The sequence below is a fragment of the Mugil cephalus genome, chromosome 4, assembly GCF_022458985.1.
Source record: "Mugil cephalus isolate CIBA_MC_2020 chromosome 4, CIBA_Mcephalus_1.1, whole genome shotgun sequence".
Classification (NCBI taxonomy): domain Eukaryota; kingdom Metazoa; phylum Chordata; class Actinopteri; order Mugiliformes; family Mugilidae; genus Mugil; species Mugil cephalus.
This window is the reverse complement of record NC_061773.1, coordinates 26,988,360-27,276,717: the sequence shown is the minus strand read 5'-3', so window position 1 is coordinate 27,276,717 and position 288,358 is coordinate 26,988,360. Positions and strand designations below refer to the sequence as shown.

Here is a 288,358-nt window from a genome sequence, read left to right as displayed (position 1 = left end):
GCCCCCTCTTTTTCTTCACTTAGTTGATGTTTAGTTTAGGTATGTTAGCTGATTTATGTTAATTGTTTCTTAATTTCCCCCTGTGTCTGTTTTGGACTAGTCCTCAGTGTATATATTACCCTTGTGTGTGTTCATTTGTCAAACAGGTCAGTTCTGGTCAAGTTGAAGCCTTAGATTTGACCTCATTTTGTGTTTCGAGCCCTGTTTTCTCCATTTGTTAGGTCTTTATATTAGATCTCATTATTTTTGTAATTTGCTTATATTTTTGAAACTTTATTAAATATAATTTTACACCTCTGTTTTTCTGTTCGGTCACTATCAACAAGAATTAGCACCAAGACACTGAAGAAGGAAGCAGTCCGGCTTTGCTGCTTCGCTCTAAAATGCATTAGGAAAATCTGTAGTAGGTGCAAATCCAGCTCTAACCTTGACTGTTTAATATCTTTTAGGAAAGTCGGCCTCGGCCAGTTTACTCTTACGCTGTGGCTGGGCGCACAGCATTCAGCTCTGGTGAGACATCCTCAGGCGAACATGAGGCAACAGCAAATAAATCCAGGATGATTCTTTAGTATTCATCTCGTAGAGGCGAGGACAGCGGGAGAGATGGAGGGCGACGTATAGCGGAGAGGGGCTCGGGTTGAGTGTCGTGCCAAAACGCCCATTCTCGCAAATGTACAGCCTGGCGATCCTCGCAAGCATCCAGCCTGTTGGACGATTCAAGAATGTGACAGAAGGTATCGTGACAGCCTCTAATTGAGAACAGACCTCGATGCTGGCCACCGGATTCGAGAAGAAGAAGGAAAAAAAATGAGCATCTTGACATCCTCCAAACTGTGAGACGTCTATTTAGAGCCTAATGGAGAGAAATGATGTCGTACTTCTGTCGACTTGTTGCGTATTTTCTTTTGTTTGTTTGATGACACACAGCTCTGTAACACAGCTCTGTAACAACAGTGATTGGCTCGGCTATGTGACTAGGTAACTTGGCCAACAACATGCCAGTAACATCAATATGGGCCACCATGTTGGGCATCTACGTCTCCTGACGACATCGCCTAGCAACAACATCTAGAAAAAAAGGTCTGTTTATGAATTTTAAAATGATTTGGATGCTTTCTGCTCCGTATGTCTGTAGAGAACGGGGTCCACTTGCTGCCTTTTGCACGGAACATGTTGCAGAATGACTGGAACCGAGTTAACAAAAGTTGTTAACGTTGTCGTGAAGAACCTGATTTTAACCTTCCAGTCGTATCTCCTCACCTTCTGCTGTGACACATGCAGCCGTCTGAGTCAGTGAGGATTAGGATGGATTGTTTACAAGACAGTCATCCTTCCCTCCAGGAAACCTGAGTGGATAGACCTTAATCCTTACCCTAATGACCTGACCCCAACCCGGACTCATGCACTCATGCATGCCTTCGGGCCAGTTGCTAGGAGACCTCAGAGACAACTCTAAATTCTCTCATTGTTTGACTGTTAGTAAAAAAAAAAAAAAAGCTTTCAAATGATCTGTATTATTTTTCTTTATCTGCAGACGTACTTCATGCGCTCTACACACGCCCAGGTTCCACCGTTACCACCGCAATACTACGTCTCAGCCCCACGAGCCTCCACACTTAGCGCTCGCCCACGGAGCAGAGGAGCGGAAACACAGTGGAGTGTTTTATACGTCGCAGTCACATGGATGAGTGGCGCGAACATACACCGCCCCGGGCTCTGTTTCCACTGCACAAACACTCGCTTCAGTGGACAAGGACAAGCTGCAACCTCCTCTTACACGACAAAGCGGCGGGCCGTGTGAAAGTCTCATCTGACACAGCTGCTTGACTCTTGATGATACGTTTCTCCTCATGACAACCCTTCTCACAGCGTTACGACCGTAAGTTGTTCACACCACGCCGGGGGGGGGCTGCCACGGAGACGTACGCTCATCTGCAGGCCAATCTGCTGATGGGTAATGTGTGCCCGTGGTGTGTGGAGGAATGTGTGAAGAGCTCAGCTCATGGATGCATTTCTCCCGGATCTAATCTGTAGCAGCGGCTGCTCTTTATGCCAATATTTGGTCCTTTTCTGTTGGTTTTAACAGCACGAGTAGTTTTTAGACGTTCGTGGTCCTTATTGGATGAATCTTACAGATGAAGCTGTAGCGCCACCATGATATTACCAACATGGGATGTAGAAAAGATAGGCAATAAACTGTCAACATTTTGGAGATGCAGGATAGCAGGGTACACCGACCAGTCACAACATTATGACCACTGACAGGAGAAGTCCTTGACTCTCCTTGATGGCAGCAGCCATCCCCAGCAGGATGCAGACACACACACACAAATGCTTTAGACTAACAACTAACAACTTAAAAAAACCCCACAAAAGAACAGCACAAGGTGTTGACCTGACCTCCAAATTCACTAGATCCCAAACTGATCAAGTATCTGTGGGATCAAACTTTCAAATCATCAAATCAAACTTTTCATACAAAATGCATGAGCACAGCATGGTCCAGTACCAGTCCAGGGCACTGAAGATCCAGGTGAGGACAAACCACCACCTATGCAGAGCCAGCCACTCCAAGAGGTGCCACAGATGACGTCCCTGTAATTAGACCAGACACACCTCCCAGTGCAGACGGCCCCCATGAGGAAATGATCCACAGACAGTATTAAGAAGGTGGTCATAATGTTATGCCTGATTGGGGCATATTTGAAAGTTTAACAGACACTGTAACACAACTCTTTAGCTGCATTTAAACCGGCCCCGTTAGATAAGACTTAGAGTTAATCTGCCGTGCAGTGTGTTCACCCTGAGCCGGTAAATTCACAAAAGCACCTTCTCCTCTTCGCCTCCGCTCTCCGTTGAGACTAAAACGTTTCCACAACAGGAGCAATGTTTAAATCTAGGATTTGTAGGTTTGTAGAAGCTCTGCAGAAACAGCATCACTCTCATCATCCTTAGCCTGGATTTGTTAAACCAAACTGACTGAATTCAGATGTGCATCATTTGTCGTTTTGTCTGAAAGCAGAAATTACAGTAAAATAATCAGTTTATGTTAAAATGTTAAAACTCACTGTCCTAAAAATCTTCACCTCCTATCAGATACGAAGGCAGAGCCTCTGTCTCAACATCCCATAATGCTCTGTTTTTCGCCCTTGGTTCATTAATGGTGTTAGTCTTCTTTACGTGCTGGCCTAAGTGTTATCAGCAGCCTCTTAATTGAATCAGATGCATGGTCGACCACGTGCTGCACGCTTGTCTATCTAACCCCCCCCACCCACGCCCCACCCCGGCAGACAGGAAAGGGCAGACTGTCACCGTGGGCAACCAAGTATCAGGTGTATTAACAAGTCAATGAGAAATTCATGTGTGTATAATTTCACAGTGAGCACATCTGACCTTTGTTAATGACGCCACTCAAAGCTGCAGGTGGTGTTTCTCAGATGAACTCCCGCGGGACTGGAGCGGCGTGCATCTCTGCAGCGCTACGGCGGCTGGAGACGGGCGAGGGAAGGGGGAGGGAAGGGGGAGGGGGGAAGAAAAAGAAAAAAATGGAAATTAAAAGAAAACCATTGTCTAAAATTACATCAAAACTCAGCGGGCGTCCTTTTTGTGTATTTTTTTTTTTGTCTCCTGCCACATCCCTGAGTACGGAAGAGGATTAGAGCCACTGAATAAGATGTTGTTATAGCAAATTCATTTTTTTTTTTGAGCTCTGACTCTTTCTCAGAATTCTCAATCTCAGAATTATCAGAAAAAAGTCAGAATTCTGAGATTAAATTTTGACTTTAATCTCAGAAATCCAACTTTAACCTCAGAATACTGAGAAAAAAAGTCAGAATTGTGAGATTAAAGTCTCATTTAACCTCACTTTTCTGACTTTTTCTCAGAATTCTAATATTAAAGTCAATATTCTGAGAAAAAAGTCAGAATTCTAAGATTAAACTCAGATGATGATTTAAAAAAAGTCAGATTACTGAAATTAAGTAAACTTAATCTCAAAATTCTAACTCTTTTCTCAGAATTCTGAAATTCAAGTCAGTATTCTAAGAAAAAAGTAAGAATTTAATCTCAGAATTCAGAGAAAAAAAGTCAGAACTGACCAAAAATCATTTGCTCTGACTATATTTTTTTCCCCCAGTGGCTCTAATCCCGTTCCGTACCTGTGGGCTATATAAACATGTGTTCATTGGAGGGCACTCGTACATCTTCTTTCTTTTTTTCTACCCCACACAGCTGGAAAGGAGAGCTAAAGAGCTAAAGAGGGGGATGGGTGCGAGTCTTTACCCATTCTTGCCTCGTCTTTCTTCTCCACCACCAGCTACGGAGAGTTGCTTAAACTCACATCCACCGCTGTGATGAGTCACTCCTGAGATCTGTTTCTTTTTTCTTTTTTTTTTTCCTGAAGATTACCCTCATATTGTGTCTACTCTACCTGGAGTACTGTTGGTTTTTGAGGCTCTCTTTCAGAGGGTTTAGAAAGTCCTTGAAAAGCAATTTATCCTCTCCCCATCCTCAGCCACCTTCTACCTGCTCGCTCTTGCAGCTATTTCCAGCCATCTCCTGCTCTCATCTCTCACCGAGTCCTGTTACTCCATCTTAATTTTCCGCCGCTTTCATCACCTGCTGACTCACCCTCTCCTCCCTCCCTCCCTCCGTCCCACACCTCCTGTATCTCCTGTATTGCTATTTCTCTTGCGCGGCATCGCACACTTATCACTTCTAGTATCGCAAGAATCAGATGTGAAGGCCGGCCGCGCTCTCGCTGCTTAAATCTCCTCATAATGGAGCCCAAGGGTATCTGAAATTGAGTGTGAAGACTGCATCAAGGTCATTTACTCCACCCTATAGGATAGTGATGGATGTCTTGTCTGATTGCTCGATTTGGCTGCCCTACTTCAGGACGGGGGGAAGCGTATCCCGTTGCACTCTCAGAGCGATTGTTGCTTTTTGGTCGGCCAGAAAGTCATTCCTCACAGGAGAGAAAACACGGAGGAGGTGTAATAGGAGGCCGTAGATGTTGTATAATAGCCGGCGGAGCCCCTCGGGGGGGGGGTGGGAGAAGCATTCAGTGTCCAGATTCTCGAGTAAACATTTGCAGGAATTAAAATAAAACATATTGATTTCTGGATGGAGGACGCACCATATGTCAATACGCTAATCTGCCAAATTGACTGCACCTCTCGGAGCATGTTGCGGCTCCAAACAGCTGGATTCAGTCATAGAAAACCATAAACACCAGGCGTAGTCAGCTGAAACCTCTCCCAAGAGCCCGTGATTTATAATCCCCCTGGATCGTGCGTGTGTGCACTTGTGGGAATTGCTATAGACTGCGGTCGGACATGTGGGGCTCAGCCCATGCAGTTGTATCGGAAGGGCACAAAGGCTCATACACTCAGATAAAAATAAATAAATAAATTAAAAGAGTGGAGAGAATCGTGTGTCTTTGACATTTTTCTTGGTCCGTGGGAACCGGTGACCCTTTACGACCCTTTTATTCAGTGTCTTTATCCCTTTTGTGCATTTTGGAGATTTAACGGAAAGATTGTCTTGACAAGCACATAAATAATCATTTGTCATGAGATGTTTTTGATACATTTTACGAGTTACGTTGCTGACAATGAATAAATGACGACATATTATTATTATTATTACTATTATTGGCTTAGATTAGTTTAAGTGAAGGCTTATTACGCCCAGTAATTAAACTGATCCCCAGTAGCATCTGCAACATAATATAATGCATTTAACAGACATTTGTCAGAAACCAGCCCGATCAGGCATTACATTATGACCACCTCCCTAATATTGTCCTGTGATGTCTGGAAACACAGTGTTGTTAGTGGGTGCTATGAGATGAGGGGAGGGGTCTATATGGATCATCCCCCAGATACTTGATCAGTTTGGGATCTAGTGAATTTGGGTTGTGGGTTGGAGTTGTTCCTAAAGTGTTTTTGTGTTCGTGTCAGGCTCCATCTTTGCCTTAGTTTTTATTTCCTAATAAGTATCAGAAAGTCACTGTAGCTCCCCTGGTTGAATGGGCGCTCCACAAACTGGTCCTACCATCCTCGTAGGTTTGACGCATGACGTCCCCTCTCTTTTCTTTAACATAATAAAGCCTGGCTTTCAGGTTCAGATTGAATGGAGACAGTAAGAAACAGATGAGAGCAACCTGTGAAAATTAAACACGCAAAGTTGAGACGAAATGTTTTGCTCGAAGCTTTTCATCATGAATATTTGCAAAATCTCAGCAGAAGCTGTAAAGTGAATGCAGAGGTTGCTGCAGAGTCGACAAACAGTGGGTTCAGCCGAGGTTAAACCTCATGCTGTGTGCGGAGCTGGTGCTGGGGTCAAAGTGCTGCAGCCCCTCCAGCCATTGATGCTGCGGGTCTCAAACAGTCTGGAATGCAAATGCACCGTGAACTGGTTGTGTCGCGGTGGTACGGCGGGAAAAAAAACAAACTGAGAAACTGTAGGTCAAGACAAAACAGAACATAAACGCTCAGATGTTTAGAAGTTTTATGTGCATGCTTCACAGTTTGTCGTGCCGCAACTAGATTTATTTCTGGTGATGGGTTCATGACCCATCACTGCCAACTGTGGCAAAATGTGGCCTGGACTTCATCCAGAACCACATTGCTCACTGTTCATTTGCTGCACAAACGACCTCATCTAACAAGCTTACCAACATTTAAGTTATTCAGTTACTCTACTCATATTCACAATCCATTGGCCTTTAAGCATTTTGCACCAATCAAATGGAATAATCTTGATTCCTTTTAGTCAGTTCAGACATATTATCATGATTCCATGCACTCCTCCATGAGTGTACATGCACTTTTTAAATGCCTCCCAATCTATCGCCTTGCTTTATATTTATGTTTATATTGTATGTACTTCATATCGTACTGATGGATTGTTTGTAATCAGGGCGTCATTGATAAAGTTGAGCTTGCTCTCAACTGGCCCTCCCTGAATAAATAAAGGTAAAAGAAATACGACGCGATAAAAATTCAGCTCCAAGTGGTGGAGTCTTCCTGCATGAGGCCACGGCGCAAAAATCCTCCAGTCTGAGGTGTTGAGCTGTCAGATTTTTAATCAACAGGCAGGTAATTGACAAGTGAGGCGTGACTGTCTTAGTCTTTCTTCAGTGTTGTGTTTGGGAGTTAACAAAGCGTGAGATTGGGCCGTGCCTCCACGCTGCACATTCTCAGCTTGCAGGCCTTTTGTTCTGCAGCTCTTTGTGGAGGCTGCCCTGGATTCATTGAAACTCTCCACTGCTGAGTGAGCTGAAGGAGCTGCTTTCTTTTTTTTTTTTGTCACACATCCTTTTTCTCTCCTCAAAACACACACACACACACACACACACACACAGGCATGCATGCACAAAGGCTGAAGCTCTGCCAGCATTTCGTGGGATAATCTACCTTCCTGAAGGTTCGCTAAAGCGCCCACCCCTCCTCTCCCTCTTTCTCTCTCTGTCTCCCACCACAACCCCAGTTCTCCTCCTCCCCCTCCTCCTCTTGCCTCTCCCCTCCTCCTCCTCCTCCTCCTCCTCCTCCTCCTCCTTCTCCTTCTTATCAGCCCAAGTGTAAGCAGCATGTGGTTTCCTGCCAACTTCTGGGAGCCGTGAGCAGCCTCTCCAAACAGGAACACGCATGAAGACATTCCACCGCTGAAGGAAACAGTGTCCTCAATTGCCCACCCTCCCTCACACACACCCCAACCCCAACCCCCACCCCCCATTTTTTTTTCTCCCCCAATTCCCCCTAGACGTTTCCACACATCCCACACAGCTCCACCAGGACTTGACCACTGGACAAACGGCACATTTAACGGCACGCAAACATGACCATTCAGCACAAACAGCCATGAAGACGAAGATGCCCCACCCCCCACCCCCCCCATTTCAGTGCATGAGTGTGTGGAACAGAAAGAGATAAACAGAGACAAAGTGTGTGCATGACTATGTATGACAGTGAAGTGGACATGTATGAGAAAGAAGGGCTGAGAATTAACGTAGTGCAGAAATCTGTAATCAGCTTGTTCCTCGTCACCCATCACTTGCAAAACTTTTTGTGCATGGGAAAAAAAAGAAAACGTCTCTTTAGCCGAGCGCCTATTCACCCCCACTTGCCTGTAAGATGCTGGAGAGGTTCTTCTGCAATTTTCTTTTTTTATTACTAATCCACGAGAGCTTTTGTCAGAAAGGCAAGCACTACTACGGAGACGAGTACCGCTGGAGCCGCTGGAGGGCTGTTCTCTCGCGTGCCTGTTACAAGAGCAAATTTGTTTAATATCGCAGGAGCACACCATGAAACTTTTATGAGTGACAGAGAGACGTGGGTTAAAGGTGAGGCACATCTAAATGTGGTTGAAGTGGGTTTAAGATATGGAGGGGATGCGTCGTCAGCTGGTGTTTCAGCAGCGTTGGGCAATTTATTATAAAAAATGTAATGCATTACTTACTACTTGTTACATTATAATATTACTGTCTTTGAATTGTGAGGTGTAATATTACTTTTAAGTTACTTTCACCAAAAATAACTGGAAATATGGATTTTGTGTTCTCAGTAGATCTTATTACATTCAGTGTAGATATGTGGAATGACATGATGACTGAGCTAGGCTAACGCTAACAACAGTATGACATAATGGAGCAGTCATGGTGCAAAACATATTGTGATAGAGATACTGTAAATTTATTCATATTAAAATGAATATTGCTAGAAGCTACTACTGTACATTGTAAGGGAACACCTAAAGAAAGCTGCACCACGCTACATGTTTCCTTAAATTACTTTAGATAGTTTGGTTTCGCACACAAAGTGAACTTAACTGTGGCCTCCTGAGACCCTGCTTTATTCTGCTTCATTGAGACCTGTTGTCCTCATAAGTGGACGTTTTAGTTTGTCATCTAAAGAGAGCAAAAGGTCGATACACTAGTATGTAAGAACGTGGTAGCGGGTGTTTCAGTGGATTCGTTCTGCAGCAGATAACGAGACAAAAGTGAACAAGGCACAAAACCTAATCAAACTTTATGGTTGTAACTTGTTTATTTATGATTATTAACTTCTCTGGTTTGATATGACACAAAGATTTAACAAATTATCAGTAGTAACAAGCTACAACATCATTAATTAGCAAGTACTCGCTTGAGGACGTTGGGACTTCATTGTTTGCAATCTTGTTTTTGCAAAGCGAAGTTCAGGTGTTGAAATATACAGTTTTATATTTTGTTACACATTGACTGCATTGGTTTTTCTTTTCAAAACTACTTTCTGTTCAAAGACGATGCTTGGTTTTTATGCTTCTTATGTCCAACTAATTACAAATGTCTTGAAGAGAGAGAAATTAAAAATGCACTGCAAACAATCTCCCAGGTCTCAGGAGGATAATGTTCTTCGTATCCTTTTCTCTGATGAACTGAAAATAATGAGCATATGTCCATCTGGTGAATGTAGAGACCGACTCTGCCGCTGCAGTCATCTTCTTCCCAATCAGCTGTTCTCTACTAACAGGAAGTTAACATTTGCTCCGATTATTTTATTTGTATAAAAACACTTTACAGCAAAAAGTAATGCATTACAGTAATTTATGCATTACTTTTGTATCACGTTACTCCCAACACTGGGTTTTAGTTCAGTTTTATTTATATAACGTCAATGACAAATTGTCTGAAAATACTTTTACAGAATCCTGATCCTGAAACCGTCAGAGCAAAGCACCGAGACGAGGAGAGAGTTCCTTCTAACAGCCGGCCTGAAAGGGATAGAAAAGAAAAGGCAGAGAGGAGAGGTGGAGGAGAAGAGAGCAGCAGGACCAATTAATCGTCTATGGAGGCCACATCGTTCGCGGGACACCATCAGACGAGCCATCAGACCCCCCCACGCCCAGGTTACCCAGCCAGGCTTCCATCAACTCCCGCCTCGCATCCCTGCAGCATTTCTTAAACCTATGGCTCCCCATTTTTTTTTTTCCTGCTCCCGCACCCTCAAAGTCTTGGCAGCAAACCCTCTGCAGCCAACCTCACAGCTGCAACAAGAGTCTAAGAAAAAAAACAAAAAAGTGGAAAGATGACTCTTGGTGACAAAAGTGGCATCACTGTTGAAATATAAACTGAAGAGGGACCGATTCTGCACCAGAGTCAAAAGATTTGGATTCAAGCAAGCAAGGAAGCAGAAAAGATGGCTTCAAATATTATTTCTAAGCTGTGTGTTCTCCCTCCTGGCGTGCACGGTGTATTGATCGGGGGAATGTTATTGGGGAATTCTGTGAGGGATGATTAATCATAAGTCACTCTCCTCCTCTGTGAGTATGGATCAGAGCCAAAGAGACAGAGAGGGGAGGTGTTCTCAGTCTGCTCTCCTCCTGCTTTTCTTTTTTTTTTTTTATCTGCCAACTCTCCCTCCTCTGCCCCGCTCTTATCTCCACTCCTCAGTTTCTAACAGTTTTTTTTTTTTTTTTTTTTTCGAGGAACAAGTAAACAGTGCAAAATGGCCCAGACAGAGATTTGGAGATTTCTCCTCTGCGTTCCGGGCTGGTTGTGCTCACCGGGCGTTGTGTGTGGATCTTTCTGTGTGCCCACATAAATGATTCAGTGGGGTATTGACATAACACAGTGGGCTCCTCTGGTTAAAAAAAAAAAAAGTGCGAGAGGAGTCGCGGATTCTCAATGCAAACTGAAATTGCTCGAGACAAGAGGGCTTTAAGGATGTTGAACAGATTTATTCTTCGCTGAGTTTAATTGCCACATCCTCAAGTTTATTGTATTTTACTGCGGGAGCTTTCGAGCTTTTGGGTCCTTGTGGAAATTTCAACTATAAGAACAAGTTGTCGCTTGTTTCAGTTGTAATTCTTCAATTTAAATGGACTATGAGCACAAGCGTCCAGTGAATTTGTCTCAGTTTCTTTTGCCTTTTGTTTCTGATGTTTTCACTTTTTGGTTTCAGCATCTTGTACAGCCTGATATGCAGCACCCCACATGTTACATCATGGTGCACATTTGCCTTAACTCTAACCTCACCCCTGCACGAAAAAGCTCAGGCTCTCACTGTCTGCAGCATTAAACTGTGTCAGCTTCTCTTTAAAGTTTTATGCCATTATGACGTCAACGGTTTGCTGAAAAATTCTTAGAAGGTGCCTGCTATTATCCCCCCGTTAGCTCATCAGATACACAATCATTCTGTAATCAGAGCACATCTTCCTAAAACCTGAGGGATTCCTGAACAACGTTGAAACGCATAAAGTGCAGTCGTGTTGCATCTCCCTTGAGGGAAAGTCATGCATATGTTGCATCTTAATGGGTTGTGCACGTACTAGGGCTGCGTTTGACTGCGGGGTTCGAGTGTGGGCTCTTGATGTGGCTGAATGACTCAAAACTGCAGCAAATAATGGTTAGTGTTCGGAAACTAAAGCACTTGTTTTAAGTTAGCCTGAGGTGAAGGTCAATAACGGGGGGATTAAGTGCAGGTCGATGACAGGATGCAAACTGCTCCGCATGGCTCCACACTCTCAAGCTGGTAGTGCACTACATCAGAAGGGCTCATTGGGTGGCCATCCAGTCTCAGAGCCCCTCCACGTTTTTCACCAAGTTGGTAGGCAGCTAAGCCGGCTGAGAGGAGGTGATCAATGAGTCTCTTTTTCCATTTTTCTACATATGCATCCAACACCACACATCCCTTCCAGGAGAGACAGGCTCCACTATTGTCCCCGTATCTGACGAATATCACTTCATCTGCCTCTCTATGATGGTTCACTACACTTTCCAGCATCAGCTGTTCATACCAACTATAAAGACATTTGATTCACCAACCTGATCTCTTTGAATAAAACTTTCCATTCTACATAAAAGGCACGCTGATTCTCGCAGAGGAAACAAATGTTGGCGTCGAGGATGAGCAACCAGGGTATAGATGTGATTCCTAGGGGTGCCGGGCTGCGCACGTACGTCTCTGGTAATCACATTTGATGGGCACATTGGCTGCAGCAGAGACTAAACCTGCGGTTTCTCCAAAACACTCGACATTACTCAGATTTCACACATTCATGCCTAGAAGCGGTACAACTTCCATCTTTTACCGTCAGACACTCTGCAGCTCTCTGGAGTTATTGGAATTCAGGGCTGCTTCATGCTTCAAACAAAGCGTCTGCTTGAGACGAGGGATGCGCTCAGATTGAGTCTGAACAGTTTTGCGTTGCAGGTAAACCTGTGCAATTTGACAGCGACGGCCAACTTTCTTTGAGCCTGGCGGAATTAAATTGCGCGTGATTGGCGTGACTGTCGTCCTCCTTTGCATCATAAAAATGCCTTCAGAGTTCTCGCAGCCTTCGATTTGTTTCGCCACCTTAACACCAAGCAACACCTCTCATAAATAATGAATGAGGGCTAACCGTTTGCCTCGTGAAATCGTCTGCGAGCGCTGTAAGTAAGCACTTTGCTCAGGGGTGTAGTTGATGAGGGGCGGAAGGATTTGCTCTGTAAAGTGCACTTCTCTCATATATAGACCAGTCGCTCTCTGTTGGTGTTTCTAAACGTCTCCGTTGCTACGATCTTCGTCCCTGTTCTATCGCTAAATTATCCAGTCAGCACAGATATTGTGGTCTGCCTAAAAAAAACATACGCAGCTGCAGGGATGCATCCTGTGAATACAAATGAACTCCCCTCGCTACACCCCATGCAAGTGAGTGCCATATAAGTTGCAAGCTGAAACAAAAAAACAAACATTTTTTTTCTCGGCAACTCATTACAGAAGCAGCCAGGCAAGACTTAACGTTGCTTTGACTGAACTCTAGTTGTCAGTAGGCGACCGTGATGAAGCTCAATTGGAGCAGCGTGGTGTGAGCTAAGCAGAGGTAATCACTGGGCGGAGGGCAGACTAACGTGGGGGCACGGATATTCAATCTGACCAGAAAAAGCGAGGGATTCACAATAGGACCTGGGCTCGTGGAGAGCGGCTAATGAGCCGACATGATTCACGCTCGGTCTCCCCCACAGAGAGGCTTTTCCTGGGCAGAGAGTGGAGGCGTGCAAGTGTTTGCTCCAACACATTCCATGACGCAGCCTGTCAGAGGCAGGAGGGTAAAGGGGGGCGATTAAAAAGTTTCTCTTGTAAATGTTGGGTGATGGAAAGTCTCGAGTCCTTCAGGAGACTGCTGTGAATGTGGCTGCATTGCTAAACAGAGGAGGGCAATGTGGTTATTAAACCTTTGTGTCGTTTCAGAAAGAAACCCTCGAGAATTTGTGTCTGAATATTAAAAATGAAGGAGTTCTGACATTTTATTCCAAATCCAAGAACATGGACTAATAATAAAGATACTCTTACAAATGTGTGTGTCTTGTTATATATATATATAAAAACAGCTCTGTGAAAAGGTTTTAGGCAGGTGTGGGGAAGAAAATGCTGTAAGCTAAGAATGATTTCAAAAATATAAATGCAAAGTGAGTGAACAAAAGAAAATCTAAGTCACATCAATATTTGGTGTTACAACCGTTTGCCTTCAAACCAGCACCAATCCTCATAGGTTCACTTGCACAAAGTCAGGGATTTTGTAGGATCGTAGACTCAGTGGTCGACCAAGGAAACTTAGTGCAGCAGATGAAAAACACATCAAGCTTATTTCCCTTTGACATCTGAAGATGTCCAGCAGAGACGTCAGCTCAGAACTGTCTGAAACCAGTGGGACCCAGGTTCACCCATCTACTGTCTGGAGACCAGAACTGGTCTTCATGGAAGAGCTGCAGCCAAACATCCATCTCTCTGACGTGGAAACAAGGCCGAGAGACTCAGCTATGTAGAAAACATCTGAAAAATGGCAGCAGGTGATCTGGACGGACGAATCAACACGTGAAACATTTGGCTGAGAATTACGGGCAGATACTTATCCATCATCAGTGCCATCAGGGAGGAGGGTGACTGGCCACAAATTTATCAACATCCAGCCAAGGTCATTAAGAACTATCTTCAGCGTAAAAAAGAACGAGACGTCCTGGGAGAAGAAGGATTTGAGGAAGACTGCATCCACAGAAGATCTGTGGTTAGTTCTCCAAGATGTTTGGAACAACCTAGCAGCCAAGTTCCTAAAAAAAAAACGTGTGCCCAAGCAGAAGAGCTGATGCTGTCTTTCTTCAATTGACAAATTGCCGTCTTCTGTGTAGTTTTCTCTACAAATTCATGCTGCGCGCCGGATTAGACCCTCTGGTGGGCCGCTTGGGGCCAGGGGCCATATGGTCTGACACCTGTGATGTGACTGGTCTGTCAGTGCATTTACAGGCACAGTTTAATGGAGCTATGCTCGAATTTGACTTTCTGAGTGTGGTCCAACAACCAGATGGATAATAGCTTATAATAGCTTTTTAAATCTTGTACGTAATGTGCGCGCTACTTACGGTGCAGATAAGATGGCGCTATCCCTCAGGTGGTTCTTCTACCAGCTCTGTTTACCGTCTTCTTCTGCAAACGCCTGCATGTAAACGCACTGTGTGACTGCTCAGAGTTTGTCAGATAAATATGAATAACAGTTTAAATATGACGGCGGAATAGAAACTCTAGAAACAGCTCTGGAACAAACAGTTCACACCCTCTTCTCGGAACCCAACAACTTCCGATTTTCATAACTGTGTCCCATTTGATTACTCAAGAACAAAACCACTTAGAGCGTAAGGTCTTCAACAGGTGGTCCGTGACCCCAAGGGTGTCCGCAGAGGCACTTCAGGGGGGGGTCACAAAATCTTTGGTTGATTAGACATTTTTTACAGCATTTTTTTTATTTGACTTTCCCCACAAATTTAAATTTCTTTAACTACACATTAATACAACATATTTTGGTAAAGGGGACAAGGGATAGCTTAATACTGAATGCAGAATTATAATAATAATAATGTATATAGTTTAATATAGAACACATATAGTAGGTCCTTGACTTGATGATTCTGACTTTTGTGATAGAAACTTCTTGGATTTTGAAAAATGTTCATGAACAAACAGCATTCAATTTACTTTGGCTATGTCCTAAATAAGCGTTTTTTTTTAAATAAATAAATAAATAAATAAATAATAAGAATAAGATGTTAAATTACGAAATAAAGTTTTTTTTTTAGTTTTTTTATTCTGAATCCGGATCTTGAATCGGAATTAGAGGTGGCTACTGAGAACCCATCCAGTCCATCCAGACTTTTAAACCTGGCCGCGCTGTGATTGGCCTGAGCCGGTCACGTGGTGGAGGAGCCGGAGCCTGGAGCCTGGAGCCGGAGCCGAGTGGAGCCTGTCTGCCAACAGCCTCAGCAGCGGCTCTATCTGGATCCCACTCACACTCACTGACAATTAACCGAGGCCCCCCCTTTTTTACCCCCTTCTTCTTATTTTCGAGGGACTATTCTTCACCATGGGCGACAAAAAGAGCCCTACCAGGTAACGCGGGCGGCCGGCTGTCGATTTAAACCCGTTTTTTCCGCGTTTTTCGGGCTCGATATTCGGATGCGTTTTTCTCGCACGGAGGAGCTCGTTTCTCCCTTTTTCGCTCGGTGCAGTCACTATGGCGGCTTCTCGCTCCTTACTACTAACCCAGTCACTTAAAACAGACAAAGGGAAATGTTTCGGAGGAGACGCCTGGCATTTCCCCGAAACGCTCCTCCGCCTCGACGAAGCCTTTTAGGAGGTCAATGTCGAAATTGGCACGGTGTGGTATCGGCTTTGTTAGCCGACATGCTAAGCTTCGATGCCGAAATTTTCGTAGCAGCGCTCGCCTTGCCTGCTGGCCTTAGCTGGCGACACAACATCGGGACGGCGTGGACAGGTCCCCCCCCCCCCCCACACACACACTTTGCTTTTTTTTTTTTTTGCAGTGGACAGATTTACCGAGACACCCCACGGAGCTCTTTATTATTGTGTTCCGGCCGGGTCTCGAACCCAACGCTTTTTTTTTTTTTTTTATAATAACGCGACAACGCCGCCTTTGCTCTTGCACCCCCCGAGTAGTTTGTTGCAATCGCACGCCGGCTTTATGATGTTGTGTCATGTCACAGTCTCGTAATGTTATTATACGTGAAATTGTTTTTTTTTTTTTTTTGTTTTTTTGTTTTTTCGCGAGTGGGCATTCCGTGACAACTAACTTGACCCTCTTGATTCCCAAGGCCAAAAAGACAAGCGAAACAGACGGCGGACGACGGCTACTGGGACTGTAGCGTCTGCACCTTCAGGAACACCGCCGAGGCTTTTAAATGCAGCATCTGCGATGTGAGGAAGGGCACATCCACAAGGTAACGTAGCGATCCTCTACCCCCCCCCCATTCTCCCTTCTCTCTGTGCGTGTTTTTTTTTGTGTGTCTGTGTGTGTGTGTCTGTGTGTGTGTGTGTGTCGTCTGAGCGTCTCGTTTTTCCATTGCTTGCCTTGGGCTGCAGCAGCAGCAGCAGCAGCGTTGCATCGCAATTTATTGGGGATGACAACTTTGATCGACAGCCTCGGTTTTGTCTGGCGAGCGAATGGGGACTTGTTGATGGAGAATCTGGTTAAAAAAAAAAAAATATTTCTTTATATATTGTCTCGTGCGAGTGTCATTGCTTTTATGCATTCGTCTCTAATAGGTAGGTAGGTAGGTAGGTAGGTAGGTAGGATGGCTCCATCCAGGAGGGTGGGTGGGTGTGATGGGGATGGGGTGGGGAAGCAGAAGAAGAAGAAGGACCATACTACTTCATGATGGCTGTGCAGCTCCAGTGCATGCAGCAGTGTTGTTTTTTTTTGTGTTGTTGCTGCTGTTGCATGGAGTGCATTTCGTCTGCTACCTGTAGGATTTGCTGCCGCTGATGATTCCTGCTGATTTGATCTGATTTATTCTGCTCACGCGCGCGGAAAGAAATTATTCCATAAGTTGAGGAAAAACTGGCTGTAACTGTACGAGAGGCGTTTGTGGTCGTCGTCTCCTGATGACACAGTCTTGGTGTAACATCATGAACATCCTTCCCAGTGTTGTGCAGGTCTTCAAAATAGTTGAACACAGGCTCTTCTGAGGGGAGGGGACTTGTTCCACTGCATCAATGCTGATACTTGATCAGTTTGGGGTCTACCTTGTGCTGCTCTTCATGTTTTTTTTAAGCGTTTTTGTGTGTTTGTCTGTGTCAGGCTGTGTCATCGCTATATGATGTGCGGGACACGTGTTCTGGTCCAGATAGGGGGCTACATGCCTACGTAACATCCACATGAATGAATGCCAGGTCCTAAAGTTTCCCAGCAGAACATTGAGTTTGATACGAGCCGATCAGTGTTATTTACTTCTCCTTTTTTTTTTTTTTAATGTTGTGGCTGATTTGGTGTTTCATTAGTCATTCACCAGTTATGACTAATTTTCAAAAACTCCTGTTTCGTGAATTCACGCATATTTGTTGTCAGATGTTTCTCCAGATTAATGCCGGCGTTTATAGTAACAGGGCCCCGGGTGGCCGAGACGTTTCCCCTCAGCTCAACTCCAGAGAAAATTTTTGTGATGTCAGCAGAAGGCTGATGGGAAACGGTGATGAAATCACTGTCTAACGTGAATATCGCGACGGGATTCCCTTTCGGTTTTTGGTGTGTCTGACGACGCCCACTTCGGGTTCTGCGGAATGTTTTTGATGATGGCTGGTTTGCTCGAGTCATGAGTTGTGCGATGAGACGGAGTGACAGATGAGTCACAGTCCCCTGCACTCTAACCTTTCCAGCTGTGGTTTCACAATAAGTGACTAGATCGACACTTCGGGCAAACCGCAGGTTAACCGAGAATCTGAAAAAAAAATTTAGCCCGATCTCATTCGTCTGGTTCCTCCCCGCCTCCCTGCGTAAAGTTTTTCTTTTTGTTTGAATTTTTTTTCTTTTTTTTCCCAGCAGCGTGTACGCTCGAGACCACAGCTGATGGCGCACGCCGAGCACGCTTGTGAGAAAGCAGGAAGCAGAGGCATGCTTTTTGTCGTAGCCATCCTGCCCATGTGCTTCTGCTCGGTTAAACGAGAGCACGCGACATCCTTGGAGTGGTTGTCACACATTCCTGTTTGATGTGAATTGTTAACCTTTGATTAATGCGGTTGTGTAGCCGTGCCTCTGCCTCTTATTCTAATGAGCGCTAATTAGCCCTCTTTTCTCTGCTTGTTTGATGTATGCCTGCGAAAGCTCAGGACGAAGCAAGATGCTCTTAGCTAAATGATTCACACTTAAGGCTGTGTGTGGATGTTTTGTCTCGCTGCTTTTATCTGGGGTTTTTATGCACGGGGACACATGTGTTCGCTAATTAGAGCTCCTTCGCTGCCGGTAGGAGTCAACGTCGCAATTTGATTTGGGATCGTCGGTGTGTCTTTACTACTAGGTCGGCGAGCGTCTGCATTGATTCGCGCTGTCGCACTGATCTGATTGTTCCTGGTCCGCATTCTTCCACATTCCTCGGATATAGATTTCTTTTTTCCCGTGCAAAGGCCTGCAGCTGTTTACTAAGGAGGACGCAGATGCAGGAGTTTTAGGGCAGCATCACGGTCAAAAAAAGGTGTCGATACATTAGATCGTAGCGGATGATGATAGTTCAACCTGTTCCGTGTGAAATTCAGAATCGGATGAACGCTTCCATCCCGTGGAGCTCGACACATCCAGCCCTCGCAGCCCTGAAACCATCAGGGGATCAGCTGCTTCTACAAGTGTTAATGGGGAATACGCATGTTATGATTCACAGATAGTGACTTACACACCATCTCCCCTGACACCGGTGTGGATACACTAATTGACGCAGCCCCTGATTTGTGCTATTAGAGGCAAGAATGTGCATTAGCGAGAGCAAAACCCCAGCGGTGGCATCAGCATGCAAAGGGGAGGCCCCCCCCCCCCCCCCCGTTCTCCCCCAGAAGAACGCAGCCTAACGAACCTGTTGACCCAGTCCAGCTCGGTGATGAAACATGATATCCAAGTAGGCTAAATCTAGCCTGCGCTGCTCCGACTCTTAAACAAGAAAGAACTTTTTTTGCACCTGACCTCGCTGCTAATCTACAAGTCCAAGTAGCCCGAGCGTTGAGCCTTCGCATTCAGTGGTTTGCGGTAATTGGAGTAGGGCTCGCATTAGCATCCTCCCGTGAGCCGGATGCTATCGTGTTTTAAATGTTTCTGGCACCTGAACCCGGCGGCTGTGTGAATGTGACACTGTGTTGCTGTACATCAGTTTGCTTTGTGGTGGTGTTTGGTATGCACCTCTGGCAGCCCCGGGGCCCAGAGAGAAACCATTAGGAGCCCTCTAAAGTTGATTGATGGTGGGGGATCACAGGAAGTCTAGAGGTACCTCAGTCTTTGACTGCTTTCGCTGTTATCTGTTCGCTCTGTAGTCGAGCATTTCCAGAAGCTTTTCATCTCTGTTTTATATTAAGCAGAATTAATCTGTCACATGTTAGGAAAATGCAACGCGCTGACTTCATTATATAAAAAAAATAAAAAGCGTAAATATTCAGATTATTTGAGTCGCTACAGCTGAGGGTACTAAATGTAGTGAGGTTCTTGCAGAACGTGTATATTTCTGCACAGTGAACACAGACAACAGGGTTAAAAGAGGAGGTGGATCTTGTAGTAGTTTTTGCCTTTAGATTAAAACCAGGTCTGTTTTAAATTTGTCTCGTAGGGGTGAGCACTGGCAAGGACTTCATGATACGATATGTATCACGATACGATGCATTATTGCCATATTATGATATTGCGATATATTTTCGATATATTCTACATTGTTTACTGAGAAATTTTAAATGCAGTTTAAAATACAAGTTGTAAATATATATATATATACATCAGATGACATCAGTGATAATTCACTGAGCAAATTGAGTCAAAAAACAATATTAATCCAAATGATCCATTTCCAGTTTATTGGACATGTACAGGAAAAGTGGTGTTTTTTTTCCCACCACTATCGTCTAGCGTGTTTCCTGCTGTTGCAAAAAAAACCCCCCCCAAAAAAACGCACAAGTCAGTCACTGTATTTGTCCCGGACTCATGATGATATTACAGATGTTAATATGTGGCTTTATAATAACACCATATGGGAAAGCCCTTAATCTGCTTACGGGGCAAGTTGAGGAAGAATGGATAAGCAGAATTAGAATGGATAAATGATAACCTAAATGGTTTAGAGAAAAAGTGAAAGTGTGTGTGTGTGTATGTGTGTGTGTTAAGGCAGCACAATTATTGTAAAATGATTGCAGTTTGCGTGTCTCTGCGCGCGTGTGCGTGTGTGCTTGTCTGTCTTTTACAATGATGGAATAGAGTCATTATAATCCGTAGATTCCACCACTGTCACATTAAGGCAAATTGTCTAGCATAATGGAATTACATAAGAGGGGACATGCTGGCGTTCAATTTATATCCGCACTCCTGCCCCCATAACGCCCCCACCACCACCCACCCACCCACCCACCCACCCCCTCCAACTCAGAGGAAACTGCTTTTGCTTATCCAGCATTATCGGCATCTGCACGAAAGCCCCGAGCTCCGAGCGCGTAGCCCTAATCTTTACATGTTAATTGGAGGATTTAAAAGTTCTTAATTAGTTCATGGGATTTGGCAGTGTGTGAGTGATTAAATACAATAGCCAATTTGGCAATCTGACAAAACAGAGAAATGTTCAGAGAGCTTGTTGAATCTGAGCTCCTCCCCGTTCAGGGGAGAGGAGAGAAGGAAAAAAAAATAAATAAATAAAAAATAAAAAATGAGGCAAGCAAATGAGTGCGACAGCCAGCAGCAGCAGCGAGCAGCAGTCGTCTCCGGCTGTAGAAGGCATATGAGGACAAGGAGAGAGGCAGCGAGGGAGTCGGAGCTAGCCGAGGAGGAAGGAGAGGAAGAGGGCAAAAGAGGACAAGGAGGGAAAGCAGACGGGGACATAGAGGAAGTGTGATGTCTGGACATTTGTACATATGTATATGTATGTATGGCTGTGAAGGGGATGTGCTCAATCAGCCGAGAGTCTCCAGGGGCAATTAGCGGAGTGAAGCCATCCATCCATCTGTCCGTCCATCCATCGTACCAGCTCACTCACCATTGGATGACTGCTTTTCCTTCTTTTCAGTCTTTTTAGTCTCCATTATCGAGAGGCTATTCCAGGATAAACCAAATCAGTCTGGGTCGATTTGAATGAGCTTTTTTTTTTGTTTCGTTTTGTTTAGTTTTGCTTGACGTCTCGGTGTCGGGTTTCGCCCCGCTTTGTTTCGGTTTGCTCGATGCTAGACGTACAGTACGTTTACATGCGCAGCTTAACCCTTTAAAACCCCGGACATATTTCAAAGTGGGCTTTCGGGGGGAAACAGAAGAAACTCTGCCATTACGGTAACGATGACGCACCGCTGCTGTTGGCTGCAGGTTGGGGAGCGACGCGATACCGGGGGAGACCCAGGAAGAGAGAGCTATGCATGAGAGATCGTGCAGCAGAGCGGCATTTCAAACGACAACCGCACGGATAATAGTTCAGCTTTTCTAATTTCGTACGCAGCGTGCACGCCACAATAAGACGGCGCTATCCCTCAGGTGGTTCTTCTACCGGCTCCATTTACCTTCTTCTTCTCCTGCGACCAGCTCTCTCGGATGTTTTTGTTCCGTGGTCATGCACACACATGTTGTCTAGTTTAATACATGCCGATTAAAATCGATTTCCGAAGCCGGATGAAGGTTTTTCTTTCACATGCATGTAAATGTACTTAGCGTCTCCATGTTTATCTGTTTAGCAAATTCCATACCAGGCTTTACTCACACTAGAGGATGCATGCAGCAATATGTGATGTGGTGACCGGAGTGTCCTCTTGAAAGGAGCCAGTGAAGAGAGTTTGAACAAGAAGAAGATGCACACTAAAAGTCTGCAGGTTTCAAGGAAGAACTGTGGTGGTGGTGGGGCTAATGCATGATCGGGAAGAGAGCCGGGAAGAAAGACAAAGAGAGGGACTAGAGGAGAGGAAAACAAATGAGTGATACTGAGCGATGTGACAGTGCTGCTGATGAAGGAGCTCATATGTGCGTAATGCCTTTGCAGTGATTTGCTGTCAGTTCGCTCCAGACTGTTTGTAGCCTGAGAGGGCATTCGAGGTAAAACCTGTCAGCGCAGAGATAAAGTACTTTTACACATAGCAGCGTGCACAAAGTCAGACATTTCCTCTTTGGATTCCAGACATCTCACTCACTTACCAGTTCATTAGGTACACTAGTGGAAACAACCGCATACTAACATAACAGTCCTGCTCTGGATCTTGGCTTCACGGAGGTTATGGTGTTCAGCATTTGTTTAAAATAGCTCAGAGAGCTGTTGATTCAACGGCTTCATTTTTAGAGCCTGTGGTTTGTAGAGCGAATGAATTGTGTTGTGTTGGACCAGCACATGTTTCAATCATTTTCTAGCCAGTTTAACTACAGACCTGTACAGAGTGTCCGTCCCATCCCCGGTGACCAGCTTTGGATGCGTGTGTCCAAACCTGGTGTAAACACGTGTCTTCAAAATGCATCTCCAGATCAGATCAGTGTTTCTCTGTATGTAAATAAACCCCGACATCATCTGCGAGGGTGGGCAGTAGGATATCGTAGTCTAGTGGATCTCTACCACTGCTCCTCGACCGAGAACAGAGCTGTTTTATATGTGTGTGTGTGTGTTTGTGTGTGTGCGTCATGACTTTGGCACATGTAAAAAGGTAAATAAAGGCACCGGTGATTGAGGAAATGCGTGACTTAACCACACAGGGCTCCTCATACATCACCAAAATCACGTCAATAATTAACAGAACAACACTGGTGCACTCACACTAAATACTTTGATTTGTAAATTCTTACGTAGATTCATTTATTTTTTAGCCGGTCAGCAGCTACAAGGAGAGGATATTTTAAAATGTTCTCTCATTACCGATGAACAGACATCGCTCATGGTGCTTTTTCCATTTCACGTGATTATTAAAGCAGATGTATGTTTTTTATTTTCTGAACGAATGAGCCAAATCTCAGATATCATCTTAATGTGACCTGGGTAGAGCTCAACGATTAATGGAATTTGCAGGAAGGAGAGAATTTGCAATTGCAATTTGGAATTATTTTGGTTTTAAGAAAGAGCATGACATGCCCCGTGCATTGTGGGCTAATAGCAGGCAATAGACCATTTACTGTTTGTAAACAATGACCGCTGCACGCACATCATGGCAGTGGAAGTACAGCAGCTAGTGGTGGCTTCCAGATCCGTGTACAGCTACTGAATGGGAAGATAACGTTAGCAAGTGGCCGGATATTTACCCGTGTTTGGTGGAGAAACCTGGCACAGCTGTCACAACCTCAAGGAATTTTTATCAACTTCTGAGTATATAACTTAAGTCGGTCCTGAGAGTATCGGTTCATACAACCGTAAACGCAACAACCTGGCTTTTCTTCTTCTTGTTTTGGTTGTTGTTTAGCGATAGCTTTGGTCCTGTTTCCTTGTCTGTTTGTAAAAGTGCTGTTGTAGCATCTCTGCGATGATGTAGCTCGTAAAATGGTCTATTGGAAAGTCTGTTTACGTTGCACGACGCTGCACTTGTGTTTTGTTGTTGACCTCTAAATTACCATTAATGTAAAATAGTGCAATGAGTCTGAAGGAGCTGCTGCGTTCAACCATATTTCACTTTTTAACAGTAACACTCTCTTCTCCTTGGGCGGTGACTCCAGGAGACACATCGGTAAAATGATTCAGAAAAACAGTGCTGCTGTTGGCGTTACCGTGAGACGAACATATACCGAGACATTCTGCCCTTACGACACGACTAAAGGCCTGAGTGGTTCATCTGCTGCTTTGTGAAATTTACAGACACTTGCATTTGTGAATGTTGTACCATGAGCGTAATTGAAAATGACACGAGTAGCAGTACGGAGTTCGTTACAAAAGATATAATGGTACCTCTCAGCATGGTGACCGGTGTTCAAAAATGTCCAGCAGTTCAATCAAAATATTTATTTGAAGTCATGGATCTTTTAATTTAATTCCAATAAATAGACAGATCTTATGTCGTGCATGTGTCTAATATTGTGTTTATATTGTATTACATTTTAAATCACAATATTGGGGGAAGACATGGATTATTTTCCAGAATTGTTCAGCTCTAGTCCTTTTAGTCTTTTTAAATCGGATCTTAATGCATGAACAGGTCCTACATCCTCCACAGTGACGTCGTCTGAGGTGTGAAGCTTTTCTGGAAAAAAAGCCAGTTCCCTTCTTTGGTTAAATTGAACGCCTGTGATGCTTTTACATAAATTGTAGCCGACTCATATTTATTCTGCGGCACTAAAACATTTGTCTGTTGGTTAATGTGCCCTCTCAAAGGCAATGCTCATCTTGTTGTAACATCACTGTGAAACCACCAGTGTACTGTGTTTTTGTGAAAAAGCAAACGTGCTCTGGGGAAGCGATTGGCTGAATGTGGCAGATGCTAAATCTTTTTAATGGAAATCAGTATTTTTAGATATTAAAAGTATGTTCGTAGCAGCTCCAACAACGATGTGATTAACGTTTCTTACCTTCTGCTTCTCCTCGCACTTCCAGGGGGTAACTACAGGTTGTTAAAATTAATTAGGCTGTCTTAATTGGGTCAAGCAGCCGTCTGTGTTTTCACATTGTCAAATTGCTATTACTAGAAACCGTCTCCGTCTTGTGTGCCTCTTTTTCTTGTGATTACACGCACAAAAACCTGTTATGCTGTTTATGTTATGTCAGGACGATGACTACGGATGGGGGAAGAAATGGTGTCACACATTCTTCGGCAGCAACAATATTGGTCTTTGATGATGAGTGGTTGATCTGCTGAGGAGGTGTCGTTTTTTTTCGTCTTGTCCTAAGGGGGAGGGTGTCAATGGCAGCAGTGACGGTAACATTAAGCCCTCAAAATCCTGACTGGAAGGGGCAAATGATGGGATGAATGCTTAATGCCCCTGGTGGGCAGTGGGAAGGAATTAAGAAGAGCTATAGCCCCAGGCTGCTCTTCGGGTGCTATCTTCACTCAGCTTCCCCCAGAACACTTGTTCACACACACATATATATATATACATTTTTTTTTACTCATGGATGGCTGGAGGTGACAAGTCGGCTTCAGTCAAGTCAGGCTCAGGATTCAGGATTCTCTCCCTGTGAATGTATTCTCAGGAAAACCACCGGCTCGTTCAGACGTCGCATTAAGATCCGATCTGGGTGCAGGTGTGAACAACATCCCGAGGACTCGTTGAGATCGGCTTTGAGAGATCAGATTTGTCTGGTTGTCTGGGTCGCATGTGTTCGCATTCCTTTGCTAGTTTGAACGCAACACGTTAAATGCCACTTGTTCTGTCCTTGTAGCTGGAATCAAACTAAAAAAAAAAAAAGAAATTAGTCTAAGAATGGACAAATGAAAGCATTTAATATGAGAACACTACTGTGATTGTGTGTTAATTATTGATGTGTTAATGTTGACGTATGAAGTATTTCCTCAGTCACTGGTGTCTTTATTCACCTTTTATCACCAGCTGATAATTCTGTCAACCAGACCCCATTGAAAATTTGACCAATTTAAGATCAGGTGAAGTTTCTGTGTCCTGGGAAACAGATTAACGGTGCGTATTAACATTCGTTCTCGGTCCTGGAGCAGAAGAGGAGATCGATCGGAGGAGTGAATGTGGTACGGTTGACGTTGGTGTTTTTTTTTATACAGAGAAACTTAGATCTTATCTGGAGATGCATGTTTAATGCCAGGTCTGAATGCACGTATCTAAAGCTGGTCCCCTGAGATCGGATAGTCCAGATCTGATCTTAATGTGAGGTCCGAACAGGCCAACGGGAATATTTTGAATTTAGCTCGTTCGTAAATACAGATATATTTGTATATAATACAGATATATAATACAGATATATTTGCTTAATGTGTGCTGGTGTGATAAACATCTATATTAAAGACTCTGTTAACGCCTCAGTCGTTGCAACAATTATGAAATGTAGTGTGATGTGACTCATTTTGTGATGCACTGTTGAGTCACATTCAAACCTAAAATACAAGTTTCAAACATAACATTACATGAGGTGAGGTGTATATGAGTAATACTATACCTTACTCTCTTGTGCTGTCGAGTTTTACTAAACTCTTGAAGATGTTATCGATTTATTAATATTTAAATTGATATGTGTTCTTAAAATTAGAACAGAAATAGGTTTTTCAGCTCCTTCTTCCACGAATAAAATTTGAGGCGCCGGGTCTCATTTGATGTTAAAGGTCTCGGTTAACTGTCTGTTCATGTTTTAACTGGTGGACTTTCCATTTACCATCCAGTGACTAAGTTGCATTCCTGTTGTAAGTGTTTGTGTTGTTTCCCTATCAGTAACTTTGCTGTTTGGATGCATGACTGCCTGCCTTGGCCACGTCTTTCCTTGAAAGAGAGATTTTTAATCTCAGTGGGACTTTTCCCATTTCAATAAAGATTAAATATGTTTTATTTAACCTTTAATAAGAAAATAAAAAATGAGTTGATATACATATATAATCAAACTTCTTGCAACATTGAGTCCCTCACCTCAGATGACTCCTGATTCATTTGTTGACTGACTCATCTTTGTTCCTATTAAACATTAAAATGGGGGAACAATTGAAGCCAGTAGAGCTATTTTCTCATTATTATCTTGCACGCCCCACCCTTTCGCGCTGTTTCGGGGGAAGAATTTGGAAGTTTCAAGACCCACGAACTGAGTCAGGAGCCGTGCAGTTCTTCGAGTCATTCTGTGGAGTCTGTGTAGAACAATGGAGCGCACAGACAAACACACCAGCTGACCGGTTTATACATTCAGAGCGTCGCCGCGGACAGATCTGGGCTTTGCTCCATCGCCCTTTCATACCGCTACGAGGGAGGGGAGAGGGAGGTCCGTCATGTGTTTCTACATAATGATCAAGGCGTAAAGCGAGTGTCGACACAGATGAGAGCGCGGGGCTCATCACTTACAGCGTCACAGGGAGGCGGTGTGATCTGAACTAGCTGGAAGCCCTGTGGCATTCTCACATGTCGGATCTGAAACTCCCGACATGTGCTCCGGGCGGAATCCGTGGCGCTCTGCTCGGTCCCACCTGTGGGGTGGGGGGAAACCAGGTCATCGCTCGACCCTGGTGAACAGAGGATTCACGCTCCCAAGTTTTAAATTTTTTTTTTGTGTGGTCATTTACAATGTGCAGCTGGTGTTTAATTGCTCTTTGTTAGGTGACGTCATCACACTCTCAAAGCCGCAGTGCATTTTGGGTCATTAGCGCAAAAAAAAAAAAAAACTGTGTGAAGCACAGTTGCATGAAAGGATGCAATCGGTCTTTGTCAGTCATGTCAAAGACACGCCCCCCCCCCATGTCGCCATGGATAACAGGGGAAAAAACTGAAGAAAAACAAGCAGATACCGAGGCAAAGTCTTCAAAGATGCCGGGGACAGGTGCTTGGCCAAGTCGGTCGCTATAAATAATATCGATCCATTCAACCTGAGGGCAAACAGCTGGAGCTTTGACGCAGAACTCCTGCCTTCAACGTCTTCCCTGGATATCACCAGCTCTCTGGTTAATGACATGAGTGCTCATACTTGTAAAAGTTATAAATCCCTTGATAGACACTTATCCAATGACTGGGTCCAGGATCTGTTGTCCAGAGGTGAAAACAAAACCACTGTGCAAAACGAAAACAAGTCACAAAAGTTGCTGCTGATCATCATCATTTAACGTTTACGGCATCATTGTCAAACATTGTCTCTAAATCTCACTTTCATTTGATTTATATCCACTGTTGGCTAAGAACAGGAGTCAATACCAGCAGAGTTATTTAAAATGTCATATACGCACTTTATTGTTCAAGCAGGTTCAAATGCGTTCAGATCTGTTATGCAGTTACTTCTTTAAAACTATAACTGTTCACTGGTTTCTGAGCTGTTGCTCTAGTTTCCTCCACATCTCTAGCAGCTAACGCGCTGTCGCTAACCCCCAAAACCGGCGCTATTGACCCAAAATGCATCAGGCAACATAATAGCTCATTTTTGTGTCAACTAAGCTACTTTGACCAATTAATTTCCCTTGTGGATCATTAAAGTCTTAAAGTCTAGACATTCAGACATTCAAAATATGCAGAAAAGTAAATTAACATACGAAGCGAATTGTTTGGTTTTTGTATCGTGCGACTGCAAAGTGTTTGACATTTTAATGCATCTGGACCTGCTTCAACAGCAAAGTGCGTATATGACATTTTTACACGAGCACCTTCTTGCCCGTCCCTCCTCTCTCCTTCTCGTTCAGCACTCTGCCACCGCCGCATTCATTCAGCCCCGGCAGGAAATAATTGCTTGTCCTCCACACAGCACTTCAAATAAAAGAGCTGTGTTAATGAGGGCTTTCCTTCGTCTGCCTCTCTATATCTCACTCACCATCGCTTGTTCCCTCTCTTCATTACTCAAGTCTCTCCATGAAGTGCCCAGGCTCATTGTTTTTTTTTGTTTTTTTTTTATTTTTTTTTGCGCTTCCCCTCCTGAAACAGCACCTTAAGCTTTTTTTTTTTTTTTTTTGCGCCTTGCTTGCAAGCAACAGCTGAGTGTGACAGATCAGACTGAGTGGAGCAGTCTAACTATGGGTGTCGCTCTGACTGAATTAGGAGCTTTTAAGCATGATAATAGTTATTTCAGGGCATCCCGGGGAAGGGAGTTTCCCCCCCCCCCCCCTCCACCCCCACACACACACCCCCCCGCGCTCCTCCCTCCTCCAGACGGAGGAATCTAGGGCCGAGCATAGGAGGAGCTGTCAATCACTGCCTATTGTTGTGTGAAGGGGAGGTAATACGCTGTACGCCCTCACAGTGGGAAACGATTCAATGGCAGGCTTTGCACACTTGACACCTGCACACACACACACACACACACACACACACACACACACACACACACACTCTCTGATGCCTCAGGAATATATATTGGCAGCAGTGGGCGTTTTTGCAGCAATTCCTACAATTGGACCCCGGGGTTCACTTCTGGTCCTGCTCCCAGGACCCGTTTCCAGCAGCTCGTGTACTTTTTTATAGATGTTTGCTACTTGATGTGGAAGTTTGTAAAACAACGCGGTTCAGCTGTCGTTTAATTTTTTCACACATATAAAACGTCGTAAAATTCTACAGATGAATCTGTTTTTTTTTTTTTTTTCAGTATTCAGGGATTCTGTTTAATCGAATTTAAGCCGCACACGCAGTTTTTTTTTTAGTGTCACGTCGAATCTGAAGTCATGTTAATGAGGGCTGTGGCGAAGTCATGATGTGCAGTCAGTAAATAAGTAATTGGGCCAAAGAGAGCAGCGGCACTATGATGCCAGCAGGAACTCATGGCCGGCGTACAGCTGGCAGCGAATCGCTGCCTAACTACCGAGGCTGCTTCTGACTCCACTGTAGCTGCCGACACAAATCCCAGGCTCTGACCAGGGCATCAACTCCGCAGCGGACAAAGGAGGTGTGGAGCTCATCAATCAGTCACCCACTTCATTCACTACCTCCTCAACTCACAGCTCTCGCTGCCAAACAGAATCGTATCTGGTTCCCGTTGGATGCTGCCTCGTGTTCGCAGTCTGTTTACTCATGGCTGTGGGTTAGAGAGTATATGTGGGTGAGCACATGTCTTCGTGGTAGCTTTGATCGCTGCTGTTTCTTTTTTTTTTTTTTTTTTCCTGTAGCTCAAGCTGCCTCCTCAGAGCTTGAATTCTTTCCCATACTTTCTCAGCGGTGGCATGCTTGTGATTTCCCTCAAGATGTTGACACTGGATCAAGAATTCAGTGGTACTCCAGAGACCTGCTGGATTCCCATTGTGTCATCAGAACAGAACAGAACAGAACTGGGAAAAGGGGGGAAACCCACGTACAAAAGTATGGAAGAATTCGTATTAATATCGTCTGACATTTGCTTTCAGTGTCGCAGCTTGTTCAGCATGGACTTACTTGGACTTATTGTGTCCGTACAAGCCACACGTCCATCACGTTTACCTGATGCTTTGCATATTTAAAAGCTCTGCTCACAGTTTGACCGATCAAAGGTAATTAATGGGAAGAAGACGCTGGATGACTAGGTCTGCAGGTAACGACTGTTTTGACTCGTCAGTTTATGCATCGCACAATAAGACACTTTCTATCCTGTCAGACAAAATGACAACATTACTCTTTAAACGCTCATAATCTGTCTCACAAATAAACTATTTTACCGAGGTGCATCTGAATCTTCCAAAATGTGTTTCCTCTTCAGATGTTCATGCACAGCTGAGGTGACCTGATAGTTTATAGTATGAAATGTTCCCAAACTTTGGTCCTTTTTGTTTCATGTTAGTGCCACGTCCATGTGGGAAAGTGAGACTTCTCAGTCTGGGCTACTCTACCGTGTTCGTCCCAGTCTCCAGACTTTAATCCCATGGAGCTGGTTTGTGATGACACTGGGAAGAACTCCAAAGATTGCTCCTGTAATTAGAATATATTTTGGGTTATATATTGATTCTATGATATTTGTTTCTTTGGTCTATGCTCTGATTTCAGAGTAAAATGAGACATTAAACTGCAGAAATATATTTCTAAAACTTTTGCCCGGTGGTGTTATTCATTTGTCTGTGGTGAAACATTATTTAGTGTGACATTGCATGCCGTGGGATGCACACGCGATGCTCCATTTGTCGTTGAGCCCCTGTGGTTGACCATTTTAAAAAAAGGGGGACGGATGGAGCTACAATCTTTTTTTCTCCGGCTCCAGAGAACCACAGCGGCTAATGGATGCCGGAGAAACAGCCCAGCCGCTCATCGGCATTCACCACAGCTGGTGTATTGATTGCAGTGTAGTGCGAGCGTTACAACATGATGCTCTATTATACCCCAATTGATTGCCTTCTGATCAGCTGCATGTCCCCGGTCCCTCCTCCTCCTCCACCTCCTCGAGGAGAGCCTCTCTCAGTCTGCAATAGGTCACAGCAGGAGGAGGTTAAACGAGTTTAATGGAGCAGTCGGGGGGTAAAAAAAAAAAATAGTTTTGTGAGAATTGAAGTGGAAAATAAAGCAAACATGGGCAATATGCTGAGTTTATAAGCAGTAGGTCACTGAAAAGCTGGAGAGCCTCGGGGAGCAGATTGTGAAAAGCACGTGAGGATTTAAGTTAAAGAAACAAGAGGAACCGGGCTGGATGTATGATGTTACCCAGTTGAAAGGTTGAGGCTAACCACTTAAACGACCGTCTGAAAAACCACCCTTTACAGAAAAAACCCACTGAAATCCATCCGACACACAACAGTTTCTACATTTGTTTATCTGAGCCGATGCTGATTGACCACAGGTCTCCTGGAGCAGCGAGAGATCAAGGACCTCAAAAACTCTTTCTGCCAAGATCAGGATTAGCTCTGGAGGTGTTGTATACATCCCTAGCTAGCACAAGCAGTTGTGTTCCAGAGCGGCCACCGCGCTGTGCCAGAGTGTTTGTTTGCACGCTAAGCTTTTCAAGTGCGTGTTTGTGTGTACGAGCGTACTTGTGGTTTTACTCCTCGCCATGCTTGCCCGCTGCTGGCTTGTGATTATCCGTGTTGCTGGCTGCCGTTTGGTCTCTGCTGATTCTCCGGAGGGCTGCAGTCATCCTCCTCTATCTCCCCGGGGTCTTCTCTATCCCCCCCGCCCCCTCCCCACCCAGATGCTGCCAGCTGGTGTCTAATATGCTGCAGGTGTGTGCGTTGGCCCACGCGCTCGGACTTTGGGTTAGCGCTTTGCCTCACGGCCGCGTGCACATCTGCGCGGTTGACAAATGAAGACATTGCTCTTGTTTGTTTGCAGCTCAGCGGCCTTACGCCACAGATAAAGGTTCTGCAGAGGTTTATACAAAGCCTCTTTTTCTACTTTATTTTTGAACAGACACAAAGCAAATGACTAGAACAGTATCAGCAGAAATAAAATGGAAAAAGTACCTGTACATTACATAAGACGCTGCACTCGAGAGTCATTGTGTGGCTCATAACAATCCCATTTTTTCCCAGAATTCACCTCTTTTCTCCTTTTGGAGCTGCAGGGTAAAGGTCATTTTCTCCATAACACGGATAGAGTTCACTATATTCATAAAAGGCCTCATGGTAGGAGGGTTTCTCTGGAGCCAGCGTGTAGTTATTGCCTTTTTACTGGCTACCATGAACATCTTAAAGTGGTATATATATATGTGTCCCTTTTGCTGAGGAATTTTTCCTGAGGTATGGGAAAGTGAATGTGAAATCCAAGTATCTCTGCAGTTAGTCGCCCCACATCTTTCCAGAAAGATGAGATATCTGGGCATGGCCAAAAAATATGAACATAGCCCACCGAACCCGCACCACACTCCCTCCAGCACCGAAGCTGCAAACCACTGAATGTGAACTTCTGGTTTGGTGTTACAAAAAAAAAACAAAAAAACAGATCAGGTTCTTCCAACAGAAATCAAGCCAAGAAGAAGAATTTGTAGAAGTGGATTGATGTTTCCAAATTTGAAGCCAAGTTTCTTCTGAAATTACTAAATTATCTGTCTGATATTAGCTGTTGTTAGAGCTGGGTATCGTGGCCAGTTTCCTGAATCGATTCGATTTGTAAAGGTTTGAACTGATTAATCATGATTCTTTTCAATTCAGAATCGATTCAGTATTGGTTGATCTTTCAAATTTTACTTGGAAAAAAAAAGACTGTCAGAACAAAAGCTGTAGATGTTCCTATGAAACCTCTACTCTGTGAATTATTAAAAATATCAGTGTTGATATGAAGAATTCTCTCCAATGTCATAAAATACAAACATACTTTGTTGGTCTGTCTTGAACATTGGTCCATAAATAATAAAAAACAAAAAAGAAACAAAGATGCTGGTTAGTGTTTGAAGTAATAACTATTACTATTTCTTCTGTTTAAACCCAGACTGTGTGCTGGAGGCTGATCTTAGCGTATCATGGTGGTATCTCATCAGTGGTTCCTGAGATTTGTGATATTTCTACAGAACCTCACTTCTGCTTGGCAGAGCTTGGAAACATCTTTGCTTTTATCCAGCTTGTTTCTTTCTTTCTTCTTTTTTTAAGCTGAAATCGTTCCAAACTTCTGACTTAAGTTGAGGCAGTGTAGCTTCCTCTGCATCCACAGTGTTTGCATTGAATGCACTTGCGTTGTGCAACTGCAGTAGTCGACACTAGTAGCACGAGACTACTGGGGTTAAAGTAAAAATAATAATAATAATAATAATTCAGCACCAATGATTTCTGATTTGGAAAATTTCAATAAAATCGATCCAAGAAATCTTTTTTTTTTTTAAGCTCTATCTGCTGTGCTCCTGTTTAGTTAACTAAAGCTGCCTTTTTTAGGTAATTAAAAGTGGTTTATTGTCTTGGCTGGAAAAAAGGGGATGCTCAGACTCAAAGATGTTAATGGCTTGTGATCATCTGGCTCCGCGGCCGCCGGTGAGCTCAGCGAGCGGAGCAGCGACACCATGTCCAACTCAATCTCGGTCTGTGACAAATGGGGCCAACCCTGCAGTAATCAGATTAGAGGACCTAAGTGACGTGCAGCAAATGTCCCACCTTGTGATCCTGTGCATTCATTTTATTACAGCCGTGAGCTAATGAGATTAGCCCCCTCAAAACAGAGCTGCTGGGCCAGGCAGCGGCTGCGTAATGCTACCTATGCAGCAGCGGCCCATCCTTTCCCTCACCGGCCTCCTGGGTTCAGTCACCTCTCTTTGTCAGCCGTGCAGTGACGGCGCTGGTGCGCGGCCAGGCTACGAGGCTAATCCGTGTTTGTGCCTTGGATCTCTCCTCCACAGGAAACCCAGGATCAACTCCCAGCTGGTTGCTCAGCAGGTGGCTCAGCAGTATCCGATGCCTCCTCCGCCCAAGAAGGAGCGGAGAGAAAGGAGCGACCGCACAGACAAGGAGCGCCCGGACGGAGACGGCGAGCGGGCCAACGGGGAGGGACGCCCGGAGGGCGAGCGTCCGGAGACGGTGAGGCCAGAGGTGGAGACCCCCGAGAAGGACAAGAGCGACAAGGAGCTACCGATCGTAGACAAACCCGACAGAGAGAAGGACATCAGCCCAGCTGTCACGAAGAAACCCAGCAGCAAAAAGACCAGGTCAGTGTTCACGTCGCAGCTCCTCACGTGTCTCTGGACGTCCTCTGTACTCATAGCCGTCCTCTCTGTCCTCCTCAGACCCAAGTCAGACAACCATCAAAGTTCACCCAGTGACAAACACAGCATACAGTCTGGCAAATCAACAACCAAGACCAACAAGAACTCTCACATTTCCAGGTGTGTAGCACCTTCTGCTGTCTCTGTGTGTTATGGTTTCACTTCCAGTACTACGCAGCAACTTCTTGTTAGAGAGACTCATGCAGCGCAGGGTTAGTGGGAAACCTTGAGATGAGTCACCAATAATCTTTTACACTAAACACCCACTCTCACTTTTCATACGCTTGTTCTGAGTGTTTGTGTGTCACCAAGTGAATTGAGCAGTTTAGTGTAACCGCCCGCACAGTGCTGGAAGCCTCCTCCTCCTCCCCCCTCTTTGGCTGCTGCAGACACACATATTAAGTTAATTTCATTTATATAGCACCTTAAAGGCAAAGCGCATTTGCACCACAGTGCTTCACATTCAGCATGTCACATAACAATTGTAAAACACAGATTAGCATCAGTCAGTTCATTACATGCGCAGCTTTAATGGAGCTATGCTGGAAATTCAGCTTTCTGAATGAGGTCCTTGTCCCAGTTTACATGCAGCGGAGAAAATCAAATAACTGACGGGAACATGTCCTCCTCCTCCTCCACACCAGGTGGTGATATGTGTCTTGACATACTTCCCGGGTTAGTACGGGCCCCCTTTCTGGTTGACCTATTACGTCATATAATAAACAAAAGTCATTCATGTGTCACAGCGACATTTCAAACAACCAGATGGATAAAAGTTCAGCTTTTTAAGTCTCGTACGTAATGTTTGCGCTATTTCTGGTGCAGATAAGATGATTTTCCTGGATGTTTTTGTTCCATGTGCACACGTCCAGTTAAAGTCAGATTAAGGCGTTTACACTACGGGACAAAAGTTTGGAAGCAACTTCAAGTTTCTGTTCACTTTCTTAAAAACCAGCACAAGTTCTATGTGTTCTAGGATGTATTTACCAAATGATGAGACTTTGCTTTTATTTATATGAACCATTTTCCTCAGTTTACCTTCAGGTGCACATTAACGTCACAAGAACATGGCTGAATAAATGTCAGCAAAAGAAAAGAAGGATTTAGTTTTAGGGTCGAGAAGATTTGCAAGAGTCACAACTTCAGCACAGAAGTAAAAAAATAAATAAATAAATAATCACAGTTTGCATTATTCACTTTAACTCTTTGACTTTAGTGAGACTGTGTAAAAATATCCCTTGTGGAAGGAATGTCTAGTTTATACCATAGTTAAACCCAGAGGACGTTACTACGAAGAAAGAAAAACTCAAATACCTGATAATTATAGTAGAAATGTCTTCTGATAAGTTACTATTTATATAATAATCAAGTTTATTTTGATGCAGAGTGAACCGATGAAACCATGGTCTTTTATGTACATTGCTTCCAAACGTTTGGCCTGTAGTGAACATGCCAGAGAACATCAGATAAGGAGAACTCTGATTTTAGTCGGAGTAACATGTTTACATGCACTTAAATGGTCAGATTAAAACAATAATTAGTTTTTTTTTCACGTGCATGTAAACGTAAGAATGTATTGACAAATGAAAAGCAGCTAACACCCAACACAGATGAAATGCCACTGAAAGCCAATGAGTAACGATGAGTCTTAAGGTTCCTCTGAGAAGCTGCTAAAAGCGTCCGACATGTCCCAGTCTGAGCGTCGCACACTAACATCTGTCTCTGCTCCTCAGGCCCAAACTGAAGAACGTAGACCGGAGCACCGCTCAGCAGCTGGCCATCACCGTAGGGAACGTGACCGTCATCATAACAGACTTTAAGGAGAAGACCCGCTCCTCGTCCACGTCCTCGTCCACCATCACGTCGAGCGCGGGTTCTGAACAGCAGCACCAGAGCTCCGGCTCCGAGAGCATGGACAAAGGCTCGTCGCGCGCCTCCACCCCTAAAGGGGATCTCTCTCTGGGGCACGACGAATCGTTCTGAGCTCCTCCTCCTCCTCCTCCACCTCCACCTCCTCCCGCCTAAAACCACCCCCCCTCACCCCCTCGCCCCCCTCCCCCATGTTTCTGGACACTATGGATCCCATAGGGGGAGAGATTTCACGTTTCCCATCGCTGCCCTCCCGCCCTGCCTCCCTCCCCCTTCCTGCCCTCCCTCCATACCATCACTACCCCCACCTTTTACGTCACCCTCACCCCACCACCACCAGTTGACTGAGAAGAAGAAGAAGAAGAAGAAGAAGAAAAAGTGCGCCTGTCGGGGGAATAAAAAATAAATAAATAAATAAATAAAATAAATAAGCACCTGCTTGAGGAACTTCCCTCGTGGTTCCACTCTTGGCACAGGCACGGAGAGCTGAGCTACACGGATTAACGCCCCCCCATCCTCCTCCTCCTCCTCCTCCTCCTCCTCATCCCCTGATCTCGCCCCCCCTCCCACCACCTCCCCTGCGGTAGCATCCAGACACTTGTATGTATTGTTTTATATTTGTACGTGGATGTGAGGCCAAGTCGACATTTTCTTTTTTTGTTTTTGTAAAGAAGAATTCTCCGCTGGGCACAATAACCACCACCACCATTTTAATAACTTTAAACTATTATTACCCTTATTTATTACCTGTTGCACCTGTATACTTTGATATTCTCCTTTTTACGTTGAAGCTTTGCTGTGTAGCTCTGCCGACCCGTCGTTCTTTCAGTGTTTTTATTACAGCTTGAGAATTATTGGACAACACACACACACAGACACAGAGACACAAACACAGACACACACATACACACACATACACTGGTGCTAGATACACTGTGAAGCGTTTTTTTTTTTTTTTGCAGATCTGGGATCGCCCATTCACTCAATGTGACAAAGTGCTGATGAATCAAATTCTCATTCACTTTTCTCAACAACACTGTCTCTCACTCTGAACACTGTCAGGACCTCGTCGGGTCCCTTTCTGTACAGGTCACTGTGCATCAGAAGAACATCACCTGAAGTCCAGACTTTTTTTGTTTCCTTGGGTTTGTTTTTTCCAACCTAGACTCGTCTATGATTTTTCGTATGCTATAGCAGCTCTCTTATACAGTATCTTATGTCCTTAACTGTACAGTGTAGGCTGTTGTGTAAAACACTAAAAAGCTGTTGGTATTTCCTGCATCATTCCGTACTTGGATGGTTTGAGTTTTCCGGTTGAAGGTAGAGAGCTCTGTCCTCTCTCAGCTCCAGAGCCATGTCTTTTTTTTTTTTTTTGTGGGGTGGGGGGGTTTATTTTGTTTCCTGTTGTGACTGAAGGTTGGTTACACACACACACACACACACACACACACACACACACAGTTCCGCTTGGTAAAACCATTATTGAACTGTTAAAATAGACCTGTTGTGTCAAGCTGTTGTGAATTCATTTTCTTCTTGCGTTGTGGTCCTGAAGTCAACCCCAGAAAAACAAGTGCAAAGAACAATTTTTCTAATTTTTAATTTTATTTGCTTTTGCTTTTTACAAAGAATGACAATTCAATTGACTTGTTTTTTTTTTTTTTTTTTTTGAATTAATTTAAGACTCCTGTCATTGAAGGCTTAAAAAAATAATAATATTATTGCAGTAGTAAATAGGAAAACAGTTGTTCTTTCAAATTTTATAACAGCAAGGCTTATTTAAGGGTTTTAATTCACTTTCACCTTAGCTGATACTAGACCAACATAATTTTCCTTTTAACTGTATTAAATTGTATAAAGAATAAATGTGTATATGATATCTTAGTTTTATTTATTGAAGGACCAAAGGAATTTCATAATGACATGATACATAGACAGATGAATAACAATTTGAAATGCAATTATCTAATGTGTGAGATGAATAACAGTTTAAATAAAGACTAATATAATCCATGTAAATGGTGTTCTTATTGTCCACTCATCTCATCGCACTGTGAGCCGAGTACAAGGACACTAACCAGAGCTCCACGCACAACGTGCTGGGTGGTGGCGGGGGTGAGGGGGGGGGTATCTGGGTCTTAGGGTCCCAGGAAGCCCCCCCCCCCCATTAACTCTGCTGGACTCCCACAGTACATGTAGCTCCCCTAACCGAGGCCCCGGCTGAGCCTTTAAGAGCAACTAAAGCCATGTTAGGGGACGTTAACGTGCCCAATCCCACCCCCCCACACCCGCCCCCCCCTCAAATAAATAAAACACTTTGCATTTCCACACGTAGGGACGATAATCACATGTGTGTTGAGATGTGTGTTGATAAATTCTTTCTGCTTTTTAAGCTCTGGTTAATATGTAATTATGTACTTTATTGCATACAGATATGAAATCAGTGTTCAAAGTGAGGAAAAAGGCAATGTGAATACAAGTGTTGGGTCAAAGAAGGGGGGCGGGGGCGGGGGTTAAGGGAAAAACAAATGTTTTGTCCAATTTTTACTGAGAATAAACCCCCTGCTTTGTAATGCAATCTGTTAGAAATGGGGCCTAAAAAGCCATTTTTTTCACCTGCCTTATATCTGCAACCACACTCACCCGACTTACTCCACAACGGAAAAAGGATTCATTGTTAAATTATTATTGACAAATGGCCATTTGCTGAGTATATGAATTATTGCTTGTATATAGAATAAAAAAAAAAACAGAAAAAGAAACAAGCGGTGCAGAAGCAAACACTATGAATAATGGCATTGGAGCTGAAGTCTTTTGTTTCCTGTTTCCTTCCCGCGCAAGCAGTTCTGTTCTTGTGTGCGACCAGTAACCTTAATTTACTGTGTAAAGATGGTTACATTTTTTAGCTTTGTTTGTCAGAGACCCAAATATAGAATGCTTGTTTACTGACTGTATAACCTTAACCGTGAATTTCCAATTAAGTGTATTATACAAACTCATTTCTTCCTATAACAATGTCTTGTACAATGCTTTTAAAGTTATTGCTCGGTTTAAAAACAGAAAAAAAAAAAGATAAAAAAAATAAATAAATAAAAAATGTTGGGACAGTACAATAATCCATTCTTTGTTTAATCCAGTTTTGGTTTTGTTCTGTTTTTCTTTCTTTTCTTTGTTTTTCTTTCTTTCTTTTTCTTTTTTTTTTTTTTAAACTTCTAGCTGATGTGTCATTGTTCCCCCCCCCCCCCTCCCCCCCTCCCCCCACTCCCACTCCCCCCTTGTGAAATGGTCACATTTTGTTCCTGGTGTGGAAATGTACGCAGCATTTTCAGCAGATCACGGCTCCTTGTCTAGCTTATAATGTTAAACTAATACATGTTTCTGGCATGTGCACGACTTTGCGCTTATAGGCTAACCTGAATCCATTTCTCCTCCGCTTCAAATAGAAATGTCTATTTATGAATTTTGCTTGTAGTTTTTCACAAATAAAATTGTTAAAGTTCTAAACTGTCCGACTGCTTGTTTGTCCTTCATTGACGATTGTTTGTAGGTGGATGTGAGATGTTATTGAAACAATAGACTGTATAGGCATGGTTGCCAAAGCAAGTAGAGCTCCCCCTGGTGGCTACAGTGTAGGTCATAAGCTCCACCCCTTTCACGTTGGTGGGCGGGACTTGAGTCGAACTGAAAATACACATGCAATGATTTTATTCATTTATTTAACGATGGCTTCTGTCATTTAAGATATTATTAATATAACAATGATGCACGTTCGAGTGTTTTTGGATAAGTTTCGTTTTAGTTCGTTATTTGTCGCTATAGAAACAGGACGTGACATAAAGGTGAATGCCAGTTGCCATGCCAACTGTGGGGCCATGAGAATTGTAAAAATAATAATAATAATAAAGTAGAGCTCCTCTGGTGGCTGGAGGCTGCAGGTCGTGTAGGTCGTAAGCTCCACCCCCTTCCATGTTAGTGGGCGGGACTTGAGCCAAACTAAAACACTTTATCATAAATTTTTTTGTTTGTTTTTGTTTTTTAAGGATCGTTTCTGTCATTTTAGATGTTATTAATATAATAATAATGAAGTGGGTTTGGATAAGTTTTGTTTTAGTTCATTATCTGTCGTTGAAAACCAAGTGACACTTTCAGGACATGAGAATTGTAAAAATAAAAATAAAAATTCCTATAAACATATATATATATATATAAGTCAACATTTCCTTGAAACTGGTGGACAAGTGGCGACATGTTGTACATATATTTATATACAGACTATGATTGAGAAACCCTTGATAGTGTTTGTGGTAGGGGCTGTTCAGGGGGGTGGGGGGGTCCACAGCGTAGCGACACTCATGACTTGAAGGAGCCCTCACGCTGACAGCAGCTCTCAATCATTGCCTCCCTCCGGGGACTCGTTAATGCACCATATCTACAAGCTGCAACCAGTGAATGCTTTCCTCTGTCACTGCTAATAATCTATACACTGTCCATCTGAAAGAATAGTTAAAGCTCCCATTCCTTTTAGAGGCCGACTCACTTTGAGGATGAGGCTTCTTCCATTTCTCTCTGGTTCATAGAGTAATATAATATAATCTCTGCCATAGAAATCCAGTTTTTAATCCTTTTAAAAAGTTTTATATAAAAAAAATGCTATTTGTCCCTCTGTAAAATGTCGTTCAGTGGAGCTGAATTGAATCATTCACTGTTCTGCTCTCTTCAAGTGGCACTACAAAGCAAATTGAGCGCATTAAGACCTTTACCAGACAAGGAAGGTCTTATGAGTTGCATTATTTGTGAATGAGCTGTAGCTGATGCGGCTGTAGCTGCTACACACACGCAAAACTGCAATAAATCAACATGTGTTTTAAGCTCCATCCAGAGTTCTTTCACATTTAGTTTGAGGGACTCAAAGTCTGCGCATCTCAGGCTCTGCTGCGTCCACAGTCCCATTCGACGCAACGTGGGATTTAAACATTCTCTGGTGTTCACTCATTTACAAAGAAATGAGGATGCACATGTAGACGTTCGATAGGAAGTCACAACGATATGTTGTCTGGCACTCTCTCGGTGTTACTGATAGCGATCTTGAAACTTAACGTATGGAGTTCAGAGCCATGTCACACATCACACACCGGGTATCTGAGCTGACTCATGAGATTCCTGCAAGAAACAGCAGCTGAATGCTCTGTGCAAAGTTAGCTCAACAAAAGACCTGTGTGTGTGCACCCCCCCAAACCATCAAAAGGAGTGTTACGTCCCGGCTCGAGAGGTGCAACATAAAAGTGGAGACACATGGTGGAGTTTCAAAAAGTATTTATTTTACAAGAAGGGACAGAAAAACCGGTGAGCCAGGGTAAAGCTTCTGCAGTGGAAAAGTCAACAGGCCTTTTACTCAGTCTTCTCAGGTGTAGCTGATTAAGGTGATTAGGCACAGGCCAAACACACCTGTATAGCCAGTGAAAATGCAGAGGGCGTAACAGGAGGCACAGGGTAAGAGAGTGAATGCCCCAACACCTGAACTAAATACAAGAAAATAGAATAAGGTAAGAGAAACTATATAAAAGTAATAAATATTGCACCGGGAATAAAATGAGGTAATGATGAAAAATAAGACGGGGATGAGCTGGTGTAGACAGACAGCTAAGAAATGTGGATGTTGGTGCATTAGTGCCAGGGGCGTCACTAGGTTTTAAGGACAGGGGAGGCTTAGCCCCCGGGAGGTGCACAGGATGTGGGCGAACGTAGCGCGTGAGCACAACATTTCACAAACAATAACAAAGACTGAGAATTTATTCATTGTTTGCATGTCAGTCTGTTTTTAAAGTTCCAGCAGTAACTTTTAACAAGTGACACACAGTACATATGAGAATAAAATGGTTGGAATTTCAAGCCCTGAAAAATATTACTGAATTACTTGAATTACATTAATGTTAATGAATGGAGTGGATTGGATAAGGACTCACTGAAGGAGCTCGCTCTACTTCACACTATGAAGTGAAGGGAAATGGACATATGATCATGTTTAAGTGCTCGTACATTATTAATTATTTAAAGTCATATTCTGGTCAATCATATTGAATTTGTCAGCATTTTTGCAAAAATAAAACACTAAATTATTTAGGAGGGTGTAAGGATATTTGAGGAGGGCTTCAGCCCCCCCTTAAATACATACAATAACATTCTACTCTTTCTCATATATTTGAATCCATACATGTGAAATCTCCCCTGTGCCTTGAAGAACGTCCCAATGGGAACGTGAGTGCAGCATTACAGACCAAAGTAAATCTAAAGTGGGACATTTTGGTATTCTCTCCACCTCTGACTATATATCCCAAAGTATCCTTGAGCCCCCAGTACTTAACCTTCCTCATCCAGGGACGCATAGAGCATCTCCCCCTTGATGGATGAATGAAGTATATAATAAAAAGAAAATTGCTCTCAGGTCACTACTCAAGTAGCAAGGGCAAAAACCCAACATACAAGGTAGCTTTCAAGCCATAAAACAAAATTGCTGTTTGATGTGATGGAGCAAAATGGGAATAAGTTACTTTAAATGGGCCGTTATGATGTTTGTTCGCAAGGTTTCTTCTTCAAATATTTATCCAGACAGTACGGGCGGGGTACCAATAATCCGTCTGTGTACTCTTTAGAACGCTGTGGAAGTATTGTAAGCAGAAGAAGCTCAGGCTTTAATTTCCCCCTGCCTCGGTTCAAAGACAAAAGCTTCTCTGGGACTGTTTCCATTCGGGTCAAGATCCAACCGCATGTGCCTTCCGCTGCAGAGCCAAACCCCCCCCCCTCTGCCAGGCCAAACTGCCACACCATGACCAGATCCATATGTCGAGGAAGGGTTGAACATGTGCAGATAAGAAACCGCCGCTTTAATGTGAAAAGGAAATCGAGCGAGAGGCACCGAAGCACCAGCAACGTGCGAAGCAGGAGGTGAAACGAGCCGTGTTTCCTCTCAAACCACAAATTCTGTGATGTTTACGCTCGTGCCTGTTCTCGTGCTCCGGAAGTCCTGAGAAATACAGGGGGTTTAAATAGCTCTGTAGCATCATCAACGACTTCAGCGAGACATCGAGACGAGGAAAATCTCATTCGAGCCGCTTGTTATTCAATGCACCAACCCGTCTGCCGCCGGACAATCCATCAAACTGATCTCGTAGCATACGGCAAAAGGTTTTCATAAAAGTTCACATTTGACTTTTACAGAGGACAGTCTATGTCAGGGGGGTCAAACTCATCTTAGTTTGTGGGCCACGTTCAGCCCGGTTTGATCTCAAGTGGACTGGACCAGTAACACAATAGTAAAAATAACCTATAAGTAATGACAACTCCAGATTTTTCTCCCCATTTGTTTTAGTTCAAAGAAGAACGAGTAAATTAGGAGAATGTTTAGATTTAATAATGAAATCTCTTAAGAAAGAACGTGATATTTGGTCTCATTGCTGCCTGCTGTTCATTTCAGTGTTCTTCTCTTTCTAAAACAGTGGACAAAACTTGAAATATAAGCAATTTTGTTGAACATTTGCAGTCTTCTAAGTAATTTTCACACTGCAAATTCATGCCGCGGGCCAGATTTGACCCTCTGTCTGGCCGCTTTTGGCCCGCGGGCCTTATGTTTGACACCTGTGGTCTACATACGTAAAAGAAAGGAAACTGAAAAGTTTGGCCGCTTTATTTTTGTCTGGCAACATGATGAACATTTTGAAAGTTCCTGCTAAGGTCAAGTGTCAAAAATATACAAAATAAGTACTAGCTTGTAGCATAGACTGTATGTAAATATGGACTACGCGCCCCCACTTCCTTGAATCAGTCAAACTATGCTTCGTCTGGAGTTTGCAGCCAGAGTCTGATCAGTACGGTCCAACAGAGGAGCCAGAGGAAGTTATCGATGCCCTGCCCACTTCCTCCAGACTGGAAGTCATGATGTTACATCCTGTTTCTATAGCGTCAAATAGAAACTAAAACGAAACTTATTATCAGAAAAAGAGACACTTGAGTGTGAATCTGTACTATATTATCTGCCTAAAATGGCAAAAACCATCCTTAAAAATGTTTATGGTTTGTACTAGTGATGTTCAATACCAACGATTTCCTTTCTCATCCGATACTGAGTAAAATTCAGGCCGGTATCGTTATCGGTATTTGAGTTCCTGTAAAATGTGGCATATTGTATTTGTGGGACTGTACTTTACATGAACCTTTTTATTTTTTCACATTGTAGAATGCAATATATGTGCTCACACAAGTTACTGTAATATGGTACAACAGGAAGTACTTCACATGTTCTCATTTAGCAGACTGTGCTCGCCAGCCTTGAACGCTTCAAGGACTTCTCCTCGTCTATGCCGCCTTTAAAGGATGAGCTTGAAAAGTTTATTCATGAAAAAGGTCTCGAGGTCTCGCTCATATATTCCAGAGCTTCAGAACATATCGGAGTCTGCACACGCAGGCCCAGTCCGGGTTCTGCCGGCAGCCTGGGAAGATGTGACGTTTAGAGACGGAGGCGACGGAAACCCTGGCAACAGGTGATGGCAAGAAGAACGAGGTCACATCCTGTCGTATCTGAAAAGGTACACTACCCAATCAGAAATCAGAATGACTCAAATCAACACTGCAGACATTATTTTTTATTTTATTTTTTTTTTTTCAGGGCAGCTCAGTATGCTAAGCTGCAGCTTCCAAAAGCCGATGCAGTTCTGCAAGGCATGAATGTAAAAGTTTCTCCAGCAACAGCACGTCTCATTTCTGCCAGTCCACTCCCTCCTTATCAGCGAGGCGTTGCTGCACAAGCTGCTGTCTGCAGATCCACCTCTCAAAAGTAGATGCCTTGTCATGGAGCAGTTGCACAAATAATTTCTCCCCGGATTAGAAAAGGTTTGGTTTAATGACATCAAACCATGGGCGCCATGTTTGCTACATCTGAGGTTAGATTCTACAGTGTAACCCTATGGAGGCGGATGTGCTTTGTCGAAATAAATGTCTTATTTTCACCATTAACAGGCCTATAAATGTTATTACCAACGTCTGTCAATATGTAAAAGGCCCTCACTTAAACATCCCAGCGTCTGCTTCCTTTAAATATGTTCAATGAGCCTGTAAAATGCTTTGTAGCCCAATCACCTCATCAGTCATGGAGCTGTGTTTACTTTCTCCTCAGTCTCCGTGTTCATCCAGCACCGTTAAAAGGTTCAAATTACTCAGGAAATTATAAATACTCAGAAATCATCAGTGTTACTACCTCTTCTCTCTGGGTGAATATAGGTTAGGGACATCTAACATGAAACGCCCATGAAACACGTGACCAGCTCAGAACCAATCAGCATGGAGAGATCGCTCAGACGCTCCATTTCCTAGTTGGACAGACTCTCTCTAATATACGGCTCTGCAGCTTTGCACTTAGTAAAGTAATTGCTGGTGTGTCTGATACTCACAGGCAGAGTGTCAGACTTGTTTTCTCACCTCGAATTTAAAGAAGACACAGAAAACATACACGATTCCTGCTGGACTTGAACTTGATTCTTTGCATGAGTGACATTTAAACAGCTTCTTTTGTCTTCATGAACTGAAATACTGGACATTTTCCATTATAGTCAACATTTTAAGTTAGATTCAGATTCTTTCTCAGATTCTTTAGGAACAACTAAAAAAAAAATTAGATCCCAAACTGATCAAGTATCTGTGGGATGATCCACAGAGGCCCCTCCCCTCAAAGACCCCCACTAACAACATTCAGGACACCTTCAGAAAGTCCATGTCCATTCTCTGATGAGTCACAACTGTTTTGGAGGCACAAAAGAGACCTGCACAATATTAGGAAGGTGGTCATAATATTATGCCTGTATTGATTTGAAATAAATAAGTGATATTTTCTGTTTTTTTAGTCAGAAAGGATTTGGGAAGCAGGAGTTTTACTCTGACATCAGGGTCACATCATGTTTCCACCTTAGATTTAATTTTTCACCATCAATAGAAATGCAGTAAATACCTGCTGTGTTTGTGTTCATTAATATGGATCCATTCTTCAGACATTTAGCTGAAACTCTAGGAGAAACAATAGGAGTTTTTCTTTTGTTTAATACTGAACTTGATATCAGGGCAGGAGCCGGTTTATAGGAAAAACATGTTGAGAAACAGAAACCACAGCAGTCCTTATGTAACCTTTACAGCTGTAAACAAGGCAGAGAGGCACTTATTTGGTGCCTATGAATCAATATGACATCGACTTCCATTCAGAGGGGATGAATCTCTCCGTGTAATTGTGGCAGCTCCTCGCTGAGACGTCTATTTAAGGGCCAGACGTCTGACTAAAGAGCTCTGTGGCGTGGATTTCTATTGACGTGATTATGATAAAGCCGGGACGTGGACGTCTCAATCGTGCCGCCGTGACACACCGCAGCCCACTGGAGCCCACTGGAGCCCACTGGAGCCTGGGCTTTGAGCTGTGGGAGCTCACGGCTCCACGGGGGAAGAGCCGCCATTAGTCACCACATGAGTGAGCGCCGCTCAGCCACGAGCTCCATCGCACCGACACCATCCCATTCTGGTTAACATGGGGGAGCGGGATCCTGAGCCTGTGTGCATTTAAACGACACACAAGCAGAGCGAAGCCGGGGGGATTCTTAGCGTTACCCTTCCTCCTCCCCCTCCTTCCATCTGTTGGCTGAGATCAAATCTCCCAATAAAAGCACAATGATAAAGGATTTATTGAGCAGCAGCCTCGCTGCTATAAAGTGGAACACTAAATCTCAGTTGAAGAACTTTACCTCTTCTTCTTCTTCTTCTGCTTCTCCTCTGTGTGTGCGAGGACATTTTCTCTTTCTCTGTCTTTTACAGCTGTTGCATATTTTCTTTCCGTTTTCTGCCAAGAGCTAAACAGAAAAAGGGAAACGCTCATTGCAGAAAGCAAATCTCTGCACGTTTGACATCGAATCCCCTTCACTGCGGATACGTCACGGCCCCTTTTTGTTATTATCTGCAGCTCGTCAAGATTATACAAGATAATGAGGATCGTTTTACAGCCGCGGCCTTCTATTTGTGTGTGCAGAGGAGGGAGTTCACTAACAAACGTCTGAGTGTGTGCACGCGTATTGGATGTGTGTGTGTGTGTGTGTGTGTGAGGTACATAATGAGCACACTTAAGGATAGTGTTAACATGAGCGGCGGTGCGGTAAATTATTGATGAACCTCGGAGCCTTGGGAGGCTTGTAAAAAAAAAAAAAAGAAGAAGAAGAAGAAGAAGAAGAAGTAGAAAGGCTTCTCCTGCAGGTCAGAAACAGAGCGTGTGATATGTGTCACTAGTCGCCCTCAGGGCCTCTGCTTCCTGACACCGTTTAGACATCATGCTTAAATCGATACTTCAAACATGAGCGCTGCAGCTTTTATTTGATTTGGAGTGGAGTTTGTTTTATTTTTTTTACTTATTTTGTGGTAGATCTGGTGGCATGTACACTGAGCAGCCACAACATTATGACCACAGACAGGAGAAGTCAGTGACACTGATCGCGTGTCCTGTTTTATTTTGTCAGAGTTTATTTCCTGTCTTTGTCTCTTCCGTGACTCCACTCACCTGTCTGGCCTTGTGTCTGAAAGCTCCTCCCATCATTGGTCTCACCTGTTATCTCGTTCTTCAATCAGCCTCTGTGTGAGTCTCATATGTCATCGTGTCAACAATGTCATCATTACACATTTAAGTGCAACATTTAAGAATCTTCTCTTCTCCACGGATGCAAAGCAGCTCGTGGATCTCACGGTCCTGCCAGTGTGCTGCCATGATTGATATAAAAGTGTGCCATATCACTATACAAGCTGCATATAAACACAGTTGTGCACATCAAGATTCTCCCATGCGATTTCCTGAACATGACGTAAGGCTAATTCACCTATACGAAGTGCATAGGTGAATTACCGATCGTGTAAGAACACATTTGATTTGTTTAAATTGATGGACAGAAACCTATCCCCTTCAGAGATCGATCTCTTAGTAGAAGCAGACCAAAACTTTTCTCTGTTTTTGAGCTGCTCACAGCCCTGGAGCTTCTACAATGACACAGTCTGACAGTTCCATCCAGTGATAAAATCAGAATGTGACAACCAGGTACATCAACATGTAAATTAACAGGTCGACGTGTCATTCCTGTTCACATCGATGGCGAGCTCATAAAACCCTGGGTGGTTTGCCGGGTCATTCAACCCGGGTTGAAAACCCTTTCGCACGAAAACCAACCAAGGTTCTTCAAGTCTTTTTGTTTGATGTGAAAGGGGCTTTAAATTTTCAAATTTTATTTTAAGCTATTTAAGTTACAGTTTGCACATTTAATAACAAAAGAATAACAAAAAGGGAGCTTTTTTGGCCACACTATGGCCTGTGGCGGGAGGGCATCAATGATCGCAAGGGGAGGGAAGGTCACGGCCCTTTGAATGATTCTGTTTCTTAAAATGTTGCATTATTAATCTACGAGGATCAAGGACAGAATTACCGCTAGTAAGGATCTATTATATGATGTTGGCTGGCATTCATTGGTGTGGATATTACTCAGACATGTAACCCCCCACCTAGGCCAGACCAGCCCCCACCCCCCGGTAGAAATAACACTCCATGATGATACACACACACAAAAATGCATAAGAACAACTCAAAAAACAAAACAAAAAAACAGCAAAATTCACTAGATCCCAGAGTCGTAACTGTCTTGGAGGCACAAAGACCTACACAATGTCAGGAAAGGGGTCATAATGTTATCGGTGGATATGATTCATCCTCAAGTGCACACGCAGGATTCAGAGGATTGTGTTAAATCCTTTAAATATGTTGCAGCTCCTCTCCAGTCTCCTCCTGAACGCTCCGTCTTCCCTCTGCTTTAATGGGGGTGCGTTGCTTTATCATTTAGGCTAATTACTGCAGAACAAATGGTTTCTCGCTGCCTGTCAGCCCGCAGTGTGTAATCATTCCTGACCTACTCACTGAACTCCATGTTTTAAGCATGTGAACTGTATAATATTCTCCCTGCTTAATTATTAATAGGATCAAACAGCGTGGGATGCGCCATCCATTTAATCTGTGCTCCTAATAACTGCCGCTGCACAGCCCGGCGAAGCCAGAGGAGGAGACGGAGAGGGAGATGAATCGGAGCCAGGACGAAGGAGCGGATCCAAGAAGACGTCTGTAACTGTCCAACACCAAACTCCGGGTATTAAAATAAAACTATGGAAAACCCAGATCATTTTCGGTGGAACGTCGACATTTTCCACATATAAAGTGACATTTTTTTTTCCCCCCTCGACCAAAAAAAAGGTCAAAGAGGTTTCCAAACGTATCACATGCTCTCAGGGACTAACTTCGATGTTGAGACCTGACAGAGAAATGAGCAACAGCGACAAACAGTCGCCATATGTTTAACAACTTGTCCCAAAGAAAAAAAAATCTCCCTGTTTGCTGTTTGAAGTTCATCCGCAAGCACGAGGCGAACTGGTGAGAAGATGGTGTTAGAAAAGGCTGTGATTAACGCGAGCGATCACGTCGAGGTGGCAGACTTCCCATTTTTCACATTAGTTACACTTCTAACATCATAAAATCTTCTTGTTTCACGATCTTGTGCACATGAAGTAGCTGCCGTGCAGAGACGCTGGTGACACCACACAGCAGATACTGAGGGAACGAGCACGAAACATGATTTAAACATGAATCACTTACGGTCACGTCTGCACGAACGTCTGAAAATGCATCGATAACGGCCTCTTTGCTGGTTTCCATATCGTCCTATCAGCCGCCGTTTCCATCCTCGTTCAGCCCGGTTTGGTGTTTGAGTCAATATTATGCAGAGCTCTGCTTCAGCGTGTGTTTATGCAGAGGTAGTAGCAAACTAAATAAATAAATAGTTTGCTTGCAACTCCTGTTTGCAAGAATAAGACGATAACACACGGCATGCATTTTTCATGAGGGGGAATTATCTTTTAAACATGTGTTTCCATGTTTCAGCTTCCTCCTCCTGTCTCACTGCTACTACGCCACTAAGTACAGCATCTGCCCCCCCGCCCCACGTAGAATGATGATACCAGAACAACAGATGTTTAAACAATAGTCAGCAACTACTCTAACTTCACATCACAGCTTTGGCATCATTTTAACTCTATATGTCTTTAAAGAAGCTCTTTATCACTCCATCACCCACAGGTCTTCAAGTGAAGAAGCTCTGGGTTCTTGGTTATTTTCACGTCGTGGGAGAGGAGGCAAAAATATTGAAGAGGACACTGAAGAGGATGACCGAGCACGAGGTCAGAAAACAGCAAACACAGAGCTGGACTTAAGTGGTTTGAGCCGTCCTTCCTGCTGCAGTGATGCTGACGGAAATCACAAAGTTGTCGACTATGAACTAATTTAAAAACACTGAGGAAACGCTGTCCCACAAGTTTCTAGTTAAGGATAAAAATAACTGAATAAATTATAATTATAATTTAGTAATTGCCTAAAGGATAAACATAAATAAAATTTAATTAAAAGCTACTAAAAAGATGAAAATAATAAAAAATAAGTAAAAGTCAGTTAAAAGTCAAACTTAAAAAATATTAAATGATAAAATAAACCAATTAATAACCAGACTAAAAAGATAAAAATAATAAAAAAAATCTGTAAAAATCAGTTAGAAGTTAGACAACAAAATATGAATTGATAAAATAAATAAAATTAAATTAAAAGTCTACAAAGTTAAAATGATGACATGAATAAATTACAATAAATAACAAGACAAAAGAAAAGTGAAAATTCAGTTAAAAGACAGGCTAAAAAACATAAATTGATAAAATAAGTACAATTTAATTAATAACCAGACTAAAGGGTGAATAAAACTCAAAGCGAGACTAAAAAGGCTTTTAAAAATGTCCACATGTCTGTTTTCCTCAGGTCCTCAGTCAGACAGTTTCCCGCCTTGACCCATGTCATTTTTATTTATTTTTTTAAAATTCTTTTCAAACAACCTTCTACCTTTTGGTGCTCGAAGCTAATTTCTCTGTATTCGGTTCAGATGTCTTTTCTGGGTCAAACCTGAACGAGCGTTTGAGTCGGACCGTGCTGCTCTGAGTGATTAGCGCGTTCCTCATTTGGACGCTAAGTTTGTTCCAGCGTCAGCCCCCGGAGGACGACTCTATCAGAGCGGCCGAGCCATCACTCACGCTGCAGCTCATGCGCCGGGCTGACAGCTTGGCGCGGCTCCAAACGCGTGTTTCCATTTGGGAGCCGTCCAAACAAAAACCTTGAGTGCTCAGCCAAGCTCCTAATGAGCAATCCAGGGAACCAGAGCCGGGCTAACGTGAACCTATTCACCGTGGGCTTCGGGACTCCTCCCTGGAGCTCCAGCATTACAGCGGAGGAAAAACGAAACCGCTCTGAGGTCCGACTGTTGTTCTGAAACGCACTCATCACAAGATTAGAAAGGGACACGGTTTGACAGCTTTGCCGTTTTGGTGCTTGAGCTGGAGGTGAAATAATGAAGTGCGACTTTCAACTCTTCCTGTAACTGGGGGAAGCTGCGCTGCCGGTCCTCATTTGCAGCTGCAGGTGTCAGATTAAACACCTAAAAGTCTGCATCCCCCCTCCGCAAAAGTGTCACAACAGTATCACGGCAGCACGAGGCAGAAGCTGCACGCGGGTTTATGCACCGAGGCAGCGCTCACAGATTGACACATGAAGAGGCCATTTTACAAAACACCTTATGTCAGAGAGAGAGAGAGCGAGAGTGCGACGTTATCACCGTTCATCACCAGATAAGATAATCTGCTGCGTCAGACTGGGGTTTACAGAGATTTCACCTGCCAGCGTCTTGTGAAGTTTCTCATAAAACCCTGATGTTTATCTGGGCTCCAGATAGTGGTTTTGAAGTGCTACTGATCTTCGAGGAGGAGAAAGCTGCTGCTGAATGCTCGGCTGCAGCTGCATCGCTCCAAACAGCGAATGATAATGAAGACGACGCAGCAGAAGAAGAAGAGGAGGAGGAGGAGGAGGAGGAGGAGGCGGAGGAAGGGGATTAGAAACCTGAGGGGAGGCAAAATAAGGGGCTTCCTCTGTGACATTTAATTCACGAGTGAAAACGTGATTGAAAAGTGCTGTAGCCGGTGCATGATTATTTTCCCGGGCTCGTACGTGGCTGTGAGAAGCCCTCTCCTCTGCAGCAGGGAGCGTAATGAGATGTTGAGAGGAGATAGAGCGCGGTATGTGTGAGCCCCGGTCTTATTTCAGGCTCCGGTGAGGATGGGTGTCTGGAGTCGTCAGGGGCGGAGGGGGTGGAAGAATAGGGGGCACGTGGGATGTTACAATCCCGCTGAAGATGTCAGTGCGTACGAGGGCTGTGAGCTGCCAGCCGATGACGCCCCGTTGCCAACTGGCACGACCGGTGATGCATATTGAGCGACTCTCCTGCGGCGCCCACGGAGCGGCGGCGGCGGCGGCGGCGGGCGGCAGCATCGTGGGCCCCTCGGAGTCAGCGAGCCAGTGAATCACTTACGCTCTCGCTTCGACTTGCCAACGCTTGTGTATGACACACTTTCGGGGATGCACTGTGAAGGAGATTTAGGTGTAAGACAAATATAAACGAGCTAGAGTGGAAACGCTCGAGCTCGGCTTTGTTTGCCGCGTTCCGGTTTTGTTTACCCACCTCGTCCAGACTGATGTTTTCACAGGCTGATTGAGAACCAGGAAGGAGGAGGAGGAGGAGGAGGGGGAGGGGGAGGGGGAGGGGGGCGCACTCTTTCTACATCACCTCACTACACCTCACCACACCAGCCAACGCAGAATGAAGTGAAGCGGTGTCTGTTGGCTTAAAGATAGAAATTGCCTCTCCTCCTCTCATATATTTCATCAGCATTGGAACTCACCTCCATTCTTGGGAATTAATGGCTCAGGTTTCTATGAATGTGAAAGCAGTCTGCCGCTGCTGCCGCTGCTGCTGCTGCCGCTGCACCTCTGCTGCTGCTGCTGCTTCTTCTTGCTGCCGTGGTAACAGGGAGGTAGCCAGCCTCAGATAAACCCGTAACCAGTAATCACAAAGCACCCCCATCAGCTTAGTGACTTAATGACGCTTCATGTATTTTACATTTATATTCTCTTCTTATATCCGTATATGATGTTCAAGTATTAAACTGAGGCTTTTTTTTTATTATCTCTCCTGATTACAACTTATCATAAATGAAATTTACTGGACTATATACAACAATCAGGCATAACATTATGACCACCTAATTTGGAGACCAGGTCAACACCTCGTGCTGTTCTTCATGATTTATTTTATTTTTTGAGCTGTTCCTAAACCATGTGTGTGTGTGTGTGTGTGTCATTGAAGTGGGGTGGGGGTCTGGTCTAGGTCGGTGCTCCATGTCTAAGTAACATCCAAATGGTCCAAAAGTTTCCCAGCAGGATCGTCACAAGATGGTTTAAATGTTTATTTACTTCCCCTGTCAGCGGTCATAATGTTGTGGCTGATCATTGTATATAATGTCAAATCAAATCAAACTTTATTTATACAGCACTTTTCCTACAAAACGTCAACCCAAAGTGCTTCACACAAATCATAAATAACATTACAACAAGAAACAAAATCAAGAGCCGACCCGCTCCATATGTACAGACACACATAAACACACTCACACACATATACTGTAAACACATACACAGACGCACACACACCACGCTCACACCAATATACACCGTGAAATAGACACTTACTAGCAGTAATTCTGTCTTGGACACAACTACGTAAAAAATGCAACATTTTGAAAAATGTGTGGATCTGTGTTCGTATCTGTGAAGGTTCTCACTCATCCAAGAAGCTTCTTCTCTGCTAAATTACCAGTGGGAGCTGGGGTTTGAACAGGAAACTCTGTTCATCTGAAACTCACACAGCTAAGGTTTGTAACAATCAGATACTTGTAACTGGAAGAATCTGAGCCAGAAGAAGCTCGACTCCAGAAACCCTACGCGAAAGTCCGAGTCCCCTCGTTTCAGCTCGAACTCAGATTTATAAAAGCGCGTTAGCTTTGCTCTGCATGAGCACAGAAATAAGGGACAACTAAACAAATGGATCGAGAATTGTCTACTATTCTGTTGCCCTTCTCTTTTATAAGCACTTAATGGAAACTGTAATTTCTAATCTCTTGTCATCGCTCGCTGGAGAGTCTGGGGCAGATTCAAGGATTTTTATTCAGTCATTCGCGATTGTACAGAAGCAAGAGATGGAACCAAATGATGAACTCAGGTCACGGATTATTACTCATAGTAGCTATAATATAATAGATACTGAGTAAAACAGCATAGATGTAAATAAATAAGATAAATAAAGAAGAAATACAAATAAAAACGGCAACAAAGAAGCAGTAATTGTTTGTTGGGTTGTGCTGTATCTGCAGGTTAAATCCATGGACCAGGTCATAAACATGAACATCCTGATTAATAGCAGATGGGTGAAATAATCACGAATGTAGTTAATATTGATATCACTGTCTGAACATATTTTTTACTGTCATTTTTCATTACACTCATAATTTCTATCTTAAATGGATCTACAGGTGCTGGCCAGTAAATTAGAATATCATCAAAAAGTTGAATTATTTCAGTAATTCCATTCAAAAGGTGAAACTTGTATACTGTATACTTTCCTTCCACACATAGTGATATATTTCAAGTGTTTATTCATTTTCATTTTTATTATTACAACTGACAGCTAATGAAAACACCAAATTCAGTATCTCAGAAAATTAGAATATTCTGAAAAGGCTCAATATAGAAGACACCTGGTGCCACACTAATCAGCTGATTAACTCAAAACGCCTGCAAAGGCCTTTAAAAGGTTCCTCAGTCTTGTTCTGAAGGCTCCACAATCATGGGGAAGACTTCTGACTTAACAGTTGTCCAAAAGACGACCATTGACACCTTGTACAAGGAGGGCAAGACACAAAAGTTGATTGCTAAAGAAGCTGGCTGTTCGCAGAGCTCTGTGTCCAAGCACATTAACAGACAGGCGAAGGGACGGAAAAAATGTGGTAGAAAAAAGTGTACAAGCTCTAGGGATAACCGCACCCTGCAGAGAATTGTGACGACAAACCCATTCAAAAATGTGGGGAGATCCACAAAGAGTGGACTGCAGCTGGAGTCAGCGCTTCAAGAACCACCACGAAGAGACGCATGAAAGACATGGGATTCAGCTGTCGCATTCCGTGTGTCAAGCCACTCTTGAACAAGAAACAGCGTAAGAAGCGTCTCGCCTGGGCCAAGGATAAAAAGGACTGGACTGCTGCTGAGTGGTCCAAAGTTATGTTTTCTGATGAAAGCAAATTTTGCATTTCCTTTGGAAATCAAGGACCCAGAGTCTGGAGGAAGAGCGGAGAAGCACAGAATCCACGTTGCATGAGGTCCAGTGTAAAGTTTCCACCGTCAGTGATGGTGTGGGGTGCCATGTCATCTGCCGGTGTTGGCCCACTCTGTTTCCTGAGGTCCAAGGTCAATGCAGCTGTCTACCAGGAAGTTTTAGAGCACTTCATGCTTCCTGCTGCTGACCAACTTTATGGAGATGCAGATTTCACTTTTCAACAGGACTTGGCACCTGCACACAGTGCCAAAACCACCAGTACCTGGTTCAAGGACCATGGTATCCCTGTCCTTGATTGGCCAGCAAACTCGCCTGACCTTAACCCCATAGAAAATCTATGGGGTATTGTGAAGCGGAAGATGCAATGCGCTAGACCCAACAATGCAGAGGAGCTGAAGACGACTATCAGAGCAACCTGGGCTCTCATAACACCTGAGCAGTGCCACAGACTGATCGAGTCCATGCCACGCCGCATTAATGCAGTGATTGAGGCAAAAGGAGCCCCGACTAAGTATTGAGTGCTATACATGCGCATGCTTTTCATGTTCATTCTTTTCAGTTGGCCAACATTTCTAAAAAAAACATTTTTTTCATTGGCCTTTTCAGAATATTCTAATTTTCTGAGATACTGAATTTGGTGTTTTCATTAGCTGTCAGTTGTAATAATAAAAATGAAAATGAATAAACACTTGAAATATATCACTATGTGTGGAAGGAAAGTATACAGTATACAAGTTTCACCTTTTGAATGGAATTACTGAAATAATTCAACTTTTTGATGATATTCTAATTTACTGGCCAGCACCTGTAGTTTAGTGTATGGTGGAAATAGCCTGTTACCACTAAATACATTGTTTTGCATTTAATATTTAAGTGGTTGGACGAAGCTGAACCTGAGCCTGTTTTTGAGCCTGGCTAGTGTACTTCCCGGCTTCAGCTCCACACCTCTGACTAATAGCACCATAGTCACGTAATTACATGACGTAGAATCTCGATACACGTCCCTACATCCTGATTAAAAAGCTCCTTTTAATGGTTGACCTTATGGGAGTGTCTTCTGTGTCTGACCTCTCGTTCAAACATCCCCTGCAGGGATTATCCATACACACATTAAATTAGCGAGGGTAGGGTCGGGTTCAGAGGGCCAGCCAGGCGGGGGGGCGGGGGGGTTCAGTAACGCCAGGGTCTCCTCTGGGATCTGGATCTCTTATGGATATTCTCCAAAGTCAGGATGTGCGACTGGGACATGGAAGTCCTCATAAATGTGTCGGTGTCTGATGAATGTGAGGCCAGAAACCATTGTTTCTTTCAAACAGTCACGACTAAAAGCTTGTGAATCTTAAGTGTTTCCAAAGGTGAATCAATAGCTCTGGTTAATGGTGTTCAGTTTTTCCATTATAGGTCTGGAATAATACAAGAGTTAGCACCTAAATATCCTCTTTTACCAGCCCATGCTCCCTTCTGACCTAGATCTAACAGGAGCATCTTTGTTACACATTATATAATATACTCTACAAGAGCATCAGTCTCCTCTGGTCTAGTTGGTCAGGGCTTCATCCTACAGCAAGATAATGACCCAAAACATTAGTCCAAGCTCTACCAGAACTACCTCAGGATAAAAACAAGACGGAGGGGACAATGGCCCAGTCTCCAGACTTTAACTTTGTGGAGCTGGTTTGTGACGAACTGGACAGAAGAGTGAAAGTAAAGCTTCCTACAAGTGACACAACTTCCCAACAAAATTGGGAAGAATTCCAAAGATGGTTAGTGAGATGAGTCCACAGTTATACTGTATATTGATTCCATGATTATTATTTTTGTAACTTCAGTTATTTATTTGGTCTGTGCTTTCATTTCAGAATAAAATGTACAGGACAGTATTACGTCCACCCACGAGAAAAGGGGTAGAGTTTTCTTTTCATCATGCACTTTGAGAAAAAAGCTGAAATTTCAAGAAAAAACATAAAAGCAAAACAGTATAAAGTATTAAGTTGACTTTAAACCAACAGTGGAAGAGTATTGGGACTTTATTTATTTTTATTTGTTTATTTTGGGGGGAGCAAAAACATGTTAATTAATATTAAGAATTTAAAATTGTATTGCGATTATTTTCTTATTACTGATAATTAATTATTAATCCCACACATATTTACATTGTAAATAATAGGTTTTTGTCACATTTTTAAAAATAAACAAATAAAAATTAATTAATTAATTAACTATCTGCAGTACCACGCACCGCTGACTTTCTGCTTTGACTTTTTTCTCAAAATTTACACCTTTTTTCTTGAGATTTTAACCTTTTTCTCAAAGTGCATGATGAAAAAAATATCTACCTCCTCTAATTTTTTTTCTAGGTGGCCCTAATGCTCTTCCATAAAAATGAAACATTAAACTGCATACATGTCAATAACGTTAAGAAAGAAATATTGGAGTGTTTGATTGAACTTTTGACTGGACAGCATCATCTAAATTTCTCATATATTTCCATATATATATACACTACCGGTCAAAAGTTTCAGAACACCCTAATTTTTCCAGTTATTTATTGCAATTCAAGTCATGCAAGCCCAATGAATAGCTTGAAACGGTAAAAAGGTGAGTACTGAACAGCCCGAGATTAAAAAAAGGTTTGGTTTCCCAAAACTGAAAAATAATGAGCATTTCAGAATTATACAAAAAGGCTTTTTTCAGGGAACATGAAGTGGGTTAACAATTTAAAGCTGTTCTGCAGCAGTAAAGGCTCAATCAGCCTTGAAAGCTGGTGCTACTAATTCATACAGGTGTTCCAACTTTTCTTGATTACTTACCACCCCGTCTGTCTGCATAAAAGCAGTGTTGGAACACACTGTGGTACCAGACCCTCATGAGCATCAGGTGAACAGTATTGTGCTGCAGAAAGTTGTGTGTTGCTGCAAAAATGGAGAGAAAAAGACAATTAACAATGGAAGAGAGACAGACCATCATAACACTTAAGAATGCAGGCCTTTCCTGCAGAGAAATTGCAAAGAAAGTCAGGGTGTCAGTGACTACAGCTTTCTTCACCATCAAAAGGCTCAGAGACTGGGGGGAAACTCTGACAGGAAGCGGTCTGGCAGACCCAAAGCCACAACTGAATCAGAGGACAGGTTTCTGAAAGTTAACACCTTGCCTGATACGCGGGACAACAGCTTCAAGCACAGCTTAATAGTAGTCGTAGTAAACAAGTCTCAGTTTCAACTGTGAAGAGAAGACTTGGAGCTGCAGGTTTGACAGGACGAGTTGCAGAAAGAAAGCCACTGCTAAGATGTCAGAATAAGACAAAGAGGCTCCTGGGCCACGAAACACAGTCACTGCACTACTGAAGACTGGAAGAAGGTTTTATGGACTGATGATTAAAAATTAAACGGTCCTACAGTGTGTGTGACATCACTGTCAAACATGGAGGAGGATGTGTGATGGTCTGGATCCAGGGTTGGTGACTTGTACAGAGTGACTTGTACATCCTGAACCAAAACGGCTTCCACAGCATCTGCAGCACCATGCAGTACCCTCTGGTATACGCCTAGATGGTCAGAGGTTTATCCTACAGCAAGATAATGACCCAAAACACAAGTCCAAGCTATAACAAGACTACCTCAGGAAAAAAACTTGAAAACATGGGGTGGCACAGTCTCCAGACTTAAACCCCATCGAGCTGGTTTAGGATGAACTGGACAGAAGAGTGAAAGTAAAGCAACCTGCAAGAGCCACACATTTATGGGAACTTCTGCAACAGTGTGTTCAGCTGTTATATTTGCCAAAGGTGACTACTTTGATGAGTCAAAAGTTTAGATACATTTTGGTCTATAAATGGCTGCCATGATTTCCTTTTCAAATCAAATTGCTTATTTGTTCTAGGCTTTCATTTCAGAATGCAATGACACACTAAACTGAATCATTTTCAGTAAAAAACAAAATGGAAAATTTTTAGACCAGTAGTGTATATTCAAGGCTGATGGTTTTGGTGAGGTAAGAACCAACTTACAAGAATCAACTGACCTGAATAAAAACTGAAAGAATGCAGATTAAAATCCAAAACAAAGACAAGAATGCTAAATTCTCCTGTTGGGGGTTTTAATGTTGTGGCTGATCAGTGTGTACACACTCACACAGGACTGAAGGACTAAAGAAAGACGGGTGAGACCAATGAGGGGAGGAGCAGACAAAAGACACAAGGCCAGACAGGTGGGAACAGACAAAGAGAGGAAGTAAAAGTTCATGAAATCAAGCAGAAAACACAAAACACAAACAAGGTTAAAGAAAAGATTAACAAATTCAAATCCCCAGCTGGGTTTGGACTGTTTTGATGAGAAAATCTGCACAAATATCTTTCTATTGATCCCTGGACAGTTGAGAGTCTCCTCGTGGACACATAACGATCCACCAGTATAAACCTATGAATATGTGGTGCCACTCAGGAATAAACATATTTTCATGAGCTAAAAACCATCAATTTGCCAAATGAGTTTCAGTTCAGTGTCTTTGTGTCTGCGTCTTTGGCCACCAATGAAGAGACAAACCAGACAGAGTCCCTGGCAGATGGGTGGTTTTCCTTGAATGTGACTTTTGTTGGCAAGCCTGTGAAGTAAGAAGGAGGCAGACAAACGTGGGAAGGTCTCAGTCAGTCAGACGCGGTGTATCTGTTTCACCGCCAGCCAGTGGAAACCCAGGCGCCTTCTCTCATGCACAGCGGGAGATCTGGAAACACACTGAACCGGGGCCCAGCCTGGAATCACAGCCAGGACGTCCACGCACCAAACCAGCCGGGACGAAGTTTTCAAAGAAAACCCTCTGATGAATATTATGGGATATTTTAGCTGTTTTTTTTGTTTGGTTTTGTGACAGTTTGACAACATCAGATGCAGGAATCTGACCTCGGATCTAAATCAGAGATGACTTCAAGAGCATTGCACCAAGTCTGAAAATGAGCTAAATGGGACGTGCACGTTGACTCATTATATGTTTATTCGTATTGAAATACATGCACAAATGTTGAGGAAGTACCGATCAGGCATAACATTATGACCACCTTCCTAATATCGCGTAGGTCTCCCTTATGATGACTCATCAAAGTCTTCTGAGGGTGTCCTCTGGTGTCTGGTAACACAATGTTGTTAGTGGGGGTCTTTGGGGGGGGGGCGTCTCTGTGGATCATCCCACAGAAACTTGATCGGTTTAGGATCTAGCGAATTTCAAAGTCAACTTTATTGTCAATTCTGACACTTGCAACACATTTACAGGATTGAAATTACCTCCGTCGAAAGGCCTACGGTGCAGGAGCTTTACAAAGAAAATGGATGAATCATATACACCAATACAGCCATAACATTATGACCACCTTCCTAATATCATGAAGGTCTCCCTTGTGCCTCCAAGACAGTTGTGACTCTGGGATCTAGTGAATTTGGGGGCCTTGTCAACATCTTGAACTGTTCTTCATTTTTTATTTTTTACTTTTTGAGTTGTTCCTAAAGCGGGATAAAGGAGTGTCATCACTATGGGGAGGGGGTGTACCTGGTCTGGTCTAGGTGGGAGCTACATGTCTAAGTAACATCCAAATGGTCCAAAAGTTTCCCAGCAGGATCGTCACAAGATGGTTTAAAGGTTGTTTAATGAATGAAATCCAGGTCCAAACGTTTCCCAGACAAACGCTGAATTGTCTTGCTGTTATTTACTTCTCCCATAGTTGTTCCCATTTTAATGTTAAGGCTGATCAGTCCACAGGTTTTAAGATGTCATCACCACCCTGCAGAGATAAGGAATTATCTCTTTATGGTCTGAGATAAAACAAAGGTTAAAACCCGGAGCAGGAAGAGCCTGAGCTGACCTTTTTAAAGTTTTTTTTTTAAAGTCCAACTGTGCCATCTTGTGGTCGAACTTGGCGTTTCAATAGAAGAAGTTTCCTTGATCTTCATCCTTGCTCCATCTGAGCTGCAAACCATTATTTAATCTCAGAATAAATCAGCGGTTCATGCAGCCTGGCTATCCCCCCCGGGGGCCCTGGACCTTGTTGTGACAGCGGCCCTGGTCCCAGTCAATGAAGCCATTGATTGAGCTGTCAGGGGTGGAGGGGAGGAGGAGGCGATATGACGTGATCAGCGCTGACACCCAGTGGTAATGTGTCGCTGCTCCATCCAGCTCATTTGGCCCCTGCATCTCCCTCAGCTTAATCAGATATGACAAGCTCCCCGGGCCTCCACTTATGGAACAATCACAGGCTACCGGCCGAGCCGCAGCACCGCAATCCGCCCTCCTGTTGAACGCGGGCCATTAAGGAGGATGATGTGTGCCTCTTTGCTCATTTGAGCTCTCCTATTAATTGTAAACACATTATTCTCAAGTCAGCCTTGGAAACACAGCAGATGTCTAATTGGTGTGTTAATTATCATTATGCGGGCACTTATGAGCCTGTCGACAGCACTCTGGCTCCAAACCGGAGCTGCTGTCAGATGGTGCACGGGGCTTTTTTTTTTTTTTTTCCATACCTCATCATGAAAGAATAATATCACACAGGAGGAGCATATTCCATCACATCCAAAGGAAAACAACTGCTGCCACTGGTTCTAAAAAAAAAAACTTTCTTCTTTCTTCAAGCAAAATATGAGAAGTCATCATTTCTCCATCTCAGCTCCAGCTGACCTGTCAGACTCTCCACCGGCAGTTCAGGCTTCAGTCTGCAGGAGGCTCTTCACGCTGCTGTCATCCTGTCTGTCTTTCTTTTTCTCACCAGTAGAGGAGGTGCCATTTCACCTTCTGTCTTTCTGTCCTCCTCCTCCTCCTCCTCCTCCTCCTCATGCTGCTGGAGACCCCAGGGCTCGTCTCTGACCGCATACGAAGAAGAGTCCAAACCAAGGAAGGAGCCTCAAACGTGGCAGGAAATCAAGAAAAAACATGACGGAGCAACTCTTCGAGATGCACATCTTTCACTTCTTCAAAGCTGTTTCTTTTTCTTTTACGGGCGCATTTAAGGCGTCTCATGATATTCAGGAGGAGAAAACGTCCGTCTGACGAGTCACGAACATCTAACTCGACTAAACCCAAGTGTCTGTGAAGGCCGTGGGAAATGACTCACATCATTTTTCATACCTTTCAGTGTAAAAAATGCATCCTAAGCTCAGTATGGAAAAGAGAATGGTAATTTCTGTTTTTTTCTTGTATTATTATTATTATTATCATCATTATTTTTGCCTTTAAGCTGCCTGTTCCATCTGTTATTAAAATGCAGTTGAATAAACAGCACAGTGCTCCTAAACCGATCAGCCACAACATTATGACCACTGACAGGAGAAGTAAATAAACATTTACTTCATGTTCTGCTGGGAAACGTTTGGACCTGGCATTCATTAGACATGTAGCACCCACCACCATCAACAAGCTCAAAGAAGCGAGACCACGTCACTCCCATTCTTGCATCATTACACTGACTCTCTGTTCATTTCGGGACACATTTAAAAATTCTTCTGCTTGTTTTTAAATCCTTCCCTGGTGTCGTCCCTTCATATGTCTCTGAACCTCTCGCCCCTTACACTACAACCTCCACATCCTCAGACTGTGGTGTGCTGGCTTTGCAGTTCAGATCAGTGGCATTTGATCTGTTTTTATTTTTTCACCTGGTCACCCCGGGTAGTTAATAGCTTTGTTTTATGTTGACATGTTTTATATGACATGTTAAATGTGAAGCATGCAAATGCTCTTTGCTTTTAAGGTGCTATAGAAATAGACACACACACAAAATAATCACCATTTAACATGTCGGCCAGTGCTGATGATGAGGTGACTGTGACTGCACAGGTTTCACATCTTAAATGTTCTAAATTTTAGATGCAGCCCCTCAGAATGAACCGCCATACGTCATGAGAAAAAAAAGAAAAGATTAAACGCTCTATTTTTTTTCTTCCTCCGACATGAAAGAGCGCGTCTCGTTAGCTCACTCAGCACTCTGCAGACCCTTCGGACGGCTATCTCTTCCCTTTTAAGACACTGATATTTATAGGATGGCCATCTGAATAATTGATCTGCCAGTTTGAAGAAGCAGGGCCCGCCTGCGTCACGGGGGCCACGAAGAAAAGCCGGGATAGCTGCACCGGATGGGGTTACTGGAGCAGAAGTTTCTGACAAAGACGGACGAGTGAGTGCTGCGCTCTAATTGGAGCTCCTGGTTGGCTCCTCTCATTATTCTCCCCACATGTGTGCATAAAGGACGCAGCCACTGCCCTGCACTCTGATTTCATTTAACCACATTATTAGGAACATTTAAACACATGAGTATACATTTGCAAAAAACCATATAAAACAGCTGCAGGGGGGGAGGAAGCTCCTCGGATCAGCTTTATGTTTCCTCGATGTCCTGGCTCCCTTTGCTGCCTCTTTGATTTTGCGCTAATAAGAGCCCTCCACATTTAATTGAACGTAAAGCAGCAAGGTTGTGCAGAGATTAAAAAATCCTAAAAATGTCACATGAATATTCAGTTTCCCGACAACAACAGCAGCTGCGCCCGAACATCTTCATCTTCATCCTTCCACATCAGACTAATTATGGGGATATGTTAATTGGGCATCTGCTGCCTGGAGTCAAATTCATCTTTTTTTTTTTTTTTTTCCCCTCCTCTCTGTGCTTCTCTGGCTGCCTGAGCTGCCTCTGAGGTGGCATCATGCTCCAGCTCTTCGTCTGAATGCGTGCATGGAAACTGTGAGCGTCATGTGTGTTGCGTCACACGTGTTAACCCCAGCCAAGATGCACCATGCAGCATATGGAGGTGGTGGCAGCCTTTGTCAGTTGTGAGCGGTTCAAGGCGTCAGCTGGAGCTGCGAGGCAAGCTGTGAAACCAAGTCAATTAAGGAAACATGACGTTTGTCAGGGAGTAAATATGGAATGCGCCGGCTGCTCTTCCTCGCTCTTCAGTGTGAGCGTAACATGCAGCCATTCGGTGGTGGCTTTCCTTCAGTGTGCCTCGCCTTTCTGTGGCTGAATCAAGCGTTTAATCCGCAGGAACGAGGCAGGAACGAAGGCAGCTCTCTAGTCGAGGTTGCTTGAGGATCAGCGTTAGATGTCAGATGAAATTTCACAGGGAAAGCGAGTGCCGGAGTGTCACTTTGAGATAAATGTTTAAGAGGCTTCCTGTTCTCCAGGTGGCAGCAGATGTGTCACAGTAGCTGCGTTTCCATCGCAAAATAAAAATGATATTTCTGAAATTTCACTTTGTATTAGTGATATTTTGTATGATTTAGTTGTTTCTTTTGTTGTATTTTTGTTGTATTATGTATATTATGTGTTATTTCTCATTTTATATTATATTATAAATATAATAATTACTCTGATGTCTTGTTTTCTTTATGAAGCTATGATCTGAATTACACTGTTATTTTTAGGTTTAACAGACACATTAGGATGGATTTACACAAAGTATCAGTATCAGATCAGTCAGAAAGAAAGTCAGTGGTACATCACTACTACATAGGAACATCACTACTTAGTATGTGTTTCCATTGAAGGGTGTTCTCGTCTTGCGATATCCCATAATTCTCTTAAGTCATAGGTCTTCTTTTTTTTTTAATTTCCACACTCAAATTTAAATTTCTTTAAATACACATTAACATGAATCCAACATATTTAGTAAAGTGATAAGGGAAAGCTTAATACTGAATGCATAATGATGAGGGAGACTTCACTTTAAGGAAGATGGACTTCAAATGATCTGGTCACATGACCCCCTGTGTCTGTGTTTCCATTGAGATAAACTTTTATATCGATACGTCTGAAAAAACACCTCATGAGAGTGTTTTAGCTTTAGATGTTTGAATGGTTTTTAGAAATGTAGGTGTTTCCATTACACGTTTTTTTATTGCAATATTTAGATTTTGTGCATTTCTAGTGGAAAGTGATGTTGTGACGACTTAAAGTCTTGTCATTATTTGGTAGATGATGATTATTCCGTCATCATTCAGCCATTTTAGGCCTAATTCAGATTTTAGAGGTGGATCTTGATCATGGCACGTAGCTATAACCGCTTCCATGATCAGTCTTGAAAATTACAGTTTTTGTCACACACAATAAATCTGCACCATCTACCCGGTGTGATGTATTTCAGACTGCTTATCTCTTAATGTCGTCTTTTGTTAAGTTCACATTTGTGATAAAAGATTAACCTGCCCTCAGGCTGAAACTTTCTATACTCTTGTTCCCTTATTTTTTCTGCACCTAGAATTTAGTATTTTACGAGAAGTTTTTGCAACTTAGATGCTGTTTGTCCCAAAACAATATCTAAAATAGATTATACGGCATGCGAAATGGGAGAAGTAGCACAGTTCTCTCATAGCATGAATAATGTTTTGCATTTTAAATAGAATTAATAAATCGAAGCAACATTTCTTAGTTGGTCTTAGTTGCTACATAAATGTACAGACAATGCTTTATCCTGCATCCGCTCAGATATGTTTGGGTTGATGTGTAGTGAGGTTTTACAGGAAGATACATAAGGAAAGGATGTGGTTGTACTTTAAAAAGCGATTGCAGCTTAATCCTGCCCCAGATCTGTGGCAGCTTAATTACCGAATATGGAGCGCAGGAACCTGCTGAAGGACGCCACAGGGTGTTAATCGTGCACCACTGTCCAGAGACGTGGACGCAGTTCCCCAGAAAAGAGAGGTAAAGTCGAGGTCTTTATGGACGTATGGCAGGACTCAGTGTCATTCAGTTTTCTGATACCATGTTAGATGGAAGATGTCTCTGTTATTTATGGATTAGTATTAAAGCTGCAATACTGCAATACTACAATTACTACCACAGTTATGAAGCTGTGATTTGAAATACATTACTTTTTTTTTGTTTACACAAAGTATCGGATCGGTATCGCCGATACCAGCCTGTATTTTAGTCAGTATCGGATCGGATGAATAATCTGTGGTATCAAACTAGTACAAACAGATTTGCCGCTGCAGCTTCATAAAGATACAGGCTCCGTTCAATTAGCCACGCCGCCGCTAACACCTCCGTGAAGACGCCTCGGAGGCAGACGAGACGAGGCGGCACAGGATCTTGAAAAGACCACGGGGCTATTTTGAGTGAATCACGGCTTTGGTTCATTGCCCATGTGAAGGTGTGCGTACAAAGCGTGTATAGAGATGGAGAGCGAGGCGATGCCCACTCGTTTGCCTCTCCTAGATGAAAGAAGGAGTCCTTGACACATTGTTCTGTCATGGTCAGGTATGCTTTCATTACACTGAGAAACACATGAATTATTAGTGGGCAGCTCTGAAAACTGTCAGAAGAAGCCAGTCAGATTTTTTTTTTTTTTTATCTTCCTCTTAGTGTGATGTTGATGATAAAAGATAAAAACAATACACTCTCAATAACTGGCCTGCTTAGCTACAGACACTGAGCTGCCTTAAAACTGACAAGAACCTGATAGAAAAAAAAATAATAGCTGAGAATAAAACAAAAGTCTGGACTCCAGAGTCAAACGCTGCACTGTTGATGCCGACAGATAGGACGCGCTGGAAAAATAATCTGTGCAAGAACAACAACAAAAAAAAAAAACACACTTTATGTGCTCAGGAAGGGAGGCACAAGGTCAGATTTTTTTAAAGTCCGACTAGTCTCTGACAGCATCTCTGATAAAAACAAATAGAAAGTAATGAAGTCTATATTCCTGACCTGAATACACACGCTGAGAGCAGACAGCTCAAGTCAACTCATGTCAAGTCTCTTAATTTCTACAGCACATTGAAAACAACAGAAGTGCTTTGAATTCAGGGTGGATAGAAACATCTGCCTCCATACAAGTAAAGCCCCAATAACACAGAAGAGCACAGTATAAGACAATAACAATGAAGCACCAATAATACCCACCAAACCAAAACCCTGTGCTCTGAACTGTGAGCTGCAGATATGTATAGGCTGTATAAAAACAGGCAGCACATCAGTACCATCGATAGCATTTAATAGTGCTGTTAGATGGGACAGTGTAGCCTGGTTGTTTCTATGAAGTCTTCTCCATGTCCTGCAGCTAAAGGTCTTATAACTTTATCAAGTAGTTGATGTGCACCCTCCTTCTTTCTGTTACCACTAGGGATTGGCTCTTTTCTTCCCTCCAAGATCTTTATTGAAAAAAAAAAAAAAGTCTCACATGCTGACGCTACATCACATCAGTTTTTTTCTGCATGGATGGAAGTGAACCTTCAAAATGCTTAAGGCGAAACGGTCAAAAGTTTATACTTCACCTCAAAAGACGCAGCCTGGGAAACCTGCATCAAGTGCTTAAAGGCGATAATGTGCAAAGGAGGTAACACCTGAAATTTGATTAAACATCTGACGACGTGTAGCATTTTTTCCAAGCAAGTCGAGAAACATACTGTCCTTATGCTGCTGTTTTTATTATGGTAATTAATTCGTCATAGTTGTATTAATATTATGTTCAAGTTGCACATAACAAAATGCCTTAAAAATAAAAAGCTGCAGTTTTTGGACAAAGTTTGTATGTTTTCCACGTTTCCTCATTTCAAGAATTTTAAGGCTTTTAAAAGTACAGGTATCAGATAAAACCTTAACGGTACCCATCCCTCGTTACCACAGGATGTTTGGTGAAGTTGTGAACTGACTGTTGTCCAGAGGACCGTTCCTCTGCTAGCATTAGCGGATGTCTTTTCAGATGCAGTGCAGTTGTACTTTAGTGATATTTCAGGGCCGACACGTCACGGTAAACCGACCTTCATCATTAGTGAAGTGTTTCCACACACTTGATGAACCACTGTGAGACCCACCGGACTCCTCACTTGTCTTCTAGGAGGCGTCCATGTTGTTACGATCATGTGATCAGTGACTAGTCGACTAGTCTGTACAAGCCACTAATTGCCTGGTCCTCAACCCCCCAGAGAATCTCTGCTCCAATATCATCCGCTCTTCTTCCCCCTTTCGCAATGTAATGTGATGTTGGAAATCACAGAGGGGGCCAAGCGTTGGCTCAACACCAAACACAGAAGTTGCTGTGCAAGGGATCGCAGTCATGCCTCCCGGTCATTTTTCTCAGTATCAACACCACTTTACGGGCCAGGAGATGGGAATCAGCCAAGAACAACGAAATTGCACACTGGAGGCGAGAGCAGGAGCCTGATCCAATAAAAAGACAAGCTCACGGGAAGAAAGAGAAACGATTCCCACGATGTTTAACATATATGCTGGAATTTGTTGAATAAATAAACGCGTGAAATGGACGGAGAAGTGTCACTTTCATCCTCTTCCTGCCGCCTTTCACCAGGGAGAAACGCTAAGACTTCCTCAGGGTCATCCTTCACTTCTTAAGCGTCTTAGTAATTCAGAAATGAGAGAAACCCTACCCATGGCAACCCTTCACGGTTTAAATCACAACCATATTCCATCACCCCGAGGTTAGCTGTCAGCTCAGTGAATGAGTTTCACGGTTTTCATTATTACACAGGTATTGCCAGTTACCGAACTAAAAGAAGTAAATCTGCCGTGCTGTGTCACAGTGTTGCATCACATCCAAGAGATGTTTTTGTTTACTCCCCTCTTTGCCTTCACGCAGTGATTCCTCCGAGACGGAGGTCTATTTTACAAGCGAGCGCCGTCTATGAATAAATCACTGAAACGAGTACAGAGGCAGCAGAAGAAGAACAAGTCTCCAAACAACAAAGAAATAACAAACAGGCTGCACAAAACACTAAGAGTCGCACTGAAGACAAGGAGGATAACAAAGAAGCTGCAGACGTGCTGGGAATGAACAGGAGGAGGATCATACGTGGCCCTGGAGTGTTTCAGCGTTGAGCTGGTTTACTGTTACACTTTCATCCTCAGCTCAAACACTTCACATATGTTCATACGGTTTGAAAAGAAACATGATACTATGCTATGCTATAATACGCTAAACTATACTATACTATACTATGCTAAACTGTACTATGCTACACTATGTTATGGTATGCTATGCTATATACTATATTCTCTATTCTCTACTATACTATGTTATGTTGTGCTATGCTATGCTATGCTATACAATACTATGCTATGCTATGCTATACTATACTATACTATGCTAAACTATACTATGTTATGTTGTGCTATGCTATGCTATGCTATGCTATACAATACTATGCTATGCTATGCTATGCTATACTATACTTTACTATACTACTGTATACTATACTATGCTAAACTATACTATACTATACTATACTATGCTATACTATACTATACTATGCTATGCTATGCTATGCTATGCTATACTATAATACGCTAAACTATACTATACTACACTATGCTATGCTATGCTATACTATAATACGCTAAACTATACTATACTATACTATGCTATGCTATGCTATACTTTAATACGCTAAACTATACTATACTATGCTATGCTATGCTATACTTTAATACGCTAAACTATACTATGCTATGCTATGCTATGCTATGCTATGCTATACTATAATACACTAAACTATACTATGCTATGCTATGCTATGCTATACTTACTATACACTATATTTTCTATTCTCTACTATACTATACTATGCTATACTATACTATACTATACTATACTATACTATACTATACTATTCTATGCTATACTATGCTATGTTATGCTATTCTATACTATACATACTATACATACTATACTTTACTATACACTATATTCTCCATTCTCTACTACACTATGTTATGCTGTGCTATGTTATGTTATGTTTTGCTATGCTATGCTATGCTATGCTATACTATACTATACACTATATTTTCTATTCTCTGCTATACTATGCTATGTTATGGTATGTTATGCTATTCTATACTATGCTATACACTATATTCTCTACTATACTTTGTTATGTTATGCTATGCTATGCTATACTATGCTACACTATGCTATGCTATGCTATGCTAAATAAACTGTGATTATTAGTGCCAGTGTGGAGCTCAGCTCTTCTTCTCTTGAAGTTTCTTTGATTCACAGTAACTAAGAGAAAAACATCCTCTCTGTCCTGTGCCTGTGCTCTCACTTGCCTTTGTAGTATCTCATTTTTGGCAGGAACTGAATACCCCTGACAAAGGCAGGTCAGTGGGATTCTTAAATCCTTTTAAACTCAGCTTATATGAAGGGCAACTGGGGGTTTTTAGCACAGTCCCTCAATCTTATTTTTTCCCCTCACATTTTGAAAATTAGTTTCCCCATGTAGCTTACTGTTTACATCATCCCGTTTCTGCAGCTTGAGAAGAATCTGTCTTTTCTCCTGCTTTTCAGTGAAAGCCCACATTTTTTTTTTCTTTTCCTGCTGCGTGCCACATCCCCCAGAGCTCTCAGCTGTGTGCCCTATTTATAGAGGAGCACTCTGGCAGTTTAGCTCAACAATGTGCTGGAGTCACATCTTTGCTTCCATGCGATCTGGTGGGATGTTGACTACGGGCCTCACATCTGCATTGTACATGAATGCATGAGACAGAGAGTATATGTTTTGACCTAAAAGCCTCCCTCAAGTATTAATACATAGTCACATATTCACTTCGGGAAAAAAAAAAAGGCAGACGTGTATATTCTCAAAGCCACACGCTCTAATTTTATACAAAAAGCAACAATAAACTACTTATATATATTTATTTTACTGTGTGTCTCAATTATGTGCACAAACACATCCCTGGCTGAATGTAATAAGACTTTGTGTGTCCTGTCTGAGGTTCTTGAACTGCTTTATTTTATTAACAGCACTGCTGGGTTAATTAAATGGGAGCGCTGTCCTGTCCTATAATTCAATAAAACCAGGCTCATTAAACCACCTAATTAGACGCAGAACACGAATGAAACATGTAAACTCACCATGTGTCCAATCCAATTTATTGACCGATGTCCTCTAATAGAATTAGAGCCACATAAAAATACAATAAGCCAACAAAGACAAAGTGAAGGACACACACTGATCGGTCACTGAGAGAAGCATGTTTGAGCTCTAGCATGTTTGAGCCCGTCATGTTCGCCTTTGCCGTCTTTTGTTGGCTGAATGAGAACATGCATCTTCAGGTCGATGTGCTGCAGCTGTCCTTGAACTCCTTTTCCAAAGTCATTCATTCATGACTGAGACATCATTGCATCACGACACATAACCCTGAAACATATGAAAGACGTGCAGGAAGAGCGGCGTCCTGCTGCACAACGTGAATGAACTCAGCAGATTCTTACAGCGGAAAAAAGAACATACAAGACAAATGGGAAGAACAGAGTCTGACAAATGGGACGAGGCTCCGTTGAAGTGACACTGACAAAAAGGCAGGAAGTCAGATTATCATCTGGAGGATGGAAGGAAGAGTATTAGAGGTGATAGCTTTGTCCTGCAGCAGGTGAAATGCAGAAGAACAAACAGAAAAGGTCTTCCACTTGTGTCCAGGCTGTATATTACTTGTGTTTGATACCTTTCTTTTCAAGCTGGTATTGGTGATACCTATTTGATATCGACACTTAAAATACAGAATATACCCTAATGTACCTGGTAAACCTCAGCATTTCAAATCATAAAGAATACAAGACATTAGAGTAATTAATTCATTTATTTTAAACTCTGCAGTGCATTGAGGTAGTGGCCTCATTTATTTTATAGCTGAGCTAAGACAACATTTATGTGAATATAAATATGTGAAAATGCTGTTTCAAACACAAAAAAGAAATGAATAAGACCATTAAAATAAATGATTGTTTAACTATTAAGAACTATTATAAAATACCTGAGGTGTTTCACAAGGTTTGTTTTGTTGCCACAACTCAGTAGTTTAGATACTTTCCACTGTGTTTCTACATAACCTTCAATGACTGAAGTATAGAAAGTATCGATATTTTGATTTGAGAATCAATTTTAGAGCATAAAGACCTGGTATCGGACGTATCACTGCACTACACATCACTACTGTATATGCTCGTCTCACAGCACCATTCATTTGTTGGTACCACCAGATGTCTTTAAACATGTTAAATTTAATTGATCGTGTAGACTAGTATTTCCTGTATAGACCTGGTTTCCACTTGCGTCACGCTGGTGCACTTTTTAGCAGGCATTCCTTTTTTCAGAATCCTGTTTCCCGCAATATTCAAAACTACATCTTCTCATCCAGCCTCCATACATATAAGACCTGCTCTCTGAGTCCAGCTGCACAGATATTTGGACTCCTGTCGTCTGTTCATGCACAGTCTCGCCTGAGTGAACCTTAATCTACTGCTGCATTCAGTCCAGCTCTCTCCGGACTACAATAGCACAACCATGTGCCTTCTGCTGCCACGGGGACCCACCATCTCCAGCTACTTTCCACCTCTTGTGTTTTTTCCATTATTAAACAGTTCAACGGCCTGGGTTGGTGTCTGCAGTCCAATTTTCCATTTTTTTTGTGCCAAGTATTTGCATCCAAAAATATTTGAAGCACCAAGTGTGAATGTGCAGAATGACCCAATTCAGAGTGATAAACTATAGTTTATTTCTGATTCATCCTTTTTTTATTTAAGCCAGAATGCATGAAGCAGTTTTACCTTAAAGTGCAGAGACACAAAGAAATATAAAAATAACTGTCACTGCTTCTCTTTTGTGAAACTTCTTCTGTCGATATTCATAATCCTGACTGTCAAAGAGCGGCACATCTGCCACGCGGGCTGCAGCTTCCGTCAGAGAACCAGGACAAAGCCGTCAGCTGTGTCCCTGTAGGCGCACGCTTATCTGTCTTTGACTTTTTTCATATATGTGTCATGCACGAAGTCGGCCTTCGGAGCATCTTTGACGTCTGGTCGTCTGGTGCTGCTGTCACAGTCCATCCTGTATGCGCTGGATACTGGACATATTAACGCCTCTGAGGGAAAATCAGCCTATTGACCTATAGTCACTACCCATATGATCTATCTATCTACTCATTTATTTTATTTATTCATTTTTTTTCCCACTTAGATTAAGTTTATTTCCTTCACGTGCAAAAACTCTGCCTATGCCCTAGCTAGCTAACATGTAGCCTGAAGTGAAATGTCCTAAAATATCATCATCACATAATTTGTAATGAACTTTGTCCTGATTGATGGGACCGTGTAACCACCGCGTCCACATAAAGAGGAGGTGGACTCAGCACCAGTCTCTTTCTATCTGACATTTTATTGCTTGTGGACATTCCAGGCTCTTGGTCGTCTAGGTAACACCCTGAAAAGCGGGGAAACAAGCACAACACATTGAAGGTTTTAAATCAGAATTATGCCCAGACCACCATGCAACAAATGATTTACCTGCAGCTTATAAACCGTGACAGCTCTCACAAACAAGTCAAGGGAAAGCTGATGAAAGCTTTTCCTACTAGATTCTGCCTCTGTCTCCGCCCACTTCAGAATTTCAGGAAAGGATTTTTGCAGTTGTTGGAGTTTGTGAAATCACCCAAAGACTCAGTGGATTTCATGAACAGTCCATAGTCTGTGGTCCCCACGTAGTAGCTGGACTTCTCTGGCGTGTACCCCCCTAAAGTTCATGGTTAGGCATGAAAGTGGAGACATGATCCAAATGATCGAGTGTGAGATGTGAACTCATTCACTCATCAAGTCTGGGAATGCTTGTGCTTTATCGTGTTTACTGAAATAATGGAGAGAAGTTCCCCCATCTGGATGCAGGCTTCAGTTTGTGGTTCAGCTTTTAATCTTTAAACCACGGGGGCCCTCGTGGACAAACTGTTTATAGCTTTTTGCGAACGGTCACATCCTGAGGCTTGAAGGGCTGAAAAAGCAAACTCTATACTGATTATGAGAAAGACTATCCTCTGTGGATCATCACACAGATACTTGATCAGTTTGGGATCTAGAGAATTTGGAGGCCAGGTCAACACCTGCTGCTGTTCTTCATGTTTTTTTTAATAGTTGCCGTCAAGGAGTGTCAATGCTATGGGGTAAGGGAGTTGGTCTGGTCTGGTCTGGTCTAGGTGGGGGCTACATGTCCAAGTAACATCCACATGAATGAATACCAGGTCCAAACATTTCCCAGCAGAACACTGAACTGTCACAAGATGGTCAGGGTTGTTTACTTCTCCTGCCAGTGGTCATAATGTTGTGGCTGATCCATGTGTCCAAGGCCTGACATCTGGAGACGGACGAAAAAAATAGTTCAGGATGTTCTCCTCACCAGCTGCATCATACCTCACTGATCACTGCCAGAATAGAACACAAAATAATTGTGACACTTGTGACGTGCAAATGTGTTTCCTCTGTCGAAGTAACAATGCTGTGAATAGTGGATGAAATCTGAAGTGGTAATTACTGAATGACATCTTCATCTTGAGCCTTGGATGTGTCACACTTAGAGGCCGATGATGCAGTATATCATGTGTGTGCGTATTTTATTAAACAACACACCTTTTCACTGCCGCTGGACAGAAGTGAAGGATGTGATTTCCTTTAAATAGAGTCAAATGAGAATCAAATATACTGCAAAGATAAAAGGTGAAATGTGCTATTCTGCTGCGCCGTGCATAATATATGTGATTCCCTTCTACAGGGCGGAAATTATCTTTCTAAAAATATTAGAGGAATAAAGGGAAATATGTTTAAATGGGCAGCCGAGAATAAACGCGTGGCCCTGATAACCAGAATGTAACCAGAGGTTGTTTTTTTTCCCCCCTCGACTGTTTGTGATGAATTTAATAAAGTGATATATTTTCCAATCTGGTGATTCAGTCATGTCGTAAAATGGCGAGCGCTCTTTTCTTTTTAAAACTGAGCAGCTGCTTGGAAAATACTTCCAACAGATTATTATCTCTTGATTTATGTTTGAGATAAATGAATTTTAAACAGCTTCCTTCCCTTTGAAGGCTTTGCCGTTCTGTGCCATGAATTCACACTCATTCACTGTGTGATTCATTCGCAGCCACACGAAGAAGGAATGTGACATATGAACCACGGCAGAATCTCCACGTATGTAGCCGTAGCCTCGAACAGACATTTAAAAAATGCTTGTCTATGATAAACTACAAAAAAAAATCAGCACAACAGTAGAACATATGTGGTTTCAACATAACATTTTAGGTTTGATTAACCATCTCCTGTAAGTTACCAAACAAAGACCTATTTACTGTTGTTGTTATGAGTAGGAGGTTGCTAGCTAATGTTTTTTTTTTCTATCTCTGATAGATCTGAATGGAAAAATATTAAACAACTTTTTTGAAGCAAGTTAAAAATAATATAAAGTGCTGTCCTTCATGTTTTTTTTTAAATTTTTTTTTTTAGTTTGTTTCTAAAGCGGTTCTGTGTGTGAGTCTGCGTCAACCTCCAGGTCTGAAAGCTGCAGTTCATCGAGTGGCCACTTGAGGCTCCAAAAGGGAACAAATTCCCATAGACTCACATGTTAAAAAGTCCAACTTTACAGCATTATTAAACATGTTTACAGCCTGGTCTCAGTAGTTTATTTCACCATTCATGACAACTGTACAGGTGATTTTTTTTCTAACTATTTTGTTTAGTTTTTATTAAGGTGTAAAATTCTCCATAATTAAGGGAGTTCCCACTTTGAGTGACAGGTAGCAGGAAGCAGCTCCGCCCACTTCAGGCTTCATTTCCGAGGTTCAGAATCTAATGGGTGACGTCACGATGGGTTTGTCCATAGCATGTACAGTCAGTGGTGTCAGGCTGGGGTGGGGGTGTCTGGTCTGGTCTGGTCTAGGTGGGTGCTACGTGTCTATGCAGTATATTAATGATTTAGCCCTTTGCAGCCAGACTCAGTTCTTATCAGATACATTTCATCATGGGGCTTGTTTCACACGGAGAAGCAGCTGGATGTGAAATCCAGCTGATATGGTCTTCTTCTCTTCATCACCACACATAGCCCACCCGTGACTAAATGACCCTGAGCCCCTGCAAATGTCTTGTGTTGTCAACCAAAGCTGAAATTGATATAATTCACTTGAAATGAGGAGTAGCAGAAATAAAAACAAATGCAATTATTATTCAATGTGATTCATAAACTCTTATTTTTAGAAACTGCTGCTAGTTTAGTTTTACACAATGCAACTTATGCTTAAACTAAATGCTTTTTATTTTGCAGCAGAATAATCATAAACAGTGAAGCTCACGTACATATTCATACACAAATCATATAATTCTTTATTATATATGTATAACAATGTGTATTGTCTATACGATACATTTAAAAAGATGAGATTTTGACATGATTTATTAAGGTTTTGTCTGTAATCTCTGGCTCTTCCTGCAACCTCCCCCCACCCTTAGATTGGTGCTCCAGGCGGAGACACGAGCAGCATGAGTCCTGGATAACAAGGTGCTCCTCTGGCAACGCCTCATGACTTTCAAGAAAGAGTCCAACCCCTCCTCCTCCATCCTCCGCGGGCTCGCTCCCTCTGAAGGAGAGAGTGAAAGCTGTGACTGGGTGATATTTCCGTGACTGTGTGTTTCTTCATCTGTATCTGGGTAAATCCTGGAGCCCATTATTTATTTATTTTCTTTACGTTGCTGTCGCTTCCCGTGCGATCAGCGCTACATCATGTTTTTTTATCCCTCCTCAAACACATTTGTTTGAGGAGGGATAAAAACACGATGCGCGGCTATATCCTGAGAGGTTGCGCTGCATGTCAAACATCCTGTCTCAGTAAACACGGTGTCTGCAGGGGGAACGCTGAAGAGCGCGTTACCGTGCATGAGTATGCAGGCCGGGCTCGTAGATTGCTCCGCTGGGTGTTAATGAGCGCCGTGATTCATGTACAGAATTTCAGCAGCTGGCTCTGGCTTCTGAACTACAAAAGGAAAAACACACTTCACTGCGCAGCCATTTGTAATGGGAATAAAACAACCCTGGAGCATGAAGAATGGGCCGTGTGTGTGTTGAGGTCGGTGAGGAATATAAAAAATGGAACGGGGACTTTATTCATGATTTTCTGCTGTGTTGTTAATCATAAAACCCCCTGGACACGGACGGAGCTCCTCCTCACAAAGCCTCTTTCAAACTATGATAGACAGGGTTTGATTTTTATAGTAATAATAATAATAATAGACAAATAACCAGCAGCACCACAAGAGAAGCTGCTTAAAGCGTCATTTATTGGATGTATCTGCATATATTTACATATATATATATCATCTTTTTAAATAAAATTAGTTATTAATTAGATTATTATTATAAAAAAAAGACTACTTTTAGAAAGAGCAGATTTCACATTTCACATTTGCTATACTTTGTTAAATTATGACTGAAAAAAAATCCCACAGTGGAGAAATTTGCAGCATTGTTTAGAGACATATATGGAATATATGTTCTGCGTCCTCTCCGATGTGAACTGATTATGCTCCGACAAAGATCTGCACACTCTTGTGAAATTATTTTTCAACAACAGACTATACTGAGTTACAGGAATGTAAGATCTTTTCTTCTACAATCAACAGGGGTTTTAATTATGACCTATTAATATTCACTGAGGTAAATAATCATTTTCATGTTGATTTTTAACTCATAAAAATCCAATTGTTGTCTAAATGGTTCACAATCACATCATTTAAAAGAAATCTTTAGGTGTTATGTGGTTAATTATCACAGTTCTGAACATTTTTTAAGTTGATCTGCATTAGCCATTAGCTTAGCTGAGGTTTTGATGATGCAGTAAAGACGAAGGAACATGTATCATGATAGAAAGCACAATTCAAAGTGAGTATAATTTCATTCATGAATAATTCTGCTGGTGTATTTGGAAACATTCTGAGTTGTGTAGTGGCTGATGGTGAACTAGGCTCAGCTGTTCATCTTGACTGATTCATAGTTAAATAAAAACACTGTTGATGGTAGAAGAAAAGTAACTCAATAAAGTCTGTTGGTTAAAAGTAATTTCAGGAGAAGCTGAAGTTGAGCCAAAAGATTTATTTTTTAGTGAGTCATCAGGTCAATTTTATTAAGTCACCAGATGTTTAGACAGCAATATTATATTAGACACAATATTTAGACACAATATGATCTGAACTGAACACATCAAACATTCTTTCTAACTTTGAAAGTGTAATTTATTTCTTGTATTGCAACAACGCATTTAATTAAGTGGTTGTAAAGATTGTTTTCCAGAGTGCAGGACCAATCAGATGGTTTGGATCTGTCCATATATTTACAGATCCAGTGTGTTAAGTGCAACCTAAAGGGAAATCACATGTGCTTGAACGGTGAAGAAGCTGTGAATGGTGTCACAGCTGAACTGTGCATCACTAATGAAGACTAATTATGGCCCCGGGGCTCCGTCACCTTATGTGGTAACGAGACAGAACAAACCATAGATACGATGCTCACTGTGATGGTACAAATAGTACGGCTCCACATGCTGTTACCGTGACGAGCCCCTGAGAAAAGTGATAATAACGAATGACGACCCTGAACATCCAAATACGATGTTTTTTATCATTTCACAGAGAAATCACTTTCCGTGTCCTACGTTTTTTTTCTTTTTTTCCAATAAGTTTCAAGGCCTCAGTCCATTTGAGCTACAGAGGGAATGTTTTTTATTAAACTGCTGGAGATTTAACTTCACTAAATATATACGGCCACAACATTATGACCACCTTCCTAATATTGTGTAGGTCTCACTCGAGCCTCCAAACCAATTGGGACTCATCAGAGAATGGACTTGGGCCTTCTTCCACAAGTAGACTTTGAAAGTTGCCTCAAAAAAACAAAAGTTACCTCAGTTAAAACCCCCACCATCGCTTCTCTGAGTCTTTGAGAGTTTGACCCACTGGTCCCACCGACACAACCTGTAATGAGAGGAGCTGAATCCCTCTCTGAGTCTCCAGTGGACCAGTAGCACTTTAAAACACAGCACGTCTAGTAGCTGTTGTGAGATAATGAGCGTCTGTGGCATGTGTCTGCATCTTTTTATCTTAATGAGACGTCTAAAGCTGTTGTGGGCTTGTTTACTTGTTTACTACGGATGACAAACTCTAACGATGTCTCTAATCATCAGTGAACGCCGCTTAGAAAACAACATTTTTGTTTTTTAAAAGTTATGAATAAACGTTAACATGCAACACATCTGTGAGTGCATGGAGCAAACTCCACAAAAGCAGAGTTCTTGAAAAGAATTGATCAAACTAGCAAGTCCAGTGTCATGCATGAGAGATTCTCAGTTTGTGTTTCCTTTGTGGAGAGAAGTGGATTTGACTCGTACAGACAGTTAAAACCTCACTGGAACGTTGACGCGCTGCAGTTCTTGCTCTGGCTTTTGTAGCCGTCTGTTCTAACATGAACGCTCCAAGAAAATGGGCCTTCTGAGGGCGTTTATGGCGTCCGGCTACAGAATGTTATTAGCATTATTAGGATCAGTTTGACAACACATTTTGCTAAAGACACTCACAACACCATCAGGCAATTGCAACACCCGGAAATATAATAGAGCACAAACGACTCTTTCTGCATATTTGGAAAACACGACAATCAACTATGTCATCATGAACTTAGAGATTATAATGTTGGAAGAACTTAATTAGATTCTTTATCTCACCCCACATCATCTGAAGCTTTATGGTTCTGCCCTGGCATCATCAACTTTTAAGAGGATGTTAGAATTCTGGGTTATAGTACAGTACACCTAGGCTATGCATGCTACTTTATGTAGTATGTGTTGAAAGAAGACAGACACCTAGTGAAAATCGACCCACCAACACAAAATGACTGGCTGGAAACTGTGACTGAAATATATGTTATGGCGCTAAGACTCATAAGTTAAGGAAACAAGAAGAACAATGTTGAGAAAAATGGGAGAAATGGACTGTTTATACACCAACAACAGGATGAACAAAACAAACTGTAGAGACTCCGCAACCAAGCTTTTTATTTTTACTTTTCTAACGTTTTTTAACTTTTTACATTCTGTTCCATTTTTGTCGATGTGTGAAAGGCAATGAAAAAAAATATAAAAAAAAAAAAAACACCAAAAAAATCAGACGACATCAGAAGTATTTCTAAGGGGACCCAAAAAGTGAAGAACCTGGATATTTTCAGTGCACTCACCAGCCACTTTATTAGGTACAGCTTGCTAGTAAAAGGTTGGACCGTTTGTCTTCAGAAATGCATTAATTGTTGGTTTAGGAAATAATCCTCAAAGATTCTTGTCCATGTCTTTGTGGATGTTTCCACCTTCAGTTTCTACACTTCAGCTCGTCTTGAGCAAGCTGTGCATCCTCATTACCACACTGTTTCCACCTTTTTTTTATTCATTTTTACTGTTAGAGATCTTTGCTTTGGTTCATAAACCTTTTTTTCTTTTCTTCTGGTCCTTCTTCAAAGTTTCATCCACCTAGAGAATGAAGTCCCAGAACTAGTCTGATCTCTTCAGATGATTTTGGTTTTGAGTCTAATCTGGAGTTTCTGTTCTTGAGGTTTAGAAATGTTTTGCATCCTGTGGCGAACCCTGTGTATGTATTTGCTTTCATGAATGGACTTAGATAATGAAATGCCTCCTGGAGAGTGTTCTTCACTCGGAAGGGAACAGTCTCTTCTCGTGGAGGGGTTTCTCCAGCTCTTCAGTGTGTTCTTTTTTCCTGTTAATTCGACCCGTCCTATTATTCCAGTTATCTCTCCAATAGAGAGAGGGCTTCTTTCTTTGAGGGAACAGAGGGAAAGGGGGTAGGACACACCTTTATAGGTGAACGGAAAGTGTGGTACAAGTTATTATAATCACAGATTTTGGTCTAAATGAACAATAAAAATTTTCATTTAATAACACGCATAAGAAAAAAAAAATGGTCTTAGATCCAATTTGGGACGCCACTGATTTTAAGAGGCGTCCGATGAATTCAACCTGGACCTTGAATGTGAAAACTGAGGAGGAGAACAGGGTGGAGACAGTCACATAATGTCTAAACATCAATGATTCACAGCGTAAGCAGCATGCATCGTGTTGTCTGTAAGCGCTGTGAGGTATTTTGATGGAAAGAATGGATTTTCCAATTAGCCTGTGTCATCAGTGTACGAATGAGGGACAGAGGATGGGGCTGAGGGGGGGTAGGGGGGGGCTTTGTGGAGGGAAGGCATGAAATCAAGGACGTCTCTGACAATGGGATAGATGTGACCTTGTCAAGAGCTCGCAGACGACAGTGATTTTCGTTCAGGGTGGAAAGTAAAAGTCAGGTGTTAGTGTTATAAAACTTGATTTCCTGTGAGATCCAGCAGAAGCCCCTTGTCCTTAATGTGAAACACGTTAAATGTAGAGATAGAGAGAAATGAGGAGAAACTTTGGTCCAGAGGTGAAAGTGGCATCTGGAACTTTTCAATTTCTTTTTTTTTTATTTTTTTCTTTCCAGAAACACAATCAGCAGCTGTGCTCACGTCCTTCATGTTTTCGTACTTCCAGTTCTCTGCTGCTATTTCGACGGCCAAGGCCAAAATTTATTTTGTATTTCTATGTGTGAAAGATGAATAAGGGAGGAGCAGGGTGAGGTGCGGCTGAGCTGCTTAAAAGGGAAGTTGAAATTGTGAAATGACAGTAACGGGACGCATGCTCATCAATACTCTAATCTAATCTAATCTCTTCTGGGATTGTCGCAGAAAAAAGAACCATCACATTATGTCATAGTGTAGTCATTGGATGAAATGATCCTCTGATGTAATGCTCTGGCCAAAAGCTTTTGAGTCTCCCCCCCCAAAAAAACCCCAAACAATATTTATATAGAAACCTAATCTACTGGCATGCGTCTCTCCCTCATGTCTCATGTTGGTGGATGACAGAGAAGGATAGAGTCAGAGATGAGAGGATGACAGCAGCTCTGTGAAATCCAACATGTCTGCACGTTCCAAGTGGTTAACGACACGGTTCATCCCCCAGTGTCCTGCTGGATCTGTGCCTATTGTCATGAGTGTAAACGTTCTTCATGCTTCTGTTTCTTCGTTAGATTAGAAGCATTTGCATAAAACAGATGATGCCAAAGAGCCCCCGGGTCATTCGTGTTCTACCGCGCCTCGGCTACGGTAACTCCTCTGTTCCCTCTGGTCTACCCTCCAAATGCCTCCACATTAAAAGTTGGAAACCTTTCTTCCTCTCTGGACCACGTTCTAGTTTAGGCGTTGGCCCCCCGTCACATTTTATCAGAGATTGTTGCTGTAAAATCATTTTTTACTCACTTGCTAATTTTGCAAACGAAACTTGCTAGTCTATAGTCTACGTTTATATTTTCTGGCCAATCACAGGTGATCAGTGTCATGACAGCAGCCTCCTGATTGGTTCGTCATTCTTCCTCTTTTCCTCTCTGCTCGGGGACAACAGTGTGCAATGTCATGTTTCACCACTCTTTAGTCTACATCATCGTAAAATGCTCAATAATTAGAGAAGAGAAATAAGAAGAAATGAAAGTGACACAACAGAAGAAGAACTGGCTAAACTGTTGAAAGGAGTGTTGTCATTTAACGGTAGCTACAGAGACGATAAAAGGGAGGAAGCATGGCTTCTCTTGGCCGCTGCCATGCCCCACATCACCCCGGTTCTTCAGCTGCTCCATGTTGAGAAGAGCCTGCTGGTTAGATTCAAGGTCCTTCACAGCCAAGCTCCGTCATATCTGTCTGAACGTCTCCAATTACTCCCACCGTTACGCTCAGATCCTCCACATCTGCTTTTATTTGCATTCTACGCTTTATTGAAGTTCTATGTACGGTGACCTTGAGGGCTCTGAAAGGTTCCCATGAATAGATATATAATCATAATAATAAGAAGAATTATTATTATTTCTATTATTAATCATCTCTACTGACGAGGGCGGCAGTATGGTGGTATGGTGGTGACTGAATGATCACAAGATGATCAACGTTATTTCCTTCTCCTGTCAATGGTTTTAATGTTGTGGCTGATTGCACTGCAGCTATTACGTCCTCTACAAAAGCAGCACATTTTGACTCGAGGGTATGACATCACTGTGTCTGGTTATATTGACTGGGAGTAAGTTTACCTCATTGTAGACATTTGCACATTTGGACATATTTATCTGCAAAGCATCCACCTCCTTAACCTTGAAGATGCAAATTGCTTGTCAATAAAACAAAACAAAAAAAAGTGGTGGGAATGACCTGAATTTAAAGTAAATCTACTTTGTATTAAATGCATAGAGCAAAAAGAGATGATATTAAATAATGGTCCTGTTGGGGATCTCTGACAAGAGAGCGTTACAATCATCCATCTCTGTGATGATGCAGAGTCTATATGGTTCATAAATGATGCTCTGCAGCTCAGAGTAACTTAGAGTCTCTCCCTAAGTGCCTATGTGCCCATAGAGTCATGGTGACACGTTTTTAAACAGATAGATTTCATATGAATAAATCCCCCAAAAACTTGGCAGAAATAGGTTATTTCTCAGCTTGATTATGGGACAGACAAAAGCCCGTCACTGTGCGTACGCAGGTGTGAGGAATGAGCGGCATTTTATCGGAGCAGCAAGGGCAGCGGCAGCACACAGTTTGTTCACAAAAGGAAGCATTCACGCACAGCAGAGGTAGGTCAATGGCACTCAAATCATTTTATTTACACAATCGTGGAAAATAGCGGCGGTTTGGAACTGCGAGAATGAGCAGTTCAAGACGACGAAGGGAAACTGATGCCTGTATGTGCAGCTGGAGGAACCAGTGAAATGTTCTTTCATTCCCTAAAAAAGGCACATTCATGATAAATAAACTTGATTTTTTGCACATTCTAACAACAACAACAACAAAAAAAACCTATAAAAATGAAACCTTTTGCTATTTAGAATCATAAAAGAACCCAGTGAGTGTGTCTTTGGACGGTGGGAGGAAGTTGGAGTGAATCCACACAGGAACATGCAAACCGTTGGGTTTTTAACCCAGAACCTTCTTGAGACATCAGTCCTAACCCCCTTTAATAAATTGCCAGTGTGTTCGATGATGCCGTGCAGAGAAACACGCCCCATGCATCACGATGCAACACTGCAGCATGTCTGCCCTCCTGCGTGACTCATTTGCCTGAGCTGTGACGGAGGCTGATTTAACCCACACAACTGCTGATTGGTCACGTCAGTTCTGACTTCAGGCCTCTGCACTGCATCATTTTTTTTTTTTTTTCAACAATAAACTGCCGACTGCCACTGGCTGCTTGACTCCCAGATGTCTGACAAACGGGAATATATATACTCCGGAGATTTGAGAAGTTTGAACTTGCAAATGTTATTGCGGTATGGATGCTGAAGATGCCGGGAACTTTACTCTGAAGGGTCATAGTGACAGGTCTCCAGTTTATCTCAGGGCTAACACAGACAGACACACAACCATTCACACAAATTTTAAGTCTTTTTCATGGACATGTCCTCTTTTTGAGACCAAAAAATGTGTCAAACTTGTCAGGGATTTTGTTCTTCTAGAGCCTCAAACATCAAACTTGCCTTTACGTTTCTCTGTGTGCCCCAGCTTAATGGAGCTATGCTCTAAATTCAACTTTCTGAATTTGGTCCTTGTCCCAGTTTACATGCAGTGGAGAAAATCGAATAACTGGGAACATCCCCCATTTTTGTTTCGGGGTCACACACCAGCACAGCGTTTGTGGAGCATGTGCACATGTGTTGTCCAGTTAAAGTCTGATTAAGGCGCATACATGGCAGAGAAAACTGATTTCCAAATGCATTATGTCGGTGTCTTAATCGGATAAGGAGAACTCAGCACTTCACATGCACTTAAATTGTCCAGTTAAAGTCGGATTAAGGCAAGACCTTACTTTTTTTTTTTTATTCACGTGCATGTAAACGACCCAACTGATAAAGTCACCCTAGTCAATTTAGGATCACGAATGAACGTACCAACCATGTCTTTGGTCCTGACTTTTGAGCAAGGAGAGCAAGGCGATGAAACCCATGTGCAAAAAACTGCAGTTTATCAAGTGGCCACTAGAGACTCCAAAAGGGAGCAAATCCCCATAGACCCCCATGTTAAAAAAATAACAACAACTTTACAGCATTATTAAACATGTTTACAGCCTGGTTCAAAAAACAGTTTTGGTTTATTTCAGGATTCATGGCAACCATGTGTATATCTGGAATATCCAAGTGTGGGCGGAGTAAAGCTCATCCAATGTGACGACCGCAGGCTCCGCCCACTTTGGGCTTCTTTTAAGTTCAAGAACCCAGTGGGTGACATCACAATGGGTTTGTCTACAGATATACAGTCAGTGCTTCTGAATGAGAATTAACCATGTGACATTTAATCAGAGAGAAGGCTTAGATTACTAATACACACATCAAGTTAGACTGTTTCTGAATCAACAGAATATTCAGCCTTTCCAATTTATCTGGAATGACTTCGAGGCCGTGATGCGTCTCCTCCTCACACTAAATGACAGTTGTTGTGACTGATTAGAAACCCGGTGAAATAATGAGCAGCCTGTTCAGCAGGGTCTTTATTATCAGGGCAGCACTGAGCGCAACAGAAATCCATGTCCATGAATTAACGGCTCCTTTCACCGTGAACTACCGTTACGACTCTGTTTGAAAGGTTGTTTTAAAACTGTGACCTTGGAGCGTGAAAAGGTGGTGAAGGTGGTGATGGTGTGTGCGCGGATTGCGACACAAGACTGCACTGAATGAGTTTATGTTGGTCACCAGTCAGGTTTAGCATATCTGAGAGCAAAATGCATGAAAATGCAAATAAATATGGGAGGAAAGGAATCCAAAAAAAGGCAGGGACACTGTCATGTAAAAGTTTACCTTGGTCTCTTTTCTTTTCTTCTTTCTTTTTTTTTTGTAGCTCCTACAAGGCAACGCTGGTGTGTGTGAGTCACTGAGTTTCTGAATGGCGGGCTGGGTTTATAAACCTCGGCCAGCCCTCAACACATGAGTTTGGAGGCCACTTGTCTCTGCAGGTCCGTCACGGATGCACATGCAGCGAAGCCCGTCAGCCTCTGCATCCTCACTTTTCACCCTGGAGGGCACGAGACCCCAGAGACAGCTCTTCATCATGAGGTCCTTCCTCCTAATTCTCTTCTTCCTGCTGCTGGTGTCCCACGGATCTTCTGCCGTCATCACAGGGGTAGGTGCATGCTCCAAATGGTAAATGATAGGAATATTCACGAATGCATGAGATTTTTATTCTTGTATTTTTGCTGCATTCTGCACTACTTTATATTTGCCTTAGTTACAAAATAATAGGACTATAAAGAAAAAAATGTATTTTAAAAATGAGAAAGGATATATATCACAGTAAAGGACAAACATTTTGTTTAAAATAGTTTTATATTTTTTCTTCTTTCTTTATTTCTTAAATGTGCATGTTTTTTATTTTTTTTTTTACAAATATTTGCAGACGTCACAAATTTTATGGTGTTTTATCAGTTCAGCAAAGGGAAAAATAAGAATTAAAAATATCAAAAAAATAATTCAAAAAATGTGAAAAAATAATCTCATTTTAGAAAATACTCACATACAGTGTGTAATTTTAAATAGAATTAATTAAAAGCATGAGAGTGTTTATTAATTATATGTATAAAAAAAATACACAACAATTTATAAAAACTATTGAAATGCAAACTTTTTTTTGAATGATTTTTTGGTCCAAATCATAAATCATGCATAAATGATTAATGCTAATAAGGCAGCCATGTCTGTCACCATCCTGTCTGATGTGAACTGTGAGAGAGGAGCACGCAGCCATAAAAGAGAAAGTGATTTTTGTCGGCGTCTGTCACATGAAATCCCTCCCGTTTCCTCTTCATTTGGCTCCCGTCATCTCATCAGAAGTGAGAGCTGTCACTCAGCTTCTCGACACTCAACGACAATAAATCTCCAGCGGTCCTGCAGCGTTGTGTTCGTAGTGTAATCACACTCCTGCTTCACTGCAGCGTGCGTCGCACCTCTTACCTCCCGCTAACACGCTTCTCACCTTTCTGACAGAGCTGATTATCTTTCCTTCTCCTGTTAAGGCACAAATTATCACTTGATTGTGTTTGATCGTGTGTTCATTATGTAATTACATACATCATTAGCAAATCACCTTTGCTTTTATTAGGCGGAGGACCAGATTGGGTTTTCATCCACCTCTTATTCATTCATTCATTCATTATCTGTTTCATCCTTAGAGGGTCGCGGGGGAGCTGCAGCCTGTCCCAGCTATCATTAGACAAGAGGCGGGGTACAGTCTGTCGCATTGGAAAAAAAAACAAAAAAACACTTACATGCACACATACGGTTAATCTAAAATCCACAGTTTACCTAACCAGCGTGTCTGTGGAGCGTGGGAGGAGGCTGGAAAACGCCCACGCTGCCACAGGGAGAACATACACACTCTGCTCTTGATTTTAAATTAAAAACGTTAAATAAAAACTACAGTTGATGTGCATTAATAGCTGGAAAGTGTTTTCATTGTGGCTGTCTGGACATTATGTGTGTGTGTGTGTGTGTGTGTGTGTGTGTTCAGGCCTGTGAGAAGGACACCCAGTGTGGAGGAGGGATGTGCTGTGCAGTGAGTTTGTGGATCCGCAGCCTTCGCATGTGTACGCCCATGGGACAGGAAGGAGACGACTGTCATCCTCTGAGCCACAGGGTGAGGAGAGCTCCCACAGCAGCCTGACCTCTCTGGTGTCGAGCGCGGCCTCGTCGGTGATAACTGGGTGATAACGGGGTTTTACAAACACAAAGTACACTCACGTGTTTTATTTTTATGTCTCCATGCAGGCGTCGGCCATTCGTCGGTCCGGTCATGCATGAGATATACAGTATCTTTTGGAATGCTTTGATTAAATTTGGCACAAAAGTTCACTTTGACTCAAGTACGGATTAGATTTTTGGGGGTCAAAGGTCAAAGTCGCTGTGACCCTGTGAAGACGTGGTTTTGAACTTAAAGGCTCCTATAAGGTACAGCAGTAAAAAGACGTAACCTACGTACGTAACCTACGTACGTAGCCTACGCCGATGCTAGCGATGTTCAAAACCTACGATTTCCTTTCCGATCCGATACTGAGTAAAATTCAGGCTGGTATCGGCGATATCGAATCCGATATCGATAGTGTATTTCAAATCATAGCTTCTTAAAGATACAAGACATCAGAGTAATTCGTTTATTTATTTTAAACTCTGGAGTATATTGAGGTAGTGGCCTCGTATTCTGTGTTGTGGTTTAACCTGAGCCACAACTCTGTAGTTTAGTTACTTTCCACTGTGTTCCTACATTACCTCCAATGACTGAAGTATCGAAAAGTGTCGATAATTTGATTTGAGAATCGACTTTAGAGCATAAAGACCTGGTATCGGAGGTATCGATTTCAGTATCGATCCACACAGTCTGTCTCGCTCTGTAACAACTCCCCCCAAACACTAGTCGGTGCTGTGTCTTTTTTGCCAGTTGGCTTCACTTTTGTTTCTACTTCCTGCTTCACTTTGAACAATAGCGACTGAAACTTTCAAGTGGAACAAACATTTGTACCTTCAAACCTCCTCAGTTTTATATTTATTGATCCAAAACAATCAATTCAGAAGTTGCGTAGGTTTAGAAGCAACCGGAAACACTGAAGCGGAAACATGCTGATACCAAACGGACCAATCAGGGCTCTTTCCCACATTTCTGCATGTCAGGCTACAGCGTTGAGGTCTGTGTAGTGATGCAGGACCCTAAACTGCCCATAAATCAACACGTCACGTCCTTATTCTAAAAGAAATGTCATATGAACATCTAATTTGATACAATAAGGTTGTGTTTTTTTTTTTTTATTATTTTGGAGTTCAAAGGTCATCTTTACATCAATCTTTCTGTAAAACACTTCAGTTTATTCAAAGCTACAAGCAGCAGTTTCTATTTTCAACCTTCCAAATTCACATAAGAAACTCAGCAACATTATGAAGTGGGCTTTTTTTTTTTTTTTTTTATAAATGTCACCAATTTGAATAAATGTTGCGTCTTTATCTCTGTGCATCCAGGTTCCTTACCTCGGGAAAAGACTCCACCATACCTGCCCCTGTCTTCCCAACCTGTCTTGTATCACCATAGTGGAGGGCAAATCCAAATGTCTCTCGTCGTACAAGTATCCAGACTACTACCTCTGAGGTCCAACACTATATCTGCTGCCTGCGCTCTGTTTTCTCCAAACCAAACAAATAAATGAATAAAAATCAGGGTTTTATTTTAATTCTATTTGGAATAAAGAGATTTTATTTATGAATGCACCTGGTTAAATTAAACTGTATATTTAAAGTAAACTCCAATTGCTGATCTTTGTCCTCTTGGTTTTTACAGCTAATAAAATACACTGTTCTCTATTTGACTTTACATTTGATCATTTTCAATTCATTTACCTTTACAGGCGATAAGGATGATTTCCACTTATGACACGTTGCTCTGTGTTGCTCTGGGTTTTACGCATCATCGGTGGAGTTTTTGTTGAGCTTTCAGCTGCTCTCAAAGGGAAACATGAGGAGAAACACATGTCACTGGCAATGAAATGACATCAAGTCACAGTTTTTCCAAATTTAAATTACTTTTCTAACCAGAGTTAGTACCAAATAAATAAACAGGTAAACCTGTGCGGTGACGGGCCTTTTCTCACATTCACATCTGTAGCCAGTCTGGAAACAGAGAGACTGCTATGGGATTAATCACGCTCAGCCTATGACTGTAAGCGTTTCTTCAAAGCTCGAGCCTAAAATTAGATTTTTCCGGCGTGTGTGTGGAGCAGTGACTCACTTCCATCTCATACTTCAGTAAAGGGTCTCAGTGGAGGCACCTGTAATGAAGTCTGAGAGTTAGGCTACATAAAAGAGCGTTACGTCACCGATAACCTGCGAGAAAAAATGATTCTGTGACCCAGTAGGAGCTGGAACAAGAAGAAGTTCACCAGCTGATGTTTTATTAAAAAGGAAACTGAATGCATATTTTCAGCTTCTTAAATGCACTGGGGTTTTTCTGCATTTCTGTAATAAGCTGAACAACTACGTTCCTGATGTAACTGAGAGAATGATGGAGCCTGATCATTTGGGTTTTTTAAACGAGCCACGTGGCCTGAATGAAACTGAGATGGTTTTTAAAAGTGGGAATAAAGAGAAGTTTCACTGACAATGATAAATGATCAGAGCAGTTAAAGCAGTAAAGTGCTACTGTACCTGAGACTGCAGGTAGGATGTGAGTCAAGAATGAAGTTAAAAAAAAAAATAAGAAGAAGTGACTTGTCCTCATATGTGGACATTAGGTTTTAGGTTTGTTGCATCTTATTCTTCTTCATTTAGACGTGTTGTCCTCATAAAGAGACACTTATGTCTGACACATACTGGTAGTGAAGGCACAATACACTTGTTTATTTATTCTTATTAAGTTTTCTAGTTTGATTTGACATGAAAATTGAACAAATTCACAAGAACACGTTTTAAGACGTCGAGATTTCATCGTTTCCAATTCTGCTTTATATGACAGGTTTATATTTTGGTGACTTAAGTTGAATTAAATATACAGTGAAATAATCCCTGTGTCCACATAATTTATTTCAAAAACTACCTCCAGATCAAAGATGATGCTTATTTTTATACTTTTTAGGTCCTGCTAATCTCAAATACCTAAAGATCTTAAAGAAATTAAAATGCATTACAAACCAGTGGGTCTCAGGAAGGTAAGACATATTTAAAGACTACATGTGTTTGATCATTCATCCAGGTGGCTTCTTGTTTTGGAGATAACATGTCCTGGACGACTGAGAATCTTCACGGACATGTTCCTACAGAGACATCTGCATTGCCAGATTTCACCAGTGTGTTTCTGAGACAGAACAGTATTAATCAGAGTTCGTTATCTCTCTATTTATCCCAAATGTGTCCCTCATTTAGTCTGGTGACTGTGGGTGAACAGACTCAGGGTATCACAGACACGTGATATGACTGATAAGTGCACCCTAAAGTCTGAATATTCGTCCCAGTCCTTCAACCAGACTGCAGGCCGTAGACATTTTTTAATCTCCTGAGACCCTGTGTCCTCATATGGGGACATTAAGGTTTAGGTTCATCTTAGTGGACACTTTAATCTGCCATCTAGTGGTAGCAGAGGGTCAATACACTAGTCGGTAAAAACATGATGAGCGTGAATTTCATAGGATTCATTCTCCAGACGATCACAGGAAAAACATGTACGAGGAACAAAACGTCATCAAATTCTAAGGTTACATTTTTTTTTTAATTTATGCTTATTAACGTTTCTAATTTGATATGAACTGCAAGTTTAACAAATTTTTGCTACAACTTCGCTAATTAGCAAGTACTTGTTTGATGATGTTGAGACGTTGGGCTCAGTCATGTTCAGGTATTAAAATAAACTGTTTTAGATTTTGTCACACATTGGTGACTTTATTATAATATAAATAATGAAATAATCCACATATGAGGACATTTTTTTTTTTTTTTATACGTCTTAAGTCCTACTGATCCCAAATATGTTGGGGAAACTAAAAATGCACAGCAAATAAAAGCTCAGGTCTCAGGAGGTTGATAAAATAAAATAAGTTATTAGTTATTTCCCTTGAAGATCAATAAAGTCCATCTTATAATAATAATAATTTTCAGCCACTTAAATTGTGTTTCAGTAAAACCCAGAGAGGACGACAGAGGTTAATCTGGGTAGCTCAGTAGTTTAAGAAAAAAGCCCAGAAAGGTCAACACAACGAGCCAGAAAGAAAATCCCAGAGAAAAGAAAAGAATCACATTTCTCCAACATCACAACAGAGCATGCGTGCGTGCCCTGAAGGCAGCACCATGTACCAAAAATACCCAACATGCATTTGCATCGCACGAGAGCACGTGTGCAGGTGAGGATCTTCCTCTGCGCGCCGGCAGCAGAGATCAACCAGCTGTCGGGACCAAGCAGCCGCGTTGTGAAGCTGATGGTTATGGATGCGCTGAGGAGTCCGGGGAGGAACGGTAGATCAGAGACTCAGAGAGCTCAGAAACTCCCCACTAATGCAGAATGACTGAAGTATGAATGGATGCACTGGCTTTAGGAGTGAGGAGTGGATTTAGTTTGATTAAGAAGCAGGTTAGACACAACCAGCTACATCGATCAGCCACAACATATGACACTGACGAAATGAAACATTTAACCATTGGACATTTAGTGTTGTGCTGGAAACTTTTGACCTGGTATCATTCATGTGGATGTAACTTAGACATGTAGCACCACCAACCAGACCAGACCCCCCCCCCCCCCCCCACCATCACAGGACCAACTCAAACTAAACATGAAGGTGTTGACCTGGCCTCCAAATTCACTAGACCCCAAACTGATCGAGTATCTGTGGGCTGATCCTCATGATCGTCATCAGGGTTATGTCTGATCCGTGTACGTGCTCTTTTAAGAATAATGAATATCAGGCTTTTGAAGGAACCATGAAGTGATGTCTCTTTTCCTTTTTTTTTTTGCTCGCTGTGAGCCAGCACTCAATGTGACATGACACTGACACAACGTATTACCACCGGCTGTAATTAGTTTGACAGCAGATTTTTTTCCGTGATGGGAGACATTGGTGGTGAATGTCAGGTTTGGTGTCAGCCTGTCACAATCAAAGAGCAAACATGTCTTTTTAGATTCTCCATTTTGATATGATGTTCAACAACATCCGTACGAGCAGAGGTGGGGGAGGTGGGGGAGGCGTTCCTGCAGCAGCGTCTCAGTTTGTGCGTGCGTGGACCAAGATTTGACATCCGTGGATGAGATTTGTACATGCAACTTTTATTTCACTTAAATCTGTTGGGGTTTCTCAGGTTTCCTCGAGCCTGAGCTCATGTCCCGTTTAAATAGATCGTCCACCGAGGAGCACGACTGATGTGGAAATGGTGAATGGTGATAAAAGGGTGTTTGTACTCTGTCTGTGCAGTTTTCTTTTACAGTTCCTTTTACATATTCACAAATGTGAGTGTGCACATATGGACTAATACATTCAGCTCTCCACACATACATTGCAAATGCTATTACTGCAGTAAGACGTCCAAACAGGTCCAGAATCTGGGTCCCCTCAACCTTATTTTCCATCGATTTACTTTCCCATCATAATGATTTCATCTCTCTACAATACTGGGAATTAAACTTAAACATGTAGTGATTTCGTTTATTTATGTAAAATTGTCAAATGTGAATAAACTGAGTCTAAAAGTACTTGAATAAGAACTAAACTACACTGAGCACATGCATATTTCTGGCCTGCAGAATGTGACACCCACCTCTCACACTAAACACTACTAAGTTTAATTTTGTGACTTGGGTTTGACCAAGGATTAAAAGAAGGAGGCGTTTAGCAGCTCCTCACCAGAGCTGGACTTTAAAAAGAGTGGTCAGAACTGACCCTTTCCTGGCCTCCTGATTGGTCCGCCGACCACCAGCCAGAGGGCTCCTTCACCTTTGTCCAGGCTTCTTCTTTTACCGTTGCTAGCCTGGACAAACAATAACCGTGCAAGGTCAACTCCCATAGAAAAACACTGAAAACCTGTAATAATAGAGTCTAGGAGCAACATGGGGGCGAAGCAGCTAATGTCAGCAACACTGCTAATGGCAGACCTTGGTCTTTTTGCCAGGTTTCCGTTTTTATGGATCCTCTTGTGTAGCCCACACTTTTAGCAGTTTTCTGTGGGGATGGAGCCACACATTGTAACACACAAGAGGAACAAAAAAGTCAGGACAGACTCTGTCAAGTCCTGAAATCCAACAACAGCTCACTTATGACCATTCTCTTTTAAAAAACGATCTCTCGTGAATCCCACTACTGCATGAATGTGTAAACCTGAGCTGGGCCTAGACTACAGACGTATCAAACTCCTGACAGATTTGGAAGTCAGGTTGCATGACACGCACACTTTAGGAGAAACACACATTCCTCTCTGTAACACAACCACATGTGATCTCACGGGGGGAAGCTGATGAAGCTGCTAAACAAAAGAGGGATCCAACGCAGGCTTCTTCAGACGGACCCCGAGGTGAGATTGTATTTGTCAGTTTTAACATCTGTCAACAGTTAGTAGCTAACAGGCAAATACCGTCGGCTCCTCTGTGTCCTCGCAGACTCCTTTCTCTCATTGGTTTACGTGAAAGCACTGGAGCAATCATCCAGATTTTAAACCCCCAAATACGATGTTTGATATTAATCAGGGAGGCTGCGTTGAGGCTGAAAACCCCTCACATTATATTAGATAATCTGGGCTGAACCTCTGAGCAGAGATCAGATTCTCTAAACTGTCCCAAGACTCCAGGAGTCTGAGCCTGTAGCACCTGTATGAGACCCGTTTAGTCCCAGCAGAAAACACACAAGACATGCACAAGTGAAATAAAAATTAAGAAATTTAAAAAAGAACTTCTCAGTTTAGGGTGCAACTTTCTTTTTCTCCAAAAATTGAACCGTTATTACTCTCTTTTAAACCCTGCAGCTGAATTCAAAAAGTCCCAACTAAGTCCCAACTGCACATCATTAAAGCGGCTTAAACATCCAAATACCGATCCAGAAACAGATGATAGCATTCAAACAACTTATAATCCATTTCTTATTTATTTGCTAAGAAATACAAACAATGCAAACATCCTGTCCAAAGCACCAAATTGTTCACATTTTCCCAGAGTCCCACTGTCCGTGTCCGTAGAAAAAGAATGTCTGAGAATGTGTCAACCCGTCTAATGGAGTAGAAGAAGAAGAAGAAGAAGAAGGAGGAGGAGGAGAAGAATTTGCAAAATACTTTTAAAGTGAGAGTTTGAAGCGTCGTTCATCAAAACAAACCTGATGTGATTATGAAATATACAACATATCTGGCTAAAAATGAAACGCGTGAAGGGGCTTTACAGTATTTACAGATGTGAAATTACCCTTGTTACAAATATAGCCTGTTTCCAAATGATGATAAAATAATCCTGCGGTGGGAAAACTACCTCAAATGGGAATATGAATTCAAAATATACAAATAAAAAGTGACATTCGTGGAAATGATTGTTGCAGAGTCTTTAGGGGATGGAGAGGGGAGAAACGTCTCCAAAGGTAGGACGCAGCGTGACACGTGTTCATCGCATGTCCTACATTTGGAATGAATGTCACCTAGAGTACATGCAGAGACGGAAATGAGAAGGTGGCTCGGTCATAACCTCAGATATTCTTATTAAAGCAGCACATTAAAATAAAATGGTTGTGATAAGTAAAATATAATATGAATTTACACCATAGTAAAGTTTCCTCGGGTTAAAATAGTGGGCAGCCTAAACCCCTTTGCCACAAATAGAAATGTAAACAGCAACAGCATCCCTGTCTGCAGGTCTACCAGCAGGATGGGGAGCACTCTGTGTACATTCTGAAAGAGGTGTAAAACTGGTCTTTGGCAGTATATTTTTGGGGGGGTTGGGGGTCAAGTGCAGCTCAGATGACACAGTAGGGCTCCATGGGGGTCTGTGTGCCCAGGCAGCAGGGGAAGCAGGCTCTGAGTCTCATCCGGAGCTCCTTGTTGAACAGGAAGCTGATGATGGGGTTCGCCCCTGCCTGGGCGAAGCTCATCCACACCGCAGCGGTCAGGTAGAGCTGCGGGACCGGAGCCCCCCGCACAAATATCCTCAGATAGCAGGCGCTTATGTAAGGAGCCCACAGAACGAGGAAGGTCAGCGTGATCATGTAGAACATCTTCCCGATGCGTTTCTCCATCTTAAATTCGTCCAGCACCAGGAGCCGCCTGTTGCCGGGGTGAGAAGCTTGCCGGATGCCCACCAGCGTCGGGGGGGTCGGTCCGCGGCCGAAGCCGGCGATCCAGTTGGCGGCGGCCTGCCCGGTGGCGCCCGGGCCGTGGAAGGTCCAGTTCTGGCTGATGGCTGGGACCAGCTGAGCCGGCTTCATCTTGCGGTGGTCGTAGACGAAGCACAGCATCTTTACGTAAACCACATGGGTCGTCCCCACGATCACCGCCAGCATCAGCATGAAGCCCAGGGTGTCGTTCGCCTTCACGTAGCGGTGCTCGAAGACGCACTGCTCCTCCTCACGGATGAACTTGTAGGTGCCCACGTCGAAAACCGGAGGAAAGGCCATGGCCACGGAGAGCGTCCACACCATGCAGATCACCGCCACGCACGTACACAGGTTCATCCGCTTGGAGTAGAACCTGTGGTGGGCGATCGCCATGTACCGGGTGACGCTGACGCAGAAGAGCAAGAAGGCGACGTGGAAGCAGAAGAGCACCGACATGAAGGCGACGATCTTGCAGCAGAGAGCGCTGTACGGCCAGGACGAGCCGCCGCTGATCGATGCCATCACGAAGGGGAAACAGACCGCGGAGCGCACCACGTCTGCCAGGCACAGGTCCAGCAGGAAATAGTAGGGAGCCTTGTGCAGGGAGCTGTCCCTCAGCAGCAGCAGCGACAGAGACGCGTTGCCCAGGAGGCTGATGCCCATGATCAGACCCAGCGAGGCCAGCTTGACCGCAGAGGCCGTGGACGCATAGTTCTGTAAGGACGGGCTGCTCTCCCCAAACTCGCTTGTGTTTGCCATCTATGCAGCCGAAGTAGAGCGTGTCCCCACATCAATTCATCGACGAGCGGTATTATCCTGCCAGGGCGGAATAAAAAACCCAATCAACGCGATCCTCCGCCTCTAGAGCAGAAAAAAAACCTACTCAAACATAAATTCCATCCTAATGTTCAGCAATCATCCCCACAGAAAAAAAAACCCAAACCAAAATCACTTCATGTTTCTTTTTTTCTTCTTATCCTTCATCTCAGACGTGTGCGGTGGAAAACGCAGCCCTGTCTGTTCGTCCATTCTTCTCTGTACAGAAACAGCCCGGCTCGGGTTTGCGCACCATTTCGGAAGGCAGCCGCTGCTCGGCAGACGACAAGCGGCTCAGAAAACACATCTCAGTTTCCAGCCATGGCGGAGAGGAGAGCTCTCCCGTTCGTTCCGAGGAATGAAAAAAAGGCAGGCAGCGTCGCGCGGCTGCATGGCGCAACAATGATTACGCATCCGCGGTGTTGCCGAACGACGCGCAAATATTAGCAGCCGGTTAGCCCGCAAAGGCAAACATGTCAGTGGTGTGTGCGCGGCGGTGGGAGCGTCAGTACGGGTCTGTCAGTCAGTGGATGGCGTCCAGACTATGCGACGCACGTCCGCTCGCATCCGGAGAGCAGGCCTGGGATCAGCCAGGAGCTCATCTGCTGGTCTCTAATGCGACCTGTAGGGAGTCTGTGGGCGCACTGATGCCAACGGAATGACAGACCTGCTCTACTAACAATGCACGATGTTTGATGTGCTGGGGATTAGGAGAACTGATTATATGTTTGAATATTTGACAGTGATTGTGTTTCATTTGATCTAAAATACAGAAAATAGAATCATTATTTAAGGATAAAAAATACTAGGTCTCCCTTGTGCCTCCTTAAACAATGCTGTTAGAGGGGGCTTTTGGGTCCTTGAGGGGAGGCTCCTCTGTGAGTCATCCCAGATACATGATCGGTTTGGGATCTAGTGAATTTGGAGGCCAGGTCAACACCTGGTGCCATTCTTCATGTTTTTTTTTTTGGTTGGTTGTTCCTAAAGTGTTTCTGTGTCTGTGGGGATCAAGGAGTGTCATTGCTATGGGGTGGGGGTGTCTGGTCTGGTCTGGTCTAGGTGGGTGCTACATGTCTAAGTAACATCCACATGAATGAATACCAGGTCCAAAAGTTTCTCAGCAGAACTCTGAATTGTCTCAAGTTGTTAATTACGTCTCCTGTCTTCTACGGTCATAATGTTTTGGCTGATTGGTGTATATTTCTATAGTCTATATAAAACCATGTGTCTAGACTTTATCCCTGCATTACATGACCCAAACAAACATGTACAGATTAGTATAGATTCCAGATTATTACGTATGGCTCATTTTCTGCAGATGTTTGATCAACTATTCGATTAAACACATGGAAGATAAAATAATTCCACTATAACAACCGTGACACGGGTCATGTGCTTGTGATTTGCTATCAGGTAACAAGCAGCAGCATTAGAGGCGTCACTGACTGCTGTTTTTCTCTCCTATAGTGGATACAGTCTAGAAAGAAAGGCTCACGGCGTGCGACAAAGTAGGTCAAGCATTTAAAGAGAAGTGATCGGAGATTTGACAAAACTGAACAGAGGAGCTTTTCATCATGAAAAAATAAAATCGGGGTTATCTGTTGACTCAAACAGCACCACCTGGTGACACTTCAGGATAAATCACAGCCCGTATCAAATGGAATGCGTTTGATGCTGAACATCTCTGTGTAATCACATCTTGCTCTCGGCGGGGTTTGTGTACTTTCAGCTACAGTTGCCGTCATGTGACACGGCTGCACCTGCAGAGTTCAACGAGCGTTAAGAACTCATACGCACACAGGCCTGCACCTCCAGTGCTGTCTGACAGGCACATTAGGAGGCTTAACACTCACACTGAGACGAAAAAGGAAAATAAAATGTGAATAGGGCTGTGATGGTAGTGGATTCCTGGAGGTTCAGAAGGTCCTGCTGATAAATATTATGTGATCAAGCTGCTGGACACTGAGTTTCCCACGGGAAAATTAAAGCATCTGTCTAATCTAATTATTCACAAGGTCTGTCCAAGATGAGCAAAACTTTCCAATTCACAACCGATGAGCTATTCCTCTATTAAAGTTGGTAGTAAACAAGCTGGTTCACTTTTGCATTGGAACACATAGAAAAAAAACATGTTGACGCAAGCCTAAGTAAGTGATTTTATGCATACATTTCTGCATTTGGTTTCTTAGATGATAAATCACTGTAGTGTGACTTTGGTGTAGCTGAGCTGAGCTGAGCTGAGAGACTAAAGTTTAAAGGATCCAGCAGGGTTGGTTGACAGCTGAGCTCTACTGAGGTTTAGAGAGATTAAATACCCAATAAGATCAAGCAGCACAGGTCATAAAACTCACCGTGTCATATCATGTGATAGCCTAGGAGGAAACGACATGATACATTTGTCATGATATTATTTATGTTTTGCAGTGAAGCAGCAAGCTGACTTGTTGGAGCTTGAAAAGTAGGACTACTTTAAATATCTAACAAAAAAACAAAAAGGACAAGACTGTTTAGAATAAAGATATGTACATAGTGAACTACGAAGATGCTTCACTCCTGTTAAATAAAAAAAAGTTGAAGTTGGCGTCACTGTTTTCTACAGAAGAGGATTAGGGCCACGGAAAAAAGATTGTAGATAGAGTGAATGATTTCTTTGAGTTGGGACTTTAATCTCAGAATTCTGACATTAATCTCAGAGAAAAATTCATCTCAGATGAAGTGAATTCTGAGAAAAAAAATAATTTGCTCCAACTACAATTTTAGTTTTATTAGTTAATCCTCTTCCGTAGTTTCCTGAAGGTTCACAAATGAAGATCCTTTCCATTCATTATACTCTATACATGCTGTATATTTAAGATCTGCAAAGCTGTAAACTGAAACTACCACTAGACTGTATCTGTAGCTGTTTGTCTCTCTTGAAAGCGTCTGCTTCAGGTGTAAACAAAAACATATTTTCTAAGCATATGGGAAACGCTGAGGGCAAGAAAAGACCAGTAATTAAACATGGAGTCTAAACACAAGTGACTAGTGAAGCTGTTTTGTGCTGATACAGGGAACATTGTTCCTAGAGCTAATGTTAAATATTAAAATAACACTCTTTCTTTTTTTCTTATTATTTAAAAGAGGGACATTGCACATTGATTGACATGAGTACAAAGGAGAATCATGTAAGTGTGCCAGATTTAGCCCTGCAGGCTAATATTCATTTGTAGTCACTGACAGATTGATGATATTAAAAACAATAATAACACACACTGCAGAGTGCAGACGCACAGAAAGATATAAACATATATCTAAGTTATGATTCTGAACCTAAAGACACAAAAAAAATCAATTCTGAACAAGCTGATTAAGGTTTCAGGATTGTTTTTGAGACATTTTGTAGTGTTATTGATATATAAATATATATATATATATAAATATAATTGAATTGAGCTGAATTAAAGACACCTTTAAAGACGCCTCTGTCTGTTTATGTAGCTCCTTCAGCCAGAGACTCGTTAACATCAGCATTTCTTCACAAAGGTGTTGGCTTTTACACAACGGTGACCATCATTTTTAGTGAGCATGTTCAGTGTCCTCTGGTGGACGAACCATGTAATGATGACACCGTTTGTATTTGCCATTTCTGTAAAGTAAACTGGAAATTCTGGTGGGGCCATGCAGGAAAATCTTATAATGCAATCCAGTAATAACATTATCAATACCCTCACAACAAAAACACAGTAGCAAGTGAGAGAGGTGACCACAACACAAACAGATGATGGCAAAATTACAGGTATAATGCCATCACACAAACAATGCCAATCCGACAACATATACTATCATATCAACAGCACTGGATGGCAGTGACCAAGATCTCACTAGATCAAATATGTGATCACTAGATCACTAGATCTGTAATGTGACCACAGTAAAAACACAATGCACAGCTCATGGCGTGAATGGCGCACATCCAATACACAGCAATCAATACACAAAGTCACCACACATAATAAATCACAGACAAACAGCTCTGACCCCCTCCCCCACACACATTACACAACCAATATGTAAACAACATTATCAATTCCATTTAGATTAAAAATAAATTACTTACCAAGCTCCTTACTGACAGCTCTGGTTAACTAAACTTTCCTCCTCTCCTGGTTGAATGACATAATTTTGTCTCTTGAGAAATTATTAAATCCTCCGGTCTATGTGGTCCCAAACCTTTTAACTCCAACTTCTGCTAAAGTGGCAAAGTCCTGAATCTCACACTAGTCAACTCCATCCAGTGCAGTGGTGAGAACCACAGCTTGGAGTTTGAAGGGTCACAGGTTCGCCTCCCGCCCTGTCCCTGTCCTGCCTTGTCCATGCCCTGAGCAAGCACCTAACCCCTAATCTATATCATATATTGGGGAAGTAAAAAATGAAAAAAATAATAATTATGCTATGTTAGCATTACAAGCTAGCCCTGAACTTCAGCCTACAACACTGCCACTGAGTGGAAACAGAGACACAGCATCATCATTCACACACAACTACACTACAAAAAGTGTCCACAGACATTTCATTGGGGACAAAGTTTATTACTTATGCACAACAACATTTTTGACACAGGAAACTTTAAAAAGCCACCCCCTGATGAGACCGTGCCTCATCGGCCACTGATGCAAAGATGCCACTGGCAATTACACTCTTTGACCCAGCAAGACGCAGCCTGACACAGACACACACACACACAAAAATGCTTTCGGAACAACTCAAGGTGTTGACCTGGCGTCCAAATTCACTACATCCCAACCTAACCCTGCATCGAGGCCTCCACTAACAACGATGTGTGGCCAGGACATCATTGTTCACCCTCAGAAGGCCGATTTTCGATCCACAAGGCAGACATACACAACATTAGGAAGGTGGTCATAATGTTATGCATGTATCTGTGTATTTAGTCTGCTCAGACATAGTTGCATTGTTTTATTATTTCTGTAAAGTTTTTAGTTTGCTTTTAGATGGCCCCGATAAATCAGTCAGAGTGAGCCCTCGCTTCTTTTCTCTGATCTGTGGAGCGGTGGACCAACCGCGTCGTTCCTGCCTGATGATGACGCACAGACGTCAGCGGTCGGTGGGCGGAAAAGCGGAAGCGACTCCGAGTCTGCGTCTGTGCATCTGGAGAAAAAAGGCAAACCGGGTGTTTTTATCAAGAGGACGAGATCTACACGGGAGACGCACGGGGTCATAGCTTCTTCTTCTTCTCCTTCTTTCTCTTCTCCTCCTCCTTCTTCTTCTCCTCCTCGTTGCACTGCAGATATGGCGCTACCCGCGGGCAGGACGGACGTGCAACCGGACAGAGGCGCCCTGAGCGGCCAGACACTTTCCCCTGAAAACAGCATTGACATCGACGAGAAAGAGTTGGAGAACATCACAAAGAAACAGCAAGGAGACGAAAGCACGACGCTGCCCCTGCACTCGCCCTGGACCTTCTGGCTGGACAGGTAAAAGCCTCCCAGCTCCTGACGCCTGGTCCCGGAGCTCCGGAGGCCGCAGAGGATAGAGGAGAAAAAAAAAAGAAAAGAAAATATCATTCAAGGCTTTTCCGAAGGCCTCCGGGAACAGAATGTGTTTCTGTTTAATATCACTAGTATCAAGTGTATCAGTTACGTCGAACAGTTATTTAATGTCTAGATCAGCTCATGTTACAGCAGAGAGGAGGGTTGATTTATTTACTTATTTATTTATTTATTTATTTATTCTTAAAAAGTAGTTTAGGTAAATACACTGTTGCCATGTTTGGCCAACACAATATACAATATATCAGGCATAACACTGTGACCACCTTAATATTGTGTAAGTCTACGTTGTGCAGTACAGTCCAGTGTAAACAGTGGAACCAGATTTATAAGCGGCTTAAAGGTTTTTGTGTCATTCAGAAGATTCAACACATCTTCAGATTTTCACACAGGTCCTTAAAGTATTTATCCAGGATGGTGATTTATGTACGGTACAGTATACACCAATAAAGCATTAATGAAGCCTAATATTGTACCTGATCAGTGTAAGATCTAGTGAATTTTGAGGCCAGGTCAACACCTTGTGTTGCTCCTAAAGCATTGTTGTGCATCCCCATCAAAAGGTGTCATTGCTATGGGGGTGGGGGGGTCCGGTCTGGTCTGGTCTAGGTGGGGGCTACATGGATGAATGCCAGGTCCAAAAGTTTCCATGCAGAACAAAAGGAAAATGGCTGAAGTGCTACTGGTGTCCGTCAAACTAATGGAGCACTGGAAAGGGAACAATAACTGTAGGAAAACAGAAAAATCATGCAGAAAATTGCACAAAAAATACAGGTTCAGGCACAGAAGTGGGTTTGAAAAAGTAAAAGTCTGGTCTAGGTGGGTGCTGCATGTCTAAGTAACATCCACATGAATGAAAACCAGGTCCAAAAGTTTCCCAGCAGAACATTAAATTTTCACATGATTTAAATGTTATTTACTTCTCCTGTCAGTGGTCATAATGTTGTGGCTGATTGGTGCATTCTCTCTTAAAGGAGTTCTTCCTCAGTTGCAGAGTCATTGTTTCCTTCTCTCCCATGAGCTAATTTATTATTATTATTATTTTAGACTTTCACGTTGTAATAAACACTGATGAAGTGAAGTTTATATGAAAGTAAGGTTGGGTTGGTAATCTGAATCAAATGGTAATAATAAAACGGTGCATGATGACAACAACAATAGGTGGAGAACAAAGGACAGGACAACAATACAGCTGTTTAACTGCCTAAAAAGAAGCTTAGACTGGGGTCACGAACCCCCCGTTATAAACCTATGACCTAAACCCAAAGCCTTCCATGTTATGTAACTACAGAATTACCACTCAACCAACAGATTAGACCAAATTTTTTATTTTTTCTCTCATTTCCTCTGACATGTTTCCACCTCCATGTATTTCCAAATACAAACTCTCCATTAATGATAAATACCGTTGTGCCATGTTGAGTCGCTGCTGTTGCTTCCATCGAGTTGCCACTAGCTTTTCTTGTCTTGTCTTTATTTTCCTCGATCACTTACATGTGCACCATGGGGCCGTATTCAGTTCAGTAAATGAATTGAATCATGCATCGTCTAGTTTTTACTGTAACACGTTCTTCGTTCTTCTTCTCTAAGGTCGTTACCGGGCACGACAGCAGCAGAATGTGAATCCAACCTGAAGAAGATCTACACGGTGCAAACAGTTCAGGTGAGATTTGACTCAAACAGCTTCGTCATCTCGTGACTCGGCTAAAAGTCAGGTCGGCTCGAGGTGAGCGTCCGTGTTGTGAGGGGAATAAACGCTTTGTTGCCAGTTAAAGCTAAAGGAGACGCGACTGGAAACTTTTTTTTTTTTTTTTCCTGAAACATGATCGTGTTGTACAAAGTTTACTGACAACGTGTGACATCAGACTTTACTAGTGGAGGCTTCTAGCTACTGTTTATTGTTACTGTGAAGTTTCAGATATGATGCAGTGGAGGCTTTTATTGCACAAATCACTGTCATTTTTATAAGGGAGGGGGGCTTTTAGCTTGTGTTTGTTCCACCATCACCAAGACATAAAAACACAAGCTTCATCTCTGCATAAATCATCAGATCTTTTAATATAAATATGAACACAATACAACAGGCACAGCTGTGTTTAAATCAAATAAATTATCAGTCAAACTTTATTTATAGAGCACGTTTCATACCAAAGATTCAGCCCAAAGTGCTTTATCTAAAGACAAAAAAACAAGAGACACAAGAGACCACACATGTATGTAAACACACACACAATGATAAAAATAAATTAAATTCAATTAAAAGCCAGAGAAAAAAGATTTTTAAAACAAACAAACAAACAATTAATAACCAGTCCAAAAATGATTAACCATTTCAATCAGTATTTATTGCAGCAGCGTCTTTTACCTCATAGATCATGACTCAATGAGGAAAATTCACTTATTTTTCATAAATAATTTATTTAAAACATATGTTGAAAAACACCTACACATAAAAGCCAATAGTTTAACTTGATGCTGTGAATCCATAATTTGTGAAGTAAAAATTGCACCTATTTATCATTTTAGGACCTCGATTTAACACAGAGGTCCTGTTATAAAACCAGTTTAGTGCAAATCTACAAGAGTTTTATTTATTTCACAGCTTTTTTTTGTCTCTTGTCTCCTAATAATGATGAAGGATGTTCTAATAAATCAAAGTCCAGACAGATGTTTGTATTTCAAAGGTTTTTATTGATGAGAAAACATGAATGAGACAGTGATTCTACAGGGAGATATTTTTTTCTGAATAACATGTACTTCTACCTAAACATGGACAAACAAACGATTAACCACCATCCTTAGAACATTTAAACATCAGTGTAAATTAACAAAGACAGTTAAATAAAATCAACAAATAAAGTAGAATAAACATTACTCAGAGATTATTGTTGTGGGCTTCTCATAAAATACTAAGAAGGAGGCGCTATACTTTGTAGAATTTATTCTCTGAACTCTGAATTATATATTTGATCTTCTCTAGATTCATGCAGGACATCACGTCTCTGAGAAAAGAACTAAACTAAAGTCTCATCACATCATGTTTCATTTTTAAACAGTAGATTTATTATTAATCCGAGTTTAAAAGTAAGTTCCACTTAACTTCATGTCACAGACATTTTATAGTTTTACAGTTTTTTTTTTAAAGCTTTAGTTACTTTGGAAATTCAGATTAATAATAAAATATCTATAATTAAAAATCAAACATGATGTGATGAGACTGTATCGATCCTGGTGGAGAATCTCCACTTTCACTGATGAGATGAACACATTAATGCTTCACTAAATAAACCTCATCATCCATCTCCTCGTGTTCTGACATTTCCTCCGACCTGCTGGTCCAGACTTTGATTTATAGAACATCCTTCATCATTGTTAAGTGACAGAAGAGGCAGAAAATATCCACAAATCAAATAAAATCACACGGAGGCAGATTCACACTGGATTAGTTTTATCACGGGAGCTGAAATAAAGTTGGTGAACGAAGATAAAGATCAGAGATAATCTCTGCAGTTATTAAAGATGACTAGAGTTAAAACTAATCCAGTTTGTAAAAGGCACAAATAAAAACAAGAAGTGATGTTGCAGAAATGTCAAGTTAAGCTTGGATGAAGTAACGAAGATGATTATTTATTGGTGTTTTTCAGACGTTCTGGAGCGTCTATAACAACATCCCTCCCGTCACGGCCTTACCTTTGAGGTGTAGCTATCACTTAATGCGCGGAGAGCGGAGGCCGCTGTGGTGAGTCTGTTGTTGTTGTCGTTGTTGTGTTGTTGTTGTTGTGTTTACTCTGTTTATGTTCCTTATCACTGGCTCGAATTAAAGCAGGAGCTCATGTCATAAAAAGGTTTTACATTGTTAAAGAGCCTGGCTGATTAAACTCTGACAGTGATGTGTGTCGGCCAGCGTTCTACATACACCAATCCGCCACAACATTATGACCACGGGCAGAACAAGTAAATAAATTCACCATCTTGTGTCAGTTCAGTGTTCTGTTAAGAAACGTTTTGACCTGGTTTTCATTCATGTGGATGTTACTTTGACATGTAGCCTAGACCAGACCCCCCACCCCATAGCAATAACACTCCTTGATGGCAGCAGGATTCAGTCTGACACACACACACACACAAACGCTTTAGGAAGAACTCCACTCGCCCTGAAAAAGCCAATATCCATTCTCTGATGAGCTGTTTTGGAGACTTACACATGTTAGGAAGGTGGTCATAATGTTATGCTTTATTGGTGTGTACTGTACCATACATACATAACCTTACGTGTCATTTAAATCTGATTCCTCTGCTTAAATTGCGCTACATATATTTTTTTTAATCTAATTTTCTCCAACAGGGAAGAAGAGAGTAACGCCAAAGGAGGAGTATGGAAGATGAAAATACCTAAAGAAAGCAGTGTATGTGCCGTCCTCCGCTCCCCTGCTTCTTCTTCTCTGTCCACGTCAAGCTTCTCCTAATCAGCGTCTCTTTGTTTCAGTCTGCAGTTTGGAAAGAATTGTTACTCGCAACCATCGGGGAGCAGTTTGCAGATTACTGTGCCTCAGGTACAGTTTTAATTTGGCTCAAATAAGCGATTGTCTCCATGGGAACGGTTCACCGTTAACGCCGGTGTCGCTGTTGTGTGTTTTTTTGTTTGTTTCCCAGACGACGAGGTCGTCGGCGTCAGCGTTAGCGTTCGAGATCGGGAAGATGTCGTACAAGTGTGGAATAGTGATGCCTCACATGCTAATGAGGCAAATATCTTGGGGAAAATCTATGAGCTGCTCCCGTACATATCTTTTAAAGCTGTTTTTTATAAGTGTAAGTATAAACATCCTTTTCTCTGTGTTTATGCTGAAGCTTTCCAGTGGTAGTAGGCGACACACTGTGATGTGAGAAAAATAATCAACAATGCATATTTGTAGGAAGGCAGAGGAGGATGATTTAAAGATAACACTCTCTGCCTGTAGGCTTATCTGGGTTTGACCTTTCAGAAAAAGACAAATATTTCACAAGTCTTGTTCCTGCTAGTTTAATATTTTTGAGTTGAAATACTTTTTTACTTAAAAATAAATCAGGATATCCCTAATCCAAAACTAGTATCCAGAGCAGTGAATTCAGTAGGGGGTCCGCAGACCTCTAGTGGTATGTGGTGTAATTGCAAGGGGTCTGTGAAAAAAAATATACTTAGAAATAGGATTATTTTACTCAAATGTGACTGACACCTTTATCTACCTAAACTACAGAGAGCAACATGATTTTTTTCTTTTTCACAAGTGTAATTTATTGTATTTTATTAAGAGATCTTGCTCCTGGCTGCGTTGTTATTAACTGCACAACACCTTTTAATACAAACTTAACACGATCTGCATCCGTTTCACATTTTGAGGCCCTTACTGTTCCAGTGGAGATACACCATTCATTTCTTAATGATGCTCTTATTGTGAAACGTCTGCAGGCAGGAAGGTGTTGTGGGAAACTCATTAACCTGCATGTTCAGGTTGGAAATTAAACAAATAAATAATTTTTCAGAAATATGCAGGAGTCCATGACCCCAAACAGTTTGATCTAGAGCACAGGTCACTAACAGGTGAAGGGGACCTGGATCTACAACAAAAACAGGACATTATGATTTAAAACCTGATGAGGTGCTTTATTTATTCTCAGCTTTCTCATTTTAATATTTCCCCCCTCATTACTCAGACAGGGCTGCTCCACTAAATACCTCTCTGCTGCATTAATGTGTAATATTACCCAATAATTACACTGTGCAATATATTTGTCTTTTATACAAAAGTTTTTACATGTACATTTTTTCAGTTGTTTTGTTTCTGTCAGTATTTTCATTGAGATGTAAATTTGAATTACAAATAAAGTCAAAGCCTAATCAAGTGGCTGAGGAAATCGTCCAGATGAGAGAGAGTTAGAGGCTCATGAAAAGACAGTAAAGAGAAAAGAAAAGGCGGTGATACTGTGCATGTGGAGAAATCAAAGAGAGGGAAACAGACGAGGGTTCAATTATTGAGATTTGTTATCTGTAGAACTGGTTGAGGCTGTTGAGTCAAGATTTGAAACAGAGAAGGGGAAATTCAAGCTTATGTGCCGTTAGAAAAAAAAAAAACTTCCTTTCATAACGTTCGTGGCTGGAAACAGCCACTAACTCACTGCTGTAAAAATACATCAGGTAAATAGATTTTTTTTTTTTGCTTAACCTCAGTACTAATCAAAACTATGAAATATTAAAAACAAATAATCAAAAATTATAACCCTTTAAATGCAAATTAAAAAAAGATATGGGGACTGATACACACAAAATGATGAGTGACATCGGATTTTCATTAAAACTTCCTCTCGTGCTGTTTTTGCCCCATTGACTCTCATTCTAACTGAACTTACCGAATAACCAAGCATTTTACAACGCTGGTGACTTCCCCTGTTCAGAGGGGCTCAAATCTGGCAATTGTTGATTACAGTATTTATTATAGATGCTTTTTGTTTTTAGTTAACAGTGAACCAATATATATATCTGATATTTTCACAGCAAAGAAAGAAAGTTTTGTAGAATTATGTAAAATTACGGGTCCTCACCAGAAAACATTCCATTTGCTGCAAATACAGTGGAAGTTATGAGGAAAAAGAACCAAAGAAACCTCCCATGACTGTCTTGCCAACAACAATACATAAGGGTTAAATTTGCACAGTTTTAACATTTCATTTATTTTCCTCTTGTTTTTAAGAACAATAAATATTGGCGATTATAGCTAATTAAATATATTTCCCAGGATGTAAATGAATGGGTGTTCCTTTAATGTTCAAACCTGAGGTTGTGTGTGTTTTACTTTCATAATCACCATGAATGTCTTTCGTCTGTTTCAGCTCACATGGAGCATCACGCCTTTGAGGGAGGACGCTCGAGACATTAGATTGTGAAGCACTTTTTCATTTTTTTTTTTTTTTTTAACCTGAACTCTGTACCTGCCTCTGACGTAAAGGCACCGCCCACGATCTAATCAAGGATGTTGTGTTGCTTTCAGCGAGGAAATATTATCAGTATATTTTTATAACTTTGAATGACTGATGCCTCTGTTTTTTTTTTGTTTTTTTTTTTTATGTGGGTCGTAAAGCTCTGAACGCTTCAGAGAATCTATATCCAGCCTTAGATTGTGTCTTTTTTTTTATAACTTCCTGCTATACTGAAGTGCACTGTCATGAACTAGAGCCATGTCGTCTGCACAGCCTGGGGAGCTCACGGTTTATTTCTGGTATCGAGGCGGCAGCTGCATAGTCACGTATGTAGTTAACCGTTGAATACGTTAGATGTCTGCATTCACGTCCAGTTGTGTTTTGACTTGTGAGAACACAGCAGTCGCACAACATTCCTACCGATATACAGATGTACTCTACTCTGCTGAGACCGGTTTGAGGAAGAGGGGGGATGCTCTCGTGCTCTCATGTAATTACGTCACCTGCAGCTTATCTGATCTGACCCTTAAAATGATTCTGACTTATCACGGGGCTGTTTGCAGACGTCTGGTGTTGAGGGCCTTTCATGAGCTATGGCTGAATGCAACATCGTAACAATATTTTATGAATGAATTTAAGTGAAAACGTCAGATCATTTCAATGCCAAAGCACTTTTCTGCAGTTTATCTTAACGACGGAGGTGTTTCATTCAGCCGGAACGTTTCCTCCTGTTCGGATTAAATACCCCATTTGGTTTCTTGCATCTTCATCAAGTGTCCACGGAGTTTGAATCAGGGTTTTAACACTTAGAAAATATTGCAAACGACTGCCTATTCCAGTCACAACGTCCCTCAGAGCGTGACCCCTCGGAAACTCTACATTTGGTTTCTGGATTTTATTATTTTTTTTATTTTAAGAGTAAAACCCGTCCTGAAATGTGCCTCTGGAAATCGTCTCTCCTGCGCAGCCAGGAACTGTTTGGTGTATTATTCTGCAGAGATATGCTGCCTTTGCTGTTAGTGTTGCTCTTTAGTTCTTGTCTCTACTTGTTTCTCCTTCCAGTGAATCTTGTAGATTACCCTCAACTGGACCACGACACGGACAGAGAAAAGAAAAGGAAAGAAAGGAAAAGTAGCAATATTTGCTTTAAAGGTTGTTTTTATAAAGTTCCCATATTTTGTAGATACGTCGGCCTTTGTCAGAAACAAATTAAATAAATGTTGATGCTGAGTTTCAGTGGTCATCAGGGCTAAAAAACAAAAATAAAAGCATACGTCTCAAATCACTCATTAGAGTAAAAGTTTTATCCCACCCACATTAAAAAATCAAAAATCTATTTTTCTGTCGGATCACTTTTCAAACTCAGCCTTCCTCGCCTTCACTAACCCTGTTAACTTACTGCTGTTTTATTGTAGGAGGCAGTGATTTAAATGCTTCTGGTATTATTGTGTCACGCAACTTTTATAGTTCAACTTTGGACTGGTTGATAGTGATGAGGGAACAATATTTCCTTTGTAAACATGATTTTTTTTTTTAATTGATTTTGTTTTTGCTGTGACATGGACAAATTTAATAAAATGAAGCTGAAAAAAGCTGAAAATACAGTCACTGGATATTTCTTTCACTGACAGAAGAAAATCTGTTCAAGGGCAGCGTTGTGTGTGTCTGTGTGTGTGTGTGTGTGTGTGTGTGTGTGTGTGTGTGTGTTCTGCTCATGCTGATTCATTCCAGTCACACATTACTGTGAATACACCTGAGGCAATGGAAAATACCTCTGAAAAGAAAAAGGTCAGGGAAAGGGACTCCAGCTGAAGCAAGGCCTATTTTTGAACTTCATGTGATACTGTATGACTAAAAAGTTCTGTAGGATGATCCTCAGAGACCCCTCCCCTCAACCCCAATGACCCCCCCCCCCTACTGACAACAATGTGTTTCCAGACACCGTTCTCTGATGAGAGTTTTCGAGTCAACATGGGAGACCTGCACTCAGTTGCCACTTTATTAGGTACACCTGTTCAATTGCTTGTTAATACAAGTAGCTAATCAACTAATCACATGGCTGCATTTCAATGCATTTAGTCATGTGGAGGTGATCAAGACAACTTGATGAAGTTCAAACCGAGCATCAGAATGGGGTGGTATGGTTGTTGGTGCCACATGGGCTGGTCTGAGTATTACTCAGAAAAAAAGAGAAAATATCAATAGACGGAAAATATCAATGGACGGAAACGCCTTGTTGATGTTAGAGGTCAGAGGAGAATGGGCAGGGTGGTTGGAGATGATGGAAAGGCAACAGTAACTCAAATAACCGCTGGTTCCAACCAAGGAAAGCAGAACACGTCCAACCTTGAAGAAGATGGGCTACAGCAGCAGAAGACCACACCGGGGGCCACTCCTGTTAGCTAAGAACAGGAAACTGAGACCACAGTTCACACAGACTCACCAACACTGGACAATAGAAGACTGGAAAAACGTTGCCTGGTCTGATGAAACTCGATTTCAGCTGCTACATTCAGATGTCAGGGTCAGAATCTGGAGTAAACAGCATGAAAGCATGGATCCATCCTGCCTTGTATCAACGGTTCAGGCTGGTGGTGGTGGTGTAATGGTGTGGGGGTGACCACAGTGTATCCACAGTGGACCATCTTCTGACGGCTACTTCCAGCAGGATAATGCTCCATGTCACAAAGCTCATATCATCTCAAACTGGTTTCTGGAACATGGCAATGAGTTCACTGTACTCCAACGGCCTCCATAGTCACCAGATCGCAATCCAATATTTCACCTTTAGGATGTAGTGGAACGGGAGATTCTCATCATAGATGTGCAGATGCTGTCATGTAGATGCTGTCAATGAAGAATGTTTCCAACACGTTGTTGAAAGTATGTCACCAAGAATTAAGGCAGTTCTGAAGACAAGCAAGTACCTAATAAAGTGGCCGGTGAGTGTAGACAATATTAGGAAGGTGGTCATAATGTTATGCCTGATCAATATTAGTAATTCCCTTAACTCTCAGTTTAGAATAAGATCATTAAATGTTTAAAACCAGTAACTTTTCTGTTACAGTTAGTCCAAGCTGCATCCAAACCACATGTTCTGATCTCTAAATATGTCCGACCAGCTGATAAACGTGATATTTTCTTGAATGTCTCCTGTCCTGTATCTGACAGTGACCTACTACACAGACAGCTTTGCCTAGAGTTTCATAACCTCTGCGTGTCCACAGGTTATAACAGATCAGTGAGACCACCTACTTCTCCTCAGCTCTGATCACGTCTGCACTGAGCTGCACTTAAGACAGCCGGCTCTGGTGCATTCTCGGACTGCATCCCCAGCGAAACGTCGCAAAGATTCACCAGTCAGCAGCTTGTTTTAATGATCAAGGTGAAGAAGAAGAAGCAGAAGAAGAAGAGCTGACCCTGCTAACAACAGCTACAAACAGAAGCTTCTGTTCTGCTATAATCTGCACTGACATCAGTCAGCTAGAAACCCACATGACACATGAACACAACAACAGCAGAAGTAATAACTACAAATAGAAAAATTAAGAAGTTAAGAGACTATCATTATCCCCCTGAGACCCAAGCATTTGTTTGGAATGTGTCCTCAAAATAAGATTAAGATCTTTTGGTATTTGGGATTATTAGGACCTAAAAAAATATAATCTTTGAACTGGAAGTAGTTTTTGAAAAGAAAACATGTGGACACAGGGATTATTTCACTGTATATTACAATTTAAATCACAAATGTGTAACCAAAATAAAAAACTGTTTGGAAATGATGAAATCCCAACGTCCTCAAATGTGTACTAGTGAATTTGTGAATTGACCCTTCGCTACCAGTACATGTCAGACTAAAATGAATAAAAAACGAATAAAAAGACATCATCATTAGGATAAATAAAATAGAATAATATATGTCAATGTCAAAAATCCCCAGAAGAAACAGTTTCTATTTTAAACGTGTTTGTTCTTTCAAGTATGTTTTTAACGACCATCAAAACCTACTTTTCATTCCAATCATTACTTCTGCTTCTCATTTCATAGTACGTAAGAAGTGTATTAAATACAAAGAGGAAGTCTGCACTAACTTTATTAAACATCGCAGTTCATCTCAAATACTGAAGATGCAGATCAAAGCTTTCTTATTATGAGGGGAATGGACATGGACTTTGCTGAATATTAATTACTGACTGGTTGCACGTATTCGTCGGGATGCTCACAGTCCAGTAATTACGTGGCCCTTGTGCGTCTACAAACCTGCAAAATAAGAGAAAAGAACCGTCCTTTTGTTTCTTTCTTTACTTTTTCTGCTGATCAAAAGGAGTGTGTGTGATTGAGCCCTGCAGGACGCCACAGTCGGACTGGTTCAGACTTCAGCTCCTGTGTTTGCATTACCAGACACGCTGGCTGGTCTGCCCAGCCTTTGAATTTTAAAAAACCAGCAGCACAGCATGCGCCCAATACACCGACCAGGCATAACATTATGACCACCTACCTAATTTTGTGTGGGTCTCTCGTCTTGGGACCGGTCTAGGTGGGTGCTACATGTCTAAGCAACATCCACATGGATGAATGCCAGCAGAACATAAGACCATAAGATTGTTAAGATGGTTTTAATGTTTTGGCTGATCGGTGTATGCCAGTATTAAGTAGAGTTCTAACAGAATTTATACCATTAAACGCTCTTAATTTGGAAATAAATAAAATCTCGGTGCAGCCCTGCCCATCTATATTTTAAAGAAAGTCTCAGTGTAGCCTGGGCTCCATTTAACTTATTTAACACTTCTTTATTATCTGTTCACTTCCTCCAGACGTCCTCTTCCTTTCATTACGTGTTGAATCCTGCAGCCCCTCCTCCTCCCCTCCAGCAGCCATCCATCCCCCTTTGGAAATCAAAAGGAGCTCCTATTCATTTGCTTAATTACCTAATTAACAGAAAGCTAATTACTTTGTTGTGTGCAGGGGTATGTGTGGAGAGCCTGTTACGTAACTGATAGTGATCCTCAATTAATTTGTAACTGCACTCCATCACGTCGGGGTGGAGCGGTCGGGCTTAAGCCACACAACACATCACCGGAGTGACACCAACAAATACATGGTAATAAATCCAGACACAGACACAGGGCTGTCGGCCTCTCGTATTGACATGCAGATCAAACTGTCGAAGAATTAGGCCGATTATGAGTTAGATTACCTTCATAAGACTGTACATACATTTGGATTTTTTTCTATTAATTAGATTATTGTGCTTAACAACAGTACGTAGGAAAGAATAATGGGAAGGTTTGTTGTAGAATGATGAATCTTTCAGCAATATTAAAGGAATAATGTTGTTAGACATTAAGAAAGAAGATAACGTTCATGTTTTTTTCTTTCATTCTTCTGTGTTTTCTAGGTCTGGAAAAGTATGGAACATGCAAACTAGTGTAAGGAAAAACAGTCAGGTATGCAAGACTCAATTTTCTGAAACATAAAATTCAGATTTTTTTTTATTTTTTAAAAAGAACAATCTTCTTTTAAGGCACTAAAGACAGCTAAAATGTTTGTGCACTGATTTTATCTGGGTTTGGTCTTTTTATGGACAGTATTTGGTGACATAACAGCATAAATATTCAGATGATGAAAACTAACAATTAATTCCATAGTTTAATTGCATGATGTGGGACGGTTACATGTACCGCATGTTAGCTAGGCTAGGCTAGGCTAGTTAGCACGTGTCTTCTTGTTGGTTGCTAGCTGGAATCTGACTGTTTGATTTTTAGTTGGACTGGGCTTCTAAATGTGTAACATCTTATCCTGTGAAATAGTTAGGGTTGGGGTTAGATACATATTAGTTAGATACATATTAGATTAGTTACATAACTATTTATTGAAATTCCAAAAATGTGTGTGAGAGAACCGGTGTGGGGTTCTAAGCCCTCATGCATGTGTTTGAATGCTACTACAGCTTCCATTTGGACCCTGGAGTCACTAAACACAACTGTGTGGATGTAGTGTGTGCAATGACTGATGTTTCTTCATAGCGCTTCAGGCTATTTGCTAAAACACAGTATGTACGGCTGAAATGAAGCAGTTTTATCTTGTCAAACTAATATACTCTGCATTTACACAACAAATTTAACTTGTACCTTGGAATAGTTTTTTAAACCATTAGAGTCAAACTTCTCGTCTTGTTCTTTTATCTTCATAAGTTTGTGTGTGTGTGCAGAGACAACAAGATGTCAGTGTATTTTCCTGTTTCCCACCGTTAGCTGCAGATATGAGGCGAGTTCACTGCAGCAGAGCAGCAGAAGGCTGTTTGATAGTGGAGCGTTTTGATGGCGACGGCTTCATTTGAAAGCGAATGATTCGGTGCCAAGTGGCCATTCACATCAGAGCCGAGCGGGAGAATGAATACAGCCAGTCTGACTCGGAGGTCACGAGTCTGACAAGCTGAACAGAAGCTGGCTGTGTGCAAGTGCAAACATATTGCAGTGACCACACCGCTGGTGGTCAGAGACGCAGGTTTGGGAACATAATGTCGCAGGTTCCAGGCCACTGCTGGAGGTGTACGAGTGTAGAAATGGATGGGTTAAATGCAGAAAACAAATTCCTTGTATATACGTAACATTGACCACCTTCTTTATATTGTCTAGGTCTCCTTAGGTCTCCTAGGTCAACACCTTGTGCTGTTCTTCATTGTTTTTTGAGTTGTTCCTAAAGTGTTTTTGTGTGTGTGCCTATGTCAGACTGCATCCTGCTGTCATTGCAGTGTGGTGGGGGTGTCTGGTCTGGTCTAGGTGGGCGCTACATGTTTAAGTAACATCCACATGAATGAATACCAGGTCCAAAAGTTTCCCTGCAGAACAAAAGAAAAATGTTTGTAGTGCTAATGGTGTCCCTCAAACTAATGGTGCTCTGGAAAGGAAACTGAAAGAAAATAGAAAAATCATGCAGAAAATTGCATAAAAAATACAGGTTCAGGCACAGAAGTGGGTTTGAAAAAGTAAAAGGCCTTTGATTTAACCGGCTGGATTAATTAAAAAAGCACCTGCACCTTCTTCAGGGTGTGGAGACGATGAAACAGAGTAACTGTTTCTAACCGTTTCCCTGCAGAACAAAATGGTCAGTAATATTCATTTAACCTGTCAGTGGTTTTAATGTTGTGGCTGATCTGTATACGTAGATTATTATGTGAATTTCAAGCTCAGGGTCAGAATATACAACGTTGCACTGAAAGATTAAGAACGTTATAGTGCAGCTGTGGCAAAGAGATATGTGTGCGTGGGGAATGGTCAGAGGGTGGCGCTCTTTACTAACAAACAGCCTTTTCACCAGAGGTTCGTCACTGAGCGTTTTTCTCAGCTGCAGCCATGAAAATAAAATACAATGCCCTTTATAGCAAAAAACGAGCCGTGAACCTGGATGTTGGTCAAGGATAAAGGAAATTAAAATAAAGCATGAAATATTTTCTCTTGACGTTTAATAAATGTCACTTTTTACAGTAGTTGTGGAGAACTGACCCGTCGTCTTCTACTGAGGGGCAGGTGTCAGATGTTTAAACTGTGAATTATCCTTTTCTGTCTTTGTGACTGCAAAACTTTCTCCACATTCATAGAGACTCCATGAAGGGACAGTGGGGTGCAGTCCCTCCACCTTTTCAGGATATTCTGAAAGTAGCCGGCCCACGCTGAAAGAACCTGCTGCCATTTTCAAATTATAAATAATAAATAAATGAAATGACCACCTCCATTAACGGAGGGGCTGGGATCAAAACACATTTGATGATTACCTCAGAGCATTTATTTCTTTCTTTTCTCTTTTTGGAGTGATTCATTGAAAGAGTTATAATGGATGTTAGAATAAAAAAGAATAGAGACACAAATAAAAATAGTTTCTGCAATAATTGAAGTACACGTGAACTGCCTCAGTTGTAATTAGTCAGCTTTAGACATTTTAGCTTTTCTGACAGCCCCCCCCCCCTCCCCTCTCTCCCTCCCTCTCTGCTGCTGCTGTCACACTTTCTGCTAAAACTAATGCATATCATTACATTTCCCCGTAGTAAGGAGCCACTAAGTGCTACTAAGTGCTACTGAAATCTACTTGTGACTGTGACGTTGTTGTTTTTTTTTTCTTCTTTTTTTCTGCCACGAAATGAACGTTGTTTAGCAGGTGGATGTGACGTCACGGACTTGGAACATCAAAACAACAACATCCAAATCCGCGATTCTTCTTTTTTTCTATCTCCTTCTCTCTCAGTCTTTCTCGCGGCGTTGTTTTTTTTTTTTTTTTTTTTTTTTAAAAAAGAATAATCTAATAACAACATAATTACAGAAATAAAGGAGAGCTCGCGCCTTTCTACCTCCACGCGAGACGACGGTGGACCGGGAGCGGGCAGCGAGTGTGAAACTCCACGTTTAGTGCTTTATTTCGACGCCCTCGGTAAGATGAGCTCCAGTAAGTTAGTTAGTTAGTACCCCCACCTCCTCCTCCTCCTCCTCCTCGTCGTTCTCCTCCTCCTCCTCCTCCTCCGGGCGGGCGGAGTAATATTGTTAGTGTTTACGGTGTGATTTGTTGTCGCACGCGTTCTCGGTAGGTACACAAGCTCGCGTGCACGGGGTTCGTTATCGCGTGCTGGCGAATCGGTGCCCCCCTTTTTTTTTCGCGTGCGCCTCTTAGCCGCCGTTAAAGCGTTTTCCATTCCGGTAAGTTTCACTATTATCAGAAATGTTCGCTTTGTTGTTTCGTGTCTGGATACCTGCTGCTGCTGCTGCTGCTGCTGCTCACGCTCACGCTCACACAGACACACACGGACACGCACACACTCACGCGCACACACGCTGAGTTTGTCTTCGCTGCTGTTTTCTCAAATTGTTACAAGTGGCGAACTGAACAAAATGCGCAAACACCTGTGTTATTATAGTGTAAAGGTGGTTGTTTGCGCCGTTTAATGTCGCCGCTACAAGAAAAAAAAAGGCTGCTGTTGAAAGAGTGTTGGAGACTTTTCTGTCTTTAGGGAAAAGTTTCTAACTTAGTTTAGGCTACTCGCGAGACCCTAGGGGGAAATGCACCTTCCTTTGGTGATTATTATTATTATTACTATTATTTTAGTGATGCAAAATTGCTACAAAGTGCTTGTTAGCCTTAGCCGCTACAGGAGACGCAAGCGTCGTGGGGAAAAAAAAAGTTTTTTAACTTTAAAATGGTGAAAGGGAAGTTTGAGTGCCGTGATTTCTTTGGAGTAAGACCAGGGAAAGAGCTTTATCCCCACGTGTTAGCCGTCCTCCAAGCCCCGAGAAGACCGGGGTGGGGGGGGGAAAGGCATTAGAAGCCCCCCTCCCACTCACCGACCCCAAACTAAAGTTATCATAATGCACGCTTAAAGGCTAACAGGCAGGGGTGCTTTTTTATTTACGGCTGTCCCATCATTGGCGTTATTGAAGAGTCGTGCACTCGGCGTGGCGTCCCAGCTCACAGCGAGAAGGCTGCACTCATGTGAAGCGGATGTACACTTCACTGTTAACTTTACATTAACGCAAAGGATCCGTGGATTCAGTTTTTTAATTATAGCCTTGACGACTTAAAGCAATACTACTGCATTATTTAACGTGTTAAAGTTTCAACTAGTTTCATTAAGTCGACAGATAGATACTGAGGGTTCCGCTTGGACATTTTCTAAAATGTAAAGTGGCTGTAGTTGGAGGGGGCTTTACTTTCACTGGAGGAAAGGAGAGTTTAATTTTGTTAAATCACCGATGACCAGTTCTTAATTTACTAAGCTGCCTTTTTTTTTTTTTAAATTACATTTTAATAAACTGTCCAAATAAATGTTCAACAATATGTTTTTCATAGTTGCACTCGTATACTCAAAATGTTTAAGATCATTTCTCTTTTAATTGTTATTTTATGACAGGTGCATTATAGACAAAAGCACAGAAGACAAAAGAAAAGTGATTTGACTTGAGCTTTTGTATATGTGTATATATATATAACATTAAATACAATTGTATAATGTGCACGTCCGTGATGATACATTTTTAAAGTCGGACACAATTAGTACGTACAGTAGTTTTTTTTTTTAAATATAATTTTGCACATTAACAGAAAAGCTACAGAGTACGGACGTCTGCTAATAGTGAACTACATCTCTATAAAGAATGAAAAGACTGCCTTAATGTTTTATACAGTAAGTCTGCAGCTGGCAACAGCAGGACTAAAACCATCAGAAAATTTATAAAAGGGAAACTGCAGCTTTAACAACTATTGCTGGCAGTGCTCCCTCCTTCTCGGTCTTCGGATTAGTCATTGTCTGAGGGGGGAGAAAAAAAAAACACTTTTTTTGTAGGAGAAGTAAAGTAAACAGCCTCCAACAAGCGAACCTTGACAACCCAGATTAAGGAAAACATTGGAGATCAAACAGTGCTGCTGCTGGGCTGTTGTCATGAGCTGCCTGAGAGAGAGAGCTGCAGACTATTTGAACAGGCACTGGGGTTTGTGTGCTCACTTATGCAGAAATGGACCTTCGCAAATGCTGACCCAGGTTTTAAAACGCGGGATGAACTTTCTTTGCAACTTTTGCAGGCCTGCTGTTTGACACAGCGATAACATGCAGACACTCAGCCTTCTGCTGTTTGTGATGGGAACAGCCCAACACCGTCCGCGTCTGCTTCTTGAAATGAGAATGACTGTACTTGCGTTGCCCCACACTACAACTGAATAAATTAAGTTAGTGTCAGTGGAGGGGAGTTAAAAAAAAAAAAAAAGCTTGACATTTTAGGAAGGCCAGCTGTATGCGTCGTAATGACTCAAGATGCTTAATCTGCTATTTTCTATTATTTGGAAAGCCCTTGTTTCTGGTTTGGCCTCTTCATGCTCGGGATAAGGCTCCTCTTTGTAGAGAGCTGAGGTTCAACTGGTAAGAAAGTAATCAGTCACTCATGCATTCAGTGTGAGGACTCCCATCCCTGAGTGGAGCGGTCCTCTCTTTCATCTGACGGCTCAGTATTTGTGAACACACATTGAAATACCCTGTGCTGGGTGCAGAGGGGTTGTAAACTGACTGTGCACCCTCGCTTGCAGCTGAATGATAAGGAGAGTTATTTTGAGTCCAGTGTGGGAATAAGGTTCTGCGTTTGCTATACCGTTTCCTTCAGCCTTCAGATTCTTATTTGCCGGCTTTACCCTTCATTTGATTTCACATGCAAGCCTCTGTCGAACCAGTTGCTTGAAACCGTTTTTTTTTTTTTTTTGCACAAAGCGAGACAAGTGACAGATGAATAAAGGGAATTTTCTGGTAAATGAATTTGTCATGTGATTTTTTTTTTTTTTTTTTTTTTTTTTGCATGTTTGATTCACACAACACAAAGGGGAAGAGTACCGGCAATATGAATACGAGTGCAGCACGCTCATTAGAGCTGCATTACATGAATGGAAGTGATAACAAAGGAAAGCAGAACAATATTTCCAGGGTAAAGGTTAGTGTGTCCCGGCCCCTGCGGTGCACCCAGGCAGACGGTTTCTCTGTGGCAGGGAAGGCGATTGGTCAGAGAGTGGACAGCTTCAGGTGAGCTCTGTGCAGCTCCTCTGTCTCTATGGAGACTGTAAAATGCTCAGGACGGCCATTAACTCGTGCAGCCATTAATTACTGTCTTCTACTGTCATCTGTCCTTAATAAAGGGAGGGATGGTGACAAAAAATGTCATCCGCCTGCATGTGAAGAGGGGGAGCGCGCAATTACAATCAATTAACTTGACTTACAAAATTTACTACTGTGTTTTGTGATACACTACAGCGCTGGAGCCCAGTTTAACACGTTTCAACAGACCAGAATTATTTGTTGCTATGTTTGTTTCTGGTGAAAAATTTATTACTACTGTTATAGTGATAAATACTGTCCTTTTCCACCACCTGTTTAATTTTGCGACATCAAATCGTTTTGTGATAGTCGTATTTTATCAGGTGTATAAAGGGACTAAAAAGAAAATAATGACAGAATTAAAAATTTAAGTGAGTTTGACGTCTTTATTTATTTATTTTTTTAAATAATTAAATTAATCAAAACTTGTAAGTTGTAAATAATTTTTTTTTCTGTTGTTGCAGCCTGATGGTTAATGTGATTATTGTATTTTTATCTCATATGCATCTGAGTTCGAGCGAGCCTCCTTGCACATAGCGACTTGAGACTCAGACTTTCCTTAGACACGTATCTGTTTTGGGAAGGATGCAGGTAAACTACCCACATTTTCATCCAGACATGAGGGGCTCAGACATATGCTACAAGCTGTGCTCAGCTGCCAGGCGAAACCTCAGCACCTGTTCCCATCAGCTGTCCAGTCTCTCTATATATGTATGTGTGTGTGTGTGTGTGTGTGTATGATGTGGCTGGTGAATTTTTGGGGAAAAAAAAAAAAATATTGCTTTCACGACTAGTATTTACACTGAGAAGATTTTTTTACTCTGATCTAACCTGAGATTCTCACATGTTCGCTTTGTTTGTCATTCCAGTGCAACATGGAAAGGAAGTGAAGTCGGCCTGCTTTGAGAACAATCTAAAAAGCCACTAGTGAAAGTTGGCTTACGTCAGAACTGTAAGTGATTCTTGTCTCTGTTTGAACCTTGTGTTCAGTGGAGTGTTCTGAAGTTTACATTCAAGTTGTACAATCTGAAGCCTCCGTCTTCAAACAGATATCTGGTCTCACTTTGATTAACCGTGTTGACTAAAACTTTGCAAAGTGACGCGACGTAGGCCCCCAATGTTGATTGTTTTGGCCATCGTCGCAGCAGTTTGCGTCAGAAGGAGAGAAGATAATACTGCGTTGTTGCTATTCCGTGGCTAATACAAGTAAAAAAAAAAAACAAAAAAAACGTGAGATGTGATATTTTTCTGATGGGACGCGATAACGTAAGAAGAGGCTGATGTTTTTAACTTTTTGATGACGACTTGTGTGGTTTGATATCTTCGTGCCAGTCGAACAGTGTGGTTAGATCTGCGCTACGTTTCGTCTTTTCTCTGTTATGAACATTCGGTTCCTTCTGTTGCTTTTCTTTGCTTCTTATACAATCGCTCAGGTTCTTTTCTTTTTCCCTTTTTTTTTTTTTTGGTTTAGATCTTTGAACTCATCCAAATTTTGATGTGAAACACTTCAGAATGAAAGCTTACATAGGCTGGCTGTACATTAAATCAGTGTGGGAATGAAAGTAGAGAAAAAAACAACATTTACTAATATGACAATGTCCCAGACGCTTGTTACCTAAACCCTGAGTAAGTGAGCATGTGTGAAATGCTAAATAAGGTTGCAGGAGTTTTTTTTTTTTCTCAGGGCCTCATCCCTGACTTCTTGCCTGTGTTTTCAGTCGGCAGTCTCAGCCTAATAAGAAACGTAACATGGCAGGGCCTGCTCTTCCATCATCATCGCTGGGTGGAAAGTTGGTGCGCTTTGATCATGTCTTTTTGGAGCGCATCACTCCGGCTTAGCCCGCCGCTCGCTATGTGATAAGCCATCAGAGTGCTCAGATCTGAGCCGGCAGCTCCGTGGGCTCGAGGAGAGACAGGAGAGAGTAATGGAGATGAGGAGAGCGCAGCCATGCAAATTTTTGTTGACAGACTGTTACTGCAGCTGTTCCCTTTGAATTCAACAATGTTGCTGTCCCTCTTCACCCATCTGTGAAGGAGAGGCCATCTTTCATTTTAAACCTCTGTCTCGTTTGTGTGTTTTGACCTGGTGGCAATTAAACCACCTTTAATTGGCGCATTAATTGCCTCAAAACTCCCGATTTCACCATTTTACAAGCGGCCATGTTCAAATGTAGTCTTTAGTTCACTTTGAAGTCCCGTGTTCCCTTTGCTTCCTCTGACTGTGCATAAAACATCATGTTCCGAACCCCCCATTATGAAAGGCTGCTCCTAATTGACGGGTCTGTTGCTTGTTTATTTGATATATATTTACCAGCTGGGTGGTAATTGGGAAGCGGTAATTACCCATGATGCAGCGCGGGCCGCTCAAGCAAAGGTGCTAGCGCGCTGATGAGTCTGGAGCAGAGATGAAAGTATGCAGGTTACTATTATCATCTTAGCAGGCTCTTTAAACACTTGACAGCCGAGAGCAGGGATGGCTAATTGGGCCCGTGTCCCTTATACACTCTCATTGTTTACTGTGATGATGTACAGCGTGAGATCAAACACTTTCTATCTTTATTTATTTATTTATTTCCCCCCTCCGTAGAATAGTTAACAGGATACCTGAGCAGTTAATAGCAACAATAAAAGGCCAGTGGATGTAAGGGCCTTATGGATTTGGAGTCCCTCCTGATGATGTAGTTCCTTCAGTGATAATGGCCTTGTTAACTGAGATTCATTACTTCTTCATTCAGAGTCCCCTGGATATTGAGGGAGAGCGCTCTCTAAACTACTTGCCACGGTGAAGTCATACTGATGTGGTTTTCGTGAGCTATTCGTGGAAGGTGGTGACGGTATCTTCCCTGACTCCTGATGATTCAGTTGACCTGAGACTGGGGTGGTGCGGGTGGTATTTGACTTTGTTTGTTACTCAATTCCACTTTCACACCAACTCTCGCTTTCTCTCACGGATGCTTCCTTTCTCTCTCTCTTTCTTCCTCTCCCGTTCAGTCCTCCCTAACGCACAGACATGCACACACACCTTGTTTGTGTGCAGGCTGCTGTTGTCTGATAGCCGGCCGTCTCCCAGTAGATCTTGTTGTTGTTGTTTGCCTCTGTCGGTTGGTTGGTTGGAGTGTGTGACTTGCATTTGCCTGGGCTCCTTTGAGGGAGTTTGTTTTTGTTCTCAGCGTTGTAAACAGGGTGGGGCTCCATTCCCAAACCGCCCAGTTGGAGATGGTTATTTTTTTATTACTATTTTTTTTGTGTGTGTGTGTGTGTTTATCATTATGAGTCAATAGATTAGCCAAGGGATGGAGTTATGTGTTGGTGCAGGTAGCGTCTCCAACCATTTGCTGCATGTACTGACAAGATAAACGCTTTGCCACTGTTGTTTTTGGAATTATGAAATTATTTTTATTTGGCTTCACTGGTTTCATTTTATGTTGAGTTTTGCAATCTTGGTGACAAACCATCCAGTGTCTGTGTTTGTATTGGAATAAAATTCAAAATAGGTGTAAAAATCTTTTTTTTTTTTGAGTTGCACTTCTAATTTAGGATATGCAACTATAAAAACAAGTATTATTTAATTAGCCATCATAATAATTATGGATGCATATGCAATATTTGGTTGAATGCTAACAGACGAATGCTAACATGAGAGAACCTGCCTGCAGACGTCTCAATGCTAATGGAAAATTACGGAATAATCTCGTGGCCAAACTCTGCTTCCCAAAAGTTATTTGCCGCCTCCGCAACCCAGTTAAGGTAAAAAAAATAATCTATTAGACTAAACTAGTGATGCAGTTAAGTTGTGTTTGGTGCAGTCAGAGCCTCCTCTGTTATGGAGCCCAGACTTTTCACCCTGACTCATGAATGTCACTCAATCCACTGCGGTCACATGAGGATGTTTGTCTTGTTCAAATATCACAGCAGTGAATGAAAAGATCCTGATTTCCTAGAATTTATCGTCACTCAGGTCACGTCATTGACTCATGAATCCGTCTTCGGTTCAGAATCTACTTTCTATTTTAAGAAAACAGTTAAACGTCATGGAGTCGAAACGCATAAAAAGTTACACTGAACAGGGACGTGAATATACGTGACTCTCCTTCTCGCACTTGTGCGCAGTTAAACTTTTGATTGTTATTATTGTTATGTGGATTTTGTGTCTCGTGTCTCGTGACTGTTTTTTCGATTTGTGTTTATCAAGCAAGTGTAGAGATCCTCAAAAAGGTCCTTGTCAGGTGTGATACATCTGTGGCTTTCACAGAGTGGCTCAGCATCACAGGCTGCGGATGTGTGTAAAGTCCCTTTTTACACGGGAGGCGACAGCCGCAGTGGCCGCCGCTGATCCTGCAAAGATCTCACCAGAATCAAAACAGCAGCTCGCTCTGTAACAGGCTGTAAAAATAGCAGGGTAGAGAAATTTGGGAAAATATTGTGCCTCATAATGTGACTTGAAAACGGCAACAAAAAAAAACTGGCAGCATACGCTACATTCATGTAGCTAGCTAAATACTGCTCCTGACTCTGGTGCTTTAACGTTGTTATAAATAAAGTTATGTTCACTACCAGTCAAACGTTCTCCTGGTAAAGTCGGTCAGAGCTTCATCCTACAGCAAAATAATGACCCAAAACTTTAGTCCAGGCTCTACCAGAACTACCTCAGGATAAAAGCGAGATGGAAAGCTTGAAAACGTGGAGTGGACCATGGCCCAGTCTCTAGACTTTAACCTCGTGGAGCTGGTTTGTGATGAAATGGACAGAAGAGTGAAAGTAAAGCTTCCTACAAGTGACACACATTTCTAGGAAGAGCTTGATTTCCATTTTAGAAAGAAAGAAAGAATGTGTTCACATGTTAAATCAGACAAAGATGGTGACTGGGATGAGTCCAATGTTTTATATTGATTCCATGATTATTTTATTTTTTAAACTTCAGTTGTTTATTTGGTCTATTCTTTCATTTCAGAGTAACATGAGACATTGAACTGCATACATTTTTTTAAAAAAAGAAGAAAGACGTGTTCTAAACCTTTGAACGATGGTGTATTTGATTCATTTCTACTTATACGTTGTGGAATCGTGCAACAATTTAAACAATGCACCTTAAATGCAGCGTGAGTGATAATTAGGAGGATTCTGTGTGATACTCTGGTGGCGTTTGTAGCATTCATGTGTGTTAGACGGCGAGCGTGCTCAAGCGTACATACGCTCAGATGACATAACAGCAGACAGTAACAACAGGAACCTGACTTGTGACCTGTCAGAAACGAGACGAGAGGGAAAAAACTGCAGCAAAAAGCTGTTGATAGACGGGATAGACCTTGTGGAGATTAGTGATCATGTAAATTAAGCAGCATTTGCAGTTCCGTGACCCTGACACCATAACTTTCTTATGAATGAGCAAGCACACGGCGCACACCCGGGGCTGTGAAGGCTCAGCTCAACGTTATCGCGACTTTTGCGAGACATCTTTGTTAGTGACTAACATAACTAGTCTATTAAAAGAATGAAACAAAGGCAGAGAGAGAACAAAGTTATGCGTGAGTGGGTGAGAGAGAAACTTAACTAGAACTGAAACTTCATTTGCTGCTTATTTTGTTCCAGGTAGTAGAGTAAAAAGCACGAGAAGAAAAACACAGCGATATGAATAGAATGTCAGTTTCAGATCGGAGTCTCTGTGAAAGGCGACGATGACCGGTGGCCTCAAAGGTTGACTCATATATGGGTCAGCGAAGTCGAAAACATCACGTATTGTGCATGGAAATTTGGGAAACTAATTTTTTCCCCACATCTTTTTCTCTTCTGTTACAGTAATTGCACAGTATTTGTTAGAAAATACATCTGACACAAAATGCTTTTCATTTTAAATGATTAGTCACTGTGCTTTTATGCTACTGTAGTTTTTTGAATCCACTAACGTCAGGGACGGCCGGTATAAATGGGCAAACAGGGCTTAACCCTCCCAAGCTAACACAAAATAGAGGAGTTCTAAGTTTTGTGGGTAGCAACAACACCAAAAAGTCAAAAGAAAAACATAGAATATCTCTAAATGGGCTGTTTTCTTTTTTTTTTTTACAGCCCCAGCGTCCTTGGTTCATTTCCATTCATTTAATTATTGTAAGTGATTAAGTGAAGAAGTTCAGCTATATGGCGGCGTTAGCATGAACGAGGTGGATTACTGGATTTCTAATCCATTTTCCACAACTATACTATACATTTTATTACTTTATTTTCTATGAATAATGTGCTGTCGTTAAATGTATAGTTAACATCATCTGGAAGCGCCGGATACTCAGCCAGGCAGATCTGGTACCTGCACCTTCATGGACCCAACAAGGAATTGTGAATTTAAAACATTTGTTGGACAAAACTAGAAAACACGAATGCAGCATAAGTCACATTGGAGTTAGAATTGAATGAATTTCCATTGTGTGCTGTTGGTTGACATAAATTAACTAAGTGAGGATTTTTCGTGTATTCTTAACAGTGTTAATTAAATTATTACCTTCGAAAAACTTGGGTGAGTCCTAAAGCTGGACCAGTTGAGAACCACTGATATAGAGCACTGAAAGTATAGTTTACCTGTAAATGATGATAATGTAGGTGATGGCGTGTAGGTTTAATCCACCCGCCAAATTTCACCACCAATGCAGTTAGGAAACACTGGAGGATCAGAGAAACGGACATTAAAAGAGTCTCAGGCTTCATACCTGCTGCTTTCCTCCCAGCTCACGCCACCGTTGACCATTTACTGCTTACTGTACACAGCCTTTTGTCGTGAGTTTACTCCACCTGCCTGTAAACGCTGTAAATACCGTGTCCCGAGCCATTGGGACATTTTTCTGAAAGCCTTTTCATGCTGCGCGTATGGAGCGCCAGCTTTTAATGTGTTGACCAATCAATTCATCGCCGTGAAAATAACTGATACCGACAAATGAGTAAATCAATCTTTTCATATCCCACCACAAGAGAAGAGCCGGGCCGAGCCTTTCGAGTGCATTTTTGTGTACTTTACGCGCAATTGTATGCAGTGATTGAAGTGCTAATTCAAAGAATTTTAATCACTCCACCACCAAGCCTCTTGCAGTGTCATCTTTTTTTTTTTTTTTGCAGATGCCCAATAAAATGAATAGATGAGCAGTCTCTTTTTAGAGCATAATGGCTGCATTAGTATATGAGATGGATAGCAGATGAAAACTCTCTATCTTTCTCTTTCACTCAGACCTCTTTTATCAATAGTGATCCTGTGTTTAAAAAAAAAAAAAAGACCTTCCAGGGCGCAGTGAAGTGCTCGGTTGAACCTCACACCGACAGAGGAATGGGTGAAAAATACGCAGAGGTGAGAACAATTTGAGCAGTAAATTGTAGAATGACTGGTTTAAGCTGGAATATTATCTCACTCTGTTCTATCCGGCCATAGATTCGTTTTGTTTTTTCTGTTTTAAGTCCCTCCACCTTCATTGATTGCGATGCCACACCCTCCTACCGCACTCCCTGTGACAGCTCTTTTTCCACCAAGTGAGATCATGCCATCGGAGGCTGTGTTGTTCTCATCAGGGTCAACCGCACAGTGCCAGTCAATATGTAAACAATGGTGGAGAAGGTTTCTCATTGCTTAGCCGACGCTCGCTGGTGATTCATCTGGGGGATGTCATCTTCCAGAGTATTTTCAGGGTGTGTGATTCGCCCTGTGATCTTTGCCCACTTCTGTGAAACGTTCTCTATATGGTAATATCACACTTTATACAAGTTCATTAGAATAAAAGAAAAAAAAAGATGAGTAAGTTACCTGTTGACTAATTTTTGTGATATTTGCACCATCTCATAAAATACACAAAAAAATGTCCTGCTGTGTGTTAAACATAGGAAATCGTTCGGGTCCAAAATAAAACATTGTATCTTAGATGTTTTGTAAGGACTGTCTGGTCTGTTTCCTGTAGAATACTTTTTAAAAATAGAAATGTTTTGGATATTTGTGCTTCTAGATAGTTAAAAATAATATTTTAGTCTTTTTTTTTGTTTGTTTTTTTTGAAAAAACTGTTTTTATAGATGTCTAGTCACAACTAGTCACAACCAGTGATGATGTTAACAGAGTCACAGCAAAAAAACAAACAAAAAAAAAACAAACAAGCATTGAAAGTATTTCAAACCAGCATGAAGCCAGAATTTTGCAGCGCACCAGTTGTTTTTTTTGTTTTTTCCAGCTAATCACGTGGCTCACATTGACAGCGCGGTGTATACTCTGTGATTTGTGTTAACGTTTTTTAATCATTCTTCCTGCACCGTCAGGGCCGGTGACTCCTCTGCTTACACTGCACTGACCAATCAACAACAATGTGAAACTCACATTCAATGTAATGTTGTAACCAAACCCCGGATTTCTTTTGTCCAGTGACAATTGCAATATTATACAGATCAGCCACAACATTAAAGTCACTGAAAGGAGAAGTAAATACAATTTAAACCATCTTGTAACAATTCGATGTTTTGCTGGGAAACTTTTGGACCTGGCATTCGCTGGTGTGGATGTTACTTAGACCAGACCAGACCAGACCAAAGCAGAGCAGACTCGGCACCCCCACCCCAGAACAATGATGCTCCTTGATGGCGACAGGATGCATTTCCATTGCCCCTACAAATGTGCAAAATCCAAATATTGCACATCCCCCATCAGAAACTGCTCCGACCCCAACACCTTCAAATCCCTTTTAAAAACTCGTCTCGTTAAACGTTGCTTTTTACATTTAGCCACTTTACCGTCGTCATTTTAACTGTTCTCATAGTCCATTCGTCGTTTTACTTAATGTGTTCTGTTTTATGTTGTGTTCGTAAAGTCTCTTTGAGTTTTGAAAACCGCTATATAAGTAAAATGTATTATTATTATTATTATTATTAAGGGAAACACCTACATTTTGAAAAACCTCTCAAACATCTAAAGCTAAAACACTTCTACGCTCTCATGGGGGGATTTTTCAGACATATCCCTATAACAGTTTATCCCAAAAGTGCAAAGGAAACACTTTTTCTGCAAACTGAGATGATGCAAGGGGTCATGTGACCACTTGGTTTGGAGTCCCTCTTCCTCAAACTCTCGCGTGACGAGAATTTAAGAGAACTGCAGCTCATTCGGAAAACACCTTTCAATGGAAACATGTAAAGAGCAACATTTCACTAAATATCAGTTTTATTTTGCAAAATAGTGTAATGGAAACGCAGCTGCAGGCACACACACACACATACACCCACTCTCCCCTCAACCCATAGCACCCAAAGGACCCCACAGGACACCCTCAGAAGTCCCATGTCCATTCAGTGATGAGTCAGTAATGTAATGCCTGATAGGTGCTATATCAAAAACCCTTATTTGGAAAGTCTCTGCACTCATCAGCCATGTAGGCTGTAACTCAATGGGAAGTTATAAACACCAGGCTTCTGTCTACACAAACGGACTCTGTGGCTATGTGATGATATGCACCGATAATATAAAATAACATTTAAATGAAGAGAAGCTGCTCGTGCGCACCGTGACGACGGAGTTTTCTCAACATTTAAAAAGAACAGGACCGTTATCAAATAATTGTTCTAAAAACAAATGAAATGCCCAGCTAACCTCAAACGGCTCCAGATAAACGACAGTCGGAGGTGATTTTTTACTTTAGTTCTTCTGCCGTGCGAACTGTTGAACATTTCCCTGTGCGAGGACACCTGGCAGCGAGGTTACAGGAGGCGTCCTTTCTTTCATGTTCTGAGAGTGAAACCTCTGATATTTTTTCTCTTGCTTTCTCTGCTTGTGCGAATGTAAATGATTTGCATGGAGTTTGTCCCCGCTGATTAAGACTGTTTGGACTGTTCTTCTTTGGAACCATGCCAATTGAATTTTCTGCCTTCTAACACGCTCGGAGAGTGGGGAATATGGTTCTCATCGGGCCCGAGGCTTGATCTCCTCCTTGCCCCCCCCCCCCCCCCCCCCCCCCAGTCCTTTTACATCACTCTGGCAATTAGTGAGCTCGACCATCCCCAAATGACACACGTAATTAAAGAGTTGGCATTATAATTACAATGTGTTTATTGTCTGTTTATGGGTTTTGTGCATGTGCATAACGCACTGGGAGATTTCTTTGGTGTAAATGGATTTAGGGCTGTTAATATACTTGGTAAATGTGATTTCATGTAGTTAACGTCTCGATACCTCCTTTATCAGCCCTTTGACAGTTGCTCTGTTTGTCGCGCGCGCAACGAAATGTTGGCTGACGGGAGACGCTGGCACTAGAAAAAAAACAAATTATTTAGTTATGGGCTTTTAACAGGCACAACGGTAAATGCATGTTAACTAAATGATGCAATTTATTCCCTTCTCCTCAATGCCAGGCTGGCTGCCACGGGACTTCTGCCAGCTTTAAATAAGTAGTACCCAGATGGTATTCACATGATGCCCACTTGGTTACAAAACGGTCCTGGGGAATAAAGCTGACTGCGCCGGCAACCAATGAGTTCGCCCGCGATCCTGTTGCTTTCGCGTTCTGCATGTGCAAATAGGTTAACGTTGTCACTGTGTGGAATTCTTTGGGAATCGGGGGGTCCCAGATGAATTGGACGTCCCGTTAATGAGGAGGGCGGAATAGAAAGAGGTTTGTTTTTGTCTTTCCTTTGCTGCTATTATTGGGCTTTTTGGTTTGTCAGGAAGGAGACGATGACCAGAGCTCAGCCTCTGGAGTGATCTCCTCCTCTCCTCTCCTCTCCTCTCCTCTCCTCTCCTCTCCTCTCCTCTCCTTTCCTCTCCTCCTGCTCTGCAGCTGTGCTTGTGTCTGGTCTCCCCCGTCTTCTGGAGAAGTGGTGAACTGTGTCATCTCCAGCCACTAACAACCAACAGCTGCAGCACCAGCCACCGCTGCAGATCAAGGGATAATGTGGAACTGATTTTCTAACATAGTGAAATAAATAAACAATAGCGCTGGGGGGAAAAAAAAACTAAAGAATACCACAAACAACACAGAGCTTATGCAAATGTATGGCGGAAATGTGTTCATGAATCGATAAGCTCTATTTGTGTACAGACAGTGAGCATTTTACAGGGAGGTGAGCATAAACCTAAATTGGCGATTTTTATCTGCAATCGTTTCCTCCAAAACATCTGTTTAGTCGTTTTCTCCATTGCAGTGCAAGTGATGAAACACGCCAACTATTTGTTGTTTAGTTGTGACATGAGAACAGCTCAGAACAGCTCGGGAGTGTTGTTGTGTGTATACACAAGACACCAGATGTTTGAGGCTAAGTTGTAGCTGTTGTGGTGGGAGAGGGGTCAAACTGTCAGTAGGTTAGAGGTTGAACAGCAGAAGGAAAAAAAAACCCACTGCAGTTAATTTGAGATGAGATATGTTTCAAGTAATGTTAAGATCTTTTACTTTGGATCTAGTTTTTCTGGTGGAAGATGAGACAATTTAATTTGTGAGGTATCAGTTTTTTTCCCCCCATGAATGAAAAATTAAATCTGAACAGCTCATCCCATTGTTTAGCCTTTTTTTTTTTCTCCCAGTCACCTTGTAATTGTTTCTGTGTCATAAGCAGCTATTAGTATAGCCAGAAAATGGTAATGCTTTGAGAGACTGGTCTCTTCCAGAGAATGGCTCTCTATCACACTCTCACATTCTTCTAAAAGGGAAAAGGAAGATGAATTTTGTCCATAAAGGCTGTATCACAAGGGCTTTTTATCCTAAATGGCTCTGGGGATTGTTATCTGTGGGAAGTGTGTCCTGCCTCCGTCGTGTTCAATCAAGTGTCCACTTAGCTGTGACTGGGAGTAATTGTTCCCAAGTGGGCCACACACTGACCTGTTAATGTCTGCGTTGACCCTGTAACCTTGTCAGCACGTCTTAGGGAGGAGTTTAAATCATGTGGATCTCCTCCGCGTCTTTACGCTACCGGGTCAAGTGGGCGTCGGTCCTGAAAGACCACTCTCTTGTAATTGTCCCCAGCAGCATGGGTCAGCTAGGGGTGTTCCCAAAGATCGGCACTTATTAGATGAGGTACTGGGAGTGGTGTGACTCAATGGGCCAAGCCATTGATCCGATGTAATGCCAGTGTCCTCCCACTGCAGCCCCTTCTGTGCCTCACCGCCGACTCCGCTTCTCAGCGTTGGGCCACACTTTTTAGATTTGGGATCTGGCTTATTGTGTCTCATAACTGTTCATGGTCTAATAACCTGGTAAACCAGATTCAAAGCATCTTTAGAACTTTGTAACCTGTGTAACTTTAGATATGAGCTCTAACCTATAATCTTCTGTCAGGGTAACAGAACATGTCTGACTTTACATTTAAATGTGGAGTGTAATGTATAAAAACTCTACTTTGTTGAGGAATGATTCTCAGGAGGAAAACCCACACATGGACCCCTGAGAGTAGGTGGTCCTCTTCCAAATGAACACTGGAGCAGTTTGTTTGTGGTGGGATTGTGATCTGACCTCAGTCTGACCCAGCTACTAATAAGTTTGATGTAAGCGGCTGCAGCATACATTAGCTCCCTAGCTGCCCCGTCATCTGAAGGCAGCATGTCTTCTTCACAAAGTGTGCGGCAGTAAAGTGTTTTCAAAATGTACTTTCTTCTAATATAGTTCTAGCCGTCGTATTGACCAGATAATCACTAGTGTTGGGAGCAAATGCCAACTCTGCATAAGCGCTGTGTGTCTCACAGACACAACTTTTACTTGACGCAGGTCTGCACGATTATGGCCAAAATGATAATCATGTTTATTTTGATCAATATTATTCATCATGTGAGGGGAAAAAACAAAACAACAAAACATTAATTTAGAATAAATGCTTAATAGTGAAAAATGAAATTTACACAAATGGTTATCTGGGTTACAGATGGACATGGGCGTTAGCTTTAGCCTACATGCATTCCTCGTACTTTGGAGTGATGTTTTTTTAGATGATTGAACAGATTATTTGCGTTACCCTGCGGGACAGTCTTTGCATATAACTTGTTTCACGTCAAACTCCAATGTGCATCGCTTATTGTTTCAGCAGCTGAATGGAGCCTTAACCATGCGTTCTCCCCCTGGTGGTTGGCTGACTACTGGTTGAGAAACTGCTTGATTAGATATGCAGCAGAAATTTTTAAATGTAAATATCGCTGACGATCATATTAATTTAATCGTGGCAGCCAAAATTGTGATCACAGTTAAAATTCGATTAACTCTGCAGACATAATTTGACCTATCTTACCAATATGCATTGTTTGTAGCGATGCATTTAAGTTGGCTTGGAATTGTGCAAACACTCATCAACTAGTTCATACCAAAGCAAGTCACCTAATTAAAATGAGTGCTGAAGAGGCAGAGATTACGTTCTAAAAGTAGTATTTATTTTAAGAACGAATCCCAACTTGCTTAACCATTACATCAGAAGACCTAAAACTGCTGGACTAAGCATTGTGTAGCAACAAATGTTTTCACGTGTTGCAGCTGTTTAGATTCGACACCTTCCAGGTGCTAATTTCTGGGCCCCAACTAGACTGGACAGATTCAAATACCTGTCTAGTTTACTTGGAAACTCTCAAATGAGCTGCAATTAACACACTTGCTGCAAAGTGGCTGGATGTGGAGTTTCTTAAGAAAACTGACATAGTTTGTAATTTGAGTGAAAAGGCAGGAGGGTGTGAGGGGGGGGATTACAACCACATGTTTGCAGAGTGGTGAATTGAGTGTTGAGCAGCTGGCATGCAAAAGGCCACAAAGCGAGAGTGCTTTATGTCTCGTCGTAGGTAACGTTCTAGCTTTATGTCGGCGTCTTAATGCAAAGGGTCTGGTTGTTTCTATGGACGCTATAAAAGCTCATGACTTTAAATTCCACCGCTAATCTGCAACAAAGACTCAAAACCGGAGCTGTGCTGTTAGCTGTGTCTTGAGACCACACATAAATCCTATCTCCTTTTAATCTTTGAGTCATAGTTTTTAAAAGCTTGAGTGTTGCATGTTGTACGGCGCGGCAGTGAGCGTGGTCGAAGTCACAAAGACCTTCTTTTGAGACACAATAGTGCAGCCATAAATCCACGGTTGGTGGTGGTGGTGGTGGAGGGGTGACTGTCTGTTGGGATCAACATATTTTTGGGAGTAATGACAGGCATGCAAGCGAGTAATCAGAAGGGTCTTATCTGGGGCCGATGGCAGGCCCAGGAATGTGGACGAAGCTGTGGAAACAACGGCTGCACTAATGGGGTTAGCCGAATTCCACACTGGTGAATTATGAGGAGTTGGGACGTCGGGGCTGTGGTTTGTTGTGTCTGCTCGGAGAGCTACAACGCTACGCTCACTAACAGAGCTGTAGATTTGGTTTCTGACACGCTTCCTCACAGAGCTGGCCAATTAAGTGGAAGCTGAATTGCTTTGCTTTGCTGTTGCTGCTACACAACACACAAGGCGCATTAAACGGCAAAGTTGTACACACATATATCATGGGGGCAACAAGCCACACATGCAGCCATGACTCCTGTGACGGGCACAAAACCAGAAGCCATCCGTCCTGCTGCCTCATTTGCATTATCTGAATTGTATATGGAAGTCATTAGCATCTTTCCATTTGTTTATCTGGCTCCAGATGAATGCGTTTGAGCTTAATGCCACAACAAGCCCAGCCTGTTTTTAGTCACTTCATAATGGTGCATCGTTCGTGTTTAATAAGCTACTTTTTTTCTTTTCTTTTTTTAAATATACACAAATGCAGATTTTGTAGGTCACAATATTACTGAGTTCTGTATGAATAATGTACCTTTGTCACCTGTTGTTGATGTAATCTGGTACCAGTAAAGGTTTCAAAGTGACTTCTTTTTTCTTCATATTAGCAAAAAATATGCATATGGAGTCATCACACACACACATACACACATATATGTACATATATATATATATTCACTGCAGTTTATATGGCAAGGCAAAAAAAGGGAACAATGTGACCTTTTTCTTTGTCATGTTAACGCGAGAAGTGAACCACAGGAACAATTACTGCGATAAACAAACACCTTGACTGATATTTTTTGCTTTGTCTGCATACATTTAGATGTGAAGTAGCGATAGTTCGATGTGCATGTGGGCCAGGAGATACCTGCAGGAATCCGTGTGTCATAACTTATCAAATACTTGCGGATGATGACGATCACGTTTACTCTTTGGCAGTTCTTATGTCATTTCTGTACATGTGGGCTCAGCGGACCTGTCTAGGGGCTTTCCCCACCTTTTCACTTCCTGTTTGTAATCGTTGTATCTTTCCTCTTCCTCCCTTCTCTCTCTTTCTGTTTGTGTCCTCTGTAAAACCTCAGTGGTCCTGCCCTCGAGACTGTGAGCTGAATTCTGATTGGAGGAATGGAGTGCCAGCCTGCACTGCTTCAGTGATCAGGGGTATGTGGCAATCCTCCCACTCAGCCTTCTCTTATTGCATACAGTTAATGTGCGCGCTGTTTCGTCTGCGAAGTGTCTCAAAACACTGTTAAATTTTGACTATTAGGCTTATTTGTATCGAGCCCCAATTAGCTTGAAGCAGATCCCAGCAGATTTATTGTGAGCTTTTCATCAGTTTTATTGTCTTTTTTTTTTTAGGCCGCTGAGCATGGATGTAATTGATAAAGACACGGATAGTACTGAAAAGAGCAGAATGTTTTGTTTTATTATTATTTGTAGGGGGTGGGGGTATCTAATTGCCATTTTACAGTGCAATTTAGCAATTATTTTAAATAAATTAAACCCTGGACTGCATTTTTGTGGGAATTGTTGCTGGCATGTCCAGTGTTTTTTTGTTTTTTTTTGCCAGCAATTGTGAATGGTTGTATCCCAGATGGAGAATCAGTACAACCAATCAGGGCTAATTCACAACCCTTAGTCTGAGAGGTCCAGATCTTTGAAATGAATGCGCTAAAAAAAACAAAAAAACAAAAGCAGACCCTGACAGGGATTTAACATCTATACATTTCTTGGTCATTTTACTGCCTAGTTACTTTTAAGCAGCTCCATTTGAACAGTAAAACGACTATTATCAGTTTAAATATATAAATAATAATAAAAAAAATAACCTCAGTAAGCTGGAAGTACATTTTCAGACTATACAGCTGTAACCATTTTAACCGCTGGAGTGGTTTCCAGCTCAAACCTTCCCTCTCTATTTAAAGAGAACCGATTAAAATGTGTGGATACTGTCTGTACTGTGTAATTGATTTCAATAATTAATATTCTAGTGGCTCAAATGTGAAAGTTTGCTGGTTTTTATGTTTTACAGTCGAAGAAAGTGGTTCAAAATACATTTTTATAGGACCTATAGGACGAGGGTAGTTAATTGTTAATTGAGTGCTTACAGATTGTGACACAGTGGCCGGGAGCTGCAAACCAACAGGACAAAAATGTGAAACACTTTTTAAAAAACTTGGGACAAATTCACATTATAGGAAACACTTTTACACATCATGAAACAAAATGACATTACTGTAACACATTTTCAAGTCCCGAAACAAATTTAGATTTCAGAAAACAGCTTTTACAAATGTCACCATCAGCCGGAAAGGGAATGTACCAAGTTGTTGTTGATGGTGACCACAGTGACCAAAGATAGACAGCGATCAAATTATGTTTTTCCAGTTTTGTAGGCAACATATGAGCCACTTGATGCGGTTTTGTTTTTTCATGTGGTCGGTCTTTAGAGTTTTTAAATGGCACGGACCAGACCGACGGCCCAAACGCACAGGAGGCATCATGTTAAGAGCAGCACAGCGCCGACTATCTGAAGTCTGTCAGTGAATGTGAATATGGCTATAGAGGGTATGTACGTGATGTCACCAAACGCGAAGTCTCCATGGTTACGGCCTCTGAGTGGCAAAAAGTGACCGCTGATCATGGAGATTAGCAGCATTAGTTTGAACCACAGGCTTTAATAGTGACTAAATTGTAAAATTACTTTAAAGAAATGGTGAACAAACAGATTTTAAAAGCAGTCAGAGATGTATATTTTTACAGGTATCTCCAACTCACGCGAATGTGTCGCTGCATTAGAAGGAACAACTAGAATCCAGGCTCAGAAACCTGGTGTTGTGGTTCACATTTAGTGTCAGGTAATATTCATTTATGCTTATGTCAGATTAGTTTGTGGACGTTGTTGTCGTGGAGTATTTATGGCCTACAGCAACTATTTCAATTCCGACAATAAAACAATAAACGGAATATTTGTGATCACTCATCATCCTTTTAACGCCTGCTCAGACGCTGCAGTATTGTGTGGCTAATGTTACTGCTCAGTAAAGCTCTAAGCATTAGCTTCTTTTATTTAGCTACATTTATCGTAACTGAAATGAAGTAAAACTAACTTAAGCTAACAGAAACTGAGGCTAATCCACTTTTCCAGATCCCTACTAGTTCATATGAATCATTGTCGAGTCCATTTGTCCTTAATTTGATCTGATAATCCACATTTTTCCTGGTATCGCTGTATTTACTGATACATTTCACTGTGACGTCTGTGCATAACGTCTATTGGTTAGCGGTTGCTAACAAAGCTCCGCTTACCAATGGCAGTTTGCACCTCGCGGCCGCTGTAATGTTATCCTCAGAGGTTTTGCATAATTTAGTTTTTTGTGCATACATTGAAGTTTCTCTTGTCTCGTGATGATAATAGAAACGACTTGCGCCCCTAAGAAGTATAACGTACATAGTCCTCTGTCTGAATGTTGCACAATCAGCTCCTTCGTGCTCCTGACTCTCCTTTGTTTTTTCTTTTTTTTTGTTTAATATCTTTGCCGTACATTTCTCTATCTATGCCTCTGCTCACCTCTGTCTGCCCCGGGAGCCGTGATTGGCTGAACACTTTCTGCACTATAGCCTGGCTGCTTGCCAGCCACGCTGCCAGTGGCTGCCATGCCCCCTGATCAGAAGAGAATGTGACATTTGTGCAGAGGTAATGGAATCTGCGTGCAATTAAATCTCTGACTGTGAAGAGAAGTCTATCTCCTCCATGCTCCCCCCCCCCCCCCCCACACACACACACGCTCCCCACCATCTCCTGCCATTCCCAGCAGCAGGGGGGGTCAGGCACGATGATGAAACCGTCCCAGCAGGCCCCCTCGCTGCACTCTGCTTCCCAATCTCCACGTCAGGTCGTATTTTTTAACTTTGCCGCACTAGCCCTGCTCCTATCTGGCAATCAATTACAGAAAACGTCCATTAGAAATCTCTCCAAATATTGGACGAAGAATTAATATTCAACTATGAAAATTACGTTAACGGTGGGTCCCTTTACCGAAGCTTTAATGAATTCTGCTGCAGGTGACAGTTGTTATTTTGCAGTGAGCGTTGTCGGGCGGTTAAGCGTGTTTAGATGGTTTTTTATTTGTAGACGTGGCAGAAAGCAAGACAGAGAAGGACGGAGACGGGGAGAAGCAGAGGGCAGATTCATGCATGGATGAGAAGAGGGTCATATCTCTGTGCTCTTCCTTCTCCACTGCCCTGCCACTACACTTAACGCCTCATTTGTGGGCTTTGTGGCCAATGGCTTGAGTCTGCGATCTGTTGCCATAAAAGGCAGCTTTTTCCTCTCTGCTGATGGGGCACTTGCTTGTGGGCTAATATCAGACCCCCTTCTACAGGCAGGCTCGCATCTAATGGATATGTGTATCCCCATCAGGATCGTTCACAGACATAAAACCCTCTCTGCTGCCTTTGTACTCAGTGGAGCTGGCTGGGAAGGACAGAGCCACGCCATGCAAGCATTTCCCTTGAACTTGTGTAGGAGTTGTCCCTATCTGTGTTCCTTGTTCCTACACTGGGTGGACGGAGATGCAGGATATCCAGGTCAAGGTTTGCCTAAATCCTCCCTCTGTCGTTTACACCCTGTGTCGGTCTGTCTAAAAGTGCATACTCCTCCTCTTCAGTCACCGTAGAATATTCTATGTGAGTATTGAACGTCAGCGTTCGTTTTTAGACAATGAAAGATCTGTTTTTCACATACAGCTGTAATGTGACTGTTTTCCTGTCTCTCTCTCTCTTTTTTTTTTTTTTTTCCACATTCAGCTCCTCCGGTAATTTGTTTTGTCACATGGATTTATTAATGTCAGACCTGGTTCAAGGGAGTGTTGTCTCTGAAAATACGAGGGTCACTCTTCTTCTTTTTTTCTGGGTTGATTTGAACCAACAATCTAATGAACCTCCTTTTTTCCTTCTTCACTTTGGGCCGTAATGAAAAGCCGCCAGGTCTTCACTTTATTCTCTTACATCCTGCTAAACACATACAACCAGCTCTCCTCTTGGCTCTGTCCGTTTCCCTCTGTTGCAGATATCTTTGGTGCGTTCTGCGCTAAAGAGGAAAAAAGGCTTTGCTCGGGGAAGGAGAGGAGAAAGAGGCCTACTCCCATTAGTGTCATTCGAATGGTGAATTAGAGCAGTCTGACAGATAGATGCGGAAAATTGTTTTAATTGTATAATTATCTCTGGTTAGCCACTTGTGCGGAAAAGTGCTGTGATGTGGGTGAAGGCCAGGGAAGAGCACATTCTGGCCTTTATGTGCTGCTTATTTTGTCTTTGGACAGGAAATGAACAACAATCGGGGGTCCTGAGGATAAAACATAAACACACCCAAACTCAGAGACACTCACACTCCCCCCGTGGGCAGGTTGAGACGTGCTCAGTCAGATGCTGCCCTTTAAAGTAATGCGTCTGGCCAGCGAGCCTCCCCTCGGGCGAAATGGAAGACGCCTGCAACCGTCTGATCAAGATGGCACGGCTTAACATAAACGGCTACGCCACAACGCGGCTCGCTTGGCACGTGGAGCTCAGTGGATTTACGACTCGCTTTATCTCATATTCAGTAGGTTTCTGAATAATTGCAAGATATAAGATCAGGTGAAGTTGGCTGTAAGTCTTGGGTTTAACTGTCACTTGCTCTTTTTTCTATAGCGCGTTCCCTGGAATAAGTTTGCATAAAGTACCCGACTTACCTGCCAATAATAATAGATATTATCTCCACCTGTTTCAGCACGAAGTTATAAAGAAAAGGCTTCTTTTATACTGTTTACAAAAAGCATAACAGTAATTAGCTTAGTTGTAGTTCTATAAAACAAACACTCACGTGATGTTTTTTCTGTTTTGGAGAGATGTGATCTCACATTTCTCAAGAACAGTTGAGTTGTTGTTTCTGTTTTGTGTTGTGTCCTAATACTTTTCATTTTGCCTCTGATATGCCACAGTCTTTCTCTCAGACATTACACTCGTTTTCTCGCCACTAATTCCCGCGGTTGATTTTGGCCTCTCCCCCCTGACCCCGAGTGACATCAGCTGATTCCACCGCTTTTTCTTGTTTTATCCCTTTACCAGCTCTGTTTACCTTCTCCTTCTTCTACCTTCTTACATATACGTTATACATGCTGGAGAGTCTTAATTGGATAAGGAGAACTCTGATTTTAGTTTTTTTACATGCACTTAAGGTGTCCAGTTAAAGTCGGATTAAGGCAATAATTGTTTTTTTTTCATGTTCATGCAAACATACTGATACACTGCAGTCAGCAGGTGCATGCAGTTTTCAGCTCAGCGCATTCAAGTGTAAAAAAAACAATGCAAAAAGGTTGTGAGCAGCGAAGGAAAATAGTAGAAATCCCCCCCAGTCTCCTCCAAGAGCCAATCGCATCAACCTGAGGTGGAGCTGCTAGCATACGGGTTTCCTCGGCTGAGTTCTGTTCCTGGTTGTGTCGGCAGCTTTAAAAGCTTTTATTATATAATGCTTCCGTTGGTTTATGGTCACAGCTATCAGGCCTTTATTTTTAATCATTTAACAGATATTTACACAGACTGTGACGAGACTCTTGCGACACAAAGCGCTACTCTCTGGATTGAGAGCCTGTCACATCTCAGTTGTTACCTTCGTCATGCTCTGTTGTTCAGTTGCATCTCCCGTTATAATGCACAGGGGATTAGCAGGTAACAAGGCAGCAGCACTCCTTTGAGGATGTTGCGCGTGGCTTTGAATGTCTCGCACAATGCAACATAAATGAGGTGGGGATGTGAGGTGGCGGTGGGGTGGTGGGGTGTTCCACCAAATGGTGATTTCCCCGACTACACAGGGAGCCTCCTCCTGGATAATGCGGTAATGAAAGGTGACAGGAAGGACTCAGGGTCTGGAACGAAGCCGGGGCAGCTGGTCAGAGCAGGAGAATAGGAAGTAGTGTGCACCCGGGCTAAAGTGCAGTGAGAAGCAAATTAAAGCTCATATCTGCCATCTCCCTCGCCTCCCTGTGCTTTCCTGTTTGGACTTGAAGGTGATTGGGAGCCAAGGCGGTGACAGTTGACGGAAGCTACATGGAGGAGAGAGTATTTATTTACAGTGAGATGCAGCGATGCTTGTTCAGGATGCGGTTTCACGCAGGATGTGCCGCCCTCCCCCACCACCACCATCACCACACACACACACACGCACGCACGCACACCTCCTCCCATCGTTCTCATCTCCACCCTCACACTACAATCCCCAGGTTTGATCAAGAATGGGAAGTGGGTTATTGGAGAGGAGGGGTTGGCCTGCTGCATGGCCAGGCAGCTTCTATTGTGTAAGAGGCTGGGTCTGGACACAGCCAGCAGAGAGCTCACTCAGCATGCCTTCCTGCCGGGCCCAGGAGGTGGTACCAAAGTCAACACAGGTCACTGAGAAATAGGACTGTGAAGCGCTAAGGTTGCAGTTTGTGACACAGATTGTATTCAAGCGTTACATAATATAAAAAATGTGGAAAAAAAAAAAAGAGTGTGTGCTTTAGGAAAGTCCAAAATGGGAGTGTGTAGGTACCCTGCTGGGAATCCACCCTTGTAAAGCAAGGGTGTGTGTGTGTGTGTGTGTGTGTGTGTGTGTGTGTGTAAATCCCAATAATTACACTCTAATCTGTGATTTCAGCACAATTACCACTGTTGTTTCCCCATAATACAGATTTCACATTACAGTAAAGTGCTCATTTAAAGATGCAAGTGCAAGTGTGTGCAGCATCTTTTTTTTTCTTTTTTTAATACCACCCAAGCAGAAAAAAATACCCAGAAACTACTTCTTTCTTTTATTGGTCAGATAAAACTGAACCTGTGGCAGGAGAAACTGGCCCAAGTCCTGCTGACCCTCGACTTTCATCCGTCAGATGGACGGTCATTCTGATCTCTGCTCGCGGGCTGCCTGCCATTTGGCCATTAATAAACTTTAAAAGGCATGTTTTATGACAGCCGCAGATAAACTCTGGAGATCCTGCCCCGTAAAGCACACATCTGTTAATGCCTTAAAAATTGTACAACAGCCCCCACGTCTCTAATTGTCTTATATTCACTCCTCAAAACAGCTGACATATGTTCCCTTCACTGCCACAGTACAGTAACTTTTTGATAATCACAGTTTCCCCTGGATTAGGTGTATCGGCTCCTTTATTTCAGGTGCATTTGGAGTATTGGGTTATTGTTTTTTAACCTCCTGAGGTCCAAGCATTTGTTTGAAATGCATCTTCTTTAGGATCTTTACGTGTTTGGGATTAGAAGGACCTAAAAAGTATAAAAAAATAAGCGTATTTGAACTGGAAGTAATTTCTGAATGATTATTTTAGTGTATATTACAACTTAAGTCATTAATGTGTATAAACATTATATAATTTAAACATTTTTTAATGCAAAAGCAAAATTGGAAATGATGAAATTCCACCGTCCTCAGACAAGCACTTGTGAACTTGTTGAATTTTTATGTCATATCAAACTAGAAAAGTTAATAAGAATAAAGAAACAAGTATATTAGCCCTTCGCTACCAGTACATGTCACACAAAAGTGTCTCCTTATGAGGACGACAGGTCTAAATAAAGCAGAATAAACTGCAACAAACCTAAAACTCAATATCCCCATACGAGGACACTGGGTCTCATCAGGTTAAAATGGTGATTAAGATCTGGTGTAATTCTCACTTTCATCTATTTGCAGGGTTTAAAAACTTTCTTCGCGCGACACTCGTCCTGCGCGTCCTGAGACTAATATGACCAAAACAGTTCCTGTAAAATGCACGAGGAGGATTAGAAAGCCGGTATCACAGTGGAATATATGAGCCTTGATTAACAGACCTGTTGATCTGTGATCCGTGATGCAATTTAAACAGCAGTTGTCATTTCAGGGTCACAGTTATTACACACTTTTACCAGCCCAGACTCAGAAAGAGGAAGTGTGTCTTTCCCCCTTGTGTATGTGTATTCTAGCATAGCTCTCATCAGTGCATTAAGAAGTCATATGTACAGCACTGTATGTTGATCCATGCCCCCCCCTCACCCCCACCCCCCACCCCCCAACCCCCCCATGCTCCTTCTACCCCTGCTGGTTAGCTGTGTGTCTCCAGATCTGAGAACTTAAGCTGTGGGCCTGACAGAAACAACACATATGAAAGAGAGAGGAACTCACAACCAGAGAAGCACAAATCTCAGGGCTGGTTTGAGGTTAGTTCAAAGGCATCTGGCAAATAACCTCAGGGAGAACCACTGTGCAGCCGTGTAGTGGGGCTAGTATGTCAGCCGTGACAAGCAAAAAACAGGGCCCGTTCAGAACCTGCATTAAGATCCGATCTGGACGATCCGGTCGACACGCGTCTCCGCATCCGAGCTCAGTTTCTCTGTTTGCAAATAAACCCCGACATCATCCGGGGCGCAGTAGAATATTTTAACAGCTGATGTCTCTAATGGATCTCTACCGCTGCTCCAGAACCGAGAGCAGCTCTGTTTTATGTGTGTGTGCCTCATGACTTAGTTATTATTTATTGATCTCCACCCTGACGTTAGTTAGACCTGCACAAAACTCAGATTATAACTCCAACCCTGGAAGTTTCCATACGCACCATTAATCTCTGGTAATAAAGGTAAAAAAAAATAAAAAAGACATCGGTGAGTGAGGAAATGATTAACACAGAATCACACTCGTGTATTCCTATTAAATATTTTCATTTGTTAATTCTTACTTAGATGTATTTATTTTTTTAGTTATTTAACAGCTACAAGGACAGAATGTTTTAAAATGTTCTCATTACTAACTTACACTGCCTTTTCCTTGTCGGGTGCTCATTTATAATAGCAGTTGTGTGTTTTTTTCTCTGAATGAATTAGGCAGGTGCAGCCCTGTTAAGTATAGACGGTCTTTAATGTGACTCAGGACACATTTTATTCACACAACCAAAGACATGAGGACACACGCGACCGAGGTCAGAGATCAAATCTCTCAAATTTGATCTCAACGTATCCTCGAATCTTACTGCAGCATCTGAACAGGCCCTTTGTTGATGAGAGCGGAGAGAAGTTACTAAATATTATTTAAAGCCCACGCATGGGTTTTTTTGGTATTGTCAAAGTGGTACGTAGATGTTAATCGATTAGATATTTGTCATGGCAGGATGGTATTTATTGTAAGTGGTTAACCAGCTGAAGTATCGGTCTGTAAGGCTACAGATATGAGCTCGGTTATATATAAGTAATGGCAGCCAGTGATTACTTGTGATTGCGTTCGTGTTTTGAGTTTGTGAGTAAGCAGTCTGAGCTACTCTAAGATGTTTACTAGAGGAAAAAGAGTTGTAATAAGTCAAGAATGCACCTCGAAGCGTCCTTCTGTTCATAAGCCAAATAATACTCTGCTCAAAAACCAGCAACTTCAGCCCAAACTGAGAAGGTGAAATAAATTCCAGATAGTGCTGTTAAATGTTTTTCTTTTTTATCAGGAAGGAGCATCCGTCTGCAACACCTGTTACCGAGAATAGCCGCAGAGGGATCTGTTTTTTATTTATTTTAGAGACTCTCCAATGCTTTTGTTTCTTCTTGTCTGTGTTGTGATGCTGCCTCTAACCGACGATGACAGCAGAGTTACCTCTGGCATGAATGGGAATAGATTTTGTTGTGCGATAGACAATGCTCCCTGTGTAAGTTGAGCCTTAGCCTAATTGATGTTTTGGAAGATGAGCTCAATTGGATGAGTCATTAGGCCTATTACCAGGGCTTTATTAAATGCCCCCACCCAAAAAGGAAGAAAAAAGAAGAAGCGCAAATCTTCTGCGGAGCATTTCCTCCCTAGAATAACAGGCAGTTGGTTTGGTAAAAGGCAGATAATATATGTGTGAGATTGATCAGTGAGTAGTGACCCCATTATCTCCTGAGATGTTAATTACACTGTGCTCGGCTTGCATGTCAAAAGGCAGATAATTGAAGAAGGTAAAAGATGTGCCACACTTTATTTATGCTTTCACTTGCAGGAAGACGATCTCCTCTCTCTTCTGTGTCCTTCTCCCTTCTCGTCTCTCTCCTCTCCCTTTTTTGCTATATATTTATTGTTGAGTAATATCACATTGTCGTGGTTGATAATTGTTCCGAGTTATTATTCGCGGCCATCACCGTGATGAATGTTCTGTCTGTGCCTGTCTGCGTTTGCTGTCACCAGATTTCCACAGGGCCTTTAAAAAATAAATCCTAAAAGGGTTTGGATTAAATTACCTGAAGTCAAAGCCAAGTCGCGTATTTGTCGACTGATAAACTCCTTTTAAGACCTCCTAAAGGTCTCTCTGTGATATGTTTCAACAATTCTACTAATTTGTAGCTTGACGGTATTTTGAAATTTATTCCGTTTTATGAACTTGGGACGTGTGCGCCTGCAGTCACACTCGTGGTACAACGCTGCAGCTCTGCAGAAAAATGGACGAGATCGGAAAGTCCTTGAATGTTTATGCAAACTATTATTAAATGTATTCACAGTAAAGTCTCCTTTGCACATTGAATTGTCGAGAAACTTACAGCAGCGACAAGCACGAGTAGTGGAACACAATGCAAAAACATACAAAGAGAGATGATGGGAGGATTTGTGGGAGAGTCTTAGTACCGTTCTGACCAGACTGGTCCTCTTAGATACACACCAAGAGTTGCTGCTGCTGTTGTTTTCTTCTCGTGTTTTCAGTACTGTTGCTGTTTCCCCCCGCACCCCCACCCACCTGACTAGTTTGATGTCTGTAAACTTCCTATTGACGGCATATAAGGCGAAAAGGACATGTTGTTCTTTAAAAAAAAAAAAAAAAAAAAAAAAAAAAAAATCTTGTTTGTCATTTCATGTTCTTATAGAGATAGCGTCAAAACTCGGTTTCCTGTGGTTTCCTGTGGTGTCTCTATGTGCTGCAATTCACAAGTGCACGTGAAGGCTGCACTCCCAACACTGACACACAGACTCACCAAACACACACGCACGCACACACACACACACACACTCACTCCTGGGTTGTCTTCTTTCTTTTGCTGTCATCATGGTTTTGGGGGGCGGAGCTTCAGGGGAGCGGCCAGGCTGTGGTCATTCAAGGCTGCTGATGGACATCAGCATCACACATGATTTAGTGCATCACCTGGTGGACACTGCTAAGAATGAGCACAGCCTGACGTTCACAACACCAGGATTACACGGTGAGGACACTACCTCTGTGCGTGGCTTTTAGCTGAGACACTCGCTTTAAACGTCGTCCGTTAAACGCCTCATATCCTGCAATCAGTGGAAGTTTACTGTGACGACTGTTCAGGCTGCACAGATTCAAATCTGATTCAAATCTCTGCAACTGAGTAAAAATGTCATCTCTCATGGGACGGTGGCGGAGGACAAAGGACAAGATAGGGTTTTTTTTTGTCTGCAGGACTTCAAAGAGGGCTTTGTTGGACAGGTTGAAATAACGGCAGTGTTTCAGGCCCACCTTCCTGACAGGAAACTCAGACGCGGAGGAAGATGATGGTTGTCGAACGTTTTCACCTCAGCTCTGACGTCAGCTGGCTTTTCTTTACGTGCTCTGACCAGTATCTAAAACCCATTAGCATGGTTTCTACTTGTTTATCTGCAGGCGAGGAGGCTCCACAGGGCACACGATGAACTTCATTGGATTTAAGGGTTTTATGGTATTAAGTTTGAAGTGTTTTTTTTCTCCTTTTGGCCACTTTTTCTGCGTGCTGGAGAGAGACCTGTACTCTCTCAGATGCTTGCGAGCAGTATTCTGCTGTGGCAGTACAGGCTTATCTGGGCTTGAGGTCTGTACTTTAATGGGCTTTATTGATCTAAACAACATCAGGGGTTGCGGTGATGTTATTAAGGCAGAGATAACTTCTGTGTAATTCCACTCCAACAATATATTAGCCTTTTATTGGTCTAAATAACTTTGCCTTTTAGACAGTAATGCACCAGTAAGTCACAGCGGCTCTTCATGTCGGCAGGATCTTAATAAAGCATTTCCTCTGGACATCCTGCTGCGGAGAGAGTGAAAAACGACAGGTTAAAAGGCATGCTGGGAACTTTCCATGCCATCACTGTAAAGGATCTGTTTTGAATACATAAATAAGGCTGGAGGAGAGCTGTGAACAGGAAAGGGGAGGAGTGGGGGGGCTCGGATTGGTGGACGTTCGTACCAATGTGTTCCAACACTTTCACTTAACACGTGGATGTTCTGAGGCGTACGTAGGCAGTGATGGGCAAGTCACTTAAAAAAACGTAATGCATTACTTTTTACTTGTTACTGTAATTTCAAAGTAATTAGTTACATTATAATATTACTGTCTTTGAATTGTAAGGCATTACATTACTTTTAAGTTACTTTCACCAAAATAACTGGAAATATGGATTTTGCGTTCTCAATAGATCTCATTGTACATCCATAATGACTAAGCTAAGCTAACGCTAACAACAGTACAATATGATGGAGCAGTTATGGCTCATGGTTCAATACATACTGTGACAGAGATACTTTAAATTTAAGTGCACTACTACTGTTTATCATAACCGAACATCTGAAGAAAGTTGGCACCACGCTACATGTTTCCTTAAATTACTTGTGTTTTTTTCTCGAGGTGCAGAGACGTTTTGGTTTCACACACAAAGTGACCTTAACTGTAATGTTCTTCGTATCCTTTTCTCTGACCAGCTGAAAATAATTAGCATGTGTTCATCTCATGAATGTAGAGTCTGACTCTGATGCTGCAGATCTTCTCCCCAATCAGCTGTTCTGTACTGACAGGAAGTCAATGTTTGATTTTTTTTTTTACTCCTCTGCTAATCTCACATTTGTATAAAAACACACAACTTAATTAATTTAGTTAATTTTGGGTTTAAAATACATTGTAAAGCTGTTACTGACATTTGTACCGAGTAAAATATTACAATTACTTTTTTTATAATGCCTTACATGACCACGTTATAGCAAAAAGTATTACATTACAGTAATTGCATTACTTCTGTAACACGTTACTTCCAACACTGGTAGTAGATTAGTGTTACTGGTAAATTAGCCGAGCATCGACAAATAATCTGTTAATGTAGCTTCATCTACCCTTTTATTGTTTTATAATATTAGACTCAGAATCAGGTTTATTGGCCTAGTGTGTTTGCACATACAAGGACTTTTTCTCTTTTTGGTACAAGACAAAGCAATTAAATAAAATAAATAGTAAAGCTTAAAAAAATAGAAAAACTGTACAACATAAACTAGACTTTCAATAAAATAATTCAGAGAAATGAGTAAAGGCCAGAAGCAGATATATACAATGAGCTTGAACAGCCATTAAGATTATAAAAGGTGAGGTAATAAGGTATTGCACCATATAGTGTGTTAAATATGTACTTTTATTAAAATAAAAGTATTTTATACGTGTTGCATGTAACATTTCTGTCAAAAATCTTGCTCTGAGAGCAAATATAAAGATTTATGATAATATGAAGAATAACAGTTATAGGTAATATACTGAATTATGCTTTAGTTTATCAAAAACAAATCTAAAAATTGACCAGACTTCAGTGAGTTATACCTAGAATAACGTCTGTAATGTAACAATATAGAACAAAGGTTGTTTATTTTCAGTTAATTTATTTTAATTATTACTCATTTAGGTCATGTGTCCGTGCAAACTTTTTAATGGACAAGTTGCAATATTTCTTTTCTTCCAAGGGCAGAATATATCTAATATTTATATGAAATAACGAACCCATTTATCTGGAAGTGTATTTTCAAAGCGTTGAGGGGGGGGCAATGGTGTGGTGGCGGCAGAGGAGGGGGTTGGGCTTCATAATTTGCAGCTATTTAAAGCCTTGGTTTTGGTAATGAATTATTTTGTCATCTCGACTGTGATGAGATTCATCTTTAATAACTGTAACAATTATTTTATTAAAAAGAGAAGCCATGCATTATGGCTATCTCGCCGAGGTCTCAAGCTGGAAGGAATTCTCATTAAGAGCATTATATTACCCCGGTGTGCTTTCAGTCGGATGTCCCGCTGAAATTGCATTAGGTGTCAACAATGTTTGTGTTAGAAGTAAGCAGTCATATTTACAGAGGCTAGCTTTTTTCATTTGCTGCCTGACACCGGGAGATGTATTAAAAGAGATACTAATGCTCTGTATCTGATTAAGTCACTTACAGAGAAACTCTTTTTAAAGTGTTGACTTTTAATATAAGGCCAGCGCCGAGGCATACATCTTTATTCACAACTTTTTGATTGCTTCCAGATTAATTTGTGATTTATTTAGCCTGTTATCGCCCCTTTATCCCCCGACCGTCTGCATCTCCAGAACCACAAGCATCGGGGCTGTTTGTGTCGTGATTGATTTATCGGTGTATTTTCATCTACATCCTGTGTTTCTTCTGATGGTTAGCGTGGTGTGCAACATTGTGTTCTGTTAATGGTTCCAGGCCCAGGGTTGCCGCTAATGACATGGATGTAATTGTTTGTCAGTGTGATAATGCGTGATTTCCTATTTCCATGTGAAGGTGGACATTTGATGAAGGAGGGATCTTGTCAGGAAGACAAAGTGCTGTCGTTTGTCACCGGCTAAATGAGCTTCTCTCTCCAGACATCCTCTCGGTTTTCAGCCGCGATATCATATTCGCGGATCCCCTTTTTTTTGGGCTACTTGCCACAACTTCTACGGTATCCAGTGCGTCTTAAGAAAGGTCAACAGCCTGAACGCTTTCTCGCTTGTTACCACAGAAACCCTCCAGAGTGAGACAGGGAGATGTTTCATGTGTGGAAACAGTCCAATTTTATCAGTACAGCTGTGAAACAGGAACTCAGGAATAAATCAACAATAAGATAAACATTTCAGTCACTCAGTTTGTGTCCTTTGCTGACATATAAAAAAATCTGTTAACTGTATTTCCAGAAAGACAGAAGTGAAATTACTGAGTTTGGTAATCTTTTATTCTTAGTGTTTGCTAGCAGTCATCACTTCCTTAAACTTGACATTTTTTAAAAGGAGAAACTATTTCATCATCTTCTGGGTAAAGACTTTTTCACTTCACATCTGTGTGTGTGTGTGTGTGTGTGTGTGTGTGTGTGTGTGTGTGTGTGTGTGTACAATGGAGTTTCACTGATAGTATGTATTTATTTTATCAGTTGTTTGGCCGATAATAACACATTTTGCTAAGTTTCTCTCTCCAGTAATATCATAAAGTTGTGAGGGACATAATTGCAGCGACTGAAGGTCAGGGCGGAGGGGGGGGTGGGGGGCTACCTTCATACTTTCTAAAGTCTTTGATGTAGTCGGCCCCCTGAACAGACTGCTTCTGTTTCTGATTAGACTGATTCCATATTGTAGGGTTGGGAGCAGATTCTTTCTAGTTAACAATCTAATGAACTAAACAAGCCAAACAAAGGGGAGGTGGACCGAATGGGTCTCCTGGGGGAGCTACTTACTGTCACAATTGCCCCTCTGTCTTCTCCTTCCAGGAGTCCATATCGATTCACGTCTTCATTTGTTATGCTGTGTCCGCTGCAGCACACATGGGCCGGTGTAATCAGCTAAATGTAGCCTCTGCTTTCTGATTATTACCTGGGTGCTTAACACTGATATATATATATATATATTTATATATTTTTTTTCCTTCAAGGACAAATGGTGCAGGAGAAGGCAGATCCCGTGTGAAGTCCCTCAGCTCTCGCTGAGCGGCAGATCCCTTTTCAGCGCCAGCTGTTCTCTCAGATACACCAGGCCGTGTTGAAATTCTCTTAATATAATTCTGGGGGCTCAGGAGAATAGTGCAAAACAAGCGTGCCAGCGAGGAGAACGTTGAATTTTTCATCAGTGGGCTTCAACTCGCTGAGTTAGTGGGCAGCGCTCTCATTCATGAGCAGATGTTCAGCGCAGTTACACTCTGCAGTTAATGTGAACTTACTGGCCTCTCTGCCATTGGCTGCAAGGACGTTGGCAGGGATCTGGCTTCTGAGAATTACTCCCAGTAAAAGGCGCAGGCCTGAAAAGCGTTGCCCTGGCCTTTTTTAGCCACTTCCCCCAGCCCAGGAGCTGCATCGTGGACGGGGGGCAGGCGCTGACAGCCCATCCGTCTTCAGCCCGACAGTGATGAAACACTTGCCACTGTTTGCTCGGGGAATAACGATGAAATTCCTGCAGATAATTTCCACAAGTTTTGCGTTCACTTGTGAAGACGGGGCTCGACATGCACCAACGTCACTCAGCAGGTGAAATTTTTACTGATGTAGAATAGAACAAAAAGCATTAAAAGAGGAAATTGACAGAAAGGAGCAACATGTAAGGGGTGACGCTGTGCCCCTGCTCGGTCTGTAGCTGAAACCACCCGTGTTGTGGTCAGTCTGATGGGCTGTATCCTCTCCCCGGCCTGGTGCCACGCACAGTCTGCGTTTGATGTGGTCGTATAGATCTGTAATAGTTTCCTCCTAACTGCGATAAGGGGCTATTTGATCAGTGAGTTCATGCGACACCAAAGTCTGCTAGCGGCACGCCAATCATCTTGAGTTTGTGTGAAAGTCATCACAGAAAAGTTGTGCATATGGGACTTAAACTGTGGAAATGACAAGCTCTTGTTTCCTCTGCACGTCTCATTTTCACTTTCTAATTGGTCGTTTTCAGGTTGGCTTTACGAGAGCAAAACTAATTAGTGTTTCTAAATTCAGCAGAAAAAAAAAGTCAGTTGGCTTGATTGTTCTGGTTTCCTCTCCTGTGTCAGGCGCTCAACAAGAAAATAAGACTCTAATCATTTTCAAATTGCTCGTATTTTTAAACCCCAAAGCTGAATGTCACTCCCGGTCTCTTGGCATTTTGTTTGGCAAGATCAGGGAACAGTGGTTGCCCTCTCGCCTGTGTGCTCTCTTTGTGATTCGTGGGAAGTTTGGACTTGGGGCCGGTGGAAAAAAAAACAATGCGTTGTGTTTTAGGTGGGGTTGTTTCTGCTTTGATTGGGAACGTCCTGCTGACAGGAGCAGCCGAGCAAGTTTACAGTAGCTGTGACATTGCTGTTACCTTTATTCAAAGTCCTCCAGCTGCAGCGAGCCCTCAGGAAGCCCAGCGCAGGCCCACATGGGCGGCTGGCGGCCCACAGAGAGGAGATCGAGCCCTGTTTGAGTTGGCAGACGCTCCCCTCTCGGGGAACTTTTGCTGCCTCTGCAGAAAGGCCAGTGGCGGCGGCTCTGGCGGGGCGGCGGTGATTCTCGGGGCAGGATGGGCTTTTTCCACCTCTCCTCCCTTTCAGGAAACACATTTTGGCGTTTCTTCCCTGTGTGTTTGCAAACGGAGGGAAGGAGTTAAGGCGAGGGGGCACGGGGCAGTGGGACTGAATGACAGAGCTCAGCTGTGAGAGGTGGAGTGCAGTTGGATCCCATGAACGAGTCAGCTGAGAGAGCCTGAGACTTTACGGGGCTTCATTTGAAGTGAATAAAAACATTTAGAGTGTGCCGTAATGCGTAGCCTATTTTTATTTTTCCGTCAACACTGTGGGGATTCAGTCTTCAGAAGCCAGTAATTAAAAATCCTTGATCTAAGGTTAGGGAGGAGCAGTGCTTAAATGCAATTAGAGCAATGCTCAAATTAATTTGGACTCAGTTACAGTTTTTGGAACCACGTGTCATTATTTGTTTAATCAAGGGAGTTCTTGTTTGAGATGCTAAATATGTATCCGCAAGACATTTAAAGGGGGGCACTGGGAAGCCTATTTAATTCTGCCGTAATGAATATTAATTTGAAAGTGACCTGTTTTGTGTCCCTACACTATTGCTTCCAGAGTTAACTCACATTACAGTCACGAGCTAAGCAGTGACGGGCTGAGGTGACAGCAGCTACGGCTATTGTTGAATAATAAGCGATTGTGGAACAATGGTTTTGCTTTTGTCACTTTCGCATTTGAAATAATTTCCATTGTTTTTCGTATTTTCCATTCTACCACCCCCACCCCGCAACTTTCCTTCTACCCCCTCTCTTCTTCTAATTCTTCTCATTTTTCTTCTCTCCTCCTCCTTATCTGCAGCGTGCCTGTCCAGCCAGGAGACTCCGGCGGTGACATCCTGCGGAGGCGCAGATCAAAGTGAGTGCTTCACGTGTGCGTCGGGGTTAACAACCCTCCCTCACGGTCCAGCTTTTGAGCAAACAGTTTTTTTTTTTGTTTTTTTTTAACCTCTTCTCAAAGGATTATGCATTATATGGAAGTCGCAATGAGTTTGAATGCCGCAAGATGATAAGTTTTGTTTTGCATAGTAACCGATTTCCTGGTTTCCTGGTACGCTTTTATATTGACGTCACTTTGAATGCCAAATGCGAGCGTCAGCGTGAACCCTGGCGAACGGTGACCGGCGAATCTTAACTGTGAACCTGAAAAGTAAAGAAAATTGCAGATAGTGTGCTGGATCATGTCTGCATCCCCCAGACTATCCTAGAAGTCATTACTCCTTGTGTGGTGTATAAACACGTCAAAAACAAACAATGACCCTGGGCAGACTCCACACTGCAAAACAATTTCAAAGCCTGCAGTGTAGTGTAAACATGAAACGGGGCTAACCTTCACGCAGGGAAGACTTCACCTTAAACCTGGTGTTTGTTTTATAGTCCCTGTCGACCTTGGTCAGCTATAGTGTGCATCTCTTCGCTCTTCGCTTCGGCTCGACATTTAGGTTGAGGCTTTCAGCGGAAAAGGTTGTGACGGGGTGTTTTTATTTTTTCAATATGCATATTACTTAACGAAACACGAAGGCATTTTGCAGCGTTTATGCTTTTATTGGACATTACACCCTCTCATTAGTCTTTAAATTAAAAACCACTGAGCAGCATTCGTCCATCTCCGTCGTCATGAGGACACAATGGGGGTGTAATTTCATCCGTAAAAAGGTGAATTTTGCTCCACAGGTGTAGATTTCCCATGCACGCGCTCTATACGTATCACATAATGAATATTCAGATCCCCCTTTCATACACTCCTCCGCCTCTGTGAGCTTTTCCACGCTGAGCCGGGGGTGACTGTAAGGCGATGTGAACCCGTATTTTTAATAAAGCCCAGCTGCTGAATGATCAAATAGAGTCTCTAATTAAGGCCTGAGTGTACACCCATGTAAAATTCTCTGTGGAATGCTAACAACCTGTGATATTTCCAGAGGAATTTGCCGCGCAGGTCTCAGAGAAGGGAGGGGAGTCGAGTGTTTGGTGTTCAGGAGGAGGAGGGGCAGTGTTCATGTGGCAAGCCAACATGTTGTTCACATCCGTGTCAGATTGAGGCTAATGAAGGCCAGACTGATCCTTGGATGCAAGCCTTAAGTAAATGATCCCTCTTTGAATATATTAAAGCCCCATAGCGGCGCTGTGCCTCCCTGCCGTGCCAGCGCTACTACGTGTTGTCTTGTGGTCTGACGAAAGCCGGTCAAAGCGGCAGTCACGGTGCTCGATCACGTTCAACCCGGGTTCACTTTGTTTTTGCCGCAGCATTGTTACTATTGCTATTGCTCAGTGGTGAGGAGCTACGCGAACCCAACGCTTCCAGGTTAGCGTGTCTGCAAAAAAACAGTTTGATAGTAAATGGAAAGTATGAGTGTTGTGTCGTTTGACAATGTAAATGAGCCATCTCAAATTTTTTTCCCCACCCTCTTAAGAGGGATTGCATTTACATAACAGGCTGGGGTTTGATACTCATGCAAATTGCCCGTGTAGACAAGCCACACTTTTTCTCTTTAGCAGTTATTTTTGAGTTATGCGTTGAATGAAACCGTGCTACTACAAATATTTAAAGCTCTTCACAAGTGAATCAATAATAAAAACTAGTTTCACATCCTGTGTTGTAGTTTATGGCCACATCAGCATTCTGCACAGTTGGATATTACGTTGGGCGACTTTTAAATGAATTGCGAATGCACCCTTCTAAGCTGCTGTACCGTCCCATTAATAAATACCTTTCGGTTCTTTAGTGCTGGCCCTGCCTTACAGTGAGTGAAACAATGTCATTGGGTTTTTGCTGATATAGCGTGTGTACTTCATAGATGGATGGATTGGATGGATCCAATTAGCCGTGGTCATCGCTGGTGTATTTAAGCTGACAGTGGAAGTCTTGATTTTGATAGTTTTGTGAAATGCTCTTGCAAAGTGCTTTAAAAGGCCATAAAAGGCACATTGTGAAGAATGCGCCTTTGATGCAGATTTGATTTACAACTGTGGCAAATCGTCTCAATTAGTTGTTGCATAGTGTACGATGATGGGGATGTTCCGTGCATTTATGCTTATGTATTTATATAAAATCAAGCCTGCGGTTAGTTTCACTTAAGATTTCGTGCGGGGTTTTATTGGGAGAGTGCTCACGTTTTACAGCCGAGCGTTTGCAGCGGGCTGTTAGGAGTGATGGCTCGTGGCACCAGGTGCGGAGGTGCACACGGTGTCTGGTGAGGCCGCCCGACCTTCGTCACGCCGCAGACAGACCTCGTCTGTTTGTGAGCACAGCCCCTGTTTGTAAACATGAACCGAGGGACGAGGAGCACGTTTGCCCCGGTTGAGCTCGGCTCGGCGCGCAGACAGGCACAACACAACGTGACAAGCAACAGATGTGTCACACGGGCTGAAATCAAAACAGCCGTCCAGCGCGGAGTTGTGCACACCATCAGACATGGTTGCTGTGACGAGGCGGGGAGACGGCGAGCGCTGCTGGCAGATGAGACAAGGCAGCGCCTCTGCTGCTCCCAGCTTCCTGTCTGGAAGAGGACAGGCCTGTTTGCAGGCGGCTTTGACACTCCCAGTCACTTTGTCATCCACGCCGCTTGCTGCAGCTCTGATCACATGTACACATTGCACTCAAAGAGCGTCATATCAGCCGCGTGACAGGTAGGCTCCCGATGAGACAACAGCCAAAGGGGATGTCCTTTTCAATACACTGTGAGAGTACAAACGCGCAGTGTGCCGAGACAAAATAACACCATATGACATCATTCTGAATGCTCTTATGTTGTCTTTTTTTTTGCAGTCAGGACAGAAGTTGGTGCAGAACAGAGGCCTGCATGGAGACAGGAGCCTGAAGTTGCTCTTAGTTCATCCATGATGTCCTCTTCATGCCACGCAATTGTTGCGTTTGATGGCGGCAATAAAAGTGCGGCACTTGTTAGTGTAACACAGGAAATATGTAAATGATATTCTCTGAAGCTTAATCTGTCTATTGGTCCTGCCCTATAAGCAAATAGCGCAGCTTCATATTAGAGCGGCGGGGAGAGGAACAGGAATCCATCATCGGAACAAGTGAATGAATGAAGGTGCAGCAACAGCTGCTTGACTGAGCGCGCACTACAGACTGTCACCCCACATCTGTTTACCACTATCACAGCCACATGAGTGTTTATATCCACGGGTGTAATTGAGCTATTTTCCCGAGGGCAGCTGTAAGCCACACTAAGTTATATCCCAACTTTCCATTAAAGCGTGGGGGGAAGTTTTACTGATAGTAATCACGCCCAGCAACACTGCTATGTAAATAAGGCTTATCAGCTTTGCCAATTTGGTTAAGTGGCATGTACGTGGGTGATTCATACATCCAGCTCCGTGGCTCTGACACAGGCCGCATGCAGGAGTCGTTTATTAAACATAGGTAACTTGCTTTGTTAACAAGTACGTATTCAGGGAGAACATAATCATGGAAATGATGGTGTGTTGGACCAATGTTGTGTTTAAAAGATGCAAATATCCTCACGGAGCATTCAGCCGGCCATGTGGGCAAACTTAACTGTCTGCGTTTACAGTGTATGGAAATTGAAATAGGAGTATCTAGATCTAAAACGCACCATTTCAATATTCAAATGTTAACACCAAACAATATAGTGCATTATGGCATTTGCTATTTGCATACAACGCTGTTTTGCTGCTGTAAGTTGGAGCGGCGATATAAGGAAGAGAGAGGGAGGGAGGGAGGGAGGGAAAGATAGAAACACTGAGCGAACGATACGGAGCACAAACAAAGCCTTTGTCTGTCTGTCGTATGAAAATTACATCTGATACCGCTGACAACTTGTGTAGGTCATTTTTAACATGAAACAGATATTGTATATATGTGTTTACTTCCTCCACCAAACTGAATCCTGACTCATTTAAATAACTCCAGTTTAAAGTTTTTCATGCAAAACAAATTTCACATTTATTTGAAATTGGAAGATGCTCATAATTTGGTCACTACTGTAAAAAAAAAAAGAAAAAAAAAAAAGGTGCTGATGAATGGGACAGTGGAGCAACTGCTCGTTTTAAGGAAGATAATATATTTAAATAATCCTGCACCTGCAGCCACAGGTAAACTCTCTTACTGCTCGGCTTCCACTTATATCACAATTTATACAAAGCATGAGTGACAGGGACGTGGAAAATAATACGGTCTAGACAAACCAAGCAAGGCCACAGTGCACAACAGTGTTTAATATATGGGCGTGTGGCACTCACTTAAAGGAGATCTACTTCACACAACACCTGATGAGCTCACACCCACAATGTGTTACCCACAACGCCACAATGTCATAATCTTTAAAGGTGAATGCTGGGTTTGTAGCACACGTTCTGGTGCAAGTGGCAGTTAACCGTCAGCTAGCACATAAATCAGAAAGAAGAAAAAAAACACTGAGAAGAAACGCGTTTAATCTCTGAACGGAAATGATTTGTTTGTCAGTTTGGGATCTAGTGAGTTTGAAGGCCAGGTCAACGCCTTGTGCTGTTTTTCATGTTTTGTTTGAGTTGTTCCTAAAGCGTTTTTGTGTGCGTGTCTGTGTCTGTCTGCTACCACTGCTACAGGGTGGGGGTGCCTGGTCTGGTCTAGGTGGGCGTTACGTATCTAGGTGACATCCACATGAATGAATACCAGGTCCAGAGGTTTCCCTGAATTATCACAAGACGGTTTAAATGTCATTCACTTCACCTGTCAGTGGTCATAATGTTGTGGCTGATCGGTGTGATACTGTTAAACATAATGGAGGATCTCCAGCTGTATCCAGCATCATCACTAAACTGTAATTAAGTTAAATCTGTAACTAATTCTATACGTGGTGTAATAACGGCTTGGTCTGATGAATAATTTAAAGAACGAGGGAGGCTGCTGCTACTTGATGCCTTTTTTCCATTTTGTGTTTAAATTTAGCTGGTGTCATTGTCCAACAGTGTGATTAATAGTTTATCAGTCTTGACTGTGCATCTCTGTGAAATATCTCTTTCCATCTGTCATTAAACTGCGCATGGAAATTGGCCAGATTTTCAATCCTGCATTGGTTTATGCATATAAGACTGATTTAGGAAGTCAAATATGGAATAAGTCTTTCTATTCTCTGGTGTAGTTGGTCAGAGCTTCATCCTACAGCAAGATAACGACCCAAAACTTTAGTCCAAGCTCTACCAGAAGTACCTCAGGATAAAAACTAGATGGAGTGGACCATGGCCCGGTCTCTAGACTTTAATCGAAGAGTGAAAGCAAAGCATCCTACAAGTGCCGCACATTTCTGGGAACTTCTGCAACAAAATTGGTCAAAAACTTTTGCCCGGTACTGTACTGTACTGTGCATACATCCTAAATGTGCTTTAAAGCGTAAAAGTGGGTTTGTTAGAGAGGGGACACAGACCCCGTCAAATAAAGATGAGGTCTTTCTTTCACCGTCTAATCTGTGCAGATCTCGTATGGACGTACGTGTGCAGCGCGGGACCTTTAATGGCTCACGGGCTTCACTATTTGCATGTCCTCTTTATCTCTTGAATGTACACAAGTGTGTGTACAGCAGCCTGAGCTCCCTGGGCCTTTAAGGCTGAGTTACTAACCCGATTTAAACCCAAACAAGAAGGCTTGTCCATGTTGCTGTATTTCGCCAAGTTAGTCCTGTTATTTTTTTGGTTTCATTTCTTCCCATTTAGTTTCTGAAAATCTCTAGTTTTTTTTTTCCAACTATGCAGAACGTTCCTTTTATTGAATTATTAATTTGTGTATTGAATTATTGAAGAAAGATAATTTCTGATCAGATTAATATTAACTCCCCGTGAAATATTAATGGCCGATGTTAAAAAACGATGAACTTACGGACCCATTAATATAATCATAAACAGACGTGGTGGTGGTGGTAGTGGTGGTGATGGTGGCGTGGAGTCAAATGTGCCCGGGTCTCTTTTTAAAGCCGTTCCCTCGTGGTGGGCGAATATGAAATATTGCTGTGGTCCACTTTGTGCTCAGAAGCTTGGCTAAAGTCATTGGCTAGTCCTGCCCCGCGGCCGGCTGCCGTGTCACGAGGGGAGGGGGGTCGCCAGCATTTGTCTCCGGGTCGCCGTCGTCACCTTGTCCACGGGTGACCCGAGCTACGGCCGCGGGGAAAACTTACAAAGATGTTTTGGTGTTAATATTGAGCTGGTCCCCTCTTCACCTCTGATGATTGGCAGAGCTCCACCAACAGCTCCAGCGTTCGACTCCTCCGCTTCCTCCCCCCTCCCTCCCTACCTCCCCAACTCTTTCCCCGAGGTCCGGTGGCTAAATTTAAATAGCGCTGGTGCTGCCTTTACCCATTCTGTACCTTATTTTTATCATTCATCTCTCAAGAAATGGCACAAAGTGAATTTCATCATGCAAGCCCGGAGCAGGTTGAGTCTAGTCTTTTGTCAGTTTTGATTAAAACTCTCTTTAGATTAATGATATTCAGCAAAGATTTGATATATCATTTGCCATTCTTTAGTTTGTTATTAGGATCTTCCCATTGTATTTATAAAATATGGAAATCAGAAAAAAATAAACCATTATTCTAACATAATGGTAAGCACCTTGAAAATATGGGTACATTAATTATGTTTTAAATGCTAATGCCGGTGAAGAACATAATAACCAAGACATGAAAGACTCCCTATTCAAAATCTGATAGCCAGGGAGAAGCAAATTATTTCAAATATTTGATATTTAAATTATTTTCAAATGAACTGAGACATGAGTAGAGCAGGGGCGAGTAGTTTCCCCTGGTGATCCTCCAGGCTCCTTTGTTTCCGTGGTGTGTCTCCAGCTCATTAATGTTCTAAGCATGTGAGAGAACCAGACCATACTCCACAACCCATAGCTGGATGACACCTCAGGCCCAACACACACACACATTCACACACACACACACACTCACGCACAAAAATCCCATAGCTGTTTAAAGTCCACTGGCTCTTTCAGGAAGTGATGGCCGCCGAGCTGTCCTGATTAAAATGACAATAGTCTAATTAACTCGACCTCAGTGTCAGTGCACTAAACGGCTGATGGCCCGCCAGTTCCTGTTTGAAAACCCTTTGTCTCCTCATCGTCCAAAAATATGACTTTTTTTTTTTTTTTTTTTCTCCAGCAAAATGCCTCAACCCCATTTGACGGGATTTGCTAATGGCAATTATTTCTCATAAGCTAATTAAATCTAGGCAAAGTTTTCCATTCTTTTCTCCTGTAGAAATCCTTCTGCGCCGTCCTCTAGGGATTCATCATTCGGGGTGTAATATCACAAGCACCTTCAAGCAATGTTAGTCATTTAGATTATATACAATTACAAAGTGGGGTTTTAGCGTTGAGGCCCATTTTATTTTCAAACCAAGAATCAAGTCACCCGTGGCCCTACGGTCGGTCAGCAGGTCAAACAGCCTGATGGATTTGAGCGATATTTAAAAAAAAAATACGACTTTTTTTTTTTTTTTTAATGCAATGTTTGATGGACTCGTTTAAAGTGCAAAGAAGGGATGAAAAAAGAACAACAACATTAAAAAAAAAAACTTTAACGACTGAAGAAGAAACTGCTTTTTGTTCTATTATCCTTCTGTTGGTGATTAAGGTCTATAGGGAGATAATTACGCTTTAGTCTGGAGTTAATGAAACGAAAACTTGTCTTTTCTTGTGAAAAAGGAAGGGCAGTTCTTTTGTACTGCTATCTGCAGACATCTCCCACCCTTGACAGGGCACACAGAGAATTGGTTTTGTTTTAAGGTTGCAGCCCCCCCCCCACACCCTGCCCCCTCCCCTGGCTGTCAGTCCGTGGCTGATATGAGGGATCTGTGAGGGATGATCTGAATGAAGCCACAGAGTCAGTAGTGAGGTCTGTCTCCGCCGCACTGTTGCATCTGCACCGCCTGTGATCGGCATGCCGGAAAACATCTAACGAGAACATCACAACAGGTCGTCAGGGGCGGGGGGGTGCGGGGGGGGGCTATGTGCTAATTTGAATAAAAAGAAAAACCCCGAGACTGAAATGTGTATCTGGGTTCGGAGCGTTTGCATCTTGCGGAGCTGTTAAAGAGCTCTGCTTACAGCAACAGGCATGTGTTTGGCATGGGATGACCCCGCTTTGTTGAACATAAAAGGGAACGCATTGATTTGAATTTATCACACGGCAACACGGGAGCCACATGTATCATATATATACCCCCCCCACCCCACCCCGCCTCCCCTCCCCTTTGAAACACATGGAGGTGTTGACCAAGCCATTGTCTGCAATGCTGCACAAAAGCGGTGGCCAGAGTGCACATATTAAGCCGTCCTTGTGGAAGCTCACATCTGGTGTGTGGAGATGTGTGTGTTGTTGTGTGTGTGTGTGTGTGTGTGTGTGTGTGTGTGTGAGGGACTCTGGGGCAGTCACACACACACACACACACACACACACACACACACCACACCAACAGCACTCTCACATTTCATCATCTGTTCTCCAGCACCAGGGTGCTCCGGCACAAGTTGGCCGCTCTGGATCCATCTGTTGTTATTATTTTCCACTGATAATTGGCTTCAACAATGGAATGCCTGTGTCCCCCTCGCCTTTGAAACACTACACCCTGTTTATTTTCCAGAGGTCTCATTTCTGCTCTCCATCTTACTCTCTCACCCCTCAATTTCTCCAACCCCCCTTCCGTCTTCTGTCTTCTGTCGGCTAGTGTCACCTCATCCCCAGCCTCACCCCCCCCCCCAAATCCCAACCTTTCTCCGTTTCCCCCAGATCCATTCGAGAGGGTTTTCACATGAAAATTACATCTCGACATCAGCATGTGTCACTCAGCATCTGATGCTTCTCTTTGGACTTCTGTCTCTGGAGTTTCCCACCGCGCCTGCCACTCATTGACTCATTCCTCTCCAAAGAATCAACCGAGGCAGATAAATGGAGTGAATAAGAGGAGGGAGGGAGGGAGGGAAGGAAGGAAGGAACGTGGTGACAAATTCTTGTTGGGACGTTGCTGGATGCTGATATAAATCAGTTTTTCCTACTGGTTAAATTTCAGCCTCTCCGCCACAGAAGCACGTGTAAAGTAAAGACGGCTTAAAGCATCACTAGGTGTACTTTTTCTTTTTCTTTTCTTTTCTTTTTTTTTTATATATATATAAAGAGGATCATTTAATAAAAACCAAAAAAGTGACCTACTTAAATTAATTAAAATTTATGATATTAAAAAAAAATGTAATTAGTGTTTTAGGTTGTAATTAAGCAGCAGTTTCCCGTTGAAGTCTTCATGCTCTGGTGACATTTGGTCAAATTTGATTTAGTTTCATTGAATTAGAACTGTTTGTTACAAAAAAAGTCTTTATTTTCATTAGGAGAACAGCAAAGTTTTGCAGAGACCCTCGGCTTGAAGGCACATATAAATACACAGACATTTAAATAACATGTATGAATAGAAGAAACGCCCTGAAAGTGGAAAATACGTACGGAGAAAATATCTTATTTGTGACTATTACAGAGTGGCACATCTCGTTTTTTTCCCCCAGCTTCTCTGAAATCTTCTGCTCTTCTCATTAAGGACATTTTTGAGGGTTGAGGAAGTACTTTTTCTTTCTTTCTGTCTTTCTTTTTTCTTTTTTTTCTCCTCTCCTTCCTTTTGTTCTGCGTTTTGTGACCGCGTTGATGTTCATTTGTTCTGCCTGCTCTTGTCTAATTAAAAGAGGCCAGGACAGGTAGGGCTCTCAGCAGGCATCTGCTCTGTGCCAGTTCTTCATTTGCTGAGTGTTTGTGTTTATGCAAAAGGGGCCTCTTCCTGCATATTTAATCTAGAGCAAGCCACCGGCTTTTGTTGTGTTTTGACCACATACCTCTAGTCCCTCTCAGCTGTGCCGCCCGGGCTCTGGTTCTCTCGGTCACATGCAAACAGACTTGACTAGCGTACGCTACTTCAACTGCTTCATACCTGCTACACTCACAATCGCTGGCAGCTTTCTCCTCCGCTTCAGACACTGTGCATCAACACACAGCTTCATGAACATGACGGAAATCTCTTGAACTGTTTAATCGGTGAGTCATTATCTTTACATGCATCTTCATTTTTTTTTTTTTTTATACTCCTCCTCTTCTGTGTGTTTGTGCCCATGTGGGTGCGTTTGTGGGCGTGTCCTGTAAATGACTGACAGTCTTTGTGCATGGGGGAGGAGACAGCATCGAGTTCTAGCGTTGGTCGAGTATTTAGATGATCATGTGGATTAATAGTGCATGAACTATCAGCTTCTTGTTTTATCCGTCTTGTCTGACAAAGCACAGCTGGATGAACGTAACAACATTTTGAAGAACTCACCTTGGGTTTTAGGAGATTGTCTTACTTTGGAGCTGTCTGGTGAATAAGAGGAGCATCTTGGATGGAACTTGCTAGCTTGTGGTTACACAAATTTAAATTCCTTGACATTCAAATGATAATGTTGACCATGACTCATGACACGTCTAGAAACGACGGATAACTCGATGTAGGAAATGCAAAAGTATTTTATTCTAAGAATCCTTAGTCACTTTTTCAAACTAGTGATCTCAGACCTTTACAGTAAGGAAATTGTTAAAGCCACGACCTCCATTTATACGCTGCTTTTAGCAATTCCTCTTCTTTTGTCTCACTGTCACCTCTTCTTATTTCTCTTCTGATTATTGAGCATTGTACGATGTTTAGAACAGCGCCCTCTAAATGTTACGTACCCAAAGAGTGGTGGAATACGATATTACACGCTCTTGTCCTCAAGGAGAGAAAAAAACAGAAAAGAAGATTAATGAACCAATCAGGAAGCTGCTGTCATGACACTGCTCACCTGTGATTGGCCAGAACTATGTTAAGGGAAGCCACACCCACTATTTGGCCTCAGCCAATCAAAACATAGTATAGTCATCATCAAGCCATGAATGAATGAAATTAAACCAGAAGTTTCGTTAGCAAAATTAGCACAGAGTAAAAAAACTTTTTTACAAAACTACATTTACAGCAACAACGTATGATAAAATCTGACATCAGGCCGACGCCTAAACTAGAACTTCATACAGAGGCGAAGAAAGTTTCCAAACTTTAATCTGGAGAATTACGTGTGCGCCGCTAGTGCTAAACTTCAGCCGTTATTTTTTTTACATTTACATGAAACAGCGACACACAAGCTGCAACATGATTCTTTTCTGTCCTCCACCTCATAAGAAGCAGATAGATTAGAGTTTTTGTCTTTCTCGTCTTGCTCAAATCCCCACGTCACTAGTGCGTTATGAAGTGTGAAGTGAAGCAACTAATTGAAGCTGTCATCTGACTTGGTTCTTTCTCACACACACACACACACACACAAAAAACAAACTAACACAATATTTACTTCCCCTGGTAACTGGTTACTTTCATAGTGGAGTAATTCATTTACTTATCCAGCTATGCAAAACTCATCTGTTAAATCTTTGCAACTTAAGTTGTGTTCATGACCATTAACCGCGTAGTTGTAAACAGCGAAGGATTTATATGCCCTTATTTTCTCTTTAGGTGTAAATGTACCGTCGCACAGTAGCTAATCCTGTCAGATCTATTGCGTTGCGGCGTACGGGTCGGCCATTGTCGAAAACAAGCCAGCACAGACTGCTAGCTATTGTTAGCTAGCGCCTCGCCCACTATAAAACATAATGTTTACTAACACACAAAGGGTCTATTTGCAGGCAGGAACTGTTGCGTTCTCAGATCAAACATTGGATCATTTTCATTGTTGTCTGTCACATTTAGCGCACTAGCAGAGTTAGCCTTGAAAACTGGCCAGATACTTAGCCTGTTTTATTGAACATGTGCAACGTCTTAACGCGCGTGAGTTTGAGTCAATCCACAAACTCACAACTTCAATCACTATTTCAAGCATCAACACATCTCTGTTTTACTTTGAGCCATTTCTTTCATGTCAAACCTGCACTCCCGATGAAAACATTTACACATTTAATCACCTAATATATATCTACATATTAGTATTCAGTTTTTTTTTACACACCATTATTGTTAAATACTTCCATATGTCAATAGCCTGTAAGATACTTGGAGCTTGTTTGCCTCATTTTGGGTTAATCTGACACTTATTAACATTTATTGTGATCATTTAATACATTAATTGTTAATACAGATACGTTTTAGGTGCAGTCGTAGTTGTTTATTTGGGTTCACAACTAAACAAAAAATGCATTTACCAGAGAGAAATAGAGATACGTACTTTAGTGCAACCTAATTAATGGAGGAATGTGTTCTCTTGGTTAAAAATTCATAGATGATTGGAAAATATGCGCTCTGTAGGTGTGTGTGTTTGTGAAAGGTGGACTGCATATGGTGTGTATGTGTGAAACGGTTTGTGCATATACAATACGGAGCGGTTTTTTTTTTTTTTTTCTTCTTCAGTGCAGCAGGGTTGGAGGCAAGAGTAAGTGTTAACCCCATGGTGATGCGTGAGGGCATTAGTTCCTCCCCTCGCTCATCGCATCTTGTTCTCCCTTTGTCTTTGTCGGGGGAAATGGAATCTGCAGCTTATTGATATTAATAGTGCACAGGATCTGTGGTTGGAGAGAGGCTGGGACCCGGGCTGGAGTGGAAACCTGATACTGCCAGGTAGAATCGACAGTGCTGCTTGACCCGGACGGCGATGGGTTGGTTAGAAAAATAAGATTGCATAATGCTCACTGCATGCTAGTAGCCCGTGTGTGTGTCGTACTGGTTGACCTTTTTGGCTGATCTCATTTCTGGTGCTGAGTGTGGGACTTCTCTGATGCTTTGCTTCACCTATCGATGGAGTACAGCTCCTAAACGGTGGCACAGATCCTGTGTTTTACTCTGAATCCTGTTTAACTCACTGTAAAGGTGTAAAGAAAAGATTGTTTTGGGTGAGGAGTGAAATTGTTCTTCCTTTGGCGTTAAGGCAGCAAAGCTCTGCGTACTTTTGTTCCTAGCTCAGCAAAAAAACGTGAGGGCAGGTCCAAAGAATCTGGGGGGGATCAGACAGGCCTGACATTCACCAGACTGCACTGTTGCCTTTTAAGCTTACACACAAAAAAAAAAAAAAAAGAAGCAGCCAGAATAAGCGCTGGCTGGATTGAAGTTGGGTTTAATTGGTGCGTTTTGAGTCTGTTTGCGTGTCAGAAAGTGCTGTTGTTTACAGTCTGTGGGTGTTACAATGTAATGCCAGGATCCTGCCAATCACATCAAAAAGAAATAAAAACACAATGCTTGTTTTTTCACTTTTTCTCGAAGCGGCGCTGACTTTTTAGATTTTTTACGAGACTTAGCCATGTTTTTCATTTTAATCAGTCCTTCTTAATAAAAGCCCAGAAGAAAGGAGGGAGAAAGGGGAAAAAAATAGTGTGCAGTCAGCCCTTTCAGCAGATCAGATCATACAGTAAGCAGCTGCATTTATTAAGAAGTGAGTCATGCTTTAGGTTTTCCTGTGCTTCGGAGCCGAGACAGTGACTTGGAAAATCACCCGCACACACCCTTAAAACAAACACCAGTGACCCTGTATATTGATATCGCTGGTTCTCTACACAACTCTCCTACGCCCTCTTTTTATTGACACAATACAATACAGATCCACCAGCTTAGAGGAGCTTTCAACGAGTATCACAGCTTTTTTTCATTTTTTTATTATTATTATTATTCAAACGCGCCGTTTGCCTCCGACATGATAAATAGAGGGTATAGATTTATTCACGTGCTGACGCTAAGTGGTCCAAACATCCAGGACGGGCCGGTAAAGAACCGCGACACAATCCTTTTGCAGCCTCCTATTGACAGCCATTGAGTTGAGCATTAATTAATATGGTAATGACGTGTGAAGCTTCATTAACGAGCCGCCACAGAAGTAGCCACAGATACAGTATTAGGCGTGCTTGGAGTAATTAATGGAATAACTTTACTTAGTGGTAAATATTCATGGACCCTCATCTTTTTTTGTGTGTGTGTGTGTGTGTGTGTGCGTGTGTGTGTGTGTGAGCGCGGTGTGAAGAGAGAGGAGAGCCCGTCCATTAGAGCAGCTGAAGAGCTGTCCACGCTGAATGTGGGGCCTTTTGTTGGGACCGGGTGCGTTTCAGTGGAGGGGTATTAATTCATATTTGGAACATGCAATCTTACAACAAAGCCAAAGGCGCCGATAACATACCTGGGACTAGAGAGCACATTGTCAAGCCTTCGACCCCCTTCTCGAACAGGGAAGTCCACTTCACGGGCTTATGGACAGAATGAAATGAGTTTTTGTTGCAACCACAGCCGTTCATTACCATACCAGAAAAAAAAAACATTCTGATTGTCCGTTCCCTCTGAAAATAGGGTGTTTGCTCCTTTTCTCCCACAACTACAATGGAGCTTGTGGTATTTGCATTCAGAGTGGGAATATTTATTTGGATTATCTGGTTATGTATTGTATACCAGAGTCATGTTTCTTTTTGTCAAAAACCATTTGTTGTCGTGTTTTTCCCTCTAACACGGTAGACCTGCAATCTAGTCTCTAGACTTTACAACAAAACCTTGCAAAATGCTCCTTAGCTCTTTTGAAATTGGAGCATTTTGATTCATATTCTTAGCTGAGGCCTCTCACTGAGCATGCACATAACCCTCCTAGGTGGGTAATTATCTCAACCAGGAGTTGTTCTGTTCCCTAAAATCTCAATGTGGGAGTGTGTGATGGGCTCGGTTTTCCCAACCGGGTGAAGCAGCATGTGCTTGTTTATCCTCACCCTACGATCTCTGCACCCCCACTGTTCTAAATGGCAATATTACAGCTTTGTGCTGTTTGAAATGGAGACAATTATCTGTTTAGGTATTACAAGACGGGCATTATATTACAAGGAAAAAAGGCGTACAGCTGCTATCAGGATCCCGTTGTTGCCTTTTTCTCTCTGATACAAATTTTCCATCATTAAAATGATGAAACATTTATCTAAATGGATGTTATGCATTGGGTAAACTCATTTAGCTCCCGGGGCTCTTTCAGGTGATGGGAATTAATGATGTTTAGTAGTTTGAAACTGAAAATATCTGTCATTTGTCACCACTCGCCATTGATTTACGATTCCATTGATGATATGTTAATTGAAGTGTAATGAATCACAATAATAGGGTAGTTGTGTGGGAATGGTCCGTTTTGGATGATTGTTCAACCCGCAGTCGAGTTCAGAGCGAGCTGCGTGTTGACTCGTGTTTTCAACAAGGGCGTTTAACTTATAATTAATGCTGCAACTGGGCAAGTAGTGCCGGTGTGTTTTTTATCTGTGTTCTGTCTGCTTTAGATATACACTTGCACAAATGCCTGGCCACAGTTTTGACTGCCAAATTGTAAACGGCAAAAAAGAGCAGTGGGAGTTGGAGCTTTTTTTTTTTTTTTTTTTTTTTTTCCTCCTCTCATATTTGGATATGCTTTAATGCTTTTATTCAAATTTACCTGAAATATTGCCCCACAGTCACTTCTCCGTTTACCATAAAAATAAGATTTTGTTTCCTTCTTTTTCCTTTTTTTTTTTTTTTTTTTTTATTTCTTGCATTTTTTTTTTTCTCTTTGCCTGGGTTGAGTGCTCAGTCGGGAAAAGCTGTGTGCATGCAGAGCAGCCCCTCCCCAGGGGAGTTGAGTCAGGCCAGATCAGGTACAGATAAAGTGCGCTCACCAGCAGGGGGGGCCAAGAAGGCCGTCTCCTGTCAGTAATATGAAAAGTTTTTGTCTTGCAAATAAACCATTCACTCACAGACAGCCCCATCCATTGTCCGTTTGTTATCATCAGGGGGTGTAGTGTTAGTTAAGCGGCACATGGAAATGTGAGGGATGTGTCTAACGGTGACAATAGTCGGCTGCAGGAAGATGAACCGTAAGGTGCCTTCTCCCGTGCTCTGAGCTGAAATGGTGACTTTCATGTTTGTAGCAGCCGAGGGTAGGTACACACGCCACAAACACGACCAACAAAGGAAGGCAAACAGCACTGGAATGTTGGCGACTGATTATTTTCTGCTGGTTTCTCAGGATATATAATTTGTGCACGTTATCAGTTTGAATCAATAGCAACTGGTGTGGGCTCGGTGTTGTTAGCATTTCATTTGCACTCGTGTTTCTATTTTTTCTTTTTGTTTTGTTTTTCTTTTTCTTTTTTTTTGTGTGAACTGGCTCTCGGCTGCTGATGGCCAGCACAATGATCTGCAGCGTTAATTATATCATAGCCAATAAATAACTCTGCGTTTTGTGTCTGCAGGGCGAGGAGGCTGTTTTACCACCGCTGGAAGTGAAGATTGCTTTAAATAAGCAAGTCCTTGTAGAAGGTAAACACACAATCATTCACCAGACTCCAGTCAGTCCTTCCCTGCCTGTGTATGTGTGCGTGAATGCTCTATTGAATTGGATTAATAATTGACTAAATGCAGTGTGGTTGTCTTGTTTGTGTACTGTATTTGTGCGTGTGTGTGTGCAGCGGGGTAGTGGGCAGGTGCACCCTGTCAGTGTTTTGAGAAGCTGCAGATCTGAGACTAGCATGGCGAGTCCCAGTTAAAGGTTAGTTGTGTGATTAGCTGTTTTAAAACTGAGATCGGCACCGAGGACATGTGGACAGCTGCTCTGTCTGCTCCTATACGCTAATGCCTTGTTTACCAAACAGGAGGAAGGAGTTGCACTGCACACACACACACACACACACACACACACACAGTTGTTGTGGTTGGCATCTCAGCTATTCTGGTTGATATCTGTTTTTTTGTTGTTGTTGTTTTTTTTGGCTGCTCACACCGGCCTCCCTATCTGAGAAGGGGTTTGAGGCCCCTAGGATGTGAACTTTTGGCTAGAGCGATCGGCTGAGGCGTAGTACGACTTTTGGGGAAGTGCTGTGTGTGTGTGTGTGTGTGTATTTGAAGGGTGTGTTAACACTTCAGGAGCTCAGGGCTTCAGAGGAGGAGTGTGTGTCTGTTTTCTGTCTCAGACAACTTTAGCCTGACGTCATCTCTTTCTCTCGTTCTCTTTTGTCTATCTTTTATCCTTTCTTCTTTGCCTCTCGGCTCCGTCGACATGTTGCGACTCGCAGGTAGACGTGTGACGTGTGTAACTGTACATTGGAGCAGGGTTTTTATAGTTTGTAGCTATTAAAGAGAAATGAGGAAAGAATGTAAGTGACTCCGAACCACAAGATTTGAGCTGAAACTCAAGTTCATCTAAACATTGTAGCCTTTTTATGTTTTTTTAGTTAGTTTGATAGTTATTAAAATATGTTACAGTTGTACATAAACAAAAACACTACTAATAAAAATAAAAATAGTAAATAAATTAAAAAAAAAAAATAATAAATAATAAAATAAATAATAAATTTAAGCAAAAATAATAATTAAATACAATAAAAAACATAGATAAAATGCAATAGTATGAGCGCAAAAATATACAAGGTTTGCATATCTACAAAAATTGTAATGAAACTTAACATTCTCATGAAAATATCCCTTTTTCTTTTGAATTATTTTGATAAATGAGAATAATATACACTACCAGACACACCTTCCCATTGAACTGAATGAGAAGGTGTGTCCAAACCTTTGACTTGAAGTGTATATTATACCTCAGAATAAGAATTAGATATTTTATATCAGTTTTACATCAATATTTTATACTTTGTGCTTGTGTAAGAACTCATACAGCACATTAATGGATCAGTTTCAGATTCGTAACACAAACTAAATCGCTGCTGCATGATAGATATAAACTTCTGCAGCTCAAGCAAAAGTGTCATCGTTGCTTTCCATCCAGTTTTATGTCTCCTCACTGTCACCGCCACAGTTTGTCAAACAGTCCTCTTTTATAGCGTTCAGGCAGTCACCCCCCGACATTTAGGAAACACAGCCAGGAGAAATGAAAGCGAATGATTCGTGGTGCTGTCTTTTAATCTGGAGTGCATTCTCCACATACTTGGGTCCACTTCACCAGGCCCCTCAGCCGCCTGCTCCAGATGTAAGATTGGCCCTGAAATCTTCCAAATGGTCGCGTAATGAATGTTAATGTGGCAAAATCAGCTTAATTATTGACACAAGCTTCCAATGTGATTTTGATTGCATCACTAATGCAGAAATCCCCGTGGCAGCTTATGGGATTAGTATGTCTTGGTGTTTAAAGCTCTTTTAAAGTGCAACGGAGTCAAAGAGGACGAGTGCGTAAAGAGCATGTATGATGCTCGTGTATTTTTTTCTCTGCTCTGGTTGGACAAACCGTGCTTTTAAAAAAAAAATAAGACTTAAAGGTTTTGATTTGAAGGTTTTTGACTCGTCGTATCTGTGTGTTGGAGCTGCCTCTGCTGTGTGCTGTGTGCAGGTCTGCCTGATGACATCCATCTTTCCAAAAAAAAAAAAGATACCCTTAAGATATTGTTCCATTCTGAGGGCTCCAAAATATTATGGCCTCATGTTGGACTTCATTTGAATTTCATGAATCCCCATGTAAGGAGAGAGAAGAAGAACGCGTCGTGCAAACGTGTATTTTCTTGTCGTTCTTCCCTTTTCTGTGAAGGCTTTGGTTTCTATTGCTTTTGGTTTTCTGCTGCTGCGAACTTTCTTTGTTTAATCTGCTTTTTATGGAAGAATAAACAAGTGTATTCATGAGTTGGACCCGCAGAAAGGTCGTGTTCAGATTTATGCCGGGATGAAAATAGGGCCTCAGTTATAGTTCCCTTGACTGCATTTATTGCTTACTTTAAAAAAGTAATTTCTTTATATCAGCATCAAGCTGAAAATTGCCATGTATTAGTATTAGGCTTGGTAAGCTTCTAATTCTGTGGCATTTACAGCCGGCTGTGTTTCCATGCATTTATAACACTTTGATTCTTAAGAGCTCCTTTAATCGCTTATGCCTAGCTTGGAACATAATAAACAACTCGCTGTAGCGAAAGTGCCACATGGGGGAGATTTCTAGCACGAAAGTTAAACGCCTCTGTCACTGGCAGTTTGGTTGCTGTGTTTTTCATGCACTGTAAGTACCGTAATCTACTCTCCGAGCTTATCTGCTGTAGTTAAAAAACACTGACAGGCAGAATAGATGCAAGGCAGCGTGAAAATGAAAAATTATCGCCCCCTACAAAGATGTCACAATAGAGACCGAGGCCCAGACGGAGAGCGACCGTGTGCTTCTTCCTTTTCCTGTTGATTGAGATCGCAGGATGTGTCAAAGCCTTCTAAACAGCCTCACCTGGCCACCGTCTGCTTTCCCTATCTGATGCTCTGCCTCCATGGCTGCATCAGCTGCTATCAGAACACACTCTGGCAGATCGCCCGCCTCCGTAGTTTCTCACTAAACAGGTTGCACAGTCAAATGCACGCTGAGTACACTATGTTACACAATGCAGCGACATTCTTATATCCCCTTGCATCTTTTACTCCTTCCACTTGTGTCATCTTTTGCTGTGAGGTAGGTGCTGATAATATTATCACAGAAGCTACTTAAAATATCCTTTTTTCTTTGGAAAAAAGGCCGTTTGACAAGTTCCAATCTTTTTTTCTATCAGCGTCAAACAGCTATGTCTTCTTCTGGTCTGAAACACACTGATGAATGTGTGCGGTGGTCTGGAGGTTTGATAGTGTCAGGTGCAGACGGCTAACGTGACAGCGTATTCGTTTGAGATTGACTGAGGTGGCAGACGTAAGCAAGTTTTCTCTGCAGATGGGAAAGAAAATCACAAAAGGAAAGAAAAGGGGGGGAAAAAAAAGGTGCCAAACCTCAGAAAAGATGAAACGGAACTAATAAATGGGATTGATTTCTTTGTTTTCTGTTCAAAATGTGTTTTTTTTTTTGTGGTAACTAGGGGAAAGCGTCAGTCAGAGAGCCTCAAAACAATATACCGTACTGGAAGTGAACGGGTGTCAGACATCACCTAATCTAAAGGCTGAATTGTATATTCGTAGTTTAAGACGCAGTCAAAAGTTTCATGTTGGTTTCCACTATGACTGGTGAACGACTGTGACTATGTAAGGAAATTAAAAAGAAAAAGTTCCAGAAAGCCGCAGTGATTCTTATTTGGATAGTTTTGACTTTGTTGCACTCTTTTCTTGTCATGGTAAATATCACTTTGGCAGGCCTTTCTGCTTTCTCCGTTTATTTTAGAAAACAAATCCCTTTTAGGGATAAAGCACCTGGCGGGGCTACTTAATGGAATGGCTTCAGCCCTACGCAAATAAACAGCTTGCATTTTTTGGTGTGAGATTAGGAATAAGGCTGAGAGAAAGAGAGAGGGGGAGAGGGAGCTGGAGAGAGGTGGGTAAAAACCAAACAAAGAAAGTCAACATGTGGAGGAGTTGCACGTCTGCTTCTACTTTCTACTATAGATGACTGTATGTACCTTATGGCTGCAGAAAGGCATGCGAACACTAGCACGTTGTGAGACTTGAACTTTGGTAAGATTTTCCTTTTTCAACTTCCTGTCAAGGTAAAAGCTTTTTGTTTTTTTTTTTCCTTTCTTGAATAGCTGACCAGTGAGTCAGCAGCAGTAGTTATTCAGAAGAGTTGGATAAAGACTTTATGGCTTTTCTTTACCTAAGACGTAGATAGTGCGCTAACCAGTAGGAAACAGGAAAGGGAGTGAACAGGAGAGAAGAATGAATGACTCCTGAAAGCAGAATGAGCTGTTAAATGGCTCAAAATAAAATATTTTTAAGATAATTATCTCTGATATTTCATATAGCCTACAATTTGCCACCATTCTCTGATTTAGTTTAGCTGTTGGGTGATGATGTTTAAATAATACAGAATCAAAGTTTACTGAAGCTATTTTCACATAAAGTAGATTTGTGTATATGGGCCCTTTTATATTATCCTATTATTATATTTTCTGAGGGGCGGGGCTTAGCTGGAGGCAAAACATCTCACAACACTGTAGCCTGTAAACACCGGTTAGCATATTCCAACGGACTGTTTTGGCAAAGCCAAACCAAAGTCGTCTACGACTGGAAGTGGCTGGTTTGTGATAAAACTTCAAGTTAGTGTTTTTGATTTTTCGATTTCGGCTCCAAAAATGCAGCAAGGCGACAGTGTTCCCCTCCAGCTGATGTCACAGAAGGGATTTATTTGTCCACTTACTCATGCTTATACTTACTCAGACAAATGAGGCGCGGCTGGAAAATGGTGCTAACATACAGTAGGTGAATGACACATACGGTAATAGGCTAACTATTAGCATGGGTGCTAACTCTTCTACAGAGTCTGGATCTTTCCTTGTCAGATGTTCATGCATAGCTGAGATGGTCCCATGGTTCAGCTTACAAATCGTGCATTTGACAGTTTTCTTGGTTGTTTCCAGTATGAAATGTTCCCAAACATTGGACCTTTGGGTTTTTGTTTTAGCGCCACTAGTGCTAAATTAGCTAGGGATTGATTCCCCCAAAGACTTTATAAACACCATTCTTTTAAATTGTCCTTGGAGCTTTGTAGCATGATGCATGAAAACTTGAGCTAGTTGGCACTACCAATCAAGTTAGCTGCTAGCGCACTAGCCAGTGCTAATTTGATTTTAATTCTCCCTGGACCGTACACATCCCCTTGTCCATGTGCACCCGCAGTGTTAAGAGCGAAGTAAGAGGGAACTACTAATTCGAGCTTGGTAGCGACTCACTCTAAAGGAATATTTTTACCATTAACTGACTTTTCGTAACTATCCGAGTCTGTCTGCGTGTTGTGGAGCAGATCCTGCTCCAGTTGAGCTGAGAAGAGTTAAATGAAAGTGAATACTGCAACACAGATGATGAGCTACGATAGCGTCGGCCCTTTCAGAGGTCAGCGCCGTCAGCGCGTGGGTCAGTAGCAAAAATGTGCACGTTAAGAGTTCAGCTAATTTAAACTCGATGAGGAAAAATTCAAAAGTAGTCGTACTTTCCGAAAGCGATTCATCCCCTGCTAGATCAGCTTAAAAAGAAATAGATTTTTTTAAATTTATTTATGAACCATCTGCACCATCTTGTTCTTCATTGTGTGTTTCAGTGAAGGTAATCGTAGCGTTTGAATGATTTCGTTGCAATGTTATTAGCTCAGACTGATCGACTGTGGACATTAGTGTGTTTAAAAGAAGGTTGATCAGTGGGTAAAGCAGAGACTAGTGAGGACGTAGCCTGAAAGGGAGAGAAAAACTGAAAGTCTATTTCTAACCAAATGTGGGTTTATTTATGTAATCGAATGAAAAAAGGTGGAGGCATTTTTTTTAACTGATATTTATTTACAACTTCTTCTTTTTTTTTTTTTTTTGCTCTGGTTTTAGCCTTGGCTCCTGCGTTGTTTTCATAAACAAAGTCTCTCTGGCGGGATAGAAAAAACACAGGGCTGCTCAGTGCACTGAAAACAGGAATGACAAACACCATTAGCTGAAAAATTTCCATCTCATTGCAACTATGTTATTGTTTACTTTACCATACACGTCCTAATATGGTTACCTCCCTGTCAAAGCGGGCCGGAGCAGAGCCGAGGGGCCCTCGCAGGGAGACGCTTTCAGCTGCCACTTAGACAATAAGAAACAAATGTCACAGCTCGGCAAAATAGCCGGGCTTTCACAGTCTAACAGTACTTGGCCTGCCGCGCTGCTTGGCTCAGGCTCCTGTGTGATATTTATCTGCTCTCCAGTGTTAGATGCCCTCACAATGTACTCCCTCCTCCTCCTCCCCCTCCTCCCCTTCTCTTCTTCTTCTTCTTCTTCTTGTCTTCCTTCTGTCTTTCTTTATTTGTCTCTATCTCCCCATCGATCTCTGTCCCCCGTCCCGGTGTTAGCTTATGTGTAGGTTGACTGATGGGCCTGTGTTTGCTGTGTTAAGTTATTTATCGGGGAGGCGGCGGGGGAGGGCAGGGAGCGGGGTGTTTGGAGTGGCTGTTGCCCTCCTCCTCCTCCTCCTCCTCCTCGTCCTCCTCCTCCCTGTGGCCGAGCAGAGGCCAGTTCAGCTGTAGGTCAAGCCCTGGACCGAAGCTCGCGCTCCCTTTAAACGGGGAAACATCCTGGCGATGCTTAGGTACCCGGACGAAACCGCAAACCCAGCAAAAGGCCGCGGACGGTGCTAGTTGTTAACTGTCATCAGTTGTGGTGGTAAACACCAATCTTTGGTGCAACTCAGATTGCCCATCACCTGAGAGCGCGTGCGCTATTATGCATTAAGGTCAGGTAACCTCACCACAGGGTAGTCCGCCTGTAGCTGGAAACAGGGCTCCTCTTTCAGATGCATGGGCTTTCTTTTCCCCAGTTGGTGGTGGAGGATGATGGCAGCCTCACCTCAATCCTAAAATCCTCACGTTTATGATATTTGCCCAGTATTATCTGTGCCTGTGGATGAATGGGAGGACGGAGCATGAGGAATGTAGAAGGTCAGGCTGCGTGATTTGCACAGTACAGAGCCATAGAATCCTTGGGAAAATACTTGGGCTGGGATCAAACAGACACCATGTGATATGTTCTTAACACTGACCTTTAAAGCAATGCATTTTAACAGCGGCTCTTTTGGCCAAATGATGCAGTAAATAAAAAAACAAACATGAGTTGAATGTTATTTTTTTTTTTAAATAAAAATGAAATAGTTTGCGCCCTTTTAAAGTATTTGTGCTTGTTTTGGTTTTGGGCACAAAATGATGCAGTCACGTGTAGTGAAAGGTTCTTTGAGGCTGTATCTTAATGAGTTTAATGAGAGGAGTTTCTCTTTGAATACCTTTGAATATCTGTTCTTTCTATCTGACTGGGAAAATACCTTCCCCGGTGACTCAGAGGGGCTTGAATATGTGACACGTAACCACAGAGAAGGGGGCTGCATAGAAGCGGTCAGATAATTCACTATCGATATGTTTCTGACACTTAGTTTTAACCTTGGTTCGGGAAAAACACTGCTCATTATTTTTCTTCAGTATTTGTTCAGGCCCAGCCATAATTTCCACTTCATTGCAGATATATTTTCTTGATAAGCTAATGCCCCTGACCTTTTATTATTTTTTTTTTTGTTTTTCCTCCACCTAAGGGGGAGAAAGACTATACCCTCTTTGACGTTAATGAACTTTGTGAAAGGTTTGTTTACTGGCTCCAAGGTCAGTTTCTGAGAAAGGCAGCAGGTTTTCTTGTAAACATATTTACAGCCAAAGATGTGTAAACATTGTAAATGTATACAGGTGCAGCAGCAGGGGCTGTACTGGCATTTTTTTTTTTTTTTTTCTTTCTCTCTTTCTTGCTGACCTTTCCCCCGCGACACGCGCGTAAATGCTCTCGTGTGCATATGTGTTTATTCCTGGAAGCATTTTGAAGCAATGTGCACACGGACAAAAAAAGAAAAACTCTTAGAAAGCGTAATGATGTGCTTACAATCTAAAGCTGATAGGGTGGGGGTGCTGCGAGAAGGAGAGGAGAGGCAGATAGCAAGGACTAGTGGGGGTATTAAATATGAATTAATGGAATGTTGCTCAGGCACATCTCTGGGTGTAGTGTAGTGTTGAAAAATAAAATTTATGTTGCCAGCTAGTAGCCGTGAAGGTGCATTTGGACTTAGTATCCTTTAATTAGAAGTGAGATATTAGCATTTCATAGGGCTTTATGCTGGGTGAGGGGATCGGCCGGCCACCGCGCCTTCATTAGCCGGCTTCTCTGTGTAATGAGTGCCGTCATTAGCTGATGGAGTGGATTTGCCCTAGCTCTACCTTGAAAGCCACATCTTCTACATACTCGCAAGGAATAAGGCCTTTTAATGGATTTCCTAATGAATAAAATAAGATGCTACTTCTTTAAAAATTTGAGTACATTTCTGATGATATACACCGCTAGCTGCTAGCTGCTGCCCCCTTTTTTTGTTACATTACAAGCCACAGGGGAGAGCACTCATAGGGAGAACAGTAGCTTCTTGCAAAAATTTAAAAGTACCATAAATGCAGATTTATAGGCGATGAAAGGATTTGCGTTAATCTGCGCATAAACAAGGTGCATGTGATCGCCGTGCACGTGTTCTCTTAGCAGCATATGCCAAAACTCACCGGGATTGTCAGGGAAAACGGCAGGACAGCTATTGGATAAAGCCAAATTATACGTGCGTCCGTGCAGCGAGTGTGTGCATGTTCAACAGTCAGTCAAGACAGTCGGAGCAGAGGTGTTTTTATGTGATATGGAAGCCTCCTTAAGCCTTTGGCTGCGGCTCCATTCTCAGAATCAGCCGTGAAGTGATTAGTATTTTATTGATGAGCTCCTGAAGTGGCAAGTGTGGGAAATTGGATCTTTGATCTCCTGGAGTTTGGGAAATATATCCTGAGTGTGTGGAGCTCTCCAGGTAAAACAGACCCATCTTACCAACACACACACACACACACATATATATATATATATCTACATCCACACACACACACACATATGCAGTCAGACGTGTAGTTTGGGAGGGATGTTCCTTCCCCCCTCTCCAAAACACATATTTGTTTTGGATGTTTTTCACTGAGAGTCTACACGGTGATTACAGATGTTCATTAACAAAATTGGGTATTTGTTTTAAACTTTAACCAATCACTTTGATATGCTAATTACAGTGTAATTTAATTTGAGCCCTGTAATGATGATGCTGTTATTATGGACATAAATGATGCAGTTAAGCTGAGAGTAATCTCATTTGCATACTGTACATGCCAGTAAATTAAGCCCTTTCCTGCGTTGCTTCAGCTTTAATTTTCCACTCCTTTTCACACAGCATCCCTCAGCCCCTGTGCCTAATAGCGAGCCAGCTTGTTTGATGTGGAGAGCCGCTTCCTCACACCGAATCTAGTCACAATATGTAACACATAAAGGCTCTCATTATAACTCTAAGTGCCCTTTTAAGAAGTTGGTATTAATAAGCAGGCAAGCTTTTGGTGCTTTGTAGTGATACACAAAAACAGTTTTGTCCCTCACCATAATCATCTTCAGCGCTCCTTAATCTGCATGTGAGGAATAAAAACCATCATGGCCGTTAGTAATGATGTGCCCGGGAATACTTAAAGAGCTGCTAATCAGATTGTATATGTCCTCCTCTGTGTGTGGATCACACGTCTCTTCAAAGACGTGATTGTATTTTGATATTCCCGCTTTGAAAAACAAGATGAATTGCATTTGCTTTTCTGACTTAACTAATTGAAATATATTGCCCTTTTTTTTTTTTGTATGTTTAGCACAAATTTTTTCTTTTTTTTTTTTTGATGTCCATATGAAAGAGGCATATTTGTGACGGAGGGACGCGGCTGGCCTTGATAAAAAGCTCCCGTGTCTTCATTAGAGAAGCAGCACCTCATGGTGTCTGATTGTCTGATGTTTGCAGCGAGAAGGTAAACATGTTTGTCGTACTGGGGTGTATTTATGCTGATCAAACATGTGCGATGGGCCACGGTGAATGTTAAGGACTTTGGCTCAACAGCTCTGTGAACGCTCTCTAAACCTCCCCCCTTCCCCACCCCACCCCCCTCCCCTCTGCACCGCCTGCTGGCTGGAAAAGCACAGTCCGACTTTGCGTGGTGAAGGTGGGTTAGGAGGCTGCTTTATGGACTTTAACACTGACAATACAATTGCCCTTCACTGAGAATGCGCCTCCATTTTTGCACCATAAAGAATATTATTTTTCTGCCAGCCAATTTTCTCTGTTAGCCTCTAATTGGCTACATAAATCTCGGCCGTTGGGGGGTGAGAAATGTTGCGGTGTCACACAGTGTAATCTTCACCCTTATTTACCAATTCATTAAGATTCATTGATGCAGGATCGGTGAGAGGAAATGACAACATAAATCAGACCTCCAACATAATGACCCTAATCAGTTGGGAATTGCAGAAAATGTCATGATGAACTATGTCCCTGTATTAGTGCCACTGTACGTTGTCATTGTGCTGCTTTATGAGTGGGACGCATCATCCTGACATGGGCTGTATTTAACAAACAAAAAAAAAATAAAAATAAAATAATAATAATAAAAAAGAGAGAGTTGTTAAAACCTGATTCCATTAAAAGCCAGAAATTCATGTAAGGTCTTTTGGTATTTAGCCCTTCGCCCTTTATCTTCAATTTAACTGCTCAGTGGAACGCACAGACGCTCTCCCCTTTTTAACCCTCTCTCTGGGAAGCTGCTTGTCGGGGTTAAACGACCCCGGCAACGCAACGAGGTACAATCGCTTTCCTTCGCGAGCGGCAGGGAGGGGTCAGCGGGTAAAAACCACTCCCATAGCCGCAGAAGTGAATCATACGCCTTGTAGCAACTTGCTCTGGAGATACTTAAGACTCGAGAAAATGTGTAATTATTTGTCGGTTATGTTATAATAACACGCGTCTTTGTAAATGCCTCTGAAGAGAATAAGACGGAGACACCTTGTCTTCAGTGAACTAGCACAAGTCATGCCAGACCGTCGAGTTTCCTCCAGTTATCATGAGAGGAAACATAATAAATGCCTCCACCACAGCTGATGACTTACTCGACAGTAATTAGCAGCTTACTGCGTGTGCAGAGATGTGGTTTACCACAGGTCTGTCTCAATGATTTAACAGAACTGCGAAGCTTCCCCCCCCCCCCCCACACACACACAAAAAAAAAATAAATTATTAGGCTACACGTTCACAAAGAAAGAGTGCACTCGAGTGAGTTGACACCCCTCCTCCCCATCTTAAGAGAAAAGAGAGAAAGAAAAAAGCAGCAATCCTAATAATATTGTCCTTTCTCTTCCGTGCATATGTCACGTAATATTAATTAGACAAGTTCGTTAAGGCTAACCTTGGTTTTCCCAGGAAAATGCATCTGACACATTTCCTCTGCGCACGTTCGCCTGGGAGCAGCCCTTACACGGATTCTAGTAAAAATGATTAAAAATATATGACACACTTTAAGTAATGTTAAAACAATAAGTGCTTTCGCAGCTCCCATAGGATGTTGATGGACTGGAGTTGTGTTTTTCTTTGGCTACGCATGCTCGACAGGTCTAATTGGTAAGATGAGCTGGAGGGAAGCAACGCTTGCGTTTTTTTTTTTTTTTTTTTTTTTGCCCATGCATTGCGCCTGTGGTCAGAAAAAGCCCCCCCCCCCTCACCCCCTCACCCCCTCCATCGCCCCCCCTCGTCTCCTGGTGTCTGTCCTCTCGCTGTAGTGTTAATGGGCATGAGCCACATGTGAGCGAGATTATCAAAGTCAAATGAAGGAGAGTCGCTGAGAAAATGTGTGGCGAACCACTCCTAAAAGAGGCTCCACATCCCAGAATTACTATTCCATTCATGCACAACCAGATTTAAACTCATTAGACTTCTCTATTTACTTAGTCTCCATCGGCCCTAGTTGTACTAAAAATACCATGGCCTGCCTTACTTTGGCACATTCCGTCATTGTCTGTGCACAGCAGGCCTTTACTCCGAGGTGCTTCTCGGATGGCTCCACGCGAAGAGACAAACTGGTTTGTGTATTTTCTGAAATTATGGATCTACTCAGATTCTCCGCTGGAGTCTGTCTTCTAGTGCCCTTCTTATTGTTAATTTATCTGAGCTTGTAGCGTGATAATAAGTTGATATTCAACCGCTGCCTGGATGTTAAGCTCCTCTCCTCTCCTCTCCTCGTGGTGTAGTAATAGGTTTGGATCTGGATTTCATGCAAGAGGATCCCGTTGCAGTCGTCTCGATGTGTTATAAATATGTGTTTTGCTCATATTTTATGCCTTCTTTGCATGGGGGATACGGGGGCCTGTTTCTAAATTATATCAGGATGGGAAAGATTCTGGGAAGCAGGAGCGTCACACAGCTCTGCAGATGGTGTTGTTAGCGTTTCACATCCATGGTCAAGGTGACGTGTGCAACTTGAAAGTCTCCACTACACATTATCTGCCTTATTGTGATCACTTATTCTTAACGTAACAAGGGTGGAGCACCTCATAATATCTCATAAAACCCGAACGCTTTGATTTTCCTCTCCTCTAATCTCTTTTTGTCCGTGCACACCCTGATGCGTGTAGTGTCAGGTGTTGGAGCCCTCAGACGTCCTTTTGTTGTTTCCACAAACCCGGTTACTGAATAATTGAATGAGGTAAATGTTTAACATGTTTTTACAAGTTCTTCTTCTCGCCGTGCTGTTGTGAGGAGCCACTGTTTGTTGTCTCTGGAAGAAACACTCGCTCCACGGTGATGCGTTTCCATAGGAGACCACCCTCCACCCTCCGCTGCCCATCTTGTTCTCATTCACGGCGGCTCGCCAGCAGCTGCAACGAACCCGACTGACGCACCTTCAAATGTCAGAAGAATGGCTGTTTGTTTATCGCGACTTATGCCTTCATGTTTATTCTAGTCAAAGCTGCATTTGCACCAAAAAAAAAAAGAATAATAAAAAAAGAAAAAAGCACGGCCCCTTCTTCTCCTTCTCCTTCGAGAGCTTGTTTACACGGCGTCTGCCCCGAGTGTCACCTAGGAAATCGGGCCGATCATTCCACCTGGTTAATATTAAATGGCTCCTGCAAGGAGATGTGTTTGTTCATAAACACAACCCCTGCTCCTCCTGTTTACTGTAGCCATGGCAGCAATCACTTATTAAACAAACAGCCGCTCTGTTTGCCAGCGTGAGTGGTCGACTTACGCCCCGCACAAGGTCTGGGAAGAACTTGGAAAACACGTCTTTTGTCTCGTGTGGTTCTATGATCTAGTTTTTTTTTTTTTTTTTTCAATGGGGACATTACTTGCAGGGATTGGGTGAGGCGTGTGGAACTTCTGTATTGTCACAGTAGTCTGGAGATACGCTTTGCTTATCTGTGACGTGGTTGAAGTGGCTGACAAGATTACATGGTTGTTTGGTCTGACTGTGAAGTCTCCCTTGGCAGAATGTCATCCCGGCCGGAGAATCGTAGCTTGAGCGACTTTTTTTTTTTTTTAACGGAGCTGCTTGGAAAGATGTGAAAGTGCGTGGGGCTACAGTTTTGAAATGTCTTAAGAGGCAGTGGAATGTTTTCAAGAGACGGATCCTCAGGTTGTTATCAGCGATGAGGACGGTGATAATGGATTATTTAACATGCAGCTTGTGTTTGTCTTTTGGCTTCTCCCTAGAATCAGAAGCCAAAATACAGGAAAACATGAGAAACCTTGAGAAGCGCTCTGTTGTTGCGCCTCTGCTACGCGCCGATGTGTTGTCTAGTCTGGCAACCGAGCTGAACCTAAACAGCTCTAAAGCGAACCTCTCCCCATTGTCTCCTCCTCCTTCATGTGTCTTTATCTCCCGCCCAAGAAATGTTGTGCTTTTGTTGTGTGCTTGTGTAAACAAGGGCTGTGTGAGAACTCGGCAGAATCGAAGCAGGTGGCCGCTGAGGCTTTACTGTCATGAGCATTAAAGAAAAACAGAACATGGAGAAGGGTCAAAGCACAGCTGCGCGAAGCCGACCCTACCTTGAATCGACTGCTGACTTGTTTGAGCTGTTGAATTCCAGGCAAGCATGACAGGGGGACAGGCATTAGGTTTCCAGCTGGGGGTGGGAGCGGAGGGGAGGGGGTGGGGGTGTAGGTGGAGCGGGGTTGATGAGCTCTGGCCGCCGGCTGTTCTTAACCTTCAACCTGCCTGGTCAGGTGGGAGGCACACGTGACTAGAAACCCATGTTTGAGGCAGCGAAAACAAAACAAACTGTAAGCAAACAGAAACTCTGACCTTTTTTTTTTTTTTTTTTATTGCCCAGTGTTTGTTCCAAACACTTGTTTTGTTTTGCAAGCACCTCGCCCCTAAAGAACAGACACATCTAATAATCAACAGTGCAGCCAGTACTTTTTTGGACAAAACGCTGCCTTGTTTTGATCTCCTGGAATTTCCATTATTTTGATTCCTTTTCTTTAACCCCCACGAGTCTGTGATGACTCTGGTGTGATCTGATCGTGTGGTGTTTTCAAAGAGGCGTAGCAAAAAAAAAGAACAACAACAAAAAAAAAAAACAGCCTAGCTGCTGTCAGCTTCACCCGAAACTGCGGTTTTGAAACTCTGTCCCAGTTTTTGTTTGACGTTGATAGGCCGTGTAAAACCATATATGTGTTGAGTTTTAATTTGGTAGTGGTAAAAATGTTTATCTGAATAAAGAAGTCGTCACTTTTCTAGGGATGGGTGATAAATGTTGCCATTATGGCGATATAAACGATATAAATCACGATAAAATAGTTTAACTCTAATCCCTGTTTTTGACTCTGTCTGTCTGTACATTCTGTCTTGACACTGACCAGTTAAAGTCGAATAAGCTGCTTAACTCCAGGTTTAAGTAGAACATTGTGGAGAAAACTGTAGTGACTAATCAGACTGAAATGAGTGAAAACAGCAACATATCTTCTACCATCTTTCCATCGATGGCTTTGTTTTTGTGGAACAGACTAACTGAATGTGTTCATTGGCTTCTTAGTTCTTTTTTTTTTAATTATTATTTATTTTTAATTTACTGTAAAGTGACCAGATTTCTGAAATGAAATCCAGGGACATTTACAGCAGAAGATAATTTTTTTTTTTTTTTTAATGTTGAATGAAGAAGAAACACAGTCAATTACAGTTTCATTTATTTTGACATATTTATTCATATTTAGACATATTTAACCTCCTGAGACCCTGCGTCCTCATATGGGGACGTTAAGTTTTAGGTTGGTGGCAGATTATTCTGCTTCGTTTAAACTTTTATCCTCATAACTAGATACTAGTCGGTGTAAAAACATGATGCAACAAGATACAAAACCTCATCAAATTTTATTTGTTTATTTATGCTTATTAACTTTTCTAGTTTAATATGACAAACAAATTCTATCAATAGTAATGAACCATAACGTTGTTAATTAGCAAGTACTCGATTGAGGACATTGAGACGTTGCAATTCTGTTCAAAGAAGAAATTTAACAGTTTTATATTTTGTACTTTATTATAATAATATTGAAGTAGTGAAATAATCCATGTGGCTGCACACGATTTCCAGTTCAGAGACGTTTGCTTAGTTTGTATAGTTCTTAGGTTCGACTAATCCCAAATAACGTCTGCAATGTCAACAGCAGCGAGACCAGCTACCGTAATAACTGTTGCTCTAGTCTGCGTGCAACAGTTTTTTTTCTCATTCATAAAAAGCTAAAATTGGGGACAGCTTTAGTCGGGGGACAGGTCATCCAAAATGGTGACTGTCTCCAGAAATCGGGGACGCCTGGTCCCCCTAATTTACCAGAGGATGTGGCTGATTTCTTTGTCCTGACTCATTTATTTGCTGGCTCTCTACTCGTCGTACTCCGGCTTGTGGTTGTACTTGAGGCGGTGGAATAAATTTGTTGTGTTGCTACCCTTAGCCATTATCTTTTTTTATCCAAAGTTTGTTCCACATCCAGCTTCTGATATCTGAAGCAGCTCCACATCATTGATGAGGAGCCTCGTTTAGCCACAGGTGAGCTACGAGGACGTCGCACGCGCCTACGTCATCAACTTGCGAATATCACATTTGTTTTTGGCGGTATATCGTGTACGATAAGTTATCGTGCATTTCTACATTTTACTAAACAGAAAAAAGTGTGGAGAAGATCGAGAGTAAAGTTAAATATCTAGGAAAGATTGATCAGGGGTGAAATAATACACACAGAGATGGGTAAATGTCTTTTTGCCATATTTTTATTTCTCTATGTTACCTTTTTTCCTCTTGTAATATTACTCCTTATAAATTGTGCATGATTCTAGGAAACCATTTTCTTCTCTATCCATCACATGCATATGAACAATAACCTGAAAAATCTCTATGTTTTATGTTTTTGCACATTATTGCCATGCACATGTAGAGTGATGAGAAAGAAACGACTGTTTGGGGCTGCGAAGCCCTGGTGGAGCTCTGTAGGATCCTGCACATAAGTTTGTTAATCTTAGTTTTAAGGGAAATATTTGTGAATGTTTGTATTTATTATGTGGTAAATATTCAGAAAAAAGAAGAAAAAGTCCACTCTATTAATTATGAGAAGGATTTATTTTTTGACGTCTCCTTTTGGGTCATGAACACATACGTCTTCAGCCCCAGTAACTACAGCCCCTTGAAGCAGGACACTTGACCCATAATTATGGCTGCAATTGTATAAATGGAACGGATGGAAAATCTTAATTTTTTTTTCTTTTGAGTCATCACATACAAGAATATCCCAGGAGCAAAAAAAAAAAAAAAAAAGATAAACAAACGCTAGTCACGTGGTGGAGTGATGACGATGGTGCCCCTGCCTCCCCCTCCCCCTTCCCCCCCCCCCCCCCCCCCTCCCCGTGCTTCACAGATTAACTCTGTTATCAGCACAACTCTCTAATAAGGCTCTTTCCTATCTGCTTGATATTTATGATGGATAATGCCCATTTTCCATTTTCTTTTTTTTTTCTTTCCTCCAATTTTTTTTTTTTCCCCACTCGTGATATTGCAGCTTTGAATTATTCTGTGGTAAAAATTAATGAGAAAGTAGATTTATGGGTTTCATTTGTTTGTCAATTCGAAAATTAATTGGGTGTTAATTTTAGCCATCCCCTCATCAGTGCCGGTTCCAAGCATGCGCGCATTACTTTGCATTCATTGTAGCCCTTCTCTCCTTTATTGTGGGTCACTAGTTTTGCATACATTAAAATAGCCCCGCGGCTCATTCTCTTGATTACTTTTGGAGACGCCATGCATTTGGAAATTTACGCCTTTCCGTTACAATTATGAAAATTCTGCGTGGAATGACAGTGCATGTATAATAGCCATTACTTCCCCCCTTTTATGTAGCCTTACAAAAAAAAAAAAAAAAGAAAGGAAAAAAAAGAATGAAGGCGCTATTTTTTTTCCTGCATGTGGAAAAATGAGTTTTATTTGAAAAATAAGTGTGGCTGAATAACGTCAGCACATGGTTTATTTTAAATGGCATTTAATTTAGGCCCGAGAATGTGTGCTTCTAATTGCTGCCTCAGAAAGGGGAGCTGGTGCGAGTAAGGGCCTGTAGATGGAGTCTTGGCTGGCCGCGTCCCATCCCACAGTATTTCTCTTGCTCGCTCCTTGTTTAGAAAATCCCATTATGGAGGGAGGCCGTGCCAGACTGGAGGGGTGAGCCGGGTCAACATCTGTCTGGAGGGAGAGGGGGGCCGGCTCTAGCCCCGGCCCAGAGAACGGGGCCTGTAGGCTGGGCCCAAGCTGCTCAGACAGGCCCCTGAGTGTGGGGGCGTAGTGACACACAACTGAACCAGCACAGGCCACAGTGTCAGATGACTCATTCAGTCATGCTTGTTGCACGGAGGGCTTCTACAAGAGAGGAGATGTAAACCATAGTGCACTTGGGTTTGATTTTTGTTCTGGTACTGTTTTAGCTCCTCATGGCCTAAAACAGCTACTTATGGCAGTGATCTGGGAGACTGTTGCTGAGAACTAGGATCTGAAATAAATAGCAGAGATGCTTATAGTGCTGTTTATTTTTAAAATGAAAGAAAAAAAAAAGAGAGGAAAAAAAATACGCCCATGTCTAGATTATTATCTCACCTCTGCTCTGTAAATATTCTTATGTGACAAGTTGTCAACCTCAATTTCCTATCTGTCAGTCTGAGTGTGTGTCCCCGTGGTGTCCGGGTGTGCGCCTGCATCTTGTTTAGATCCCATCTCTGGAGACCCCCGAGCCTCTGTACCTGAGCCGATACATAAAACCCCACGCCGGCCCCGCTATTACACGCCTTGAATGCAACACCGTAAATCTGCATTTAGTTTCATTTTCACATTCTTTCAGGAGGAAGCCCGGTGTTTTAAAGGCATTTATTCTGCTTCATATAAATAATTAATCAGCCATGTTAATTCGCTTCTGCCCGGCTTGGTCAGCTTCATTAACTGCCCTGGAATTGGGAGGCTAGACGCTTTGCGCCGATGGGGCCTGTGACCGGCGCACAATAGCTGTAAATCATTTCACTGATTTGAGGTATACAGGCGCAGATATGCACCAGTGTCACTGGCACATATCCCCAGAGAGACCGGGTGGTGGTGGTGGGTGGGGGGGCGCCATGTCTGTCTGCCTCTTGTGTATCCAGAAACAGAACAGGGGACAAAAAGTGTAAACAAATAGCTGCGCATTCACATTTAACGCTGATTACTTCTGCCATATTTTTACATAAAGCGTGCGATGGCACTCACAACGACTCTGCTAGTATTTGTGTGTTGTATTGCGTTAGATTGAGTTATGAAAAATACAGTTTTTCCCCCGCTCAGAGGGGCTTATTTATATTCAGATCTGCATTTTAGTGTTAATTGAGCACCCCTCAAGGATTTGACTGTTTTTGCTCGGCCTCATATTGGATGTTTCTCATGGAGATCCTTTGGCAGGCCTCACGCAGTCGCCCTGTTTCCCATTAAAAAGCCATTCTGCCGTGGTTCTTCTGGGAGCCATGCAAGTAAATATATCCATTTCCATAGAAAGTGTTTTGTTTTGGAGGTCCAGTGTTTTCTTGGGCTCCTCTGCTCTCACTCGGCTCAGGTTGGGTTCCTCTCGGATGTGAGCTGGACCCCAACCCCTCCGCTGCACCTCTCCTCCGCATATACCCTATACTGGAGAACGCAAACAAAACTCCAGTCCCTCTCACTCTTCTCCTGCTCAGCGTGGACTTCATCTGCAAAAGATCTGCACCAAAAAAACAAGAGGAGCAGTTCTGCTCTTGTGTGTGTGTGTTTGCCTCATTGCATATGCTACAAGCAAACAAACAAAAGACAGGGAAGCACAAACCATCAGGGAAACCTGCAATAAAAGTGAAATTGTGTGGGAAGGATATGACAGATGTTTATAGTTTGGCCCACAGTTGAAATGCGACCTCATTGCTGTGTGTTTTAACAGCTGTTCCTCTCCGTCTCTGTCCCTGTTTTCTCCTTTTTCTGCGCCTTCTCTCAGGTTTTTAAGTCATGATGCAAGAATCTGGGACGGAGGCGACGAGCAACGGACCAGCCAATCAAAATGGAGGAGCGAGCGTGGAGGGTGTTTCCAGGGAGGGGCGACCCAAAAGTGCCACGCCGTCGGTGGAGGTGACTGCAGCCGACTTCTTGCATCTCCAACAGCACCAGGTAGACCGGTCCCCCTTCCCTCACCTGTCTTCACGTTGTTACGCCGTGTCAACAGCAGGGCCAGGCCGCCTCTTAAAGTGCCACTTAATATTTCATTTCTCCTCAAAGTACATCCCACACATAAACACATTATTATTATTATTTATGTATATTGAGGCCCTTTTTGAATATTTAAAGAAGGAGAAGTGCTCTCTCCTCCTGTGTGATTGTGTTTGGTTGTGGACGTGTTTATCATGGCATCTGCATTTCTCTGAAATATTTATCACGATGTTCCGACATATTTTAAGTGTGTAGGTGCCGCAGGATTTTGTAGACAGTTAAGAAACGGCGACGTCCAATGGGATGGCGGCATCCTCCTGCAGCTCGCCGTAAAAACACACCTCACACTCACATCTGATGCCACACTCTGCCGCGTCGGCCAATGAGGTGCGGAGACGCACGGCGGCGTTATCGTCACCGGAGCCGAAACATTTTCACCGCCTCAGACTTGAGGCAAACAGACAAGCTCTTTCTGTTGGTGTCAGCGTTATGTGTGGCACACGACAGCGTGTTTAAGGAAACAACGTTGAAAAGATCAGTGTGTCTTCTGCTATCTCGCTCTATCCGACAGCACAACTAGGGTTGTTGTCAGGAGCTGTTTGGTGATGATGCGCAGGCTCCGCGCCGCTGTGTGTTGTCACAGCACATCCATCAGAGTTCGTACGGGGATGGGAAACAGCGTTTGCGGCGTGGAGCATGGAGGGGGGGAGATATGGAACTGTAGCACACAGAGATGGTCTGAGCTAAGATTTATCTTCTTTCAGCAGAATCACCCCGGTTTTATAGTTATAGCGATGTGATGTCAGAGAAGATGATGGTGATGATGATGTACTTGAAGCAGTGCACTGGTCAGAAACGTTACGACCACCTTCCTCTTATACGTGTAGGAGAACAGAGAACATGGGCCGTCTGAGGGTGTTGAATGTTGTTAAAGAGGGGGGGTCCTGTGGTGGATCATCCCACAGATACTTGATCAGTTTGGGATCTAATGAATTTGGAGGCCAGGTCAACACCTTGTGCTGTTCTTCATGTTGTTTTGAGTTGTTCCTAAAGCATTTTTCTGGTCTGGGTCTGGGTCTGGGTCTGGTCTGGGTCTGGGTCTGGGTCTGGGTCTGGTCTGGGTCTGGGTCTGGGTCTGGTCTGGGTCTGGTCTGGTCTGGTCTGGGTCTGGTCTGGGTCTGGTCTGGTCTGGTCTGGTCTGGTCTGGTCTGGTCTGGTCTGGTCTGGTCTGGTCTGGTCTGGTCTGGTGATCCGCTCCATTTACCTCAGAGGGCAGAATTCGGCACTGGGAATGACATCACACCTGAGTTATTGGCATTCCAGTTACAGAAGTCGGAAATTAGATGGTCCGTGTCCATGAAGGCTCAAACATGTTTTGAGTCCAGAGTGAATTTAATCTTTACATTTTTTTTTTAATTTAAGTTACACAAATTTTAAATGGGACAGATAACTTGAACCAACTCATGAGTTTTTTAGTAGAATTATTTACAGCAATGAAATCTACAAAACCAGGCGGAAAGTTATAAAAAATATTCAAAAGTTTTAATTGTTGAATTTAAATGTAGAAAAATATACATTGTTAATATTTTGGTTTTTCCAGGTTATTGTTTTTAGCTGCTGTTAGCACGACATGGACTTGTAGTTCCCATATAACACATGAAAAACTAAAATTACACTGTAACAGCCTTTCATTTAATGCAACAAAATCTGATTAATTACTGTGTACACACGGGGCGGCCATCTTGGAAACTCAACCCCCTCGGGTAGTGAGGATTCCACGACTTTCTGAGTAGAAAATTCGACTTTGAGTTCCAGTTAAAAATTCCAACTTTGAACTCAGAAATTAGGACTTCTGAGCACAAATGGAACGCATCCTGCAAGTAACATCCACATGAATGAATGCCAGGTCCAAAGGTTTCCCATCAGACTGTGAATTGTCACAAGATGATCAATGTGATTCACTTCTCCTGGTCATAATGTTGTGGCTGATCGGTTTGAGTAGTTTCCCCTTTAACTCTACTACGCTTGTTGAGTCTAGATCTACATTATGTGTGTGATATGTATAAATAGTTGGTAGAAATGTGATGCTTCAGAAGTCTTTCCCTTACAAACCCAAGCCCGTGTCTTCAGTAACGTTTACATGGTGCTGGAGTTGGAGAAGTTTTAGTTGATAAGGAAGTAGAGAGGGTGGGTCAGTACGTGTCCTGTTCCTCGGTCTTAAGCCGTGAAGCCTTTAGTCTTCTCCAGATCAGCTCTTCATCCCCGCTCCCCGAGCCTCAGACCCCACCTCCCACCCAACTTTTTTTTTTTTTTCTTCTTTCCAGCTCAGAAAGAGCATGTCGTCAGTGAGAAAATCACAGCCATACTGAATTCATTACTGCAGTAGTCACACAAAACCATGGATAAAATTTCAATAACTGCAGGCCACAGTTGAGTAAACAGTTGCACTGAAACCTAATTCCTGTTGACTTTTCCTTCATTCTTTGCCAGGGGCACATTCTGATTCGCTCTGCAAAGACAACATGGTTACGACTTTGATAAATGTGAGGCAGGATAGAGGGGAAAAAAGTGTCATGGATGTGCACTTGACACAGAGAAGACGTGGAGGGAACAAAGCGTCTCCGCCGTCTGAGCAGAGACGCTCATCTAAGCATCCAAGTCGCCCAGAAACGACTCGTACTGGTCGGTCTTCCAGCGTCGGCCGTGGCCGTGAGGGAATGCTGCTCTCCCACTTCCTCCCCGACAGTTTTTCTGCTAAATGCCGAGCGCTTTTTGGTTCATGCTTCGTGAACAAATCCTGCGGTTAATTTCTGCAGCAGCCGGCATCTGCAGCTGAAACAGAGGGAGTGTTAATTGTTGCGTGTGATAAATGTCGCGCGGATGGGGACGGAGGACGAGATGTCTCACTCTGTGCGTCTGACACTGGACTTTGATAATCTACTTAGCAGTGTAGTGTTACTGGCAAAGACAGGCGGACGGACAGACAGACAGGCAGGCAGGCGGTCTTTTTATTCTCCCATTAAACTAACCCAGGATTTTCACTCATGCACCATGAACCATGTTAATTGTCCCCAGGGCATTACGATCGTTGCTCAATTACTTGATAACTTTTTACTTTTTGTGGCATTTCACAGTCTTTCTTTTAAGTTTTATTTGTGGCTCGCGCTAATACGCCTCTAACTGACACGCCGAAGTTTTTTTTTCCCGCATTCTTTGTTCTCCAAGATGCTATTACCCCTTTAGGTGATGCAGAAATCAATCTAAAAAATCTTCTCAGACTCAAAGTGCAAATGTCTGAGGGTCTCCTGAGCGAAGGCGGAACAACAAACCTGGCAGTGGCATATCATTTATTCTTATTAGGGAACATAACTATGAAAGACAGTCCTCATTAATAAAGATGGGGGATGAAATAATTGTAATCTGTTTGATCATCTTGATTCTGACAGGGGAATTCATCTTGTAGACTAGTCAGATTTGGGGGAAGTGGACCATAAGCTTGACTTAAGCATCTCTATTAGTAAGTCAAATACTGTTTATTAAGAAGTAAGAGTTGGGGGAAAAGAAAAGGTGCTGCCTTGCGCCTTTTTTCTCTCAGATGCTGTTGAAATTTAACAGATTTCACTGTTTAAGGAACCGGAATCTGTTGTGTTGTAATTGTTAGGCTCTTGGATGTATTATAAATGTGTCTTCGTGTTGCTTTGCAGGCTGTTTATTTCCACTTTGCTTGTGTATAATATATGCGTGCGTCTGTTTTATCCAAAAGCCCTTTTTCATTTTTTTCTCTTTCCCACAACACACGTGTCTCCAGCTGAACCTGTTTATTTTCTGTGTGTTTTTGTTTGCGTTGCAGAAGTTGCGGTTTTAACGTTATCCACATGAGGAAGTGAAGATACTGTAGGAGAGAAAATAAAACAAAAACAATAGTGTGAAAGAGCTTTTGCAATAGTCCCATTTTGTGATTTAAATGATTTTGCAACAGGAAGTTGTGTTGTGCAGCTGTAGTTGTCAGACAAACACACGGTTAAGGGCGACATGTTAGCGCTGGAGCTGCTTTGTCGTCATGATATGCAACCGGTACATGATTTATGGCCCTTTTCACTGTAGCATCTCGTCTGTGCAACCGTGCAATTTGTTCCTTAGCTTTAAACTTGGTTCAGTTGTTACTGAAATGTAGATCAATTAATATGAATATCTACAAAAGAAACTCACAAAAGAAAAAAAATAAAGCTACAATTGAATAATTAATTTTCTTTACCTGCATGCACATTCGTCTAATTTACCAATACCTTTAAAGATTTGCGACGTATTATCAAAAAGACGGATGGGGTGAGCCAGTTACTTTTTCTTTGTGGTTGAGGCGTGTGTCGTGTTGCGTGCACACCGAGGAGAGAGTGACACGCACAACAGTGGCCACAGAAAGAGCTGAGCGGGCACAGGTTTCCTGCTTGCATAATGCAGTTTCTTACACGCTCCCTCGTGGAGTCTCGAGAAGGTTGAAACGCAACTTCTTAGCCGCTATCGGCGAGCTGTGTGTGCGCGCTGCCAAGCTTCAGGGAGAAGTGCTACATGATAAGCCTCGTTATCCCAACACACACACAGATACAGCGCGTATACACATGGTCAGACCCGAATAGAGGCACAGTGGCCAGGCCTTTGAGTGCAGGACCTGCTGGTTTCTGACATTCAGTCCACATTACGGGCTAATGGTCGGAGTGAGAGCGTTAACAGCGCCGGGTCAGGGAGGAGGCCAGAGAGCGTTTTCTGCTTCAGATCTCTGCTAATCGTATGTGCTCGGCTGCTGAGCTGAGGGCAAGAGGGAGAGAGTGCTATGCCTGGATTAAAATACTACTACACAAGAAGAACACAGCCTTATCGCCAGGCTTTTGAATTGAATCCCTGCCAGTATCTCTGTATTTGCTCTGAAGAATTCTACATACATGCGCAGTGAAAGCCTGAATATTTAACACGTGGAGATAAACCGCTTCTTTGCTCTCGGTGCTTTTTGACCAACAGCTCTGGTGCATTATCACACTGTGTCTTCTAAAACGCACCGAGCGTCCAATGAAGGGATCTGAATCCCCCCTCGCACACACTCGTCCGTCTCTAGGAGCTCTCAGGTATCTCCATGTAAACTGTTCATATTGTCAGAGGAGGCCACGCAGCAGCTCCGACTTATTGGAAAATCTGGCAGAGAGGATAACATCAGTGTTATGACACTGCATATTGCCCTAAATTGCTTATTGGTAAAATGATAGTGCTCGTCCAATTTGAATAATTTTATGGAATCCCTCACAGAACAGTTTAATTATGTTATCACACAACTGGCAACATCTGTCTTTATACCACAGCACATGACAGTTTTATTACAGGCTGAATTTCTTTGCTGGTTCTGGCAATTGATGTGTGATCTGATTAATCATCACACAGATGGAGGTGAAAATTGAACAGTGATGCGTTGCCATGTTGGAAAAAAAAAAAGAGGAAATAATTATTAAAGGGGAAGAAACACAGCCTCTGTTTTTTCAGTTTATTTTTTTTTAACTTACATTTATATTTCTCTAACTTGAATCTGTTTAGTCTAGGTGCAAACTTTTCATATCCTTTTTGTCACCCTGGTTTTTGTTAGTGAGGTTCCAGGAGGTAAACCACCCAGCGCCTCTCTTTTGTCTTATGGATGTCTTCCAAAGACAGCCAGTCTATGAACTCATCTTTTTTGTTGAGTCTACCTCCAGTCACCGCTCTCCGGCTGAGAAGAGATGAAGCGCAGGTTGCATGTGTGCCGCAACCCAGGGTTTAAAATAGTTGACTGTTGCTCAGGTCGACACATCCTGTTTACACACCCTGCTTATGTGGGCAACAGGAGGGGGATCACAGGAGTTGTTTGACATTGTGGTAATCAGAATAGACGCACACACTCATACTCGAGAACGCTAGTGAAACAGAAACAAAGCCAAATTAACTTTTTGAACTCTTTGAATTTTTTGTGACACATGTTTGATTTTTTAAACTTACACTAACATCAGCCCTCAACAGTCAGTGTGTTTACTTGCTTAGGTTCATGGTTAAATTCATCTTTCTGACTGTGGTCCTTGTCACAGTTTACATGCAACAGAGAAAATCGAATAACTGACAGGAACACGTCCTCCTCCTCCTCCACACTAGGTGGCGATATATGTCTTGTCAGCAGGTTAATACGGCTCCCTTCCCGTTTGATTTATTACATCATATAATAAACAAGTCGTTCATGCAGCAGACCAGTATTTCAAACAATAACCAGATGGATAATAACTCAGCATTTTAATCTCACGCGTAATGTGTTCGCTGCTTCTGGTGCAGATAAGATGGCGCTATCCCTCAGGTGGTTCTTCTCCCGGCTCTGTTTTTCTTCTTCTTCTGCGACCGGCTTTCTTGAATGTTTTTGTTCCCGAGTTCATAAGCCAGTGCAGCGATTTTGGTGCATGCACACATTATCCAGTTAAAGTCGGATTAAGGCGTATACATGGTGGAGAAAATCGATTATCTTGGTGTCTTAGTCAGATAAGGAGCACTCAAATTTGTTCACATGCACTTATGTTGTCCAGTTAAAGTCAGATTAAGGTAACCTTTTTTTTTTTTTGTTAACGTGCATATAAATATACCAAGTGTTACTGTAAGTTTGTGCACAATATTTACCTGGTTCAACGCAGTATAATCTGAACTGGCAAAATCAAAGCTACTTCCTTTACTTTGCATTTAAATATTTCAGATGTACACAGGCAGATTTCTAATCATTTGGCTCAGAATTAATCCGGTTCAGTTTGCACCTTTGCATGACAAAGAGAGTTTTGGGGCCATTAGTTCATTCAAATCACCATTAATCCAAAAGGCTGCGAGTAACATAGCAAACATCTCCACGTTCGCTGCAGTTCTGCTGTGTTCCCGACATCTCCACAGCTGCATGTGAGAACAAAAAATGTCTGAATCGGTTCAACTTGACGTTAAACAGACTCAAATCTGCCAGCTCCTTGGTACAAAGTCCTTGTAATATCCGATTGGGCCCATATGTGAATAAGTCGGGTAATTTTCTGTGGAATATACAACAAGCCTGTGGGAAAGTGCTGTTGACAATTCTTCTATGCTACTGCTGCAAAACTGTAAGAGAGACAAAAGCCTATTTTGCGCAAACTGTTGCGCAGATTTCTGTTGGTGAGTATAAACTCCAGATCCAGGTCAAAAAAATCCATATTGAGCCCCAACTGATGCAAGAGCCATGAGCTATAAACAAAATATTGCAACTTCCGCAGCCCGTCTTTTGCATCATATCCTGTAGTCTGCACGCTCTAAACGGGCGGCTCTTCTCACGCAAAACCAGGAAGAGAGTTTCCAATGGAGTAAAAGGTGTCCAACACAAACTACATCTCCTGGCCTCTGGTCATCAGCCAGAACATTATGACCACTAACAGGTGAAGTTAATAACTTTGATCATCTTTTGCAATTCAGTGTTCTGCTGGGAAACATTAGGATCTGGCATTTATACATGTGGATGTTACTCAGACATGAAGCACCCACCTAGACCCCACCAGACACCCCCCACCCCATAGCATTGACCCTCCTTGGATGCAGCCTGACACAAGCACATACAGAAAAACGAATTTAACTCAAAAAAAAAAAACCCTGAAGAACATCACGAGGTGTTGACCTGGCCTCCAAATTCACTAGATCCCAAACTGATCAACTATCTGTGAGATGATCCACAGATGTTAACAATATTCAGGAGCCTCAGAAAGGCCCATGTCCATCCTCTGATGAGTCACAACTGTTAAGGAAAGTGGTCATAATGTTATGATTGATCGGTGTATATGAGTAATGGAAAGAAAAAAAAAACTCTACGATTTTTGTTCTGCAACAAATTACACCTGTGTTTTGGAAAATTGATTCCACCACTCAATTTAATATGAATTATTTCATATTTTGTGCATAAAGTGAAACGTGCCGTCCTATTTGTGCCCGTGTTAAATGTGTTGGATGAGGAAACCTGTGGAGGAAGTGTGCTTAGACGAATTCCTCCCATGTAAATGATGCGAGTGTATGCTGGTATCATTAGGACGAGTGAAGTGGCTCTCATTGTGTGGCGCCCGGATGGTCTTTGATGGCCGTGGTCTGCGTGTTTGTGCTGAAGTGGGCAACTCTAAACTTTGAGCAGGTGTCTGAAGCAGCTGGCTGGAGGCAGACGAGGAAACACGTCTGCGTCGGTTCAGTATTAAATGGCTTAGAGAGGGAGAGAGGGAGAGAGGGAGAGAGGGGCCTCGGCCAGCGAGAGGACTAATGCATCCTCAATGTTTTATTTAAAGTAGTGCCAACAACCACTTCTGAATGCTCCACATCAAGATGCACTCACACAAACCCTCACACACAAACACCCGGGCGCACACAGAGTAATTTTGCGCTGTTTAGCTGAACAACTTGTGTGTTTAGTGTTGTAAATAAGTAACCGTTTTAACAGGGCCTCAGGAGGCCGTGGTTGGGAAAGTACACGCTCAGACATGACTGGCTTTAATGGGCATTGTCAAAACACAGTTTGAACAAAACCCTTCTTCACCCGACTGGAATGTTTACATCCAGTTGAATAATAATGCCATTTTAAAGAGGCGCTGTTCTTTAAGGGAAGCCCATATGACCCAATTTATTAGGGATAGACTTAAGAATGCACGTTTTCTCCTGGGAAAACATTCAAGCGCAGCGCCCATTCATTTTTAATGAGAGCGCTACTTTAAAAAACTTCATAGAATTAATATGTATCAGTGAAGTCTTTTCCTGTGCAGAAAACTTCAGGGTAATTAATATTCATAGGCTGTGCTTGTTAACACCCCCAATGCTAGTGCAATGTAGATCCAATTAACATAGAATGGACCCCAAGGATTTGGGCAGATAAGGGTTAAATGAGCTATTGAAATTGAAACCGGGTACCGTCTCCTCTTAAAACACTTATTTGTTTCAGTAAGTCCTAATCCTTGTTGCAGATTAAGGCATCTTTTGGGTGCACATGTGAGCGGATACAAAGGTGGAGTTGTCTTACTAGTTCACAGAGACTAGTACATACAGGAGGAAATGTTTGGGTGTGTGTGTGTGTGTGCGCGCACATTTTTTTTTTTTTTTTTTTTAATGCACGTGCATCTGCGTGCATGACACACGAGGGCGTGTGCATTTGCTTGTATACATGTATGCACAGAGGGCATCAGCTACACACCCAGGCTAATGTGAAAACCCTGTAGTGAGCCTGGCTTCTATATCTTATTCATAATCTCATGGCACATTGGGGGAAACAGACATCGGTGTGCGAGTCCTGGTCAGACTGGGTGACAGCGCTGTACAGGAACCTGCTGTCGTTTGTTTGCACATTTTCTGCAGAGCAGAGAAGACGACTGTGCTTCATAAAGGCTCAGTGTTTTAGACCGGGTGTGAACAGGTGAACTAGAGGTTTGTTTATTACCTGCTTCAACATTAATGTGGCATCAAGCCAGGAGGAGATTATCAGTAAAGCAGACTCAGCACACGTGTGTTTACATTGAGGAAAAAACTGTGATCTGTCTGGAACTAAAACAAATGAAGCTTTCAGATCCGTCTTTTAAATGTGCTTATCAGGGTCCTGCTCCAAACCCCCGATGACGAACATGATCGAGACCCATTTATCAGACAGGAAATCTCTGCCTTAAGACTGACTCTAAGCGTCATGTTTAAGAAGTTAGAAATAAACAGTTTTTAAATGTCACACAAATGACAAATGACGATTAGGATTTTTTGAGGCGATGCATCATCTGTAGCTCTGTGATCTCTCCTAAAATGTTACCAGAAGGTCGAAAATAACAGAATCACGTGACGTTTAGTTGAACTTTATCCGTCGTCTCGCTGCTCCAGTTGTGCACAGTTTAGATCCCTCGTTTCCGCGTTGAAAGTTGACAGCTCTGTTTTTGACACGCAGGTTGGAATATGATAAACTACCACTTGTGACGATCAAATGAGCCTTCATTGAAGTAAATATGCATGGACAGCCGCACCGTGTGTAGGTCTCCCATAGTAAATTTGATTGTTTGACATGTATTCACCCATCAAAGTGTGAATCGGTGATTAATAACAACCCCCTGCACGCTCAGCGGTGACATGGCCTCTATTTGAGAGAAAAATGGCACAGGTTGGTATTCACTGGTGAATAGCTGTATACCATTTAGAGAATGATATGCCATGATGTGATGTCTTGTCATAAATAACAGTGATGGCACCTTCGGCATCCTGTGAATGACGTGTGCCATAAATACTTAGCCAGGCCAGAGACAATGGGTCATATAAATCCTTGCGAACCTTTTTTCTCTGAACAAAAAAATAAAATAAAATGTATATATTATTTAAATGGACAATAAAAACAAATGTCCACCCCTCCCCTTCCCCATCCCCAGTCGGTGACACAGACCTCCAGGACAATGTGTGCCGCTCCCTCGCTGTGGTCTCAGATGCGCTGTTGTTATTTGCTTGTTTACAATCTTTGACATGATGTAATGGGATGGCTGTGAAAGTGCTAGCCAGTAAATGGCACAGAAAATAAGACAGTCCTTTATGTCTTCCCTCCTCTCTGCTTTCCTCCCCCCCTTTTTTTCCTGTTTTTTTTTTTTTTTCTTCTCTCCCTGCAAACGGGGAATGTGTTCTGCATTTTGACTGAAGGAACACGAGCCCTGAATATAAGTAACTGTTTTTTGCATTAGGTGCTCCCTGGAGGTAAGGGGAAAATATCATGTCTCTGCGTGAAATGTGAATGTGAAATCTAGCAGAAAGAAATATTTATGACCATTTTCTGCTTGATTAGAGCTGGATGACATGCCTTAGGAGACAGTGAGTGGACAAAAGGCAGCAGCTCTGCTTCTGGGCAGATGTTAAAGAAGAGTTGTTTAAGGAGGAGGAGGGTATTCTGTCCGTGGACTGTGTGTGTGTGTGTGTGTGTGTGTGTGTGTGTGTGTGTGTGTGGGATGGGGGGTCGAGATTGAAGCATGGCAGGGGAAATCGAGTAAGTCCAAGAACAGTACTCTGGGAGGCTCAGGATCCATCTCTGGTCTTTTTCTCCCCCTGACACAAAGTCATTTTTCTCTGATGCCAATGCAAAGTGTAATACTCCAAAACAATAGAGTGACGGTGGTTCGCTGGAAAACATGAGCAGCTGTTTGCAATTTGATTTAGACTCAGTCAACTGTTGAATGCTACGACAGTCTTTCGAAAATCTGACTTCCTTTTAAGCAGATGATGTTAAACCAGTGCCACAACGTTCTGCTGGGAAACTTTTAGACCTGGACCCAGAACAACGACAGCAATTTCAATTTCAATTTATGTATTTAAACAAGGACAGTGTAAATCAATGAACATTCCTTTCAAGAAAAAAGAGATGTAAGGCTGGGCAGTATGACCAAAAATGCATTTTTTTTCATGCATAATCATGTGTTTGCAACATTTTCTACTGGTTGAGAGAAGAATTAATGCAGTAGATTGACTAAGGATGGACTATTTTACTGTGATGATGAGTAAATATTATATTAGAAAAATCTCACACTAGTAGTAAAATAGGTTTAAATGACCACGTGTTAAACACTGATCGCTGATGGGAGAAAAATAAATAAAATGTCATCAACATGAAATAAAGAAACACCATTCCATTTATTTTGACATATTTATTCATATTTAAACTGCTACGTCTGTAATGTTAATAGCAGTGTGACCGGCTATCGTAATAACTGTAGTCTGTGCGCACCTTTTTTTTTTTTTTGTTATCATTCATAAAGAGATATTTTCAGAGACAGCTTTAGCCGGGGGGACAGGTCGTCCAAAACGGGGGCTGCCCCCAGACATTAGGGAAGTCTGGTCACCCTAAACAACACAAGTCTTCTCGTTCTGCTGCTTCATTTATTGGACCTTTTCATCTTCACCACGCCTCACAGTGGCGCGGTGGCACCATGTGTGATTAGAAGCACTAAAAAAATAAAAATAAAAATACCAGCATACCGCCCAGCTCTACGTAGATGTACCCAGTGAGTTAATCAACATAGTTCCAAGAACAAATAATAGAATGCACATAAAAAGTACAAGATAAAATGCATGAGTCATAACCTTGTCATCATCTTTTAAAGTTGCCCTCCAACACACAATCGTAATAAACAAACAGGAAGGGAGGGGCCTGTGTGAGATGTGTAGATGGAGCCGTGCAGTAATGCAAAGTCCAGTACATAGTTCTTGTTGTTGTTGTTATGATCAGATGTTGTTACCGTAGTGCATATAAGGATAGTGGGAGGGGGGGTCCAAAGTGTTGCAGTAAGACAGATAGGCCTGGGACACCAAAAGATAAGTGATAGATAGATTATTTCATTCCCAGCAAAAATGTCACTGATCAAGTATCAGTGTGATGATTCACAGAGGCCCCTCCCCTTAACTCATAGAACCCAAAGACCCCCCCCCCCCCCCACACACACACACACACACACACACACTAACAACATCCTGTTACTAGACACCACAGGACACCCTCAGAAGGCCCGTGTCTATTCTCTGGTGAGTCACGGCTGTTTAGGAGGCGGCGTAAAATATTAAGAGGTGGTCATAATGTTATGCCTCATCAGTGTACACTTCCTATGAGTCATATGTTAATTCTGCGCTCACCACAGATAGCATTCCTGTGCTTGAAACACACCTTGGCCTCCGATTAGTAACAGCCGGCCCTGCTTCTATAAATCTATCATCGACGAGCTGCACAGTAAATGTGTTAAAATGTGCAAATGAAATTGGAAAGGGAGGAACTTCCTGTGGTTGTTAACGCAGCGCACAAACAACACATACAAGTCAGCAGAGCACTGGACCAAACGTGTCTATAGCAGAGTTAAAACATTGCTTCGGTTTGGACATAAAAGGTTTCACACCTCTATCAGTTATTCATGCTACAATTATTACATACGTAAAGCTACATCCTTAGCTTCACGCTTGTTGCTTTATGCTTGGCCCCATTTATACACAGCACATTATATTAGCATAGATTGCTTTGAGTAATGAAAACAAGGACTGCTGCTAACCTACATTACAGGGGACCATACATGGATAATTGAGTTGTGCGGACGTACAACCGCACGAGACAAGTGCTGGAGCGGCATGTGCATCCTCTCAGCCTTTTTTTTTTTTGTTTTTTTAAATGTTGCATCAAACAGTTTATGCTCTTGGCTAATAGGTAGATAAGTGACACACCGTCCTGCCAGATAAATACGCACAATGGTGCATGTTTTGTAATAATGTGTTAATTAAACACACACTTGGTTTTTCGTATTCCGGGCTAAGGGAGAAATGTTTCTGTAATCACCACCTTCACACCACCACCACCACCACTTACAGCACGCTTATCAGCGCTAGCGTATGATGCATCAGGACAAGTGCCAACGTATAAATAATCAGTTAATTGCTATATTGATGCGGTTGTCTTAGTTGCACAAGCAGGCAGCCAGATTGATTGTGTTGAGGTGGGGCCTGTGACAGGGGAGAAGCCTCAGCTCTTACAGCCATTTCCAATGGATCTGAGAAGTACAAAAATTGAGAGAATGATTAATTTTTCAATTTCTCTCCGCGGATATCTAATAATTGTGCTCATAGATAGCCGAGGGCTCCTATTAAACATTAACATGCAAAAGAAAAGTTAGAATCAGAAAGATGGTATTTTGGATTGAATAATGTAAAATAACTGTAGGGCAACAGAGAAAAGAAGCAAACTACTCCAGGTTTGTTCTTCAAATGTTTTCCACCACTGCCATGCCTACTGCTAATTACTGAGCTCTTATCTGCACACTCAACATTATATTTATTTTTTCCTCATTGCTAAATGCAAATTTTCCTCTAACCTTTTAATAACATGCACATGTCAGTAATTTTTAAAAAGCCGTCGTTAGAAATGTCATTCGGACACTGGCAGGATTGTGTTTTTAATTGGTATGTAACTCCACAGGACGGACAAGTTCTTATTTTTTAATTCAAGTTTTTGATAATTAATGCGAGACTATCTCCAACATATAAATGCTCGCCTCTTTGATCTGGAAAGGGGAGTGTTTCGAGGTGCACGGTTCTTATTAAAATAAATCGCATGTTATCTCCTTTGCTTTCCAGCAGAAAGACTTTTTCGAAGCCTCAGAGGAGGTTCCACCTTCAGGTCTCACTCTGTCTCCTCGCGTCTCTGTGTCCGTCTTCTCCTCCCCGCGCCGCCGTCTCCGTCGCTTTGTTCACTTCGACATAATATCATCGTCATCATCATCATCATCATCATCGGCACACGAGGGCTGCATTTGTTGATCAGATTTGGCTCGGCTGACGCCTCGTACGGGGAAGTACGGGGAAGTGCGTGATGCCTTCCTGCGCCCGGCCGTCGGTGCCTGATTGAGTGATCCTGGCTGTCACACAACAAGATAACCACATCAGTAAATACTCACCGTCCCACCAGAGATGCAGAGCTGCTCCACACACACACACACACACACACACACACACACACCGATGCTCTGCATCATGTCACCAAAGTCAAAAATTGTGAGTGCGTTATTTTATCAGTTCATGCTCCATCATCGCTATGAAGGAGGCACATAAAAGATTTCCTATTTAGCACGTAAACACACTGTACCGCCTCTCTCCTCCTCCTCCTCCTCCTCCCCCACCTCCTCCTCCTCCCCAAGGGGAATTCTAACTCGAGTTACAGCTAGTTTTTCTTCTCAATTTGATGAGGTCTCTAGCCGATATCACGCCGCCAGATTCCGGTTTCACAGTGTGATTTTTCTTTTTTTTTCTTTTTTTTCTTTTTTTTTGGTATGGCCCTCTCTTCAAAACATCACCAGCATCGAAGATGGATTGAATTAGCGATTTGTGGTGCATTTATCTCGATCCGAGAGTAATTTAGTGCTCTCTGTCTTAGCACTCAAGCTCAATGAAAACAATAAATGGTGTCCTTATCTTCTAGAGTGAAATCAAGATAGGCACAGGAGGCGGCAAGTTATTTGTGGTTGATTTGGAGGGAAAGAAGGGGACAGGAAATGGACACCCCTCTCACGTTACCTCTCGCCGCGCGGCGGGAGGAAGAGAAAAGGCAGTTTTTTTTTTTTTAATCAGCAGAAAGCTTGTGCTAGTGCTTCTAATGTAAAAGTGTCAAAGATGTGCCGTAGCCCTGCAATGAGTGAAATCTGGTCAAGTCCTGTGTTAAATTGAAAACGGGGCCGCTGGGATTTGGAGGTGAGGGGACGGGGGAGGAGGGGGGGGGGACTCTGTGGTAGCAGCATCTTGGTCAATTATCACAATCTCCTGTGCTCCGCTCCGCTCTCGAGGCCTCCTCGCCTCTGTTTGGTTCCACTACACGGCCGAGAGCGCAAGGAAAAGCATCACCACATATTTATAAACCTGTACCCGAGTGTTAATACCTGTCCTCTTAAATCTGGAATACTGGATAAAGAGATATTAGATCTGGATCTCAGCTGCAGGTGAGTCTTTGCAGGCTCATGACGGGTGGAAAAAACTGCTGCATGTGCATCTGTACCGCCCCCCCCCACACACACACACACACACACGCACACAAATGCCCTGCCTGTAGGAGCACGGAGCTTAATGCTCACGCTATGGCTGCGTGTCCTGGCACATCCCAGCAGCCTCTCTGGGTGGAGTGAAAAGGATCACTTCCTGGCAGGTGCGATGTGGGGAGCCACAGCTTCTGCCTTTTTCGCTGACTTGCCACGAGTGGAGAGAAAAAAGAAAAAAAAGAAATTGTAAACTAGAGGAGGGAAAGAATGAAAGAAGTTACCCACCGCTCTATTTATACGTGTACGTGTGCAGTCTATTTTAACCACCTGAGCGGGAGCCAGAACGCGAGCACTTGCCCCATATTTCAACCAGATGTTGAGGAAAGGGGGGGGAGGAAAAGCCTCACAAGAGTCGTGCAATCAAAATAATTATCTTTATGGGTGGATGTTTACAAAGTGTTAATGTGATATTCTGCAGGCGGAGTAACCGAGTGCGCTTTTATGTGTTAAACATGATAAATGCTCCTGTCTATTAAAAGCCCAACACTTTGATTTTATATAGGAGCCGTGTAGTTTATAAATGTCTTCACAGCTTTCTTCAAAAGAAGCCGAGGAACTAAATCTATAGTGAGCCACCATCCACCTCCTCCCTGTCTCGCCTCCCCCCCTTCCACCCTCTGTGAATCATAGCAGACAGGACTAGAGTGGATGTGCCCCCCCCCCCCACCCCCCCTCCATGATAGACAGTCAAAGAAGCAGCAGCAGTGATTTGTAGCCACGGGGCAGAAGCACTGCTCTAACCTGTCCTCCTGCCAACCACATATCTGATCGAGGCACGAGGTGCAGGTGGTTCAGCACGATTCCCCAAAATCCAACTGCGATTTTCTAATTTGATTCATTTATTTATATATTTGTTACCTGATTGGGCTAAATTGAAATCTACAGTATGTAGGCTGACGTCTAATAGAATTCCCACATTTCGCTTCAGGGGGGGTTGTTTTTAGAGCATATTAGCTTTTTTTTTTTTTTTTTCTTTTTTTGTAGTTTTGACAGGCGTTTTCTCTCAGGAGTCGATGTTTAATTTGAATAATCACACACAAAAAAAAGAAAAGTGTGTTCTTTTGGGTTTGCAGGGACGTCCGCGTCCCATAAGAATAAAGAAGTAAATGAGGGGAAGAAAACAGGTAATTATGCCGAACCAGTAAATGAATGACCCACTGACCCTCAATCCTAATTGATTTTGTCGAGACAAATCTTTTTTCCTTTTTGATGTGTTTTTGTTAACTGTCTGCTAGTTTTTTTTTTATGTAATTAATTGGTTATGTGAATGAAGAGTCAAATAGTAAAAAAAAAAAAAAAAAACATGGAGGGAAGCTGTGTGTCTTCCATTTACCAGCAACGCAATTATGCTTGGCAGCTCGTTCGCTGTGGGATGATGTCATGTCCTGGAAGAAGAGCAAATATTTCACTATCACCCCACCACCCCCCCCACCACACACACACCAGAATGAAAATTTACCCATAATGCTACTTTGCTGTGTTTACCGCTAACAATCATACCATACATGCATAATGTTAACATACAGTCGGCTGTTTGGTGGAAGAGTCGAGACCCGGTAGATACACAGAATTATGTAAATGAGGAGAAGAGTCGGCAACAGCTGTGTGTACTTCACAAATAGCTTTGTTCTGGGAGCGCCCGCCCCGGGGTCAGGCCGTCAACCTCGCAAACCGACGCAAATATGCGGCGGTCAGCGAGCGTATGCCGAGGTGCGGTGCAGCGCCGCGTGTGCGACTGCACTGTCTGGTGATGACATGTGCTACTTTGCATGTAAATTCTTTAGCGATTCACCTCCAGGTGAACCCACTGAGAGCGATTCTGGTGCCGGCTTTAAAGACAGAGGTGTGTTTTTATGACTAGGTGAGGCATGTCCTCTCCAAGGCCCTCAAGCACTGTATCCCTCCACCCTCCCCTTTAATCACTGTATCAACCGCTCTCATAAACTCCATGAGCTGTGTATCGGTGTGTGTTTGCAAGTGAGTGTGTGTGAATGCCGTGCGAATGTGCCCTTTCCTTGTTTCCCCATTTTTAAACTTAATCAGCAAAAATAAAGCCATTGTAAGCTAGCTCATATTAAAGAGGTGATTATTGGTAATAAATACTTTTTATACATACTTATTACAGAGGCAGTTTTCTTCTTGCGCTTAATGAGAGTAATTTGATTTGCTTGAGAGATTACAGTTTCCTAGAATTAATGCGGCAGTCCCCATTCCAAGATAGAGTGAGATCTAAGATTCTTCACAGGTCGTGTGCTGCTAGATGCACCCCTCTCACATAGCAGCTAATGGAGTTGAACAGCAGTCTGTCATCCCCACCCCCCCTCCCTCCTCCCTCCCCAGCCCCATGCACCCCCTCCCTCCGCCCACCACCACTTCTATAGCCTGCATGCCCTTGGTTCCTGCAGCGCTTGTTGTTTGGGCTACTTGTACCTCTTATTCACACGAGCCACTGCTAAGCAGCTTTACTCCGGGGGGGAAAAAATAAAAAATAAAAAATCGGGAGGGGTAGTGATTTATTGTATATGTGCAATGTTCACTCATCAATGAAAATTCAACATCTGGGAAAATTATTCACCCAATTGCACTAATTCAAATGATGTCCCAGTTGCATCAAGAACTGTTTTTCACCCCCCCTCATCCCCGTCTATTTCCTCAGTTTGTAGTTGTTAAATATTTCCATCACATGTTTATGTAAGCCCTTCAAGCTTAGTGCATAACTTAATTTGAGTTGTGATCATCTTCTCCTGCGATATTTATTGAAGCCTGCAGCCTGCAGGTCTCAGCAGCTAAAGCTGAAGGTGGCTCAGGCAGATTGAGGGCGACCAATTCTGTCACCACATTGCACTCTGCATGTTAATTAAGCTTGAGGTGGTTCAGAAAAGTGCTTACACTGAAAGCAATGAAACGACCTGTTAGTCCATAAACACTGCAGAAAGAGGCTCAAATGGAATGGGATTTGTGGGGCCGAGTTGCGGACGGCTTTCTTCACAGGATGCGTTAGATGCAGCCCTCGTGGCCAATGCGGCTCATCAGTCTAATCTTAGGTTGTGGACAAGTACCTATACTGGTGTATACATATATTCACCAGAAACTCAAAACCATAAATGTGTCTATAAATTTCTTTAAGCTGTGTTGGTTTGCCTTTCTGTCAAATGCCCTGTAATTGTCTGCGTTTCCCTTAAACCGGGGCCTGTTCAACCTATTCGTGGGCCTAAAACCAACACCCACGTGGCTCAGCCCACCTGGACCGAATAGAACTGAACTTAAAAAATGCAGAGGGCAGCTCGTCTTAAAGATTTCATAAGTTCCTACAGTTTTTCAGACCGTGAATGCAACACTCAGGTGTAGTCTTGAAGCGTGGCTAAAGTGAAAAACTGTGCAAAATCAAAACCAGACCTATGAGTTTAATTCGCTATGAGTGCGTTGGGTTTGGTTACTGAAAGATTTTTTATTCCTTTAAATGCACATTGTAATGTGTCCGTTCAGATATGACATGGAGTGAATGTTATTTCTAAAATTGTACACATTTAATTTGAGATATGCCTGGGTAGGATGTGACCAAAATGATTATTTATAGAATTTCATTTTCATTCTCTTTATTTAGAATATTTCTACTTCTATTTCTTTTTGAGCACTTTTCAATGAAGGTAACCCTTTAATTCACTGAACATCTAATAGCAAGTGCACATTTTTCATCACATGGTTCTGTATTGGTTTGAAATGTGTCGTTACCAACTCCCTCCTTAACACATCCGCCCCGTTTTAAAGTTTTTTAATGCTCGGTTCTCTGAGGTGGATGGAATACAGCTCTCTGGGCTCATGTGTGTTTTTCAGTTTCATTAATCAGCTCGTTCTGCGTTTTCCCACGATAACTGCTGATCGGCCGCAGGGTTCAGGGTTCGGTCGTCGGTTAATGTTACAGTTTGTCGGCCGAACTAACCAGGTGTCATTTCTCAAGCGTTTTACATATGTAAACAAAAATTATATTCATTCAGGTCTTCGGATGAATGTTGCATTTTTTTTTTCTCTTTTTTTTTGAGGTTGAGGCTGTTCATCTTTATTAAACACACAGTTAATAATTGAAGGGATTCTTTCATCATGGATGTTTGCCACGGTTCACTTGCCACTTGGCAGCGAAGGACAGGTCGTCTTGTTGTTTGACATCTTTAGACCGGTGACACGCGGGTCTTCTTGATTGCATTTGCATAGACTATAAATCATCCCAGTGGTCAAATATGCCCTTTGTAACAATTATTCAATGTATTTTGTAACGTCACATCACATAATACACAAAATACACAAAATACATCACAGTATTTATACAGGAGATCATATACACGGTCGCAGAGTCTCTCAAAGCTCTAAATTAGTAAAGGACTATTGGCGTCACCGACGAGAGAGTGAAGGTCTCTGTTAATGTATTGTAAAAAAAAAAATTTCACATGTTCACAACATTTTCTACTGGTTGAGAGAGGAATTGATGTAGTAGATTGACTAAGGATGGACTATTTTACTGTGATGATGAGTAAATATTGTAGAATAATCCCACACTAGTAGTGAAACAGGTTTGCATGGCTCCGTGTTAGCGCTCACTGATGATGTGGACAACATTTTTTATCTCATTTGTTGCTAAAATTAGGGACACTTCCCGGTACAGTTGTAGCCGGGGGACTGTCCCCAGAAATTGGGGACATCTGGCCACCCTTAAAAAAACCCAAACAACTGACATGGCACCTTATTTATATATTTTTTTTCTGCTGCTTCATTTTTCAAAGCTTTTCATCTTCACCACGCCTCACAGCGATGCAGTCGCACCGTGTGTGTTTAGAAGGAAGAAAAGAATGAAAATGCCAGTACACTGCCCAGCCCTTGTCTTTGTCTTCAATACCAACACAACTTTCATCTCTCTGTTCACCTTCCACATCTACCTACCAAGTCAATAAAGGTTAACGGCTCCTGGAGTAAGAGAAAACCACCACCCAAAAAAAAAGAAGAGAGAAAAGTAAAAAAAAAAAAAAAGTGAGGCCCACCATGTGTCACATCATCTGCCTGTGACACAATAATACATTAGGGTCCAGTGTGACGGGTGATGTGTCTGGACACTGCTGGAGATTACTCCTCTTTATGGCTGGGGCAATCACATTTTTTTTCTAGCTTCCCTCTTCCCTTCCTTTATTCCTGGCGGCATAGGATCATATTACCCATCTTGGAATGACTTCAACAGAGACACTGCTATTCCCAGGGAACCGTCTCTCCCCTCTGCAACTCAATCCATAGCCAATTGGGCCGGCCTGTGATTTATAGAAAATCCTCTTCGTTCGTCACACGCGTGCACGCCAGCACACACGCACCGGGAATTTTCCCTCGGCGGCTCGCGATGTGTCGGGTTCTCGGGTCAGGACGCTTCAGGGCGGCGAGCATCAGTGGGAAAAGATGTACGGCCAAGAGCCACTGCAACACTTAGCATGGAGCCTCTGCTACAGATGTTGAACACGAGGTTGTTTACTCAAAGAGGAGGGATGTTAGTTTATTAATCAAATCAACAGGATTGTCTTTCACTCTCCGGACACATGTCACTTCTAATTCATCTTGGAGGATGGGAGTTAGCTTTGGGCAGCTTGTTGTCTGCTTTACTGATTAGTGGGATTATTCATCATCTACATGAGCTACTTTTGAGTTAATCAACATGCCCTGTGGTGCGGTGCGGAGCGGAGACCTAAGACGTCTCGGCTGACAGCCCCGGCCCGTCGGTTCAGACCCGGAGCTCCGTGACGCTCGCTCCGTGAGCGTCCGCGATCGGCCCCTTCCCTTCCCGACGCGGCCTCCTCCTATAGCCGTGTTGCAGAACACATTCATCTACATTCACCACAACCAAATAGGAAGATTTAGAGGTCTTACCGGACGTATCCCGGAAGTCTCCAGCGTATCGATATAGTTGAGTCCTCCCGTCTATGAGACCGAGGCAGATGGATCTTCCCATTCTAAACAATATCATTCGCGCATGATAAAACCTGCTCACAGTATTCTAGGTCTCACGCTGGGTTTTTGGAAGCGCCCATTTTCCCAAGCACAACACTCCCCGCTACAATGTGATGCAACACTTCCAACGAAGATGCAATCGGGGAGGCCCGCGTGTGTTTTTCTAACGGTCCGTCTTAAGTACCCAGCACAGTTGGCGTGCCTCTGCTCTTTTCCTCTCACTTTATCAACTTGACGGATATTACCGCCGTATTCAGTGGTGGGCATCCTGAGGCATCATGCGCTCAGAACAAAAAAAAGAAAGCTAAGGTCAGGCAGAGAGCGGGGCTGCTGAGATCTGCCCGCTGCATTGTTCCCACATCGTTTGTGCTTTTGCCCTCTTTTATTCTCCGCTCCTTTTAAGCTTTAATTTTATCGTCTTACTCCTTTCTCTCCATCTGCCTCTAAATGACACCCAAGCATCGGCTGCTTCTCCCGCTGATGTGCCTGTGTGTGACCTCCCTCCTTTAGTGGAGCCGTTCACAGTCGCTATCTGGAGCAGAATGCCGGGCTCTTGGCGTGCAGACATAAGAGAGACGGTGACACGCGGCTGTGCGCTGATAGACTTTCCACTGGAGTGGATTAAATCAGCATCAGGCTAGTGGAGCTGATTACCTCAATATGAAAATGCAGTATCTTAATGGTACATATTTTCATGAGGCAGCCCAGTTGCCTTTCATTTTGTGGCTAATATGTCTATTCTTATGAGTCATTTACTTCTTTAATTACCTTTAGCAGCAGATGCACAATGGTGTATTAATGTGAATGATTTTTACTGCCACTTTATCACACTGAGCCCGTGAAGTTGAAAGGCGTAATTGAGGTGGAAGAGCGACTCATGAGAGAAACAATATTTAGTTGACAGTTCCTCTTGTACTCTGGGAGGGTGTTTATGAGTTTACACCGCACTAAAGCTGTAATAAACCCCGTATTCGTTTAATAATGGCGGGGGACGGAAAATGCTTTCACCCAGCTCTGCTCCGTTATTGAATCATCCCAGGAAGTTGTTTGGTGTAATCAGACAACACCGTGCGTGTGCTCACTTGCGTGTTGTTGCATATGTCTCGTCCTCATTGTGTCTTTTGTGGCGATGGAATAACTGTTAACAGCAAGTAAAACCTCATTTGCTTTTTTTCCTTTTTTCTTTTTCTTTTTTCCATTTGTAGCATCTGACAATCCCATGAATTTGCATGCATATGTGTGTGTGTGTGGTGTTTCTGTGTGTTTTGTCTGCAGCTTGTGTACTTTCCTCGGTGTGATTTTCTGATCCAGACCGCTCTGAATAGAGGCCTTCTTTAGCCATCTGTTGTTAAGCTGCTGGCTAAGCAAGGCTGGGGAATCCAAACAAACGCAGAGCACACAGCAAACGGAAGCTGTCAGGACCGCATAGCTGAGCTGACCTCGCCGGGTTAGGGGGGGGGAGCGGAGGGGAAGACGGAGGGGGTGGAGGGGGGGGTTTGACCCCTCTGTACCAGGCTCCGAGTGCCCGAACCGCCTGTTTGGGGGCACTGTTTACCCTTCCCTCTGCACCTCCTGCAACCTCCTCCTCCTCCTCCTCCTCCTCCTCTACTCTGCTACATTCTCCTTTTTCTTACCACTTCTCCCACTATGCCGCTTCTTTTCTCTTACACTCTTCCTCCATCTGTCACCCCCTCCCTCTTCTCCTCTCCTCTCCTCTCTTCACTCCACTCCCTCCATCATCAGTCCTGCTTCACAGCCCCCTCTCTTCTATCTTCACTCACAGTTAATAACTTTGCTTTCGTCTTGTTTTTCTTACAGTCATTTCTTTTCTTTTCTTTTTTTTTTTTCTCCCCAAAAAACATTTGTCAGGGAAGTGCATTACCTGTTATGGGGAGAGAAATAGAGAGAGGTGGGGGTGGGCTGGTGGGGGGGGGGGGGGGGGGGGGGGGGGGGGTTTACAAGGGGAGGTGTGTTGGATAAACAAAAAAAAAAAAATGGGGGTTTTTATTCAAGTCAGGTTTGGTCTTATGTAAGTGCACGCGCTGCCTTATTGTTTAAACGTGGATATTTGAAATGTTTAGCGTTGTCATAAATATTAATAGATTAGTTGAAAAGTGCAGCGAAAGAAGGGAAATCTAATGGTTTGAAGTGGGTATAAAACGTTGATTTATTTATGTATTCTACATGAATTAGTTTGGAAATCTAAACACAAGCTGGAGAGTGTTGTTGCGAGAGCCCCGTAATGCGCAAGGTTTCATCGTCAGGGCCTGTTTTCCATGTGGAGTGGCTTTTTGGAAATGGCATTAATTATATACTTACCAGGGAAGCCAGACTTCCCCTGCTTTGCATTGCAGATAAACGTCGGTATTACAGAGGAAAAGAGAAATGGAAAGTATATATGTGTATATATATATATATATATATATATATATAGAAATGCAATTAATATAAACAGACATCATCCCCGTTGCTTATCCTGCTTACGTGTTTAAAAACCACTACCTGACAAAAATGATATGCGCTTCAATTAAAGTGACGAGTCTTCCAAGTGAATTCTATTACTGCTGTATACACCGATCAGCCACAACATTATGACCACCGACAGGAGAAGTAAATAACATCTTGTAACGATTCAGTGTTCTGCTGGGAAACTTCTAGGCTTGCTCTTCATTCACGTGGATGCTACTTATGATGCGTTGCATTCGTGCTCAGAAGTCGGAGTTGAAATTTTCAACGCCCCCAGAGTCGGATTTTCTACTCAGGAAGTTGAAGAATCCTCAGAGTTACCAAGATGGCCGCCCCGCGTGTAAGCAGTAATTAAAAACACCTGTAATATTTCATTTATAAGCACTTTTAATTAGTTTTTCTTGTATTAAATCGGTCGTGCAGACAGCACTTTTCGACATACATAAGTTGAAATGCTGTTCCAGTGTAATTAAAGTTCATGTGTCATATGGGAACTACAAGCCCATGTCATGCTAACGGCTAAACGGCTAAAAATAATAGCCTGGTAAAACAAAAGCGGAGCCAAACACCATCTTCACTGTAAAAAAAAAAAAGTAATTCTAAATTTAGTTTAACATTATAGCAATAATATTAGTTAATTAACCCCATCTACCCACCCCACCACCCCACCCCACCCCACTGACAGCATCCTGTTGACGGAAACCACAGGCTCATGTCCTTTCTGTGATGAGTCAAACCTGTTCTGGAGCAACGAGAGAGACCTACACAATATTAGAGAGGTGGTCATAATGTTATGCCTGATCAGCATGTGTGTATGGCCGCAGTGAACTCTCCTCCACCTCGGCAGCTACCAGCTTGAGTAACATGTGGATGAAAGTTCGCCCGTAGCTTAATCTGCCGTGAAAAAGGTTGGTGAGAGAAGAACGTGTTCTCTTGACTCGGTTGACATTGAGGAGCAGAGGGGCCTTGTCTTCAAAAAAAAAAAAAAAGCAAACAGGAGAAGTGATAAATGTCAGGTGAGTTGAGATGCGCGATCAGTCAGGAAGTCAAGCAGATAACCTTGACATTTAGGCCACTGGTGTGGAGGTGTGGAAGCCCCCGCCGAGGCTGCAGAGCCAGACCAGAGCCTCTGACTCTGGACTACATTAAGAGCTAACCTATTAGCTGTGTTGTTGCTGCCTGTGTGTGAGCCCCACTCTCCGGCCTAATAAAGTCTGACAAAAGGTGGCCGCTGAGTAAATACACCGAGGCACACACACACAACACATACAATACATACAACACGTGCAGAAACTACACAGGCGTCCGTCTCGTTGCTTCTCTTTTCGCTTTGAGTGACCGCTGGGATCATCTTACACCTGCTCGCACACCTTCCAGTAATTAGGAGCAATCTGCTGGAAACCATTTCACGTTCAAGGTCTTCCCTCAGCCGCCGGCTCGAGGAGCTCCACATGTGCAGAGCTGCCGAGGTCTTTCTGTTGATGGACCTGAGCAAACAGCGGCGGCCGTGTCATTTCCCACTGATTCATAATGTAGACTGTAAATGTTTTCCCCTTCACGCTGGCCCACATCGCCTGTTGTGAAGTCACGTTCCTCGTCTGCTCGTCAGTCATTTAGAAAACGTGATTTGAGCAACATGCGTCTTTCACACTTGAAGCAGGTGAAGATGATCCGTTGGTTCCCTCTCTCGGGTTCGGGAGCTGTTTTTGATTGTTGCGTTGCGTCACCGAAGTTGCATAAAAGAGTGAAAGAACTACCTGAAATATGTCTGTTTTTCATTGTAGTGGGAAAATGTGCAGCAAGGGATTGAGCAGAGAGCAGGCTTGACTGTGTGGCAATGCTCTGAGCTGGGATTTGTAAGACACCTAGAGCTGGCTTTAGCAGCAGGAAACCCCAAAGCCTGTAAATAATCCACATGTGCAGACTGCACATAAAGACATCCAGTACTTAGCAGTTCCCTTATCACAGCGTGATAGCCCAGGGACACAAGAGACGCTCCTGCCTCTATTCACTAATACGGTGTGAAAGTAGATGCAGATAAAAACGACTGTTGTTTATTGAGGAAGTTGTGTTAACACGGGGGAAGAGGATGTGAACTTTGAACACATTTCAAATGTGGCAACAAACAGAGGATTGCAGACGACAAGGATGCGGAATTGCTGCGACTTAGAAAAAAAAAAAAAAAAAAACTTGCTCATGTGCTGAGGGTGTTTTCTAATCAAAAGCACCTGGAGGGTTCACTCCCTCTACGCCGTGTCTGTGTGTGTCTTAACTCGCAAACAATGAACGAATTTACGGTGTGTGAACGTGGGCGTCTGTCTGTGCAGTTGTGTTCTTATTCCAGTAACAAGCTCGCCTCCAAAACAAACCTCGCTTTGAGATTGTAATGGGGCTGCCATCGCCTGTAGAGGCAGTTTCAGCTGAGATGTTTTCATATTTTGCTTTGTACAATAAATAAATGTACAGGATTTGAATGTAGAGGAATCGGCGTGACTCTACGGTTCTTATTACCGATGTTAAAATGCTGTTTGTCTGGGAGGAGCTCTCACATCTGAACGTCCGGCACATTTGAATGGAAGATGAAAAGAAAACAGATTCCAGAGGAGGAGGAGATACTGTATAAACATTGCGATGACATTTCACAATAGGTTAGTTTATCCCAGCATTAGGCCTCTCAAAGGCATAACACCTCCTGGCCTTTTAAAAATAATACAGACTTTACGGCAAAATGCAAAAGTGTGAGTCTACAACGCAGCTTCCCAGCTGACTTACCCTACGGTGGCTGGGAGGAGCAAACCGACATTATAAACTGTGCAACACTTTTACAAAGCTTCAGACAAGTACATATAAAAAAAACAACAAATGTTTTTACATATCAGAAAACAAATGACAAAGTCCCGAAAGAAGTTTACAAGTTTCACCATCGACCAGAGAGGGATCGTACCGACTCCATGGTTGAACCGGTTTGCACCTCCAGGCCACCGTACTAACCTCGTAGAGTTTTTTATTTTCATCCGAGCAGTCGTCTCTAATCACCTGGTAACTTTGGGTTTTCAAACATACACATGTCGTCATTTAAGCCGACGTGTTTGTGCTGTCAGGCCTCAGTGTGATTCCTGCTAATACGCCGCTACGTGTCAAGATGATTATTGACTGTTTTTTTCATGAGCACATAATCATTGCACTTACTTTAATTGGAATAATAATTAAATGAAGCTGTTGACATGGTCAAACTTATATTTAAATTGCTTCGTGCGCACTTTGAAGATCCAGCAGGATTTAGGGGATCTGTTTGCAAGAAATCGAGTATAGTATTCGTAATTATGTACTCGCTGGAATGAGCCCTTCATATCCACACAGAGGACTTACAGTAGTAGTAGTAGCAGTAGTAGCAGTAGTAGCAGTAGTAGTAACAGCGTATTCTCTCCCACGTACATGTTCCATGTTAGCCCTGAACGGAAAAACCATTGACTCCAGACAGGACCTTCACGTTTTTCCTTAAAATCTTTGACTCCGTTCGTTTGAGTGGACGGCTGCCGCTGCTAGATGCTAACGGCTCCACACCGGCCCTGTTGTTTGCGTCACTTGTATTTGCATTGTGACGAAATGTTTTTGTAACCTTCAAATGAACAATAATCCGCAGATATCTTATTATTGCAGTGTCATAATTTCTTATCTGCCCGTAGTAGAAACAGACTTTGCTTGCTGTAGCGACGGCCGTGGGGAAAGACTTCCCAGAAATGTATCTTTTCATCCATTACTGTCTCAACTTCCTATCATATCCTGTTGACTCAACTCACTTTGTTCCAACACCCTCGGCTCTAACCCCAGACACACACAAATGCACACACGCACGCACACGCACACACACACACACACACACACAAACGCGTACCGCACACACATTTCACCGCATGTGTCATCAGTTACAGGGAAAAAGAAAACAGTAAACTTTGTTTACTCTTCTTTGTGCCCGTAATACCACACCTTGGGCGTTTTTCAACTGTTCTTTTTTTCCCCTCAGATTTCATATTTCCTCATTAATGTTCTTATCAGAGTGTGGGTAACTTCTATGATGGTGTGGTGGAGCTGCAAACACAAATGTCTCGCCAATTTACACAAATTATATTTACATAATGAATTAGTTTTGTTCTTCTGTCCTTATTTATAGTAAAATTTATAATAAAATGTCATAATTTAAAGAAAAAAAGCTTTTAATAAATAGTTTTTTATTTTATTAATCGTTTTAATAAACACGGCTTCATAATATAACAACATGAAATATCGTATCGTAATTCTGTGCGTGACTCTAGGAGACAGTCAGGAGATAATATCAGTCGCTGGTATTTTTCCGATCTCCTCCCAGTGTCACTTGAGTTCACAGAGTATTCTTTATTATTTTTTTTTTTTTTTTCGTTTTTTCAACCAAATTGTAAGTTGCCCTAGAGCGAAAAAACTTAATGTGCCTGAAAGGTAAAATGTAAATATCGGCGTCAAGCGTGGGAGGGAATCTTGCTCACGTAGTTCTTAGTTTGAATTTATACTCTTTCTTTATGAGTATACTGCCGTCCTGGGGGGTTCCCCTCCACAAATTTCAAAGCAAAAGACAATTAGGCATGCAGAATGAAATGTGTTGGTCTGGTGTCGTTTATCTTTTCATGAGAGTTTGGAGCACGGAGACGTATGCAGAGAATACAGGTTTTTTTGTGTGTGTGTACTGTAAAGTTGAGGATGGTTTGGTGCCAGGAGTGTGGCCTCTTTGTAGCCTGTGGTCATATTTATGCCTCATGATGTCATCTGAAAGCTGTGTGTGTTTGGGAGGGTCAGTACATACTCCCACACACCAGACCATCATACAGCTGTTAGCTTCCACCCCCTAACCGTCTCTTGCCTTTCTGTCTTTAAATTATTGTGTGACACAGACTTTACTGGCATCTCTGTGTTTTTTTTTTTTTTTTTTTCGTCTCTACACAGAGCTTTCTATTTGATATCTTACTTTCACACAGTCTTTTAAAGGTTTCACTTACTTTTTTTCACACGTCGCTCTTAACCCTTCCCGCTGTTGTGCTCTTGCGTTCATTCCATTTTCTCGTTTCCACCGTTTACAAATTTCTTGAACTTTTCAAATAATTGACCGGTGAACCAACAGCGTCTATGAGATGAGCCTGGATGAGCGCGCCCCCCCCCCTCGCTCCCCGCCCGCCCTCCCTCCTCCAACTGTTTGTTTAATAGTGGGAGCAATCGTCTGAGGAACATGGAAAGAATGAGGCCAGTTATTTACCCAGATGGTTTACTGGTGGAGGTGTGAGGCTGGCCAGCTCACTGTGGGAACACAACGCTTGCTTTTCTTGGTATCGCCGACCGTTTTCAAGACCACTGTGTTTTTTCCCCCCGGCTCCCTCCAGCTTTGTTTGCTCTGGATGGCATGTTTGATTATTTATCGTAAGGGAAAAGGGAGTAGCTGAGCAATAAACATGTGACTGCACTGTATTTTGTTTTCCACTGAGAAGGCCGTGTCCTTTAACAGATATTTGAAGCGGCCGTAAAGTCTTTTATTTGCTCTCTGGACGGGAGCTTGACTGAGCTACAGGAGGATCAAAAAGCACTGATTAGTTTCTTTTGACAATTTGTGTTTTGGTGTAAGTGCAACCTATCAACAGATAAATATTTCTTCTGGATGGCTGTGGAAGATTTATCTTCTCTCTGCTTGTGAATTTATTTGGACATGTGATCACTGTTTAGCTCCAGCCAGACACATCAGTCAGAAGGCGATGGGCGTTTTCTTCTGAGGGGATGCATGTGCCCTGATAAGGGACTTTCAGCCTTTTCTATATATAATTTTTAACCCTTTGTTTTTGTATTTTTCTCTGCTAGGCTCTCCAAGTGGCCCGACAAATACTTCTCCAGCAACAACAGCAGCAACAACCCCAGTCACAGCAACTGCAGTCTCAACAAAACGCCGGCCGCAAATCCCCCAAAGCCAACGACAAGCAGCAAAACCTTCAGGTACCATGGACATGTTTTGACACATTTGTATACATTAACTCTTCATTATCGGTTGGTTTGGTTCTTTGACTTTGTGGTTAGTGGAATTATTTAAAAAAAAAACAAAAAAACAAATGAAGTGAACTGGTGCAACTCTCGCTACAGCACGGTGTGCAAGAAAAAAAGTACAGCACTGGGCTAAGTTCACAAACAGGAAATTAAAATTGGCTGTGCAACATTTGCAGTTATGTATGCTCACGCGTTATGTGCGATTTAGCTGCACAGACACACACACACACACACAAAAAAAAACATCAGCCGTGTGTCATTTAAATCTAAAGTCAAAGAAAAAGGAGCTGCGTATTTGGACCAGAGCAGCAGAAAAGCACTTCTTTTGTGGCCTGTTTAGACCACACAGACTCACACCATATTCCCTGGATCATCATAGTTTGTGATTTCTGTAGTAGACAGGATTTTCCTTTTTTGACTTGGACGTGTATAGTCTGGGTATAAACAGGAGAAAGGGTGGAAACGAGGGAGGAGAAAACACGAGACGGGGGCGCTTCGTTCCTCCCACGGAGACGCGAGAGATGCTCCATGCTTTCCCTGCTCGCCTTAGACCAGGACCCAGAAGTGACCTGCCACCGGCAGCAGGAGGTGCTGCAGAGCAGGGGTGGCTGATTGGGGCGGTGGGCTCGGAGGTGGATCAGAGAGGGGTGGGAGAGTGCAAAGGTTGTGATGGTTTGAAAAAAAGAAAGGTGCAGATGAGATGCAAAGAAGAAAACATTTTCTAATTTATCATCTTGCTTTTAAATCAAATAGTGCCGCGTATCTGATGCAATATTTACGTTTCAGATCAGCCGCCTCAGAGATGTATATCTTTGTTTGAACAAGGGGCGGTTGTTTGTGCCAGTGTGAAATTGCAAACGACTTCAGGGCATATTTGGTAATTAATACGGAGGCCCTGTTCTCTCTTTGTGTATATATATAATATTTAATACCCTTACTATCCCGTCGGGGGCCCTTTTTAATGAGCTATTGTAGCAGCTAGGTCTAATGTCAGGTTGTGGAAAAGCCTCTTTGTTGTGCAGATGTCTTCGGAATAGCTCCAGAGGATGAAATATGACTGTGATGACCTTTCAGTTGTGTGCATATTTGTCAGGATTCAAATAAGTTGAAAGGATCAAACTAAACAGTTTCCCCAGCCTGCCAGGGAATTGTGCTGCAGAGGTCAACAGAGGGGACCGCAACGGCAGATTCCAGCGTACAGCCAGTTGTTGGTACATAGTGAAGTACTAGACCATCTCCTGCAGACAAAGACAAAATTAAAATTCTAATTTATTAATGTATACAGAGAGCTTGGCCAAGCTGTCACTCAGCTATTGAAAAGAGAGTCGGGCCCTTTACCCCCCCTCCCTGCCTCCCCCCCTCCCCCTCCCCCTCCTCTCCCCCTCCCTTCCTCTCCTCCACCCGCTTCTTGTGAAGAGAGCCTCGCTGTAGTATCTCGCTAATGCTGTAAATTGCCTGCTCTCTAATGTTGTATGTTAAATTTTGCAGGGTTGAAAACTGCCATTATGAAAAAAAAAAAAAGCCACAGGTCCAGACAAGTGTTTGTTTATCTCTGAAATACATATTCCCGCTAATTAAACAACACGTGCACACGCACGAGCCAAGTGTTCATACATAAACATCAATGTGCCGTTCCGTGTAAGCATGCGTTACATTTGTAGTCTTTTCTTTTTTCTTTTTTTCTCTCTCTCCACTCCTGTCTTTCTTTCTGGTTTTGTTATATCTGTTGTTTTCTCGCAAACACATTTTGTGAAAGTGCAACAGTCTGGGTTTCATCTCGCTTCCTCTTTTAAGAACAAACCCCGAGCTCAGAAGAGCCCCCTTCACTCAGAGCGTTCTCCGTCTCCATCACACGGCCCGGATAATGATTCTCTGTTGAGCCGGACCGGGTCATCAAAAGACATGATCCAACAATTATGAGACTGTGTAGTAAGCTGACACCTCATAAAAGCACCTGATCTGCAGACGAGGCTCCATTCATCTCAGCGGTCTTCCTATTAGGCACGAGGAGCTGTGCCGAGAGACTTTTACTCATTTGGAGATGTGACTCACTTTCCTATTCATTCAAGTCAAAAATAATGAAGCGCGGTGTATATATGAAACATCTGAAAAAGATGACCTGCATAGAGTACTGAAGGGGAAAAAAATATGAGTCAAACAAGCCGCGGAATCCTTGATCAGCATTAAATGGCTCTTTGGTTTTATATCTCCAACAGGGGTGCCCCCCCAACACCCCCCCAGCACCACCGCCAAACCCCCTCTCGCGTCTGCACCACCCACCCCTGCCTCTGGATGAAGATGCCTGCGCTGTGTACTCAGCGGCCCAGAGGCCTTTTAATCATGCTGGATGTACAAACAGCTGCTATGCAGGCTGGAAAGCAGCTAAACATACTTGACTGGTCAAAAAGCCAGTAAATTACATTGACAGAATGACACGTGTAATTAAAAGAATCCATGCCGCTTTTACCTTTTGCGCTTCACACCTACAGTGGCGCGACGACGAGAGCAGGCAACTCCCACCCCGCTAATTACCATTATCAGTGAAATGGTAGGGTTTGACTCATTAGTTCCATGTGCATTTAATTAGAGGCAGGCTGAAATTGGATTTAACTTATTACTTTTTCATGGATCACTTTCTTGTCATCACTTCAAATTGGATTGCAGCCCCAGGTAACTAATTATGCCAGCCGCAGGATCAGGAGTGGAGAAATAGGTAATTAGGAACAACACTGTCGGACCCTCGCTGATAGTCCACCAGCACCGCGGCGAGGGGAGGGGGGAGCCGATGCTCGTTTGTGTGCTGGTTAACTGCACCGCGTTGCCGGGGATCCTAGGTGTGCGTTCACCTCATACGGGGGATTATATGGCACTCAGCTGGGCTGTAGATGTTGTGTCAACATGGAGTCTTTGCCATCAGCGTAATAGCCAGATTAAGTTTGTTTCACATCCGGGATTGTGTCTGAGATTGATCTTCACTGCTCGTGTCACGGTTACGGTGTGAGCCGTGGCCAGTGGCCAGCTGAAGTGCAGACGCGGCTTCAATGACATTAGTGGGCTTCTTGTGTACAATATAAAATGAATGAGGCAGGTGGATGTGTCGGAGCTTTCACGCTCTTCTTGAAGCTTCCTTCTTTGGATTTTAACACTAAAAAGAATCCGTCTGCGCTCGGGTTTTTGTGCGTATTTCACCTCGCACTGAACGTTTTCATAACGTCACAGGAAAACTGCTGATTATGTTTCAAAACCACGCTGGCAGATGATTCTCGTACATACACCAGAACCAGCTAAAGCCACAATCAACTCGGCGTTCTCCCCTCTTTCTCTTTCACTCTTGTTCTCTTGCTGTGTTTTCACACCACGCCGTGCAGCCTCACAGAGGGCATCTGCAGGTCAAAAGATAATGTCTTTTCGGTTTACAGGATGAAAGCCTTTTAAGTTGGAGAGCCCCCCCCCCTCCCCCTCCACCCCTCTCTCCCAGCGCCCCGCCTCCCTGCGTTTGCTCTTCACATCCTTCATTTGTGGTCTGTTGGGGGGAAGCGTGATGTGACACAATCCAGGGGCCAAGCCTCCGTCTGACAGGACAGGGAGAAGCCGCCGGCTCTCTTTCTCTCCCTCTCCTACTGTTTTTGCAGCGGGCCCATGGCATTGTCCTGACACATGTATACCACAGAGCTCCAATCTGTAAGTCATTAGAGCACTAGGCCAAAGCCTGTCAGCTGGAGCTCAGCCAGTGCTGCAGGGTGATCTGAGGCAGCATTTCGAGGTGCTTCTGCAGCCGAGTCGGCCGCTGGCCCGGAGTGGCCCGGCTGTGGTCGCAGACTGGCGAGGTGACAGTAAACACAGGTCTGGGTTCACACTTTACGGCCGGGGTTTTCTTTCTTTTTTTTTTTTTTTTTATAAGATAAAGAATCTGGAAGCCGAGAAAAGGAAGGAACAGAACTGTTGGTGCTGTACTTCACATCCACATTTCCACACTTGAAAGGATGGTTTTATAATTCGGGAAGTATGCTCCTTCACTTTTATTCCAAGACCGATGAGATAATCTTTATTAATATGAAGCCACTTCCAGCAGTCATTTAGCCTAGCTTAGCCCCAAGACAGGAAACGAGAAGGAGGGAGGGAAGCCTGCCTCTGTCCAAATGTAACAAAATCCGACGAGGTCTCGTCTAACCCGGGGCTTGTCCTCACTTTCAATTTGACGATCTGTAAGTTACAGGTTCCAAGGAATCAATGCGTACGTCCCCAAAAAGTCCTGAATGAATATATGTTCATACTACAAGCCAAACGTTTGGAAGTAAGGTCAAATCTGTGCATAAAACATCATAGTTTCATTGCTGCACTTTGCAAGAAAATAAACACGATTGTTATATAAAGAGTAACTTACTGTAATTATCAGGTATTTTAGTTAGACTTTGCTTTAACGACAGCGTGGAGTAAACGGTTCATTCCTTCCACAAGGGATATTTTTACACAGTCTCACAAAAGTCAAAGAGTTAAAGTGAATAATGTGATAACTGTGATTTGTTTTTGTTTTCTTTTACTTTTGCACTGAAGTTTTGACTCTTGCAAATCTTCTGGACCCTAAATCTGAGCGCTTCTTTTCTTCTGCTGACATTTATTCAGAAATGGTCTGGTAACATCGATGTAATCGAGGTAAATACATCCTAAAGTATGTAGAACTTTTTTTTTAAGAAAGCAAAAAGAAACTTGAAGTTGCTTCCAAACTTCTGGTCTGTATATATTGTTAAAAAGAAATGAAACATTAGTGAGCTTCAGATTTTCCCTTTTTGAGCCCGGTGATGCCAGAGCTCTACTGTCAAGTTTAATGAATTGACGTTTCGCTATAAAAGCAAAATAAATGAGATTCTGAAACAGTTTCTCTAATGCACACTCGCCCCCCGTCTTCCAGGATCCGAATATCGTTTTTCCAGAGCGGCTCTCGTGTCTTCATCTGTAAATAAATCCCACGATCCGCCGGCTGTGCATGTGTGAGCCCCAGAACCAGTTTGTCTCTTTGTGTTTTGCGTCTCAAGGTGATGCTGTAATGAAATCTCATTTGGATGTGTGCGTTGCTTTGAGGTGATACAATCCGTCAGGGCCGATCAGCGCGGCACGAAGGCCGGGGCTCGTGTGAAACCCGGGGATCAGGCCGTCTTTCTTCTGCCGCGTGTTTTCCTTGTCATATTGTAAAAATGTGTTATGTGTACTGTACAGATTAGAACCAGGTTTGGGATAATCCTGTCAGGATGAAGTCATCTGTCCCAGTTCCACATCATAGCCAAGCAGAGACACACTGTGTGTGTGTGTGTGTGTGTGTGTGTGTGTGTGTGTGTGTGTGTGTGTGTGAGTGTGTGTGTGTGTAATGGGGGGGGGGGTTTCTCCTCAAGCCAAGATGATGGCTGTCGAACCTACTCCAGTCACAACGCTGGGAGTCACTCCACCATTTCAGTTTCAGGATCAGGAGGTTATTCTTCAGAGGCCTGATGTTTCCCTTCAAGCATTCAACCCTCTCAAACACACACACACACACACACACACACTTCGCCTTAACATTTGTTGTATCTTTGTGTCATCCTCTGGCGTTGCAGCTTGATGTCGAGCGAGTGTTGTTGGGACTGATTCACGCGCCCTTTGCAGAACGACTGCACGGACGCACAAGTCAACCGTAGCATTAATAATAATAAACACTCGCAGCTACGCAAGGTGCAGTCGAGTTAGCGTCTGCTCGCGGTGCTGCTTCTCTCTCTTTTTTTTGTATTTTGTGAGGGGGGGAGGGGGTCGTTGCACGCGTTTTGACGGCTTGGCAATTCTCTGATTCCATTTTCACTTTTTGTTAGCGAAAAGAAAAACTAACTCCTCGCTCAGACAGAAAGAGAAAGTTCCAGAGACAGAAGGGCTACATGAGAACATAATTTGGAGTATTTCATATTTGTGTTGGACATTGTGCAGTAAACCATCACCGTGCTCGGCCTTATTCTCCACGTAGCTACACCCAGTCTACAGAAAGCATGAAGGCGTAGCGGCGCGCGGTGGTTTGTGATATCTTTGCCTTTTCTTTGGGTTTTTAGAAAGTAGGAAAGAGCTTCAAGAAAGAGAGCTCGTCTATATGTGCCTCCTTCAGGAATGTGTGTGAGGAATTTTATTGGTTAGCGTTGGAAAGATGACAGGCTAACAAATACAGTATAATAACACTACTGAGAAGGTTAGGTAAGCAGTTAATCATAGTGGTTAGCCGTGCTGTAGACTCACCGTGCGTCCCACATTGAGAAATGATGACAGGAGCCACCCACAGACAAACATGTTTCTACTCTGCCCAGATCTCAGCCAGCGTTAAGAGTAAATCTTATTTATTTGTGATTACATATCACAAGGCAGAGTGTTCACGGCATAATATAACCACAATTAATGTGAGTGCCTTATGCAGAGACATCGGCAGCTTCAGATGTAGTTGTCGGGTTATTTTTATCGCCGCACCATCGTTGTTATTGCTACTTAAAACACTCCCTTCTCAGTTTCTGTGTATTGATATAGTTTTTTCGATTTAAATCAAACGTGAATCAATTGCCAAACAAGACGGAGGCAGAAAATTCCCCCACCTCCTTAAATCGATGTTGTTCAAACCCAAAAGTGCTCTTGTTTTGACTAAGTGTAGAAACCGCACAAGACTGAAACACAGGCTCCGTTATACTCTGGCTGGCATATCACCTCAGGAAATATTTTGCAAATACAGAGCTCACATGTGCTGACTAAACAATGTGTGGCTGAATGTCGAAATTAAAAGCAAATAACCAAGCCCATGCATACATACACGCACACACACACACACATACGTATATATATATATGTATTATAGTGAGTCAGGCGTCACTTACTGTAACTCCGCTTTGCTTCTGGTGATAACCTCATTCACTTTAAATATGACTTATTCCAAGTATCAGAGGGGGAGTATCAGTGGGTTGCACTTGTTAAAATGTGGGTTCACTGGAGGGACTGGAAATACAGTTTTAAAAGGTCCTGTTAAAGCGCAGACTGTAAATCAGACTGGACCGTGTTAAGAAGATGCCATTGAGTTAGGGGAATTAAATATAAAAATGAGAAAATTATGAGCTTCCCTGTCCAAATAGAAACTGTTTTTAACGTCTCTCTGACTTTCTGCTGTTACCTGGAAGACACTGTTTAACAAAGTGTGTGTGGTATAACATTAACAAAAAGAGAAAGATTAGATATTACACGGTGATTCTCAGAAGTATTGTTACCTTGGCGAGATTATATAGAGCAGCTGTTATTTATATAGGTCCCACACCTGCCCTGCTGACTCCCTCCGCCTGTAAACAATAATTTACTTCACGTACACACACACACACACACACACAGGGAAACAGACTGTGTTTCCTCACGACAATGCTCCAGGTCACCGGTGCCTTTCAAGAAAATGAATGAGCACAGTTTTGTATTTTCTTCCACTTCCTCTCCATTCTTGTCCTTCTCTTTCTGCGCTAGTAGCAGCAGCAGCAGCAGTAAGACACCGGTTGGCATGCGGGGTGCAGCGTATTCACTCGCGCGGCGGCATTTATTGTTTTGGGAAGGGCTTTGTAATCGGAGCCGAGCCGTTATCTTTAGCCAGAGCCGAGCGGAGTGGAGTGGAGTGGGGCTGAGCAGAGCCCGGGCCAGACCAGACGTTAACTCATACTTTCACTCTAACTCGAGCAGGAAATGGGAGTATTTTATAATGTCATCCACTCTGTCATGAACACAATCGCTCAGTACTCTCTGTAAACTATCGCAAGGGACGCCGGTTCAAGGCTCAAGGATATTGATGTTTCTCAGCGGTGCTCGGGAACAAAAAAAAAAAAAAAATCTATATAGCGTGTGTATCACATCGACACATATGTGTAATTATTTTACATGGCACAGGCACAGAGGCAATGGATTAGAAAGACAGTGTGTGAGAGGAGAAGCTTGAACTGTGTGTCTGCTAAATTTATCATGAGGCCTTTGGGAGCGTTGAAATGAGAACAGTGGCCTATTACTGCTAAGAAGGTGTTTTATTGAGAATACGCCGACATGCCACCCCAGGGAGAGCGCCGGGGGAGAAGAGTGTGGCCGTAGCCTAAACCACTTTGTGCGTGCGTGCGTGTTTTTTTTTTTTTTTTTTTTTTTTTTGCCTGCATGTCGCTGTCTCCCTTCGTCTTGAGGGTGTCACATAGAAAATAAAAGCCCCCTTTTCTTCCACTTAATTATTCACCATGATATGTATTGGAATTGTCACTTTTGACACTTGAGGTGTCCCAGTCAATAATTTATATAGGTCAGGCCGGCTTAGCAGAGGCTCATTGTTAGTTATTATCAGATGAGAGCAGTGGCTTGTTATGCAGGCGCTCTGTTTATTTTACCAGTGTGTTTGCGGACTGGAATGCATCCCATGAACATTCCTTCATCCCTGGCCAAGGGTTTATAGCTGTTGATATGAGCTGTGTTTTAGAGCTCTGTTATTCAGCTCTGTGTTTATTGTCATGATAATTAACAAAATGAGGTGTTAATCCTGCCTCATGCCTTACCTCTTTTGAGTCTTTGTGTTACGCAACTTGGTGAACCTTGTTGTTCTTTCCAAAAGTAAGAAAGAAGGCTGATTAGCAACTCCAGCTACGGTGGAACGAGTTAAAAGTCAAATAAACGGCCCTCAGTGTTGGATTTTTTTTTAAATTTTTTATTTTTTTTGCTCAGCAGGGGAATAAAAACCTCAATGTCGTCAGGAGCTCCTCTGGTGGTGTGTTCAGTGAGCTCTCCAGTAGGTGGCAGGGTCCTGTTTTTCTTTCCTGTCTTCTCCCCTCACTGAGTGCACACGGGTGTTAAAGAGTGTGATGATATCATGACAGCTAATTGCTCTCATTGGGATGGAGTTGGATGGATTGCCTGGTAGCTGGTGTAATGTTAGCTGTTAATTTAAGTGGTCGTAGCCTCGTCTGAGGCCAAATTGTAGAATAAGTGTTTAAAAACTGGGGGAAAAAAGAAAAAAAAACAGAAAAGCTTGTGTGGTTTTGTTTTGAGAGTGAATACACTAGTTGCATGCTATTGTGTGCGAGTGCAAATTAGAGACAAACAAACTGTTTACGCTGAAATGAAATTCTAAAAAGAAAGGAAAAGAAAAGTCAGAATGGCTGCGAAAGGCTTGTTTGTGCATTTGTTGTTTTCCAGCATTTAAAATGAGTTGTGTCTTTGTTCTGGGAGTGTAAACAATTCCATTTAGCAGAACAATAAAGGGGCCGATAGCGGGGGCCGGCTTTCTTTCTTTCCGCTGGATAGCCGTGTTTACTTATCTGTTGTTTAATTAAAGGGCCTCTTTTCTTTAAGCTTCCATTGTTTCAAAAGCACGGCCGGAGTCCCGGCACGGGTCAAAGGGTTAACAGCCGTCAACTGCCTTTTTTTTCTTTCTTTCTTTTTTTTTTTTTTTTTTACTCCTCCTCCTTCTTCTTCTCTGTTTTTTTTTTTTTTTTTTTTTTAAAGGGGCCCTCACACAAAGACACAGTTTCACCTGCAGCCCAGCCCGAGGCTCCCTATTGTGTGGCCCCATTTGAATTGATTATGTTTAGAAGGCTGGTTGTGATTGGTGGAGAAGGGTGTGGTTGATTGGATAGTTTTGTATCTTGTCAGCCGGGGAGCAACCTTGCGCGTGCAATCTGTCTGTATCCTGAGGAAGGTTGGAGACTCCACAGCAGCACAGCAGCGCTTGTTCTCAGCCTCCCAGCCTCCCAGCCTGTGTGCCTCTCTACCTCTGCCTCCCCCTCCCTCCCTCTTTCTCTCTCTCCCTCTCTCTCTGTTTCTCTCGCCGCTGAGCTCGCCGCTCTGCTTCAGTCCACACCGCGTGGCCCGGCACTCTGTTTACCCTGCCAGCTAAATGGAGTTTGTCAGGTTTGTCAATATGATTGATTTCTGTGATTTTGCCGGTTTTCTTGTGTTGAAAAAAAAAAAAGAAACAACTGACAATTTAATTTGACCGGGGAAGGAAAAAAAAAAGAAAAGGGTGAGTTTTTATTTTATCGTCTGTCTGTCGTTGTTGCTCTGTCTCTCATTGTAACTGGTTAATTTTTGTCCAGGAGAGGAGCAGGGTTATCCAGGGTTTCCGTTCTTCCTTTTACTGACAGTTTACAGGCTTGTTCTGATAAGATAAAGCAGACGTGGTGTTAAATTTATGGGTTTAAATGGATTGCAAAACATGTTTATCTGTGTGGACTGGCTTGTCTGTTTATGTGTGAGCTGCTCTAAGTTTTCCAGAGTTTCTTTTCCTCCACCTTGTGCGTTTCATACGGTTATGACTGAGACATACTTGACTGTCATCCTGCACTGTTTGATTAGTTGTGTTTACTCTGTTGACAGCGAGCTAACCTGTTAAGCAGGATCTGATGCTGTACTGTATGTATGTGCTGTTTGAAGTATAAAAAAGTTCTGAGAAGAGCAGGAGACAGGTGTGCCGTTTGGTTTTTCCCGGAAAGCCTTTCTACCTTTTTTTTTTTGGAGAATATTCCAGGTTTAAGGCGTTTAAATGCTCAAGTAGGTTTGTTGTTTCCGTTGCCTGGTTATTTTGTGATGAGTTGTTGATGTGAGTTGATGAGTCCAGGTCAGACTTTGCTTTGTGCTCTCGGGCTCTGGCCTGGACTCGTCTTCACTCTCCTCGTGATGTCACAGTGAATTAAGACGCAGGCTGGCACGGCTCTGAGTTTGACATCGTCACCACAAACCACGTCGGAGACGCGCTGTCACTCCGAATGTCGTCGCTCGCATCTTTGTGAAAAGTTAGTGTGTGTGTGTGAAAACGTCTCTGTGTGCGCTTGCATCTGAGAGCCTGCAAAGTTAGACATTTAGGAGGGAAAGTTGTGCTCGTTTTGCTCCTTTCTTCCGAGTTTGACACCGGTTGAGAGTGAGCTCAGGTCTATTTACTGCAATAATTTAAGTCATTTCACTTTGTTGTACTGTCGTTTTTTGCCTGTTTGCACTTTTAGCTAAAACTTTTGAGTGGTGGTTTCCCCAACTCCTTGCATCGGTGCTAAGAAAGTGGGCGCCTGAACGATAAGAGGGACGGAGCAGAACAGTGGACGGGACAATCGGATGGTTTAGGGGGGAGGAGGAGCGGGCGGCGTTCACCGTAACGCCGTGCAGCTGTGGAGCCGAGGCTCGCAGTTTGGGAGAGCTGGAGTGCGAGCTGATTGGGTTGACAGTTTGTAATCAAAGTTGATTTATTGTTCATTAGTAGTGCATTAGCCCTTTCAGGCAGGGGCGTTATTTGTGCAGTGGCCTGTCAAGGCGAGGGGCTGCCAGCACCTGTCATTTCTAAACCATGACATAGGCAACCAGATATTAGCTGTGTGTGCCCGTGGATGGAGGGGGGCACAGGGAGCAGCCTGCAGAGCCCCACGGCTCGCTGGGATATCCTTTACAGGGACGGTCTTTGCTTTGTACTGGAGCAGGCAGGCAGGACAGAGAGGAGAGACGGGGGAATAGTTGAGCAGTGATATAGTGAGACACCAGCTGCTCTCTGCTGTTATTCACCGGCTTTCCCGACTAAAACATGTTTTTACTTGAAAAAGGCTTACATTCGGCTTTTTTTTTTTTTTTTTTAAGGGTCATTACTGCTCGGAGTATGTGCGTCTCTGTTTCAAATGGGAAGATTAACTCTACACTTGAGATGCCATGTGTTTCGGAAGGTTCAGATGGTGGGATAATGATGAGATTACACGGTGCAGAGTGTTTTATGACGGGAGGTCTTTTTCACTGCTCTCATCTCGGTCACAACCAATGTATTTTTGAAACGTTAGGGGACACCAGGGTATTGACATGTTGAGCCTAAAAAAATAAGGAGAGAGAAAAGTTTGACACAAAGGAATTTTTACTATGAATCTATAAATCTTCTGCTGACATTGACATTTTGTTCTTTATTTTTTTTTTGTTTTTTTTTTCCTTTTCTACAAAATTTAATTAACCGGCTGTACAGTGTTTGTGAATCACACAACACAACAACACTGCGAGTGTCAAGAAGCAACATAATTTGTGCCCCCCTTGTCTGCCGTCATGGAAACAAGGATTAACTTTGTGTTGCCCGTGTGCAGAGAATAGAAACAATCAGTGTGAGGATGTGTCAGCCATTGTCTTTTGACTACGGTTTCATTTGAAAGGGATTTTAGAGGCTGTGATCTTAATTAAATCTTAACCGACTCAAATGGTGCATCTGAAAACACGCGCCGTGCGGCGCTGGTGAAGTGTAGATCACGGGCGTTCGGTGACTGTGAGACGGTTGAGAGGTTAAAAACGGCGCTTGTGCAGCGCAGCAGTAGTAGTAGTCGCCTTCAGTGTGTAAGCCTGGTTTCACAAGTCAAATGTATCGGAAAAAAACACTTGGAGGTGTGGCTTGAAAGGTCAGAAAGAGTGAGAGGACGGCAAAATGCGCCAAGCAATTTTAGTTTTCTTGTTAGTTTTTACTGTTGATTTTACCAGGAAAATAAATTATACTGATAACTGCATCGGTGTTATTTAAATATTTACTATTAATTAGGATATTTTGCTATTTTTAATTAATTTCTGACAAAAATATTTTAGTAGTAGCTATAGGATTTTTTTTTTCTATTGCACAATGAAAGTAAAAATATGATGGTTGTAAATGTGTGTTTAATGGTAGGAGGGAGGGAGGGAGCCCCCCCCCCCTTCAGCACTGGTCACCTGCAGAGGTGGTTTTCCTCCAGTTTGTGAAACAGTGTCCAGGTCACTCAGCTGTTATTTCTGGTGTGAGAGAGCTCGCTTCACTTCGTCGCGCAGCTTGTTTGTTTAAACCCAACACTGGGCCGAGCCCCGGCACCAAAAAAAAAAAAAAAGGAAAGAAAAGAAAAGAAAAAAGAAAGGAAAAACCTGTTTGTTTGTAGTCGACGAGTTAATTAAAATGCAATCTAAAGTTTTGTTTTTACAGTTGCCTGCAAATAGTTTGGAGTCCCAGCTCCATCACACAACTCCACCCCAAATCCAGCAGAATATATAGCGCACGGAGACAAAATGTGGCTGTGATTATCCTGTTTATCTGAGCTGTAAATATTTTTAAAACAGCTTGATTGTGGATGACGAGAAAGGAATTATGGTCTTCTTAACATATGCGGGGATTAATAGTTGCGTCCTACTTTTATTTTTTTATTTTTTTTAAATCCACCAAATGATCCACGTTGCATTGTTTTCCAAACATTTAATTACTATTTCAATCAGTTTATATATTAAGATGTTATTAATTATCATCATTACGGCCGTTTTTATTTGAGAAAAATGAGCGAGCTGCAGCTGTTTGTTCGGGGGAAATAAATGCTCTCCACTTCAGAGATTTCAATCAACCTGAATGGGTGATATTAGAATTAGTCTTTCCAGTCTTGTCGACGACTAATTACGTTCACACATCACTTAAGTACAATGGCTCCCGTGAAATCCTCATTTCGGCGACATTTTCATGCAGCAGATCACAGCGAGGAGGGGAAGTCGTTTCCTTGCGCCACAGCAGGCCAAGGTAAAACAACAGCATCAAACGGACTAGGCTCTGTGATTTCTCTAGGGCTTGTTATTTCTTTTTTACTTCTCCATTCCATTTGATGCCCCCACAAAACAAGATGACCCCAGGGAGCCCAAATGAAAATTTGATAATTCCCTCCTTCTTCTTCTTCTTCTTCTTCTTCTTCTTCTTGTTTCTTCCTTTTTTTTTTTTTTTTCTCTTGCTGCACCTTTTTCGGCCAGTGAAACTTCCCCCTGACTTTCGCCTCCTTGTCCCTGGCTCCTGTTGGTCTTAATTGCCTGGGTGCAGGGTGAGGGGCTGGTCCGCTTCGCCGGGCTCTGACCTCTGACTCGTGATAGGACGGCCGTTCGGGGAGCGTCGTGCTTAAACGCTGAATCAGTGGCTCTCTTAACGTTTTCTGATCTGCAGCGTGTTTCCCCTCTTCACATAATAGTAGTTTGTGTTCGTCTTACTGTAGGCGTCCTTCAGTGATAGATGCTTCTGTCAGAGAACAAAAGGAATAATCTGACAGTGTTTTCGTTTGAAATAAAAAAAAAAACAACATAATGATATTTAATATATTTAGCATATTTACATATTTAGTTTTCTTTTTACTGTACGTGGGGAATGTGTATTTGCTCTTCCTGTATGAGCTGCACATATGCCTGTGTGTACTTGTGGCAGTTAACACGCCACAGTTTAGATGTGTTTGGCCAGCAGGCCTGTGCTGGTACAGTATATCGCCTCCAGTCACTCTGCAGCTGTGTGAGAATGTTCCAGGTTTGAATGTTTATGTATGGGAGGCACCTGGAGAGCACCGCACCTTTGTGAAATTCATAAACGTCAGCTATTCCTGGCATCCTCAGAATGTCCTCTTTTTCACACCCTCATATTGGTGGAGCAGATTAGAGCTGGGCTCGGCGGATCCCTCCAGTTATTAGCCTAGTACGAGTCTCCCTTTTAGACTATCTTTAGATGGCCGTGTATTTTCGTGGATCGTCATGTGGAGTTATGATGTTATCCGAGGGATAAGGGAGTGCACCGTACGGGAGTGCTCTAAATGGCGACTGGCGTCCCTGTGTTTGCGTTAAATGGGCATGATACGGCGGCCAGGGCAATATTTTTCAGTTAAAGTGCTCCTCCCGCCCCCTTCCACTCAATAGGACCCAGTCTTAGGGAGATTTTCACTCCTTCAGCACAGGATTAAATGGTAGTAGTTACATTGATCAATAGGTTAAGAAGCATACAATCCCTCTTGCTGCTAATGACCTCAGTAGTAATGGGTAATAAAATGGGGGTCTGTAATAGCCTCTTGCTGGGGCTGTGCACAGAGGAGGAAGCTGCTGTAGCTGTAGTTACACTGATCCAGACGTTCCTGACAAGTGTAAAAACCGTGATGAGATATACACGTCGGGTGTAAAATAAAAAACATTTAAAGGAAATCTCAGCGACGGTTTCTAATGAAATTGGCTGTTATTGAGAAGTGTGTAAAACCTCAGTGTTAACTTGAACCCCCCCCACCTCTCCCTAACAACCCCACCCACATCACACTGTGTAATATGGCATGACAAAATGATTATACATTTGAAAATAAGACACAATTTACAGCTTTTACACGCTAGTAAAAAAATAGAGCATGACAAATACGGAGCAGATTTTTAATGCATGCGTTAAAAGTGAAGCTTTAGCATTATTATTTATCTTATGTGCACATAAGAGTGGAGTGGGAAGGTGGATGGAGGGGGTGGGGGGGTGAATGTCATGCTTAGACATGCACTGTATTTCACATTATGTGTAGGACTTGCATGTCAGCAAAGGCGAGGCTGTTGGTTGACCTTCAAAATAGTTCATCAAAATTAGTGATGCCCAGAAAAAAAGGACTTCAGTGGATAATGACTGTGAAATTAGGAAATGGGAGGCCGGGGCTATGCAAATGACAGGACAAGTCATGTGCAAAAGTCAAGATGAACTGCATATTAAGACATAATACAGGGGGGAATTAATATTGCATTTTCCTCCTTCCTCGCACCCTCACGCCTTCTTGTGCTGGAAATGAGAAATGTGTGTTAGTCCTGGGTGGGGCTCAGCCTCCTTCATCCTCCCGGGGGTGGAAGGGGTGGGGGGGGGCTGCTACAAGAACCCAGCCCAGTATAGTCTGGCACTGCTCAATAAAGTTAACGGAGAGCATCAAAGCTGGTCCTTCCTATTTGACATCACTGCCCTTTCCTCCTGTGTTTTCGGTACAAGCTGTTCATTATGGCGCCGCTTTGTTTTTGTTTAATGCTACAATGGGGAGAGTGAATAAGGTGATATGCATGCAGGGTGTGTGTGTCAAGGAAAGCCCCTTAGTTACCGGACGAGGCTTTAAACAGCTAAATTACATTCAGAAAAGCATGAAAAATTCAAAGGGGCGTCATTAGCCGCGAGGTGGCCGCACAATTTGGGTAACCTTGGCGAAGACGCCGCGGTCTGTCACCGGCTGCGTCTGGTCCGTCAGGCCGAGACGCGCTCACTTATGCACATACGCAAAAACACCTTCGCCGTAACATGTTAACAATGGCAGAGAGACGCAGCGGTATCAAAGCGCGTCTTAGTCGCAGTTTGTCATCCAAATGTCAGGGAAAGGAGCTTTTAATGGTATTGCACATCATGGCGGTGAGTGGCAGCATCCAGACACACTCCGAGTCCCCTATGTCGCCGCGGCAATTAAGGCACCCTGACAACTGTGGGGGCTCTTTCGGTGTCACAACAAATCACTTGTTTTGAGAGTCATGCACTCACACCTTTCTTCTGGGAGTTAGTTAGAGGCCTGTGTGTTCTTCGCCGTGGCTCCTCCCCCCCCCAGGCTCTCTATATCTTCACAATAATAGATCGCTGTTGACAGCGTCTCTAATGAAATGTTCTCACATGACATGTCGTGCGTGCGCGCCGAGTGAATTTTTGAGGCAATCTCTCACGTCTTCAGGTACGACACATTTGCCGCGCTGCGTAAATGACGGGATGCAGATCATAGCAGATGATGTTAACGGGGTCTGCGTGTGAGCGCGGCGTATGTACAGTGGACATGTGCTCAAAGGCCCGACGCACGCATGGCTGTCGCGTGTCCTTTAGCCCGTCTCAGCGTGGTGTCACCATGGTTAGAGGGGTTAAAAATGTGTGTCGCTTGTCACACTTCCAAATGACGCTTGAGCTGAATTCCTGGATTCCAGTCAGAAACGAGCGAGAGTCATGAGCACGGAGCATGAAATTATTTTAATTCCGATTTTTTGTCGTCTTTGTGCAGGTTCCAGTGTCAGTGGCTATGATGACACCTCAAGTGATAACTCCACAGCAGATGCAGCAGATCCTTCAGCAGCAAGTCCTGAGCCCTCAGCAGCTCCAGGTCCTTCTCCAGCAGCAACAGGCCCTCATGTTACAGCAGGTAATGTACGGCCGACCGACGCTCGTCTCATGAATCTTATTTCATTTTTATTTTTTCTTCACAGGGCTATCACATTTCAAATGTCTCAGTTTGAAATGAAAATCTTCTTATGTGTAGACCGTGTTCCACAAAGATAAATTCACTTTGAACTGCTGTTCTTCTTCTCTTTTCGCCTCTAAGCCTCAAAGACAACACTCCTCAAAGTGTTGAAAATTCTCCCCGCTGCCGAGTTTCGTGTGACAGACAGACTCTGACTCGTGCGTCACCTTATTGTGTGTCTTCTGCAGCAGCAACTCCAAGAGTTCTACAAGAAGCAGCAGGAACAGCTCCACCTCCAGCTCCTACAGCAGCAGCAGCAGCAGCAGCAGCAGCAGCAGCAGCAACATGCAGGCAGCAAGCAGAGTAAAGAGGTAGGCTGACATCACTCCCAACGCCTGCCATTACCAAAACGTTGGCCAGACGGAGCATGGAAGGCATGTGTGCTCCCTCCCTCAACTCCATCTGCTTTCAGACTGTGGTTAGAGCAGGAGAAGGGTTGGAATAGGGAGGTGGGGGTGGGTGGCGGGTGGTGCGGGGATCAAGTGCGCTCATGCTTCTGATTAGCATGTCATACTCGCTGGATAAATGGTAACAACTGACTGATCCTGCGCTAAGAATACAGCGTGTCTTTATCTGGACGTGTCTCCACATTAAATGTAGAATATTTTTACAGAGCCCAGAGTCGCTCCATTGTCCTGTACATCGATATATTTACATTCAAGCAAACACAGCGTCCTATGCAACAAAGAGATGACCGCTCCTTGTGTAGGACTTCAATGGGAGGCAGAAACATATAAATCTGAGAGGCTTTTTCGTGGTAATTAACATGGAAATGGCAGAGGAAGAGCATGCATGTAATTGTGAGATATCAGTGCAGAGAGCACTTCCAGCTTTTTTTTTTTTTTCCCCCTTTCTTGCTTTCTCTCCCCGTAGTACAGCGGGGCTCGCTCGTACAGCATTAATGCGCGTTAATGACAGGCGGATACAGGCATCGCTGTGGACAAACCAAATTATTTTTATCGTGCAGCCAAAAGAAAGTTCAAAGACAATCTGGGAATTTCTCGCTCTTGTCCCCGTTGAGTTCCATGTTTGGAGAGCAAAGGGAGCCCCAGAAAATTAACGTTAAAAGCAGACACACACACATCCACGCACGCTCGACACTCACACCCGTGCATGTGCCGTGTGCTGTCGAAGCTCCCAACTTCAAAGTCGTAGCTCCCTAATTAATGAACTGCGGGCTTCAGTTTGGACAAGTTGTGGCGTGATGCTCCCATAAATCAACATGACAGCAGAGCTCCTCGGCCTCAGATAGGACCTGTCACCGAGTCGCATCTGATGTAAACAGTTGAGGAGCAGGGGAGAAAAGAGGGATGGGGTGAGGAGGGGAGGGCGAGGAGGGGAGGGAGGGGGGGGCAAGGAGGTGCAATTGATCAGTTGAATGGAGCATGAGAATAAAAGAAAAAACTACTTTTGAAGCATATTATGTATGATCACAGGAAATGGATGCAGCCTCAAGAGGCTCTACCCCTCCGCCGATGTTTTCTTTCTCTTCCTATCGCGCTCTCTCTTTTTCCACCCGCGTTTCTCGCAGCCATGAAAAGACAGAATAAGAATTATGCAGTGACTCCCCTGTGGCTCCCAGACAATAACCCCCTGTTGTTGCTTTGTGCCTCTTTTATTTTAAAGACATCAAAATTTAGTTTTTCAAAGATCTTTAACTTTATATTTGAAGCTCGACAATAAAGGCCTGCCACTGCCACTCTTTATCATTTGTCAGGGACTGTATTTTTCTCTCCCTCGTGCCACTTCTTGTTAACCTCTTATTTGGTCTATTGGGTCTGGGCTTTTTAATGTGTCTGCATGCTGGGAGCGCACAGGAGCTGCTGTCAGCTGATGGGACCAGAAGAAGAAAAAAATAATGTGAAAGGAGAGAGTTAAATTCATTTGCGATACTTGATTTTCTTTCTTTTTTTTTTTTTTTTTGATTCTGAAAAGCTTCTATTTATTTAGCGTTTTGATGAAAGACATTGTTCCTCGTGAACCGGCACCCCCGTTGCACTATTATCTTTATCTCAGGCTGTCAGGGAGGAGCCGGTGAACAGAGCCACTAAAAGACATGAGAAACTCCTCTCACACTGATGGAAGGGACGGAGCACAGAGGATCACAGGCCACCTGCATCCTGAACGTTCATCGCAATATTCTCTCTGTTTCTGTGGATCACACATGAGAAAGAATGTAGTTACTCTTCAGTTATTATTACCCCCCCCCCCCCCCCCCTCCCCTCCTGTGCATGTTCCTTCTTCCCCTGATTGATCCAATGAGACGACTTCGCCTGCTGTAATAGAGCAGCGCTGCCCACAGCTTTATTTTTAGTCGAGCCAGAGCAGGAGCAGGAGCAGCACCAGTGCTGGGTGCAAGAGCAAAGGGAAAGGAACAAGCCAGTGGACTGGGGGGTGGGTTGGTGGGTGGAGGCGGAGGCGGCGGGGGGTGGGGGCCCGTTTTATCTGGCTGTTTCAGAGTCGCCAGCCAGTGACCTGACTGCCATGTTGCACTGAGACCTTTTTTGTATGCACTCAATTGTGAGAAGTAAACAAAGTGGTGTATCCTGTGTTTGGTAAAAGGGTGCGGTGCACAGCTTGGCAGCCCCGCCGCTGCTTTTAGTGCCCCCCTCTCCACCCACTCGCTTGACAACTGGCCTTGTGTACTCATAAACAGACCTGGTGTCCTGTCGAGCCTCGGCTTATTTCTGTCAGAAAATACAGAAGGTGTCGCAACGGATCGTTTTTTTTTTTTTTTTTTTTCAATTGGCGACGAATTACAGAAATGTCGTCGGATGGAAGAGCTGCTGAAAGTCCCGTCGCTCCCTCCTCCGTGCCCCTGTTATCTAAATAACATCTCTCGTGTGTTTTGACTCATAGGAGATTGGGGATATTGGATCATTTCCTTCTATTTATTATTCTGCCTCTGTCCATCCTTTTTTTTTTTTCCTTTGCTGTTTTCTTCTCCGCTCTCATATCACTTTTTCGTCCCATCCGAGTTCACACGTTTCACTTTTCAGAGCCAAAAAAATTTGACCCCTCCTCAAATCTGTGAAAGTCTGTGCGAAGGACACACAAGTGAAATGCAGGAAGATTAACACAACAGCTCTGTCTCAGTGGGCCGCTGAACACAGCTTGCTGCGCTGGTTGGGGGATGAGAGTATCCCCGAGCACAGCGCCATGCCTGGGAGAGTTGTGAGAGTTGCTAGGGTGGTTATTAAGCACTTTGATTTAGTCACACGTTGTTTGCTGAATTATGAATGGCTGTAATTAAATTCCTGTGGCTCTTATTATGAATGATTAACTATGTTGTTTCATTGTTTGTCATTTTACTCCCGACTCCTCGTTAATTAAGAGAGAGGGAGATGTATACGCTACCTGTCTTAAGTGGGCCTACACCAAACCCCCCCCTCACTACATTTATGAAAGTTGCTCACGCTCATATTCTTCTAAAGTGTTAAATTTTTACCAGTGATGTTCGAAACCACCGATTTTCTTTCCGATCCGATACTGAGTAAAATTCATCGGCGATACCGATCAGATACTTTGTGTAAATACACACTAATGTGTCCAGTTAACCTAAGAAAAAGGTTGTGTATTTCAAATCATAGCTTCATAAAGATACAAGACATCAGAGTAATTTATTTATTTATTTTAAACTCTGAAGTTTATTGAGGTAGTGGCCTCATTTACTATGTAGCCGAACTAATACAACAACAGAAAAACCAAACAATCATACAAAATGTGTGAAAATGCTGTTTCAAACCCTGAAAAAGAAATAAGTAAAATAATAAGACCATTAGAATAAATTATTACTTAACTGTGGAGAGCTGCTATAAAATGAAAACTCATAAATGCCTCGTATTCTGTGTTGTGGTTTAACCTGAGGTGTTTCACAAGGTTTGTTGTGTTGCCACAACTCAATAGTTTAGTTACTTTCCACTGTGTTTCTGCGTTACCTCAAATGACTGTTGAAAGTATCGATATTTTAGTTTGAGAATTGATTTTATAGCGTAAAGACCTGGTATCGGAGGTATCGATATTTCAGTATCAATCCACACATCACTAATTTTCACAGGCATGAACTCTGTGACCCTGAAGTTAAAATCTAGTGCGCGAAGCTGAAATTTATCGCCTGCACATTTGCGCTGGCTGATCGTGTGCCTCTCCCTCTTTGTGTGTGTCCCGTCAGCAACAGGTGTCAGCACAGCAGTTGGCCTTCCAGCAGCAGCTCCTGCAGGTCCAGCAGGTCCAGCAGCAGCACCTGCTCAACCTTCAGAGGCAAGGACTGCTCACCATCCAGCCCGGACAGACCGGCCTGCCGCTGCACTCCCTCACTCAGGGTCAGTATCAGCATGCAACACTTCAAAGCTCCTTTCTTTGTCGTAACGAGGCTCAGCAACAAAACCGTGCATTCATTACACTTCAGTTTGCTTGCATGCTTTTTCTTCTTCGTTTTATCCCTTTTTCTGGGTAAACATTTGATGCATCTGTCCGTCATTAAATGACTGGTCCTGTATCTAAATATCCGAGCTGAACATAGCTTAGAGCTGCATATTTAAAATAATTCGGGTTAGATAATTAAACTATCGAGCTCTAGAGGAATCTAGAGGAATTACTCAGCGCTCATTTTAGCCTCTATTTGTGGCGCATTTTAAATAATTGTTGCTCGCTTTCACATGACTATTTTTAGTGAAACAATCTTCGTGAAATCAGTGTTTTGCAGAACTTTCGTCCCGAAAGAATCCGGCGGAAACGTTAGATTAAAATGGTGCCACTGGATAGTTTCACTCCACATCTCGTCAAACATTCATGAGATTCCAGTGACTGACTACCGCACCGAGCTATTTGTGGCATTTGGAAATATTATCATTTTTAACAGGAATCTATTTTAACATCACAGCTTGTGTGGGTGTATTACAGTACACTCAGAGCAGATTGACCTGCCACTGCTATTCCCCTACTACAATACATGTGCAAATTTACCTAACCCAAGAGAACAATGCACCTCTTAAGCATGTAACCACATACTGTACGTACAACTATCCCAGGACACACCTCTGTAAACCCTCTATTGTTTACTAAAGAGCATCTTTATATTTTTAGACCGGAGTAAAGCTTAGTTTACTGCACGCCTGCAGTTTGATTTCAGCCCAGACTTTAAAAAAGTGACACATCCCACTGTTTCAGATCCACACTTTGTCCTTGGACTCATTGTCCTGTGTCTGTGATTGGCATCCTGGTGGCAGCCTCCTTCAGCCTGGAGCAAGACTGAACCTATTGTTCGTAAACTGCCAGTGAACTTGTCATTGTGCAACCGCCTGTTACTCGATAGGGAGTCAATACTTGTTGTTTGGCCAAGTTTATTTCTTTATTTATTCTTTAATGTTTTGTTAAGGAGCGGCCACCCCTCGTGACAAAGACGGCGTCATGAGGTTTTTAAGAACATGACATTTACTATTCATTCCCAGCTAAGACAAACAGTTTTGTAATAACAAGATAAAAAAAATGGGAGGGTTTTTTTTTTAACGGGGGGGGTGCTTAGGTAATAGGCAAACACAAACACGGTTTGTACAGTGGTGTTATTGTTTGGACTGGGTATGGAATCACTCATCCGCTCACACAGACGATTGCCAATGGCACAGGCGTGAGGCTCGGCTGTGTTGTGAGTGTGCTCTGCTGAATCGCTGTGTGTCAGATGTCTGGCAAACACTCACACACCCCTTGAGTAAAGCATCGTAAGAGTGATACGGCTGTGTACTGTACTTTTGATAAATTTCACAAGAGGCTCAGAACATCCTGTTTATTCTGTGTCATCATCAAATACCTGCGAGACGTCTCATCGAGAGAGGGTGCACGTAGGGGCTTTGTATCCGGTTCAGTTTATCTTTGGTACTTTCTCATGTTGTGTCAGGTCTACTTGTTGCGTGCATTAACAGGAAGTTTGCACATATTTCTCCCTAAATCGTGCATACAGTAGATTATCATAACCCATGAGGTTATACCTCCCGAGGAAGAGAGGGAAATACTGACTTTTAATTCAGTGGATTTCATTTTTAATGAGGAATTATGCAACTTAAACAATGTTAAAAATAAAATCAAATAATGTGTTTACATGCATGACAGAAAATATACAGTAGGAAGAAGCCAAAGCTTATAACTTTTTTCAGCTTTCTTATCACCTCAACAAAACAAAAACATCAGAAAGAAAAATTCACAAATGAATAATCACCAATATAACACACAAAAAAACAGTGCAATCAATAGACTTAAACTTCTACGTGGATCAAATACAAGATTCTTAAAACATATACCAAATAACAATAACATCGAAATGAGTAGCTGAATCTTTCCCTGTTCCAGTTTGTTAAACCGGGTTAGTTTTGCCCCCTCGAAAAAATCCAGCGACGGTTCAGCCTCCGACAGATGTTACAACACTTAGGCCAGTGCTCCGGGCCCCCGGTTAGTCTCCCTATTCTACACATTTTCTGCTTGACTGTTTGAAGTTATTGATGACCTTTCTGTTTTCCACATCACTAAACCCTTTCATGCATCGGCGGGCCGGGCCTATGGCGCTCAGATCTAATCTGCAATATTCTCGCTAGCAGTTAGCGCTGCGTCGGAAGTGATGAGTTGATCTGCTCCGGTTGAGTCCCAGTGATTATGGCTCCAGACTTGGAAGCGGTAAATTGCTGTGACTTTTTTTCTTTTTTCTTTTCTTTTTAAACCGATGACTTTTATATTTTCATTTGGAAATGTAGATATCAATATAATTAATTTTAAAAGGCCACTGTATGCGTTTTTTTTATTATTTTTATTATATGCTGAGACAATGAAAGCAACAAAAGGGTTTTTAAATAATAGTGCATCTGTAATTAAAGAGAAGAAGGTGTGCTTCTCGGGTTCCAGTTTACAGCTCTTGTGCCTAGTTTTAGCCGAGACAAATCACCGCTCTCGTTGTGCCAAACCGACGGACTGAAGGAATGCATCTGAATTAGCTTTTCAAAAAATTGATAGCACTAATTAAGTATAAACTTGTAGATAGCGGTTTTGAGTGAAAAACAATTGCTCACATTATCTGGAGGATAATTTGTTTCCGTTGTCGTAAATTCTTTTGACATTAATGTTCAAAGTCTTGGAAGCAGCCCGACTGTATCTGTTATAAATTACAACAATGTGTTTGGGGAGGATATAACTCTCATAAATATAAATTTGATCCAACCCTCCCCCACTTCCCTCCCCCGCCCTCACCCGCCTCACAAAAACCCCGTCCTCTTGACCTGATAAGTGAGTCAGGGGTTCTTTGCTCAGGTGCTTTTGCATGTTTTTTTTTTTGCGGTAAGGTTTGTGCACATCTCGGCTAAAACGGACCTTCGCCCTCTGAGGCTGATCTGCCAGAGAGTGAGTTCTTATAGCGGCACAACATCATTTAATCTGTCCGAGAGAGGCCAGTGGGACAGTGACAAGACAAATTTGTCGGTAATGTGAAAGCAAAGAATGTGGCGAGCCATGAAGTGCTCACAGAACAGCAGCACATCGGGGACAGCGGCGGGTAATGCGGCTGACCTGTCAGTGATTGATACGTCCAGAGCTGGGCTACTGGTAATAGTTCCTGCAGCATTGGGACAGGACATATTTCAGACCTAAGGGGTGCATATCAGCAGGCCAGTGATTACGGCAACATAAACAGGGGTGCACTAAAGGTCCCAGACTGACGGAACAATAAACTAATAGCGATGTCACTGTCCCCCCATGGCACCGGCACTGTGTGTGAGAAGTAACAGCGCAGTTTAAAGAGCCCGGAGCGCTGGGGGCCATTTTTTATTTGGAGGATGATGGCCTGCAACTGATGTCATTATGAACCTTAAATCAACTTTCTGCTTGCTTGAACATGGTCACCTGGGTACAGCGGGGACAAGGACAGGAAAAGGTTGAAGAGCTCGGCCTGTCTCGGTGCCAGAGCTACCTGCAGAGGTAAAATTGAGTTGGGAGGCCGGTGATCAATCAAGTGTCCCAACAACATACATTTTTTAAAGTGCTTGTCCGTATTTCCCAGTCGTAATGAGTGGAACAGTTGTGTTGAAAAATGGAAAGAGGAAAGATAAACCAATCCGCCACTTAAAGGATGGACAAACTGGGGATCCAAGAAAAAGGATTTACAGATCAGTGTCATTACGTGTCCCGCAGTAATCTTATGTGGAGAAGCTCAATGCGTTTTGTCCAAACAGCGAAATATAATAGCCGCCGAGACATTTGTGTAATGATATTTTATTGTCATTTATGTGGAATCATGAGCCATAGCTGTTGTTGAGTTTGAAGAGGTTAGGGTTAGGTGGGAGAACCGAGAGGGACGAGGCGAACGGAGGGCAATAAAACTACAGAGCAGCTCCAGAAAGAGACAGGTTGGTCCCACTCCGTTACCTCCCTCATCAGGCCAGTCTATCCGCTGCGGTTTCATCTGAGTAAACAGTGGTGTTAGGGTCACCAGGACTGCTGGGTAATTGAGCCAGTGTGGGCTGCCCTGTCAAGCACATCGGCTAAAAATACATCGCCCACTGTCACCGGGCACCAAGTGGGGGGAAAATGATTGTTCCCGCTGTCGGAGCGCAGGACACTCGCATCACCGGTGACCTTCCTCTTCTAAAGCAGCCGTCATGGAGGAAAAAAAAAAAAAAAAACTTTTGCTCCAAAGTGTCCACAACAATGGAGCCTTTGATAATGCGACTGGAAATCAACAAGCGGGGGATTAGCATGCTATAACACAAACCAGCAGTATTAAACATGTTTAGCCTGTCACGGACGTGCACTTCGATTAGGGCACATCAAGGCGCTGAGGAGAATAAGGGGGAATGGAGGCGGACAGAACAGAGCGAGTGTGTTGAGATATTCGAATGAGGAAAGACGCTCCTTGGAACGTGGAAAGGTTATTGATTTGTCCTGCAATCATTTCCTGCTCTTTGATATGCAAACGATCTAGTGTGAATTTACAGCAATCCTATCAGACTCATTTCACAGTTCTTAGCCTCTGCGTCTCTCTGGAGTCCTCCGCCTCATTAGGCCAATGTTCTCCATTACCAGCATAATTAAAATCTTTAGTAGCTTATCAAATTAAAAATATTTTTGCTGATCGTATTGAGATCTTCACCTCACAGTTATTTTTTTTTATTTTTTTTTTCCACAACAGGAATAAATTAAGACTAAGCATTTTGCACACAATGTATTACAATCTGGTGCTTGAAAGGAGCACTTCTGGTATCTATAGAGCTGGTGATGAGAAACAGGGAGGGAGGGGGTGAGGTTGGGTGGGGGGGGGGGATCCGCAGAATATAAACCCGAGTAGATAAGCATGTGCAAATCATCTTTCATTTGCCAGTGCTCATTTTGAGAATGGATTTAATTAATTGTAATGTTAAACGAGTGGTCTTGCCCATTTGCTCTGTGGTTAAACTCACCACATATCCAAGGGCCTTTTTTTTCTTTCTTTTCTTTTCTTTTCTTTTTTTTTTTTCCAGCGTGCTTAAAGCATGTGGCTTATTTAAGCTCCGCTTTGAATCCCCATACAGTACACTAGGCTCTAGGCTCACCCATATGCACAATGTTTTGACTCCTCCAAACTCTTGTTTTACACATCAGCTTTACCCTCATTTGTGTCAACGGAACGCAGACTTAGTCCAGAACAGTCACACACACAATAGATGGACACACACACACACACATATATATATATATATTGTGCACCAACAAAGGCTCTCTTCTCTGAGACATGGAAAGCCGGGTGCACAAACACAGCATTATCCTTCTTCATCCCGAGTCTGGCCCTGGGTGTCGGTATCACTGTCACTCATACGGGCAGGAAAAAAAAAAAGAAAAAGCAAAAGAAAAACACCCGCTATGTGGATGTGTTTCCAGACACACAGAGGAGACACATCTTGTGTCTTCAAGGGATTTTTTTCCCTTTTTTTCAAAGAGCTATGTGAGCTGCAGTGGGCTTGACTTGTTAAATGAGGTTTAAGTCTTCTGTGTCAATTGTAGGCGGTGCAGAGCTTTAAGTATTTTGCACATTAATGCGCTTTTGAGAATATTACCCCAGGGTCCTGTTTCTCAAGGAGACCGGGGTGGGATGTTTTCTAGTGTTGCTATTGTAAACTTTTTTTTTTCTTATGTTGTTGTGTGTGTTCTGCACATCTCTGTTGTTGGGAGAAAATGATGGTGATTATTCAGATTTCATGCCTTGTCTGGATGTTAATTATTTACTCTGGGCATGAAATTTGCGTGAATGCCAGGGATTTGTGTATACAAACACGCTTCAGATCACAGGGAAAACGGGAGGGAGAAAAGGAGGTGGCGGAGAGAGAGAGAACGAGAGAGAGAAGAGGAGAGGAGGAGGAGGGAGCTCGGTGCATCACCCTGTAGTGGAATATTTTCTAATTAATACTCGGCTTTGTTTACAGATGCTTTGATTTAATTAAGCGATGAAGAAGAGACTTGGATTAGCTGTTAATTGATTTAATTATCCAATTTGTTTGTCTCAGGCATGATTCCAGCAGAGCTGCAGCAGCTGTGGAAAGAGGTGACAAATGCTCATGTGAAGGAGGAGCACAACAATGGCAGCAACAACGGCCACCGGGGCCTTGACCTGTCCTCGCCGGCACCGCCAAAGAACCCCCTCCTCAACCAGCACGCCTCCACCAACGGGCAGTACATGAGTCACAAGAGAGAAGCGTAAGTCCTTCCCTGTATCTGCACGTGTTTTACAACCAGTGCATGCGCAGAAAACACCTGCGTGTAACAACAAGAGCTGTTCCTGCACAGGTTACGATTCCTTTATACTTTTAAGGTTTTACTGGGAGTTCATGGTAACACGTGGAAGGAAAGCTGGGCTGTGAAGTAGGAGAAAAAGTCTCGCTGTGACTTTCGCTGCATTTCCTTGAGAACATTTAGAATTGCAGTGTAATCCGAGCTCTTAAGGGAAAACATTTCCTTGTGTACTAGGAAACTGTTGACATTCACTCATCAACCTGTCAGTTTAGAAATAAAGAAAACACACAAGAACAATAAGCTGTTATGTGCCTCGAAAAACAAAATCACTGGGTGGATTGTATTTGCAAGATCCTGGTGTATAATCTACGGGAGATATTCGCTCTCTGAGCCGTGCATGTGTATCTTAAGGAAGGAATTCATTTGGCATCTTACACATTTGCTTGTTTTCTTGCACCAAAGCCTGATCTTTGAACTGCTGGCGAGGAGCCTCCAGGCGCCATGAGCTCACTGCGTAACATCTGACTTGTGTTTCAGTGATCAAAACCTACGCGTCATTATGAAAGCAATGCCGATGAAAACATGTTTAGCGCTGCAAACCGGGCTTTTGGAGGTGAAGAGGGGGCTGCCTGCCGGGAGGGACACGGGAGGTTGTGGAGAGGATCGGAGTGACACCAAGAGGAAATACTAATATTGGCTGATTGAGGGAGACAAATGGAAAGCAGATATTGGTTTTAAATATATTCATGACACACAACCTTTGCGGGCTTATCCTCTTTTCCGTGTTTAAAATTTCCAATGCAGCAGCCAGTGGACAAAAAAAAAAAAAAAAGCATCCACGAGCTCCCAGTTCTTCGTCTTCTTCTCTCGTGCAGTGAAAGACAAATCTCAGGGGAGGATATTGACTCGCTGGCTCCATCACACGTTGTCGCGAGCGAGCAAACAAGGTGAGCAGCGGTGGCAGGAAGAGGCGAGAGGAGAGGCTCCGGCAAAAAGGGCTCCATGAAACATCGGAGAAGACATAACGCGAGGAGCTGGCAGCCCCCTCCGCCTCCCGCTGACTGTCAGAGATTAAAGAAGATGTCAGCGGCAGTTTAACACGAGCTTAAGTGAAGACGGCAGTCTCGGTCTGAATATTCTCACAGTATCTTAGATCTGTCAGAAAAGCGAGCAGGTGATTCTCCACCACCTCATCCGTTCAAGGAAGTTTCAAATGCGCAATTACTAAGAAAGATGACTGATACAACAAAACATTCATTATTAAATACCGGATGATGCCAATTTAGATCCACGCAGCCAATAATCCTTTCTTGTGTTAATTTTGGAACGCTTAAATCACACAACTATCAAGAGCATTATTTCCCTCTTTTGATGATGCAGACTCAATTCTAATCTGACTCCGCGGGAAGAAAAAATGAAATATTATTAAGTATGATTATTCTAAGCAAGACTCTGAGAAAAACGCCTGTGTTATAATCCAGGGATTTGAATAATCAGGTTGAAGATAATGGGCTGGGCCGGCCCGGGCGTAAATAGAGAGCATCCACTCATCCTCCCAGCGCTGAACTTAATGAACTTTTAATTGATGCGGTTTCGCGAGTCCTTTTGTCATGCAACAGAAACAAGCCTCTCTGCTGATGGGCCTGTTTTCCCGACTGGCTTCAGATTGGTTTACAGCAGGCCCTAAGTACCATGTAGTTAGTTTCATGTGTCATATAAAATCTTCCCAGGCACAACGACGCCTGCAACTAAAACCTTAAGTGCATCCACAGGAATCACTCACCGGCTTTGCACTTCCGTCTTAAGGAAGGAGGAGAAATTCAATCACTGCCGGCTTGACACACCGAAGATGAGGCACGTGTTCCTGCTTTTAGTTGTTTCAAAGAACACTCTGGCAAGACGGGCTGAGATTTCTGTTTGTCTGAACAACATCCCAGATATGACCAGTGCCTGAGTCACTCAATCTGTCAGCCCGCGTTGTTCCCCAGCCCACGAACTGTGATGCATAGATAGAGATATACCCCTGTGAGCCAGGTCATCTTTATTCAATGATTTGCTTATTTAAATCAAATGTGCCTGATCTGTATCTGACACAAATTCCCAGTACAGTGCTGCATCAGCTTTGTAAAGGGAGAGGAGGGTGGTGTGTGTGTGTGTGTGGGGGGGGCTCCTCACAAAGCGCTTGGCCCACTTTACTTCCCAACAACCATCAGTAACCACAGCTCAGGGACTGTAACATAGCAATCTGTTAAGGAGATAAATAATCAGATTTGGCACAGCTCTCCCATCTCTCTCTGACTCGCCTTTCATTTGTCTTACATGAGGAAAAACAAATGATAATTAAATCATTTAGGGTAACGCGTGCAGTGGCACCGGAAGGAAAGGATCCAGTGTTAAGGCCGGGTTGGTTAAAGAGCCCGTAGGCAGGGTGGTGGTGGTGGTGGAGGAGGAGGAGGAGGAGCCAACACACGAGGGAATCGGCTGCTGACATCAGGGAGAGTGTTGTGACTGGCTTCTCGCACCGTGGCCAGACTCTGACCTTGCAGGGTGGACATCAATCTCCCCGCCTTCGCTGACGGACCGAGTCCGTCAGCGCAGGACGCCGTACATCTCGCCTTGTTTACGAACCCATCAAAATAAGTGGGCTAGAAAACAACTGGCTCACAGCTGTCGAGATCATCTTCATTTGCTCTCGTCTGTCTTCACATAAACACCGCGCAACACCTGGAAGGTTGAGGCGCGGCCTGTCCGGGTCCACAGGCTGCTTTAATGTTCCTGCTCCTTCTAAAGGAAGCCTCATTCCTCACTGTTACAAGATCATTAGAGTGTTCTTCCCCGCGGCTGCCTGACAATAATAACATCCTGACAGACCTGTCGTGGGTGCAAGTCAAATTTAAGACAACGCAGAGAGCTGCTGCTTCTTCTTCGTCTTCTTCTTTTTTTTTTCTTTCCCCCACCCGCCCATAACACGTTCTCAAACGGGAGAAAACCCCATGAACACGACACTCTTCTCCTATTACACTAATGTAGCTCATTTGGTTTAAATTCTGTCATTTACTACTGTTTAGCCATCCACCGTTTAAAAGGGCTCTTCTGCCGCCAGCCCCTCGTAGCGTTTTGTGCTCACTGATTCCCAGTGCACTCCACATTTCAATATCTTATTAATACAGAATTAAACAACAAGCCTGCTCGCAAAGAATTAAAAAAAAAGGATCTCTTTAAATTAAAAAAAAAAAAAAAAAAAAACAGCATTACCTTCACCAGTCCACACGTTTCCTTGTTAAAAACTCATTATAACCGGTCTACAGCCATCTATTTATTAGCTGTATCAAAACAGAGGTCTTAATGTGAATGCATAATTCATAATTGAATAAAAAAAATTCTGACTTTTGAAAGAGGGAAGAAAAAAAGCTGCTAACCACATTCATGAATGCTTGACTGCTTCCTAATTGCAATGCAATTATCACATGTTATGAACAATGTGAACTCTTAAGCAAGTAATTATAACACAAGGAAACCTGTGACGACCTTTAAAATTTCCTACTTGAGGTACAGCTTTACTAACATTGATACAAATGAGATTTTAATCTGAACATCGGCTCGTTTAATCCTGCAAAATTGGCACATTGCGGTTAGATTAGTTTCTTTTTTTAATTCCTTTTTGCACGATTTTTCTCTCTTTTTTTTTTTTTAATCACAGCAGATGGATGATTGGCTGCAAAATGCAAAAGTGTTATTTTTTTGGTATTTGTTTTTTCCATTTTTGTCATTAAAGAAATCCCCTTAAGTAGTGAAATTAGACACTATCTCTTATTGGATGCATGTATGTGAATGAGATGGGGTTATTCCCACGTGGCGCCACAACAGTTTGTGGTGCAATGAATCTCCTTATCCGTCCCGTCGTTTCAGAGAGCAGGGCTCAACGCTGGAGGAGAAGCAGCGGCGGCAGCGGCAGCGGCAGCGGCGTTGTGCTCGCGAGCCGCCAGAAGCACAGGTGGTAGCGATATAGGCCAGTCCCCCAGGCTCTTGTAGCTGAAAGTTGTGTGTCTTGTATAGTGCCTGTGTCCATATGGCTGCCTGTCTGGCTCTCTTAGCAGACACTGCCTCCACACAGGCTGCTTCCTCTGCGCGCTGATCGCGGTTAGCCGTGGCTCCGCGCCTCTCGCCATATGGAAGATGTTGTAAAGTTTGTTTTTCGGGGACGGTCCTGCTATTTAGAGTGATTGTGCAAAAGCCATACGCTCCCCGTGGATGCGTTCCTGTCAGCCCCCGGTGACATGGATTGGTCAGTAGATAAATTGATACCAGGCGGCGGCGGCGGCGGCGGTGGCGGGAGGGGAGGGATGTTTGCAGTTTGTGCACGATTTTGTGCGAGCGGTGACTTCGTATGGCGGTGCACACTCCTCCAGGTGGGCTCTGGGACAGGATACAGCAGGCAGCGACTTCGGGAGTCCCCCCCCGAGCAGTCTTGATCAAAGTGAATTGCAACATGGCTCAGTGATACTAAATAATTACATATTGATTTTGTTGTGCCTTCACAACAAGAGTCCCCTGTTTTAGGAGCAGAGTGAGCACAGAGCAACACTGATTCCACAAAGCCCAAGGTTCACAGATCAGGTAGAAGCCAGCGTTTCTCATGTGGAAACGAGACACGGCGCACACAGGGAGGCGCTAACCAGGCCACATCTTTGACCTCTCTTGTTGTTATGTGTTTCCACAGGCGTGGGACCAGGGAGAACTATTTGTGATCTATTTCTTTTTTTTTCTCCTTTTCCAGATCCACGCTAGAGGAGCCTTCCCACCACAGCCACCCTCTCTACGGCCACGGCGTTTGCAAGTGGCCCGGATGCGAGGCGGTCTTCGACGATTTCCATTCATTCCTCAAGTAAGTTAAAAGTCTTTTTTTTGTTTCTCGTCCTGTCGTCGGGTCGATTACACGTTTTATTTTTGACCCCCGGCGACTCGGACGCGCTGCAGGTGCAGCTGGATGTTGTTCTTGAAACGGTCGGCCGTTTCTTGACAAGGGTACTGTGGTGGAGGTCTCCTTCTGGGAACGGCATGGGCCTCTAATTCCTGTGATAAGTACAGTTCCCATGGTGACGGGGGCCGTTTTTCCCAAACAAACAACGGTAGGATGTTTATCTGTGGCAGCTCACACTTAGGGCGCTCTGCATGTTTGCCCTTGTCACTGGACAGGGGGACGGCTTTATGCGTCGCAGCCCTTTCCTATCCACCACTTTGTAGTTTCTGGTTTTGCGCTTTGTTAAAATTAACCACCTGCCTCACCTCCAGCTAAGGCAGCATCACCTGGCGCGTGGCGTCTTTCCCAACGTGTCCCGATGTGACAGCTTTGACTCCGGCCGGCCTGTCACAGGCCGCTGTTTCGCTCCCTGATTCCCCATTCGAGTCAGACCCCTGGTTTAGTAATCAACCCTGTGTGCTGTGCGCTCCAGGTAATCCAGCACATAGCAGTGCCATGGTTACAGAGAGGATGAAAACATCTGCGTCGTGGCAGCAGATCAATGGCTCACTGTCACCCCGGATTAGTCGCACTTTAAACAAGATATGACACAATTCCATTATCCTAAAACAAGCACCCAGCGAACACACAGCCCCCCCCCAACACTCACACACAGACGCAGGAGAGAAAGAAAAGGTGCTGCAGCAGAAAGCTGCTGAAAGTTTCAGTCTCTCTGTCAACATTTCGAATCCTTTTTTTTTTCTTTTTTTATTGTTCCACTTTGAAGCGCTGCACCAGACTGTACAGTGGTATAAGAGTAACTGAAAAGAGGCAGTCATGTGTTTTTGTTTTAATTTAATAAACATCCTGTGACACTGAGTTATTAAACACACTTCCACACACACAGACACACATATTTCAGCTTTGGGAGTGCCCTCTTAAATCTATCATTATTTATTGTATTCTGACATTGCCTCACCCTTTGTTTATAGAACAGAGGAGAATTAAATTCAGTGCGCCCGGTGGAGCGCTGCCTTAAAAAGTCTCTAAGTGCACTCTGCTGTGTTTTTACAAGTGTTTTTATCATGGCAACATCTTGTTTACTTTAGTTGCCTGCTCAAACCGCTTGGAACATGTTAAGAAAACATTTGGGGAGAGTCTCCACAAAGCTGCCTTTGTTTAACAGCAGGCTAGAGTGCGAGCAGCTCACCAAGGTGTTAACTCTCAAACCCTTAAGCACTTCCACATGAAACCCAGCAACTGATACTGCAAGGCCTCCGAAAGGAATCAAAAATAAAAACAAAGAACGCGCCGCTCAAGTCTCCTAGAGGTTGAAAACGTAAGTGAAGGGAAAGAAGTGTGTGTCTGTCTGCGAGTGTGCACCACTCAGCAGAACACAGTGTGCCGTGTACCAGAGAGAAAGAAAGGTGAGGAGGACTCTAACGTCAACCAGATTTCAGCTCCGCATGCCAACAGCAACAACCAACACAGGGCTGAAATGTTGTTTTAAACCTTGTGTGTATTTATTTTATCTTTTAAACAAAACATTGCATACCTATACGCACTATCTTGATAAATACAAAGCACCAGAATCCCTGTTCCTGTTTTTCGGGGGGTCAGCACACAGAAGGGCGGAGCTGGGTTCATGTCGGGGCGACCTGGTGCTTTTACGGGGGTCGAGACCCCGTTCTCTTCGGTGTCCAGTCCAGAGGTCAGCGCCTGTGAAACACTGCAGTGCCCTCTAGTGCTGCTGCGCCACAAAAACCCATCTCTCAGCACCTGAACACACGGAACCGTGCAAACAAATAAAAAAAAGAAATAAATTAATCAGTGCAGAAATTTTAAATGCATTTTAAATCTGTGTGTGCCATTAATTTAAATTCGACCCGACAGAAGATAAGCCCGTCCTCAGAGACGTCCTTATTAGCTGCAGCGTATATATAAAAATAGACATCGCAAAGAAAAAGGAAAATAGAATCCAGCAAACTAACCGGTGTGTAAGAAGCCGACTATCTGTTTAACTTGTTTTATTGTGGCGATTTACATTAGAGTCTGTCATCCTGCCAGAGAGCTTTTAAAAGTGGCTTCATTTGAAGTCCAGAAAGTGACACATGCCAACGTTCATAGTCTCTCTCGATGTCAATTCCCCGTATCCCCTGCTCCCGTGTCCAGACACTCCTCTCAAGGCTGCATTAGGGGCCATCTGAATATTTCATTTCCTATTAATTATGCACTGTGACTCTCCATGTCATTAGAAGAAATAAAGTGGAATGTAACAAAGGATGAAAAGAAGCAGGGCACATGTCTCATATGAACAGAGAAATTCCAAAGCTGCTCACGTAGGCCATCCTTCATTGAACATTCAGTCCGTGCCGCTTAAATTGGAGCTGAAACGTCTTTACCTATTATTTTCTTCTTTGAAATTTAGTAAGATGTCCTGAACTGTTTACCAGTTTCATTTTCTGGCCTACTTAATTAAACGGCCATTTATTTGACTCAAACAAATGGGAAGCAGAGAATTGATTTCAGCAAAAGGAGCGTTTCTTTAAATGTGCCTTTTTAATTTCTTTTTTTTTTTGCCACAATAATTAACTTCAAGAGCTGAGTGCATGTCACAGTCATTTTGCAAAATGTATTATCTAAACACAATAGCAGCGCCCGACGGTGGGAAGAGACCACACTTCCCATAAAGATTTAAATCATTCACCTCAAGGTTGAGAACAGCGCTGCAGAGCAGAAGCCTTCGTATTTCAAACAGAGCTCTATCAATCTATTCCCTCTTCCTTCCGCGGCTGTTTTTTTTTTTTTTTTTTCTGAGTGTAAAATGTGGCGTTTAATGCACAAATGTGTTGTCTGTACATGAGGCGACTGCGTCAAAATTTATTGGGCTATCAGGACGACGCCCGCGACGCTGTCGTCGCCGCCGCCGCTGCACCTTCACAGGTTGACTCTGGCTATTTCTGATTTGCAGTAAATGATGGAAAAGTAGCATGTGAAAAGGCAGGAACGTCGCGCACCGTTCTCCCGTCTGCTGGCGCCACTCGGTGCACACACACACACACTCACAAACACACACAGACGCACACAGGGAGACATGCCTGGTGACAGTGACCTACATGGTCACCGAAGATGTGATATAATTTATGATATATATAATATATTGGATCCATTAGCGAGCATAATGAAGTAGTGAAATGAAAGGGTATTTGTGAAATCAGTTCAAACATCCTGCTCGGATTATGATTAAATGATTAATGAAATGCCCCTGCATAAGCATTTTCAAACAGTAATTCATGCGGCGGCTGATAAAATTCCTCCAATCATATTTCCTTCACTCATGAACCTTATCTCCACCATTTTATATAAATCACAGAAAAAAAAAGAAGAGGGGAAAAAAAAAAACCCTGGCGAGCTACTTATTTAGATTAGTTATAAATGTACAGGAAAAGAGAACATCTCTCCTGTATGAAATAATCACGTATAATTATATCCATAATTCAAGTTTGTGACAGATCCTTGTCTCCTTGTCCTGTTGTCCTCTACACTCGGCCTTCATTTCAGATCTCTTAATTCTAACGGTATAATTAACAAACAAAACATAAAAAAGGGGGAAAATCTACCAGGCAAAGCAAAAAAAAAGAAGAAATGACATAAGGGTGCTGGTGCATAATTTAGCAAATTCTTCAATCATTCCTCTTATCTGTGAGCTGTAGTTGGAGCAGACGTGAAATATTAAGTGTCATTGTTTTACGTTAAAAGAATTATTTCTCTCTACGTCTGATTACCGCAGCGTGTTGTTAGTTACCTGTTTTATTCCATTTAAATAAATGTCACCTTCCATATATTGTGCATTCATCTAAAAACCTGCGCCGCATGAACTGACATCAACTTTTTTTGTGTGTGTGTGTGTGTGTTCTGTGTTTTTTGTTTTCCAGGCATCTTAACAATGAGCACGCCCTGGATGACAGGAGCACGGCCCAGTGTCGGGTGCAAATGCAGGTCGTACAACAGCTGGAGCTGCAGGTATTGTCCCAGCAGTTGTTTTGATCCAAATATTTATGTGTCTTCTTCAGCGAACGCTTCCTCCGCGTCGGCCGAACCCCCTCCCCGCCCGCCTGATATCAGCCATGGGGTCACTCACGGAGGGAGGAGGGGGGGAGGGGAGGGGAGGGGTGCACGCAGCAGAATGAAATAATGAAATAATTTTGTACATTTGCTGGTAACCAGTCGTTAAAAATGTGTTATGTATGCATGACAGCCAGGAGAAGATATATGAAGGGCCCCAGGGCTAAGTAGAGAAGATAATTACATTTTGAATTTTACTGGGTTTTAAAGTTATTTATGACTTTTAACTGTTTGGCACCAACAATAAAACACTTGGTGGAATTAATCGCAGCGTGGACGGACGGGAATCAGCGCCCGGTGAGTTAAGGCAACACAGCGGTTTAATGCAGCTCAGTGCAAAGAAATGTTGATGTAGTGGTGGGTTTTTTTATGTAGTTTTTAAGTGAGAAAGGAAAAAAATATCCACATGTGCATTTAGATTTCACTTCCATGAGAGTGAAGGAGGTGTGTGTGATGGAGAAGATGGCAGCACACCTTCATCTTAAGGTGGACATTTTCCAGATAAGAAGCTCCAATACGGTGAATTTACTAACATATAGACGCGCTATCAAGCTGCGCTGTCTGAGGAGAATTGTCCAAATGTGAATTGTGGAGAGAAATATTAGATACAACCCAACGAACCCGAGATGTTTGAAATTATGTGTGTGGATACCAAATGTATATTTGGTTAAAAAAAAAAAAAATCACTAATAGAAAAGACACTTGTCCATCGTAACGCTGAGGTCAAAAAATAAAACCAACCGTTCCATTAATAAAGTATTTTTTTCACCATGTAGCTTCAGTAGTAAATGACCCAGTGTGATGTGTTCCAGACTTTATACGATGTTCACTCGTGGTCCACGCGTTAGCCACATAATATACCCACAAAACGGCCGATGACGAGTGTGAACCAGCTGTGGCGTCCAGGACGTTCGCCTCAAACTACGAGATTTTAGCTGCACCGTGCCAGTGTCCTGTTATTTCCGCTCCGGTGCTGTTTTATCCCAGAGGGATCGAGTGAAGGTTTATCAGACGCAGACTTCCTCTGCATGCGGCCCGTCACTATAATTTAAGCTGGCAGCTAAGAGTTTCAGACAGGTAGGGAAAAAAAAAAGGGGTCTGGGCTTGTCACTGGCAACCAGGCGCTGTCTATATTTTAACCTTGCAGACTCGTCGGCAGCTTCCGAGAGAAATTTTTGAAGACAAATAATTAGACGGTCCCAAAGGAAAAGAGGAAAACGATCGATTTGTTCTTAAATGTTCAAACTGGTTTTTATTTTATTTTATTTGTGTGTGTGTGTTCATAAAAAAATGGAATGTCTCCTGCTTTCTCATTACAGCTAGCAAAAGACAAAGAGCGTCTGCAAGCGATGATGACGCACCTCCATGTCAAGTCCACGGAGCCCAAAGCCACCCCACAGCCGGTGAGTAGCAGCCCTGTCATACATCTCTCTCCCTCTCGTTCTCTCGTCCCTCCCACGCCCCCCCCCACCCTCCACCCCTCCACCCCCCCACCCCATCCTTTTGTCTGTCTTAATTGGCCCACATGTATTCATTAATCCCTTCCTCCATCTTCTTATTTATCTGCTAAATAAAAACAGCTGTTCTCTTGAGGGAGGCTGTAAATATAGTTTGGACCACATCTGCTGACATCCGAGATTCAATTTGGTGTCTGTGATGAACTGGATGCACACTCTGTAATGGCTCTTCAGCTTCAGACAACCGCTGCCTGTTTGGGGCAAACAGAAAAGATGAGAAGGCACGAGAAAGGAAAAAAAAAAAAAATAGAATAAGTAGATCAAATAATAATATATTCTGAAAAAATGCAAAGTTAAAATAATATAAAAATGATGAGAAACCTCCAATAAAACCCTGTTAAATGTATTAAAATATGTATTTCTTTAAAAAAATCATGGCTAAATGGGACAATTAAAAGAAAAATATTAAAAGGCCAGTGGTGTTATTTCACTTAGAGAAGGAGCAGCGTGGATGTGAGTAGCACCTAGTATTGATTTTAATATTGATTTAGGATGATAGCAGACGCCTCCCTGAGGACGTCTCAGTTCTCACTTAAAGGGTTAAAACGTTGTCAGGAATTACCCTCCGACATCTTTACTTAATTAAAGTAATTAGTGATATTCAATCTGCACCGAGGCTGATGTGGGGTCATTGTTGAACTCATTTTAACATTTTTGTTTTGACTTAAATGTGATTTAAATTTGTTTGAAATGTCATTTATTTTACTTTTTGGGGTAAAAAAAAATTACATTTCTGGTCGTCCAACAAACACAATGAGTTTATTATCTTCTCGGCTCAACGTGTGCGGTGCACGTGAAGCGTCCTCCTCTAATCCCCGTCCTGTAGCGGGGGGCGAAGCCTCCACATACGGCGCTTTAAGTGTCTGCTCTGTTTTGTCGTGTTTAAGGGTGAGGACGGGAGGGGGGGCGAAGGGGGGGGGGGGCTCGCTAACATATTTCAGTCTAAATGACAGTTCACTCAGATAGCCAAATGAGCAAAGATCATTTTACTGCGGGGCGTGAATATGAAATCACACAACACACACACATGCACACACGCATGCACTCGTGTGCCCCCCCCCCATGCATGCATGCCGTGCAGCTTGGATCATTTATTTACAGTGAGAGGGGTGGCTATTGACACCCAGAGGGCTCAACATAAAGCGCCTGGAGATGTCGAATGACAATAAGCTGTCTGTTAAAGCTGCGCCTGTGTCGCACACTCTGATTGTGTAGATTAGAGTGCACAACGAGGGCTCTGACACGGGGGCATTTGTATATGAAAAGTGGTCGGGGCGGCAGATAGCATCTTGAGTTCGCTACCTCTCCTCTCCTCTCCTCTCCCCGGGGCCCGTGAGAATGGCTGTGTCAGGGCTCAGCGTTAGCGCTCTCAAGGGGGGGTGGGGGGGGGGCGAGTCGGGATTTTTATTCAAATAAATAGACTCCCATTCTCCAGCGCTTCGCCCGCTGCTGCAAGCTGCTATGAAATGCTTTGATAAATATGTCTGACTTCAGCTGGGTGAGTGGTGGACTTAAACAGGTCAGGGCCTCCAGTCCCAGCGAGGCTTTAGTGAGATTGCAGCATCAGAGAGTAGCCACAAAGATGATGTGGAATGAAAGTATTCTCAGAGCTGACTGGAAATAGAGCCACTCTGGAGAGAGGGGGGGGGGAGTGTTCTTCCAGTAATTGCTAGTTCTGTTTTTTTTTTTTTTTTTGTTGCTTTTTTTTTGCTGTTTTGTGCTGCTGCATATAAAGAAGGGCATGTATAACTAGGCAACTGTCACAGCGAAGTAGCTCGGATGAACTCGCTGGTTTACATTAAGTCATAATTAAAGACAAACAAACTGATACTGTGCATTTACAGCTTCAAATGAATGGGATTTGTTTTATTCTTCCGAGGTAGTTGGGGGGTGGGGGGGGGTGGTAGGAAAGGGGAGAGGGGAGGGAGGGGAGGTGAGGAGGGAGGGGGGGTCAAAACAAAATGTGCCACATTAGCAATGCGTGCTTCCGTGTGTGTGTGTGTGTTTATATGTGTCTGTGTGGGTGGGTGTCTGCTGCACACGGTGTCACTAAGCATTCTTGTCAGAAATCTGACCTTTTACGCCATACATAATTAAGGAGGGACTTTTTGTTTATTTTCTTTAGCAGCTTGCCGAGTCAAAGCCAGTATAATTAGATCACCAATTACCATTTAATTAATTTCAGTCTGAAGTCTCATTTTGTCTCGGAACTGGAGTGAGCCCAAATGGTGAGGCAAACAAAGGCAAGGCTATTACCAGCCTGTCTGGCCTATTGTTGAAGCCTCTCTGTGTTTATGGCCAGGGAATATGGATGAAACATGAAACAAAGCCTGCTAATCCACAGGAAGAGAAGTCAACACCGCAGCCCCGTTCTATTGATAGCATTGTGTCAGAAACACGCAAGCCCGGCCGTAATTTATTTTGTTCACGATTCAGAATAACACGTCTTCTGCTACCGTGCGTGAGGACGTCGTCTACATTTTGAGCATCAAATCCAAATTATTTGGGCAGACTCTGCCAAAAAGCCCAGAGTTCAGCCTCAAAAACATAAATAGACATTGTGAGGAGTTGGACACGTGTCTGTTTGAAGGGAGGAGGGGGGGTGGTGTGGGGGGGTCGGAGGGTGGTCAGTTCATAAAAACTAAAAATGTCACTAATTTTTAGTGTCGTTTTCGTGTGAGAGAAATGTTGCAAAATAAAATTAAAGACAGAAATAAACATTTTTTTTAATCTCTCACCATCAACACGTGATGTCAAAGATCCTTTCTCTGCCTCTTCTCTGTTTCTCTATTATTCCATTTTTTTTTTCTCCCAGTCTGAAGTCATGTTTAATTTGGAAACTGGCCTCCTTCGGCAAATTAGCAATTAGAACAATTTTGTGGGAATATGTATATGTGTCATTAGTTTTCCTGCCAATTAATAGCTGGAGCAGGGGGGTCAGGCTAGAATTTTCCACTTGACTGCTGCTCCAGTACGGAGGCTTGGCACTTGGCTCAGAGCTGCCACAGCAGCTGGAAGCCATGCTATACCTTCGGAGCACTCGCCGTAATTAGTTTACCTTGTAGCCATTATTACTTAAAACCCTTCTTGGGCTCAGCCCGCCCAGCCCATCCTCAGCGGCGAAACCAAACACTAACTCTACGTAAGGCCGTGCATGAAAACACCACGGGTCCATCTTTACCGCGGACATCACGGCCCTAATGATGGAGGTCAGTCAGATACAGTAGTTAATCATCAGATCGCCTCCATAAGCAGCTTCTAATTAGAGTCCTCACAATACAATTTCAGCTTGTAATTAGCCCAGATTGGCTTCTTCCTCTGGCTGCCTTATTAGCAGGGCTGCTCAGCGGTAGGTGAGAATCACACTGTCATTTTTCAGAGCTGCACAGGCCACTCATCTTCCTTTCACAACTCAACCCTCACCGAGAGCCAGAGTGGGTGTGTGGATGGAGGTGGGTGGGTGTGGGTGGATGGGGTGTTGTCCAAACGGGACAAAAGATTAAACAAAGGCGGTGAAACAGAGAGCTGGGGACGGGCCTGACACGGCAGCAATGGAGAGGTTAGGAGGGAGGAGAGCTCGAAGAATAGAGGAGGTGGAGAGCGGAGGGCTCTAGGGTTTGCTTTCCAAACATTTAGCAAACGTTCATGGATCATCTCAGGGCCTGCCTGCAATTAGAAAGGAGATATGCATAGGCAATGAGGCGTCAGGAGACACGGGGGTAATTAGAAAGACTAACCGCCTGCCTCTGCGTTTGTTTGCTCTGGTCTCCGTCTCTCAGCTCAACCTAGTGTCCAACGTCACGTTGTCCAAGTCGGCCCCCGAGGCCTCTCCTCCTCTGAGTCTTCCCCAGACCCCCACCACGCCGACGACGCCCCTCACGCCCCTGTCCCAGACCCACTCCGTCATCACGGCCAACAGCCTGCACAGCGTGGGCCCGATGCGACGGCGCTACTCAGAAAAGTACAACATGCCCATTTCTCCGGGTACGTCAGCGCGAAAAAAAACCAAACACGTGTACGATGCTTTGATCCGTGTTAATAGCTGCTGATCCCACTGTTACATCCCAACCTGTTTGTCTCCCGTGTGCAGATCTCAGTCAGAACAAAGAGTTTTACATGAATGCAGATGTTAGGCCGCCCTTCACGTACGCCTCACTAATAAGACAGGTAAGCAGCAACTTTTCTTTTTTTTCCTCTGTTTATTTCTCGTCATGTTTGAGCACAGTTTGAGGAGAGCGTCTGCAAGGACTTGAAGAAACACAGGCACACATGTGAATTTTGTGGTTTGATTAAGCATTTCAGCGGCGGCCCCCGATTATTATTAACCAAATTCATTTCACACAACAGTAGGGATAAACCTGTTTTAAGATGGCCAGTCAATTATCGGCCGACCACAGTAATCTGGGATCTCAGGAATTAATCTGTGCCGTCCATAATTGCTGCCCTGTAATCTGCCTGAGAAATGTTTTCGCTCGCCCTTCATTTGCACGAGCAGAAGAAAATATATTCAAATCTTTTCCCGTGCATTTTAGAACCCGAGTGCTCTTTACATAGACAGTTTCTTTTTATTTTTTTGGGTTGTCTTGTGTTTTTCTCAGAGCACACACACACACACAGACCTGCATGCCTTCTGTGAATTATTAATCGTTTTGTGAAGGGAGCAAAATTGTAAGTGTTTGTTTCTGTCACTGTTCCTCAACGCAGGCGATCCTCGAATCTCCAGAAAAGCAGCTAACACTAAACGAAATCTACAACTGGTTCACACGAATGTTTGCATATTTTAGGCGCAACGCAGCAACATGGAAGGTAATTTTGTTTTTCCTGCTAATGTCTTTGCACCAGAAACGGAGCGATAAGGAGATAACTTTTGTTTTGATGTGACGCAGCGCTAAACGCCGGCCAGGCCTTAATACCTTTATAAACGAACATTTACACAAAACCCCGTCCAAATCAACGTCCTCCCCTAAAACAAACACCGGCCAGTGTGGAACAGCCAAGGAGAAGAAAATGTACATTTCTGGGAAAAAGAAAAAAAAAAAAATAGAGAAGAAAAATAAGAAAGAAAAAAGAGCCTCTCCCTGTAATAAGTGGAGATGTTCTGGTGGGTAGCATTAGTTTAACATAGCAGCGCTCTGCCAGTGACTCCTGGCTGAGCCCCTCACACTCTCCTCAGAAGGGAACACTCTGTTTTCCACCAGGCCACAAAAAAACACACACACATGCATGCACACACACAGACACACAAAACAAAACAACAAAACAGAAACCACTGGAGACAGACAGAAAAGTGAGATTTGAATGAGAAAGCAGCGACGAAGCACTGAAAGCCCTTCTGAGCGTTAGCTGATCGCACACACACACACACACACACACACACACACACACACACACACACACACACACACACTGCATACCCACCACCCTGCTCCACCCACGTCCTCCATTAGCTCCCACACTTACTGACAGCCCTTCCATAGGGGCACGTTGGTGTTATAAACACTGGATTCCTCTTTTTTACACACATACACATGCACTCAGCCTGGAATAACAAAGGCGTGATACACGCTCTCTGCTTCCACGACTAAATAATATTCGCCCGCAGTTAAGTTTTATTTTTCACCTAAAATTAATCCAACATCTTCTGGTCAGTTTAAAAATAAATAAATAAATAAATGAATTCTGTTTGCCACTCATTTAATTTGTACGTGCTGATCAGGAGAAGGATGTCACATGATTTAAGGCCGTTACCGTGGAAACCAGTAAATATTTTCATGCTGTTTAAGTTTTTTTTTTTTTTTTTTTGGAAACTGACGCACCATTTACTTCCAGTTAATTTATTGTTTTCATTCAGGTTTCATCCCGTTCCTGTCACAATAATTCTGCTTTAATATAAAAGTTTAACTGTACTGATAGAAACTCTCTCTTCTCTCTGTTCTTCTTCTTTTTTTTTTCTTTTTTCTTTTTTTTTTCTTTTTTTACACCAACTGCAGAATGCAGTCCGGCATAATCTTAGTCTTCACAAGTGTTTTGTGCGAGTAGAAAACGTAAAAGGGGCTGTGTGGACAGTCGACGAAATAGAGTTCCAAAAGAGACGGCCTCAAAAGATCAGTGGGTAGGTTTGGCCCTTTTTTTTTGTTTTTCTGCCCTGACTAGAGTCTGTGTCCCCGTTGACTGATGGGAAGAGGCTGCTGCTGCTGCTACTGCTGCTCCATCTCATTGTGTGTGTGCCATAACGTCCCCGCTTGCTTCCGAGGTGTCTTCCCTTCATGCTTCCAGTCGTCTTTTGGTGGTTTTTCATCCTGATCCTCAACCTCCTCCTTATGTCTGTCCATCCATTGTCTGTCTGTCTGTCGCTGCATCTGCATCTGGCTGGCCCCCACCCCCCCCACCACTGGTTTGCTTTCCCAGGGTGCCATTCGCACCAACCTTTCCCTGCATAAGTGCTTTGTGAGAGTAGAGGATGAGTTTGGGTCCTTTTGGACCGTTGATGATGAGGAGTTTAAGCGCGGCCGCCACGTGCAGCGAGGCCGCCCTCGGAAATACGCCGCTGACGAGAACTTTGACGAGCTGCTCGTACAGTAAGCACTTCCGCCTGCCCTGCAAACTTCAGCGGCCCCACCTGCATGCTCCCCCCTCCTCCCCCTCCCCACCTCAGTGTTGCCATCATGCTTTTTGTGTTAATCCATATTGCTTTCACAAGATCTGCCTCCATCAACCTGTTCTTCCTTCCATGAAATGCAAAGTGTTGAAGATAGTTGTGTGGTATCGTCAAGTGATTGAACATCATAGAACTATATCCTTAATCTTCACATTACTACACCAGTAAATTTGTTTAGTTCTTATACAAAGTGCATTGATTTCTTTTTAATGAAATAAGATACTGTATCTGAGGAATGCGTGCGAGGTGAGTCTGTGGTTGTAATCTAATTTTTCTGTTTGCAGAAGTCCGGCCTTAGTGAAGAACATTCAGACCAGCTTGGGCTATGGTCCGACCCTCTCTGCTGCCTTCCAGGTAAAACTAATAAGTGACTTCATCTTTTCCTGCCTCGCTGAGAACTTTAAAAGACAGTTAGAGCTAAGTCTTTCACCTTAGTCACTCTCTGCTGTGTCTTTAGGGCGATGTGCCGGCATGAAAAGAGTGATGGCCAACTGAGAAAGTGCTGACAACTCTCTTCCGTTTCACATTTAATGCTTCGGGCTTTGGTTTTTCAGGCTTCAATGGCAGAAAACAACATACCTCTATACACTACTGCTTCCATTGGAAGTCCCACCCTCAACTCCCTGGCCAACGCCATCCGCGAGGAGATGAATGGAGCGATGGACCATGGAAACAGCAACGGCAGTGACAGCAGTCCGGGACGCTCGCCCCTGCCAGCTATGTGAGTGGCAAAACACTTTCTATCATAAGAAAAGTAAAGAAAGGGGCGGGGGTTTTTTAAAAAAAAAAAGCTGCTTATTCCACCGAGACAGACACGCTCCAAATAGACGTCGACACAAAACAATTCCAGTGCCCACCCAAAACGCTCTAAAATTACCTAATGCATGGCGTTAGATCAAACAGAAACAATGCCAGAGGCACAATAAATAAAGTAGAGAGGGATGATATTGGACGGTGTGTGGGGTCATGGTCAGTGCAGTGGCAGGCCTCCCTGCAGTAAAGGAAACTCCACCTTTTCGAAGCTTCCATCACCAGGACGGCCAGGAAGAGACGAGCTGTTGTTTTAACGGCCGGTTTATGAACTCTCCTTCACGTGTCCTGCCGTCTGGCCGAGCCCTCGTCGCGATCGGCGTTCCAGTTCGCTAAAATATTTACAAAATGCCAGAACGTAGAGTGACGGGATTTCTGTCTTCGACGTGGTGCAATACGAGCCGCAACACATTCAGAAACGCTCCCGAGCCTCCGAAGGAAAAACAACACAAGAAGCATAATTAGTCTGGAGGACATCATCCAAGAGCCTCATGGAGAAAAGTTGCGGTCGGCGGGAAACCACAGCTCCCCATTCACTTGTTGTATAGGAGTGTCTGCTAAGTTGTTTGAAGCCTAAAATAATACAGCACACGCTGCATCGTTTCCAGATGTGGGGGCAGACCACCGATGCGTAGACTCGGGGATGGCCTCATGAAATGTCTGAGCTTGGGGGAAATTCTGCCTGAAAACAAAAAAGGTGCAGTAATGAGCTCCTGGCCAAATGGAGGAAAGTGCCATCCCTAATCACTGTGAACATAGCTCTGAGCGTGGCTGTGGAACAGGAAAGGCAGAGACAGGATGGGTGTGCTGGCCTAGAGGCAGCCTGCTTCTCCCTCTGCCCCCTCTGCTTTTATCTTTAGGCTGATAGAGCTCACAGCTCCTTCAACATAATTGTGTCTATACGCTTTACGCAAGCAGAAAATGAATTAAAGCTGTTTTTTTTTTTTTTTTGCTTTTAAAGAACTTTATTTTCTTATTAACAAAACATACCCAGCATTCTGCGCCTATGGAGTGAGCAGTAAAGGTTATACAGTCCAACGAGCAGAGCTTCCCTGGTTTCACCCTGTCTCTCTTCTCGGTACAAGCTCATCACGGCTGATAACTGTGCAACAACATGTGTTTTCCACATGTGCCGGCGCTGCTGCCGCTTGACAGGACGCAGCTTATTTTAACACGGCGAAGAAACCAGATCGCTGCCCTTAAACAGCCAGACGAGAGCCGGCATCCAGAGAAGGCTAATTACAAGCAAAGTGTGGAATCAGCATGCAGTTCAATAGCATAATAATAACAATTTCATGTGTGCCCTGCAGCCACAGAGTCAGACCTGAGGCAACGGCACTTGTGGAGTTACTTTGATGTGAAAATGATAGAAAAGCTGACTTTACTTTTTCACCCCCCCTCCCCCATTCCCTCCTCTCTTTATAATTTACACCAAAACATGTCAGCTCATTAGCATACGAGTGCCTCACATCACAATAGCTGCAAATCACACAAGACATCCTGGTGAGAATGAATCAAATGTGGGCTTTGGTGATGAAGAAAGTGCCAGTTGTCCCTTGTTGTTGTAGTAAATGAGCCCGGTGCCTCATCCTGACACCGCTCTACCTCCGCTACAGCAGCCTGGCACCGCAGGTTAGAGCGGCGAGTCCCCTGCAGCTGCTGCTCATAATGTTTTTCTTTTTTTTTTCTCTCCTCCACAGCCAGGCCTCCTCTCCCCCTTCGCTTTATTCCTGCTCTGTTTCTGTAATGAGAAATTTGGCAGATCTCATCTCTTTAGTGGCTCTTTTGCCCAGGCTGTGAGCTGGGGGGACTCATGTTTTTGCCTTGTTTACAAGTGACAGCGTTATTATTCTCATAAGGGCTCTGTTTCTTATCACGGTGTTGTGCCGAGTGCGCCGCTGCCTCTCTCCTCGCGCGCCTTCCCTGCCAGCGCTTTTCTTCTCTTATTGACACTTGGTTGAAAATATGCATTAATTCTGGAGTTTAAAGCATGTACGCCGGTGTCTGGTCGCTGTGTTTGCTTGAAGTTGATTAATGATAGAAGCCGGCTCGGGGTCGTCCTCTGGAGACCCGCCTCGCAGGTTGTGCATGTTAACGAGCAGGAAGGGGAACACACAGCGCGCCGCTGATCCTCCGCCACCAGGAGGCTGACAACGGCAGCCCACTCACTCCGCCGAGTCCATTCTCTCCTCTCCTCGTCTCACGTTGTTAATCTTCCTCATTTATCAATTCTAAGTGAATACCCTGTTGTCGGTTGCCATGAAAATAAAAAAAGCCTGCAGCTTTGCCGGGATTGGAATACCTCAAAAGAAAGCAGAAATTATCATGAGGACCAGTGAGGCTCCCTCTCACAGCTTCACTGTGAAGCCAGACATTTGTTTTTGTTCCCCTGCTCCTTCCTTTATAAACACAATCCGCTCGGGTCGGGATCATTTCATTTTTTGATTTTGTAAAAATATATATATTTAACAAATAGGGGCGGGTACTGGAAAGGACTCGATACGATACATATCACGATACTTGAGTCACGATACGATACATTATTGAAATATTATAATCTACATAGTTCACTGATACATTTTTAAATGCAGCTTAAAATACAAGTTGTATATATGTTCATCACACTGAACAAATTGAGTAAAAAAACAATATTAATTTAAATTATCCATTTCAAGTTTATTGCAGTTTCTCACCATTTAAATGTCAAAATACAGTTCACAATTGTCTCCTTGAACGAAAATGTGTAAAACAAAAAAAAAGTACTGTGTTATCCAGTGCAGTTTTCTTCAGATCAACTGGTTTCGGCCGCTGCTGCCTGGCGAGCGCAACACCTCACGGTGTCTCATTAGCTGAATTCGCAAGTTGGTCGTGTTCCCTGAATATCTATCTGGAGCCAAGCAGAGTTTGCAAACTGCGCACTCTTTTGTCCTGCCTCCAAACGTCAGTTTTGAATTTTGCTCGGCTCTGCTACTTCCCTGTCCACTTCTTCGACTGCCTCGCTGGGAACAGTGCGTAGCTAGGTGGCGCTACAGCGACACCTTGCGAAGCAGTGGTGCGGAAGTTTTTTCACGATCGAACCAAAACACGACTTTTTCTTTTTCAATCAATATTAAAACGTTCAAAATCGATAATGTATCGGACGGAAAAGTATTGCGATATATTACCATATCGATATTTTTTCCCAGCCCCATTAACCCTTTAACTGGCATTGTAACCACATGGTCAATCTTTTTTTAGTAGTAGTAGTAGACAATAAAATGCTTAATTTCTCATTTTGTACCCGTTTTCTAGTCATTAAATTTTGCCCGTGTGTGAACACATTATATCTACAAATATCTAAACTGTGGCTTCTATACTTTTTGAGCTACGGCGCTTTTGAACAGATGAAATTATACATCACACAGCTTCAGTGTTTATATTGTTTGACTCTGTGCAATCGTGTGAACATTTTAATAATGACATGTCAAAATACTCAATATTAATATAGATTAAAAATGAATGATATTTAATCGCGATTAATCGTATTTGTTAGTGTGGAAGTCAAAGGGTTAACAAAGTTCCTCTCTCCTCTCTCCTCCTCCTCCTCCTCCAGGCATCACATCAGCGTTAAGGAGGAACCACTGGACCCCGACGACCACGAAGGGCCCCTCTCCCTGGTAACGACCGCCAATCACAGTCCGGACTTCGACCATCACAGAGATTACGACGACGACCAGGGCCACGACGACATGCTGTAAGGCTAGCGCCGCACCCCCCCTCCCTCCTCCTCCTCCAGTCCCACCACCACCACCACCACCACCACCACCACCACCCTCCCCCCGGCCGCCCAGCCTCAGAGGCCGCCGCTGAGGCAGTCTGGGTCATCTGGGCGACAGAAAACGCTCCCCAGAGGCCAAACACTGAACTGCAGTCTCAGCCGCTGATGACTAAGAGTTAAACTTTTTTAGTGCCATTAAAACATAGCGAGAACCCACACGCACGAAAAAAAAAAAAAAACACACACGGAGGAGGAGGAGGAGGAGGAGGAGGAGACGACACGTGAGGACGCTCGCCTCCGATTTCTTTCTACTTTTGATTTAAGTAACGCTTCAGAAAACTATTTCTACTCATGTGTCAGACGGACTTGTTTGGTACCGACGTGGTCAGAGTTTGGGGAGACCCTCGCTGGGCAGCACCCAGCGGACTGAAAGAAGGGTTACCCCTCACACACACCCCCCCCCGCCTCCCCCACCCACCCACCCACCCCCTCCCTCCCCCCTTCCCTCCCTCTCTGAGACACAAACACCTGACCATAAACTGAAGAGACTGACATTTAATTTACACCGTGTGTGTGCGCGCGTGAGGGAAGGTTCATTGTCACTGCCTTCAACACTTCTTCTCATTGGTTTGACTCCATCGTGGGTGGGTGGAAGGATGGGAGTTTGTTTTTATTTTTATTTTATTTTTTGCGGGGAAGGGGGGAGGGGGGGGGCGGGGCGGGGGTTGTATTTTTCTTGTTATTGTTGTTGTTGTTCTCGATGTTGGGGGGTGAAAGGTTCTAAAATATCAACATAATGTGTCTTCGCCATCATTCAATGCTGTTGTAGATGTTTTCATCTTTCGTTTGAATTGTTTCTTTGAACTGATCAGACCTCATGTCCATGCTGTGGAGATTCTGTGTGGTCGGCACTCGATGATGAATGTTTATGATTTTAGTTCATGTTGTTCCTTTATACACACACACACACACATATGAAGCAGAATGTCACATACCAAGTAGTATTTTTCTGTCATTTATTCCACGATCTTCCCCCCCAAAAAAATAAAAAATGAAAGTAGCCCATCCCTCACCCCCTCCTCCCTCCTCCCTCCTTCCTCCTCCTCCTCCTCTTCTCCTTCCTCCCCCTCCTCCTGCTCATGAAGTCCATTGGCAATGCACTACTCATAATGAAGGCTCCCTCCACGCATCAATGAAGTTTAATTTAAGATGCGAATGAATGACAGAGAAATCATGCAGGTTATGATTTATCCTTATGAAATTATACTTTAAAACAGCCCCACACGGCAGAGCATGCTGAGCTGCAACACAATTTCTGATCACTTACAAGCTCCAGCTTTTTTTTTTCTTTTTTTTTTTTTAAAAAAAAGGCAAAATGAAAATGTCAGGTGTGCACCGGCGAGATAATGATTTAGACCAACTAATTGTGATTCCTTGAACACAACTGTCACCGTTAATCAAACGTGTCTGCTTTTCCACGCTGTAATTTCACTCCCAGATAAACGCGCATTCCCCGTAGTTTTATTTGTATCACGCGCATGACTAGTTTTAAGTTTTGAGTGTTAATAATTGCACACCGGAGGAAATGCTCATTTTCTTTTCATCGAGGGAACAAATCCTGAGACCTGCAATAAGACCTAAGCATTGCACATTCCAGCATCTGACAGCCATCGGAAGGAAGGGCCCCGAAACGAACCGTACGCGCCATTTAGACAACGTGGAGTCGTCCACGTTCACCCAAAAAGCCAAGAGTTGTTGTAGTCTGCAACGTTGAACCGAGTGGAGTCCACACGTGGTTTTATGATGCAGCAAAATGAAATAAATAAAAAAAAAAAATCCAGTTAAATTTAAGAGACCGTGGATTTCAAGACTGCAATCAACCACTTCTAATTTATTCTTAGTTTTATTATTATTATTTTAAGTTTTATTTGGCTTTTTGTTTTTATTTTTTATGTGTTTGAATATCTTGTTCTGTGACTACCAAAGATAAACTACAAGTCAATGTTGTGTGTTCCATGCAATAGCAGATAAGGCCAAATATTTCTCCTCCTCCATCCTCTCCCACCGGTCGACCTGAGTGGCCGGCGGTGACGGAGCCGGTGGCGGCGGATTCAAGGAACCGCTCCTCAAACTGGCCTTTTCGTTCATTTTTATAAAACAAAAAATAAAAAAACCAAAGGGGGGGCTGGGGGCTGGGGGCTGGGGGCTCGGACAGGACAGCTGCAGTTAAGGTTGTGCAGTCTGGCCCAAATGATGACCAAATTAGGGAAAAGGTTTAGTGTTCGGGCCACGCGAGGGGAAAGAAAAGGAGCTTTCTTTGGTCAGGAGCAGATCTGTGTGCAACGTAAAGGGTATGTAGATAAAAATCGATGAGGAAAAATATACTGGTAAATGGAAAAAAACACAAAAAAAAAAAGCTTTGCAGAGAACAATGTGAAACGGATTCTGTGCTTCAACTGGACCACACAATGATTCAGTGTTTGTCTTCTATGATTCCTTATCTTCTTTGTATCCTTTGAAATGATTGTATGCCACTTTTTAGGGGGTTTAGTTTTTTTGTTAAGATTGGCAAGACTTTATGACTGTGTTTAGTTTCTGTCAACTTATTACTTTTTATATTAAAAAACACTCCTGTCAACTAATAAGCTGGGTACAAGGTACTTTATGGCAGTTATTGCTTTATTTCTTTTCTTTCTTTCTTTTTTTTTTTTGTTTTTTTATTAAGTTTGCCGCTCATTAACTAAAAGGAAAAAAGGGCAATCTGTGGTTTCCAGACGATGTATTTAATATCCAGGCAGCTGTGGGATGGGTCAGTCACAGCCGGGCCAGGACCGTGAGAACGGGGGCCGAGCTCATCCACAAACCCCCAGTCATCTGGATGGTTTGTTTGGGATTCAGAAAGGAGGGAAAAAGCGCCGGTAGATTAGATCATTCTCAGCATGTGTAGCTTGACATTACTAAAGATAACAGCATGAGAAGAAAAAAAAAAAACCGTTAGGACGCATACCTCAGTTCAAACCTATAGGGAATGACTCAATTAAATGAGAAAAAATAAACATTTCACTCAGTTGCACTTAGTTGTGTGTCTTTGCATGTTGTAGTCTGATACTGTAGAGAGAAAATTATTAAGAAAAAGAAAGAAATTGTTTATCTAAAAGGTTTCATCTTTTTTTTTTTTTTTTTTTTTAAAAAGCCAAACCAATCCAAACCTCAGGCCTTTATTTCATGGAGATCTCACCCAGCTGTGTGTGGCACCGTTCGCTCTCTGATGTACTGATGATGGCTTCTTTTGTTTGTTTGAGGGCCGTTCTCATATTAGGTTGTACATACGTGTCCGTATAGCCTTTGTCTTTTTCCTGTTCTCTCCCCCCTTCCTCTCTCTCTTTTTCTTTCATTTGTTTTTTTTTTTTTTTAAGATCAAAAAATACATTTGTGTTATGATGTTTGCTTTTATCGCTTTGTATTACCTATGACATAGCTATGAGAAAAAAAACTGCTGTATGTATCGGAAAATAGCAAACTGTGCTGCAAATGTATTTTACTTAGTAATCCTTGCTTTAAAGTAAAAAAAAAGAAAAAATGACCAAAAAAAAAAAAGATAAATCACACCATCCATGCGGACATCTTGGGTGAGTCGGGGCGGGGACGAGGGGAGGGGGGCTTTTAATTTTTGGATTTTAAACTGTAATATAGAAAAACAGACTTTTCTCTGGTGTCACTGACATTTTGTACAGACTTTTTTCCCTCTTTGTGTTAAGCTGTTTTTTGATACTTCCTTTTGATGGTCCAACCACTGCCTTCTGTGGCTGTATGTTAAAGATTACCTGCTCTGAGAGGGGGAAAGGGAAAAGGGCAGCCAGGTATATATTTCCTCTATGAGACGGAGATATCTTGCATGACTAATCCCGAGGTCTCAGAGATCGAGGGGAGGGAAGGGAAGGACGGGGGGAGGGAGGGGGAGGGTGGTTTAAGTGGTCAGTAATAATATAAGGGTGTATCAATCTAATGATATTTTATATGAAATTAATAGGAAAAAGAAGAAAAATATGCAGTGCCAAGATGTAAAGAATATTGTTAAATGCTGTCTTTTCTTTTCTTTTTTTTTCTCTCTCTCTATTTTGGAGGAATTCATTTCACACGTCCTTCCTTCCTTCTCATCCATGTCATGTTCACTTTTACCTGGCATCAAGATATTTATATTTTTTATCTCCAGCGGTCGTCGCACTAATGAGTCAAACCAAGCACAGCAGGAGGGTCAAAGGTCAGATGAAGAACTGCCCCCTCCCCCCCCCGCCACCCCCCTACCCCCACCCACCTCAACATCCCCAAAAATTAAAAAAAATAAAAACACTCGAGCAAAGACGCCATCGTTTCATCCATCACCAAACATCCAGCCAGCCGCCCCCCCACCACCAACAACAACCAACCCCCTTCCTCCTGCTCTCACATCACACTTTGTTTCTTTCCAGATGGAGGTGGAGGGAGGAGGAGGTGGGGGCGGGGGTGGTGGAGGAGTTGGGGGAGGAGGAGGAGGAGGAGGAGGAGGAGGAGGGAGGTTGGAGCCCAGGAGCTGTCACGGTGCTCTCATCCTGCAGCAGCTTTTTCTTTCTTCTTCTTCTTCTTCTTTTTTTTCCCCTTTTCTTTGAAGATGTACTCTGTAGTTTTCATTTTTCCTGTTTTTATTTTTTTTTTATTTTTCGGTTTTCAAGAGAAATATTATTGCTCATCACTTCCATCAGTCTGTAACCTCCTCATCATTCCTCGTCTGTGTTGATGCAGACCTCTCTGTTGTAGTCAGTGGCGATGACTGACGTGAGCATTCTAAACATGCAATAAAATGCTGGTTGTTCATACTGATTCCTCCGAGTCTCATTCTCCTGCTGCAGAATTAAACTTCCACGATGCCTGTTGACACCGAACGTAGACGGATCCACTGCATCCGGAGGCAGATGCACCAACTGCGTCTTAAAAAATCAGCTTCCTTTTTGTCACCTCCTGCAGGACTCACATCTCAGCCTAAAACATTAAATTATATCGCAATTAAAAAGAGACAGTTAAACTGTCTTTTCCTAACAGCAATTTAGGTAACTACATTTGATAAGCTATAAATTTCAGCAGCATTAAAAATCCCAGAAATAATAGCGATATGGATTTGGTGACGGGAGCTAATGCTGACGACCAGGTCTCGGCTTTTTACGACGGAGACGCAGGTCATGTTGGCCACTAAACACGAGACAGAGATCAAGTCTAAGCACTTTTAATCTTGTGAAACAAGCAATTACAAATAGTTGCATTGATTTGTTAAAAAGCTTTAGGTGACATAAATCGTTTCTTCCTTAGCTTATTGCTGGAAAACATAAATGTCAAGTGTATTATTAATTAAGGCCTCTGAAAGACAAGATTTAATGGAAACGATATAAAATCACAAGCAATCTTTCTGGAGGCTGTATTTCACCAAACGCTCAGGATTCGTGTGCATCCGTGTTGTTTTCAAAGCTGGTTCAGATAACAGGAAGTTAAAAAAAAAAAAAAGAACCTAAGGCAGAGATTCACATTTTTAATCACACATTAACTTATAAAGGGGCATTAACATATGATATTATTATAGTCTATAAAGATGGCTGAAATATGAGCTCAGATATATCGGTGCAGTGACATGATCAGATAATACCGCCTCCGTTTCACACATAAATCTGAATTTCTACGAGAACACGCCGTCCAACTGGACAAAACTCGCCTTTAAATCAAACAATGATCTTTCTCCTACACATAACATTCTTTAATGAACATAGTTTTAGGTTTCGTCTGCCCACATTTAGCAATATCTGTCTGGGCGCGGTCAGAAACACTAGCTTTTGATCCCAAAGGAGAAAAATTAAGCTAATACCAAAAACTGCAGTTCCACAAATGACCACTTGGAGGCCCGGCTCGGAAACCAAATAAAACTCCACACACTAAACCATTTATTTATTTCATGACTGTTTAAGTTGTATTGAAGTGTCACCAGACTCACCCTCCACCTCTTTGACCAATCTGAGCCAAGATGGCCGCTCCCTGGTGCCTTCGGACGTAACGTACGGTGGTTTCAGACGACTTCTAAAAGCTTTTCATCAAACTTTAACGTTTAATTTCTCAACAGCAGCCCGGTTTAGTGCGACTTGTCTGAACTGAAGCTCGATCTCAGGGAAGTTACACATCTCACTCAGTTTTTTTTTCCTCCTCATTGTACCAATTCCATTCATTTCCATGCTTCTGTGTGTTTTTATTGTGTATATTGTATTTTATTGTGTAAAGCTGCCAAACTGTATTTTGTTGTTTTTCACCAATGTCAATAAAAACGTCTTATTCTTATTCCAAGGTCTCGTCCTGCTGTTGTGCCAAAGTAGTGACTTTTTTTATACAGTGGTGGAAAAAAGCTTTTGGACATTCTTAAAATTTTACTCAACGTCAAATATCATCATGATCACAAATTTTTGTGTTTCAAAACATGTGGCTGCATTAGACAGAGACAAACAAATGATATTTATTTTGTCTATTGTTTATAAGAAAAACTAACAAACCTAAATTCTTGACAGTTTCAATATGTCAGTTCTCAACATTGTGTCAAAGTCAACAAATAACAGAGAATGTGTTCAAAACTGAACAAAGAATAAATAAAGCATCACATCATCAGATTAATATTTATTTTAATATGTCCTCCTGCCATTAGCAGCAGTAGAGCTCTAATCCTGGCCTTTCACACTGTGTTCAGGGCTAATCTCATCCCATTCTTCTTGAATTTCTACTTTTAATTCTTCTGAATTCTTTGTGAAACAGACCTTTTGATAAACCACCACAGATTTTTAATGGGGCTCATGTCCAGGGATCGATCTGATCACTCTAAGACCTGGATCCTCTGCTCCTGCAGCCAAGTTCTACTGGTCCTGGATGTGTGGATGTAAGAGGCTTTATCTTGTTGAAACATCCAGTTTGGACCTGGACAGAACAGAGCATGTGCAGAAGGGAGCATATGGGTTTGGAGCTGAAATAAACCCTCGGACGCCCACATCCAACCAACCTGTGGGCTCGTCTGTATTTCTGCAGAGTGGATCCACCTGATGAAGGGCTGCATCTGCACTTCCTGGTGATTCCTGGCTGAGAATCTGAATCTTCAGACGTGTTTCCTGCATTAGGTTCCTTGTTTTAGCCTTTTTTGTCTCTGAAGAACTGTCAGATGTACTGGCTTTATATGGACATGAAGCAACAGAAAAATGTGTCTTTAAATGAAAAGCACGGCCTTCATTAGTGAATCACTGGAACCAAAATACTCAACATTTCTTATGTGTGTTTATGGAGCCAATCTATTTTCAATGGCTGTTTTGGGATTTGTTTGGTATTTTGTCTGTGACTAAACTAAAAGAAACTGCACTTGAAGACGCTTGTTTATGCAAATAATGCATTTCTTACCCACATGTATAAAAGACTACTTCCAATAATGTCCCGATATCTAGTCATTCTCATGCTTCTTTAAACTGACATTTGATTTGTCAACACTAGGCCTGTTTGAACTGTTAACTCACCAAAAGGTCTCCAGTGATTCTGGGAAAGAGCAAACACACGGAGTCTGGTCCCAGCGTTGGTGGAGGGTCCAGTTACAGCAGAGCTCAGCTGAGCAGCAAAGTAGAAGAGAAAACAGGTCAGATGGTCTCAGTAAAAGTCTGTCTTAGGCTCTTCTCATCTGTTCATCTTCATTTTTTCTGAATATTACAGCTCATAGAATATTTTCCTAACGTCATCTGTAGAAGAACTGAACGTCATGACTGAAAACACAAAGACTTGCTCATAGCAACAAGCTACTTAAAATATCTGATTTGCACACTTTGCATATTTAATTGAAATTCTTGCTATTACTTTTGCGTTCTTCTTCTACATTATTACAGTCTAGGAACTTTGCAGGACATTTGCTTCTGAATCACGGCTGGTTCTCACTCCAAGCTAAATCCAAAACTTGAGAGTCCTGATGATGGGTTTGTTCGTAGTATAATCAGCCAATGATGTGGAGTCTTTGCAGAGCGTTCAAGTCGTGCAGCCATTGGTGATGTCAGATGAAAAGTTTGAACTTTATGTAGATCAGTCCTGAGGTCGTTGGTCTGCCTCATACAGAAACCTTGGACGTCCATTAACACCTGAGCAAATAAAACCTAAACCCACCCACACGTCTGAACTGAGCCCAGTCTTCTTCTTCTCCTTCTTCTTCTTCTTCTTCTTCTCCTCTCACGTCATTAACCTATAAATAGCATTTAACCCGTGTGCTGCTCCGGCCCACAGAGATCAGCGATACCCCAGATCACAGTCGCATTGTTCGGCTCTGGTAGATTACAAAAACAAACATGAATGGCTGCTGTTCACTTAATTCTAATTAAAGCACAACACTGCCTCATCCATTCACACAAGAGCTTCAGTCAAATAGTCGGAGCTGGCAAACTCCCAACGTTGCAGCGAGGCAATTAGCCGTCCTGCAGTGTTTGTTATTCATGGTTTGATGTAAAAATTTGTTTATTAAGACGGGCTGCAGGCGCTGGTGTGCAATAGACCTGCTTGTAATTAGATTCCAATTATTTGTCTGTTTCTGATATTGTAAACTGGCACTTACCACATCAGTTAAATTGACACACTGCACTGCTTGGTTTACTCGGTAATTAAAATGTGTTCTGTTAATTAGATGATGACCACTTTATTCCAGGGCTCTTGTGTTTGGGCTCCTCGGCGGCTCACTGTTTGGATCATGAGTTGCCAGACGCTTCCCTAATCAGCCCTTGTTTTGTTTCAATTACCACCTGCTGTTCAAAAGGCATGCCTCACTGCCCCCCCGCCCCTACACACACTCACACACACACACACAGATACACAACAATACCACGAGCTCCAGCTCCGACACAACAATCAGAGACACACAGCTGGGCCCGGCTTTCTTCTTTATTAGAAGGCACAGCTAGGTTTCAAAGAGAGTATGAGCAATTAAAACGGGAACTAAAGGAAGATGAAAGTGTAAAGGTACTTATCGCATCAGTTAGCCGGCCTCGTGTGAATAGCCAATGGTAATTACACTCATTGAGTAAATAGCTCAGATGTCTCCTGCTCTTGGTATCCGAGGGTTTAGGGGTGGGGAGCCGACAGGTTCGCTAACCGCAGATGAACCAGCGATATGATGCAGGTGCCGCGATGAGAAGTGACGCGCTGTCGGTAAAAGATGCGCCCGCTGATGTTGTTATAGAAACTCCTTTGAAGCTCAGCTGTGATGTGTGTTGCTCTGAAATCAACAGTCTGAGCTGAAGGTTTGATCTGAACTTATTCTACTGTCTAAGAGCAGATACAGGGACTATGGCTGGTCTGTCTTCTTAGCTCACTCTGTTTGTCTGCCGAATAGAAGTTTAAACTTTCATAATGAGGATTTAACTTTATCTGGACTTTGTTTGTCTTAATTGTGCTCTGTCATGACTTCTAGAGAAAGGAATCTTTAACTTCTGAGCAACTAAAGCTTGTGTGAGTGGTTTCTATGAGAGAAATCAGTGCTGTGTTTGTGACTTGATTCTGTTACTGTCACTACATGGTAGCTTGACAACTTCATGACCACCTTCCCAATAAAGATCTTCCTTGTGCTTCCAAAGCAGTTGTGAGTCATCAGAGAATGGACGTGGACCGTCTGAGGGTGTCCTGTGGTGTCTGGAAACCAGTGATGGTTGACACAGGATTTTCAGACCCGGCTAGACCGGCCTTGGGTGGTCTTTCACATCTCCAGAAGTCCCAGGTCTCTCCGCGTGAGAGCTGCCCATCGTCACGACAACTATGTGTCATACGTTCATGTACGCATTTAAGTGCGCAGGCACAAAATACTGGCGATGTTTGAATAAAGCCTGATATCTGTTGCCGAATCTCCTCTTCTCCTTGGATGCAGAGCAGCTCACGGAGCTCACGGTCTTGCCAGTGCGCTGCCATGATCAATAAAAATTTTGTGGCATATCACTATACAAGCTGTATATAAACACAGCCACACATGCACAGGGCTACTTCACCTATGTGCTTCCTGTAATGATTGTGTAAAAACTTTTCTCTGTTTTTGAGCTGCTCAAAGCCCTGGAGCTTCTACAGTGACACAGTCTGACAGGCCGTCCAGAGACAAAACCAGAATGTGACAGGTAGGTACATCAACGTCTTGTAAATTAGCGGGTCAACGCAACATTCCTGTTCACATCGAAGCCGAGCCGATAAAATCCCAGGTCGACTGCCGGGTCATTCAGTCATTTGATCCAGGTTTTTTGTGTGATGTGAAAGGGGCTTTAGTAATGCTTTTTTCCAGTAACCACTAATCTAACACGTTACTGTTTCCAAACCAGTAATCAGATTAAAGTTACTTATCCAAGTTACAGTGTGTTTATTTTTCCTGCTGGCGATAAGGCCAAAGGGTCACAGGTTCGCCTCACCAAAAAAAAAAAAAACAAACAAAAAAAAAAAACTTGGATTTTGGTGTAAAACCAGTAAGTGGGAGACAGTTCAAGAAGTTGGTTAGCATGTTGTAAAGGAAATTCTGCCTTTTTTTAAAAAATAAAAATATATATTTTATTTATTTTTAAGTAACTTTTGATTAAAATCAAGTAATCAGTAAAGTACCTAAGTTTTTAAAGGAGTAATCAGATTACTTGTTGGTAACAGGATGTTGTCAGTGGGGGTCTTTGAGGGGAAGGTCCTCTGAGGATCATCCCACAGATACTTGATCAGTTCAGGATCTAGTAAATTTGAAGGCCAGGTCAACACCCTGTGCTGTTCTTCATGTTTTTTTTATACCGTTATAACCATTTGTGTGTGTGCCTGTATCATTCTGCATCCTGCTGCGTCATTTCTATGAGGTGGGGGTGTCTGGTCTGGTCTAGGTGGGTGCTACATGTCTAAGTAATATCCACAAGAATGAATATCAGGTCCAAAAGTTTCCCAGAAGAACAATGAATTGTCACAAGATGGTTTAAATGTTATTCACTTCTCCTGTCGGTGGTCATATTGTTATGGCTGATTCTGTCTGAGTCTGGTATATTATTTCTATAGTTCTCCATTGGAATCCAAAAACTACATAAAACTTAAACATGCTGCAGTTATTTCAGATTTAGTTCCACGTACGCCACGTTGCATACCAGCCGTGTATTAATCCACAGCTGAAAGTAGTTCCTAAGAAAAAAAAATAAAATAAATGAGCTGTTTGCTGGAAACTACAACGACCTGCTGTTTTGAGAAGTTTTTGATCCCTAATCAAACCAAATATGTGTGTGTGCCGTTTGATTTACGAGTCCAGGAGAAACAATCGGACACAGACGGTGGTGTAGAGAAGCTGGAGCTGTAACAAAATACAGGCCATCCATTAAAGCTGTGGATCTGGGCTATGGGTGAGGAACCGAAGGCAACGCATGAATGGAACACAACAAGAGACACGCCTACACACAATATAAACATTAAGTAGTAAATTAACAAGTCCTTCGAGTTTATTCTGGTCTGTCACAAAAAGAAAAGAAGAAGTGGAACGTGTCGTCCGAGGGAAACGCTTCGGTTATTAGTTTAAACAAACAGAACGTGACTTGCCCCGATCTGCTCCGGAGTTTCAGTGAATGCACCAAAACAACATGGAGGAGAGGAGGTCGGGTAATTGATATCATCTTATTGTATTATTTTACACCTACACCACCACCTATGATCCACAGGGTACAGACCAAACTATCTCTGTAGTGTTTTAGGTGGGAGGAAAAACATTTTATTTTTTAAGAATTAATCATTGTGTAGAATCTAAACAGCCAAAACAAAGGATACATATTTTTTAGTTTTCTTATTGATAAGAAATGCTGGATGAATGTTTCTGGAGTGAATGAAAACCTTTATGTATTTTCTGAGGCTCAGATTGAGTGTTCAGACTGGACTCCGGTGGTAATTGAGCGTCGTGGAGCAGCTGTGGAGCCACAGCCTCAGGTTGATCCCACTCTGCTGTAAACAAAGTAAGTGCGGTGATGAAGTGTAGTGCAGGTCTACGCTGTGACGTCCAGACCTTCCCCTCTGAACCGTGACCGCGTCCCAGCATCCAGACCTTTACTGGGAGAAATGTTTGCTCTGAATAATTGAAGGGATGCAAAATAACATGAATAATTACTCGCTCTCGCAATTTGTGTCATAGCGAATTAACGGAGAAGTGGCGGCTGCTGGGACGAGGTCGAAAATGATGATTCGAGATCAGGAACCGAAAGGAATAAAAAACAACAACAGAGCATTGATTGTTGAACAAGACGCTAAAAGCAGAGGTTCCACGAGTCAAAGCATCTGTGCAGGAAGTCTGGATTTATTGCTTTTTTTTTTTTATCCGTCGTGTTATTTGCAGTTCACGTTGTCAAGGAGTGAGAATGACTTTGTGATCCTCTCACTTCTTGAAACTAGAACAAGAAAATGAAAACACTGCATCCGTCTATTATTGAGGAGCAGGAGGAGTTAATCTGTGCGGTTACCTCCCGATGCAACCTTGATAATACACGAGTGGAAAGTACACATCCAGATATTTTCAACTGTACTTGGTCAGATGAGTACTTTGAATAAAAAACAAAAAAAAAGAGAGAAAAGCTTTAATGAAATGTTCTCAGTAGAAGTCCATGTAAATAACATCGAGCATCTTGTAATAATTCATTGTTCTATTCATTCATGTGGCTGTTGGTGATGTTTGATACCACTGATTAATCCGATACTGAGTAAAACTCAGGCTGGTATCAGCGATACCAATACCGATACATTGTGTAAATACACACTAATGTGTCTGGTAAAAAGTAGAGTATTTCAAATCATAGCTTCATGAAAAATACAACACATCAGAGTAATTTATGTATTTACAGAAAAATCAAACAGAGACACAATCACACAAAATATGAGAAAATACTATTTAAAACCCCTCAAACTCTTAATTGGCTCCTCATCATAAAAGCCTCGTATTCTGTGTTGTTGTTCAACCTGAGTTTGTGTTTCACAAGGTTTGTTGTGTTGGCACAACTCAATAGTTTAGTTATTTTCCACTGTGTTTCTACGTTACCTCCAATGACTGAAGTATCGGAAGTATCGATGTTTTGATTGGAGAATCGAGTTTAGAGCATAAAGACCTGGTATCGGAAGTATCGATATTTCACTAGTGGATGTTACTTAGACACGTAGACCAGACCAGGCCAGACCAGACCAGACCAGACCAGGCCAGACCAGGCCAGACCAGGCCAGACCAGATCAGACCAGGCCAGACCAGGCCAGACCAGGCCAGACCAGACCAGATCAGGCCAGACATATAACAAAGCAGTGATGCTCCTTGGTGGCAGCAGGATGCAAAACGACGCAGATTTGACACATTATTTCTTTCTAACGAATGGATAAACTGTTACATTACTCCATGTAATACTATGACCAAACTACATATTTAATACATGTCGAGGTCATAACGTTATATTTTTTATTTAATTTTTTTTTTTTAAATAAACTGCACACAAGCTTTTTCATTTTAGTTTTGATTTAGGACGATCAGTCATGTGGAAATTTCAAATATGGTTTGTTGGCTGCGCTGACAGATTTAGTTGTAAAGAAGCGTATTATTGTGGGCTGTAGATAGCCTTCACTGGCAACCGGCTGAATTTCTCTCCCATTCAACCTGCTCCCGCTCCTGTATGGCTTTCTGTCCTTCCCCGGTGGATCCATTGCCTCTTTCCCCTCATTTCTTTCCAAAAAAAAAGCCATCATTTAAACATGTCATGGGTAGTGTTTACCTGCAGTGAACCTTGATTGAGGAAGCCTGTGACTTTACACTGATGCCCCGCTAATCTGTATGACTGGCATGCTAATTTCCCTGATGCTGCCATTCAAAACACAAACATGAAATGTTGGTTTTAGAACCAGGAGACCTGCTAGAGTGAATTTCAAGTGCTTATTCAAATATTTCATTAAAATGTAAATTTTTACAACACCGTGCGTCTGGCTGTGCACAAGGCATGACTTAAGAAGTTATGAAGTTGTAGCGGCATTTCTCCCTCTGATGCCAATTAACTGGGAAGGGGCAGGGGGTGGGGGTGGGGGGGCGGGGTGGGGATGGGGGGAGCAGGGGCTTAGTGTCCTCACCTTGTTTTGTCGCCGCGTAACAGCGAGCCAGCGAACGCATCACACGCTACAGGAGCTTCAGGTATCGACAGCTAAGACTGGCGGCCTGGAAGAAAAAATCCTCCTGAAGACTGGGAGCTAATCAATTCTCTTATCTCTCACTAAGTGCAAATGAAGTGATTAAAATTAAGGTTATGCAAAAAAAAAAAAAAGAATGGAGGGGGAAGAATGATGGAGGGGGGGCCACACACAGCTGGACCTGCAGGTTTATCTCAGCGCTGGGAAACAACATGATGGACGTTAAAGCTGCAATAATGAGACATGAAAGCACCTCATGTTACTTCATAGTGAAATATAAATACTTCAGAATGTGTTTCTGTGCTGTTGAACTCATCTGTTTGCATCACAGGAGGTTATTATGTTTATTTTCAGGTCTAAAACTTCCTGGAGACGTCGTCACCGACAGACCAGTCAGTTTCCTTCTGCTCAGTAAAATCCCGTATTGAGAACGAGGTCCTGGTTCAACCAAACCTCACATCCCAAACACAGACGCTCTGACCTGCTTCAAATCCACACTCAAAACTCATTTGCTTAGAACAGCTCACTGCATTTAACCTGTTCTATTAATAATGACAATAATGTTTTATTTTATAGCGCTTTTTAAAACTACAGACACAACATGAAACAGAAAATATTAAGTAAAACGATGAATGAACAGTTGAACATTGTAAAGGGATTTTAAGGTGTTGGGGTCGGAGCAGTTACGTCATCTTTAATACATATAAACATATATATATGTACATATATACATATATACTTTTTATTTAAATTGCATTCTATGTTTTAGTTTTGAGTTTTATGTCTGGTGACCCTGAGTTATTATTATTATTATAATATTCTTATATGACTCTGTCCAGAATTAAAAGCTTATTTTGACTTGAATTTTTTAATAATCTTATAAAAAATCTTATAAAAAAAAAACACACCGATTTAGATAATGATACAAAAACAAGACGTCGTACATTTAAGCTAAATGGTATTTTTTAGTTTACTTTATTTCAGTTTCCGTATTATTTTACATTCTTTCATCTACTTCTTTTGTCTATTAACTTTATTTTAGTATAAAACTGAGCTCTGGTGTCAAATATATTTCCTGCTCTGAACATATTAACACAACTCCTTGTATTTTTACTTTCCATCACAGTAGTATATTAGCAGACTTAGAGCCTAGTTATTTGCCTCTGTAGTCATTTGATGATAGAACAGTATATTCATGTATTTATTAGCTGACAGCTGCTATTCACTGTCTGTGCATGTAACTTTATAATAATGCAGCTTTGTGAAATCCTGTGTCTGCGTGTTGTGCGTCTCTGACAGGTGAACAGCTGAGGAGATGATCACAGGAGGCAGTTGTTATTTAGACATCCTGCGCTAAGACGTCCCAGCGTGTTGTTAAATTACCTGAAACAATATTTGTTAAAGAAGAAGAAAACAGCTCGAGGCGTCGCTGCTCGTCCCCGAGACTTTCCGTTTGAAACATGCCTCCGTTTGCACGAACAATATTTGATAAAGTCACGCACAGAAAACAGGCTGCGAGGCATTTTCCCTGTCAATCAGTTGTTCATATGTATCAATGAATAAACACTCGTGTTGACTTTAAGGGTGTCAGTGCAGCTCGTATTTGCAGCCCCCGCCCCCCTCCCCCTCCCTCCCAGATGCTGAAACTTTAGTGACGAGTACCTCCGGGTTTGCATCGCTCCAGGTTCTTCTTCACTCCCCCCCTTTATTTCTTTATTTATTCGCTCATTTTTAACTTGCAGGGTGTGTGTGTGTGTTGGGGCTGGAGGGAGGGATGGGGGGGGGGGGGGGGGGGGGGGAAGACGAAATGGTTGCAGGTGGTGATGAAAATAAGAGCCATCCATCATTATTTATTAGGCATGAAAAAGATACACAATAATGTAATTTAATCTCTCTGCAGACAATTATTACCACATATTGATAACGCAATGCGAAAAGTGCCATGAATCCTAATATGATGTTTGCTTTTATTGGTGTATGATACAACCAGAACAAATAATGTAATTGTATCAGCAAGAAAATGTGATTATTTGCACATGCTAACATTATAATACCAATCTGCCGCAGACAATGGTATCATATTATTTTGCTGTGCTTAACTAGTTACAATTTGCATTAAGTTATTATATCTGGGTGGCAATAAAGACGCCTCTCCTGCTCCGCTCCGCGCTTTTCTTAGTTTCTCATTACAGCTTGATGAAAATTTTGGAAGGTCTCGAGCGTGATTTCTGATTTGAAGAGAGGGGAAACTTTCGCGGGGAGCTGTAATGTGATTTTATTCTCTGACTCTACACCCTTTATTTATTTTTACTTTTTTACTTTTTGTTTTTTTTTTTTTTTTTTTTGCCGCATGCAACTGGAAGCCGAGGCCCCGTCTGAGGTTAAAGAAACATGACACAATAGACACGATTACTATGCAAATGACAGAGCTGGAAACAAAAACACCTTTTCCATTAAAAAGTAAAATGCTTTAAATATTTGCATATAGGTGCGCTGATTTGGTTATTCACGATATCAAGATGATTAACATTAATGAAGGCGCGGCTTGATGCGCCGACTGTCAGGCCACATCAGGCCACCTCTGTAACCTCATCTGTGTTTTTCTGTGGCGAAGCGTTCACGCCGTAGTGAACTAATGACCAAGTCGGCCCGTGTAAAATTAGACCGTGCATCTACACAAGTGTCTCCCTGACATTATGAGAATGTTTTATTGATGACTCATTATTAGCAGTCCAGCGGTGAGGTGAGTTTGATCCACGCAGAAGATGCAAAGTGTAATAATAATAATGCCTGCTTAATTATTAATACGCAAAACCTAATCCATCTCTGCAGAGAATATGTACATATTTTAGCGTCTCATTTGAATTTCTGCAACAAACACACACCTAAAAACCATTAGATGGCCGTGGTAATGACAGGTTTAAATGGGCTGATTTTTAAGAATTAATGCGTTGCTGTGACTGCGTGGCCTGAGCCGAGAGAGGAAGGTCTTCCTGTTTATTCTGTTTGATTCTGGGCGCGTGCGGCGTCCCCGTAGAGAGCCGAGCACGGCTCGCTCTGTGTGAAGGCGTCATTCTGCACCGGAGGCTAGAGGAGTGTTTGCAAGTCATTAGTGGTTTGTAAATGATATTTGTTCCCATGTGACATATCATTTGAAATGGTTTTCTAATAATAACACCCACTGATAATAAAATAAGAAGGCCCTCATGTTGTGATTATGCTTTTCATAAATTCGGTACGGGCGGTGGGGTGGGGGACGTTTTCAGTATGAACGAGCGCTCAGCGTATGTGACCGGAGACGGCGGCGAGAAACGTCGGAATAAAACTTTTTGTCAGGAGCTGACTCGGCTTTGTTGTAAATAAAACGCGTCTCTCCTGCAAAGCTCCCGGCGAGAAGCTTGAACTGTTGCCTCCTTCCTTAATGACTCCTGACAAATACCCCGTCTTCCTGCCGCGCGCTTCCTGTTCGCCACCGCACAGAGCCGAGACACGTTGGCGTAGGGCGCCGGTGAATGGGGAGCCGCGCCGCCGCTCTAACACCGCTCGCCTTGTATTTTATGAAATGAACCAGCGGCTCGGAGATCAATAGGCCCCCGCGGTGAATGCGAACAACGCTACTGGGGCCTTATCGGGAGCCCGCTGCCAATCTGTGGCAAGCGAAGCCTGCACCTTCCCTGGATACACCATTGGTCTTTGAAATTAAAGTTGACGCCTGTAATCCAGGGAAATGGTCCCTCTACTCTCGCTTAACACCGGTTTAGTTTCACCCCAGCTGATGATAAAGCATGACAGAAATACAGAGCACTATCTTCTCGCTGGGGTTGATAGGTTCTGCCAGCTTATCAGGAAACAGGCAGCTAACCTTCTCGTGCCTGGCCTGTGGACAAAACTGAGGAGTCAATTTACAAAAGAAGCCACGCCGGGTGGTTTGTAAATAAAACCTTTCTTTCTTCAGCGAAAGACAAAAAAAAAAGGAAAAAAAAAAAC

At 42.8% G+C, this 288,358-nt stretch overlaps 5 protein-coding genes across 18 annotated transcripts; 4 read left to right on the top strand and 1 right to left on the bottom strand.

Annotated features, from left to right (window-relative positions):
• Positions 1–15,251: 15,251 nt before the first annotated feature.
• Positions 15,252–39,516, top strand: rybpb (RING1 and YY1 binding protein b). Its single transcript, XM_047583949.1, has 5 exons — positions 15,252–15,404; positions 16,127–16,252; positions 33,776–34,081; positions 34,160–34,258; positions 35,872–39,516. The coding sequence occupies exons 1-5, from the start codon at positions 15,379–15,381 to the stop codon at positions 36,119–36,121; spliced, it is 807 nt and encodes a 268-aa protein (XP_047439905.1). The 5' UTR covers positions 15,252–15,378; the 3' UTR covers positions 36,122–39,516.
• Positions 39,517–86,204: 46,688 nt separating this feature from the next.
• Positions 86,205–89,443, top strand: prok2 (prokineticin 2). The gene is made up of 3 exons (XM_047583674.1): positions 86,205–86,382; positions 87,766–87,891; positions 89,262–89,443. The coding sequence occupies exons 1-3, from the start codon at positions 86,227–86,229 to the stop codon at positions 89,385–89,387; spliced, it is 408 nt and encodes a 135-aa protein (XP_047439630.1). The 5' UTR covers positions 86,205–86,226; the 3' UTR covers positions 89,388–89,443.
• Positions 89,444–94,830: 5,387 nt separating this feature from the next.
• Positions 94,831–97,745, bottom strand: gpr27 (G protein-coupled receptor 27). The gene has a single exon (XM_047581758.1). It carries the CDS (start codon positions 96,815–96,817, stop codon positions 95,702–95,704), a length of 1,116 nt encoding a protein of 371 aa, XP_047437714.1. The 5' UTR covers positions 96,818–97,745; the 3' UTR covers positions 94,831–95,701.
• A 4,073-nt stretch (positions 97,746–101,818) lies between these two features.
• On the top strand, positions 101,819–109,416 carry LOC125007353 (eukaryotic translation initiation factor 4E type 3-like). Its single transcript, XM_047584109.1, has 7 exons — positions 101,819–102,348; positions 104,014–104,086; positions 106,068–106,162; positions 106,769–106,829; positions 106,910–106,976; positions 107,077–107,232; positions 109,288–109,416. Exons 1-7 carry the CDS (start codon positions 102,164–102,166, stop codon positions 109,332–109,334), a joined length of 684 nt encoding a protein of 227 aa, XP_047440065.1. The 5' UTR covers positions 101,819–102,163; the 3' UTR covers positions 109,335–109,416.
• Positions 109,417–117,416: 8,000 nt separating this feature from the next.
• On the top strand, positions 117,417–275,019 carry foxp1b (forkhead box P1b). 14 transcript variants are annotated; one of them, XM_047582822.1, is made up of 21 exons: positions 117,417–117,798; positions 121,861–121,943; positions 136,291–136,369; positions 154,258–154,314; positions 170,672–170,738; positions 190,260–190,429; positions 220,390–220,521; positions 237,366–237,503; positions 237,791–237,913; positions 241,774–241,924; positions 248,114–248,303; positions 253,117–253,224; positions 257,235–257,322; positions 258,744–258,827; positions 262,721–262,925; positions 263,032–263,108; positions 263,646–263,747; positions 264,932–265,053; positions 265,884–265,953; positions 266,154–266,320; positions 270,002–275,019. In XM_047582822.1, the coding sequence occupies exons 6-21, from the start codon at positions 190,271–190,273 to the stop codon at positions 270,144–270,146; spliced, it is 2,061 nt and encodes a 686-aa protein (XP_047438778.1). In that variant the 5' UTR covers positions 117,417–117,798; positions 121,861–121,943; positions 136,291–136,369; positions 154,258–154,314; positions 170,672–170,738; positions 190,260–190,270; the 3' UTR covers positions 270,147–275,019. The 14 variants fall into 14 exon arrangements, with proteins under 14 accessions (XP_047438778.1, XP_047438776.1, XP_047438781.1 ...); XM_047582819.1 differs by lacking the exon at positions 117,417–117,798 and adding an exon at positions 117,878–118,061; XM_047582820.1 differs by lacking the exon at positions 136,291–136,369.
• Positions 275,020–288,358: the final 13,339 nt, after the last annotated feature.

Excerpts from the sequence above, each read along its gene's own strand:
- rybpb (XM_047583949.1), top strand. The coding sequence starts at position 15,379 with ATGGGCGACAAAAAGAGCCCTACCAG. Across the intron at positions 34,082-34,159 it reads CCCAGCAGCAAAAAGACCAG|ACCCAAGTCAGACAACCATC; the intron begins GTCAGTGTTCAC and ends TGTCCTCCTCAG. Across the intron at positions 34,259-35,871 it reads AAGAACTCTCACATTTCCAG|GCCCAAACTGAAGAACGTAG; the intron begins GTGTGTAGCACC and ends TCTGCTCCTCAG.
- prok2 (XM_047583674.1), top strand. The coding sequence starts at position 86,227 with ATGCACATGCAGCGAAGCCCGTCAGCCTCTGCATCCTCACTTTTCACC. Across the intron at positions 86,383-87,765 it reads CTTCTGCCGTCATCACAGGG|GCCTGTGAGAAGGACACCCA; the intron begins GTAGGTGCATGC and ends GTGTGTGTTCAG. Across the intron at positions 87,892-89,261 it reads GTCATCCTCTGAGCCACAGG|GTTCCTTACCTCGGGAAAAG; the intron begins GTGAGGAGAGCT and ends CTGTGCATCCAG.
- gpr27 (XM_047581758.1), bottom strand. The coding sequence starts at position 96,817 with ATGGCAAACACAAGCGAGTTTGGGGAGAGCAGCCCGTCCTTACAGAAC.
- LOC125007353 (XM_047584109.1), top strand. The coding sequence starts at position 102,164 with ATGGCGCTACCCGCGGGCAGGACGGACGTGCAACCGGACAGAGGCGCC. Across the intron at positions 106,163-106,768 it reads GGAGAGCGGAGGCCGCTGTG|GGAAGAAGAGAGTAACGCCA; the intron begins GTGAGTCTGTTG and ends TTTCTCCAACAG. Across the intron at positions 106,830-106,909 it reads AAATACCTAAAGAAAGCAGT|TCTGCAGTTTGGAAAGAATT; the intron begins GTATGTGCCGTC and ends TCTTTGTTTCAG.
- foxp1b (XM_047582820.1), top strand. The coding sequence starts at position 190,271 with ATGATGCAAGAATCTGGGACGGAGGCGACGAGCAACGGACCAGCCAAT. Across the intron at positions 220,522-237,365 it reads ACAAGCAGCAAAACCTTCAG|GTTCCAGTGTCAGTGGCTAT; the intron begins GTACCATGGACA and ends GTCTTTGTGCAG. Across the intron at positions 241,925-248,113 it reads GCTGCACTCCCTCACTCAGG|GCATGATTCCAGCAGAGCTG; the intron begins GTCAGTATCAGC and ends TGTTTGTCTCAG.